Source organism: Sinohyriopsis cumingii, unplaced genomic scaffold (assembly GCF_028554795.1).
Source record: "Sinohyriopsis cumingii isolate HCF-2022 unplaced genomic scaffold, ASM2855479v2 utg001673l, whole genome shotgun sequence".
NCBI classification, from domain to species: Eukaryota; Metazoa; Mollusca; class Bivalvia; order Unionida; family Unionidae; genus Sinohyriopsis; species Sinohyriopsis cumingii.
The window spans coordinates 207516-412500 of record NW_028316034.1 but is presented as its reverse complement, the minus strand read 5'-3'; the positions used below and the strand labels follow the sequence as shown (position 1 = coordinate 412500).

Genomic DNA, 204985 nt, shown 5'->3' with positions numbered 1-204985 from the left:
AAATTAGTAACTACTTACAATATCAACTTCTGTGACGATCGTGGATAAATACCTATGTATCTATAATCAGCTGAAATTCCTATGAAATCCCACTATCTATTTATAGCTCCAACTTGTGGGTTTTTCCTTTGGAAAATCCCACTATCTTTTTATAGCCTCAGCTTGAGTGACGTTCCTGTTTATGAATTCTAGTATATATGTATAGCTACAAAATGTGGAAATCCCCAAGTCGATATTTATAGTCTCGAAATTTCCAGCGTCAGTGACGTCACTGTACTGAACACTAGGGATAAATATCAACAGTGTTGCAAGTGGCTGCCCTGAATGCACGCTACTGCAGGTAGGTAGGTAGAGTGTATCTGATAGGGATAAAGTGAGTTTTATACGGACAAACAGAGACCAATACACACACCCACATAACGTACGCGCGCAGACACACACACACACACACACATACACACATACACACACACACATACAGAGGGAAGAGGAAAAAACAAACCCCAAATATACTATCAACACAGAAGGGAGATGATACAAACCCCAAATAAACTATCCACACAAACGTACGCGAACGCATACAAACCCCAAATATACTATCAACACAGAAGGGAGATGATACAAACCCCAAATAAACTATCCACACAAACGTACGCGAACGCATACAAACCCCAAATATACTATCAACACAGAGTGAAGAAGTAAAAGTTTTTTGAAAGCACCTAAGCCCTCACCTGCAATGACCAACTCTGCCAAACACCTACACCCCACCCCACCCCACCCCACTCCCAACACTACAAAACCCATTTAACCCTTTATTTTATGGCATCAGTGTGTGATTTAGGAAACATCAAGACACAAAATAATGGAGGAATAGAACGCGGTAAGAAAATAAGTATAGCCAATGAAATGGCTTACAACGGGTGATGCATTGTTTTGTTCTAGGACTGTGTGGCATAATAATCCCTATGTTCTTGCGTTGTTACCATTACAGTGCAGACACTGAAATGTGAACTTACAAGCCCTCTTTGTGTGTGTGTATGTGTGTGTGTGTGTGTGTGTGTGTGTGTTGTACCATTTCCTCTTACCACATCAAAATACTGAGCGTCACAGTATTTGTTCGCGTTTTCAAGCTGACCATTTTTTTATATCTCACTTAAACATTTCGACATAAACACTCACACTCACATCGGTAGAATCAGAACAGACATGTTACAGTATTGAGGGGGATGTTATCTTTTTTTTTCAAACCAAGAAAGTTGGGGTTTGTATGAAGTAAAGAACCGAAAGTACAGTGAAACTCAAGGATGATGACCCAATCTGTCTGTCTATTGATGCATGTATTTACTTAAGAAGAAATATGACCTCTAAAACACAAAGAGATACGGCAAGCATGATTAGGTTAAACACAACGATGTTTTTCCTTCACGCCTGTGTAATTTAGAGTTTCAATCGTCTTTGAACACAAACTTGGTCTCCTTTTGTAGGGCTTGAAATAATAAAAAAAGCTGAAAAATCTTAAGCACTTTGCTATAGATAATTTCATCAACAGACTAAACAACATAAATACCGTTACAACAATAGAAAGCCTTAAATCTTCTATCAAAAAGAAATGCATGAAAAAAATTAAAGATTAACGATAACTAACCAATGAAACCGAATTTAACAAAGGCAATGACATGTGAAGAAATGCCTCTCACTTTGGAAAGGTAGGCGAATGTACTCTGTCATGCACCATCAACTTGAAAAAAAAATTATAAACAGAGAGAAACCTGAATTCAAAATTCAGTTGTTTTTTTTTTTTCTTCAAAATTATTTCGTTTCTTTTTTCTTTTTTTTTTGGAACAAATCTAAGCACTAATATAGAGTGGAAAGGGGAAAATGCACATACAAGCTTTGATATTTCTGAAAAAATGAGAGGATATTCCTAACGTTCATAACCACCTATATATGCTTGGACTTGTCTGTGACTTATCCACAAAACAAGATGTACATATTTCTGGTCAAGCTGCAAGTGTGTGCGTGTTTTTGAAAATGGTAAAAACTTGGATATACAATTTTCTCGTGACACTTATAAAGTGAAGAGTCTGTGCAAGTGTCAAAAGCCATATAAGTTTTGTATTTTGTACGGCTTGTAAAGATTTCCACTTTAGGAAATGTGAAGTATCACAAGTTATTATCACAAACAGAAGTGGAACATAGGGGCTTGCAAGAAAGAAAATAACCCAGACAGTTGGTGTCATCAAGAGTGCTAGAGACGGTACCCGAACTTGCTTGCTTGCTTACTTGAATTAAAGTGATTTTCGCTCTAATGGAGCATGTATCACTGGTTTAATAACGCACCGCGTGATTTTTAATTACTCCTGGGGAAGGAAAGAGAGCCTCATCCCCCAGGCTTTTATGTACTCACAGACTATTTTTAAATTTAGCCACTCAGGTGTAGGACTAACTAGTCCTTAACAACCTGACTGAAAGGCTTTACACATGAGTGGGAATTGTCTGACCACACACTCATTTTTCTGTCCGAGCGTGGTAAATGTCCACTGTCGATGCTGTTATACGTTGATGAACTAGATGAAGTTGGTACAATCATCGGCATGTTTTAGCATTTTACATTCCTCTCTGAGATTTGGAATTTGAATACTTTGTATTTGTAAGTTGTTTCGAATATTGTGTGAGAATTTCAATTGCTATCACGTATAACAGCATCGACAGTGGACATTCTTGCCTCACCGATCTTTGTATGTCACTTCTCTCGTGCATTTTCCATTTACCTGTGCACGTGAGGTTATTCCAGTGTATATGATTTTAGTCCATTTACGGAAATTTGTTCCAAAACCGAAGTTTTTCAGCACTTTTTGCATATAGTTATGTTTCAAACGATCAAAAGCTTTTTCTTAATCGAAAAGTACCATGGCAACCTTCGATCCTGTTTCATTTATATAATCAATTATTGTTTTAATATTTAGGATGTTATTTTGTACGTCCCTTCCTTCCCCCCCCCCCGCAGGTTTGATTTACGTTTACTAATTTTCCTATCCCTGTTTTTACTCTATTAGTTAGTATTCTACTACAATTTTATAGTCAGTGTTCAGCAGTGAAATGAGTCTCCAGTTTTTAATATCCTCCCTATCTCTCTTCCCTTTGTAAACAATACTTATGACCCCCTCCCGAAATGTACGAACCTCAGAACCTCAACGTGTTGGGCTTGGTTTAATTTGGGTATATAAGGTTTTACTACTGCTTACTATAACAGTGTGACATTGTGGGTAATTGGAGCAAATGTCCCGGAAGACGAGGTACCAAGTTGGGCATGCGCACTGAGTGGACAGAAGCATCACAATTCAAAAGGAGTATTCTAGATTTCGAAAAGGCTTCTGCCGCAATACAATTACTGTGTTTTGTTGAACCTACAGTTAAATATTTACATATGGAATCCAGCACAAATTGAATTACTTTGTTTCTCGCAGTTTGTTCTTTTTATTATTCAGCCTTAGACAGAAAACGAAAATGGGTTTATAATAAATGTTATTAGATCTGTATGGGAAAATGTAACTAGTTTTTTTACTGAGCAATGATGTACTCTTAACGTCGTGCAGTATTGCTCACAAAAACTAGTTCATATTTTCCCATATAAAAACAGTAGCATATAATTAGGGAACCTTATTAAATTTTATTCCAATTGGATACAAGTTTTAAAAATTGCAAACTTTTGTATTTGGACGTTTTTTTCTTCTCAATAAACAGATCACCAGGCACAGTTTTAATATAATTCCTTAAGGTGATTCAGTTTTAATTTCCATTATGATTCATACATCATATCTCCTACATTTTAAAGTATTTTCTTTATACGCGTTTTCAGTTTTACTCATAAAGTCACACGCTTCAAAGATTCCTTTATTGACAAACGCCATTGTTGATTGCGTAGTCCCCCGGAAGTGATAGTCAGCACTGAAGAGTTTTTTCTCTTAAGGGTGATAAATCAGTTATTGGAAAATACCTTGGTACGCACAATGTACCTGTGCAAACATAAATGGAGTGAACCTAGGTGGGGTGGTGAAGAGCGAAGAGAGAGTCTTCTTTATTGTATGAGAATGATTTAATTTTGAGAATGTGGAGGTACGGTGTTTTACGCCAGTAGTATCTGTTTCTTACAATAAGTATACAATTTTCATCAGAAAAAACGGTGTCTGCCCATATTCACTCTGAAGTTACCAAATTATAGACACGTGCAATAAATAACTCATCGTAATATGAAATGGATAATGTTACTTAAAGAAAATCTGTCAAAATAAGAAAAATAATGGTAGGAATGGTTTTAACAATTTTTAAGTCTGCAGTATGGCAGTTTATAGTTATGTCTAGCACTGGGGCATCATGCCCCAGACAGGCAGCATCATGTCCCACCCAGTCACATTATCCTGACACCATACTGACGAATCTTAACACTAACCTGGGGGCCCTCGGGTGGTTGGGTGATCTAAAGCGCTCTCCGGATCTACGGATCAATGCCATCTCACATCTGTCTGCGTGGGTTCGGGTCTCGGATTCAGCCTGTGTGGGTATGTGAGAAAGCTTGCCAGTAGCTTCTCGTGGGTCCGTGGTTCTTTTTGGGCTTTTCCCGCGTTCTTCCTCCACCATTAATACTGGCCGCCATGTATAGCCTATCGTGTGCAGAAAAATGGCGTTAAACCCTAAAACAACAACAACAACAAAAATAACACTAACCTATTAATGCTAAGCGCCAAGCAAGGCAGATGTTAGTACCATTTTTTATATAAGTCTCTGGCATGATTTGGCCGGGGTTCGAACCCGCGACTTCTCGCATCCCAGGCGGAGCTCGAACCACTTAGGTCACCGGAGCTGTAATCCATTAATGAATGTCATTTATTACACAGGATGAAGATATCGCTCTCTCCAAACATGTTGACTATTTGATGGCAAATATTACCAGAGCAGACAGTATACGTCGCAAAGCCCATTTTGGTTTTAAAATATGCATTGTCGAAGACATTTATATTATTAGAGGATGCCTTTGGTCAAGCTTTGATTATGAACAGTATAGTTTAGCGAGTCCATGCAATTAGAAACATACAGATGTTTATACACATGTATCTTCTCTCTCCAGTTTTAAATCTAGTTATGTCTGATGGTTAAAATGAGATTATTTTTCTATAATTTTTCAAACTGATTTCATTTTCAGTTATTAAAATGAGTTAAAAAAATCATAAATATTCATTTTATTTGTAAACTTTTAATATATTACAATGAGGTCAAATTTATATTTCAATGAAAGACTAACACTAGTGACATCATTATCACCACATCCACCACCACAGGAACAGCAATAATGGAGACAGAATATCAATATAGCTTTATGATAACATGTCCAATAGCAATGCGCACAAACATTGCACTAGCAATAATAATAATAATAATAATAATAACAATAAAATGAAAACTGCTACTACTGCATTAACTTTAATCATTATTATCATAATCAATAACACTGCAATAACAACAAGAATCACATACCGGTAAATTACCAAAGAAAATCAGTGCGTGTATATTTTATACATGCGATTATAAATAAAAAACAAAAAATATGTATAATACTGAAAGATAAAATATTTAAATGAACAATGAGACATGAAAAGTTACCTATTTTGTTAATGGCAAAGTTAAATTTGGCAGCTGATATGTACTTAACTAAATGACTTAACAGCTATTTATTAATTCATTCATCTATTCATGCGCATATTCCTTAGAAAAAGTAACTGTTTCTAAGGTCGCATGATATATCAACAAATGTCCGCCATTTCCAGTGTACAACAATCTGATGAAACTTTCTTACCATTGTTTACTTACATGCACTAGCTTGTTATCACCAGGGTACTTATTACTTTGTTATCACAAGGGTACTTATTTACCTTGTTATCACCAGGGTACTTATTACCTTCTTATCACAAGGGTACTTATTTACCTTGTTATCACCAGGGTACTTATTTACCTTGTTATCACCAGGGTACTTATTTATCTTGTTATCACCAGGGTACTTATTACCTTGTTATCACCAGGGTACTTATTACTTTGTTATCACCAGGGTACTTATTACTTTGTTATCACCAGGGTACTTATTACTTTGTTATCACCAGGGTACTTATTACCTTGTTATCACCAGGGTACTTATTACCTTCTTATCACCAGGGTATTTATTACTTTGTTATCACAAGGGTACTTATTACTTTGTTATCACCAGGGTACTTATTACTTTGTTATCACAAGGGTACTTATTTACCTTGTTATCACCAGGGTACTTATTACTTTGTTATCACCAGGGTACTTATTACCTTGTTATCACCAGGGTACTTATTACCTTGTTATCACAAGGGTACTTATTACTTTGTTATCATCAGGGTACTTATTACCTTGTTATCACCAGGGTACTTATTACTTTGTTATCACAAGGGTACTTATTACTTTGTTATCACAAGGGTACTTATTACTTTGTTATCACCAGGGTACTTATTACCTTGTTATCACCAGGGTACTTATTACCTTCTTATCACCAGGGTATTTATTACTTTGTTATCACAAGGGTACTTATTACTTTGTTATCACCAGGGTACTTATTACTTTGTTATCACAAGGGTACTTATTTACCTTGTTATCACCAGGGTACTTATTACTTTGTTATCACCAGGGTACTTATTACCTTGTTATCACCAGGGTACTTATTACCTTGTTATCACCAGGGTACTTATTACCTTGTTATCACAAGGGTACTTATTACTTTGTTATCATCAGGGTACTTATTACCTTGTTATCACCAGGGTACTTATTACTTTGTTATCACAAGGGTACTTATTACTTTGTTATCACAAGGGTACTTATTACTTTGTTATCACAAGGGTACTTATTACTTTGTTATCACCAGGGTACTTATCACCTTGTTATCACCAGGGTACTTAATTACCTTGTTATCACCAGGGTACTTATTACCTTCTTATCACAAGGGTACTTACTACCTTGTTATCACCAGGGTACTTATTTACCTTGTTATAATCAGGGTACTTATTTACCTTGTTATCACAAGGGTACTTATTACTTTGTTATCAAAAGGGTACTTATTACTTTGTTATCAAAAGGGTACTTATTACTTTGTTATCACAAGGGTACTTATTACTTTGTTATCAAAAGGGTACTTATTACTTTGTTATCACAAGGGTACTTATTACCTTGTTATCACAAGGGTACTTATTACCTTTTCATCAAAAGGGTACCTATTACTTTGTTATCAAAAGGGTACTTATTACTTTGTTATCAAAAGGGTACTTATTACCTTTTATTAAAAGGATACTTAATGCCTGGTTATCCAAGGGGTATTTATTGCCTTGTTATCAAAAGGGTACTTATTACCTTTTCATCAAAAGGGTACTTATTACTTTGTTATCAAAAGGGTACTTATTACCTTTTTATTAAAAGGGTACTTAATGCCTGGTTATCCAAAGGGTATTTATTGCCTTGTTATCAAAAGGGTACTTATTACATTATTCACTTCATTTGTACATTGGAACTCAGTTCTAGTTGAAACCAATTTTCACTGTAAAATACATTTTTTCAAGAATACTTGCCCAGTCATAATACATTAGGTGAACTACTACTACCTCACAAATCCAGTCCTCTCAGATACTACTTTTAGCTAAAGGGAGCCAAAAGTTGTCTGCTGACCAATGTGGTGGTCAGGCAGAGTGATATTCCCTTAGGTATAAAACTTGACGGCAGAACCTTGAAATACCTCATTTACTGCTGGAGCGGAAGCCATGAACTCTATGGATGTAACAACGAGGATCATGGGAGGGTGTATTTGTATAATGATTTGGTAAGTATTCTTGAAGAAACATGTTTTTCTAGGAAAACTTGGTTTCTTCTTCAAATATGTTACCCAATCATACTACCTTAGGAGAATAGGTAAGACGTGGAGGGAGGTACATCCACTTACCCCGCATATATCCGGTTTTCTAAGGTATATGAAACAGTTTCTAGGCAATCCCACTCGATGGAACTCCCTCTGTCGGGGGTGGCGGCTTCAAAAGGGAAAATATACCCCCTCCTCGCACATTCAGCAGAAGTTGTGAAGCCACGTGTTAACAAGCTGTCGATCAGTCAGGAAAGGTGACCTGTTGAGCTGCAGAGATAGGTCCTACCAGATCGAATTGGGCATCTGGGATGACGGAGATAAAAGTTTGAGAATGTAGACTGACATCCATCTCATAGACTAAATTATGTGAGTTAGCGAACAGTTCCGGTCTGATGCTAGATTCGTGCAACTGCTTGACCTTCCTGAGCCGAAGTGCGTAACATGTTTATTTGAGTTGGGGTTATTTTCCTATATTCTTAACGAATAAACCCCTTTCTCCACGACGAGATAATCCATTTTGATAGATCCCCCTGTCCTTTTATTAGACGTAGAAAGAAGCGTGAGGTCCCACGGTTCAACGGCTTTGTTCTACTAAGGTTCCACATGAAAGTCCGGACTGGGTGTTGTAGGTGGCCTTCATTTGATGTGTCCAGACGAGACAGAGGTTTCGTGACAAACGTTTGGTTACGGTTCTTCAAGGGAAACGGTTCTTGGCGATGAAAGGGAATAACGTAATGAGTAAGACTAATCCGTCTTATCCAAACTTTCATGCAATTCGGGTCTGCTGATAGGTCATGCATTTCGCGAATTCTGCCTACCTCGATAACGCCAAGAGGAAGCAGATCTTGAAGGTAAATGAACGCCAATGATGCCCTTGAAATTTGTTCAAAAAGTGTTTTGTACAGTCAGTTACCAAAGAGAGGTTCCGCTTTGACCATAGGTTTGACGTTTATGGCCGTGTATGCAGAGAGGTGGAAAGAAGGTCGGATAAGTTAAGGGTTTGTCTGATATCCTCTCTCACATCATGGCGGGGGCTCCGAGTGGCCGAGTGGTCTAAAGCGCTCTCCGTTACGGATCACTGCCATCTCACCTCTGTCTGCGTGGGTTCGAGTCCAGGATTCGGCCAATGTGGTATGTGAGAAAGCTTGCCAGTAGCTTCTCGTGGGTCGGTGGTTCTTCTCGGGGTTTTCCCGGGTTCTTCCTCCACCATTAATACTTGCCGCCATGCATAGCCTATCGTGTGCTGAAAAATGGCGTTAAATCCCACAACAACAACAACAACAACAACATCACGACGAGAGGTATCAGCGATTGTGGAGCGGTAACCTTTGATCGTACTCGACACTATCTTCCTCTCTTCGAAGAGCCAGAGGAGGAAATATCTGCGGTATAGATGTTTCTAGAGACAAGATATGTTCGTTTGCGCACCACTGGGTGTAAATGTGCCATTTGCCTTCATATTCTTTCACAGTGGAGTACCTGAGCTATGTTCTCCATGACCGGTTGCGAGAACCTGTTTGATATGATACAGACAGCAAGTTCGGGAGCCCCGGGCAAGGATGAAGCAGCTGGTGGTCTACAGTGCTGGCCAAGTCTACGTCACGGATGCCGTTCAAAATGAGATGTGGTGTTTACAGTGGTAACCAAAGGGAGTGGATGAATGGATTGAGGGCTCTTAGGCCTATTAGCAGACGTAGAGCGTCGCTTGCCGTTGGGACAAAGAAAATGTGTGTAACGAACAACATATCCCTCTTAGTATTATATAAGTTTGGTATGCGAAAAACACTGACTTTCGATGGAGGGTGATTCGATAGGACTGCTTTCAGAGGTTCGTGTTCTATAAGTGGCCCTTGGGTCCTTGGGTCCTTTTTGTTGATTTCCATGTCTCGACTCTGTGGTTGTGAGATGGAAAGCATTATGTCTCTCTGTTGGCTTGTTTGCGGACTTCATTCATCGAGACGTTAACCAGAAGGTTAGTGGATAAATTTGTGCTCTTAGTTTGGCCGTTTAGTTGTCCTACAGGAAACTGCAGAATGATGGCACTGAGTTGCGTTCCTCCAACTGTCCTGCCAGCTGCGGTTATGCCATTGGCCAAAGTGGGTTGAGCGGCTCTGCTTAGGAGTGAGACCATTCTTGAGACTGACACCATTGTATGCCACGATGTGTTTAGAATGGGAGAAATTAAGCTATGTTCCGTCGGTTGGAAGATAGCCAGAGAGAATGAAAGTCTAACAATGAAGTCAAATTACGCGACATCGGAGAGTATATAATAGATGACGGTATTGGAGAACAAGCAACATCATCTTAGTTGTATGCTGTGAGGCTAAGGTACCCTGTAACGCTTGAGAATTAGCTGGCGAAGAGTGACGAGATCTGTCGCTCACTAAACTCGTAGAGTGCCCTGAATTAGAAACCGTGGCTTCACGACAGTCTTTTGAGCGAGAGGGAATATGGATGTTTGTTGGCTCCGTCCCTCGCTGTTCTGGAAGAGGAATCAAGTCGGACTCCGAGGAGGCAAGGTAGAGGGAGTTCCAAACATTATGTGTCCCGTAGTGGTGAATTGAGTGGCGGAGCTGTGTCGAGCGCGTCAATGTCCTGTGCTTCGTGGTTAAAAGGTAAGTTGAACTATCTCCCTTGTCACTAAGAGATTCACACTGATGAAAAGGTCAGCATGCATACTGGTGACGTCTTCATTTTAAGGTTTGTGTTGTTTACACCTTGCCCAGAGTTCTGATCTGTTAGACAAAATAAAACAAAACGTATCGAACTTTAGCCCTGCACATGTCTATGGAACACAATGTCTGTGCAGATATAAACATGAAAATGTTGACCCAGAAATTGATAAAAGCCTAATAAAGTGATGAAACATACAGGTGTAATATAATGGAAATACTACCTGTACGTGGTTTTAAAAAGAAATAGAAGTTATTATCTTGTGGGCCTGCACATGATGCTTCAATACCATGTGGGCGCTGATCTTTACCAAATGAAGGTTACGTCGAAAAAAGTGATAGCAGACGATCTCAATACAATGCTACCTGTAGGGAAGATCGAGGACGGTCTGTAGATGTAGAATCACTGAAACATGGCGTTCCTAGGCTTAGGATGCCGTGGTAAATGAAAACTCACTTGTATGTGTGTGTGTGTGTGTGTGTGTGTGTGTGTGTGTGTATGATTTCGATTTTTAATGTAGCACTGACAATTTTTCAGTCATATCGCTATGATAGTTTATAGTGATGTATATCGCCAGGGGGAATCATTCCGCAGGCATGTAACACGATGTCTCACCCGATCACCTGACACCAGGACAACCAGTCATAACATTAACCTCCTAATGCTGAGCGCAAAGTAAGGCACCTGTTAGTACCCACCCTGTCACATTCTCCTGACACCAGGTCGACCAGTCCTAACACTAACCTCTTAATGTTGAGCGTCAAGCGAGGCAGCTGTTAGTACCATTTTTGTAAGTCTTTGGTATGACTCGGCCGGGGAAAGACCCCACGACCTCCCGCATCCGAGGCGGAGGCGGACGCTCTTAAAACTAGGCCATTGGAGCACCTGTACGTACCAAACAAGACGGAATTTCATATATATATATATATATATATATATATATATATATATATATATATATATATATATATATATATATATATATATATATATATATAAGGAGTATCCTAAGAGCATAAAGACATGCACACCCAAGTAGTGTAGCCCGAACCTAACTTGTGAAGTCGCATACACTACCCCTGCAAGCAAACTAATTGCTCGTTAAATATGATGGAATATTTATGATGATAAACATGACTCAAATATCTCCTATAGAAACATGCATGCGCAGGATGCGACTTAATAAAACATGTACAGAGCGCTGACCTGTACATGTCTGACCAGAGCGGAAAAAATACAGAAATGGACACGAGTGTCTACATTACACACACAAAAACAAATCTTCACAGAAAAGGGAAATGAGGCACCTTTATAGAGACGTACACAGTAGATGCGACAATATATATTATGAGGCAATACTTGTAGGGAGAAAGGGTCAAAGACCGCTCGTAGAAGTAAAAACAGTGATGTGGCGCCCGGAGGCTACGAATGCCTTGGAATAGAAACTCACCGATATGTACCCTTTCGTAATGGAATTACACAGATACAGGAGTTATAGAAGCGATTGAGACTTGCACGTATCAAATAGTTATAGCCTGAACTGAATATGAAGTCGTTCAGGGTTCTCGTGCAAGTACCTAATAGTATGACGACGACTAAGTCTTAGCAACTTGTAAAGGCATAACTTTGGCATGATAGAAAGAGAAAATGTTGAGAATATAGATGGAGTATACATTTCTTAGAAGCCAAAATCTTCTCCAACTTGTAGTGGAATATCTTCCACTTGGATTTTGGCTTTTGCGAGGTCTCTCGTACCGAGTGTGTTTCTTAGCAAGAGCCGCAAGTAGTAACTGAAGTGTTTTTAGGCTTAGCCGCCCAGTCTGATAACTAAGGGTAGATTACTCTGCCTGAACGCCACATAGGTCGCAGGCAACTTTTAGCTCCCTTTAGCTAAAGGTAGTATCTGTGAGGGCTGGCTTTGCGAGGTATTAATAATTCTCCTGAAGTATTAAGATTAGGTAACGTATTTGAAGAAGAAACCAAGTGCGCAAGAAATGTACACTGTGCGAAGTTTTGCTTAGGCGTAACTATACATGTAATATATACAGTGGGTAGATGCATCTCAAGTGAGCCTATGGAGTTGATCGTCATTTCCATGCAAGTAAAGCACAGCCTGTGCGAGAACATAGCATAACAGATGTTAAAGAATTAAGCTCAACTGCACTATAAAGCAGCACCAGCTGGGTGTCATTTACACCCGATAAGCGCAGTACATCCTGTGTCAGAATGCAATCCAACATATATTACTGACCTACACTCAGACAACAGCATAGGTAGAGTGTCATTTACACCTGATTAGTGCAGTAGAACCGATGTAAGAATATAACACAGCAAGTAATTGATGTACTTTCAGCTGCAGTCAACACAGCACATCATTTGCACCTTGCAAGTACAGCATAGCACATGCAAGAATATAAAACAGCATGTGTAATTGACCTACTCTGAACTGTGCTCTACATATTTACATTTGAATGAACATTAAACTCTGTAAGAAAATAACAGCAATTATTACTGACTTTACACTCAGCCGTGTATTCGACAACAGTACAAGTTGCGTGTCATGTACACCTGTCAAGTACAGTACGGTATGTGCAAGAATATGAAAGAATGTTCTTGACATATACCCAAATGTATTTTACAAAAGTACAAGACGTATAATTTACACTAGATAAGTACACTACAGCCCTTGCAAGAATATAATACATCACATGTTAATGGCCTATACTCGACTGCAAACTGCAATGGAACAGCCTGGTGTCATTTATACATGGTAAGGCCAGTACATTTATACATGGTAAGGCCAGTAGATTTATACATGGTAAGGCCAGTAGATTTATACATGGTAAGGCCAGTACATTATACATGGTAAGGCCAGTAGATTTATACATGGTAAGGCCAGTACATTTATACATGGTAAGGCCAGTAGATTTATACATGGTAAGGCCAGTAGATTTATACATGGTAAGGCCAGTACATTTATACATGGTAAGGCCAGTACATTTATACATGGTAAGGCCAGTACATTTATACATGGTAAGGCCAATAGATTTATACATGGTAAGACCAGTACATTTATACACGGTAAGACCAGTACATTTATACACGGTAAGACCAGTACATTTATACATGGTAAGGCCAGTACATTTATACATGGTAAGGCCAGTACATTTATACATGGTAAGGCCAGTACATTTATACACGGTAAGACCAGTACATTTATACACGGTAAGACCAGTACATTTATGCATGGTAAGGCCAGTACATTGATACATGGTAAGGCCAGTACATTTATACACGGTAAGACCAGTACATTTATACATGGTAAGGCCAGTACAGCCCAGGTAAGACCAGTACAGCCCATTGAAGAAGAAAACAAAGCACATACAGTAATACCTCGAATGTTCGCGAGGTTAGGTTCCAGAACCAGTCGCGGATCCGGAGGAATCGCGAATGTTTGGTACGAGTCGCTAAAAATGCTAATAAATGCTTATTTCTAGGGTTTAAACCCTAAATATGACCCAAATCATGCTCCCAGAGCACTTTCATTTCATTTAAAAGTTAGCTTAATACATTACCCTTAAAAAGAGAAATAAATGGTTGACGTAAAAGTAGAGTACAGTATCGCCTAATCGGTATTTACCACACTAGCGCGTTTACAGTACGGTACATGTATACTAATATTACCCCTATACTAATTCATTGGCTGCCGTTTTCTTTTGCACTCACAGTAAGGTAAAACCAAGTAACGAATGGGACTGTAAACTTAATGACTGACGTTTTCTTTGTCATTGTCAGGAATGTAAACTAGGTAAACTTCATATGTCACAGAAGTCATATAACGAAGGTACAATTCAATAAAATAAAGAAAACATGTACGTAGAAGGTACCAATGAAAATTTCGCGAATCCGTCAATTCGCGAATCCAGAAACGCGAATGCACGATGTATTACTGTATTACTGACCAAAAATCAACTGTAGTCTACAACTGAACAAGCTGAGTCATTTACATTTGATCAATACAGTGCAGCTGGTGTAATAATATAACATGGTATATAGTATTGCCCTACACTCGATTGCACCCTACAGCAGTACACGTGTAACGTGGTCGAACCACTTAAAGCAGAGGTGGGCAAACTTTCCAGTGCAAGTGCCGCATACACAAATTTACATCTTGTCGCGGGCCGCATAGTTCATTAAGTAAAATAATTAATATTTGAAATAGCAAAAAAAAATTTTTTCTAAATAACATCATAATTAATTTTCAGTTGTTAAAATGTTGTTAATATTTGAAAACTTAAACTTCAAAAGAAGCACGTTTATTTGATAAACAGAGTAACATAAACAGAGTCAGTGCGAATGATGACTTGTTCCTTGGCCGCATGAAAGCCCTTGGCGGGCCGCATGCGGCCTGCGGGCCGTAGTTTGCCCACCCCTGACTTAAAGTGTATTCTAACCTACATTGAAATCAATTAAATCAGGTTTCAACAGTTATTTTGTTGTTGTTCACATATCTTTGTGATTGGTTTTAACTACTTCATAGCGGTATATGTGAATGACTCTTTCCAGCAAACACGTTTGTTGCCATCCTAACATAAAATGCTGATAAAGAATGATGATAATCTGTGTGCACTGGCATGGTCCAATTGTCTGGCGTGGTCCACTTGTCTGGCATGGTCAAATTGTCTGTATGGCATGGTCAAATAGTCGGGAATGGTCAAATTGTCGGGAATGGTCTAATCGTCTTCTAAACTGTTTGATATGAGTAAGGCGAATATTGTATATTTAGATCATTTATATATACTTTATTTGCTTGATGTAATGGGCGCATCAGCTACTTTATTTTCTGTACTAGGTAAATAATATTTCTTAACTGCTACCACCATTACCACAAGACAAATCACTGAGAAAACACATGCTGCTCCTATTCCCCATTTCTGTTCAGGTGAAAGTTCATCTTCATCCGGAGATGCATCTAAAATTTAAAAAAAATATAAAAGATAACGGTGTTAAAAATGTACTAGCATGTGTTTAAAATTATACTAGTGTATATTTATGGAATGTGCTTTTCCTGGTTCCTGATGTTGGGGATTGTATATTTTAGTCTCGGTTTAAGTGGTACAGGTTGTAACAATATTTTATGACACATCAAGAAAAGTATTTGTGCTGTACTGATTGGTCCTCGGGGAGAGGAAGTAACGGTTCTTGAAGAAACATATGATGCAACAATAGGCATTCACAAACTCAAGTTTATGTTTAAAAAAGTGGAATCGAGCAAGGGGATAAACAGGGTACAAACTGCAAAGAATTATTTTGATTGAACTGAATTTGTTAATATGAGCTTTGGCATAAAAACAGAAATCAAAAGCAGCAATCTTTTTCTTGATGCAAAGTTTTTATTTTTCTGCGTAAATATAAACATTTCATTTTAATCAAGTTTATTACCTTCTGTCAATATGTTAAATTTACAGACAAAATGTATCTATGGATAGGCATAAGTGACATATTTACAGAAAATATGATGTATACCCTTTCGCGAGTAATTCAGCTCCTACTCTAAACACTGAAAATAAATATATCTAAGGAGTGGAGAAAACAAAATTCAGTCTTTTCCTTATGCTCCTGCAATAGTTGTGGAAGGTACATCTAGTGTTGTCCTTCCGTCGTGTCAGACCCCTTTCCATTCGTGGCGAATATCCGTTCTGATTTAGAGTGATTCCATAGGTTGAGACCAGATTTAATAGGAATCATTACAATAAGCAACAACGTAGGTAATTTTTTTCATACATACATACATACATACATAGTCTGTACTTTACTAAATATCAATGTGATACTTACTAGTCTGTACTTTATTATATATCAACGTGTTGAAACTAGTACTTAATTGGAAGCTTTAGATTAGGCAACAACCTAGGTCAAGTATATAGTAGTTGTATTAATTGCATAAAAATGTTGATATACGTATGAAATACAAACATTTTGCATCAAGTGTACAATTGCATTTGTGGCCGCCAATGGTGTTGAAACAATCTATATCTCTACAACACTGATGCTGATGTAGCTTGCATTCATCGTTATCTGAAATGAAAACAATAGACAATTACAGACACGTGGCCTTTGGTGATGGATTTTTAAAACTATGATAGACCTAAAAGAATCATGGCATTTATTGGCACATGTTTATTATTGAGCCGCCACCAGCGTATTCCAAGGGGCGTATGACTGGACCGCCACTAACGTGCTTTACTGGTTGTATCATAGAACCACCAGTAACGTACCTCGAAGGTTATATCAAATTCACCACTACAAGCATACCTCACGGCTTGTAGCATTAGACCACCACTAACGTGCCTCAAGGGTTGTATCATTGGACAACCATTAACATATTTCTTGGAGTGTGACTGATTCTTGGAAAAACCCAGTAGTACTTTTGTTTCTATTTTCAAGATCTGTTTATTAACAATGTAAAACTTGTGATGTAGCTGAATTAATCTTCATTCTACTCAGTTAAAAATGAAAATACGGCATGACAGAAATACAGAGGAAATGAGGTTTTAGCCTGGTGACAGAGTTGGCTCCCTTGCCAATACCTCAAAATCCTCTTTGTGCTAAATGGTATGGTCCTTATACAATTGAAAATAATGTAGATGACTTAAAGTTTATCATTTACACTCCTGACAGGAAGAAACAGAAACAACTTTGTCATGAAAATGCGTAACAGGAGTATTTGGAAATTAAAGTCTAGCTAATTATTCAATCAAATTAGTTGCATGTATCCTACAAAGTGTGGATATAAATGATGGATTACAATCTAACAGTAGTGACACTGGTTTAACCAATCTTCTGAATTCAGAAATATTAAATAATCTGGACCAGATACTTTCACATCTACAACAAGGAAAGGTGAACTAAAACATTACGCGAATTGGGCTCTTCTAATTTGATGTTCCAACACGAATAAATAAAATTTATCATGATTCTGAGATTGTAAAACTACATCTGGGAAACGGCAACATTAAAAAAATGAATCCTTTCAAGCAGGAATATTTTTAAAAAAAACATCCAGTCAGTAAACGTATTTTATCATGTATTCTTGTGCCTAAATCAGATAATACATTCCGCATGTATACTGACTAAAACAAATTCAACAGAATCACCAAACTGCTTCGGCAGTACTATGAAGTTAATACAAGTTTGGAGTAGGCACTGACTTCTAAGCTTTGCTTTTATGTCTGTGGATGTGTGTGTGTGTGAGGGGGAGGGTTTTGTTGTTTTTTTTTATAAAAAAAATCTATTTTGACGAATTATGGTCAATGTTTCCCTCATATAAATGTGGCGATCACTGATAAAGGATTTTAGCATACATATTTTGAGGAAAGCTGATCTAGAAGTTAAGCTCGTAAAACGTTGTGAGGGTTACTGAGCCACCAATTCATCTCATATATTTTGATGACCACTGAGCCAAAAGCAAATATAGATTTAGCGAGACATCTTTTTCTTATTAAAATAAATGTGACGACCACTGAACCAGAAAGTATGCTAATCAAGCGTTTAAAGGACCAATGAGTCAGGAATTCAGCTAATACAAATTGTGAGAACCATTGGCCTTTGAGGCGAAGGTTTTTCACGAACAGTGTTTAAAAATGTGCTTGATAAGTTTTATTTATTTTTAAGTATTAATAAAAATAGGAGAAATAGGTAAAATATTGATGTTACGTTTACTATATCATTAATATGTTACTCGATATTAGCATTATAGCCTGAAGAGACCTGTTAAGCTATGCTGAATACATTTTGGAAAGCATATCACAGTTACCCAATCTTCGTGCGTGACATGCACGTTTACACACACTGATACACCAACAATAGGTTAAAATATATTGGACTAAGAACCCAGACAATTTTTAGATATTAAATCCTAGACCATGCTTTCTTGCGTACGACACCATCGTTACAAGATGCGTACGAGTGAATGTGACGAATCAATAGATTTACTATTATACGTGTATACATTTGAAAATGGAGGTGTGGACTCACTCACGCACAGACAGAAGGATGAACGAATAAAAGGAGTCATACGTTTAGCCTAGACAATTCTAATCAGGTATTCCGGTTAATATTTGGTCGCCGCTAAATGTCATGTCAGTTAAGTGAGTTTTGGTATTACTTTAGTCTAGGCCATATCTGTAATGTAATACTCCGGACTTTTCTAAGCTCAGATGAATTGCGCGTCAGTTTCAGAACTTTAGTATCGCTTTTAATCTCGGCCATTTTAAGAATACACTATTTGATTTGGTTTTAGTCTCCGCTAATTCCGTTTCAGTTCTAAAAGTTAGTACTACTGTTAGTCTCTGCCTAACAGCAGCGATGTTGAATACGGGCGCCACCATGTTAAAACACTAATTTTCCTATGTACCTTCATTACAGCCACCATTTGGATTTTCATCTAGTCCCGTGAATTGTCCATGTCAAGTTTATGGGTACTCAACATTATGTATATCATCAGAGATGTAAGAGTGAGTGTTGGATTCAATATTAATTACCCATAGAAACTTATAATGACCCATAATGTTAAACTTGACTACATTTTTAACATTAAATTCTCTTTGTGTCTTGAGTGACAACAGTGTTAAATAACCATTTGTTTCCAAAGTGACCCAGAACTGTAATCCTATGGACGTTCATAACATCAAATTAAACCTGTGCTGTAACTTGCCAAAATGAAAATGGCGACGTGTTCCTATGGACGTTCATAACATCAAATTAAACCTGTGCTGTAACTTGCCAAAATGAAAATGGCGACGTGTTGTTAAATTTCTTTGTACACACACCAGCACCAATATTATTCCATAAGACGTTTTGAATATCAAATTCCCGTTTGTTCCCATACCGGCCCAATCCAAGATGGCGGCGTACAAATTTCCCTTCTCTACAAAGTGCCATTATTTTAAATCCATAGCAGCCCCAATAATTACTGTCATTGCTAACTGAATCTGACACCCTGACAACCTCACTGACATGACGTTTTGTGGACTCTTAATGTCACATATAATAACAACTATAACGCAAAAATTGAGAATATTTCTGGATCAAGTTCATTGTAAATTTAGTGACAAGGGGACATTAACCACAGCAAGCAGTTCAACATTGCACGTTTTCTTTGCTATCATCAAACCAAGTTCAGAAATGGCGACATGACAATGCATTATAATGTACGTACCTATTTATCAACTATAGTCAGCGCCTCAGCATAAGAGTCCTAACAAGGAATTAGTTGGACATGATTCTTAAGTTATGTCAATTAAGCTTGAAAGAAGACCACATTGAACCATTCACGCAGCACACAAATAACCATTGACTGCTCGCGGAACATCTCTCTCTCTCTCTCTCTCTCTCTCTCATATCCTTACCCTGACAGTCCCCTGCAGTTTCATTGTAAGTATATCCGCTAGGACAGGCACAGTTGTATCTGTTCACTTGGTCTTCACAAGTTGAATTTCCCAGACATGGATTGCTTTCGCATTCGTTTATGTCTGCAAGGACAATACATTTACGTATGAGCACTATATTAAATCATTATTGGCACACTTGCAGTATTAGCTGCATTTATACTTTCCACTATAACTGATGTACTGTAATAATAATAATAATAATAATAATAATGGCAATAAGGAGAAGCATCATTAATACATAAAATAATAGACGTTACGAATTCAACATGCACTGAAATCACAGGATACCCACAGAGGAAGATTTTCTAAAGAAATCGGTACATTTTATCATGATCTGCTACCCCATTTTACAAATACTCACACACAAGCACACGCTAAACAAGGTACAACAATCAAATAAAAAAGGGAAAAAATAAACGATGTTTGTAAATACACAAAGATTAAGGGATAAAAGAGTAACGTACATTCCTCATACACATACATTGTATTCATTCTTATCTACATCGGGTCCAGGGTGGCTGAGTTGTCTAAGCAGCTCGCCTTAGCGTATCACTGACATCTTACCTCTGATGGCATGGCTTTTTGAATCTCCACTTGGCCAAGGTGAGTACGTGAGAAAGCTTGCCAGAAGCTTTCCATGGGTTGGGGGTTATTCTCGGGTTCTTGCTCCACCCAAATGTTGGCAGCCATGTGCTGAATAGGGCGCTAAACCAACAAAAGCATACAAACCCTTATCTACAATTAACTGCTGCAACGTTCTTCACAGCTACAGAAAATACTCTTGTTTCAGGCATTTAGAGAGAGAGAGAGAGAGAGAGAGAGAGATTACCTTGACATTTACTAACGGTGCGATTGTAGAAATAGCCGGTGGAGCACGTGCAGTTAAAGTCATTTATCAAATCTATACATGTAGCACCACCAGGGCACGGGTTACTGGCACATTCGTTTATGTCTGTAATAATTAGTAAAGAAGGTGGCACTAATAATTTCACCTCAAAGTTTAATTTACGTTCTCATTCATGTGAACCCTTATTTCTTCTTCTCTGGACACTATGTCATATCGGTCGTATACCTTTGACGTTGCTTCAAACAAGTGTTCATGTCATTGCTTAAACAATATCGCACATGATGGCGTCACTGACACGAGATTTCGTAGACTCCTAATGATTATATATATATATATATATATATATATATATATATATATATATATATATATATATATATATATAACTCCTAGCATCTTAGCACTTTTGAACATGCATGTCCGATAATCTAAGACCATTCAACCATTACAATAAATCAAAGTTTAACATTATGTTTAAACAATCTACATGACTATTATGACTATCATTTTAAATTAATTACAGAAGCCAAAGAAGTGAAAACGAACAAAGTAAAAAAAATTACTATAATTTTTTCGCTCTCTCAATAACAAGTTTAAAAACATTTGATGACTTTGTTGAGGGTAACAAACTAACGGACTCGAAGTAAACAAATATGGTCCCCAGGTGATTCTGTGTGAAAACAATTCATTTAGATTTCATCTGGGATGAACTATTATGATCACACTATTTGTTTAATTAATTGTTAGTTTCAGAATTAAAAATATTAACAACAACATCAAAAATCAATAACATCAGCAACAGTAATTAAAATAATTATAATAACAACGAAAATTGTATCTTCACCTTACGAAGTGGAGTTTCGAGAAAAAAGAAAACATATTTCGAAGAATATTGTACGATAGAACGGGAGAATAAAACTACGGCAGATAGGAATGACTGTCCTTGCACGTGAAATAGTTGGTTTTGATTCCTTCTCGGTGTGGGCGCTTGCTTTGAGTGTCCCTAGTCGACAAATACAGTATGTGTATTATTCATTTCTAAGATTCTGAACTCCAGTTCAGGGTATGGGAAAATCCAGTTAAGAGTTGTAATGATCAATTCTTGAATTGAGCTCTTCTGTCTCTCTGACATACCTTGCACGTTGTGAGATAAATCACCTTCTGTTTTAAATACTGTAACCATGGCAACTAATATTGAGCTATTTACCTCATCTGTGCAATACAATGTGTTGTGCTTTTACCATTCACTGATATATTTTTGTCACATTTTTTCTCGCAAAGTTCGGATGTGCTGTTGGGCGTTCCATGATATTTTGCGTAAATTTCGCTTTGTCTCTTGAATGGTTTTGGCCTGCAGAAGGCACTGCCAGTTCATTAGGGCTGATAATTGTGACAATATCATAAAATTAAACATGATTTTTGAATGATGCCACATAGATATAGCAATCTGGACGGAGTTGCCTAGCCCTTTGTATTGATTCATCTATGCTAGTTTTGTCAATTCTCGTTTGCCTGATATCAAGACGGTTCTTTTGATATTTCCTCGAATGTTTCGTTGTCAAAACGTCCTGCATATTCTCAGTACCTGTCTGTACTTTGATGACCAAAAGTCAGTGAGCATAGGGGCTTGGACCGTTGAGCCCCAGTGAGCATAGGGGCTTGGACCGTTGAGCCCCTACCGACAGATACAATGCTTGCTTCACTGCATTTACATCACTATATAGTAGCCTATATTAACATCATACATAATAGGGGAATGCAACATGCTATAAAAGTCCGAGAAATAAGAATTATGAAGAAGCCATTAACACACTTATTAATTAAAATTATGGAGCTTGTTTTGAAACTCAAAAATGTTGAATTCAACCGAAAGAGCTATCTATAAAGCAACGGTCTGCTGTGGAGAAAACGAGCATTCCTTCAAACGCAAATATATTCATGCACAAACGTCTAGAGAGGAGACTTCTGGATTCTCTTGGAAACATGATGTATCAACGGAAAATAAAAAATGGATGAATTCGTAACTCTAGCTAGAAGTTTCCATTACTGTCAAGTTTCCATTACTGTCAAGCTTATTAGATAACCAAACCAAACAAAGCAACCGACTTAACACTGTTTATAGAGCATTTCATTCAGCAGGTGCTATGAATTCGCAGACTATGCTCTAGCAAATATACATTCGAAGCAGGATTTGACAGCTGGCAAAGCCAGGCTAGGACATAGGTCTCATAGTGGAATTTATACAAAAAGCAAGACAAGTCAACCGTGTTGATATCTTGAGACACAAGGACACATACAATGCTAAATGAGTACCCTTCATTCTACATTTCATCCAGACAAGTCAACCGTGTTGATATCTTGAGACACAAGGACACATACAATGCTAAATGCGTACCCTTCATTCTAAATTTCATCCAGATAACCATTCCATCATTATAAATGTTGCTGTTTGTCATATATTTTGTTTATGTTATATGTTCAGGACCTAGCAAAAGATGATGTCAATTCATCGGGACTTCAAACAACAATCTTGTATTCACGATCCAACAAAGATTGCGTGTATCGCAGGGGAAGGGAGAGGGAGAGAGATTTGGGCGGTCCATTGGAATGCCTATTCCATCGTCCTGATATGTGGTGTAAAATAATACTGAAAATCTTAGCACATATTTATGATATCTCGTTCGCTTTTATTTGTGTTTTACTTTATTGCTTAGCTTGAAGTCATGTAGAGGATAAAGGGAAACACATATTGTGTTACATGTTGTTTATCTGTTTGCGTCTTTCGTATTTGCTTTGATAAAGGGAACCGTGGGTTGCGAAAGCGCCAATACCAGATTCACACATTTTACGTTCTGTCTTTTGTCCGTTTCTATATTTTCACGATCTCTGGGGCTATTGTACATTTGAAAAGTGTCACTGACCACAAGTTTGTGAAAATATATATATATATATATATATATATATATATATATATATATATATATATATATATATATATATATATATATATATATATATATATATATATATATATTGCAAGGTCATTTCAAATATAAATGACGGATTTTGTACTGTATGCGGTAAATGAATGTGATATAAACAAAAAGGAAATAGGAACGTTGCTTGTTTTTAAAAAATATTTCTTAAGAGGAAAGATGCAGTAAAAAAACACTTCCCAATTATACTGTGGCAACTATTCCAAAGACCTTTCTGACCATACTGCAAATTCATTTTTTCCCCAAGCATATTACAAGCTGATCAAGTCAACAAATTTGTATAAAGGTTCCAAAAACGATTTAGAAATAATTTATGCAATTATTGGTAAGAAAAAAAAACTAGAGAGACAGAAATACTTTGTAAATAAATCGTTACCTTTCATAACTTTGACTGCAAACACTTATCTTCATTAAACATTCGAGTTTTCGATTTATCAGGGAGAAAATAATCTTTTTGATAAAATTATGTTTCTTATAGAATACAAAGCCGAACACATTAACCTTCGCATATCAATGTCCTCTACCACTTAAATCCAGACCTGACTACAAGATGCAATTTGTCTTTCCATCTATATATTCACCTAATGGGAACAATGAGAGGTAATCTGTAAGAGTAACTTCCCTTTGTATATCTGACATTTTTTTTAGACGGAAAGAATTTTATCTTGCTGGTAGACTAATGTAATGTAAATGTCATCGGGGAATATACTCGACCGAGAAACGAAAGAAGCAAATATCAAGTAGAGCATAGCGAAATTATGCTGTGTTTGGATATCCGACACAAGAAACTACTTCTAAAGGGGTCATGATCTCAGAGACTGGGTCAACTATTTACCATTTAAAGAACTGGTGTTTCTATTTTCAAAGAATTATTTTCCATAATTTTGAGTAAAGATCGGGATCTGATGATATTAAGTGTTGGATTATTGTACCGAGAAAAAAGTTCTGGACCCAAGAATGCAATATTAGCATCTTACAATTTCCCATCAGAGAAAATTCGAATTTAATTTTAAAACACATTGGATTTTTAGTACACTGATTAATGACGCTACATTGACAGTAAAGTATCCCATACATTGCTTTAACTGCACGTTAAAATTAATAAACACAAAAATAATGCAACATGACGAAATTCATTTACCCAGTACGGCGCACCATAATGCAGCAAGGGTCAGTACTATTAAATTAACCACATATTATAACAGTTGTTTCTTTACGGGAATAACCTCAATGACTTTATTGAAAAATAGCTATTTATATGATGACTACATCATTATATCGCCATTTATGACAGTACGAATTAAAAGTTTAGAAAATATACAACCTACCTCTCTCGCAAAGTTGGCCAGCATACCCAAGGATGCACGTGCAATTAAAGTTGTCATACTTGGAAGACGATGAGCACGTGCCACGGTTCTGACAAGGTGAATTGTCGCATGCACTTATTCCTAAAGACAATGTCAACAATTATAAATAATACATACACAGTCTCATTTGGTACAGTTTTGTCAATAAACGCTACAATCACCGTTTCAACAAGCACTACAGTTTGATTCATTGATTGATTATTCGATTGATTCTGAGTGGATCAGCGCCATCGTTGAGGGGTGTTGGCTTTTGATTGGAACACATATGCTTTGTACATTTTGAGAATTATATTCTGCAATCTGGTAATCCACTATTTGCCATCGATTTACGTTTCCCTTATTGTCGATTTTCATAATACAAATGATGGTGTAAACTTCACAAATCCAAACTTATGCACAGATATTTTTGTCTTCGCCATGCGTACTGAGTAAAACGTCCGCATATTCAAGAAATTTACAACTATCCTCTTTATTAAAACCTATAAACGTGTCCTAACCCCTGACCACCTTTATTGTGTGATAATAGTATATGTCTTCCATGGCACAATAACTTTAAGCAAAAACTTAACGTTAAATTTAAAAAAAATGGAGCAATAAATTTTGGTCTCAATAACCATTATTTAAAAAGAATAAATCAGTACTCGTTTAAACAAAGCTCAAATGAAGTTGCATCACCCTACAGTCAACAATGCACGAGAAAAAATCTTCAACGCTAAACTTCATCATAATTAATTAAAATGTAAAATGTAAGTCACACTGACTTATTTTTGTAGAAGGTGTATTGCAAAAACCAATAGGCATCCAAACACAAAGTTGTACAACCACTTACACGTGAAACTGATCTAAATGTAAAAAGCAAACAAAGTGGGATAGAAGTTAAGACGGAGAGACGGACAAGGGACTCCTGGCTGATCTGCTATAATCATTTCTCCAAATGTTCATAATTAATCGTTCATTTGCCAATTGCATGCTAATTTGTCTTTCGTTGGTTAAAATCATTGTTTATTGACAAAGGAAAATAAATTCTTAAATGTTAGAACTAAAATTCTGTAAATATTTTTTAATGTTATGCCTGGGAGATTCATTCCTTATGTTTAATGCAAAATATTCATTCAATTTTAAATACAACACAAAGTGAGCGTGGTTGTCTGTGTGTGTGTCTGTGTGGATGTCTGTGAGTGTGTCTGTGTGTGCGTGGTTTTAACATGCTTTTTAAACACTACGGATGATTTATACAATTTTACTCTGTTTATTTGATTTATGTTGGACTTCATTTTGGTTAGCCATGAGCTGGTAAGTGTATTTATTTTACTTGAACATTGAATACTATTAACAAGGCGCCAGAAAAGAAACTTGAAGAGAACATTTAAAATTCAGCGTGAAAATTCAGCGATCATGGATTCCGTGCAGCCACGACATGTATCTCCCAATCGTTTCACCTCGAACGTTATCGACAATGCCCATCACGTTCTATTTCCACAATACAATTCTCATCCACCTTTATACCAACAACAAAATGTGCCTAATATGTACAATACTAAGTTACGTTATTAGACATAAACATCAGACTATGATGTGATATCTAAAAAAAAATCTCACAGATAGATCATATTATATCGTCAAAAGTGGATCATCTGGAGTTAATGGTATTATGGACAGAAGTAGTGAACTAGCGCAACATTTCTTAAATATAGGGAGATTGATCGTCAAAACTAGACGTCAGATTATGGAACTCTGAAACGTAAATGGGGGTCTTCGAGAGGATCTTGACGATCTCATTTTTTTGATCAATTATTATTCTTTGTTTTATCTGAGACTCCCCAAGGTGCATGATTTTATCGAAAACAAACTTGCAATTCTTAATGCGACGAATTTAACGTGCTCATCGATTAGGAAAGCCAAAAGGTGCAAAAATCGTGTTGTTGCAACCAAATTTAACTGTTACCCAGAATGGAAGCAAGAGTTAGCGGCAGCAAAACGGAAGTTAAGACATGGTCAAATAAGACATATAAAAGGTAAGGTTAAGATTATCAGTAAGAAGAACTGATGCGTTTTGGGGTATGGCTGGTTATTATCGGAAATTTTGCTGTAATTGTTCTATGATTTCAAAACACCTAACCATTTTGTTCAGTAAGAAGACAAGTTTCACTAGTCAAATATTAGGAGGTTTTTTATAAGTCAAAGGCCACGTTCAAATATGCACCAGTTCTGTCACCTCCAGATTGCATTAAATCATTCAAAATGTCTGTAAATGTAAGTGGTGTTGCGGTTGGTGGAGTACTGTTACAGGAAGATGGTGAGAATCATCCTGTGTGTTATTATTCAAGGAAATTGATTATGTACAAGATACATTCTTTTACGATAGAGAAGGAGTGTCTAGATTTGGTGATGGCCTTGCAACACTTTGAGGTGTATGTTAGTGCAGCTAATTCTCCAGTTGTTTTCTTCAGTGATTACAACCACCTCACTGTCATTAATAAAACGAAAAATAAGAACAGAAGCTTATTACGATAGATTATGCTGTTACAATCATATAACATCGATGTCAGTCACATCAAGGGAAAATAAAATTTGATTGCAGACGCACTTGCTCGTGCATAGAGGTACAGAACAGTATTGTTTTGTATACAAGATTGTATCATTCATGTTTTAATGCAATATTAATTTTATGTATGTTTGACATTAGCTGGAAGAACGTTTTATTGTATATATCATTCTTCTCTTTTATGAGGAAGGTGTTACAGATATCTGTATCATCTATTTAATTGATAATATAGTTTTTATTTAAGTCATTTGTGTCAATGCCATTTATATTTTCAATTCTATAATTCAGTGGCTGGCTAGCAATATCGTAAGGTAAATATATCCTACGTTGTAGCAATTAATTTATAGACCAAGGCCGACTGCTAAGGTCAAGTCAACAACTATAAAGGTCAAATACGCACCACGAAGTAATCTGAATAGAGGTCATATCAACATAGCTTAATGATAAGGAGCACACTTGCCTTGCAGAGCTTTCATATACGCCTTGATTATTGATTGGTTCAATAGTGTGATGAGGTCATAACATGACTGAGTTATTTCAAAATAATTGGATTTAATTGTTTGAGCATCTTTTAGCGATTCGGATATTGTTGATTTGGTGTGTATATAGAGACTATATAATGAAAATAAACACATCACGTATTCTATTCTTCAGTCTGTGACAGTTTTTGCAAATGTCATTGAAAAGAAATCATGATTTATTTATAATATGTGTTCGCTGGAATCAGCAGAGTGGACAATTTGTAATTTAAACAGCCAGTACCCATTGGGCTATGTAAATTTATTCGAGGACATGAATATTAAATAATTATATTCAATTATGTGAAATTTCAAGGACTTCAGTGATATTCTACGTTCATGGAATTACTTTGAAGTAAAAACATTTGGAGTTAGAGCTGTGATTATTCAGTGGTGTTAGCACTCTAGCACATAAACGCATTAGCGCCTTCATTTGAAATACACTGGACAGTTTCCAGGAACCTTCATTTGAAATAACTTAGACAGTTTCCAGATTATGAAAAATTGATATTACAATTTAGGATTGTATTCTAGGAATTCATACACTGTAAGTTATTTTAAGTTTTTGACTTTGTTTGATCCTATAATTTGTTTAAATAAATATATATTTGGGAAACCCTAATGCTTGTTTGGTTTTACCTAGTCTTGTTACTTAACTTTAATCATCTAGAAGCATCACAGTCCTTACGGAACATCAGCACAGTTACCGTGTCACGTATACTAAGTGAGAAATGCACTGAAAAACGAGTTTCTGAGTGCAAAGCGAGGAAACAAGAGATCATTGTGGAAAAGTAAAAATCTTTTTATAGATAGCGAGACTGTCCTTCCATCCAAGGCGCCCCTTTACAAACAATCACACGCGCACCAGCGTACACAGTAAACATTGCAACGGTTTTCTCCAAGAAACACAGTTCCAGGCACTTTCACATACCATTTAGACTTAAGGACAACATAGACTGACAGAGAGATGAATGCTTAAGTCGGACATGAGAGTGAAGTACAGTTTCTGTTTTTGGATGTCTGTGGACATACCACTGAAACGAAAGAAGCGAAGGACTTTTGTGATTTTGTATTAAAATTATGCCGTAATTTGCTTATTAGAAACACGGTCTATGAAAAATTATAAGTTTAATTTAGCAGGGTGTCGACATATTCATTATTAAATGAATTACTAAATGAAGTTTCATATAAAAAGAAGACGAAATAGTGGAAGGCTTGTATTTTATCGTAGAGATAAGTTGGAAAATAGTAAGAAGCTAATAGATTGAAAAGGAGGTATTTATGCCTTTTGAAATTAGATAACGTCTCTTGGAATCTTCGAAAAGATATCCAAATCTGTTTCCTGTATTTTCCGCCTGCGGGAACAGCATTATGTAACTCGTGAACGACAAGTATTTGTGATGAAATACAGAGCGATGTACAATAAGTACAAATATGAAGACTATGCTATTATTATACTTACTGTTACAGAGTGATGTACAATAAGTACAAATATGAAGGCTATGCTATTATTATACTTACTGTACAGAGTGATGCACAATAAGCACAAATATGAAGGCTATGCTATTATTATACTTACTGGCAATTTCGTTGTGAATGATGATTCATACAGAAAACCATTTTGATTTCCATATTGATAATGGCACTATGAGCATTTCTATAGACAAAGGTTCAAATTCATTTGATAATCGTTTTTGTTCGATTTCTGTAAAGCAACTGGATTGAGACTATATAATGGTAGGCTTTTTAGAGATCGTGAGAATGGTACATTTACCTATACAGGCAATGGTGGACGTAGTGTTATAGATCATATTTTACTTTTTATGGTATGGCTTCATTTTTCTCCAACTGTAATGTCCACGATATTACAGCTGATTCTCTTCATTCAACATTAGAGTTTGCTTTATAATGTTTCGCTTTTGCCTCTCATTACGTAAACGCTAAATATATGAAACTTAATTACAAATGGGACAAGCAACATGATGCTACATCCCTTCAAGATTTAGAAAATAACAAGGCGCAATTCGACTACTTTATAACAAATATGTCTGCTCCTAACGCTGATCGCATATATATAGCTGCCATAGAGTTCACGGACATCTTAAATAGCATTGGAGAACCTTACTTTAAGAAGTCATTCAGCGAAGATGCTGGTAGTGTTGCTTTACCGATAATAGGGCCAAATTAAATAAAATATGTTTAAGCAGTGAGTGTATACGCGTTATGTGGACCAATGATTAATCTATCCGAAATCTTTAAGAGAAGTGGGATGCTACTTGCGTTTAAAAGAGAAAATTTAAAAGAAATGTGTAAGAAAAGCAAAGTTCCAATATAAAAAGAAATTATCACATGTGTTCTCTACTGGAATAAATATAATCCCAAGAAATTCTGGATTTTCTTTAAGGAAAGAAATAATATGACTTGTGCTGAAATTGTTTCATATGTTAGCACATTACACAATCAAAACGAATACTTTTCAAATGAGGAAACACGTGATTTTATCGAGATATATATGAAAATTATTTACTGGGTCAAGGAACATTCTGTCAAAACTAGAAAAATAAATAAAAAAGGATGAAATATTAAAAGCCATACAGAATTTCAAACACCAAAATAACATAGCAATGATTATCTTGTAAAGGATTCTCTGAGAAATGGAGTGGAGATACTTCGACTCTAGCTATATAAAATATTATAATGCAACATTCGATGCGATCATTTTCCTACAAAATGGGGAGATGAAGAAATTGTAATTATATTAAAGTCCGCAGACTCTTGTTATACAGGAAATTATAAAGGTATTACTTTGCGAAATTCCTTTTCAAAATTATTTACCAGTATTTTCAATGAAAGACATAAAATGGGCGAAGGAAAATGACAAACTATTGGATGCACAATTTTGTTTCAAGAAAGAAGTGGGAACTACTAACGCTTTTTTTTATACGTCGCTTGATTAACAAGTACCATAGTCATGGTAAAAGGTTCAATGCAGTTTGTGTTGATTTTAAAAAGGCAATTGCTAATGTTGACATAAATGGTTTGTGCGTGAAGGTTTTCAGACCTGTGTGAATGGCAAAATGTTAAATGTACTTCGTTCTATGTACAGTGCCGTTAAATCATGTTTTACATTCTGGTACTCGAAGTGCCATTTTTGAGTATGGTGTAGGTTTGATACAAAGAGAAGTGTTACCACCGATAATAATTTCATTTTGTACTGAAGATTTGGGAACATTATTACAATCTACTGGAGATATGTATATAGAATTAGACGAGTTTTCTATATTTTTGACACTGTTTGCTGACGATTTAGTTTTATTTTCAGGAACGATTGATGGTTCACAAAAGGTTTTTAATAATTTATAGGTCTAATGTAATAAATGGAATCTAAATATTTATCTTGTTGAAACGTTAGTTAAAGTGTACAACGAAGGTTTATAAAATATTTGCTAAATGTAAAAATATCTGCTTAGGACGTCAGCATATATGGTGAACTTTGATGAAACTCACATACATATTTAAGGCTTGCTAAGTTAGTTAAATATTAGTTCAGAATTTAAAACTCTGCACATATTATACTGAGCACTGTATAGAAACATTTATGTTTTGAAAATAAACTAAATATTAGTATGTTTGGCTAATATTCCTACAAGGGACTTTAAACACATATGGTTTTTGGTAAAGTGTGAATATTTCCTGATTCTGTAAATTGCTTCAAGTTTATTCCAGTTTTTGAGCAAAGAGTTTATTACGTGTTTAGGCTCTTTCTGGAAGCAATAAAATCGATAGAAGTGAAAGATATTGTATACTCTGTGACAACCAGGATACTGAATACGAATATCATTTTGTTTTATTATGTTTATTGTATACTGGCTTGCGTGTAAACCAATTCGAAAATACTTCTGAAATAAACAATTCATACACAAGTACACTGAATTAGTAACGTATAAAAATTTTAAAAAAATATTCATTAGGGATATTTGTTTATGAAGGCTTTAAAATAAGAGATACAATATTAATTCTTGAGTTATTTATTATAAGACTGTATATTTGTCCATCCTCTCCATTTCAGCTCTTGGCGATTACCGTTTTGAATTCGTATTTAAAGTTGTACATATTGCGTTTGATAACCACGCAATATTTGTAATAATTATTTTAAAGCATGTCAATGCTTATGATAATAAACTACTGAATTGAATTGAATCATGTAATAAAGATCAATAAGGCATGATCACATGCTTACGTATTCGGAGAGCTTGTTGACCTTCTAGGTCGAAAGGCACAAAAACTACATGCTATAGCCAAACAAATCAAGTACCATTGTGCGGGTTCCCAGAGGAAATTTTATACTTTTCTTTCGCATCTGATATTGTTTTCTGTTTGTTTGTAATCATAACCTTGTCACAAATCAAGGAAACGAACATAATATTTCTCTGTGCAGAATATTAAACAAGTTATTTGTGAAATAAACTGGACGATTATTGATATCGATTTAGTGGTTTGAAAAACATTGGGATATGAAAATGATGTTTACCTGGAAGAGGATCACTAGACGTACCATACAGTATCAGCTGCCATGACGTCAATCTTCCTGTGGAAACACATATCAGTATAACAATGTAGCAGAAACAAGAGATACCTTGCTGTAGTTTATTTCAGGTTTTAAAATACATGGTATCTATGATAATTTCAAGAGTACAGGTCATCGGAAGTTTGTAAGTCATTTTCTATTAATTGTGCAAATAAGAAAGTACAAAAAAGTAACAAGATTATTGCGTCATCAGTTTTAGATCAAAACGACACAGCTATGAAGGCAAACATATATTTCTTGAGGTGAAGGTATATATTGCTTGCTCGATGAACTGACGGAATTAGTGTGAAATAAACTGCTCTTCTCAAGGAAATAGCATATCAGTAATCTTTGGATGCAAACTTATGACCTTCCTATTTCAAGTTTAAGTTTGACACTTGTATCGGTATTTGCAAGGGTAAGTGGTCGTCCATCCATAATCGCTTTTATTCCCCCATGCTGTCTCGGGATTTTTTCCAAATCATGAACCACGATATGACAACATAAACGCATGAAACGTACGAACTTTAACATGATAAACAACTGTAGTGTCAGAATAATCTCGATAGAAATAATCGCCTTCTAGAATAGTAATACCGCCTCTGACCTGTTTGATCCTTCGGGATGGTCATTGTTAATGTCCAGTTTCCTGCTGCTTTCTCGCCCCAGAATTGTACGGACATAAATGTCCACTCCTGTTCTCCGCTGAACCCCATGTCGTACCTCCTTTGAGTCATTAGCTTGCCGTGGGTACCCATAGGAGAAACTAGCTTCAGCTCGACATATGCGCGCTCACTGCTCTGAAATACTGCATGCACCTTCACGTGCTCCAAATACCGGATATTGCACGTGCTGACTGGAAGAGATTCTGAAGCCGTTGTCAACAAAGAATTAAGCACCCTATTTTTAAAATAAGAAAAGAAAGAAACAATCCAAGCACGCTTTATTTGAAATCTATGCATGCCTTTTTCTAACAGTATACATTTTAGTTTCAAAATTATGTGGGTTATTACATCGAGAAGAAAAACAATAGAAAGTGTCCGGTCATATTTTTAAAACAATATTTAGAAAAAGGTGATATTTTTTCCTCTGCTAAAAATGTTATTTCACCTATTAAAAAAAAACAACAAAAAACAATATTTTGGGAAAAACTGATTGGCTCACCAGTGTGTGGTACTTATGGTATCATTGCAGATTTGTTGCTGTGGCACAGGCGTCCATGTCTCGGCGTACCTAACCATTGCCTCAGCATCCATCAGACCATAACCAAACATGTGGCCCACTGTCACCGTGTACATAAATAAAATAAATTTTAAAATGTCCATTGCAGGTAAACAAATCAACGCTTTAATTCTGTTTTAAACTGGCCAGCTCATTGAACAACAACAAAATAAGGGCACATTGAATAAATTTCTGTGTTTTTGTCATGTCGTCCTGATTAAGTACCTGTGAAAATGGGTAATATAATCATTCTGGCAAATTTTAAGCATTGTGTATGTGTGAAAAATAAAAACATGTATTATAAAGTAAAATATTAAGGTTGACATAACAGTCGAGTATATGATTTCCATACAACCGTCGATTCATAACATTCAAGTATATGCTTTCTGTACAACCATCGATTTATAACAGTCAAGTATATGCTTTGCGTACAGCCATCGATACATAACAGAAAAGTATATGCTTTGCGTACAGTCATTGATACATAACAGAAAAGCATATGCTTTGCGTACAGCCATCGATACATAACAGAAAAGTATATGGTATGTGTGAAAAATAAAAACATGTATTATAAAGTAAAATATTAAGGTTGACATAACAGTCGAGTATATGATTTCCGTGCAACCGTCGATTCATAACATTCAAGTATATGCTTTCTGTACAACCATCGATTTATAACAGTCAAGTATATGCTTTGCGTACAGCCATCGATACATAACTGTCAAGTATATACTTTCCGTACAACCATCGATTTATAACTGTCAAGTATATACTTTCCGTACAACCATCGATTTATAACAGTCAAGTATATACTTTCCGTACAACCATCGATACGTAACAGTCAAGTATATACTTTCCGTACAACCATCGATTTATAACAGTCAGGTATATACTTTCCGTACAACCATCGATTTATAACAGTCAAGTATATGCTTTCCGTACAACCATCGATTTATAACAGTCAAGTATATACTTTCCGTACAACCATCGATACGTAAACAGTCAAATATATGCTTTCCGTACAACCATCGATACGTAAGAGTCAAGTATATGCTTTCCGTACAACCATCGATTTATAACAGTCAAGTATATACTTTCCGTACAACCATCAATTTTTAACAGTCAAGTATATACTTTCCGTACAACCATCAATTTATAACAGTCAAGTATATGCTTTCCGTACAACCATCGATTTATAACAGACAAGTGTATGCTTTCCGTACAACGATCGATTTATAACAGTCAAGTACATACTTTCCGTACAATCATCGATTTATAACAGTCAAGTATATACTGTTACACGCACACGGGTATTTACTTGACCGAGCGGTTGTCAAACCCTGGCGCGATTCTCGCTAGAAGTCATAAGTTTCCCCGACTTTCCAAAGACTTCCATACAACCTCAGTTGTAAATCAGAAAGCCCGACGTGTCCATTCTATACCTAAATTTTCCTCTAATTAATGCAAGACCACAGAAAAACCAAACTGTCAACTATCCATCAACCGTACATCTGCGTGTTTTGGCTTCATTATGTTTCCGTACCACCAACCGTTCACGCCTTAGAACCTATGTGAGTACTCCCTAACAATGGGAACTATTTTAACTCCGCCACCTTAGGCCAGTCAATGTATGCTTTCCAGGCACATTTCGCCGATATAACTGCACCATATTCGGCCGCATGGCGATATAAACGGTCTCTGCCAAGTCCCTTTTTTTTTATGCCCTTGTGTAATTTACCGGTTTAATACCGTAAGTGCTGTCCTTGCAGGCACGCTACCAATGTATACCACTAGCTTTTAATATGTACTATTTTACGACAGGGACAGTCATTCGGTTCTGGTCGGAATTCACTACTAGTGAACCAGGACATCATGGAAACACACTAACACTTCACTCCGTGACGTTTGCTCCTATTGATTGGCTCATTAGTTCGAGCCAGGAATATTTCCATGGCGCCAAATTCCAATAATCAAACAAGTAATCACACAAATCTAAGAATTGCTTAAAACGGGGCACTACAACCACGTGCACATACTCTAAATTTACTACAATACTTTCCGTACAACCATAGATTTATAACAGTCAAGTATATACTTTCCGTACAATCATCGATTTATAACAGTCAAGTATATGCTTTCCGTACAATCATCGATTTATAACAGTCAAGTGTGTGCTTTCCGTACAATCATCGATTTATAACAGTCAAGTACATACTTTCCGTACAACCATCAATTTATAACAGTCAAGTATATGCTTTCCGTACAACCATCAATATATTAGTATATGACCCGATGACGTGTTTAATTAATTTTCATTATCTGTTTTGCAGTACAATTTGTCTTTAAGGAGCTATTTTATTTCCTACCATAGCATAAAGCAATTAATTTAATGGTAGATTAAATTTTAAGGATAAATACAAGAAATTATTAAAGAACGAAGTTAGACATAAAAGCTGTATTGTTAGGAGAAAAAGAAACTAATCCGATAAGCTTGATGTATTTATCTACATTTTTTTGTTGTTAAATATTCTATGTACACGAAAAAGAGAAATTCTAGTACAGTGAATTCATTAGGATTTAAATGCTACCAGAAAACATTAAGAAAAAATCGACTACAGTGAATTCGTTGGGATTAAAATGCGGCCTCAAATGGCATATGATGAAATCTAGTACCATGATGAGTCAGGGGATAGATGGAAAGATGGCCTCAGTAGAAAGTGTTTATTGTCACACACACACACACACTTGATCAAGATAAATTCAATAAGCTGACAACGAACAGTGGAAAACTATTATTATGTTTCAGCTACTTTATTTCATCTTCTTGCTGATACTGGAGAATATATGTATTGACCTAGAAATCGTTGAGCCATAACGACATCTCTTATTTCATGTAAGCGCAAATTATATCCCGGATATTTCATTTATTCTTGTAGGAAAACGAGATTTGATTATAATTGCATCGTTTGAAAGAACCTTTTAGATTCTTATTGTGAAGTTGTGAACCCAGGGATCCACGACATTGAGATCACTACTGCCCGTATGGGGCATTTAAAAAAATTGAAAGTGATGTCTTATTTGTATTGTTATAGAAATGTTTTTTCTAATTTATCGAGCCTTTTGTATCGCAAGGAAATATCAACCAAACTTAATATAACTTGTACATCATAAATAAACTTGGCTTTAATTTGATGTAAATTGTAGTGGAAGTAAAAAATCATCTGGATTTTGATTTCTGAGCGCAGTGTTAAATATCGATGTGTCAATCGCTTTACACATCTTGTTGTGACTTATACCATCATTAATTAGAGCGTTCTTGTCTTGTTCGTGGCATTCGTTTCGTCCAGTAAATTCTGCTATTAACACTTCCACCTTTTGAGAATTTATTACCTTTCTATGAGTTAGAAAATGTATTTATTTTCTCATTACAATTTGTATTTACTTAATTAATATGTTAGCAAAAATTTACCATAGTTTCCAGCTCCGTTTAGAATAAAGCCATACCCTGCGGCCTCCGTCAGATTTTCATGATTGGCTGTCAATACTATCAAGTGTTGAACATCCCTCCACGAAAGGTTTGGGCTAAAATATTATTTTTAAAAACACTAATATTTTTCTTATCCCAATTTATGCTTTCTGGATTAAATAGAGTATCTTCTTCCATATCATATCAGTAGTGAATGGGGCCACTTTACGTACAATGGGAATTAGCATTAAAAACACCCTTATGCCACTTTACGTACAATGGAAATTTAACATGGCGAAAAATCGTGTGCCACTTTACGTACAAGGGGAATTAACATGGGAATAAATCGTGGGCCACTTTACGTACAAGGGGAATTTAACATGGGGTTATAGAGTTTGGGCTTGTCTAGGGACATGGGGAACTGAACATGGGATTTTTTTAAAAAAATTTTTTTTTAAAAAAAAAAAGGGTAGGCAATTGAAAAGTCATTCTCTTTTCGAGAAATATGGGTGGCCCTGAAAAGGGCCTTTGGTTTTTCTTCTTCTGCTTCTAATTTCTTCTTTTTCTCCACCAACTTCTTATTTTCTCACCTACACTCTTTCTCTTCTTTTCTTTCTTTTTTTCTCCACCTCTTCTTCCTTCTCTTCCTCCTCCTCTTCTTTTTTCTTCTTCTCATTTTCTTCTTCTTTTTCAATTTTTTCATTCCATTTTCGTATTCTTATCCTTTCCTCTTCATCCTCCTTCTCCTCCTTCATTTCCTTCATCACACCACTTATCATATCCTTTGCTTTTCTTAAATTGTTAATTTCCATTTTTACTCTATGCGGACTATAAGAATAGTGGTCTTCATTGAGTCGTACTAGCATTTGTTCTATCATTCCCAAATTGTCAAGGACGTCTTGCAATGTTTGAAATTTATCTCGGTGGTTCGAAGCCATCTTCTCTGTAGAATGGTTTGAACGACGAATACTGTGGGTTCTTATACTGAAAGCGCGAACGTGATGGAAAACATCCCCTAAAAACGTAAAATTCATCTTACCTAGATCATGACCGAACAACTCGCGGACGTGAAGGAAAACATCCCCTACTTTTCTCATTTCATATAATAAAACCCTAACTATACTCTCCACATACGCTAATAAACAATAAACAAAAAAGAAACCCATAATCTACTATTCACACAAACTTACGTGAGCCCTTACAAACACAAACACACAAACACATACACTCACACTATGAATAAAGAGTTAGTGTTTATATTCACACTACTCTACCTACATACATTGGCAAATAGATCGTTATTTATTTTCTAGAGTATTGGGTAGCCCTGAAAAGGGCTGTTGGTTTTTTTGAACTCCAGATGCACCCATCTAATGATGGCACCTTCCTGGCCTGGCGCCACACACGCATCTTCTTCCCCAGTCTCCTTTCACCTTTCTTCTTGGGAGTGCAGAGGCGGGATATGTGGCTTCAGAATCCCAATTTTCTGTCTCTGGGATTCTGAAATTCCCTCCCTCCTCTTCTTTGTTTCTTCTCTCCTTCTCTTCTTTTCTTCTTTCCTCCTCCTCCTCTTTCATTCTTGCTTCTTCGACAATGGCCTCCGCGGCCAGTTCATTTAGTATGCGCCTGGCATATTCCAGGTGCATCTGGAGTTCTAACAGTTTCACAATTCTGGTGTTCATTCTTCTGGTGGTGTTGATCAATCAACAAGGGTAGCTGGACTGCCGAACGAGTTTCAATTTATACTAAAAGTGCGGACGTGAAGGAAAACATCCCCCTAAAAAACATAGAATTGATCTTACCTAGATCATGACCAAAAACAACACGCGGACCTAAAAGAAACACTCACTCACTTTTTTATACTGCTCATCACTATTCTAAATTTTTTTTTCATTAATCACTTCAATAGACTATTCACATACGCAAAGCAATAAAATCAAACCCTCCAAATCTACTCTCCCCACACCTCAAACAGCCAAGCATCATTTTAATCTACTATCCATACCAACGTACTTGATTACTTACAAACACACAATCTTATATACAAACACATACCCTCACATTTTTTGAAAAAGAGTTAGTGTTTATATTCACACTACTCTACCTACACACATTGGCAAATGGATCGTTATTTCTTTTCTAGAGTATTGGGGTAGCCCTGAAAAGGGCTGTTTTTTTTTTTTTGTTTGCTATGGCAATCTTTTTTAGTTTCTAAGAATGCGATGTCCTCTGAGGATAGACTTTCTGGCGATAGGTCTGCTTCTTCGGAAAGAGAAGGAGAACTCTTTGGTGTCGATACGACAATCGACAAAGCCTCTGTCAGCTTCAGGTTGTTGCTGCTGCTGCTGTTTGTTGTTGCTGTTGCTGTTGCTGCTGTCTCTGAAGTCTGTACTTCTCTGTCCATTCTTCTTTCTCCCTGTTCACTTCTTCTCTGAAGAGCTCTTCTATCAGGTCTTCAGTAACTTTTAACATTCTCACATTCTCTATCTCTTCTGGCTTCGGTATCAGACTGTGTCTGACCCTATGCAAATTCACGTAGGCTTCGTTTAGCTTAGCTAGTTTGGAGCACATCTTCGTAGGAGGATGAGTCGACAATGGATGGTTAGACTGGAAACAACCCCGGTTCTTAAAGTCAAAGCGCGGACGTGAAGGAAAACATCCCCCACACGGTTTTCGAGTCGCAACGTTCAGTGAGTGACATGAGAGGGATAGTAAGAAATTAAAGAGCATCAATCAAACATTCTTATAGCTAAACAAAAGACAAAGGCATTTTTTTCAAAAGACAACATTTTTTATTCAAAAATCACTTAACACTAAACAACAACTCTAACATATTTTAAACAATAATCAAACAATATAACATCAAACATTTTTTAAAAAAATGACAAACATTTTTTCTCAATTGACAGTCTACTTTAAACAGGGCTGACAACGTTGTGATTTCCACTGTTGGAAATCATTAGGCCATTGATGGACACTACGTTTCCTAGCTTGAGACAAAAGATAAGCATAATGGTCACAAAACCATCGATCTACTTTCACATCATTTCTTGAAGAAGAACGAGGATCAAAATGAGTCACTAAATGTTCTAAGGAATAGCCCAGGCTGCGATGATGCAGAAAATACACACAATATTGTTCACACACCAAGGAATCTGTGCCTTGTAATTTCACATTATTGAATCGGGTGGTTTGAGCATTTCTTCTCATAAAGTCAATGATATCGTCTTCCAAAGGGGGCAATCCGTACGAATCGAAATATTCCACACATCCTTCTTGAGGAAAGTAGACGGCTACCCAGTGGGTTCCTGGGAGATGGCTGTCGTCCGTGTTGATCACGTAAGCTTGATGGTCTTGAGGTTTGCGATGAGGGAGTTCATCTTTAGCACAGACGACAGGATTCCAAGAAGCCGTATACGAACTGTGGTTCAAAAGGTAATAAAGTTCCCAGGTATCCATGTTTTGTGTGTTTTTTTTCTTCTTCTTCTTCACAGGTAATAATAAGTCATCAATTCGATCCTGACTTTTTGCTTGAAAATGTCTGACAAATAAACGTTTCTTCGTTTCGTCTCCTCACTCTGATTCAGGAGAGCTTCGATACGATGGATCTCTTGAGTGGTTAATGGTGGACAAGAATGTTCACGCAAGTCTTTATACCACTGGTGCAACACGTCTTCGTCCGAGATGAGACGCCAAGCTTCGTCAAGATACTCGTCCAATTTTTCTTCTTGACTCAACATCAGGCATTAATTTGTTGAATTTGACTGGGATGATCGTTTTGACATCCATAGCAATTTTTCTTGATCAATTCCGTCATTTTTTCCACCAAGTGTTTGGCAAAACAGGAGACTAAATGGGCTTCTTGTTCTGGCCATCTCGACTTCATCATGATCACTTCTTCTTCTTCCACAGTCTCCTCACATTTCATGCCCAAAATTTCTCCACTAGGTAAAGAGGGATTACAATCTTCCATGGTTTCTAGTAATCTAGAATGACTTCTCTCAAACTGTTGATTTCTATGGTATTATCGAATTCTGCATACAGGATGACGTTCACCGTTACATCAGGGTCTCGGTTTGCAAACTGAATTTCCACACGAATCTGGCCAGATTTTATAGGGTGGAAATGTCCCTCGTCGCTGCCTTGGTCAGGAGTGAAATCGAAAGCCCACAGAGCATAGCCTCCTACATAATCGTCGTACGTAATACCATGACTGGTGTTGGTTCCTAACTGTCCGGTGGCTTCGTAAAGGGACAAGTACGATCTCAAGTAATTCTTCTTCGTAAAGTCAGGTTCGAAAGGTCGGGTACACAAGGTCTTGCCATCGCGACTGACTTCGATCTTGGACAGGCCAAAGTGTTGAAAGTAGAAAGGATTTTTAGCGATAGCTCCGTTGAAGGCTTCATTTTCGACGATACCAACGATCAAACGTTTGGGTAGCTGTCCTTGGAACAGATGATCTTCGATCATGGATCGCTGTCCCTTGGGAATGGTGAAGGTTTTCACTTCCACGCGTCGCATGGGGTACTTGGCGGTCGTTCTGCTCAATGTTTGACTGATGTCGTTTCCCACTTTAGGTAACACTTCCACGCGGCGTACGTAGAGTCTGGCTTCTTGGATTTTGGTTTTGTAATTATCGTCAGTATCAGCCAATAAATGGAAAGCGGTACTGCTCCGATTCAGTCTCAGGCGGACATTCACCCCGTTTAGCAAATATTTCTCTTGCAACCAGATGTCCAAATGCAAACGATCCATCAGTTCTAAACTTTTGTTGGGTCCCATGATTCTCTTTCTTCGTTCTACAAATCCATCATTGTTTTCTTTCTTTTCATCAGTTTCGAAATTTTCAAACTTTTCAGCTTCGTCAGCTTCCCATAGCACAGAGGCATTGAGATGAGTGTTCTTGGCGTCTATTCCGTACGTCAAGAGATTTTCCAGGTACGCTCGATAAGGGTAAGTATCCATGCTGCTACTGACCAGTTTGTTGTTCAAGTACAAGTCCACTCCACTGAACAAGGAATGCATGAAATTGTTGACGGGAGCTACTAGCTCAGTGTCTATATCACCTCCAGTCTTATCTTGAACTTTGACTTTCAAGTACAAGTAACTGCTATTCAGATCGATGTAATCTTCGGGCTGTCCTTTGATTTCAAACTCGATGGGAGCGGAATCGGTCAATGAGGAGACTGGGTGAAATTCCACCCATTGGGATTCTTGCATCGTCATCATGGTGGGGGGCATGGCAAACAGATCCAGTTCCGTTTTGGAACAAGCGCAAGATTCTCGGTGCATCATTTTTTTTGTCTCTTTTTTCAATAATCGAAAACGTCTAAGTCTCGAACGGTTCTTCTTTTCTTGGCCTTTTTAGCTTGAAGTCTGGTGAAAGGGTGTTTTCTTCGTCGTCTCTTTCTGCCTTGTCATTGCTGAATGCCTGACTCGGTAGCGTGCAGGGCATTTATAGGTGTGTCTCGTCGGCCCAAAATCTCTTTGCCCGTTTGTAGCAAGACATTTTTGCCTGCCCTCATGAAGGCTTCTTTAGGGTTTTGTTTGTCGATGATGACATTTTGGAGAAATTCTTTGCCTTGCGTCAGTGCCGCATCCTTCAAGGCGTGCAATCCGCGTGTCACCATCGGTTTCAACACCGGGGACACCGAACGAAAGGCTGATTTCAGCATATCTCCTAAACCGTGTCCTCGCTGTCGAGCAACCCCTCGGTACACTGGATACATGACTTACTTACGAGTCGTGAGAGAACCGTTTTCGAAAATGGAGTTTCACCGTGACTTTTCCTTTGGTGAATGGAATATTTGGTCCCAAATCTCCTTTTATAGTAATGTTGACCGTATCCAAATACGACTTGCTGACCGGCAAATAGTGAGGATGGACAAATTCGCGGTGGACGTGGTAAGTGTTTCCACCTTCCTCGTCAGCGTTCGCGGCAGAATCCACTTTGAAAGGAATGACACGCAGTAACGGTACGGAGGTGTGTCCCACCACGTTGTACTCCACCACATCGGAATACACGAACATCAAATTCAGTCCTTGATTCAGTTCTACTGGGGTACAAAAGAACTTGCTAAAAGACTCGTTGTCGTAAATCACTGCTAGCTCGCCTTTTTGCTCAAATTTCTTTCTCATCTCCATGTCTCCGCCCAACATGTCAAACAATTCAGGACAAAATAAGAAAGACATCATTTTACGCCCCTCAGGAAATTTCATCAGGAAGCGACGAGCTGTTTTGTGGTACTCCAGGGTGACGACACCTTTTTTGACATCCTCCAAAGCTTTCAGAAACACGCCATTAAACCTGGTGCCTATGGTGTTGACCAAATGTTGACCACTAAAATAATAGCCTGGGGGAATGAACAAGTGATAGGTGGTGTACATTTGATTTTTTGTGCCAGGGGTTTTCTTCTCATATTTGCTATGGCTATCCATCCACTGTTGCAATTGTTCGTCATAAACTTCCACATCAAATTTATTTTGATTGGGAAGGACATTGAGGACTTGGGTCGGGTGAATCATTTCTACTAAAGCCACTGCCCAATGGGCTTCGTGATCTAAGGGGATGCCCTGAGGTAATTTGGCCGTGTAACAGCACAACGTGTTGTGGGGAAACACTTCCATGGAACTGTCACTGGGTAAGGTTAAGTAAAATTGGTTTTCGTGACTCATAATTCCAGAGTTCTGTGGCTGTCCGAGGGGTTAGTGGACGTCAGAAGCGTGTCTCCCCCCAAAATGGGGTTCTGATTGTTATTGGAGTATTGACTGACACTGGCACTGGACACAAGGTTCCCGTTCGTTGAGAATTTCAGGGAGGGATTAGGAAGCAGGTAGCCGATGCAACTGCTCAGTAAAATGGTCCACAATTGTTTGTCTCCTTGTTGCAAACTCAAATTGGCAATGGCTGCCCCGATGACACAATACACCACGAAGATTTGGCAGAAAAAGACGATTTGCGTTTTAGGCACACGTTCTCCACACCACACCCACAAAGGTTGTTTTTGTAAATCTTGCACAGAAGAACTAGGTGAAGGAGGAGTGATCGACGTAGCTGCGTCTGTGTGAAAGGGCATGATAGTCACTTCTTTTTATAGTCGATGACTTGCGAAGCGTCGATCCAAGAATCAAAACTGGGTGGATATCCTTTCCAACGTACTTTCACTTCTTTGACACGTCGTTTGCCCACTTTACGGGTTCTGCGTTCGAGAATGCTTTCGATGTCGTACACGTCGTCTTCTTTTTTGGTGACACGTTGTAACTCGGGCAAATAAAACGTTCCTTTGAGCACTTCTCCGTTCATGTCTTCCAATTTATAGACGGTAGGATGACGGCCATGCACTCGTTCAGTGACGCGAAACAATTCGGTCGTCCAGTTAGGTAAGTAACCTTTGTCGAAAGTGCGTTTGGTTTTGCCAATGCGCACCCAATCTCCTATGGCCAACTCTCCACTTTTCTTGGGGACAGCCCTCGTCGGGGACGTACCGAACAAGCGCTCAAACACCAACACTTCGTTATCGGGAGTCACGTCTTGCGGGGCACGTCCGATGCTTCGATGGTAAGATTGGTTGTACGCTTGCACCAGGTGCGGTAAGATGTCGATGTACTTCAGAGTGTGGTGATGCGTAAAATATTTCCACATGCGTTCTTTCAAAGTGCGTTGAAAACGTTCCACGATGCTGGCTTTGGTTTCGGGATTCTCGGTGGTAAAAAAATGAATGTCACGTTTCTTTAATTATTTTTGGAAAGCTTGGTTCAAAAATTCGATGCCTTTGTCCGTTTGCCATTGAAGAGGGTGACGACCGCTTTGTTTCAGCACTCGTTGCAGGGCTCGCACTAACTCGCTGCTGGATTTGGAAGTCAAGGGCACGACCCAGGCAAATTTGGAAAAGACGTCGATGACACAAAACAAATATTTGTAGCCACGATTGTAGCTGGCCAAATGAGAGACATCGGCTAAATCGGCTTGCCATTGATGATCGATGCCTTCCACTCGGGTGCGACTTCTGGCAAACTTGCGTCGAATGGGTTTGTGCAAAGTGTAGGTAGCTTGTTCTTGTAACCATCGTTGCACTTGAGGTAAACGGAGACTTTTCAGTCGAGTTTTGGCAGCACGATACAATTTTTGAACTCCTGCGTAACCTGCAGGATGGGAGGGATCGTAGTAAATGCTGGCTAAGACTTTTTCCATTTTTTGTGTTTGTGTGTTAGTAAGTCACCCACTCTTCGGTAATGCTACTTTGGGTGGGACGGAAGGGTGGTTTAGACACGGATTTACGTGTCCTATGGGCTACGGGAGTAGAAGTCGAAGGTAGTGGTGGTGGAGGTGGCAATGGAATGGCTTTGGTTTTCTTTTCTTTTTTTGCTTCTGGTTTCCCTTCTTTCTTTTTCACTTCTGTCAAAGGAGGAGTGGACATCATCTTTTTAACCCAAGCTTTCATTTCCTCTCGTTGGGGTGTGGGTTACGGTGTCAACAAGGATGCTGCAATCTTACTCGAAATGGGAGCTGCTGACGGTGTTTGAAACACTTCTCGCATCTCTTCTTCCTCAGGTCTTCGTGGGGTAGCATCTCTGGTGACCCCTGGGGATGGTAGTAGTGGTGGTGGTGGTGGTGGTGGTGGTAATGATGATGGTGCTGGACTTTTCATTAAGGTCTTAAAATCTTTCAGAGTGGGTAGAGCTGTTTCGTCTAAAGCTTTCTGGTGAAAGAGTTGCAGTCGTTGCAAGAGTTGACCGTACTTTTGCGATTTTTCTGTTTCGGACAAATCTTGGCGATCCATCAAAGACTGCAATTCGTGTTGTAACTGGGACATCTCGCTCAAATTGGGATTGGGAGGTAAATGCGGGGTGTGTTGTTCTTGCCACCGATGGTATTCCTTCCATCGTTTGTAAGGCACTAAAGCTAGTTTTCGTCCTTCCATGGGGTTGTCAAGGGTCGATTCTGAGATCTTGGGACTTCCGAGGGCCTTTTTATCTTGCTCCCACCAGTCCTCCCAACATGGTTCCCAAGACTCCTTTCAGTATGGGACATAAAAAGAGGGGCAAAATGCCTCCACGTTGCACTAACATCTTCTTCTTTTGACGAACGGGAATTTTCTTTCGAACCATTTGGCTAAGAACGTGACGATGTTTGCTTAAACATTGTTTCTGGTGTTTGGACAAAGGAATCGTGCCTTTCAAGACGTTCAAACAACATTCGCACACGGTATCGATGACCTCTTTGGAGGCTGATTGAATGAGATTTTTTCGTAGAGGTGGAGAAGCTTTGGACAGGACAGATAACATGTCCCCATGTTTGACTAAACGTGGTGGTAGTCCTTTTCTTTTCTTTCCTTGGGGTTTTCTGGAGGGTGACATCTTTGAGTCTTCAGGAGCACCAAAAAGCACTGATACCCCCGACTTGGTCACACACATTTTTATACTTAAACGCGTCGCCACTGATTGTCTTTACGTCGTATCAATTTGAGGACAGGCATGACACGTCGTGCAGGGGTACGCAACGGACTAAATCGAGCCAGTTCTTGCTTGGACAAATCCAGTAAACTTTGTAACATGCCCGATCTTTCATGGACTTTGATTTTGGGAGAAGGTACTTTGTGAGCAGCAGCCACTGCCACTAAATTGGAGGGTCCTGCCACTGGGGAAATTCTCTTTGGGGTCATCAACGGAAATGTTCTTGGTGTGATCAACGTCTCCAAGTACTCTTCAGTTCTTGGTGTCATTAATGGAGAAGTGGATGAACGTGAGGCTGCCGGTGACCGTGTCACTGCCGTGGCAGATCATAGTTTGCGAGTGTAAAGTTGCGTCCTGGCCGAAGTGCCTCTCTTGCGACTAGTTTTCTTCTGTGGGCTTTTCTTTTTCTGGGGACTTTTTCTCTGTTTCTTTTTCTGGGGGCTTCTTTTCTTTTTCCGGGGTGGTGTCTGGTAAGAGGAGGGTCCTGCCACTGGAGAAGTTCTCCTTGGGGACCTGGTCTTTTTCTTTTTCTTCTTGGGGCTTCGTTGGACTTTTTTCTTGGGGACAAGTTTGGGGGCATTAGGATCCCATCTTAAGAGTGAGCGAATGATGACCCTTCCTAGAGTACCGCTCCCTCCAGGTTTCAAAATGATTTGTTTTTTGGTTTGAGTGTCGATGCGGTGATCGGCCAGTTGGACCAAAGCGACTTTGATTCGATCGAAAAAGCGTTTGGTTTCATGAGGAATCTGAATGATTCCTTAGAGTATTTGACGTGCCGTCACCATGAACCATCGGAAGACTTCTTTGAGACTAGCTTCTAAGACACGAGCTCGTATTTGTGGATTTTTTTCTCGACTGATGCCATACAAGGCACGAATCAATTTGACGGGAAGATGCGACTGAAGGGACGTCATGTTCACACTGTGTGTGAGACAGACGAAAAGGGTCTGAGGTTTTTATAGATTTTTTTTATGGGGAGTGAAATGAAGTCGAGGACGGAGACGTGTACAGGACAGGCCCTCCATCTTGGCACCAGTGGTAAAACAAGTGGGTACGAAATCGCAAATCCTCGGGGGTCGTAGGTTTCAAATCGACGAGTAAATAGGCGTGTGGCGTTTGAGTGGCATCGTCGTACGCCTGAGTCAGCCAAGGCGTTCCTAACTGTCTGGCTAAGACTTGCACTTGCGATTTATCTCGAGGGCTTTTAAACAAGACCACGTAATGCGCATTGAGACTGATGGTGCGATGGGCTTTACTTTGTTGAAACAAATTTTGGGTGATGTAAACGACACTGGCATTACGGTGATGCCCTTTGCGCGTAAACCACAGTTTAATTTCTTCTTCGTCTTCTCCTAACATGTCGTCGAAAATGACCAAATGGGTTTGACGGGAGTCAGAGACGATACCGTCGTCTTCTTTAGGAATGCCTTCCACAAACACGATGGAATCGCCTTGACTTTCTCGCAAGAGGCTATACGCCGATTGCCACTCTTTGTAACACCACACGATCCGCTGAGGTGGCCGATCGATCAAATGATGTTTATGTTCGATCAAACGTTTGACGAATTCGATTTTGCCTGAACCGCTAGGTCCAGCAATGAGCATGTTCAAGGGATGGCGAAGATACAAAGCTTCCCAACTGGCACGATCTAAGTGTTCGTCGATGACTTTGACAGTAGAAGAAGAGGGAGCAATGACAGTAGAGGTAGCCATTGTGTGAGAAATGTCACTTGTGACACGAAAACAAACAAGACAAGAGTTTATATACTTTTTTCAGAACACGTTTATTGAATGTTTTTTGAAACATGAATACGAAAGACAAAAATACATAAAAGCCAAAGGCTTAAGTACAAGGATAAAAGGCAGATGATAACCATTAACGTGGAATAAACACAAGTGTCTGTACAACAACATGTTTTGGGTAATGTTCTAACCAGTTCTATAGTAGGGGGTAAGGTCACACAAGTGTCCTCCCGAAAGGGTCTTTCAGGCCTGTCCACGACAGTCCTGTCCTGGATGACGGGTTCTTCTGGCACCGTCACTAACACGGGTTGAAAAGTAACCTTTTTCCTTGAACAACTCTCGTGCATACTGGGCCACTTCTTGGGTCCAAGCCTCAAAACCCCATTCTTTCCAGGCACGGACATCTGTTCAATGGGGGTGTAAGTCACAAGCTACACACACATCGTCATACACGTCTTGGGTAGCTAAAAGTTGACGAATCTTTTTTCCTGTTGAGGTCGAGAAGTATCCAGATGAAACCGCAAGGCTTTGAGCAAAAGGAGTTTTTCGTGACCATTTAAGGCCATTGAGGTGGTAAGTACTGATCGTAAAGAGTGCACAAAGAATCGGCTGGTAAACGAAATCCCAGAAAACAAGTCACTAAGACACACACAACTTGTCGACCCAAATTGAATGGATACAGTTCTTGTAATAATCGATGGTAATGATCCACGGTTTGAATATGGTCATTGAGTTCCTTCCACGGAATCTGTTCAATAATATGTGACATAATCCGTGGCATGGCATCTTGATTTTATAGTCTCCTTGTTTCGGACGCAATAAAGGTAATTTCTAACTAAACATGTTCGTTCTCCAGTAGGGAATTTAAATGTTACATACTGTAACTGAAACGTCAGAGTTTGTCTAGATGTTTCGTCTTTCTCTAAGCAGATTCCATGTAACAAATGTTGGTAATCCTTTAACTCGTCTTCCTCAATACGTTGCAGTAAGTGAATCTCGAAGTATCCAAAATTACGAACGTCTAGTTCATCATCATTCACACACTGAAAGTGTTCAACAAGGTCTGACCACTGAAAAAATTTCTGACGAATCAATCCTCTTATACCATTCAGGTACCAGTGGTTAAAGATCTGGTGACGTAACGGATGCAACTGTTCTTTAGGTTTCACTTGTATTTTGACCAGCTCTCGGTAAATGCGTTCTCTCAATTCCACAGGCAAAGCACGAATGTTCTCTTGTAAAGTATTCATGAATAGGTCAGTCCGTACAATTCACAATCTTCTCCTTGAGCAAAAGTAATCCACATAGTGAGTAATTTCTGACCACTGCCATGCAGGGTAACGTCCAAGAATGTCACTGAACTCTTTTGATGTAAACGGTCTAAAGCGATATAATAGGATGAATGCACCCTTGACCCAAAGAAATCTAACACACTGGTTGACTTTTTTCACTTTCCTCTTATGAATTTCTCGACACAAAAGTTCTACAGTGACCCATTGAGATTTCACTCTGGCAAGTCCCTGCCAAACTTCCTTGTAAATCTTCTCTTGCAGTTCTTTAGGTAATGATTCAATATCGTTTTTGAAATGAAGTTTAAATACTGGTCTCGGTGATGTCAAACATTTGACTCCTAGCCAATCTGGTTTCTTCTTCGTCAACGACATGGTAAGTTACTTTAATGTCTCGGTCCCACTAAGGGTAAGTAATGACAATTCGGTGACCATCGAGCATGTTCTACGTAGGCCGAATCTTGCGGTTCCCAGTGGTGAAGTGACAGACCGCAACTGAAGCACTTGACTTTATCTCCTTCGCTCAAGTAGAAAAATCCGGCTCTGGCTAATTCTTCGGGGCTCGGTCCTCCCAGATACTTAGGCCCTTTTCCTTTGAACGATTGAAGCCGATTTTCAAAGTCGCAGTATTCCGACAAACGCACAGGAAACGAATATTCGTCTTTCACAGGTTCGTTTCGATGAGGGTTGAGTGACATGGGTAGGAGTTTGCTCAGGGCTGGATGACATCCGAAGGGGGGTAGACGTGAAGGTGAACATTCACCTTTAAAACGAAACTCAGTAAAATGTCCAAGAGGACAAGCGGCATCCCTTTCGCATCCCTCAGGTTTGACACGCACAGCATCCCTTTCCATGATAGGGGTAGTGACACCAAAGTTCCCATGATGCTTTACGGCATCGCTCAGGTCACAACGTACAGCATCGTACCCATTGCAAGGTTCACAATCGCATTCCACTTCAGAAGCCTCACACTTGAATTGTGCCTTTCTAAACAACTTGTTTTGTGTTTCTCTGAAAGTATTCATCTTGTTCGCTTGGTCTTGGTAGTCACAATGAACTATCGGTCTTGCCTAGGGTTCCTTTTTATATACAGACCAATACCGACGTGTCCATACGGTAAGGTGAAATGATTGGGAAGTCGAACTCGCTTCTGGTACACGATTTGATAGACTTTTTCCAAGGGCCGACTGACGATGTGGTGAGTGGGTAAACGTACAATCTTGTTCGGTTGATAGGTGGTCACTTTAAAGTTTCCATCCTCTCCCGATTGCAAGGCTTCTTTCAATACCCCAAAGTTGACCACTCGACTGGTACGATAATTCAGAGTCAGTCCTTTCACTTTGCACGTCGTGTGCACTTCTCCTTGTTTGTCACGGTATTCGTAGCCGTAATTTTTGGGACCTCCACTGACGAAACTTAGAATCTTGTCGTCGGGATGCTCGTCTGTCCAGGCTCCTAAACGGTCTCCTTCGATGTCAGGGTGATGTTGAATCGGGTGATGGATGTAAATGCAACTGTCCGTGTCAAAGTACAGGACGCGTTCCCCTAACAGTTCTAAAGCTTCGTACAATTTTAAGCGAGCATGGGCTGTCACGTAAGCTGCAATGATGACATTTCCAAAAGGGTCGTCTTGTACAAAGTCCAGATCTTCTTCGTAATTGACCAAGATCAAATTCTTACGAACGACGTCCACGTGTTTCATGTATTTGGTTTTGTCGTGAATCATCTGGAAGTAGCGGGAAGGTTCTGTCAAATATTCCGTCTTGGGTAAACACGGTCGTTGTGCCATTTTACCCCACAAGCAATTTAACATCACTTTGGCAAACGATCGCCTGCCTTCGTTTTTCTCGATGTGGCCTAAAGTGATGCCTTCTTGTTCATAGTATTTCTCTTTGAATTGTATTTGGTCTTCGGGAATGTGACACCAGGACGGATAGCCGCTGGCTTCTTGCTTCAGTTTCAAAAAGGCATCCACGTAGTCGGCGAAAATGCCTTTCTGCGTGGGGTCACCCTTGTGGTATTGTTGTGTCTTGGGAAAGTGGCAAATTTCGTACACTTCTAACAGTTGGTATCCCATGTCCAGAGCTTTGAACAATTCTACGCTGACCCAGGTTCCCGTCAAGGCCCGTTCTTCCTGGGTGTGCTGACAAGGTTGGTCTTGGTTGCACGTTTCGGCACAAGTACAGCACAAGGGAAACATCAGTTTGCCTTGACAATGGTGAGGTAAGACGGGATGGCACAAGTCCGTGGGAGGCAAAACTTTACACTTGATCAAGCCTTCGTATTGTCGAATGTTTTTCACGTCGATGTGTTCCGTCAGTAATTGTGGGTGCCCTACAGGAAAGCGACAATATTTGCACACGTAGGGATACAGCGAACACACGTCCAAGTATTTGATTTCTTCTCCTTTCTCTTCGTCGGCTTGGTACAGCAAACAGGTGGCATTGGTCCTTCCTCCGTACAAACTATCCCTCGGGTTCAGCGGGTCCATGAACTGGTAACTTTCCACGAGGCGTTTAAACTCGGGATCGGTTTTCATACGGTGATCGTACTCGTGTTCCCACATTTCCACCACTTGGTATCCTTCCTGTTCCAACTTTAGGCGCCGCTGACATGTGTCCTGGTACAAGTCTTCCATGGTTCGTTGCAAAAACTGATTTTTAGTACTACGGTCAGGGTAACAGACGGGACATCCGTGAAATAAGCAACCGTTAAACTCGTACACGATCTTGGGGTTTTCTAAGTCCCAGCCATCGACCGAATACGTTCCGATGGTCTTTTCACCCCCTCCGTTGCGGGCATGCTGAATCCACTTGTCTTCCTTGTCGCACAAGTAATGTAACCAGCGTAGGGCTTTGACCGAGTATTGACGTTTGACATAGTGGGTCGTTTGGGGACTGATGACAGCCACGGTGTTTTCAGGCATGAATCGTTGTCGATACACTAAGGAACACGCTTTGGCAATGGTGCAAGCTTCTTTCAAAGGATCGACCCCTCCGTGTTCCATGAACAGTTCTCGAAATTTTCCACAGCAACGTCGTAAAATGTCCACGTCGGAACGACAATACTTTAGCATTTCTTCCTGAAAGTCGAAAGGGTCCGAGGCGTGAGCCTGGTACCAAGCGTAGAAAGCTTCTCGTTGTTCGGTACGCATGTTGTCGGGGTCGTAATAGTGAGCCTCAGGTAAATGGGGTAGAACGGCGTGTTGATTGGCTTCCGTATTGAAAAAGTGTGGAAAGTACCCTTTAGCCATTTCTGTCATTCCAAACGTTTTAGGCATTCGACTCAAAGGCATGTCCAAATAGCTCATCGAATCTTTAAACTGCACTTGTCCCACTTGCATGAAAATGATTTTGGCTTCGTTCAAAGTCACTTTAGGACGCTCGGTGCCTTGTTCCGTATAGTACCTCAAAAGAAACTGTCCATCGTATCCGGAAAAATTGTGAGCCATCACCGTGGCATGACGATGACAATCTCCGTAACGTTCGATGTCCTCTTGGCTCCACGTCTTTTCGATGGGGTCTAAGACCCAATGGGCAAAATCGGCTAACGTGCTCGGTCCCCGAAAGATTTTTTCACGCCTTCCGGGAATCTTGCTGCAGTGAGGGCAATGACTGAAGATAGGTTCTTGAATGCACTTCTCGCACGCTCGATGAGCCACGCAGAAATTAGGAATGTGAATGCCGGTCTCTTGCATGCATTCGAAATCGAAAAAGATTAAAATGCCTTTCTTCTTGTGACCGTCCTCTTTCTTTGGTGGGGGTTGGTATTTTTGCACGTAGCATTGGTGTTCCAAGTCCACGATGTGATGACAAATGTGACATTTTTTCTTTCCTGAACATACGTGTGCCTTGGTTCTATTGGTACGTAGGCTTTGTCCACAGGTAGGGCACAATCTCAGGAGTTGACAAGCACATTTCTTCTGTGAACCCTGTGTCTTCAAATGTTGTTGGTAACAGGTAGGACTGACAAACGTGCGCAGACAAGTTGAACAAGGCACTGGTTCTTCGCTCAGACAGGGTGAAGAGGCCAAACATCCTGTGCATTTCGATCCACAATGCTTGTGTTGCTCTCGATTGTTATAACCATAATCACATTTCTCACAGTAATATCTGTATACCAGGAATCCGGTGATGGTGGTAATGGTATCGAAATGGTCATCGTGATAATAAGCATGAATGTATTTTCCGTCCTTAAAATCTTGGCCTCGAAACAACAGAGGTCCGCGCATTTCTTGAGGGTGCACTTTCAAGGTGTATCGTGGAGCTAGGACATCTTGCAATTTTTGCATCTCAGGAATGCCACGGGGTGCGTCTTTGGACAGGCCAGCTTATTGCAACAGGAGTTCTGCTTCGCTTCGTTGTTTGGCTCGATCGGAACGTTGAATAGTGTTCCAGGTTCTTTTCCATTCTACCGTGTCGTTCTTGTTGGCATAGGTTGGTCTCACCACAATGGCACGAGCTAAATACATCTGGTCATGAGGGTTGTTAATTCGGACGAGACTCTTTTTGGTGTTGCGAAGGTCGTCCACCAATAACATCTTTTTGCGTCCAGTCCCTTGAGGAGGAGAGACGTGGGTCATGTCCAGTGTGGCTTTTCCATCGGTGATGTCAAACTGATCATTAGATTGTTGTACGTGTTGAATCTTGTCCATGACTTTGGAAGCGGTCAATTCTGCAGGGGTGCTAAACTCGATCCAAACAGGGGATTTCAAACCGTCGTGTTGTATGGAAAGTCTCAAGCGATCGTCTTCTTTGGGTTGACATTGTCGCTTGAGTGAAGTGAGCAAAGAATCCCACACCCCAGTGATGAACACTTCTGCTTTCTCTAACGGCACTTCAGCCGTGAAATCTTTAAACTTCACCGTGTATTTGTAAGCCGTGGTTCTAAATTTTCTAGAGGAGCGCTTTTCCGTCTCTCGAATGGAATAGTATTTTCCAGGGTTGACTAAGGGTGGTGAACTTGGTTTAGAGGTTTCAAATTCTGGTTCACTCATGTCCTCTTCAAAATCACTGGCATGAATTTGTGCCAAGATTTCAGCCATGGTACGAGGCGATAGATCACGTTTCTGCCTCTTACTTTCTTCTTCTTCTTTTTCTCGAATGAATAGGATCGTTTCATCTTGAGTGCAAAACGTCAAATGACTCAAGTTTAATCACCATAGACTAATTTATAGTCATGGCAGACCAGCGTATATAAAAGGGTGTGTATCTTGTCCTTTCACTATTCATTTCACTCTCAAGCCGAGCACAACGATGGAAGAGACTAACCAAATCGAACGTTTCGTCAGAGCTTTGCGAGGGGTCATTAGAAAATTCTCTTCAGACCAGCCCACGGACTACTCTCCTTCCTTTCGAGATAAAAGTCAAGATACTTGCTATATCTGTCAGAAGAAAGGGCATTGGTCTTCAGAGTGTCCAGACCGTCAAAAAAGAAAAAAAAAAACAGGGGCTAAAAACGACAAAAGTCAAGATACCTGTTATTATTGTAAAGAAAAAGGACATTGGTCTCCAGATTGCCCAGAAAAGAAACAAGAGGAGTCAGAAGAAAAGATAAATTCTTCAGAAGAAGAGAGGGATTCTTCAGAGGAAGAGAGGGATTCTTCTGAGTAAGAAAGAAGACAGGTGAAGAAACAGAAACAGGAGAAGAAAAGAAGAAGGGAAGAAAGCGAGGAAGAAGAAGAGGAAAAGAGTGTGACGGTGAAGAAATTCAAAAAACAGAGAGACTAAACAAGGAGAAAGAAGAAGTCAATGAACTTTTAATTAAAGTGTTCTGTTGTGAATTGTTAATTGGATTGTAAAAAATGGAGAAAAGAATAAATTAATGATACAAGGTAAGTGTCTTTGAGTTTTGATTTTAAAATAAGAACCTACACTCACGCACTCATACAAAGACACGTACTATAAGGGTAAAATGGGTGGGGTTTTTTTTGAGTTATTGGCAAACTGAAATTGTATTTCTTTTCGAGAAATGTGGGTGGCCCTGAAAAGGGCCTTTTTATTTTGGTGCAGGGGTAAGTTTAACTAATCAACTTTAACTGCCTTAAGCCTTTGCCACGGCCAAGGCCTACTTCTGGACTGCGTAATGTTGATGATGATGATTGGGTTGAAATCACTAAGGGTGGTACGGTAGGCTTAGTCACAGGGTTGACGTGTTTAGCTCGGGAAGGTCGTATTCTCTTCGGTCGTAATAAAGAAGCCTGATACATTTGTTTCAGACTTCTTAACTCCGCTAAAATGTCCAACAGTACCGTGACCGTTTGATTTTCACCCTCTTGTTTCTTTGCTGCTACTTCTTCTTGCTGTTGTTGCTGTTGTTTTTTTCTTACCTCTTCTTCTTGCTGCTGTTGCTGTAGGAGAAAAGCTTGTTCCGCTTCCTATTGTCGTTGTATAAATTTCTCCAATTCTTCTTTCTGTCTCTGTCTAAAATTCTCCACTTGCGGCAATGAAGAAGATAACGAAGGTTCCGGAACAAATTCTTGCGAGGAGAGAAAATCCACAAAATCCCAATTCACCTCTTCTAAAAGTAAGTCCGGTTTCCCTTGGGCAGTCTCCCCTGTTGGTGCACCCCAATGGATAGTTTTCTGAGTTTCCGTCATGTTGAATCACTGTCGCATAGATTGACTGCACACAAGCGCTAGCGAATCTATATAGACCAACTGACGTCACAGACTACTCTCTTCGGATTGGATGCGAGCTGACTGAATTTTGTAACGCGTGTTTGGATTGGTGAATGAACTCAATCCGTTTCAATCCTTCCTCTACCTATAAATAAACGCAGTTCAGTGCATTGATTCACCTGTTCTCGTCGCTTCAAGATGTGGACCACAGTCGAATCATCCACCCTTGTGTCTTCCATGATGTTTAGGACGGACATGCTCATGTATGTCCGATCCAAGTGGACCGTTGTCTATAGGACAAACACCAGTCTGTGGATACGTAGGATCTACGTAGAAAGACAAGGATGTCTCAAAAGAGTGCTAATTTACGGGCCAACAGTGAGACGCAGCCTAAGGACAAGAAGAAGACCAATGCGGTGCCCTTTATGTTAATGGATACATTAACATAAACCCAAAGGCCCTTTTCAGGGCCACCCATATTTCTCGAAAAGAGAATGACTTTTCAATTGCCTACCCTTTTTTTTTTTAAAATTTTTTTTTAAAAAGAAAATCCCATGTTCAATTCCCCTTGTCCCTAGACAAGCCCAAACTCTATTCCCCCATGTTAAATTCCCCTTGTACGTAAAGTGGCCCACGATTTATTCCCATGTTAATTCCCCTTGTACGTAAAGTGGCACACGATTTTTCGCCATGTTAAATTTCCATTGTACGTAAAGTGGCATAAGGGTGTTTTTAATGCTAATTCCCATTGTAGGTAAAGTGGCCCCATTCACTACTCATATCAAATTACTTACAGTAATTAAGTCTAATCTCTCAACAGAATATAACAGAATAAAAAATAAAAACAAAACTTTTGACAGAATTTCTGCTTTATGACATCCTTTATATATAAATCCAGAAACATACAGGCATAAATAATTATGCATACCTAAACTCCCTATACGTGAAAAGACTATTGGTTTCCCCTCATTCGCAGTTATGTCGTTTAAAAACGAGGATCTCCTTAAACGATTGTCAACTGGACGATTATAAGTTACTAGTTACTGCATTTGGTTAATCATATCTGAGTGTGTGCGTGCAGCTGTCAGGCCCGAAACTCGTTCCAGATTCTCCGGAATTTCCGCATCTGAGGAGTTTTACGCAGGTGTTCATTCGCCACTATAACCCGCGTGGGCTCCCAAGCGAAGTTTTTACGAGGTGTCCCGCTATTATTTTCTCGCAGATTAATACAGGCACTGTGAGTTTGTAAGCAAATGGTTGTATATACGAATAGATCGATGGGCAGAAAATTGAAGGTGTTTAATTGATATTTAGTGCCAGAAAATGAATTATCTGCTGTAGGTCGATAACGCACCTGTTGTGTACATGCGCACGAAGTCGTTGGTGGTTATCCATTTCAACCAGCACTATTTCGAGCTCAGCCCAGCCAATTCTTTTATCATCTATATCCACCGAGTACAACTGTGATGAGACAACTTTGTACCGTCGCGAGAATTTCTGAATAGACGCGTATTCACGAATGCTGCCTAATAAAATTATTTTTCAGCTCCACTCTCCTCAACACCGGTTACTATTAAATCAAACTGGTGTACCGATGATTGTTGCTGTAGTCACAATTCGAGTAACACAAATATCAACGGCGGTCGTGGCGGTGATTTCTCAAAATAGCTTCTACGAACACTCACCCGTGTTTGTATTTTGCGAGTAAAACAAAACTGTTTTATTAGCAATTTCATCCGTCAGCTTCAGTTTTATTTCACGTCGTTAACATTGAGGGTCCATCACAGTTCTTCTATTAACATTGTCATCTTGAACTACAAGTTCTTGACAGGCTGGTCTTGTTAGAGTGCAAAACTAACATGCACTTGTAACCAAATTATCTTTCTTCACCGGTACGACGGTGATCCTAAAAGATATCTGCTTACAAATTATTTCTGTGTCCTCTTATTGTACATTCTAGGCATCTGACCGCATGTTCATTTAGAAACACAGACTACGCTCTTACTTGATGTCTTTAAAAATCGTTCTCGTTTTCCTCGAAAAGCTATTATACAGAAAAGCGCGTCTTTCTGGAATAACAGTCAAGATCTTTCTCTTCTTAACTATGTTATTATTGTTTCAACACAATCAACGGAGAATTTTATCATGGTGGATTTATCGGTGAATTCAACGTCATCGTTGTAGAAACTTCCCTGGGCGTTTTCACACCTGGCGGTGTAGTCTGCATCTATGCGTTTTTAGGTGCAATGATTCCAGCTGCTTTAGATCTGGTAGTGGCACACCAATGTTATCCCAACGGTCGGTTTCGATCTGGTAGTGGCACACCAATGTTATCCCAACGGTCGGTTTTGATCTGGTAGTGGCACACTAATGTTATCTCAACGGTTGGTTTTGATCTGGTAGTGGCACACCAATGATATTTCAGCGGTCGGTTTCCAACTGGTAGTGGCACAATAATGTTATCCCAACGGTCGGTTTCGATCTGTTAGTGGCACACCAATGTTATCCCAACGGTCGGTTTCGATCTGGTAGTGGCACACAAATGATATCCCAACGGCCAGTTTTGACCTGGTAGCGACACACAAATGATATTCCAACGGTCGGTTTCGATCTGGTAGTGGCACACCAATGATATCCCAACGGTCGGTTTCTATCTGGTAGTGGCACACCAATGTTATCCCAACGGTCGGTTTCTATCTGGTAGTGGCACACCAATGATATCCCAACGGTCGGCTTCGATCTGGTAGTGGCACACTAATGATATCCCAACGGTCGGTTTCTAACTGGTAGTGGCACACTAATGTTATGCCAACGGTCGGTTTCGATCTGGTAGTGGCACACCAATGTTATCCCAACGTTCGGTTTCGATCTGGTAGTGGCACAACAATATTATCCCAACGGTACGTTTCTATCGGTTAGTGGCACACCATTGTTATCCCAACGGTCGGTTTTTATCTGGCAGTTGCACACCAATGTTATCCCAACGGTCGGTTTTAATCTGGTAGTGGCACATCAATGATATCGCAGCGGTCGGTTTCTATCTGATAGTGCCACACCAATGTTATCACAACGGTCGGTTTCTATCAGGTAGTGGCACACCAATGTTATCCCAACGGTCGGTTTCTATCTGGTAATGGCACACCAATGTTATCCCAACGGTCTGTTTCTATCTGGTAGTGGCACACCAATGTTATCCCAACAGTCAGTTTCTATCTGGTAGTGGCACACCAATGTTATCCCAACAGTCAGTTTCTATCTGGTAGTGGCACACCATTGACATCCGAACGGTCGGTTTCTATCTGGCCTTCACGTAGATTATATTTGAATGTATATGAGGGACTGGTGATGCTGTATTCACGCAGATAGTCGTCGACAAGTGGAACAAAATCACCACTAATGTTGTTATTCCCTGTCCGCCGATCGAACACTTCATCTGCCGGTCCGCAGAATCATCATCACGGGTTGTTCAGGATCCATCACGTTAATGTTATTATAGATCGTAAGCACATGCAACAAAGACGGTCAAGTACCCATATGGATGGATGTGGAATTGTTGATACGGAGTTTTGCCTCCCACTTCAACTGATGCCGATACTGTATATTTGGAGGATTTTAGAATTTCATCGGGTTGGTTACGTATTATTACTTTAGAAGAACTTGATTGTTTATCAATGATGTCATTTGACCCCATCCATCATAACAACTGGATATTATAAATAAATACGATATTGACTCTCACACCGTTTTTAAATGTGATGTTTAGATTTTTCAAAGCTATTCACGTCAATCAAAACAACTGTTTGTTATTATGCTAATATTTATTTCTCCACTTCGCTGGTCAGCAGTGATAGGTATACTGTAAATGAAGTCAGTACGCGTGATGGTGAGGTCATCACTGTGACCTTTGCATCCACGTATTAATTCATCTCAACATCGGCAGAGCAATTCAGAAAGATACCCGCGACGTTATTGGATCTTCAATGGATATGTGAGACATTGATTCAATCAAAGAAGAGATCCGAAGGAGAATTTCGGCGGTTACCGACTCTAAAGTCTATATACGAGAACAAGGGCCCCTACTCGCATCACCATTTTGTTTGAAACTCCACAGTATGAGGATGACATCGCACAGTTGTTGCTGAGAAAATTTCACGGTCGCCTGAAGATATTATTGAGATTTCCCCAGAGGAAAAAAAAAACAGAAAAAGGTTGCTTGCATGCTATCCAATATCGCGTCAGACATTATCAGGATCACCACCATGATACAGATTAATTGAACATTTGACGCCATCAGTGGCAGTCACAGAGTAACATATTGTTTGGGTTCTCCCCTGAGTTATCTGCTGTCGATGTATCTTCCATTCAAAATCCCCGGTTGACGAACCTTTACATCGACCCTTTGGACCAGGGCGGGCACGCGTTGGTTATATGCTGGGAGACCAGGACAATTTAAATGTACATATATATTGTTTTGATTATCTCTGAGATGTTGTTTTTGGAGATTATTGTTGGCCAGATGAGAATCATTTTCGTGGATGTGGAAAAGTAGTGAAGTTTTCTCATTGCTTAAAAACACAATTAGAAATAATATCGTATCACGAAGTTCAAGATGATTCTAGTGAAAACCAGCTTGCGGAAATCAAAATAAGAATAAGAAACGATTGCGGGCTCACGATGAGTATTTCTTCGGCAAATGTAACTGGAAATGTCAAACACAACTATATCAGCTCAAGGCAGTCAGACAAAAGAATATCTCGGTGACATTAAGGTTGTCGATGTCTGTGGTGACAAAAGCAGTAGTTTTAAGGGCCGTGGGAACGCCATTTAGGATAGCTCTAAAACAAAGGTAGTCGGTGGAAAAATCTATTATTTTTTTTGGAACCGCATAGCGTGTCTTCGATGAATGAAAAAATGAAAATCTTTGTCTATGAAAATCTTTGTCTACTTGGGACGATTTCCAAAATACTCTCAGGCAATGTTCTTCGAATACTCGGGGCGACTCCAAAAGGATTTCGGTTGTTACTTCGCCGTTAATAGTCTCAAAAGAGCGTCCATTGACTCATTTTGATACACTCATGTGTCACGATGACAAAGTCATTCAAGCATTTCCAAGGTGTCTTTATGCGTGATGATATTGCGTCAATCATACCTCGCACATTGAAAACCGGCATTGTTAACATGGATTCAATAACAGGGCATGTAACTCACTGGGTCGCATACATCATAATGCCTCAATATCTTTTTTACTTTGACTAATATGAGCTTGCACCGCCACATGAAGTTGTTGAATATTTAGATAGACACTTCAGGGTGCCCGCGCGCCACAGGTGCCTTATTTAACACCATCATTACAAACTCCGATGGACGGCCTAACAGATGGAGGCAAAGTATATTGATATTATTAACATGGATGAGAAACCGGTCAGAATATATTAGTACCTGCAGTTACTGGAAGGGTGAAGCAGTTGTTGAAAATTTAGAGAGTGGTCAAATTTATCTTATTCCGCATAGTCGGTTACGCGGACGCACATACGCATTAACTGTGGTGGATGTTTCCTACATATATAAATAAAGCTATCCGCCAAATATTCAACAAGTGTCGCAGACTCATTCAAACGCGTTCATAACCCACAAACGTGACCACGGCATCGGCTTGTTGATCGACGCAAAATATTTCTTGGAGCCGTTGTTGATTTGTTAACAAAAACATCATGTGCTAGCTCTTACTTGATGAACCATTATTCGTACACCAGTACGTGCAAGAAGTGTTGATCACTCGAGAAGCGTGATCTCGGGATGTGAGTGACGTGGATTTGGTCTGTCATTAACAGCGTTGAATAATAAAATCACGAGCACAAAACCCGCTAGTGCAATTTTTCAAAAAGAATTAAGCACCACTCACAATGCCGTTTCACAACCACCCGCGTTAAAACCACTCGGAAACAATTTGGTTGGGCATCTAAATGCACCAGGGGAGCTGAACGGCGGATAACGTCGTGCTTCTGACCCGGTATGGTCCCTTGATGTATTTATGATCTCAGACCATTTTTAGCGCCATTAGACGAACAAGTGCGAAACCGCTCCGATGTCAACCACCAGGTTGAGCATTCGTGCGAGAGGAATTTCAGTTTCAACAAATACATGATTACCACCAAGATATATTTTGGAATATGCGCGTGCCCGAAGACGTAAGTAGCGGTTCCATCTGGAAACGTCCACGGATTTGTATTCAGAAGAGAAAAACTTTTTTTGGTGCAACTGTTTACATATATGCGATGTTTCTGCGAAAGATAAGGTTTTGCGCGTGTGTGAATTCGCTGCTTTCGTAGACAATCCACATGCATGTACCACAGAGCATTTTGCAAAACAACTGAGCGAACTCCATTCGCCTTTTTAATGTTTTACCGGATCCGGAACTTCGCAGGCTACTGCTCGTACCACGATCGAATACATGTTGGGACACAGTCTCTTGTATATTCCCCTATAAGCCTCCACTTACACTCATCTTTAAAATTCCTCACGATCTCTTTTTGGGGTCGCTAAACAATGGATAGTCTTTCTTATATTTCCTGGTGTCCAACTCGTTTTCACGCAACACCTCACACATATCAGCGTTGACATCGTTGTTGTATATGTGCATGTATCGCAGCTTAATCTTATCCTAGTAAAACTCGTACATTACCAGTTTGGATACGTCCAGCACGGAAACTCCAAGATAAACGGATTTCATCATGTTCAGCTCGATTTTTTATGTGCAGCAATGAATCCGTCGTCAAATATTTCCTGAGATTCGAACGCCGGATCCTCAATTGAGTTTGTCTTGCTCGCTGTACAGAACAAGATCAACACTGATTCGCTTACACAGAAATCTATTGATTTGCCGAACAGGGCATTGTTCATGAGCTTGAAAATTATTTTCGACCGTTCTGAGATCAATGTTGATTTGTGTATACAGCGCCATCCAACTGGCGAAACTGTAGAACCGGTGGACTTACAGACAAGCTTCCCCAACCGCAGGTACAACTGTAAATTGCGCACGTGACTACATAATTATGTATTTTACGCAGCTTCGGTTCAAGTTTGCCGCATCCGCAAATTTGCGTCTGGAATCGTCTACGACTCTCCTCTGATATGACGACATCCACTCGCATGACAACAACAGAGCTTCCGGTCCAGTGGATAATCATTGTTGGTGTTGTACCTCGTCTTGATAGTCTAAGTCAACTCCAAAGAAATATTCGTGGTTGCTGTTACTGTCAAAATCCGTATATGTTTATGTATGTCTCTGCATTTCTCATATGAACTCACTAGCAGGCTGCGCTTCATCATTGCCCATTTATAGAGATTGTTGTGATCCAAAATACATGATGTCGTTGTTTGGGAGGGCACGGTCGCTCCCGTCTACGAGTGGGTTGTTCAGACATGTGGAATTGCACCACGGATACCATGTTCGATAAATGAATCTTAATAGATATCAGTAAGCAGTTCCAACTAGACCACGGTTTTCGACAGCAACGCATTTTAAGTCATTTCCGGCGACAAGAAGTAATGCACGGGATTGATCTTTTACAAACTCATGGTTGTATCACGAAACGTCTCAAAGACATCTTCGAGCAGCGAAACATCGATACGTAGATACAGATCGTGATAGTTGCCAGAAATTTTGCACCGAAATGGGGACCAAACATTCGTCGAGTGTTTGCAGTTGTTGGCAGAAATACCTTCTCGAGACAGTGATACATAATAGGCCACCATTGGTGGCAAATGAGTTTTGTCAAACTTCTTCGGGACGCATATGTACGCGAACGTGTCACGTTCATCAGCGAGGTATCGACGAGTAATCTTAAATCAGTTGTTGCATCGTGAAGCTTCGCTTCATTCCGCAAGGTTGTTAACGAATTTGTCCTGGCTGGAATTTAGGAACAGCAGCTAGTCAATAAACTGCAGTTTTCCCAGCCTGAAGGCCATATATTTAACAATACTGTTGGGATGACGCTTATTATTGCATTATATGCTACTATGACCAATTGCCTTATGATATGACAATTCTACCTTCGATGGTCATGAAACATTAGGGGAATTTTAATTTTTTTTTGGGTAAATTCGCAACTGTAGGTTGCAAGCGCTGTATGAGGTTCCTCGGTACGCTCCAGTGATGTGACAGTAATAGCGAACTCTTTTATCATTGGAGCTAAATAGTCCTTCACAGATCCAGTAAGAAGCGGCTGTAGAAATTTCACGAATGTTATCATGGGTCATAATCATGTCTGTGGCGAGGAAAGCTGTTGTCGAATCCATTTCGCCAACTTGAATCGTATTCAGTGAATCCTCTGGGTCGGCGTCGGGAAGCCAAGCTTCTCCGGGAACGTTAAAATAGTCGAAATCCACGTGAATAAGATACGTTACCTTCGCCTTCCGCTGTTCGGTGAATTTCAAAACATTCTTTTACCAGGCAGTGACATTATTGTGCGCTGCAGTGTTTCACTGACTCCTCCTCAGTAAAAATCATGGTACTAAATAATGCAAGGAACGACGACATGGAAATATTATATCCTTCTGCTCGTCGTGCCGGCAAACCATTACGGGAAATTTATTATCCAAACGTAATGGTGCCACGCCGCTGGATCGACTATGTTGCTCAACGATAACAGATCAACGTTGAACCGTATATGGGTCCCAGTAGATAGACGTTTCTCATAAAAAGCCTTTTGCTCCAAGTGAACCCATTAACTTGGTTTTACTGGGATTGATATTTTAAAAATTTTTGAGCATGATCTCAGAAACCTGTACATGGAATTCTATGCTACCAAATTTGAGCTCACCCAGATGCTGTCGGTCTTTTTGAGGCTGATTTGTTTGTCGTCCTCAGTATAAAGCTCCGATGAGATAGCTCCCTGAAAACACCGGTTGTCATCATTTCTCGCTTTATCTGTCAGAGGTGGAATTTACTTTGTTGTTGGAATATAATTTGATCACGGGGCAATATAAAGATGAGTATTTTGCAAATTTCCTGAGGATCTTCGCGTAACCGTTTTCATTGGTAGTCTCGCTGGTTCTGTCGTTTAAGATTACACTATGAAACTACGATCGTGTTGTTATAGATGGTGCTGAACCTCCTTCAGTTAAATGACCAGGTATGTAAAATTCCTTCAAGTGTCGGAGCATCGATCTGTTGGTATATACAATTATATGTATACAAGCTCACAGCGCCTGTATTGAATAGCGGTAAAATAATGCTTGTCCATGTCGTGTAAAGTTCGTTTAGGGGTACACGCAAGTCACAATGCACGCGTGTGCAAAAGCTTTCAGTGGGGAAAAATGTCATGGAGAATCTAGAAGGGGATTCGAGTCTTAAAGTTCCCAGTATCATAATACTTTGTAATATTCTGGGCTTACTCTGATGCATTGAAAAATGCATATAACTTTATTAATGTTATCCGGATCAAATATACAATACATCGTAAAAGTTGTGCTAAAAGGGACCATCTCTTCTGGTTACCAGGCATTAACATAAACTACCATCTATCATGCGTTTATTTTGCACATAATATACTCTATTTCCTAGTAGGAAACATTTTTAGCAAAATAATAAAAATAAACAATGCTCTAATTATTCACATCACTCTCCTGGTACAAATTTGTCAATTATATGGTTTATATTTAGCAAAACATAAACAGTTTGCCTTAGAAGTTACAAAGTGACACACGTAGAATACAGAGGGATGTAACACGTGCAAATTGATAACATGACACGTGTAGCTAACAGAAGCTATGGAAATTCCCTAAATGATTTCCCCTACTAGTGACTAATACAATTTATAAATAATGTCTTTGGTTCCAGGTCAGGAAAACAATAGACCGCACTATAAGTCTTGGTAAATTTGGAAGCCAGGATTACGACAACAAGCTAGTTAAGAAGTGAATATAACAGCTATGTTAACCTGAATACTTTACGATCTGAGATATTGTAATACCCTATGGCCGTCTGTCCGTAACAATATTCTAAAACGATGAGTGAATATTCGTTTCATTGTATGTTTTTTCTGTAGGATAATCATGAACAGGAGGAATATCATTCTTACTCCATCTCTTGCGTTTCTATCAGGACCATACATTAAATGCAAAATAAGGTTGAATATCTGTCATTTCCGAATCATTGAAATCTATCCTTGTCTAGGCAGCCATAGTAGGAAGACAGAAGATGCAAGTAATGGATTTTGGATTGTGACCCATGTCTCTTTCACTGTTCGGATGGCTGGATTGGGTTTGGGAAAGAGTGACTAAACACAAAAGTAATTATGTTTCAAATAAGGCTGTAAATTAAAAAAACAGCAACAACAACATGAGAAAGAGTGCTGATCACCCATGAACACGACTGGAGTTTCCGTTTAATGCTGACTGGTGGAGAGTGCAGTTCAAAATACCTAAATTATTTCTAAAATTGGATTTTTATATACAATGGTGGGTAAATATTTTCTTCGTATTTCTCTATATAGTGGACAAGCAGTAATAAAATGGAATTCATTTTCGATGTTAACATTACAAATTTGACATAATCTTTCCTCATAACAAATATTTCTATATCTCCCCGTATTACGTCTGATTGACAAGTTCCCCACCCTAAGCATATTGATTATGTAAAAAGATCGCTGTCTCCCAACAATTCTAGATATCTTTGACAAGTAAGTGCTACTCCCAAAGACCTATAGAAACAACTGTCTTCCCATCGACTAAATCAGTCTCATCCTGGAGTTTTTGCCTCAAAATATCTTCACATCTCTGGCTGAACAATGAAATATATGAGATAAATTTAGTCCAGTGTTCCAGAATGCGCTTAAAGTAACGAAATGATAGGTCTTTCATTTTACAATGAAGCAACACTTACTTGGCTAAAGCAACACTTACTTGGCTTGTAAGGCCAGTGCCACCATTCCAGCAGCCTGGGGAGCCGAGAATGAAGTCCCCTCGATATCTCTATCACAAGAATTCCCGTTGGATGTCGTGACCTGTATACAGTGGACACTTGAATTAAACTCATCGGGAATATATAGACCGATTTTAAGGAATGTATCAGTCAGTTAGAATATGTTGTTGTTGTTCTAGGGTTTAACGCCATTTATCAGCACAAGATAGGCTATACATGGCGGCAAGTATAACTGGTGAAGGAAGAACCCTTGAAAACACAGGGAAGAACCACCGACCCACGAGAAGCTAGTGACAGGCTTTCCAACGTACCCACGCTAGCCGAGCCTTGGACTCGAAGACTCGAACCCACGCAGACAGAGGTGAGATGGCAGTGATCCGGAACGGTGAGCGCTTTAGACCACTCGGCCACAGTTAGAATATATATATATATATATATATATATATATATATATATATATATATATATATATATATATATATATATATATATATATATATATATATATATATATATATATATATAATAATAATAATAATAATAATAGTGTTTATTTGTAATACAGGCCACTGGCCCTTGATACAGACCCATACATCATGCGATACAAAAATTATGTTCTAATTCGTAACTAAAGAACATCGTATCTATCGGAAGTAATATACATGAAAGTGATCATCATTGCATGTTTCGAAATGGGTGAGATGCAAGAATATATTACACAGAAATCGCACAAACGAATTAAAGGGGAACTTTAAAAGCTGAATGGACCAATTTTTATATTGATCTAGAGTCTTATGATGCAGGAGCCATTGATAAAACGGTTTCTCAAATCTTTAAGGCTTTTATAGTAAACATTGCTAAATTAGTCATCAGAATTTTGCTATATCGTTTTGTACAAAAGACCTAAATTATTTCTAAAATTGGATTTTTATATACTTAGGTGGTTAAATATTTTCTTCGTATTTCTCTATATAGCGGACAAGCAGTAATAAAATGGAATTCATTTTCGATGTTAACATTACAAGTTTGACACAATCTTTCCTCATAACAAATATTTTCATATCTTCCCGTATTACGTCTAATTGACAAGTTCCCACCCTAAGCATATTGATTATATTAAAAAGATCGCTGTCTCTCAACAATTCTAGATATCTCTGACAAGTAAGTGCTACTCCCAAAGACCTATAGAAACAACTGTCTTCCCATCGACTAAATCAGTCTCATCCTGGAGTTTTTGCCTCAAAATATCTTCACATCTCTCGCTGAACAATGAAATATATGAGGAGATAAATTTAGTCCAGTGTTCCAGAATGCGCTAATATATGTTGATCTGTAAAGGCATCCCCCGACTCACAAAATCATTTTGGGTAGGCTTTTGAACCTCAAAAAGAATTTTGCAGAATTTATGTGCAACCGTTGTGCAGCTGTGTGTGCTAACGCTCGTATTCTTACTTAAGACTGATTAATACAGTGTAACAAAAAATAGACTGGTTTGGAAAGAAACAAAGATGACGGTCATTTATGGCCAGTTTTAGCTCATGACCAAGTGTTACAAAAGGTAAGAAAGCTGGACGTTTGTAATAAAAAAAATCGTGTTCTTTTTTCTTCTCTTTTCTTCAAAGTTTAGATAACAATTTAATTAAAATACAAAGTTTCAACACTTCTTACGTTGAATAATGTTCATTGTTCTTTTCTTTTTTTAAAGCTCATTTAGCGATTTCATGACGCAATTTTTGTGTCAGAACATAGTTTCTCTGAACATATGAAGCCTGTAGATCAAGCATGCTGTTACAAATGTGCTCGCATAGCTAGATTATCACGAAAGTCATGAAACTGCTTTCACGTAAGCTGTGTTGTGACATATATTTCATCGACTTAAAGAAATTCCGATATATCAATATGACTTTTGGGATCCCTTGGACTTTGTTACATTTAGGTTATTATACAATACCATCGTGTGAGAATCTTTTTCTTTTTTATACCCGCAATATTCAACATGGTGGATGTGGTCCCCTGGAATTGTAAAATTCAAACATCTACTACTCCGTTCAGACCAAATCTATGCCAAGACAAGATATACAAAAACTGGATTATTAATGTAAACAAAACATAAAACATGGAGATAGTTTGATAGATATACGATATCCGTTATTTGGGAGGTTATATCCCTTCATTTCCTACGTCTGAATCATTCTAAGAACTCCATGTATGTGGTAATTCTAGGCAAGATTTTCAGCTATTTTTGCTGTCCACACAAATATGCTATTGTTAATGATTCCAATATGCATTCGACCGTTCAGCTTTTGAATATTTGATAAATATACCATATATCTTTGAGATTTGTCTCCACTGTAAGTGACAGCCAAGGCAGACGCGCATACTTCGGAGTACCACGCGGGTTGGCCAAGACTATTAACGCTGGATATGGTCACTGTATAGATACTATTGGCGTAACCATCTGCATTACAGTTGTCTGTGGTCCCGCCATTGCCAGCCGCCCATACGTAAATTACACCTTTTCCTCCTCGGCCCTATTGATTGGGGATAATAATAATAATAATAATAATAATAATAATAATAATGTAAATTGGCTATACTACAGCTATAAGTGATGTCTACTGCTGTTGTTTATTGTTAATACAGTTAGTCACCCGGGAGTATAAGAAACATCAAGGTCAGAATAGGCTGTTTGCTTGTTTTTTAGTTGTTGTCCTGTTGTTTTTTTGTGATTGTGCAGAAGTTGCTTTATTTCAAATAAATCCTTTTGCTTGCTTCCGTATGTGTTTGGCTGAAGATATTATAGAAATTGCTTGAGAATTCTCTCCTAAAAGTAACAAAATGATAGGGCTTTCATTTTGCAAAGAGGAAACCGTTTTAGATAAAATTTAAACCATTCTTGAGGAACCTATTAAGATTATGAGGTAAACTGACTGATTTGGAAAGCTAGTATGACGTTTCAAATGATTCTATAAATGTGCAAAGTTTACCAACTACAAAATAAAAAAGACAGAAATCAATAGATTAAGTATGGTATAATTCCATCTTCATATTGATCGATAAAGGTACATTATCATATTTCGTTCCTCAAAGAACTATATTAAGACATTAAAATATGACATGGATGTTGCCCATTCATTTATTAATTTTGAAGACTACATTCTTACGAAGATTGTACTTAAAATTTCCAAAGGCCAGATTCACAGTAAAGTCACTAAAATTCTTTCTCTTTAACCAACCTGAGTTACCCCTTGCTCAAAGGCTGCCGCTGTTAAAGCTCCTGGAGCAAAGTACCCGTATGAATCTGGCGGACCCCAGCTATTGCATGAGATGTGCATGATGTTGTATCCGTGAGATATCGCCTGCGCTTCGCTGATGTCGGTTGTGTAACTGGAGCCGAGAAGCCGAATTCCTGGAAGATTGATCGTAACCAAACCTTTCTCAAAATGTAAATGATCACATTGACATTACCAACAGGGGAATATTAGACTGTTTAATTACTTTACAAGCATGTTGGTCGCAGATATGAAGTAAAACTGCAGACAGCAAAGGAGAAAAGTAATCGTTGCATAATGCAATTTCACGTAAATATGTGTTTAAATTGTTTCAGATCTTTCGTTAAACTATATTTATTGTTACTAGTATGAAACACATTGATAAATCCTTCTTTGTTTGTTTGTTTGTTTTCTCGCTTGCTAATTATGTTGTTTGCCTATATGTTCAACAACCAACTGTCTCAATGAATATGATCTTTGTGAAACCATGAAAGCAACCCATCCGATCTGAATAATAAAGATGACATTAATTTTGTGGCCTCTTTCAAATTGAAATTATAGCAACTAACAAATTTCTAAACCCACGTTTGAAAAGTTATACCACATTATATATCAAAATTCGAAAATCTATGCTTGGGGAGATGAGTTTTAGATGAATCAAAATAGCCCCAAAACATAATATAAGAAGCAGAAAGTTCTCTACACACATTTTCCCATTCGTTCTAATACAATTTCCCATTTACTCTGAATTAATGTCGCACATAACTAAACGTTTCTGGAAAGAGGTTATGAAACGTGCGTGTGTGTGTCTGTGTGTGTTGTTAGTTATTTCCATCCTGATTCTTAGATCCATTGCGACAAGACACCGTATCCAATCAAACCTAGGTGAGCAGAATCTGCTCAGGTTAACCTAGTTTACACTTTGCAAATCAAGAATGTATGTATGTATGTTGTATGTATGTATGTATGTATGTATGTACGATGAATAATATATAATATTTGTTTATAATATGAATGCATTTATAAAACTTGATACTAGCATTGAACAAACTGATTAAAATTAATTTTTAATGCATGAATTGTGGTGAAGAAAATACCTATAAGTGTAGACCTGTATGCCACACCAACAATGCAGTTGTCGTTGTCTCTTTCAGCTGCAATGAACCCTGCGACTCGAGTCCCGTGCCTTGATAATAATAATAATAATAATAATAATAATAAATGCCTAGCGAAGATGATGATAATATGAAGATTCAAAACTGTACATGACACATGCATTCGTACACTGTACAAGATTCATATATTCGCACAGCGTGCGTTGTGTCGCGTTTATCCTTTACTGGCATTCCACCCAAGTTGAAAGTATAGCATGTTGTATTAATATTCAGTACTATTCTTGAAAAGCTGTCTTGCTGGCTCATTTGTAATATTTGTTGTACTGGGATATAACTTAAATTTCTAAACATTTCCATGTTTGAGCTTTATTTTACACATGACTAAAAGTAATTTGTGACAGGAAGAAACGTAATAAGACTTGTAACACATATAAATTTACGAAATTCAGTTAGTATTGTTAAACAGTTAGAAGAAATAAGATTCAAATAACTTAAAAAGAAAGAAAGTAAAACATTACAAAATATGAAAACCAACAACGGGATAACTGTATACAAAGTATGAAAACCAACAACGGGATAACTGTATACAAAGTATGAAAACCAACAACGGGATAACTGTATATATAAAGTATGAAAACCAACAACGGGATAACTGTATACAAAGTATGAAAACCAACAACGGGATAACTGTATATAAAGTATGAAAACCAACAACGGGATCACTGTATATAAAGTATGAAAACCAACAACGGGATGACTGTATACAAAGTATGAAAACCAACAACCGGATAACTGTATACAAAGTATGAAAACCAACAACAGGATAACTGTGTATATAAAGTATGAAAACCAACAACGGGATAACTGTGTATATAAAGTATGAAAACCAACAACGGGATAACTGTATATAAAGTATGAAACCCAACAACGGGATAACTGTATATAAAGTATGAAAAATAACAACGGGATGACTGTATATAAAGCCATTTATAGATTATAACCTTAGTCCCATTGCTACAACAAAGAAGACCGCCCCGGTGGCCTAGTGGTTATAGCGTCCGCCTCGGATGCGGCGGTCACGGATTCGAACCCCAGCCGAGTCATATTAAAGACTTATTTAAAAAATGGTACTAACAGCTGCCTCGCTAGGTGCTCAACATTAAGAGGTTGGTGTCAGGAAAATGTGACTGGCTGGGAAATCATGCTACATGTCTGATGCCACAATGCTAGACAGCACTATAAACTGCAACACTGCAGACATATTAGCGATATGACTGAAATATTTATTAAAGCTACCTTATAAATCCATATCATACACAACCACATACTCAACAAATGAAACTACGTTACTAATAACGTAATCTTGTCTCTTTTGAGGATTTCGACAGACTTCAAGATAACTAATGACCATCGTCAGAATTATATGTGATCATGGTAGTAACTACACCTGCCTCAGTTCTCAGTTTAAGGTTGATCATATTCTTTTTCTTTCTTTTCTTTTAAAGTTTCTAGATTATTACGTGTGTCGTGTATTCCTTTTTTGTAATTAAAAAACCCACTTACAGATAGCTCTGATCTTGATGCATTTTCGACTGCATTTTATTTTTCTGGATGGGCAACCAACGTGAACAGAAGCATCTTTACTATCGAATGGTTACGGGGCAATTCAAGTTGACTGCTTAAATCGATTTAATATACGAACATGGTTTTGATATAGTCCGGGCTGCGAGTGGCCCAGTGGTCTAAAGCGCCGCTTTTACCAATCACTGCCATCTCACCAATGTCCGCGTAGGTTCGAGTCTCAGACTCAGCCAATGTGGATAGATGAGAAAGCTGGACAGTCGCTTCTAGTGGGTCGGTGAGTCGGTCCTGGGTTTTCTTGGGTTCATTATCCACAGTTATACTGGTTGCCTTGTACAGCCTATGCGTTCTAGAAAGCGGCGTTAAACAACAACAACAATATGATGTAGTCCTATTTAATTGTTCTCTGTGTATAACGGTTTTAAAGTCTAAACTAAATCTTCTATTGTACACGCATACATAACGCGCATTTTTATATTCGCACCATAATGCGCTATAAATGTCAGACCATGTATTTTTTGGTTGAGTGGTATTTCATTTGACCCAGGGTTGTTTCAAAAGGGAAATGATGCTTGCATAATCAATAGATGATGGCTTGCTGTGTGGCAGCCTTGTTTGATCCAGTTCATCTCCTATTTTATCATATCCTAATAAAATGAAACCAGACGCTATATTGCTATTTTTGTTTGGACAGGGTAGTTTCAAACATATTATACGGACAGGATAACTGCACAGTTATTAAAACTGAACTATTTCACACTTATTATGTAGGTTGGACAACTTCACAAATGTAAATTTTTAGGACATTTGACTAAATTGTTGAACAGGCAACATGTGTCTTTGCTTTGCTATGATAACGGAATTTATTCAGCGATCTCGTGTAGATTTCTTACTTTATTTGAAATAGTGTTCAATTATCGGGATAGCAATATCCTGTGGTGAGTACTATTATCTTAAGTGTTATTAAGTCATTACCAGAAGGTACCTAATTGGACTTAACTTTTCAACCTATGAATCTAGTTTTGCACTGCAGTCAGTTCCATCATCAGGTGGGAATTTCTTAGCCTAGAGTGTGTCAGCGCTGACCCACACCACTCTCCAGGGGTACGCCTACTGAGTTGATGAGACTCAACCCGGAATCGATTATCTTTCCATCGCTCCTCTGTCTTCCGTCAAATCCAATGTGAGGCTTCCTCGGCCTGTTTGTCAACCTTGGTGATTAACTTCCTGCGGCTAGGTCCTGTAATCCGGATGACTCCCATGGTTCGCCAAAAGATATGTCATGCAAAGCGACGGGATCCTATTTCCACCAGTAGATTTCAGGACTTCCATCCGTTTTCCTGCCACTGATGTATTAGTGGGTGATGCTTGGCCAGTTTTGTCTGTCATGGGCCTCCTCCATTTTACCTTCCCATGACACTATCAGTTCTTACAAAATAACCTGTTTATTACGTTCTGATCACAGTACAATATCAGGTCTGAAGCTGGTGTTACGGATGTCTTTTTGGAACTTCAGCTGTCCTTTTACATCTGTCTGCATTTCCCGATCTTGCACTGTTGCCAAGATGCCTCTTGCTTCAGTCTTTTGTTTTTGTATCTCACAGCTTTACAAAAAACTGACGAAATTTGGACCACGTTTCACTTGCTGTTTATTTTTCTTGGCTATGTCAATACCGGCGCAATCGCAGCAAGCACTTGATCATGGCGCCAACAATGACCACCGTCTGTTAGAGCTACATTGCATGATGACAGCATATTCCTAACATCTGCAAGTCTCCCACAACATTTACAGTTTCGACCATCAGTCTACACAAACAGAGTACCACTGAAATGGTGCATAAAGTTTGTGATGAGATTGTCTAATCTATGCCATGCCGTTGTGTGGTCCGACACGGTGAAACGCATTTTGTAGTTATCGAGGTAGTGTTCAACCATGTCTCTGAACTTCTCTGCTAACACTAATCTCTTAATGCTGAGTGCCAAGCGAGGCAGTTGCAAGTATCATTTTTATAAGTCTTTGGTATGACTCGGCCGGAGTTCGAACCAGCGACCTCCCGCATCCCTATGATCTAATTAGAGCGTTCGGTTCTTTGTAAACTGAATATATAAACTATCCCTCAGATATGTTCAACAGTAATACTCACTTTTTGTTGGAAGGCGGATTAGGGTCATTGTCATTATCAACCAAGTCAAAATGGCCGTCAGTCTGTTAAAACAAATGGTGCATAATTAGCGTTTGCATTTCAAAACATAATTTTTTAAAAGAAATTGTTGTATTGATGCACATTCATGTTGCACTAGAACATCATCTGTAATGCGATCTTGAGGGATGGCGTACGCCAGCAATGTATACGATATCATATAATTTATTTTCATTTAAAATCTTGTCATATCGTATCATATTCTTGAAATAAGCCCTGTTTCTTCAACGTTTCTCATATACTTTAATATACAGCTGTATTTAACATTGTTCAGTTCCCATTACAAGCTTCTTTTTATAATAAAACTACGCTAGTATTCAGAAAAATGTTTTCGTTAAATATCAAAAGCCCCATAAAGCCTAAAAGTGCAAACATTAAACAACAAAACAATTAAGCTGATGATCCAAACATAATTCCGAGTACTTGCTTCTATTAGAACGGTTCAAACATTAGGATCCAAACATGATTCCGAGTACTTGCTTCTATTAGAACGGTTCAAACATTAGAACATTAAGGTATTCAGAATATGATTTCGTAATATAAACCGACCTTTAAAAAATCATATGTCTATCTCTACGTTTAGTTCAAGTTGTCTAAGAAGGCCAATATGAATTTAACAGAATATTTTTTAAATTAATATGATTCAATATATCCCAGCGTATATAGAATGCGTGTCCCGATTCTCCTTAAATTATTACGGGTTTTTCTTCACGTCTGAGGACAAAATATGAGAAATTATTTCTAAGATTTCGTGGTCATTTCTCAAGGAATACTTACTCTAACATTTGCATACAAATCAGTGTGGAGCGTCTCCAGTCCCTGGTCAACGACAGATACAATAATTCCACTTCCGTTATAGCCTTTTTTCCAGACTTCCACTACCTTCATGGTTGGTGATATGTCCCCATTCTAAATTATTATTATTATTATTATTATTATTATTATTATTAGTAGTAGTAGTAGTAGTAGTAGTAGTAGTAGTAGTAGCAATAGCAGTAGTAGTAGTATGGTGGTTTTGGTGTTCTGGTTGCTGTTGTTTAAATAGTATAGGAATATAGAATGAAAAGTCCCTCGATACGTTTAGATTCCTTGCTTTTAAATATTAAATTGCTTTTTACATATATTTATCGTTGTCAGTATTAGTGGGATATAGATCTTTTGTCTAAATATGAATGAATATGAATTAATCTGTTTAATTTCCAAAGGTTCTTAAAACTGACAACTATTTAAGTTGCATTATTTATTAGAATTAATCTGTGTCGAAAAACGATATTTCAAAAATCATGGTTCAAATTAATCTGAACACCCATATGAAAATGAATATGCTGTGAGACTAGGAATTGTTTTTTTTTATATCTATGCCATTTCTTCAATTTAATAAAAATGTTTTATCCCAGCGTACAAAATAAATTGTTAAATATCTGTCTATGGTTTTTTATTCAGTTGATAACAATGACTAAATCTCGTGGCTCCGCTCTACAACAAGAATTACTAATGAAATAGATTTATTTGCTTGGGTATAAAATGTATTCTTAAATCAGATTAAATTGCGGAATAAAACGAACTTACGATCTGCCACATGTTCGACCACTGTGTATCATTGGTAGAGAAGCTTCTCACGTGCCTCTCTAACAGCTCTATTTTATTGGTGAGATAAACCTGACAACAGCAATAAGAACAAAAATTAAATTATTTTTGAATGTGGTTCTAATTGTTCTATTGTACTGATCTTAGAAATCCAGACAGAAACAAGATACGATTATCTTACGTGTCATTCTGATGGAACAAGGATGTCGACAAGGCACATTTGACGAGAATAATGTGTACTAAATTAAATTATCATTATAGATATATAAATATGCAATACACTGACAACGAACAAAAACTAGTATCTAATTAGGATGAGCGCTTTCGACTCTTAAGGAGTCTTTTTCAAAAGCAAATACACAACATAGACAACGGAAACAAATAAAACACAAAAACCGTTGTGTTTGCAAAACTTTACATGGCTGTTGCTACAGTAATTAAAAAATTATATGTATTATGTTCCAGCCAGTTTATTTCAACTTGCTGTGGATGCTGAAATATAATTTTATTGACCTAGAAATCGATGAGCCATGATGCCATATGTTGTTCTATGTAAATTTATGTAAGCGCAAATTATATCCCGGATATTTCACGATTATAGTAGTAATTATAGGTTATTAAGCAAATTTAGAGAATTATTTACAAGAAAATGTGTCGGCTGCAAACGATAATTGTATTTGTGCATGGCTGTCTTTTTCTAGCCTTCTTGGTTTAAACCGCTTGGTTTCAGTGTTCTAAGGCTGCGTATTCAGTAAAATTCCTTTTCTTTCCTGGTTTGGGAAAACCAGTTGGGTTTGTTAGCAAACTGCGACCAGACTTCTGTACAGCTTCCACGGGTTGTGCACTCCTGATATATATATAATCTACAAATTAAGTTGATTACCTTCGAGTTTGAAAATGACCATGACTTATCTAGATGATTTGGGTTATATAAGTACGTGAGTGACTGATTAAGCCAAATTGTGCTCTGAACTGTTGGTAGCAAACATGACAGAGATGTCGCTTGTGTTAATTCGATCAACAGAAGACGTGTTGCCGTTCTGATCGAGTTTCTGCACTGCGTCTGCAATTCTCCTCTGTTCAAAGTCTGTAGCTCCAGTATTGATGAGACTGCGCTAGTTGGTGCGATCCTGCGCTAGAGCTTCCCAAGGCTCATGGTCGATGTTGAAGTGTTTTAAGAATGACCTGAGGGAATCTTTGAAGCATGTCTTCTGACCACCCCGAGCGCCGTCTAACTCGCCATAGAAAATCTTCTTTGGTAGTCGCTCTTCAGAAATTCTAATGATGAGGCCTGTCCATCTCAACTATGACCTTGTGAGAACCTCAGTGGCTGGAACCCTGTCGTATCATGTTATCCTCATCAGTTTCCCCGGGCAGTCCATGTGAAAATGGTCTTGCTTCTTGGCGGGAGTCTGTACACCGTTCAGGTTTTGCAGGATAAAGCAGGGTCAGCAACACAATGGATTAAGTTTTATTTGTAGTCTAAGGCCCCTGCGCTTCCACATATTTGCACCTAGTTTGCCAAAGACCACATTTGCTTTAGCAATTCTGGCGATGGTTTGATCATCCATGTGGACTGAACGTGACAGTAGTTTGCCGAAATATGTAATCTTCTCCACTGCCAGGAGGGTTTAGCCATTTATTCTGATGGCAGGTTCTACGTAAAGCTTTTCCGCTATATGCTGATGAATCATCTCTGTTTACTATACTGATTGCCTGTAGTATCCCCAGATTAATGAGTCCGGTATCTGGTGTCAATCCCAGCGTCATCGTCTCGGAATGCATCAGTAAGCATGACAGAGAACATCTTACTGAAGATGGTTATCACCACCACTCAGAATTCCTTGAATCCATTTTGACTTGGAATAGTTTAGATGAATCATCGTCTTCCACGACACGAGCATTTATGCCATCATGGAATTGCCGACACATAACCATGAATTTCTCTGGGCAACAAAAGACCTCGACGGAAGACTGGGAGATGCGTTTGCTAGGTCGACGAATGTGGTGTACAGGTTGGAGGTATTTTCATGACCTTTCTTTTAAAGGTTATAATCTGCAAGCACCATTTCTGATGTCCCTCGTCCTCTCCTGAAGCCACGCTAACTCACTTCCGCGATCGATGTCATGCCACAAGGCAAATGAGCAGATATCTGGCAAGAATATTGACAGTATCGACAATAAGGAAATGTTTCGATTGTTGTCCTTGTACTCCTGGAATATAGTTCCCTGATTCAACATTGACTGAAGTGGTTATGTCAGTTTCTGTGCCATGTTCGAGCCTCCGGCATTGTAGATTTCTGTTATTATAGCATCCGCTCTCAATGCTTTGTCATTTGACAGCAGGACAATTCGTTTTCAGTTTCGGTCAGTTTTTAATGATCAGCAAATGATATGTTGATTTACACTTGGAACACTCGATCAAGTGCCTCCTGGCAGAGAGAAGGTTGTTGATTGAAGATGCTGTTGCAGTGCTTTACTTTGTCAGTGAGCAACGTGATACTTTCAGCGCTAAATGTTGGAGCTGTTTACCATGAATATGGGCTGTAGAGATTCTTCAAAGCATCATAGACGTTCTTCGGGTCTTTCTTGTCTGCATAGAATTGAATCTGATCTGCCTTAGCCATGAACATTCTACCTTTTTGCATGATGAAATGTTCTCTTCTAAAGAAGCCTTTTGTAGACAACTATTCTCATTTGGACGTCCCTGTATGAAAACATTGCTCGGATCAAACCAATCTTGACATTCACGTTGGGCGTGACTGAATGGTTTCAATCCAGTTAAGTACATAATCTATGAAGATATTGTCAGTGTTCTTCGACTTTCTTGGAGTTTATATCGATTATATCTACTTGGCTGCACAGTGCTTCGATAAGTGCCATTTTCCAAATTCTCTTGTTTCAATTTGGAGACACTGATTTTTTAGTTACTTTTTACCCTGTGGTCGCCTGCTGGGCTGAATCTCGATATTGGGCTAGGAGACTATGAGCCTGTGGTCAGTCCAGCATTCTGCAATTCTCGTAGCCTTCATCACTTGGACATCCTCCCGGTCTCTACTCCTGACCATGAGATAGACAAAACTATAACAGTGCTTGGAGCGTGCGTAGGCTGGATACGTCTTGTTGCGGTTTGTTGGGTGGAGTACTGTTTGTTGATTAGGAAGTCGTATTCAGCGCATTTCCTCACCAAGAGGATTTCGTCGCTGTCGCATTTGCCAAAACCATTTTTGCGAATGACATCTGGCAATGTCTGGTGATCTGTATCAACTCATGCATTGAAATCAAGTAATTTTCCAAGTTTTATTTGATAGTTAACTTGTATTTGTGCAGAAAGATTCAATTTGATATCGTTACTTGTCAGTTCTAAAATAGCACTTTTTGCACAGAATAAACATTTAAACTGACTCTTTCTGGAACGACGCGTTGTTATATTAAATGCTATAAATTAACATATAGCAATATCGTGGTGTAACTGATTTATAGGTGGCGTCACATCTTATGTGTGGCAAATTGCAGTGGAAATACATTTTGTTACTTTAAACAAGATAAAATGGCATCATATTAGCTTATGTAAGAATCAACTCTTATGTAAGAATCAACTATATGCTTTTCTTTTATTGATGTAAAGTTTTGTGTTACCACAGTTTAATATTGGTACACAGCAATTAATGTTTTCTTCAACAATGTTCGTTATATGTGAAGAATAAACTTCGTTAGTTCTTTTATTGCCTTTGGTCTTTTCGATGCCTCTCAACAATCCACACAGTCAGCAAATTTCATCGAAGACTATTCAAACCGATAAGTCTGATTCATAATAAAATTCATGAAAGATTATGCATAATGAAAGAAATATGGTATCGGTGAAGTACGTCTTACTCGTGGTCACATTAGCTGAAAAGCTTGTCGTTACCAAAGAGAAACCTTCAGTATTAATATGGTGGAAAAAGTCTGTTGATAATTTATTATCTCTCAGAAACCAGACTTTGCTAAGCTCTTTCTTTCATAAAACAAACACTTGTGTGCAATAAATTGTGTATTTATGAAAAGTGGTGAACATTAAAACCAGGTCTCTAAATGTGTCTATCGATTTATAGCTAACTCACTCAACCAACCAACCAGTCAGCCAACAAACCAACCAACGAACCTATCTATCTATCCATCTATCTATCTATCGGCATCTTTCTGTCTTATTTTGTTAGGATATGCTACGTGGAAATTAACTTAATACTTGAACGTGAAGAAACAAAACTTCTGTTCCGAAAACTCTCAAAGGATAAAAGGAATAAAATATCTATCAGGGTTATACGATACATTTCGCAGGAAAATTACAAGCCCCAACCCCACCACCACTAGGCCCCTACCCAAACAAAACATGACATTAAAAAAACAATAACAATAACATAGTATATAAAGACGCACATTTGGTTTTTGCCTGAAGCCTTTTACGTCCTCATTGATCTCTTCCTCCGCTGACAGGAATCTCTTCGACTGAGGTCCGGTAGATTTCCTTTTTGATCTTGCCACAAGCAGCGCCTTTTTAGGGAGGAAGAACTGAAACAAATTTCTCATTAGATTTGAAACCAGTAACATGGTAACTCAAAAGCAAAAGAAGATATTGCGGTTGAAAGGTACATGGGTGGATATGGCGGTTGAAAGGTACATGGGTGGATACGGCGGTTGAAAGGCACATAGGTGGATACTATACAGAAGCCGCCCTTAAAAAACCCATATTTCGGTTTCAAAAGTAAACGTTTGAAAACGTGTGCAGGTTTTATTTATTTACAAATAGAAACAAATATAGCTTTATTTACTTCTGCGTATGTTAGAGCATTTACAAGATTTGTAGATCAACTATTTTCATTCAGAGACAAATAAAGATAGTCCTCATCGAAAGTAATGCATACCCAGTAAAACAAAACAACATCAGAAAATATTGATCTTTATCGAAACAAAATTGTCGGTCTAAACGAGACGGAGCTAAACCAAATTATTGTTTCTATTATCTGGAACCAACGGCAGATAACTGATCCCTGGTTTATTTTATTCTTTCTTATGTCTTCCAGGAATGTCACACTTGGAGTAATAAATTACTTCATAATTGGTAGCATCATATAAAAAAAAACAAGTTTGCAGTCAGAGCAAAGCAATAGACAAAGAAGTCGATCCGCTCCAGAAGGAAGAGGTTGTTAGAGTACAAGTCGATCGCTCCAGAAGGAAGATGTTATTAGAGTACAAGCAAAGACTTGTTTTTGGTAGTAAATAAGTATGTTGAGGCTAGCACAACTGGATACTTACAACTGCTATGGCAACCACCACTACCAACTGAATATTGGCAATTGCTATGCAACCACCACTATGGCAACTATCACAACTCCCACAACTGGATATTGATAACTGTTATGGTAACCACCACTATGAGAACAAATATCCTTACAAAGTAAAAAAGTATGGAAAGTAAATAAGTGCCACTCAATCGTGTTGAAAATAAATTTAATACTTTCCCAAACATGAAAGGTGCACAGTCCTATCGCCGACGGCGAAATGAAGAGCCAGAGGAAGACGGAAAAGAGCTGTGATGTGATGTGATGTGATGTGATTTTGGATTTTTAACGTAGCTTTAACATTTTTTCAATTATATCGCTACGATGTCTGTAATGTGGCAGTTTATAGTGATGCCTAGCACTGGGGCATCATGCCACAGACATGTGGTATGATGTCCCATCCAGTCACATTATCCTGACACCAGGCCGACCAGTCCTAACACTCACCTCTTAATGCTGAACGCCCAGCGAGGCAGCTGTTAGTACCATTTTTGTAAGTCATTGGCATGACTCGGCCGGGGATCGAACCCACGACCTCCCGCATCCGCGGCGGACGCTCTAGCAACTAAACCACCGGAGCGGTGCAAAAAAGAGCTAGAAACGTTCAAGCACAATTTATGTGAAAAAACATCTGGAGGTTACGAATGTGACTGAAAAGCTCGTAGAGGACAGTAATGCAAGACAAGCTGAAGCTGATTTATGGCTGGCACGATTGTAAATTGAAAATCTTAGAGCACTTGTTAGCCACCTTCATAACGACGACCACAAAGTCCTAGATTGTGAACTAGAAAATGCCAAACTTAATACAACAGAAACCAGTGCGGACGCGGCCGAGTTACGTTTACAGATTGTGGCCCATCCACACCTACAGCCATTTCTTCACACACACACACACACGCACACACACACACACACACACACACAGTCGTCATTAAACACACACAGACGTATGGAATATTGGGTACGGTAAAGTTGGAATCATTTATATTTCTAACCAAGTATCGGTGGTGCCTTTTGTTTTATTGTCTCTGTCTTGGCATGGAGATATAATAGCTCTGGGCCAATATTCTCTATACGATGCATTCCGTGAGATCGAGACTAACAATGGAGAACTTGCTTTTGTTCTCTCGGTGCAAAACAATAGCCAAATGTAACCGTTATTCCGACATTATTAGACTTTGAAATAGGCCTACAGATCTAGAAAAAAATCCCCCAACCTTCTCCCCAAATAAACAATGTAAACACAAGCAGAAATTATTGATTGTGTGATAAACCAAAACAAAAGTGCTAGACGATATGATAGCCACACAAGAATCCCTTAGCAGGCCAGAGAACAGCAATACTGAACGAATGACGAAGCCATATCACAATAACACTGAATCCCTTAGCATGTCTTGGAACAGTAATGCTGAATCGCTGGAACAAGAAGGAGACCAAGAAGACGTCTTTCTGCAGTATCAGGAATACTGCAAAATAGAATAAATCCAAGTAAACAAAAACAAGGGTGACTGTCAAACAGGCTCTACAATTTACATATCTATCACCATTTGGCTGTATTTGTTTGGGTAGTGTCATTGGGGCTTGCAGCCATCAGAGCCAAAAGCCAGCAGATCCAAAAGCTGCCTCTACAAAATGATGCATTTCATATTAAATATATTAGCCATCAAAGTCTTTTTGCTACAAAAATTGTCATCGCAATGTTTTTTGCAAATAGAATAAATACATTTCTACTTGTATTCTAGGTATCCGTGCGGAACCTATGAGATGAAGAGCATTTACCACAAACTAGCAGTTGTCTTGTGTAAGTGCACATTGTTATCATTGCGATTAATGCTTCACGTTTTTGTCTCGTTATTCCTGGCAATATATTTATGTGTAACAAGTTTTCTCACCTGCTTGACGGATGATAACATAATGAGTTTGTCCTGTCATTGTTTCGACTGTTGTCTCAATTACTTTCTGCAGTCAAGCTGTAGTGCTAGCTATTTCTTGTACCTCAATGTTGTTATCGAAAATCGTGGGGTCATCAGACGTGACTAGAATCAATGCACCAGCAAAGTGTGGTACGAAGCCATCTTGCCGTAGCCAGGAGTTGTTAGCATCATGAATGTAAACCTTGTCGCCAGCTGTCTCTTCTGGCACTACGGCCTACGAAAAAGTTTATTGGCACTGTTTCGTGTCAGAATTTCATTTGTTCTGTCGCGACTCATAGTAGTGTGGTAGTTCTCTTTAACTTCCCGCACATTAACCATTCGTCCTGCCATCCATAGAAAATAGTTGTATGGGGCTATTGGGAGACCTTCGAGACATAACATTAAATCGTTGGATAACATGCCGGGTGCGTGTGTGTGTGGGGGGGGATAAAGGGACAACGGGAAATGTAGGGAGTGGTGGTATGAGGACAACGGGAAATCCTACGTTTAAGTGGTCCGAAGGTATAATATTGGAATGGAATTATCGAACAAAACCGTTTATGGGGACAAAAGTGTTTATGGGGACAAAGGTGATTATGGGGCCAAGAGGAAAGGCCCCTGACAAAACAAAATTGTAGCTGCCTACTCTCCTGAGGTTATTTTCCTTTCTTCTAACAGCCTATTCAGCTTTTCGATTGCCTCGCCAGTAGTGAAGGGGGATATTATACCCTCAATGGGAATTAGCATTAAAAACACCCCTGGGAACATATAGCCTCAATGGAAATTTAACATGGAGAAAAATCGTGGGAACATATAGCCTCAATGGGAATTTAACATAGAGAAAAATCGTGGGACGATATAGCCTCAAGAGGAATTGAACATGGGAATTGGGACTGTATAGCGTCAAAGGAATTTAAACAGGGTGGGACTGTATAGCGTCAAGGGAAATTGAACATGGGATTTTTTTTAAAAAATAAAATAAAAAAAAGGGGTAGGCAATGGAAAGGCTATCTCTTTTCGAGAAATATGGCTGGCCCTGAAAAGGGCCTTTGGGTTTTATGTTAATCTATTCATTAACATAAATGGCACCGCATTGGTCTTCTTCTTGTCCTTAGGCTACGTCTCACTGTTGGTCCGTAAATCAGCACTCTTTTTAGGCATCCTTGTCTTTCAACGTAGATCCTACGTATCCACAGGCTGGTGTTTGTCCTGTGGACAACGGTCCACTTCGATCGGACATACATGAGCAAGTCTGTCCCAAACATCATGGAAGACACAAGGGTGGATGACTCAACTGTGGTCCACATCTTGAAGCGACTAGAACAGGTGAATCAATGCAGTCAACGGCGCTTATTTATAGGCAGAGGTAGGATTGAAACGGATTGAGTTCATTCACCAATCCGAACACGCGTTACAAAATTCAGCCAACCCGCATCCAATCCGAAGAGAGCAGTCTGTGACGTCACTTAGTCAATATAGATTCGCTAGCGCTTGTGTGCAGTCAATCTATGCGACAGTGATTCAACATGACGGAAACTCAGAAAACGATCCAATGGGGTGCACCAGCAGCGGAGACCGCCCAAGGGAACCCGGACTTACTTTCAGAAGAGGTGAATTGGGATTTTGTGGATTTTCTCTCCTCGCAAGAAATTGTTCCGGAACCTTCGTTACCTTCTTCATTACCGCAAGTGGAGAATTTTAGACAGAGACAGAAAGAAGAATTGGAGAAATTTATACAACGACAAAAGGAAGCGGAACAGGCTTTTCTTCTACAGCAACAGCAAGAAGAAGAAGAGGTAAGAAAAAAACAACAGCAGCAACAGCAAGAAGAAGTTACAGCAAAGAAAATAGAGGGTGAAAATCAAACGGTCACGGTACTGTTGGACATTTTAGCGGAGTTAAGAAGTCTGAAACAAATGTATCAGACTTCTTTATCACGACCGAAGAGAATACGACCTTCCCGAGCTAAACACGTCAACCCTGTGACTAAGCCTACCGTACCACCCTTAGTGATTTCAACCCAATCATTATCAACATTACGCAGTCCAGAAGTAGGCCTTGGCCGTGGCAAAGGCATAAGGCAGTTAAAGTTGATTGCTTAAACTCACCCCTTCACCATGAAGAAAAAAGGCCCTTTTCAGGGCCACCCACATTTCTCGAAAAGAAATACAATTTCAATTTGCCAATAACTCAAAAAAACCCACCCATTTTACCCTTATAGTACGTGTCTGTGTATGAGTGAGTGAGTGTACGTTCTTATTTTAAAATCAAAACTCAAAGACACTTACCTTATATCATTCATTTATTCTTTTCTCCATTTTTTTACAATCCAATTCACAATTCACAACACAACACTTTAATAAAAAGTTCATTGACTTCTTCTGTCTCCTTGTTTAGTCTCTCTGTTTTTTGAATTTCTTCACCGTCTTTTCCTCATTTTCTTCCCTTCTTCTTTTCTTCTTCTCCTGTTTCTTTGCCTCTTGTAAATAGAATTGTCTTTTTTCTTCCTCTTCTTCCTCTAAAGAATCCCTCTCTTCTTTCGAAGAATCCCTCTCTTCTTCTGAAGAATCCTTTTTTTCTTCTGACTCCTCTTGTTTCTTTTTTGGGCAATCTGGAGACCAATGTCCTTTTTCTTTACAATAATAACAGGTATCTTGACTTTTGTCTTTTTTAGTCCCTGTTTTTGTTCTTTTTTCACGGTCTGGACACTCTGAAGACCAATGCCCTTTCTTCTGACAGATATAGCAAGTATCTTGACTTTTATCTCGAAAGGAAGGAGAGTAGTCCGTAGGCTGGTCTGAAGAGAATTTTCTAATGACCCCTCGCAAAGCTCTGACGAAACGTTCCATCTGGTTAGTCTCTTCCATCGTTGTGCTCGGCTTGAGAGTGAAATGAATAGTGAAAGGACAAGACACACACCCTTTTTATATACGCTGGTCTGCTATGACTATAAAGTAGCTCATGGTGTTTGAACTTGAGTCATTTGACTTTTTGCTTTCAAGATGAAACGATCTAATTCATTCGAGAAGAAAGAAGAAGAAAGTAAGAGGCAGAAACGTGATCTATCGCCTCGAACCAGGGCTGAAATCTTGGCACAAATTCATGCCAGTGATTTTGAAGAGGACATGAGTGAACCAGAATCAGAACCCTCTAAACCAAGTTCACCACCCTTAGTCAGACCTGAAAAATACTATTCCATTCGAGAGACGGAAAAGCGTTCCTCTAGAAAATTTAGAACCACGGCTTACAAATACACGGTGAAGTTTAAAGATTTCAAGTCCGAAGTACCGTTAGAGAAAGCAGAAGGGTTCATCACCGGAGTGTGGGATTCTCTGCTCACTGCACTCAAGCGACAATGTCAACCCAAAGAAGACGATCGCTTGAGACTTTCCATACAACACGACGGTTTGAAATCCCCTGTTTGGATCGAGTTTAGCACCCCTGCAGAATTGACCGCTTCCAAAGTCATGGACAAGATTCAACACGTGCAACAATCTAATGACCAGTTTGACATCACCGATGGAAAAGCCACATTGGACATGACCCACGTCTCTCCTCCTCAAGGGACCGGACGCAAAAAGATGTTATTGGTGAACGACCTTCGCAGCATTAAGCGTAGCCTTGTCCAAATTCACAATCCTCATGACCAGATGTGTTTAGCCCGTGCCATCGTGGTGGGACGAACCTATGCCAACAAGAACGACACGACAGAATGGAAAAGAGCCTGGAAAACTATTCGACAATCGGACCGAGCCAAACAACGAAACGAAGCAGAACTCCTGTTGCAACAAGCTGGCCTGTCCAAAGACACACCCTGTGGCATTCCTGAAATGCAAAAATTGCAAGATGTTCTAGCTCCACGCTACACCTTGAAAGTGCATCCTCAAGAAGTGCGCGGGTCTCTGTTGTTTCGAGGGCAAGATTTTAAGGACGGAAAATACATTCACGTTTATCATCACGATGACCATTTCGATACCATTACCAGTATCACCGGATTCCTGGGATACGGTTATTACTGTGAGAAATGTGACCATGGTTATAATAATCGAGAGCAACACAAGCATTGTGGATCGAAATGCACAGGATGTTTGGCCTCTTCACCCTGTCTGAGCGAAGAACCAGTGCCTTGTTCAACTTGTCTGCGCACGTTTGTCAGCCCTACCTGTTACCAACAACATTTGAAGACGCAAGGTTCACAGAAGAAATGCGCTTGTCAACTGCTGAGATTGTGCCCTACGTGTGAACAAGTCATACGTACCAATAATACCAAGGCACACGTATGTTCAGGAAAGAAAAAATGTCACATTTGTCACCACATCGTGGACTTGGAACACCAATGTTACGTGCAAAAATACCAACCCCCACCAGAGAAAGAGGACGGTCACAAGAAGAAAGGCAATTTCATCTTTTTCGATTTCGAATGCATGCAAGAGACTGGCATTCACATTCCTAATTTCTGCGTGGCTCATCGAGCGTGCGAGAAGTGTATTCAAGAACCTATCTTCAGTCATTGCCCTCACTGCAGCAAGATTCCCGGAGGGCGTGAAAAAATCTTTCGGGGGCCGAACACGTTAACCGATTTTGCCCAATGGGTCTTAGACCCCGTCGACAAGACGTGGAGCCAAGAGGACATCGAACGTTACGGAGATTGTCATCGTCATGCCACGGTGATGGCTCACAATTTCTCCGGATACGATGGACAGTTTCTTTTGAGGTACTATACGGAACAAGGCATCGAGCGTCCTAAAGTGACTTTGAACGGAGCCAAAATCATTTTCATGCAAGTGGGACAAGTGCAGTTTAAAGATTCGATGAGTTACTTGGCCATGCCTTTGAGTCGAATGCCTAAAACGTTTGGAATGACAGAAATGGCTAAAGGGTACTTTCCACACTTTTTCAATACGGAAGCCAATCAACACGCCGTTCTGCCCCATTTACCTGAGGCTCACTATTACGACCCCGACAACATGCGTACCGAACAACGAGAAGCTTTCTACGCTTGGTACCAGGCTCACGCCTCGGACCCTTTCGACTTTCAGGAAGAAATGCTAAAGTATTGTCGTTCCGGCGTGGACATTTTACGGCGTTGCTGTGGAAAATTTCGAGAACTGTTCATGGAACACGGAGGGGTCGATCCTTTGAAAGAAGCTTGCACCATTGCCAAAGCGTGTTCCTTAGTGTACCGCCAACGATTCATGCCTGAAAACACCGTGGCTGTCATCAGTCCTCAAACGACCCACTATGTCAAACGTCAATACTCGGTCAAAGCCCTACGTTGGTTACATTACTTGTGCGACAAGGAAGACAAGTGGATTCAGCATGCCCGCAACGGAGGGGGCGAAAAGACCATCGGAACGTATTCGGTCGATGGCTGGGACTTAGAAAACCCCAAGATCGTGTACGAGTTTAACGGTTGCTTATTTCACGGATGTCCCGTCTGTTACCCTGACCGTGGCACCAAAAATCAGCTTTTGCAACGAACCATGGAAGACCTGTACCAGGACACTTGTCAGCGACGCTTGAAGTTAGAACAGCAAGGATACCAAGTGGTAGAAATGTGGGAACACGAATACGATCACCGTTTGAAAATCGATCCCGAGTTTAAACGCCTCGTGGAAAGTTACCAGTTCATGGACCCGCTGAACCCAAGGGATAGTTTGTACGGAGGAAGGACCAATGCTACCTGTTTGCTGTACCAAGCCGACGAAGAGAAAGGAGAAGAAATCAAATACTTGGACGTGTGTTCGCTGTATCCATACGTGTGCAAATATTGTCGCTTTCCTGTAGGGCACCCGCAATTGCTGACGGAACACATCGACCTGAAAAACATTAGACAATACGAAGGCTTGATGAAGTGCAAAGTTTTGCCTCCCACGAACCTATACCATCCCGTCTTACCTCACCATTGTCAAGGCAAACTGATGTTTCCCTTGTGCCGTACTTGTGCCGAAACGTGCAACCAAGACCAACCTTGCCATCACAGCCAGGAAGAACGGGCCTTGACGGGAACCTGGGTCAGCGTAGAATTGTTCAAAGCTCTGGACATGGGATACCAACTGTTAGAAGTGTACGAAATTTGCCACTTTCCCAAGACACAACAGTACCGCAAGGGTGATCCCAGTCAGAAAGGCATTTTCGTTGACTACGTGGATGCCTTTTTGAAACTGAAGCAAGAAGCCAGCGGCTATCCGTCCTGGTGTCACACTCCCGAAGACCAAATACAATTCAAAGAGAAATACCTGGAACAAGAAGGCATCACTTTAGACCACATCGAGAAAAACGAAGGCAGGCGATCGTTTGCCAAAGTGATGTTAAATTGCTTGTGGGGTAAAATGGCACAACGACCGTGTTTACCCAAGACGGAATATTTGACAGAACCTTCCCGCTACTTCCAGATGATTCACGACAAAACCAAATACATGAAACACGTGGACGTCGTTCGAGAGAATTTGATCTTGGTCAATTACGAAGAAGATCTGGACTTTGTACAAGACGACCCTTTTGGAAATGTCATCATTGCGGCTTACGTGACAGCCCATGCTCGCTTAAAATTGTACGAAGCTTTAGAACTGTTAGAAGAACGCGTCCTGTACTTTGACACGGACAGTTGCATTTACATCCATCACCCGATTCAACATCACCCTAACATCGAAGGAGACCGTTTAGGAGCCTGGACAGACGAGCATCCCGACGACAAGATTCTAAGTTTCGTCAGTGGCGGTCCCAAAAATTACGGCTACGAATACCGGGACAAACAAGGAGAAGTGCACACGTCGTGCAAAGTGAAAGGACTGACTCTGAATTATCGTACCAGTCGAGTGGTCAACTTTGGGGTATTGAAAGAAGCCTTGCAATCGGGAGAGGATGGAAACTTTAAAGTGACCACTCACCAACCGAACAAGATTGTACGTTTACCCACTCACCACATCGTCAGTCGACCTTTGGAAAAAGTTTATCAAATCGTGTACCAGAAGCGAGTGCGACTTCCCAATCATTTCACCTTACCGTATGGACACGTTGGTATAAAACATTGGTTGTAAGAGGATAGTCACCCACCAGAAAGATGACTTCGCCACTGCAAGAATCGAGTGAGAAACCCGATGAGAACTCCAAGTTCAAACCCTACCATTTTCCAGTCTTCTTACCTGACTATTGTGATTGTGCCCGTCGATTGGACACGTTTCAGAAATGGCCTACGGATAGGGAAGGATTACCTTCTTCGCATGTTTTAGCTAGAACAGGATTTGTCTACTTGGGACCTGAGTCAGGATTGGGATACGAGGTACAGTGTTTCGCTTGCGGACTGAAGTTACGAATGGATCTATGTATCTATAAAGATTCAGCTATTCTGGAACATACTCGATGGTCTCCGCACTGCCCTTACCTTTATATGGCCTTTCCACCCATCACACTACGGTACAATGTTGACGGTACCTTAGAGACGGTACCTTCCGAAACAAAACATAAAAAACGTAAAAAAGGAAAGATGTACAAGCTGGAGACTGCATTGCGACTAGTATAAAAAGGGGGCTATGGTCAAGATCGATAGTTCATTGTGACTACCAAGATCGAGCGAACAAGATGAATACTTTGAAAGAGACATCGTTCCAGTTTGGGGATTGTAAAAAAGTTGCATCTTCCTCTTGTGTGACTAATACTGGATGGATAAGACCCAGGCATTGCGACGGAAAATGTCCGGAAGGAAACTGCGATTGTCCATGTGGTTACCATTGTAATTGCGTAACGGAGTTTGCAGACGAGTGCGATTGTGAGCCTTGCGATGGGTACGATGCTGTACGTTGTGACCTGAGCGATGCCGTAAAGCATCATGGGAACTTTAGTGTCCCTACCCCTATCATGGAAAGGGATGCTGTGCGTATCAAACCTGTGGGATGCGAAACTGATGCCGCTCGTCCTCTTGGACATTTTACTGGGTTTCGTTTTAAAGGGGAATGTTCACCTTCACGTCTACCCCCCTACGGATGTCATCCAGCCCTGAGCAAACTCCTACCCATGTCATTCAACCCTCATCGAAACGAACCTGTGAAAGACGAATATTCGTTCCCTGTGCGTTTGTCGGAATACTGCGACTTTGAAAATCGTCTTCAATCGTTCAAAGGAAAATGGCCAAAGTATCTGGGAGGACCGACCCCCGAAGAATTAGCCAGAGCCGGATTTTTCTACTTGGGTGAAGGAGATAAAGTCAAGTGCTTCAGTTGCGGTGTGTCACTTCACCACTGGGAACCGCAAGATTCGGCCTACGTAGAACATGCTCGATGGTCACCGAATTGTCATTACTTACCCTTAGTGGGGCCGAGACATTGAAGTAACTTACCATGTCGTTGACGAAGAAGAAACCAGATTGGCTAGGAGTCAAATGTTGGACATCACCGAGACCAGTATTTAAACTTCATTTCAAAAACGATATTGAATCATTACCTAAAGAACTGCAAGAGAAGATTTACAAGGAAGTTTGGCAGGGGTTTGCCAGAGTGAAATCTCAATGGGTCACTGTAGAACTTTTGTGTCGAGAAATTCATAAGAGGAAAGTGAAAAAAGTCAACCAGTGTGTTAGATTTCTTTGGGTCAAGGTTGCATTCCTCCTATTATATCGCTTTAGACCGTTTACATCAAAAGAGTTAAGTGACATTCTTGGACGTTACCCTGAATGGCAGTGGTCAGAAATTACTCACTATGTGGATTACTTTTGTGAATTGTACAGACTGACCTATTCATGAATACTTTACAAGAGAACATTCGTGCTTTGCCTGTGGAATTGAGAGAAAGGATTTACCGAGAGCTGGTGAAAATACAAGTGAAACGTAAAGAACAATTGCATCCGTTACGTCACCAGATCTTTAACCACTGGTACCTGAATGGTATAAGAGAACTGATTCGTCAGAAATTGTTTCAATGGTCAGACCTTGTTCAAAACTTTGAGGTCGCTAATGATCGACATGTTCATGATTATGGTTACTTCGAGATTCACCTAGTGCAACGCATTGAGGAAGACAAGTTAAAGGATTACCAACATTTGTTACGTGGAATCTGCTTAGTGGAAGAGGAAACACCTAATCGAACTCTGACGTTTCGGTTACAGTATGCAAGATTTAGATTCCCTACTGGAGAACGAAGATCTCTGGCTAGAAAATACGTGTATTGCATCCGAAAAAAAGAGAATATAAAAACAGGCTGCCATGCCACGGTTTATGTCACATGTCATCCAACAGATTCCGTGGAAGGAACTCAATGACCATATTCAAACTGTGGATCATTACTATCGATTATTACAAGAACTGTATCCATTCAATTTGGGACGACAAGTGGTGTGTGTCTTAGTGACTTGTTTTCTGGGATTTCGTTTACCAGCCGATTCCTTGTGGACTCTTTACGATCAGTACTTATCACCCAAATGGCCTTAAATGGTCACGAAAAACTCCTTTTGCTCAAAGCCTTGCGGTTTCATCTGGATACTTCTCGACCTCAACAGGAAAAAAAGATTCGTCAACTTTTAGCTACCCAAGACGTGTATGACGATGTGTGTGTAGCTTGTAACTTACATCCCCATTGGACAGATCTCCGTGCCTGGAAAGAATGGGGTTTTGAGGCTTGGACCCAAGAAGTGGCCCAATATGCACGAGAGTTGTTCAAGGAAAAATGTTACTTTTCAACCCATGTTAGTGACGGTGCCAGAAGAACCCGTCACCCAGGACAGGACTGTCGTGGACAGACCTGAAAGACCCTTTCGGGAGGACACTTGTGTGACCTTACCCCCTACTATAGAACTGGTTAGAACATTACCCAAAACATGTTGTTGTACAGACACTTGTGTTTATTCCACGTTCATCGTTATCATGTGCCTTTTATCCTTGTACTTAAGCCTTTGGCTTTTATGTATTTTTGTCTTTCGTATTCATGTTTGAAACATTCAATAAACGTGTTCTGAAAAAGTATATAAACTCTTGTCTTGTTTGTTTTTCGTGTCACAAGTGACATTTCTCACACCATGGCTACCTCTGCTGTCTCTGCTCCCTCTTCCTCTACTGTCAAAGTCATCGACGAACACTTAGATCGTGCCAGTTGGGAGGCTTTGTATCTTCGCCATCCCTTTAACATGCTCATTGCTGGACCTAGCGGTTCAGGCAAAACCGAATTCGTCAAACGTTTGATCGAACATAAACATCATTTGATCGATCGACCCCCTCAACGAATCGTGTGGTGTTACAAAGAGTGGCAATCGGCGTACAGCCTCTTGCGAGAAAGTCAAGGCGATTCCATCGTGTTTGTGGAAGGCATTCCTAAAGAAGACGACGGCATCGTCTCTGACTCCCGTCAAACCCATTTGGTCATTTTCGACATGTTAGGAGAAGACGAAGAAGAAATTAAACTGTGGTTCACGCGCAAAGGGCATCACCGTAATGCCAGTGTCATTTACATCACCCAAAATTTGTTTCAACAAAGTAAAGCCCATCGCACCATCAGTCTCAATGCACATTACGTGGTCTTGTTTAAAAGCCCTCGAGATAAATCGCAAGTGCAAGTCTTAGCCAAACAGTTAGGAACGCCTTGGCTGACTCAGGCGTACGACGATGCCACTCAAACGCCACACGCCTATTTACTCGTCGATTTGAAACCTACCACTCCCGAGGATTTGCGATTTCGTACCCACTTGTTTCACCACTGGTGCCAAGACGGAGGGCCTGTCCTGTACACGTCTCCGTCCTCGACTTCATTTCACTCCCCATCAAAAAATCTATAAAAACCTCAGACCCTTTTTCGTCTGTCTCACTCTCAGTGCGAACATGACGTCCCTGCAGTCGCATCTTCCCGTCAAATTGATTCGTGCCTTGTATGGCATCAGTCGAGAAAAAGATCCACAAACACGAGCTCGTGTCTTAGAAGCTAGTCTCAAAGAAGTCTTACGATGGTTCACGGTGACGGCACGTCAATTACTCCAAGGAATCATTCAGATTCCTCATCAAACCAAACGCTTTTTCGATCGAAACAAAGTCGCTTTGGTCCAACTGGCCGATCCCCGCATCGACACTCAAACCAAAAAACAAATCATTTTGAAACCTGGAGGGAGCGGTACTCTAGGAGGGGTCATCATTCGCTCACTCTTAAGATGGGATCCTAATGCCCCCAAAGTTATCCCGAAGACAAAAGTCCAACGAAGCCCCAAGAAGAAAAAGAAAAAGACCAGGTCCCCAAAGAGAAGAACTTCTCCAGTGGCGGGACCTTCCTCTTACCAGACACCACCCCGGAAAAAGAAAAGAAGCCCCCAGAAAAAGAAACAGAGAAAAAGTCCTCAGAAAAAGAAAAGTCCACAGAAGAAAACTAGTCGCAAGAGAGGGACTGCGGCCAGGACGCAGCCTTACACTCGCAAACCACGACCTGCCACAGCGGTGACTGTGTCTCCGACAGCCTCACGTTTATCCACTTCTCCGTTGATGTCACCAGGAACTGAAGAGTACTTGGAGACGTTAATCACACCAAGAACTTCTCCGTTGATGACCCCCAAAAGAACTTCCCCAGTGGCAGGACCCTCCCATTCAGCGGCAGTGGCTGCTGCTCACAAAGTACCCTCTCCCAAAATCAAAGTCCATGAAAGATCGGGCATGTTACAAAGTTTACTGGATTTGTCCAAGCAAGAACTGACTCGATTTAGTCCGTTACGTACCCCTGCACGACGTGTCATGCCTGTCATGAAGTTGATACGCCGTAAAGACAATCAGTGGCGACGCGTTCCAGTATAAAAAAGGCCTGTGACCAAGTAGGGTATCAGTGTTTTTGGTGCTGAAGACTCAAAGATGTCACCCTCCAGAAAACCCCAAGGAAAGAAAAGGAAAGGACTGCCACCACGTTTAGCCAAACATGGGGACCTGTTATCTGTCCTGTCCAAAGCTTCTCCACCCCTACGAAAAAAACTCATTCAAACGGCCTCCAAAGAGGTCATCGATACCGTGTGCGAATGTTGTTTGAACGTTTTGAAAGGCACGATCCCTTTGTCCAAACACCAGAAACAATGCTTAGGCAAACATCGTCACGTTCTTCGCCAAATGGTTCAAAAGAAAATCCCCATTCGTCAAAAAAAGAAGATGTTAGTGCAACGTGGAGGCATTTTGCCTCTCTTGTTAGGCCCCATACTGAAAGGAGTCTTGGGAACCATGTTGGGAGGACTGGTGGGAGCAAGATAAAAAGGCCTTCGAAAGTCCCAAGATCTCAGAATCGACCCCTGACAACCCCATGGAAGGACGAAAACTAGCTTTAGTGCCTTACAAACGATGGATGGAATACCATCGGTGGCAAGAACAACGCACCCCGCATTTACCTCCCAATCCCAATTTGAGCGAGATGTCCCAGTTACAACACGAATTGCAGTCCTTGATGGATCGCCAAGATTTGTCCGAAACAGAAAAATCGCAAAAGTACGGTCAACTCTTGCAACGATTGCAACTCTTTCACCAGAAAGCTTTAGACGAAACAGCTCTACCCACTTTGAAAGATTTTAAGACCTTGATGAAAAGTTCAGCACCATCACCAGTACCAGTACCAGTACCAGTGGTCAAGACAGAAAAAGGAAAAGAAGAAGAAGAAGGGTTTCAAACTCCACCAGAAAAAGTACAGAAGTTAACAACACCACCTACCTCCAGAATTGGATGGATTAAAAAGATGATGGTCACCCCTTCTTCATCACAAGAGAAAAAGAAAGTGAAGACAGAAGTGAAACAAGAACCGATATCCCCCGCTCAGACATCCTCCTCCTCTTCGACACCTATTGCCGGTCGCACACGCAAAGCATTGCAATCCAAGAAAATACCCCAAGAGAAAAAGAGTAGCATCCTCCAAGAGTGGGTGCCTTATTAAGACACCAATCAACACAAAAAATGGAAAAAGTCTTAGCCAGCATTTACTACGATCCCTCCCATCCTGCAGGTTACGCAGGAGTTCAAAAATTGTATCGTGCTGCCAAAACGCGACTGAAAAGTCTCCGTTTACCTCAAGTGCAACGATGGTTACAAGAACAAGCTACCTACACTTTGCACAAACCCATTCGACGCAAGTTTGCCAGAAGTCGCACCCGAGTGGAAGGCATCGATCATCAATGGCAAGCCGATTTAGCCGATGTCTCTCATTTGGCCAGCTACAATCGCGGCTACAAATATTTGTTTTGTGTCATCGACGTCTTTTCCAAATTTGCCTGGGTCGTGCCCTTAACTTCCAAATCCAGCAGCGAGTTAGTGCGAGCCCTGCAACGGGTGTTGAAACAAAGCGGTCGTCACCCTCTTCGATGGCAAACGGACAAAGGCACCGAATTTCTGAACCAAGCTTTCCAAAAAGAATTAAAGAAACGTGACATTCATTTTTTTACCACCGAGAATCCCGAAACCAAAGCCAGCATCGTGGAACGTTTTCAACGCACTTTGAAAGAACGCATGTGGAAATATTTTACGCATCACCACACTCTGAAGTACATCGACATCTTACCGCACCTGGTGCAAGCGTACAACCAATCTTACCATCGAAGCATCGGACGTGCCCCGCAAGACGTGACTCCCGACAACGAAGTGCTGGTGTTCGAGCGTCTGTTCGGTACGTCCCCGACGAGGGCTGTCCCCAAGAAAAGTGGAGAGTTGACCGTAGGAGATTGGGTGCGCATTGGCAAAACCAAACGCACTTTCGACAAAGGTTACTTACCTAACTGGACGACCGAATTGTTTCGCGTCACTGGACAAGTGCATGGTCGTCATCCTGCCGTCTATAAATTGGAAGACATGAACGGAGAAGTACTCAAAGGAACGTTTTATTTGCCCGAGTTACAACGTGTCACCAAAAAAGAAGACGACGTGTACGACATCGAAAGCATTCTCGAACGCAGAACCCGTAAAGTGGGCAAACGACGTGTCAAAGAAGTCAAAGTACGTTGGAAAGGATATCCACCCAGTTTCGATTCTTGGATCGATGCATCGCAAGTCATCGACTATAAAAAGAAGAAGTGACCATCATGCCCTTTCACACAGCAGACGCAGCTACGTCGACCACTCCTTCTTCACCCAGTTCTTCTGTGCAAGATTTACAAAAACAACCCTTGTGGGTGTGGTGTGGAGAACGTGTGCCTAAAACGCAAATCGTCTTTTTCTGCCAAATCTTCGTGGTGTATTGTGTCATCGGGGCAGCCATCGCCAATTTGAGTTTGCAACAAGGAGACAAACAATTGTGGACCATTTTATTGAGCAGTTGCATCGGTTACCTGCTTCCTAATCCCTCCCTGAAATTCTCCTCGAACGGAAACCTTGTGTCCAGTGCCAGTGCCAGTCACCACTCCAGCCACAACCAGAACCCCCTTTTGGGCGGAGACACGCCTCTGACGTCCAGTAATATCCTCTCGGACAGCCACAGAACTCTGGAATTATGAGTCACCAAAACCAATTTTACTTAACCTTACCCAGTGACAGTTCCATGGAGGTGTTTCCCCACAACACGTTGTGCTGTTACACGGCCAAATTACCTCAAGCCATCCCATTAGATCACGAAGCCCATTGGGAAATGGCTTTAGTGGAAATGATTCACCCAACCCAAGTCCTCAATGTCCTTCCCAATCAAAATTTTTTTCATGTGGAAGTTCATGACGAGCCATTGCAACAGGAGTTGAATAAGGAAGTCATATATGACAATAAAACCTATAATGAGAAAACTCAAAAGTGGACCTACCACTTTTTCATTCCCCCAGGTTATTATTTTAGTGGTCAACATTTGGTCAACAAAATAACTGCCAAGTTTAATGGCGTGTTTGGGAAAGCTTTGGAGCAGCTCAACAACAAAAGTGTCACCATGGAGTACCACAAAGTAGCTCGTCGCTTCTTGATGAAATTTGAGCGGAGTAAAATCCTGTCCATTTTATTTTGTCCTGAATTGTATGACATGTTGGGCGGAGACATGAACATGAGAATGACCATACTGAAGAACAACGAATTACCCATCGTTTACGACAACGAGTCTTTTAACAAGTTATTTCGTACCCCAGTAGAACTGAACCAAGGACTGAATTTGATGTTCGTCTACTCCGATGTGGTGGAGTATAACGTGGTGGGACACACCTCCGTACCGTTACTGCGTGTCATTCCTTTCAAAGTGGATTCTGCCGCGAACGCTGACGAGGAAGGTGGAAACACTTACCACGTCCACCGCGAATTTGTCCATCCTCACTATTTACCTGTCAGCAAGTCGTATTTGGACACGGTCAACATTACTATAAAAGGAGATTTGGGACAAAATATTCCATTCACCAAAGGAAAAGTCACGGTGAAACTCCATTTTCGAAAACGGTTTTCTCACGACTCGTAAGTAAGTCATGTATCCAGTGTACCAAGGGGGTGCTCGACAGCGAGGACACGGTTTAGGAGACATGTTAAAATCGGCCTTTCGTTCGGTGGCCCCGGTGTTGAAACCGATGGTGACACGCGGATTGCACACCTTGAAAGATGCGGCACTGACGCAAGGCAAAGAATTTCTCCAAAATGTCATCATCGACAAACAAAACCCTAAAGAAGCCTTCATGAGGGCAGGCAAAAATGTCTTGCTGCAAACGGGCAAAGACATTTTGGGCCGACGAGACACACCTATAAATGCCCTGCACGCTACCAAGTCAGGCATTCAGCAAGGACAAGGCAGAAAGAGACGACGAAGAAAACACCCTTTCACCAGACTTCAAGCGAGAAAAGCCAAGAAAAGAAGAACCGTTCGAGACTTAGACGTTTTCGATTATTGAGACACAGAAAAAAATGATGCACCGAGAGTCATGTGCTTGTTCCAAGACGGAACTGGATATGTTTGCCATGCCCCCCACCATGATGACGATGCAAGAATCCCAGTGGGTGGAATTTCATCCCGTCTCCTCTTTGACGGATTCCGCTCCTATCGAGTTCGAAATCAAAGGACAGCCCGAAGATTACATCGATCTGAATAGCAGTTACCTGTATTTGAAAGTCAAAGTGATCAAAACTGACAACACCAATCCTGGAGCCAATGAGAGGGTAGCGCCCGTCAACAATTTCATGCATTCCTTGTTCAGCGAAGTGGACTTGTACTTGAATAACAAACTGGTCAGCAGCAGCATGGATACTTACCCGTATCGTGCCTACTTGGAAAATCTCTTGACGTACGGAAAAGAAGCCAAGAACACTCATCTGGATGCTTGCGTGGTATGGAAACCTGACACGGCCGGTGCAAACACGTTTAACGACACAGCCCTGACAGAAGATGACAATCCTCACAATGTGGGGTTTAACACACGTAGAACTAAAATTCTGCAAGGGCGAAGTTTAGAACTGATGGATCGTTTGCATTTGGACATGTGGTTACAAGAAAAGTATTTGCTGAACGGAGTGGATATCCGCCTGAGACTGAATCGCAGTAGTGCTGCTTTCCATTTGATGGCTAATGATGCCACTTACAAAACCATCATTCAAGAAGCCAGGCTCTACGTGCGTCGCGTAGAAGTGTTACCTAAAGTAGGTAACGACATCAGTCAGACGTTGAGCAGAACGACCGCCAAGTATCCGATACGACGCGTAGAAGTGAAAACGTTCACCATTCCTGTTGGACAGCGATCCATGATCGAAGATCATCTGTTCCAAGGGCAGTTACCCAAACGTTTGATCGTTGGTATCGTCAGGAATTCAGCTTTCAATGGACTTCACAACGAAAATCCTTTTGAGTTTCGACACTCTAGCGTGTCCAAAATCGAAGTCAGTCGCGACGGCAAGACCTTGTGTACCCGACCCTTTGAGCCTAACTTTGCCCAGAACAATTACTTGAGATCGTACTTGTCCCTATACGAAGCCACGGGACAGTTAGGGACCAACACCAGTCACGGGATTACGTACGACGATTATGCAGGAGGCTATGCTTTGTGGGCTTTCGATTTCACTCCAGACCAAGGCAGCGACGAGGGACATTTCCACCCTATAAAATCAGGCCAGATTCGTGTGGAAATTCAGTTTGCAAACCGAGACCCTGCTGATCCAACGTTGAACGTCATCCTGTATGCAGAATTCGATAATACGATAGAAATCAACAGTTTGAGAGAAGTCATTCTAGATTACTAGAAGTCATGGAAGACTGTTATCCCTCTTTACCTAGTGGAGAAACTTTGAACATGGAATGTGAGGAGACCCTGGAAAAAGAAGAAGTAATCATGATGAAGTCGAGATGGCCAGAACAAGAAGCCCATGACGGAATTGATCAAGAAAAATTGCTATGGATGTCAAAACGACCATCCCAGTCAAATTCAACACGACAAATGCCTGATGTTAAGTCAAGAAGAAAAATTGGACGAATATCTGGACGACGCTTGGAGTCTCATCTCGGACAAAGACGTGTTGCACCAGTGGTATAAAGACTTGCGTGAACATTCTTGTCCACCATTAACCACTCAAGAGATCCATCGTATCGAAGCTCTCCTGAATCAGAGTGAGGAAACAGAACGAATAACCGTTTATTCGTCAGACATTTTCAAGCAAAAAGTCAGGATCGAATTGACGACTTATTATTACCTGTGAAGAAGAAAAAAACATGGATACCTGGGAACTTTATTACCTTTTGAACCACAGTTCGTATACAGCTTCTTGGAATCCTGTCGTCTGTGCTAAAGATGAACTCCCTCATCGCAAACCTAAAGACCATCAAGCTTACGTGATCAACACGGACGACAGTCATCTCCCAGGAACCCACTGGGTAGCCGTCTACTTTCCTCAAGAAGGATGTGTGGAATATTTCGATTCGTACGGATTGCCCCCTTTGGAAGACGATATCATCGACTTTATGAGAAGAAATGCTCAGATCACCCGTTTCAATAATGTGAAATTACAAGGCACAGATTCCTTGGTGTGTGGACAGTATTGTGTGTATTTTCTGCATCATCGCAGCCTGGGCTATTCCTTAGAACATTTAGTGACTCATTTCGATCCTCGTTCTTCTGCTAGAAACGATGTGAAAGTAGATCAATGGTTTTGTGACCATTATGCTTATCTTTTGTCTCAAGCTAGGAAACGTAGTGTCCATCAATGGCCTAATGATTTCCAACAGTGGAAATCACGATTTCATTCACAACGTTGTCAGCCCTGTTTGAAGTAGTTAGTATTTGAAGAAAATAATGTTTGTGTTTTGAAGAAAATTGTTTGATGTTATAGTGTTGGATTATTGTTAAAAATGTTACAGTTGTTGTTTAGTGTTAAGTGATTTTTGAATAAAAAATGTTGTGTTATGAAAAAATGCCTTTGTGGTTTGTTTAGCTATAAGAATGTTGGATTGATGCTCTTTTTTTCTTACTATCCCTCTCATGACACTCACTAAACGTTGCGGCTCGAAAACCGTGTGGGGGATGTTTTCCTTCACGTCTTTGACTTTAAGAACCGGGTTATTTCCAGTCCAACCATCCATTGTCGACTCATCCTCCTAAGAAGATGTGCTCCAAACTAGCTAAGCTCAACGAAGCCTACGTGAATTTGCCAATGTGTGTAGGTAGAGTAGTGTGAAAATAAACACTAACTCTTGCTTTAAAAAATGTGAGGGTTTGTGTTGGTGTGTTGGTTTTTGTAAGAGCTAAAGAAAGTTGGTGTGGATAGTAGATTAAAATGATGTTTTTTGGTGTTTGAGGTGTATATTTGGAGTTAGATTGAATTGCTTTGCGTATGTGGATAGTCTATTGAAGTGATTTATAAAAATTTTAAAATAGTGATGGGTAGCATAAAAAGTGAGTGAGTGTTTCTTTTAGGTCCGCGCGTTGTTGTTGTTTTTTTTGTGGTCATGATCTAGGTAAGATGAATTTTATGTTATTAGGGGGATGTTTTCCTTCACGTCCGCGCTTTCAGTATAAATTGAAACTCGTTCGGCAGTCCAGCTACCCTTGTTGATTGATCAACACCAAAAAATGAACACGAGACTTGAGAAACTGTTGGAGCTTCATGTGCATCTGGAATATGCCAGGCGCATATTAAATGAACTGGCCGCGGAAGCCATTGTCGAGGAGGGAAGGATAAGAGAGGAGGAAAGAAGAAACAAAGAAGAGGAGGAGAGAAGGTATAAAGAAGAAGAAGAAGAAAGAAGATATAAAGAGGAAAGAAGAAACAAAGAAGAGGAGGAGGAGGAAAAGGAGAGAAGAAATTTCAAAATCCCAGAGAGCGAAAATTGGGATTCTGAAGCGACATATCCTGCCTCTGCTCTCTCCCCCCAAAAGGTAAAAAGTAACTGGGGGATAAGATGTGTATGTGGCGCCAGGCCTGGAAGGTGCCACCATTAACCAGGTGTCCATGAAGTTCCAAACAAAACAGCCCTTTTCAGGGCTACCCAATACTCTAGAAAAGAAATAACGATCAATTTGCCAATGTGTGTAAGTAGAGTAGTGTGAAAATAAACACTAACTCTTTATTAATAGTGTAAGTGTATGTGTTTGTGTGTTTGTGTTTGTGTTTGTAACTAATAAAGTAAGTTAGTGTGAATAGTAGATTATGGGTTTCTTTATTGTTTCTTAGCGTAAGTGGAGAGTATAGTTTGGGTTATATTATATGAAATGAGAAAAGTGGGGATGTTTTCCTTCACGTCCGCGCGTTGTTGGGTCATGATCTAGGTAAGATCAATTTTATGTTTTTTAGGGGGATGTTTTCCATCACGTCCGCGCTTTCACTATAAGAACCCCCAGTGTTGGTTGTTCAAACCATTCTGCAAAGAATAAAAAGAAGATGGCGTCAAACCAAATCGACAAAATACAAACCTTGCAAGACGTTTTAGACAACTTAGGAATAATGGAACAGATGCTATTAAGACTGGTTGAAGACCATTATTCCTATAGTCCCCATCGTGTGAAGATGGAAATTAATAACTTAAGGAAAGCAAAGGACAAGATTAGTGGTGTCATGAAAGAGATCAAGGAGGAGAAGGAGGATGAAGAGGAAAGAATAAGAATACGCAATTGGAACGAAAAAATTGAAAAAGAAGAAGAAAATGAAAAGAGGAAGAAAGAAGAGGAGGAAGAGAAGAAGAAAGAAGAGGAGGAGAAGAAAAAAAAGAAAGAGAAGAAGAGTGTAGGAGATAAAATAAGAACTTGGTGGAGGAAAAGAAGAAATTAGAAGAAGAAGAAAACCCAAAGGCCCTTTTCAGGGCCAGCCATATTTCTCGAAAAGAGATAGCTTTTCCATTGCCTACCCCTTTTTTTTATTTTATTTTTTAAAAAAAATCCCATGTTCAATTTCCCTTGACGCTATACAGTCCCACCCTGTTTAAATTCCTTTGACGCTATACAGTCCCAATTCCCATGTTCAATTCCTCTTGAGGCTATATCGTCCCACGATTTTTCTCTATGTTAAATTCCCATTGAGGCTATATGTTCCCACGATTTTTCTCCATGATAAATTTCCATTGAAGCTATATGTTCCCAGGGGTGTTTTTAATGCTAATTCCCATTGAGGCTATAATATCCCCCTTCACTACTCTCGCCACACAGGTTTGTAACGTATACATCGGCGTTTTTATTTCTGTAATTGAAAGCGTTTGATATCAGAAATATACCTCGTGTGATGAAAACATATAATCTAGAGTATTTATTTCTCTAATGGAAAAAGTTTGATATAAAAATATTTGTAGTGTGATGACAACATTCACTGTATGGTCAGTCTCTCTCTCACTTTGTATAACAAAAAAGAAAAGATAGAACCTCTTCGTTACACTCACAGCGTTCATTTCGCTCATCTTTTCCTCGTTTTATGGCGGGGGGCAGGAAGGGGGGGGGGGGGCTCGCACAAATTGGGCTGGTGGCCTTATGACGATCGACCTGTTCTTTGTACATACAGCCTGACGTACCTCCGCCAAAGTCTTACCAAATCTGGTAAGTATTTCTACAGTTGTTTCCGAGTCTCTTTCATAAAGTCAAAGTTACTAAACTCACATGGGAAATAAACGCCCATGTTCCGATCTGATACTTGAAGAAAGTAATTGGTCTGCTCATTTGTCCAGAAACAGACTAAACTTTTGTTAGACTTATATTATGCAATCATATTTAACGTTATCATCAAGTTCGTTACATTCTAATCTTAATAAAACATCATTTGCTGGGACGCTTTAAATAAATATCATGTTTGTATAGCAGTCAACAACACAGAAATGTTTAATGTATCATGTCTTTTTTGTAATATGAAATAGGTTAACCATGATAGAAAGCACACCCACGGTAGTGTGGTTTGAGTGACGATGTGTCCTGCCACCCGGAGGTTGTAGGGTCATTACTGTGGTATGTCTACTGATTGGACGCCGATTGCCAGATGGCACAAAGACTCCGAAATATCTGCGTTCATTAGATAGAGAAAATCAAAGAGAATTGTGTACAATGCTTGTGAAGTTTCTCAGAAGGAATCTTTATACTCAACACACGTCCATATACACAATATATGTGCAGCAAAGTTTCACATGTATACTAAAATAGTCCAAATATCATTACTTTGAAATTTTGCTTTAGTTTTAAAAAAAACACTAAAAACATTACAAATATGGTACACCTGGTGGTGTGGAAGTGACGTATTACGCTGTACAATATATGGAAAATGAAATCTCATCCCGTACAGTTCTCATTTGGCTGCAGTATTTTTTTGTGGTTGAGCAAAAAATGGTTATAGACTAGTAGCATCTATTTATTCACACTAATTTTTGATGAAGCAAACAGGAATCTCTCAATGAGGTGATTACATTTTTAAACACTTTATTATTCTAATGATCATAACTCGCATTTTGACTTTGATTGTTATAGCACATGCAGATAGACGGAGTTTTGGGTTTATATTGGCAATGTAAAATTGATTCACACAAAGTTTTAAGAGGAGGTGGGTCATGCCAAAGAATCTTATTTCTTGTTACTAATATATATATATATATATATATAATTGCATGATATCCCGTAACAGTTTCATCATTATTTAATCGCTGCATACATATTTTATTAATTGAAAGTATTTCGATTCTGGTGTAATACCTTACTTATGGCTTGGTATATTGTAAAAGTGTAATTTTTTACTCCTACAACAAAATCTTTACCAGGATGAGTTCCATTCGCCATTGTTAATTAATATTCGCCTGACTATTTAATGTTTAATCTCGTCCTTAGTTTAAGTAAAGCGTCACCTCGACACAAAGGTAAATTTTAAAGCGCCACCTCGACACAAAGGTAAATTTTTTGAGAGCATCCAGGGCTTGCATTACGCCCTATCAAATGACATTACATGTATATTTTATGTTATTTAAAGTTATGTCATATATTAGGATAGAGACAAATATACAGATAGACAGGGCGGAGAAAGCGAAAATATCTTCTTAAAATGAATATAGTATATTTCTTGGAACCACGGGTAAAACGTCTTTGATCTTCATACATGCAGGAACATTATATACTTTTTTTGTGTTGCAATAACAACTATAGAAGTTAATGATCAAGAATCAACACAGCTTATTCAATCAAATGCGTGATTTATATAATTGGAGCAAAGATTTAATGGAGAAAGACCAACGCAAATCTTCTTCTCAAAAGGGTGACGTAATAGTCTCTTCAGAATCAGCCATTCCCAAAATAGATCTGACATAAAGAGGCCAACTTTATTGTGGCAATAACTCGTGCACGATAAGACTCTTTACGTTACGTAAAGTTATTGTTTGCCATCGCCTTAACAGGATTATATATATATATATATATATATATATATATATATATATATATATATATATATATATATATATATATATATATATATATATATTAGCCGGACAAGGAGAGAGGTTATGGACAGACAGCAGATATATATGTAGATCGATGGATAGTTATATAATATATGTACATCTAAAAGACATTAGATCAAAGAACTATTTCACATGTTGATACAAACAAGCGCAAACTTATGGAAATTAGAAAAAGAGTGAATGGAAAGCTACTAGATATAAATATCCATATAAAGTTCAAGTACAGTCTAAAGAATAGTCAACGCTATATACCGTTGGTCTACACAAAATATGTCCCACAATGAGTCACATTTAAACATAAATGGAATAGGTGGCTTTGCATAATTTAAACGCCTCATGCAGATAACCATAGGTTTCCGATAGCGCAATGGATTACCATGATGAGTAACATCATAAGTATAGGCGTATAACATTTCTGGACGTTGCAAGGCCTTCTGTCATTGATCAGGGATCGTCCTGGGCTTCGCCAATGTCGCAAATTGCGATTTTTTTTTCCTTATTGGCGACAAAAATATCCCATCTGGCGATTTTTTTGGCGACAGACTTTTTGCTTATTTAATTTGTACATACAATCATGGATTTGGACTGAATAAATTTAAAACCAGAACGAAAGGAAGCCACAAACTTGACTAAGCAATGCTTTGGAATCAATCTGTTACACAAATGATCCTTTGTTCTTATTGACAACCCCATCTTTACAGTGCATTGTTACATCATAATCTGCTTATGCTGACATCTGGGCTGAGTACTGTATGCTGTGATACAGTCAATCATGCTACCGCACTATACCTACAACTGACCGACTTCTGAAGACGCGAATAAAACAGATACAATTAATTGAATGGCTAATCCTTCTTATTTTTTTTTTTTTTTACATATACCAATACAATAGTTTTGTTGAACCTTCATAGAAAACTGATAACCTTTGAAGTACCGACTACTGCTTATAAATACAAAGCAAATGGAAAAAATCTCAATCACAATTATATCTGTCGCCAGTGCAGCATTTTACTCATTGATCTTTTCCTTTTGCCATCAATCCCGTGTTACGGAGACTTAAACTCCGCAACAAAAATAGCAACAAAAAAAAAACAGTTTTGCATAATTAATAATAATTATTTATTTCTCAAAATACAGGAGTGAAAGAATACCTAAATAGGGTGTGAATTTATGCTTATATATACGGTCCAATATTGCCAGGTGTTGACTCATGTAAGTGTCATTCGTGGGAATGGAGATCCTATTTTGTTTGTCGAGAAAATTTATACAGCATTCAGTGATCATTCTTGGGATTTAGGAAGCAATTCACTACAAGCTTTGTGAAGTTAGCCATAAGGGTGTGGGGGGCGGGCTGCTGAGAGACTATTGGTGTCACCTGTCAGCACTGTAGACTGTGAATGTGGATTCAGTAAGATGAACCTCATAAAAACTGACATCAGAAATAAACTCTGCATCTCATCTCTCGAGAATTTAATGAGAATCAGCATGTACAGATGTGAAAAATTAGACTTTGAAACTGCGTTCAACAAGTGGGCAGCCCTAAAATTGCGACGGATCTTCATGTAACACTTTGTAACATTTTGTTAATGCTTGTTGTAATTAGAGTATTAACTAACCCATCTTTTGTAATTTTCATTGCCTGTTACATTAATAGACTAAATTAACACTTGAAAAAATGTACACTACTTGTTCTGGCGACACTTTTTGAAAATTGGCGACAAAATATTGAGGTTGGCAATTTTTTTGGCGACAGCTTTTTAAAAGCCAGGACCATCCCTGATTGATATATTAGCAATATGTACTTGGATTTAGAATGCCTATGAACATGATAAATTGTGATATATAATTATATATGGGCTAATCAGAGCCGAGAAGGGGTGGGTGGGTGGGTAACCGGAGATATATCCCCGGGGCCCAGGTAAGTAAAGGGGCCCGGGCCGAACAACACTTTTTAATTTTATAAAAGAAACATTTTGTTTGAACAAGAACTAGGAGAAGCTTGGGTGTGTCTTACTCCAGGGCACGTGATTGCTCTCTACATCCTTGTGGCTAATACCATACACGCTAATAAAGTTATTTGCTAGCGACCTGACCGGGCAGGGTATACACTCAGGTGGGGCCATATATTTGCGTTTTAACTAACAGCTAATGAACTTTAAGTTTCAACATTCATACCCTGATGTTGCCTTGTTAACCGTATAAAGTTTTAGTTCCACTGGTAAAATGAATTCTATGAAAGTGTAAATTGAATGTTAGCGTGTACCAGGTGTCCTTTGCGTTTATCTTTGCTATCGATAACCATGTACATGGTGACAAATTCATAGAAACTGAAATGAATCATGGTCGATTTAAGCATTTACCAATCGATACAAGTTACACAGTGGTGTTGTACTAACAAAGGACGAATCTGGTGACACGTATATTAAGCATGTTACCAGGTAAAACATTCCATGGGAATTCTGGAATCCAAAAAATAGCTAGGATCTCGACAAGGTTTCGTATGAAATTCTTAGTTTAAGGCTGTATGTCACGGTTCATACTACAATCTACGTACATGTATGTTGGTTACAAAAAACTAATTTTATTGATAAATCCAATTTTCTTACTTTCTAAGTTGTTGACATGCTTGAATGTATTCATGCTAAACAATATTGATAAGGAATAACCAGCTTCTAAATAAAGTGTAAAAAACCGAAAGTTGTATGGGCTAAAACGTGGAAATATATTTTTGGGATTTAAAAATTCTGTTTATATCGGTAGTAGCCATTTTTGTTTGGTATTTTAATTCTATTTTTAAAGTTGGACCCATTGAAACTAACAAGAACTGCTGCCCCCCCCCCCCTCCCCACAGTAGCGATAGTATGGGGTGGAAAGAGTTAAAAGGAATGGGGTGGGGGCGTTTATCGGGGAAGTGGGGGCTTAAAGGCTAATGAACTGCTTGTGACATTAAAAAATGCGTAGAAAATTAGAAATATAAGTATTTATGCATCTAAATCAGATGCATTACATAAAATATCTGTTCGCGTGAACTCAATATAATTAAATTGTCCTTTCTCGCACAAGGTTCTGTGTCAGTGAGATGGCATTCATGTGACTTTTCACCTGATGTCATCTGCAGCCAATTTCTTAGGTTAATGGCAGATTTTAATATTGGTTTTATATGGCAGATGACATATAAAATATAAATTATTTGAATCTCAAAAGTGTTCAGAGAAATAAAAGTATTGACGACTAGGAGAGAGAGACATATACATAGACAGAGAGAGAAACAGACAGAGAGACAGACATAGAGAGAGAGAGAGTGAGGGAGGGATGGAGGGAGGGAGAGGAGAAATCAAGTATCTTTGATAAATAATAAAGTAAATTTTGTTTCACGTTTTTATCTCTACAGAATGTCTTGATTAATAATATATTATTTCCTTTCAACAGAAACTAAATTTCTAACCTTTATACAATGCTATGTATATTTTCAAAGTATCATGGCTCTCTGATGATAGTGCTGAATATGTTTTCAAAGTGTAATGACTTGTTGACTGCAGTGCTATCTATGTTTTGAAAGTGTAATGACTCATTGACTGCAGTGCTATCTATGTGTTAAAAGAGTAATGACTCGTTTTCTGCAGTGATATCGATGATTACAATGTATAAATAATTCGTTGACTGCAACACTATGTGTTCAAAGTTGGCTGGTTGACTGCCGAGCTTCAATATTTTCAAATTATAATGATTCGTTATCTGCAGTGTTATATATGCTTTCCAAGTATAATGCCCCTCTCGTTTTAGTACAATCCGTTTTCAAGGCGTAATGACTCACTGACTGTATTGCTATGTTTTCAAATAGTAGTGAGTCGCTGACTGCAGTGCTATGTTTTCAGTGTTATGACTATGTTACTATAGTTGTGGTGCGACGGGATGTTGTATGTGTGTTATGGTTATGATGGGGTTCTCCCAATATTCTATTTAAATTATTATAGAAGTCCCACCCAGGCTCGGTTTTGGTTGGAAATTAAATTAGTGAAACATAGATGTAAATCTCCGAGCCCCCAGTCAGCAATGCCGACGGTTAAATGATTGAATAGACAAAAAAGTTTTTGGAGTTTGCAGTTTGGCAGGTGAACAACAATATCACTCGATGATTGATATAAAACGATTCCTAGTTTGGGTTATAAATGTAAACGTCCTGTGTGTACGGGCCTGTTCACCCCTTTCCCTCCCCTATTTGTTTCACCCTTATAATTTAAGCAATTGCTGCATTTATTCTCTACATTATTTGTTTCCTCGCACGTTTTATTAAGCAAGTCTCCACACCGAGGAAATGTTAACATCTTCCATGTAAAATTAGTACAAAAAGTTCTTTCTTTAGCTGATATATTATGAATATAACAACCATTACTTCACCGGAAATTTAGTTTAATTGCAGATAAAGAAAATTGAACCGTGCACGAATTTCCTCCTAGTAAAATCCGAATAATTATTATTTGTTTTTAACACGGATAACAAATTATTATTGTTCTTTAAAGTTCTGAAAACAAGAGAAACTATAGGAAATCCCAAACTCTTTATTGCAAGTGTCTTAATTTGAAATAGTAATCTTCTGTACCCTCTGGTATCCCAAACCCAAATTCGGGACAGTGGTCTACTGTTTTTACTTGAAAACGTTTACATGTATTGCGCATCTTACCGCTATGACTGTATATAATAAAGTTTGATTTTAAATGGTTGCGAAACTTCACTGTCATCTTTTTAATTTTTGTTTTGACGTGGACACCAAATGTATCAATGCTGGTCAGTTTCCACTCAGTCATATAGATGTAAGAGTTAACCGACAGACGTACGAAGGGACAAACTAACGGACAGTATTGTAATGTCCCCGACTCTAAGGCTCGACGAAAATAACAGTATTGTAGTAAATTTAGAGTATGTGCACGTGGTTGTAGTGCCCCGTTTTAAGCAATTCTTAGATTTGTGTGATTACTTGTTTGATTATTGGAATTTGGCGCCATGGAAATATTCCTGGCCCGAACTAATGAGCTAATCAATAGGAGCAAACGTCACGGAGTGAAGTGTTAGTGTGTTTCCATGATGTCCTGGTTCACTAGTAGTGAATTCCGACCAGAACCGAATGACTGTCCCTGTAGTAAAATAGTACATATTAAAATCTAGTGGTATACATTGGTAGCGTGACTGCAAGGACAGCACTTACGGTATTAAACCGGTAAATTACACAAGGGCATAAATAAAAAAGGACTTGGCAGAGACCGTTTATGTCGCCATGCGGGCGAATATGGTGCAGTTATATCGGCGAAATGTGCCTGGAAAGCATACATTGACTGGCCTAAGGTGGCGGAGTTAAAATAGTTCCCATTGTTAGGGAGTACTCGTATATGTTCTAAGGCGTGAACGGTTGGTGGTACGGAAACATAATGAAGCCAAAACACGCAGATGTACGGTTGATGGAGAGTTGACAGTTTGGTTTATCTGTGGTCTTGCATTAATTAGAGGAAAATTTAGGTATAGAATGGACACGTCGGGCTTTCTGATTTACAACTGAGGTTGTATGGAAGTCTTTGGAAAGTCGGGGAAACTTATGACTTCTAGCGAGAATCGCGCCAGGGTTTGACAACCGCTCGGTCAAGTAAATACCCGTGTGCGTATAACAGTATATATGCAATCAATGACTAAGAAAATTTGAACAGTTTCATATGCAGAATTCTCAGTAGTGTTATATTGGGTATTCCTAATTATCTAAGTATGTTCATTTTCATTGTATTGTATGTTGTCTTTGTTTCCGTCCGTTAATGTATGGGTTGAGATTAACGTACATTTAGCTCATAAAGTTGAAATGGAGTGTCATATATCATGCTAGGACATGTCTGTCTGCCCGTCTCTCTTCAAAATATATTCATCTACTGCATGTAATGTGACACATTTGCAACATTGAACTTTACGGATTCATACGAAATCACTATTTCATCAACACAGTCTTCGTATAATTGATAACAGCGTTTATTTAGTGTTCTCTTTTCTGAGCAGCTGTCATTAAAACAACAAGTGAAGAGTAAAGCCATTATATGATACAAGGATACAACATCGATCCTTTCAGTTTGCATTTTTCCTTGGAATTTCAAGTTCCTTGTATATACACACATTTTGTGTTTATCTATATTTCTCATATTAAAATTAATTATCCGTCATTCTGTCTGTCTGTCTGTCTCTCTCTCTCTCAAACTTCCGGTGGCCTAGTGATTAGAGCCTCCGCCCAAAATGCGTGAGGTCGTGGGTTCGATTCCTTGCCGAGTCATGCCAAAGACTTTAAAAAATGGTACTAACAGCTGCCTCGCTTGGAGCTCAGCATTGAGAGGTTAGTGTTAGGACTGGTCGGCCTGGTGTCAGGATAATGTGACTAGGTGGAACATCATGTTACATGTCTGCGGCATGATGCCCCAGTGCTAGACATCACTATAAACTGCCACACTGCAGACATCGTAGCGATACGACTGAAAAGTTGTTAAAGTTACGCAAAAAATCCAAATCACACACACACACACACACACACACACACACACACACACACTTGTTTCATTTCCCGAACACAAAAATCGTTTAACACTTAACACAACAATTTTGTAAGAACTAAGGAGAGATAAATAAAAGTAAGGTAACATGACTTATACTTTAAAATATGAAAATAAGAAAAACATACGAGTCTTACCGATTGCTCTTCAACTACATCATATTTTGCACTCAGTTCCTGGAAGACATCCTCCTTGGTCTCCTCCTCGACCACGACATAGATATGAAACATTTCGGATCCTCTGGAGAGGTGGCCATGTCCTATATAACTCAGAATCCACACAAGAATAATTACCGGTGTTAACATGAGGATCAGTACTTAATCGTACAGGATCTTCTAATTACATCCCAGCAATAAATGATTACGGTTACAGCAGGTTTCTGGTCTGCCTCACATTTTGTGTTCTGAACACAGTGTATACACCTTTTGTTGATACTATTTGAAACGTCTGTCTTATCTACTTGCATGATATAAACATTACATTGTTTACGGTTCTTAAGTAAACTACCCGTTTCCATGCCCGGAAGTTGAACGTATTCCAGGAATTTGTAGTTACGTCATTCTTCATGGAGAGAGAGAGAGAGAGAGAGAGAGATTGTTAAAATAGTAAATAGAAAAAAAATAAATAAAAGACAAAAGACCTCAACCCCGAAAGGCAAGAATCCAAGAATTATAAAAAAAAAACAAAAAAAAAAAACAATTGGGTTAGAAGGTAGTTATATATTTTATATTGGAAATCATTAATTACTTTCTCTAATTGTTCAGAAGTATTTTGACACGATTGGAATAAGTATGTATGTATGTATGTATGTATGTATGTATGCATGCATGCATGCATGCATGCATGTATGTATGTATGTATGTATATATGTATGTATGTATGCATGTATGTATATATTTTCGTATGTACGTACGTGCGTATATATGTATGTATGCATAGGCCGTGATGCGCAGACCCAATCTTTCAGAACTTGGGGATGCGTGGAAACGTTGTAGGCATTTTTCAGTTGCACCCTGCCTGCCACCCCCCCGCAGATGAAAATAGAGATATTAAATATAAAAAGTCATTACTCATTTTGCTGTGCAAAATTGGAGGAAAACGCCATTTCATCTTTGTTTCTTTTACATATTTTATTATTCGCTGTTTTAGTTTGTGTGATTTTTCTAACCTTTTTCTACTTTAAAAACAGATTTCATTTTCTTATCTGTTCTTGAATCATTATCATTCAAGGCGTAATAGTCAGTTAAGTGGTACTATTATCAGCAGCAGCGGCGGCAGCGATGATAGTAGTAGTAGCGGTAGTACCAGTAGTCGTAGTGCTAAGAAGTGGTCGTGGTGGCATTCCGGTTGTATGGTGGATTTAATCAAAATTGCCGATGATCACACAAGCTCGTGGCAGTAGTGGTTTTTAAAAGAACATAAGTTTGTTGACTATTTGAATGTTATAGCTCAATAAATCAGTCTTAGATTTATACTTTGCTTAACTGTCGGCTTTTGAGTGTCATACACAGATTTATGGTTTTACGATTCTTTGTTCTTTGGTTGTAAACTAAGTAATTATATTTAGTAAAATTCAAAACACAAGTTATTACCTTAGTATCAAAAGGGAAAATTCAAATGACATTTACATTATTGCGATTTAAATCCCAAATAATCCTAACAGTCCAAAAGTATAAAATGTTCCGAATGAATTCCAACAATCTTGATTTTCCTGATGTGACAAGAGTCTTAAATGACTTGATATACCGATATTCTTGAAAGTGCTGATGTACCAATAGCATTAAATATGCTGATGTACCAGCAGTCTTAATGTATGACAATGGTATAATCCGGGATGTATTTGAATGAATTCACAATAATCCAAAAGTAGTATTTTAGTTCATAGAGTCAATAAGCACTTTGTAATTCCGATGAATAATTTAAATAAATCATTATTCTCAAATTAGAACTGAACACAACAGCAAATGATTCCACATACTGAACATAAAACAGGAATGAATAATTTCTTTAACACATCGTTCATATATATATATATATATATATATATATATATATATATATATATATATATATATATATATATATATATATATATATATATACTGTCATCTGACCATGACGTAATACAATTTTCTGGAAAACTTCACTAACTTGCAAACATGTTCAGTCTTGAAACTAAAATTTTAAAAAACAATATGACAAAAATCAGATAGACACATCACTCACCTATGACAATAGTCAGGTAGGCCAAAACTCTACTCTCAGTCAATTAAATATGAATAACAATAGTTTAATACAAAGATTTATCACATAGTCGGTACACTTTACATAAAGCATATGCAGTATCATAATGTTGATGTGACAACATGTTAACATATCACTTCATTTGTCTACTGATTTGTTCAAAGAAGCTCGTAAAATTCACTTCATTTGTCTACTGATTTGTTCAAAGAAGCTCGTAAAATTCTTGCTCAGTATCCTCTTACTAATTGCTTGCGATTGTGGGTACCTTCTTAACCCCGTCTGGAACTTCTTGTTTTTACTGTTGCTAATAACATTTTATCCACAATTGTTTTATTTGTTTATTTATTTATTTATTTATTTATATATTAATTTATATTTTTTTATGAGGAGGTAAGGCTAATGTGAAAATCGTAAAGAACTGCGACGGTGAGCTATTGATGCATAAAGTTGCTTTCGTCGACCGCGGATTGGGAAATGTAAAAGTATTGGTTTAAAATAGTAAAGAAAATACAATGCTGTGTAAGTGTAGTTGGGTGTTGTAAAACACTAAGTAATTGGACATCAAATGAAGCCCGTAAAATATCAAGATTTTACTTTGTTTACCTACAAATTGTAGGGTTAATTTTAAGCTATTGTTATTCCCAGATCAGTAAGATACGTCTAGAAAATTTGTGGCGTTGTAAATTTCTTGTGTTTTTTAAACTAAGAAAACTCAGAGGGTAGGCATTTAATTGTTCTCCTAAACAATGTAGTCCGATGATGTGTCAGATGTTCATTCTCGATAACATGTCCTAAGAAAATTCAAGGCCCAAATACTGAAATCAAGGTTAACTGGACGAATACGAACGGGTTATTCTTGACACATTATAGAACGGCACAATCAACGCAACAGTTACCGTATGTACTCGCAAATTTAAGACTTTGTGTGTGTTTCTTTATTTGGCATTTAAATTAAAATCAATTATATAACAGGAATGTTTTTAAAAATGGTTACGTTACTAATATAATCTATGGTAGGGTTTGCACCGAGAAAATGAAATTCCGGTCGCGGGGTTACAATATTTGTCTCCCCACGAGATTGCCGAATGGGGAGACAAACAATGTAACTCTGCGACTGGAATTTCCTTGTTTCGGTGCAAACTCCAACATAGACCATTTTTCTGGCTCAATATTTTCCATTAAAGTTAGAAGAACTATTCATTATTGCAATATAGTTTAGCACATTCAACATTTATATTGTTCATCACTCACTATTATTTCTTCACATTTATCTGTAGTTCGTTATGTCTTTTAATTTTATATGAAAATCGTAATAATCATCTCAGTTGACCGTAACTAGATTTACCGTTTATACACCCTCACCCACAAACAGCTACAACTTAACAGTTATAATTGTTATTTATTTTAAGTATTGTTCTAAGAGGTCCAAAATTAAAGTGCAAATGCTGTGTAAATAAGGCGCATTAATACGAATATGTTAATGAGGGCTGTAGGGTGACCGGTCAGTCCGAAGTACACAGTTGTTACGCGTGAGAAAAAATAACAACATAAAAACGTTTGATAGTACTGAGGTATTATCACATTTAATAGATGTATGCTATATGAAATTAACAATAAATCATTACAATTTATTACAAGGACAATTGTTCTTTTTAATCAGTTCCAATTTAGACAATTTATTTGGTAAATAATTATACTATAATGTACACAGCTGCATTGTAACGAAGAGTAAAATGTAGCGTTAGTGACAATGCGTTGGATTATTCAGCGATAATTAGAGATCGTATCACTATCGTATATAACTGTCCTTTTCTTTGGAGGGGGTGAAATTGATTGTGACATACTGGTGTTGTAATTGATATTGATTGTAAAATTAATTCCGTATATGAAAGACCCTCCACAGTCCTCAGCTGACCGTTCAAAATCAAGGTTTCTTGGAATTTATCTGTCTTGTAAACATGGCAAGTAATGCAGTTATATGCTAGAGCAAAATCGGCTTGTGTAATAAACTGTGGGCCGATTAATGATTCCCTCTAATTGGTAAGTGCAAGATTTGTCAATTCTGATTGCATGTGCATCTTTGATTCATTTGGGGGCACAAGGGGGAAACATACAAAGTTTAAAGAAAACCGGTTTGACATAGCAGATGCTTGGTTGATGCTAAGTTTTTGGTAGTTGTTCAGATGTTTGTAGCCAGTGATGGGTATAACCTATGTCTGGAACATTGTTTTCTGTTAGTTTCAGACATATTTTATCACGCATTAGTTTGTAATGTGTTTAGAAGACAAATCTGGCAAGTTCGCTGTCACAGGCATTTTTCATTAGGGTAATAAACTTTATTGTCCAAACTGGTGCCCGTAAAATCCATTAATCATTTGGCCCAGGTGCATGCACGTGAGTTACACGGGCAAGGTGAAATGTACGGTCTGGGGCACAAAATCGCTTAAACATTTGTTCATATATCAGTTGTAGATATATACAGGACATCTATCTGGAAAGAGGGTGTTAGCTTACATCTTGAGTTCTTTTGTCTTCCAATGTCCTCGTCTTCGTCTGTCTCTCTTTAAACTCTACATATTCTAGTTTAAGTTTGGAATCTTGCTTTAACTTGATATTTCTGTGCTCTTCTTCATCCCTTTCCCGTACCCCAAAGTGGAGTACTGTTAAATTATAGCGTGTGTAGTAAACTTGGCAGTGTGATGGGGCCCAAAAGCCACAATAGTAGTGATAGGGAGTACTTTCGCCTCACCTAGACTTCTGTATTAAAAAAGGGGCCCAGCACTATACCCTCAAGAGTTATAGCCTCACCTAGACTTCTGTATTAAAAAAGGGGCCCAGCACTATACCCTCAAGAGTTATAGCCTCACCTAGACTTCTGTATTAAAAAAGGGGCCCAGCACTATACCCTCAAGAGTTATAGCCTCACCTAGACTTTCTGTATTAAAAAAGGGGCCCAGCACTATACCCTCAAGAGTTATAGCCTCACGTAGACTTCCATGCTAAAAAAGGGTCCGGCACTATAGCTTCAAACGGGAATTTAACTTGGAGCACACTGGGCCTGTTTAGGCCCAGTAGGAATGGGAGAAGGATGACGTCACGGTACTGGACACTGCCAACACTGCTGCAAGTGGTTGACCTTAATCGGACGGAACAGTGTGGTAAAGGGGCTCACCTGAATACGCGCTGATCTAGGTACAAATAGAAACATAGACATAGAAACATGTATAGAGACATAGACATAGACACACAAATAAAACAAGTACACAAATATTGCAAGAGAGGATAGATATCTTTTCTAGGCCATAGAGTGTCCTTCAAAAGGTCATTTGTTTATTTTTGTTAACGTCATTCAGTCAACATAGACGGCATCGCACGGATCTTCTTCTCTTCCTCAAATTTCGTTTGACCTCTGGCCGTAGATTAAGACTCTCTTCAGACAGCCTTGCCACTCCACAAAGATCCTTCGTTTCCAAAGGTCTGTATGAGTCATCTGTTTGATAGCACATGGTTATCTGACAGACGTGGGATAGTCCGGGTTGAACAGCATCGACGATAGGAGGGCAGACGATTCTACGTTAGTCAACATCTTGTGACGAGAACGGGTGAAGGGAATGGGGTGAACCGTGGTTATTTATAATGGAAGAGCGGATCGAAACGGATTGAGTTCTTTCACCAATCCTAACACGCGTTACAAAATTCAGCCAGAGTGGAGTCTGTCTTTCAATCAGAATAGAGCTGCCTGTGACGTCACATTACCTATATAGGTGCGCTAGCGTCTGTGCGCAGTGAATCAATGCGACAGACTTTAAACATGACGTAAAATAAGAAGACGACGAATTTGGGTGCACCGGCCGTGGAGACGAGAAGTGATGGCATATTAGCGGCTGCCACAGCAAACAGGGTTTTAATCGGGATTTAGTGGATTTCTCACTTATTCACAAGAATTTTTCCGATACCAGCACTTTTGCCGCCTTCACCTTCTTTACCGTACGTCGAGGATTTTAAACAGAGGAAAAAAGAATTGGAGAAATTTTCTACAGCAGCAGAAAGAAGCAAACCAAGCTTTCCTCATTCAACAACAACAGTGAGAAAAAGAGGCAATAAGAAGATAACGACTGGAAGAAGAAGAAGCAGAGATGAAACAAGGTCTGGGAGAGAAGGAGGAGGGTGAAAGGAGTCTGAAACACATGTATCAAACTTCATTAATATGACCCAAGAGAAAAAATACCTTCCCTAGACAAACAGTCCAACCCTGTCAACGTTTCTATTACGTCTGAGATACCAACCCTAGTGATCTCTACCAAATCATCGACAGTGTCAGGTCCAGAAGTAGGCCTTGGTCGTGGAAAAGAGTTAAAGCAGTTAAAGCTCATTACTTCCCGTTCCTGACTTTATTCTTTTTCTAAAAAAAAAACAACACCCAGCGGTCTTTTTAAGAGCCATCCACCTGTCTCGAAAAGAGACTACTCAGTGTTGGCCAAAATCAAGTAAAACTCAAAATCCCTTTTTTCATCATGATGGACCCGTGTGAGTGTATGCGTGTAGGTCATTATTATAAAAATCAAAACCAAGAGACGCTTAAATTTTTCTTACTGTTATATACTCTGGTACAAATTACAATTCAGCACCACTACGCATCGCATTAAAATAGTTCATTTTCTTCTTTTTTGTCCTTTTCACTCTCTGCCTTTTTGAATTTCTTCACTGTCACAGGTTTTTCCTCTTCTTCTTCCTCAGTTTCTTATCGTATTCTTTTCTTCTCTTTCTGGGCGTATCTGGTTCTCCGTTTTCATAGGGTACCTCTTCTTTATGTTCGGAACCCTTCTCTTCCTCTTGCTCCTGTTGTTTCTTAGGACAGTCTGAAGACCAGTGTCCTTTCTTTTGACAATGATAACAGGTGACTTAACTTTTGTCTTCTTTGACGCTTGTCTTGCTTTAAGGTTGTGGACATTCTGAAGACCAATGCCCTTTTTTCTGACACACATAGCAATTATCTTGAAGTTTATCTTGAAAGGAGGGGGAGCAGTCCGTCGGCGTCTCTGAAGAAAACCTTCGTATGACACCTCGCAAAGCTCTGATCAGAAGTTCGATCTGTGCTGGCTCTTCCATCCTTCTGCTAGGAATTAGAGTGAAATGAATACTTTGAGAGAAGACGCTGACCCTTTATGTAGGGAAGACACTGGCTCTACATTAATATAAAACGGTCGCGTCATTTCGTGGAAAAGGAGAAGAAAGTAAGAGGGACAAACGTGACCTATCGCCTCGCACAGTATCGGAATTCTTAGTTCATGCCAGCGATTTTGAAGATGACATGAATTAGCCAGAATCCAGACCCAGAGAGTCAACGTTAAACCCAAGTTACATTCGAGAGATGGATAAACGCTCCTCTAGAAAATTTAGAACAACAGCCTACACGTACACGCTGAAGTTTAAAGTCCGACGTACAGTGTGAGAAAGGAAAAGAGTTCATCTTCGATGTGTGGGATACTTTGTTAACAGCGCTGAAACGACAATGTGAAGCCAAAGAAGACGATCACTTGACACGTTCCATTTATCAAGACAGTCTGAAGTCCCCCGTTTGCATCGAGATTAGCAGGACATCAGAATTGACACTTTCCAAAGTGATCGACAAGATTCAATATGTACAGCAGTCCAACGACAGGTTTCACATCACCGATGGAAAAGTGACACTGTACATGGCCGACGTTTCTCTTCCCAAAGGGACTGTACGCAAAAAGGTGTGGACGACCTTCTCAGAACCAAAGAGAACCTCGTCCAAATTAACAACCCTCAAGACAAGATGTGTTTAGCCAGTGCCATGGTGGTGGGACGAACGATTGCCGGCAAGAACGACATGGTAGAATGGAAAAAAGCCTGTTTGAAGAAAAGTTTCTTTGTGAAATTTTAGCACTCCCGATGCTTACGAAGATGTGTGTATAGCTTGCTGGTTACACTCTCACTGGAAAGATGTACCTGACTGGAAACGTTTGGGCATCGAGCCTTGAACGAACGAAGTGGCTTACATTGCCCAAGATTTTTGTGTTATGCATTCAAAGAAAAAAAGTGAAAGTAAAGTGTCTAGTGAAAAAAGTGATCTTTAAACCTGTGTTAGCCACAGTGCCAGAAGAAGAACCTGACACCGAGGAAAACGAATCTGTTCGATATGTTAGGAGAAGAAGAAGAAGAAGAAATTAAACTGTGGTTTACGCGCAAACGACATCAGCGTAATACCAGTGTCATTTACATCACCCAAAATATTTTCAACAAAGCAAAACCCACCCCACCATTCGTCTCAATGCTCTTTATGTGGTCTTGTTTAAAGGCCTTAGAGATAAATCGCAAATGCAAGTGTTGGCCAAACAGTTAGGAACTCCTTGGCTGACACATGCGTATGACGATGCCACTCAAACCTTCATCCCTATTTACTCGTAGATTCAAAACCGACGGCCCCTCTTTATTTGCGATTTCGTACCCATCTATTTTACTACTGGTGCCAAGACGGGGGGCTCTTCGTGTCCATGTCACTGTCGACTTAACAAAATGAAAATTTATTTAAAAAAACTCGGATACTTTGGGTCTGTCTCACACATTGTCAGAATGACGTCCCTTCAGTCTCATCATCCCGTCAAATTGATTCGTGTCTTGTACTACAGCAGTCTCGAAAACATCCGCAAATACGTGCTCGTATTTTAGAAGCTAGTCTCAGAGAAGTCATACGATGGTTTAAGGTGACAGCACGTCAATTTATGCAAGGCATCATTTACATTGCACATAAAACCAAACGCTTTTTGGAGAGAAACAAAGTAGCCTTGACGCAACTGGCAGATCGCCGCATCACACAAACCATGAAGCAAATCAGTTTGGAACCTGGAAGTAACGGTTCTCTAAGAGGTGTTATCATTCACTCCCTCTTAAAATGGAATCCCAATGTGCCCAAAGTTATACCCAAGAAAAAGTTCACCCCCGACCAATAGGTACCCAGAAGAAAAAGAGCAATAGCGTCAAGACCATGTCACGGCCTAAGAAAAAAGAAATGTCCCCAGAAAAAAAGAAAGTCCACAGAAAAGAGCACCGAAAACTTCTTCTACCCACAAGAGAAGCACTACATTGCGGGCGAAACCTTACATTCCCAAACCACTACCTGCAGCGACGGTGACTATGTCTCCAGTAGCCTCAGGTTCTTCCACTTCCCGGTTGCTGGGACGTGTTGTCCGTCCTGTCCAAAGCACCTTCACCAATGCGAAAACAACTCATTCAAACTGCCTCCGAAGACGTCATCGATACCGTGTGCGAATGTTGTCTGAATGTCTTTATAGGGATGATTCCTTTGTCTCAAAATCAGAAATAATGCATAGCCAAGCATCGACACGTTCTTCGCCAAATGGTCCAAAAGAAGATACCCATCCGTCAAAAGGAAAAACCTGTTGGTACAACACGGTGGATTTGTGCACCTGTTGTTAGCAACCATACTAAAAGCCACATATGCACCCCTGATTACATGACTCATGACGGGAGCTGTTTCACAAGGGATAGGTAAAAGTTAAAAAAGGATAAAGAAAATTAAAAGGGACCTCTGAGGTGAAAAGATCTCAGACGTGACCTTTGGAATTTTATGTAAGGACGACAACTGGCTTTATTGCCTAAAAACAATGGCTAGAATTCCATCGTTGGCAATAACAACGGACTTCGTATTTACTTCCCAATCTTCATTTGACCGAGATGTCCCAGTTACAACACGAATTAGAATCGTTAATAGATCGCAGCAATTTGTCAGAAACGAAAAATCGCAACGGCACGGTCAAGTGTTGCAACGACTTCAACTCTTTCACCAGAAAGCTTTAGACAAAATAGCTCGACCGACTCTGAAAGACTTTAAGACCCTGATGAAAAGCCCACCCCAGTTGAGATACTGGATCAATGTAAAGTAACATCACCAGTCAGAATCTACGCTGACGTGGTAATGAAAAGAAATTTGGATTTTGTTGACTCTATGCCGTCTCCCTCGGATGACCCATACTTATCCATTCATGGAAGTGGGAACTTACAAGACAACCAGAACTTACAGGATACCATCCCAATGTATCCTTCAATTTGAAATCCTATAGACACGACCGACCAAGAGCGGAACCCAAATACCCCTATGAATACAGACCAAGCAAGCGCAATAGATAAACTTACCTCAAGCCCACCTACGCAACGCCCAACCAAGACAGTCACAGAAATAAAAGAATGTAAAGTAGTGGCTCTACCTCAGCCACTATCTACAACAGAAGAGCAAATCGGGATACTGGAACAAGGAATAATAACATCACCAGTCAGAACCTACGCTGACTTGGTTAACTCAAATAATACTCTACCTCCCAAGACTCCAGAGCCATCAACCCCATTGGCCGAGTGGTCTAAAGCGCTCTCCGTTACGGATCAATGCCATCTCACCTCTGTCTGCGTAGGTTCGAGTCTCGGATTCGGCCAATGTGGGTACGTGAGAAAGTTTGCCAGTAGCTTCTCTTGGGTGGGTGGTTCTTTCCGGGGTTTACCCGGGTTCTTCCTCCACCATTAATACTGGCCGCCATGTATAGCCTATCGTGTGCTGAAAAATGGTGTTAAACACCACAACAACAACAACAACAACTATCCAAAAGAGCAAAAGGATATCGGAATTGAAACACTCATTGCCTCATTTTGTCCACCACCTCGGAAAAAATTGACCACCAATAGCACCAACACTAGTAAAGCGGTTAAATATGTCGACAAGGGGGCACAAAAACTATGAATGTTCAATTTAAGACCAAGTCAACAACCAAGTCAACAACCAAATCCAAAACAAGATAAAAATATTCCAAGTAACTTAACAATTAATGAACCAGATACCCAGCCACAATCCAATGTCAATACAAAGGAGAATGTCAGTATCACCAAAGGAGAAAAAAATATCAACCTTACAATGGCTAGCAAATCCACATACCATAATCAAAAAACCGTTAAATACCACTCCAGGGAACATACTATATTTATCACGAGTAACGGTTCCCAAGTACTTAACCTTAGCGCTAGAACTATTGCTACAGCCTCTCTCTCTCTCTCTCTCTCTCTCTCTCTCTCTTGTATGATGTGTTGGAGAGATCTTACATTGCTCACGAGTAAAATTCTTTATTGTATAATGTAATTTACAAGTTAAAGCTCTGCGAATAAGATTCTTGTTCATTACATACAGATTTGTGGTTAGTTTATTCATTCGTTTACTCATTCACAAATTTATTTCTCTTTTAACAAACTGAAATTATGAAAGCACGATATGCGTCATCTTATTTGCTCATACATTATTCTTTAAATTCAGTTTTTTTAATGTTAGTCAATATATTGGCCTTTTGTCACCATTCAATGTTGTTTTCTCGTATTCACTTCCATCGTTCTGACGAATTAAATGAAAAGTCTTGAGAGAGAATATTGTTTAGGTTAGGTGCTGGCACTTCACGTATGTCTCTCAATGTTTCCTGTCAGATATTCTTCTAGAAGCTATATGTGTTCCAATGTTTTACGTTTGGTGTTCACATTTTTATGCTCTAAAACAAACTTTGCAGCAAATTGTTCGTCCACTTCTGTAAATGTGCTCTCTATGACCATTTCACATTCTTATTGTTCCTCTCCTGATCTTGTTATTTTCTCAGACGAAAGTTCACTGGGTTTCAGAGGCACATGTATTTTATTTATTTCCCAGTCATCGCGAAGAAAGGGAAGATCTTTTTTCTCATGCTTTGGTGAATTTTGCAAATCACTAATTCATAGTTAGCCAAATTATGGAAAGTTCCTTCATCCTAAACATATGCTATACATGCAATAGGTACCCAGTGGGTGGGTGGTAAACATTAATGATTTTTCCTCTCCTACCTTTAAGAGTCAAGATGTTCCATAGCTTGTGTACCATTTTGTTTTTGTCTTACCTTTATCTTTTTTAAATCATCTTTTCTAAGTTTTTCTTCTCTTCTCCTCCAAAAGCTATTTTGGTACATTTCCGACTGAGGTAAGAAAAGTAAGGTTAGCAGAAAAGCAGGATTTCTCTTTCGCATAGGTGAGAAATTATAGTATTTGCCCCAGTTATTATTGTTTGAGTGGCGGAACCTTTTCCATAAGGTCATTTATTACTAGACCAATAACTCATCGTTGATATCGTAAGCTTGTTGTCATATTAAAATCGTTCAATATGCCCACCTCACAACGCCTGCCTATTTGAATAACTTTAATGACACAATTAGGTTTTAGTTGAGGTAATAAAACTACATGAGTCAACAAACGGATCACTTATTCAGAATGATTTGTAACTCTCCCTCTCGTTTGTTTTGGTACATCTAAAATGAACAGCATTAAAATGAATTCTTAAATTGTGCACAGAGAAAGCTTTAAAATCTTTTGAAAGAATATTATTTTGAACGGCAACAACGCTATTTTTTTCGTTTTATTGTTGTAAACGTTTATTCACATTTTATTGAGACAGCTACTAAAGTTAAGTTTGTCTTAAGAAACAAAGCTCATTTGGAATACACGGATAATATTCTGATTATTCTTAACTGTATGTATCTGAATAATAATAATAGGTTTCATAAAACACGAATGGCTGCCGGCATGTGTATTGTTGTCACCATAATTAAAGGTATGTCAGTAATGAAGAAAAAAAAGAAAGAAGGACGAAACAACGACTGATTTTTTAATTCTGCCAGCATTAAGATTCCATTTTTAATTCGTCAAAATTGTAAAGAGTTCAGTTAAGTCTTCAACGATTTTAACACGGGAGAGTTTAGTGTTGTAGCTTGATTTCATTTAGAAAAATGTATATGATATTACATTTTTACCTTAAAAAAGAGAGAGAGAGAGAGAGAGAGAGAGAGAGAGAGAGACGTACATACATACAAACATACATACAATGAAAAAATGTCGCTACTCCTGTGTGACACTAATATTTATAGACATTTCAATTAAAACTTAATTGCGCCATTAAAGCTTAAGAAATAGCAACGTATGAAACAAAATGGTACACTTATAGAATCTAGAAAGAAATTAAATGTAGTTTTAGTACTGAATACATTTTGACAAACATACCAAATTGTATTACATGATTTCAGCATATTCGATCCGAAATTTATTAATCTTATATGTATTATGTCAATTATATGAAGCATCTAGTTGTAATTAAAACCTCTATTACAAGTTGTCATGGAAACACACTCTGAGATTCAAAACTGCTCGATGCGCATGATTTAGGAGACTGAATTTGGACACTTTCATTGACAGATGAAAATGTGTAAAGTTCTGTGCTTGTAGTCTTCATCTTGACATCCGTCAGAGGTGATCCCATCTCGTTTATGTATAACAAGTTGTTATCTTGACATCCATATGGTCGGTTCAGTTCATGTACCATAGGGGAGTCTAACTTCTTGGCGTGGCTGGACAATTGCTCTAAGGAGCTCCTGCGGCAGGGGGATTTTGAGGAGGAACTGTTATCCTGAATATCGACCTCTATTGATACGTTTCTGACTCGCCTTCTGATGACAATGGTCTTATAAATATCATACACCTCGTTGACCAGCGGAGTTGCTATAATAAATATGGTTGCCAGGAATGCCCACACCTTGGAAACCTGTACCTAAATGAAGTATAAAAGGAAAATACATGCAAATATAAATCTCCAAACACCCCTCTACCATCCCCCATCTTTCTCTCTGTGCAAATATAAATCTCCAAACACCCTTCTCTCTCTCTCTCTCTCTCTCTCTCTCTCTCTCTCTCTCTCTCTCTCTCAAAATATACAAACACCATTGCCTATGGAAGTAAACGTCCAGTGAGTCGAGAAATCTACTTGACGTGTTGTAAGCATTAAAACAGGAATACAGGGAGTGATTCATTTCCATTAGGCTTAAGATTTATGGCAGGGTTTGTAAACGTGTTAATACATGTTTACTGTCGGCGTTACGTTGATAGCGCATGACAACAAATTGAATTCTGGCATAAAAGGGCCGAAAATGTACAACTAAGCTCGAAATTTTCAGTTAGCTTTGCAGAAAAGCTATACTTATACAAGTAGTCAGTATTATGTTTGTGTCCTAATTTGTTTTGGCAACATCGCAATACAAAAATTTCGGATTGGGATGAGGAACTGGCAGATATACTGACGAATTAAAGGACGGCAAACAAAATTGTATTTACTAAGGTCATAAAAACTCATCACTCACCCACTGGCTGAAGGCGTTGAAGGACATGACGTCCACTAACACCATGAAGCTTGGCCAGACGATGACCAGAATGATGCTGATAGAGATGGATCCAATACTGGCCAGGTATTTAGCTCCCCTGAAGGCTCGCTGTACGTCCATTAGAGTGGGCCTGTTGTCTAAACGATGTGCTCCGTTAAGTTTTAAATCCCTATAGGCAAAAATATATAAATAAATGCATTAATCTATACAAGCGATTAACGGTATATTTTATTATAATTTACTAATATTCAGTATATACTTGTATGCACAGTAACATATGTATCAAACATTTTTTACACGCCATGCGTATTTAAAATGCTAATTTAAATTTGTTAAGTACATTTTTTATGGGATTGTGTCCTATCGCTTGTAAATACACCTGCTGATGTGAATTGACTCTAGAGTTACCTCCCTTAAAAAGAAAATTTCTACATAAAGAGTTACCTCCCTCTTTTAGCGGAAAGTTTACAAATTATATAGCGCTTTTCCATTGGGTGTACCAACCATACAATAAAGATAATAGTAAAAGTATCAACTATTAAAATATTGTTTTATTTCATTGCCCACCTCACCCCCACCCACCCCTCACCCATTTAGGGAAGCGGGGAAATTTATATAAAATCACGCGTTTTATTGACTTTTGAACGATAACACAATAAATGGGTGATATTTCCGCTTATAGTGCATATTTTACGGCTTGCAGGACGAGTAACAGACGCAAACTTGACACATAAATGGATCTTTTTTTAATAAAAAGAAAAAATCATGAATACAGTATGCTCTGAGTGAAGACAACGGGTCAAAATCCTTTCGAATACATGGCCTTTTACATAAATATATAATGAAAGGCCAGTAACTCGAAAATTGCAGTTTCACAGCTTGCCCTCGATTTATTTAGGGTATTTTCATTTACAGTTACATTTTCGGTCATATAAACATCGTTTCTATGTGGAGATGTTTCCTTGTGAACGATCTGTTAGGCATCTTTATACATCAGACCTGCGTGAAGTTAGGAGCCACGAAATTTCAAAAGTTTGTGACTTTTCGTCTGATCTGAGTTAAGCTTTTCCCCGTTTTATTGATACATTGTCAGCCAAGGTGAAAATGTCATCAAATATCTATATAAGTATTTAATTACTTTTCACAAGAAATTCTGTCGCTAACTAACATTTGAAAACATAACTCCAAGTGCCTTCACTTGTTTCCTCCACGTCTCATATTACGTAATCTAATTTAGTCAATCTTATATTTCTAGTGCGTACGATTGGCCAAAGCAGTTGACTCCCAGTATTAAATTTTGACTAATCGGCTGTGCTTTATAAATGGATTACAATGGAGTGCGTCGTATAAAACTTAGTGGGAATCGGAGGAAACACTTACAACGATCTATTTCGTGACATCAAGGGCTATCACTGTTTCTTATAATATATTATCTAAAGGGTCTTGTATTAAAAAGGGTTTTAAACCTATGTTTTTACTGTGATCATACAAGTTTCATGAGTTTGACCAACTATAGCATCAAGCTTGAGTCCGGTACGGATAGATAAAATTTACAAAACAGAAAAAACAGAAACAATCCCGCGATATGCAATGAGATTTTAACACATACGTCACACGGAAAAGGTAGTAGCAATAGTGAAGTATCTTGATAATATTGATATTAGTTATGCAACATTCCCACGCGAAGTGTCTCTTTGGAATAATGGATTAAAGAAATAATGACGGAAGAAAGGAAAACATAATGATGATGATGATGATGATGATGATGATGATGATGAAGAAGAAAGTAAGAATGATAAATAAAAAGAAAGGATGAAATATCGCCTCCAGAGGTCTTTATGGAATGTACTTGACAATTGCTATCGAAGATGGAAAAATTCATTGTTAGTAAGCATTCGTCAAGTCCTTAATATTGTTGAATTCCGATCAAACGATGAAACTGTATGGAGTACTTTAGAAATCCTCGAAAAAAACCCATTTGTTTTGCATATTCGCTATCCTTTATTACAATGTGTCCTCCTATTCAAGGATAATAAAATATATTATAGGCAGTTTTCAGTTTAAATCAAATGTCCACTACCATAGGTTTTAATGCAAAAGTATCTCTTTATCGAAAAAGTCAAAAGGTTCATTGACAAACAACCAGTAAATCACATTATGACTACAAACGTTAATCCAATCGCAGCATTCCGAACAACCTAGTAAATTTCAGAATCATGCCTCGTCATATATACATATAATTTAATCTTTAATAAATTTTCTTTACATGGGATGCCACAACACAATCGATTGAATCTTAATACCAATTTTTGACTTGGGCAGCCGTATTCTAGCAAACAACATGTGAAGTTTATCTCGCGTATCACTTCTCCACATAAACATGAGACATAATACTGGATTTTGGTAAAATTTGCCTTCTTCCGGTTGAGGTTAATCAGAACAACTGTTTGAATGCCAGTGATGACGTAATTAGAACATTATGATTTTTTTGAGAAATTTCTACTTGGCATAGAGTTCGGTCCAGGGGCTTAGGGGGTTGTCGATGTCCCTTGTAGACTCCCAAATCTCGGTTTTAGTCTCCTGGGTCAACTTGGGACTGGTTAGCAGACTGACCACTACTGCAATTATGCCTCCAGACAACAGCGACACGATGTTACCCACTAAGCTGGGCACTTCACGAGCTGAAGAAGACGGATATTTGATTTTTGATTAATTATATATTCATACAATCACGGCAGTCTGATTCAAATCAGATCTCAACTGTCCTACGTAAAGAGCTGACATCGGCCGCTTTGGGGTCATTATCTGGTGACCTTTAAATTAGCCAATGAAAATGCAGCTTTCAGAAATCTGATATTGTCTCAAATCGTTCAGTACACATTGATGCTCTTCCCCCATACTGCTCAGTCTCCCAAATATCAAAATATAAAGACTTTATTTGATTGGATGATGAAATTCCCAATTTTGGTTATAACATAGGTCACCAGAACAAGACCCCTAAGCGGTCGCTGTCAGATATTCACACAGGACAGTGGAGATCTGATTTAATCAGATTGAAAACCACGGTGTTCACTTAGTTTTTATCTAATCAGACAACGCCGATATTTAGTGAATCATTATGTATTCACAGAATCACAGTGTTTGGTGAGTCGTTGTCTTTTCACATAATCAGTCTTTAGTGATTCATTATCTATTTTTTCAACCACTCAAAGTGTTTAGTGAGTCTTTATCGATTTACATAATCACATATTTTAGTGAGTCATCAATTATTAATACACTCATAGTGTTTGGTAATTTGCACTGATGCAGCAGATCCTTGAATACCATTTCCATTACACAAAGTGTTAATTTCGATGCGGTGGAATTTTTGTTAAGTCACCAGTATATTTGACAAACAACTATGCATCACCTTATTTCATAAATCCTTATAATGATATTCATATTTCTGAAAAGTTTTACTCGCGTGATACAATGACATGTTTTGGTAGGTGAAGCGGTTCGCTTTCTGGTTAATATCTTTCATCTAATATTAGATTGTGTTCAAAATAAAGACGATAAATACCGAATTTTTACCTTATCCAAATGAAAGTCACTTAAACTATGCCCCTAGACTAGCACAAAAGTTTAAGTGACTATGTTGTTTATTAGTTTCGATTGAAATACTTTTTTTTATCAAACTATATTTAGTCTTTACTAATAAATGATAAATAAATTTTTTAAAAATGACAATATATAAAACAAATAGTGAAATGCAATATAAATATTAATAAAATGAAATTGCGTTTATCCAACAGAACGCTTTCCCAGCTTCAAACAGCTTCGATCTCCCATCTTATTATCATGGGTTAGCTGAGCAAGGTCTACATTGATGGTATTTCGGAGTGCTTTCGGCACAAGGATGCACGTTACATCAAACAAAGATTTACTCAGAACAAGAAATTTATTCTACATTAAAAGTATGGAAACTCTAACTGTTGAGAGCGATCCCGTTACTCAATCTAGTCAAATATAACCCGTTTTAAACATTACTATTAGCATTTTTTTTAAAATTGTTATTGAGGTCGAACTATTAAATTCAGAAAGATACAATCATGTGTTGTGAAGTATTTTATCTGCTCATCAAAATCTTCAAGATCATGAGTTAAACGTGTGCTTAGCTTATCGGGTGTCAGTCACATATATATTTTCAAATATACTATAGCGTTTGTAAGCCGTAGAAACGACTGTAAGTTTTGTGATCTTGCTGCGTCAGGCGTTGCTGCCTTTGATGTCGTATGACAATTTTAGAAACGCCATGTGTAATAAATACACTGCCCTTTTGTAATTAATGCATTAAATGACATCGAACACACACTATCTGAAGAAATACAAAAATATATTTAAAAATGTAATATGCATGAACAGCACATACATCAAAATCTCGAATAGGGATGCGAGAAAATGCGAGTAAATTTTACTAGACCAGTATGACTAAAGTAAAAGCAAGAAACCAGTTGATTATTTATCGAAGTGTAAATCTAACCTAATGAAACACAAAGTCGATGTGAGTGCTTAGCCAAATTTTACAGTTCGATAAATATCTAACCTTGATTATTTAATTACATAAAAATATGAAATAGTGTCCATATGCGGGGTTGTACAGACGTAGGTAGTTGGTTCGAAATTCACGGAAGTGAAAACCCAATTAATTTTGTATTGGGAATAATCAAAATAGGAAAAACGTGAACGGTATGCACCTATTCGGTTTGAAAACTGTATATTGAAACAAATTAACTAAATTGCACAATAAAATATGCATATGAACACAGCTAATGGGTGACTTACAACAAAACCAATTTTCATAATATTTTTTGTTACAAATATTAAAGTAACGATGACAATATCAAGAGAAAATGCGTACCTGTTTACAAGTTTGGACGAGGTAAAAATGTCTTCAATGCTATTTTATTTAAAGAGTCACACTCAAAAGATTTTAAGTCTTAAATGGATCATTTTATGCTTTAAAAGCATATATTCCAAAGAAACAGATTTACAGGAATAAGTAGCATCAGCAATGTTAGCAAGATGGATAAATCTACAATCTGAGGAAGATATACAGTACGTGGATGTATTCAACTAAATCTACAAATAATTCGAAGATCTCGTAAACTTTACCGGATCGATCTAGCTCAGTTAAAACAAACAGAGATAGATTTACAGAAAACAGAGTTAGCTATAATAGGTTGATTCAGTGTATAAAGAAGCTCTTTAGAATCTACCATTGTATGGGAAAAACAATTCCTGACTGGCACCATTTAGACATTTCAAATGATTTAAGAAACGTTACATATTGCTAAAAACATAAAAGTACCTATTTTAGACGGCCATCCTGTTGGAGTGTTGATAACAAATAGTGATAATTCTTTAAGAATAGAGAATTTTTGGGTGTTTGTATGCCATTTAACTAAGATCGGCGTAGCTTTGCGGCACACATGGAGCGAAGGCATCATTAAATGTGGACTTTGCACAGAAAGGTAAAGAACTGTACTTAAGACAGCTTAACTACTATTATAAAATCCAGTACTTACGTAAGTACAAATCAACTGTGAGAATAAAGTAAATGGGGAAAAAAATGAATTGAAAGAAGACTTAACCAAACAATCAACTAGCTCAGTTGACATGCAAGCGTATGAAAATAATATTAATTATGGATACGAAAATATTTTGACAGTGATGTAGCACCATGTCCCACCCAGTCACATTATCCTGACACCAGGTAGGTCAGTCCTAACACTAACCTCTTAAAGCTGGTACACCATACCTCCACTCCGATACCTGCCCATAGGAACAAAAGAAAACAACGGAAGTCCCTGTCGGTGTCATCGCAAAGCGAATCGACGCCGACGGAGGAAAATTCCTCTCCAAATGACAAGGACAAAGTCCCCAAAAAGAAAAAAGAAAAACACCTGAGTGACATGACGGAAAGTGAGAACTCAAATGACAATAACAACCACGGCGAAAACAGCGACAAAGACGAAGACTACGGCATACATGTGAAATACGGGCTAGACATAACAGAAACGGACTCGGAACAGGAAACAGGTCAGGAAACTGAATTATCGGAAGGGACAGAAAACACAATACAAAGAGCAGATAACTCTGGAAACGGATCCGATCGGGTGCACGATGCCTCCAAAGAAACAAACACACAAAACTTATGAACTAATTAAATAATTTAACAGGAAAGTACAAACAAAATATGTAAAAGTACTTTTGATAAGGAATGCGGCCACCTGAAGAATAAAAAAAATAGAAGGAACAAACTTCCGAATTACCTCAATAAATACAATGGCATAGATAAGGAAAAAATAAATTAATTAAACTAACAGAATTTGACATTATTTTAATACAAGAAACCCACAACAAATTTTCAAATCAACTAATATCTTTTGTTGAAGAAAAAATGAATGCAATCGTAATTTTAAACAACTGCAAAAATGAGGATATAAGAGGGGGAGTGCCAATAATTATTAGAAATAAAACAGTTCTTGATTAGGATAGAGTAGAGGAAAAGGGAATTTTTAAAGGGAGGATGATCCACATAATATTAAACAATTTGCATATAATAAATATTTACTGCCCGGCAACTAGGTATAAGAGGCATGAATTTGTGCAAAATTTAAGCAAACATCTAAATGATTATACAACGGAACCACTAGTAATGGGAGGGGATTTACCTGGGTATGGGGATAGTACACATATGACTGGGGGTTTGTCAACAAATAATCATAGTTCTAAAGAGATAATAGAAAAACTACTAGAAAGTCACAAACTAACAGATATATACAGAAGATTAAATATAATCAAAACTGAATAAACATATGAATATAAAAATGGGGGGGGGGGCAAGCAGACTTGATAAATTTTACGTAACTAAATTTGAAAATAACATTCACATAAAAGCATAAACAAGAGACTTCAGAATATCACACCATAAACTTATAAATTTAGAAATGAAAATGAAGAACACAAAGAGATGGGGGAAGGGGTTTTGGAAAATAAATAACAAAATACTAGAAGTAGAAGAATTTATTAAAGAAATCTATACAGAATTAAGAAAAAAAAAATATAGAAGGGAAATTGCAAATATAACAATAGACTGGGACAAACTAAAAAATAAAATAAAAGAAATAGCACTGTATCATCCCAATAAAGAGAAAATTGCAAATAATGGAGAAAAACGAACTAAATACATTATTAAAAAAACAACTAACAGAAGACACTAAGAAAATATATAAAGAAAAATTAAATAAAATTATAGATGAAGAGAATAAGGAAAGAGAGGTACTAGCATGGAAATTCAAGTATATATATATATATATATATATATATATATATATATATATATATATATATATATATATATTGTAATAGACCTGGGGCTCTAAAGCTGTAATAGGATGGATGGGAAGGGTGGTTTTTCTATGTCATAAATTTAACATGTTGTTCATGTCAATGAACATATAAACTGCTGAAAGAATGAATTTAAACATTGTAATGTATCAGAAGTGTATAGATCGCGACTTACCTTGATATCTGTATTAAACCGTTCATGTTTATGTCAACTGTGATTGCCGGTCATGTGGTAACATGCGTCATGAAATTCAACCTCGCACATCGTTAAATACTCACAAAATCTTCTGGAATCTTATTTCATATGAATTTGTCATACCAAGAAATATGTTTATCACCCTTAAATTCCCATGACAACTCATCATTTGAATAGCACTGAGCTCTATTCCAACAGCTGACATCACGAAAATACGTCTGCAGGCAAGATGGCCGACACTAGATCACATGACCGGTTCCACACAGTAAATTTGTCAAGTGCACATTTTCTAAAATTAAATTTCACTTGTTGATTCTAATTGCTGGCCTTCTTTTATACTAGAATAAGTATGTTTTGAATATTTAATGGTGTATTCTTCGTTTTTATGCTGGTCAATATATTTTCAATGTTATCAGCGTTCATTGGTAGTTGTGTACTCTTCACCCAAGCTTAACTGTCTTGGTTACGATTTCAAGTACCTTGACGTTTGACGGACACGACAAAATACGTAATGTTTATATATTTGCTAATGACAGAGTGTGAACGGACAAGTGATGATAGTTAAATTGTATATTAACCCTCAGTTTGTGTCGCTGGTTGTAGAGTATCTGTTCGGCACCACCAGACCTGTTCGGCGTCCCGGACAAGCAATGATTGGTTATGTTTACATCACATGACTACTTTCCAAAGAGTATAAATAGGAGTGAAATTCGAAATTCGGCAGATAGCTGTCAACATCAGCGCTTTAATCAACATCTCTCCACCATTGAGGTAGTTATAATTACAACTTTATTGGATGGCGTTATAAAGCTCACAGATACTTATAAAAATAAGACAAGTCTACAAATTTTAATTTCTTTATTCTCAAAACTAGACTGGAATTATATATAGTACAACAATAGGAATCAATTCAATTCAAACAAATTCAATTCACTGCTATTGAGTCACGCTTAATATAAAAGTAATATGGTGCCACATAAATAAGCAGCTATCTCCCGCCACACTAAGAATTTAGCGTTAACTTTCAAAATACTCCGTGGGTCGTCCATTTCTCGCTGAGTGATTATGTTAAGGTTATGAAGGCCAGCATATTATAACATTTGTGTATTGCATACGTTACACGTAATCAAACACATACATTCATGTTTTAGTCATATTTCTTGTATTAAGCATCTTACCACAATTTCATAGTCAAAAATAAAAAAGGTCCTGACTTTGAGCATTCTTGCAATTTATTATTTCGTTTACACAAGTTAGCCCATACCCCCCCCCCAATCTGTTACAATATATATATATATATATATATATATATATATATATATATATATATATATATATATATATATATATATATATATATATATATATATATATATAAGTAGTGGGCTTAAATAAAAGAAAAGAATTAAAAAGGGGGGGTGACGACTAGAAAAAACTATTAGATGAAGGAAAAGAAGTAACAGACAAAATGAAATTATGAGAATTATAAGGAATTTCTATGAAGGTTTATACACCTCACAAAAATAGGAGAAAACACCATCAGAGAATATTTAAAAGAAATAAAGTGTGAGATGATACCATCAGAACACAGGGACATGTGGTGTGATGATCTCATCTCTAGTGATGAGATACAAAACACGATAAAACAACTAGCGAAAGGCAAATCACCAGGTAGAGATATACCCATTGCGGAATTCTACACAAAATTCCAAAGTGTGTTAGGGCTGATTCTTGAAGGTTTATATAATAATATACTTTTAAAAAATGAATCAATGTCAAACTCCATGAGGGAGGGATTGATAACCATAATTTATAAAGGGAAGAGAAATGGAGAAAAATTAAAAAATTGGAGGCCCATCTCCCTCCTAAATATCGACCTCAAAATTTTAAGTACAATCTTAGCAAACAGATTTTAAAGAATGTACAAATGAAATCGTTAATATCAATCAAACATGCGGGGGAAAGGGCAAAAATGTACAAAATAATATTCTAAATATAAGATCCATAATAGACTTTCTAAATGATACAGGTCAAAATGGTGACATGGTACTTTTTGACCAAGAAAAAGCCTTTGATAGATTGGAACATAATTTCATAAAGTAAGTATTGGAAAAATTCGGTTTTGGAACAAATTTCAAAAATTGGACCAAAATACTGTACAGCAACATCACTGCAAGAGTACAGGTAAATGGAGCTGTAACGGACAATATCAATATACAAAGATCAGTGAGGCAAGGATGCCAACTGTCAATGCTATTATACGTAATATAATAGAAAATCTAAGTATAAAAATAAGGACGAACGAACACACTGAAGGAATAGAAATTCCAAATCTAAAAGACGAATTCAAAATGCTCCAACACGCGGATGATTGTACCAACTTCATTAAAGACCTAAATTCCTTTAAACACCTAGAAAAAGAATATGAATTCTTTAATAAAGCCTCAGGGTCAAAAATCAATCATGATAAAACAAAAATTTTTAAAATAGGAAACTGGAGAGGTAATCACCCGGGATTACCACCCCATCTAATAAATGACAAAGTCATAGCATTGGGGATATTTTCGGAAAAAACGAAGAATTTGAATACTATAAAACTCTAAAAACGAAAATCAAGGAAATTTCCATTATAAACAGAAAAGACATATAAAAATAACAAATTAACTAAAATAACTTGAAGTACCTAAGAAATTTAGATTTATAAAAGAACTGATAGGAAAATATAGGGATCAAGAAAATGTATGGGAAATAGAGGTAAAACAAACATATGTTTGGCTTAGAGATGAAATAGCAAGGAAAATTAAAAATAAAGTAGAAGAAGAAAATATTGATATTAAATGGGACGGAGTATGGATGCACTGGGCCAACATTGGATCCCCTAAAATCCAGAGTTTTTGATTTTTAAATACCTTCACAATGCGTGGTTGACGGGTGAAGTCGCTGTAAGAAGAAGAATGATAAGAACAACAGTAAAATGCCCACTGTGTAGAACAGTGAACTTCACAAAATTCCATGCAACCACACAGTGTGAAATAAGAAGAGATGATAGAATTCAACTGATTATGGAAATCTGTACAAAAGAGAAATATCAAAGGAAACACATCTTATATTTGGACGGAAACATTGATAAAAATACAATAATTAAGATAACAGATTATTTGAAAAATAAAATGATGGTCTGTGGACAAGTTATAACAATTAAGATATAGCTAACACAGGCCATCATAAACCATAGAGATAAATAATTTATTTGAAATTCCAAGATTAAAGACATTTAAAGTCAGTATAAAATCCTTTGATGCTTCCCAACATCAATAAATAAACAATTTCAAATGTACCCTTAAACAATGGAATAATCTACCAGCCGGGGAGCAGGGGTGGGGAAGGAGCCTTGGTATAACGCTCATAGAAGGCGTTAACGCAAACGCGGGCCGAGACCTCAGTCCCATCCCGGTTCCCTTGAAGGGGTAACCCTAAAAACACAAACTTAATGTATCGTTATACAGTTTACAGTTTTGATTGTGTAAATCAGTATATAAAATCGCAACATACCAATTCTATAAAATTGTCTTCCTTTTATAATAAAAAGAAAACACTACCAACCGGGGAGCAAGGGCGGAGAAGGGGCCTTGGTATAACGCCCAAGGGCGTTAACGCAAACGCGGGCTGATACCTCGGCCCCACCACGGCTTCCCTGGAAGGTGGTAACCCTAAAACACAAACTTAATGTATTGTTATACATTTAACCTTTGATTGTGTGAATCAATAAATAAAATACCTACACACAAACTGTATAAAATTTTTACTATTTCCTCTTATCTTAAAAAAGGGGAGGGGGCAGGGAATCTGTATGGGGAAAGTAAGAGGTAATGACGTCATGGGGCTATGTCACATGGCGCCACGCGAAGTGGAAAGGCCCATAAAAGAGCCTAAGAAAAACGCCCCATAATGAACATTAGCACATGCAAAACACAAAAACGAACACAACACTTCTAACTATTTCCATTACTGTATAGTTAACTACTAATAGTTGAATTTTGGCCATAATAAATAACAGAGGGGGCCAAAACTCGGGTCGGGCGAAATACAACAAAAATATAAAGTATGGACCCTCACTCGAATACATCCCGCCTCATTTCAAAGAAGGAAATCATGCGATGAGCGACACATATAAGCACGCATATAAAACACTAGGCTTTTTTCTTTTTCTATTGAAAATAGTACACTACTCAGTCGCCATTTCAAAAATTATTAATACAAAAATATTAATTAATAATATTTTTTTAAAAAAAGCGGTACCAAGGAAACTGGGAAAATTGAAATATGCTGTCTCAACATGAAAGCTATTATAGCATTCACACACATAGCAATGCACATATAGCAAACACGAGACTAAGGAGACCTCTAGCAAAGGTCACAAACACGAACTAGGGGAGCGAATTCGAGCTAGGTGAATGAAAGTTGGCGCGGATGAACACCCTTATAGATGACACTAGGAAATATAAATACCCCATCAAAAATTTTAAATAAATAAAAATTTTATTGAATTTTTTTTTATAAAAATAAAACAAACATATCTGGGGGATACACATACACATAAAACACTTTTTCCTTTTTTTTTAAACTGGAAGAAGGTGGCATCTGTCTTGTGCACCCCCCCCCCCCAAAAAAAAAAATATTTTTTTTTAAAGCTGAGCGCCTTACGAGGCAGCTGTTAGTACCATTTTTATAAGTCTTTTTGGTATGACGCGGCCGGGCTCAAACCCGCTACCTTCCGCATTTGAGGCGGACGCACTAACCACAAGGCCATCAACGTATGGACTAAGAGACAGTGCAAAAACTTGGAGATAACGGTATAAAATCCTACATAAGTAAATAACATAGACGTATAGACAGAAAGACAGACAGAGACATCGACAAGCTGACTGAAAAGACGAACGGAAAAGCATCGTTGCTGCTGTTCATGGGAAAGTTGGGGAGTTCCCTTAGGGTAAAAGACTTTCGTTCGAACTAAGATATCTTTTCTTGTTCTACTTTAAGAAAAAAATTTTCTCAACTAATATATTGGCTCTAATTAGTTCTTTTTCTTCATACGAATCAGAGCAATAATATTTGAGACCTGGAAATGTTTTTTAACACCCTCTCCCACACCGGCACCCCGCTCCGCACTGGATGTGGCAGACAGAGACAAACAGGCAAGTAGAAAATTCCAGTCATAATCTTGTACGTAAAATGATAGTTAATGAGGGTGAAATTTGACAGTACTTGCGAGCAAGGGGAGAAGACATATGGAATAGACAAGCTAAAAGAAAGTTTGACAGTTAGTCAGTCGAACGTTCGATCATACTTACTGGTGTTGATGAGGAAGTTGGACAGTCCCCCAGGGTAGGTGGAGGAGGCGGACAACCATGATACAATGGCTATAATAGTACCACCTACACTTCCCGCAATCATACCGACCCCAGTTAGCATTTCCCAGAACATGCACAGCGTTATGGGCAACACGGCCGAATTGATGGCGACACCCATAAACAGATGAATAAAACTCAGGTTCAGCTAAAAAGAAATAAAATTAAACATAATTGTATTTAAATTACACTATAAATAGATATGTCAATATACGTAGGCATATTCCAAAGAAAACTATGATTAGTAGACTAATTCCAGAATCAATAAAATGGCAATAGCCTCAGGTCAAAACTGACAGATGTTGGTGCCAAAGATAGATTTGGCAGACAAACTTCTACTCTCACATGGAACTTGGTATCTGGTTACTCTCCTGAGTGCTCTACAGGATGTTACGTCTTAACGGGAAACTTGCAATGTTGTGATACTTAACATTTTCATGACATCAAACTTTTATTACGTCCTTTAAGAATCGACCATGTAGACTCAGGTCACATATATAATTTACTGGGTCAGTACCTATATAGCTCTATCTTTAATTGCTTTTTCCCCTTCTATTCTTTCTTTGATTGTCCTTGGCTTAGTTGTAAGCAATCGAAGCACGGACTTAAAAGAAAACTGTTTGCTATTTAGAATATGTAGATGATGATGTCATTCTATATTTAAGACTACAGTGCACAGTGAGTTATTTTAACATTTACGTTACTTTTACATTGTAAGACATGGCTATGGGAAACACAGCGTAGAGCCATTTGTCAGTTCACATAAAATAGTTTGCGTTTTAGATTTTCACAAGAATTAGACCGTCAAAAAGTAACGATGGAACAATAAAGGAGATACAAATTGGCGACTTTTTTCATTAGATAGCTTAATTTCATAGCTCCAGCTTTTCCCTTATACCCGCAGAACAAAGAAGAGAATGGTAAGTGGAACAATGGCAAGGGTCGTCCAAAGTAGACACCAGCTCTTGAGGCTGGCCAGGTAGTCAGTGTATTCTCGGAATGGACCATGGATGAAACATTTGTATCGCACCTTGACTGTTCTTCCCGCCTGGAGTTCTCCTTGTCTAAACGTAAAGAAAAGTTATTTTTAAAACCATTTCTTTGGAAAAGGATTGAAAAATCTGCATTTTCCTAAAGTACATACTCATCTTAAAAAAGGTATTATTGTAATAGCATCTTCTAGCAAACATTACAAACTTATAACATACTGGATAACGTGATACATTTAAACTAACAACGGCAATGTTTTGTCGACAATTTTACTTCTTAAATAAAAACTCAAAATATTTAATTTTTACTTTACTCTCTTCAATTTTCTTTTCAGCATAATCAGACATTCTTTTTTAAATAGTTTCAAGTGTACGTGCATCAACTGGACCTTTTGAATTGATGTACATGCATAACATGGGAAACAAATCTCATGTAATTTTATATCAATATTAAGTTGTCCTTCTTCCCACGCATTTCATTTATCCATCCATGCATCCATCCATCCCTCCATCCACGCCCTTATTCAACAGCAGCGAGCAGAATCTATCTTCCAAACTACTAAAATCGTACCAAAAAAAGCAGATTGTTCTCTAAATTATTTGGGTCACTCAAATCCGACTTTGGACCACAAAAGTTTTGTTTGAAATTTCTGGGTAGCAAACTCTAATATACTGCATATAACAAAAGTGTAAATATTGTTGTTGGTTGTGGTATTAGATAGGCTATAAATGGCGACCAGAACATCAGTTAGAGAAGAAACGTGGATAAACTCTGGTAAGAACCACCGACCATCGAGAAGCTGCTGGCAGATTTCTCACCTATATTGGCTGAATTCCAGACTCGAACCCACGCGGCATGAGATGAGACGGCAGTGATCGGTAAAGGCAAGCACTTCAAACCACTCGGCCACCCTGGATTTAGACCACTCGGCCGCCCGATCCCCTCAACATTTTTTTTATATCATTAAATATACTTTATGATTTAATAGCAATGGTGCTATGCACAAGTGCAGAAAGCAGTATATCATGAAATTTTGCAGCATCATTTGCGCTAGGCAGCATGGGTGACAACAGAAATATACAGATTATCTTACTGGAATTTCACATATGAATATGGCTTGGAGCTAGTACAATCAACATATGGGTTCATGTTTACGTTCAGATGACGTAATGTTCATTATTATCACGGTACCATATTATCAAGATTATGATTCAACAAACAATAATATAGACTTTAAACAATTTTATATATTCTATAACAACTTTATTATTCCATATTAAAAGAAAAACAAATACCTTATTCATGCGGGTTTGGGAGAATATGAAACTTGATAGTTTTGAAGATCTTACCCTTGCTGATGTGGTAGACGCTTACAAATGACACTGTAATTAAAGCTCTAGAACAGTTAAATGCTGATTGCAAATGCCTGCTAAAACAAACTCCTTGAGGACTAAGATCGGCTGACATTTTTCTAAAAGGGAGCAACGGTCTAAAAGTAGAACGACTACTAAAATATCAGGTCGTATGTGGTATGAATTTTAGGTTTGCTTATAACTGCAAACAATAAGCACAAATTAGCAAAATCACAAGATCATCTAATAAAGAAATAATTTGATTAGGTGATTTAAACATCCCACTTCTGACACTGCCAATTTTACCAAAAAATGTTGATTGTTTTAATTTTGTATCGCAAGCATATAACTGTCAACAGTTTCATTCCTCTTTTAACTTTGTTTACCACTTATTTCCTTCTTTTGTCCAATCAAAGAATTTGGAGAAGTGACTACCATCTTTATTGGAATCCATACAGATTAGTAACTAACATCTTATTTGATTTACACCGCGCCGGTGGCCTAGTGGTTAGAGCGTCCGCCTCGGATGCAGGAGGCCGCGTGTTCGAAAGACTTACAAAAATGGTACTAACAGCTGCCTCGCTTGGCGCTCAGCATTAAGAGGTTAGTGTTAGGACTGGTCGGCCTGGTGTCAGAATAATGTGACTGGGTGGGACATCATGCTACATGTCTGCGGCATGATGCCCCAGTGCTAGACATTACTTTAAACTGTCACACTGCATACATCGTATCGATATGACTAAAAAATTGTTAAAGCTACGTTAAAAATCTAAATCACACACACACACACACACTTTTTGATTTAACTTACAAGATATGTGCATTTGTTCCTCTGGTAATACAATGTGTTTTCCTTTGATTTTAATTCACATTTAAAAATGCTATATATGTTTTCACATATATTTTAAGGTAAGAAAGCATGGATACATTTAGGTTGAAGACTTTGTCAAAACTAAGTATTTTGAAAAATATTATTTTTGGGGGGCGAGGGCACAAGACAGATGCCACCTTCTACCAGTTTAGAAAAAAAGGAAAAAGTGTTTTATGTGTATGTGTATCCCCCAGATATGTTGTTTGTTTTATTTTTATAAAAAAAAAATTCAATAAAATTTGTATTTATTTAAAATTTTTGATGGGGTATTTATATTTCCTAGTGTCATCTATAGGGGTGTTCATCCGCGCCAACTTTCATTCACCTAGCTCGAATTCGCTCCCCTAGTTCGTGTTTGTGACCTTTGCTAGAGGTCTCCTTAGTCTCGTGTTTGCTATATGTGTATTGCTATGTGTGTGAATGCTATAATAGCTTTCATGTTGAGACAGCATATGTCAATTTTCCCATTTTCATTGGTACCGGTTTTGTAAAAAATATTATTAATTAATATTTTAAAATATTCATCAATTATTGCATTAGCTGTTTGTTCCTCATATTTATCGTCATCGAAAAAGGAGCATAAAACATTTGATCCAATTAAACAGAGAGAAATGCGTTGAACAAGAATAATATTTATAGGTTACTGAATTTGGATGAGGAAATGTGAAAGAGTGTTGTAAATTAGCAGACAGTTCAAAAAATATAATACAGCTATTAACACTTATCTACAAAGTAGTGCCTTGGATGATAATGATTTGAAGTTTATCACAACATGGACAGAACAAATACTTAATATATAAGCAGCTGTGATAAAGAGTTTTACTAAATAATATACTGCAATTGAAGATTCGCGAAAAAAAGGTTGACGAAGACAAGCAAAAGATCTTAGATGTACAGATCGTTTTAAAGCAGAGATTCAATATCAGGCCTAAAGCTATGAAAGCCTCTGAAACCGTAACGGAAAGAGCAGATGAAATTTCAACCATTCAACAGTATTTGAAACACAAAAGAATGAAGGATAATCTCAAAATCACTGTGACGTGAATGGGTGTTATGCCGCCACTGTGTTAGGTATGTTATGGTTGGTTGGAGTGGGGTGCTCCCAATATTTATTTAAATTATTATAGAAGTCCCAACCAGTGACACATAGATGTAAAGTTCTGAACCCCTAGTCAGCAATGCCGACGGTTAAATGATTGAATATACAAAAATGTGAAATTCAACGAATAGCGATTTAATAATAATTCAATAGTCAAGTGTGTCTAATTTCCCAGGTACTCTCCTTCCGTTCGACCTGTGATAGATTATTGCATCATATGATCAGTAGTGTGAGATCGCTTTCCATTTGTCCTTGTATTCTACTCATCTTTCCTCCTCCTTCTCAACTCTCTCCACCGACTAGACTTGTCGACTCCGACTACTTTGCTAGTTTCACTTCTGTCTCCCCTCTTAGAGACTCGAGACTTAACTGAACCGGAAGTTCTGCCCCCCAAAAACCTTCATGTGAAAACAGAAGGACGGTACAATATCTTCCTTAGCTCTCTCATCTCGCACTACACCCAGCATATCATCAGATAACGGCTATTAAATTTCTTCAGCCACGCATTCATTCACATCGAAATACTCATACGTTCTTGTATGGTAAAACAACATCGTAATAAAAGCACGGACGGTATCAATTGCTTCTCATGCATACATCAATAAATTGCGTCACATCAGTACATATTCCTAATCCCATTATACTAAACAATATCACAGCAATCAGACGCATTTGTTTACATTCCAACTCATACAAAATACACGAATATTCAAATATCCATGCTGTGATATATACATACATCCATGTTAACTAATCTTACACACTTCAACCATTTTCCCAATTCACAATACAAGCATGTGTAAAATCTAACATATAACATGTATAAATGCACTAGTTTACTACGAAGTAACTTAATAGCAAATTACAAAATTAATTCTGACCGAAAGGTAACAATCTACACAATTCTCTACATAATACTCAAAAAAGCCTGTAAATGAACACTACAAAGATAATTGTACGTACTAAAGGCTCATATTAATTAAGCATGCATACTATACATAATTACAATTACAATGCCGTAACATTCTGCAAAAAGCAAGCAAATATCTTACTGGCCTTTACGAAGCGTTGTCTTTCCTTAGAATCTCCTCTCTAAGTTGTAATTACGAGTGGCTTCCCCGGAGTAACCCTATATTTCTCAGCAACCTTTCTAGGCGATTCTAAAGTTTCGCTTGCTAGTTAGAAGTATATCTCGGATCGAAATTGTTATCACAATTCCGATTGGGTGTCGCTTTGACCCGATCCAGTCAAACTTAGCTGACAATGTCCTTCTGCTGTCTGTCTACGTAGGGACAGATTTAAAACACGACCCAGTTCATCGCGGGTTCCTCTGATTTTAGGACTTAGTTGTAACTCATAGGTGGGAAGTCGCTCGATCTAACGCCTATGCCGATCTAAGATGTCGAGTCTTCTCTCTGGTCACGTTTACATGCATAAGAGATTAGCTCTAGCCTGCGAAATGTATAGACATCAAACTATGGCTTGTAATAATACTTTAGTTTATTTACGACTTACGAACTGGGCTGATCAAACGTGACAATCAGACTCGTTAATAAGTGATATTTAGAAAAGAAAGCAATCTTTCAGTAATACAATAATGTAATGAGAACACACATGGACAGTAATATTCGTTTAGTTAAAGTTTATGTTTTTATTTTAAATGTTAGCTGACTTTGTAGCACCATTTAGCATCGTAGATTTAGGTCCTATGATTCCGCCTATTGGGTATATATACGGTTCAGATGTGACTGAAATCGTGGTCGTAGTTCGTCAAACAGGAAATGACCAGACCAGGAAGTCCTAAAAGGATACGAACTATGTCTTTTGTCGACCAGAATAAAGGCGCTACAAGGCTCGTTCAAGAAACACGGAAATCTTGTTATCATGACATTGCAAGAATACACATTATCTGAAGACCATTTTGCCATATTCGTCTCTCTGTCGATATTGAGCGAATGACGAACGGCACTGTGACACAGTCTGCGACCCAGAGGACGAACCGATCGACGATTCAGTCTGCGACCCAGTAGACGACCTAGTGGACGACTCATTCTGTGATGACTCAGTCTGCGGTATATACCACAGCCCAGTCAACAATCTAATTGGCGACCAGGCGGCGACAAGAAGCCAGGAATAAGACGGTATCTCGGTGACGTAGAAATCTGTCTCATTATGTAGCGCCAGTCCTCATGCAGATATGTTGGGGTATCACTCCAATATAAAGACCTTTCCTAAAGGACCAGAGAAAGCTAGATTCGGGGTAGAGTTGCCGAGTAAATTCCGCAACAGTAGTTTAAAATCAGTCAGATCAAGTATAAAAAAGGACGTAACTAATGAAATAAATCAAAAGAATCCAGAAATCGAAAACGTAAAAAGTGATTTTGTCACATTTGCAAAATAAAGAACTAGTTGCCAGAAATAAAAATACGTATTATAATCTGTTACATTTAAACAGATTGGCAAGAGCAGTAAGTTTCGAAGGAGCTAACGGCTTAACATTCACATAATGTAGAGAAATCATTTTATCCATGTGGATTATATAGAGAAAAGAAAGAGATAAAAAGAACAATAAATCGGAGAATAAGAAAAGGAAACAACACAAAGTTAAACGAGAAAATGACAATGTCGCTCGACCAAGTGCATGAGAGATTGAAAGAACGCGGTTTAGTTATTCACATGTAAAATAATTTGGGTGATGCATTTGCTCTCTATCCTTATACTCATCGTGATGCAGTTTTGGAAGACCGTAGCCAACCTGAACTTATTGGTTTGCATCACTCTGATAAGCAGATGTGTTATGAGCATACATTTATCGCCATGGCAACGGGTGCTAGTGCATATTTAGACAGAAATATAAAACGTATAAATGTAGATGGAAACATAAAACATACGTAACGCATCACAAATAAGAAAACATACCAAAAGCAGTTTGAACATTATATTTCTCACACTCCAAATATCACGAAGCCCGACAAAATTATTCCGTTAGAAATCCCTAGGTTTGGGAATCAATATAATGGTTGTACCTGGTAGATTCTATTTACTTTTATATAGCTTGAAGTAAAAGTTAATTAGATGCTTGGAGTTTTAAATAATTTTGAAATAATGTCTAATATAGAAACAACAAGTTCATTGGATACTTTCAAATAGAATGACTACAAAATTTGTATGAAATTACCAGCTCTGTGAGAACAAACGAAATAAAGTACGTTTTCACTCATAGAAAGTTAATTAATACAGTTATGTTCAAGAAGAGCTAATGCAAAATTGACCAGACAGAGATGTTCAGTTTGTTATATACACTGCATAGTCATGATTATTACCGCGCCATATTGGATATTTAGAGAACCGCTGTCATCATGCTTGTCGTCTAGATTATTCGTATATAAACATATACTCAATTAGTTCACACATCCGTCCAATTTATAAGTTGTATAGAACCCTCTATTCAGAGACGAAGGAAAAAGAATGTTAGATTTCTGATACATGTGCACATGTAAGAAAGTGATCACTATATCTACGTCCAATGCATTTTTACGTAATTATCATTCCTAAAATCGAGCTGCTCAAAATGGCAACAAAGCGTGTGCTTTACTTTTAAACAATGTAAGTGTAATTGATCACACGGCTTTAGTTTTTCGATAAAATATTATTATCGTTACTTGTGGGGACCCATTCACAAACCCGTGAGTTGTTTTTATTGTAGATTCTTAGATCCCTGGTGCAAAGGCAATTTATTGAACCCCAGAGATCCCTTTAGATTCATAAAACATGCTTTCTAGACAAGGGGCATACAACAAAAGTATAGGTGGGTTCGGATTAAATACAAATCTGCCCTATTATGTAACGTAAGAAATATGCCCTAAAATATACATTAAGAAGAAAACCCTATAATATAATAAGAACATCATAAATCATACTTACATGATAGATCTATTACAACATTCGAAGATCATAATTAAATGTATTAATATAAATTTGAATTTTAAAAGGAGTTGCCTTTACCTAATATTTCCAGTGATTTGTTTTTACTTTGATACCATATTTTATGCGGTCACTGTTGCGGTAATAATCACTCTTTGGAATGCCTCCGTGAGATATCACTTATCATTTTGGATGACTCTTTGATCGGAAACGAAAACAATCCACCGTTCCCAATGCCTAGCACGTTCGTTACTGATTCAGAGGGATAAAAGTTAAGAAGTCTGTATCCCGAAATATTTTTGGGTACGTTTTCTAAGTATTAACGCGGTAATAGGACGTACCGGCCTGCGGGAAGAGAGTTAAACTACAATTTGATTTCCCGATACTGACAGATTATTGACGATATTACGCTTTTGTTCTTTCTCAAGATTTGAGACAATTGGCAGAAATCATCTGAAGTGAAACAAGGGGAAACCAGTAGGCCCTATTATGAATTGAAGAATAATTGAATATAGTGCAATTCCTTCTGATATCATTCCTAATTCTGTTAATAAGAATTATGTGAACGGAATTGCTTTATTTTATAATCATACGACAAGAATGAAAATGTTGATACAACGACTAACAATATTTTAACAAATGTCACGTCTGATTCCCAAAGAATGGCTCTAACAGTGGTTTTGATACCGTGCAAAATGAAAAAGAAACTGATCCTGACAATCATTCAATTCCGTAATGGAAAAAATTAATGATCAATTTGGAAGAATTAAATATAATGTCTTACTCACATTATAATTCAATTAATTCTCTTACAACAGTTTATTCTGTTAACATAAAGAACTGATATTTAATTTAATTATTTGATGATTACAAAAGAGGAGAGAGAATATTGATATAGCAACTAATGCAGTTTTTAGAAAATCATGCTTGTGTATATGATGCTAACGTAAAATATTGTCTCAATCAAACAAACAGAGGGCATTTGCGTCAAACGAGTGACAAACTATTTTCACCAGTGGTGAAATATATCCATTATTCACCCATTGCAAGCAAATTTGCTTTTATTTTATGCTCAAATGTATTCGCTAGCAATATTTACTAAAACAGATTAAAGAGGCAGCATTCTTATTGGATCCCTAGCGATTTCATCAGTTTACCGTTAATGTCTTGTTACGTTTTGTCATTATTGGCACAGAAAATATAAACAGTAAAATAATTATAATTCCCAATTCAAAGCAAACAAAAATTAAGAAAATACAATAATTCGCGGCTTGTGGGAGTTAGAGTCGTCTTTAATGGTAGGCGGTCATATTAACCTCTCGACTACATAAGCTTCTAAGAATAAATTCGAATGTTGTCACTATATTATCCATGGTTATTGATAGCCAGTGAAAAACTACGATATTTTTTCACTCCAGTGAAATATCAATATTATTCCACTTCAGTGAAATATCAACATTATTCCACTCAGAAAATCCGTAATTCAGTGGTTTGATTAAAATCAATGTGTTTATTTAATAAAACCCCAAATTATGATTATATGCCTTGCTACAAACTGTGGAATGGAAACGTTTGCACTTGATTTGATTGAAACGAAATATGAGAATTTCTTTAAGTTTATTCTCATTATCTATCCGGTATTTATGTACAAGAAGACTAGCAAGAGGGAATTACTCTTCAGGGACGATAATATCATTGTCATAAAAGATATTTTTTAATTATTTTAGACCATAATTACTTCTCAGTATTACCAGGGAACTAATAATTTATGGTTAGCAGAGCGTGATAGTGCAAAAGCACAATTCTGTTAATAAAGATCTTTGTGAAAATGACAGATTCATAGCGGTTTCTAACTGAAAAAATATACAGTTGATGGAAAATGTGTTTCAGATAAATAATTTAGTATCTGCGGTTATGAGAGGTGAAACAACTGAAAAGTAAAATAAAATAAAATAAATAAACTTTTAACGAGGCTGAGATTTCTGCTTGATTCATAAATGAAACATAGCCATATAGAAGTGTATTTAAGGTAACCACTAAATATACCTTGTCGCCATAACAACTTAGTATAACCTTAATTAGCGTTAGAGTATACATATTTCGATGGTAAGATCCAACTGATGTCATCTCGTTGTGATTTGCAGTTTGGTTAAATTGACATTCTTTGCACATTTATAGCTATATGTATTCTGATCTACAGATGTTTTAAACACATGCATATTTTTTAATCTTTGTCGGTCCAAAAATCATATTCCATTATATCTACGTCACAATACTTGCAGTTTTACGCCATTCAGCTCATCTTTATATAATCCCGGTAACTCTTTATTCTTCTGATTAACACCAATAACAGCATCTTTTTTTAAAAGCATTTGGGTGGTATTATTATTAGTATTATTATTATATGAGCATCCCATTTGGAGACAATATCTTTCTCTTCATGAATAAGTATCTGCAATGAAATATTGCTTTTCATCACCTTATTGGTTTTTGAATATATTATAGTACAAATCATACCTTAGAAACGTACTTCTAGTCCTTTAAAGACGTTGTAAATTGGCTTGAGTAATTTTCTTACATTACAATATAAGCAAAATCATATCTTACTCTGTGATTGTTCTTCTCTGATAGTCATATTTTAATTAGTTAATTAATTATTTCCTTTTCAGTACAGCTGTACATTCTTTGTCACCTTTAAACATTTTCCACCTGTTTACCGACCACAACATTGCTCACCAGTTTAATGAAATCCTTGTACAGCCTAAAAGATGTTTTCAATTGTATGGATAATTTGAACCCATCCAAAAATGATATATGCATCTTTCTCAGTTTTATCCCAACTTGATATATGACAATGTATGCCATATTTGTTTTATGTTTGCTTTGCAACGTTCACAATAAGTTAGATTACTAAAGGTTCTGTACCCATTTTGTATCTTCTTTAAAATAGTCGTTCAAATGTGTCGGTACATGTAAACCTACTTTCTAAAAACAACAAGAACGGCATTAGTCACTCCAAGCCATTCAATTTTTCTTCGATGGTTTTAATTTACTACTTGTTTGCCCATCTTAAATATCTGACAGGCATAAATTGGTACGTGACACATGCATATATTTAGTTATTGTTTAGTTACATACTGAATGACCTTAACTGTCACTTATATTCTTCATTATTTCTCATTGCTATTTCGGATTCTTCTTCTAATTCCAATATTAAAGCATAAGAAGAAACATAGTAATTAAAACCTGAATCCCAAGTTAATCCAGGTGCGCTACAATAATGTGCTTTATACAGTTTATAATTATTTTTGTATGCATTAATGAATTTCAAGCAAATAAAAGGCAATTAACTTTCAAGTGTGTTTCTTCAAGCTCAAAAGAAAAAAGATCTCAAATTAAAATGTTCCAATGAATCTTTAGCATGCTTGTAATATTTGGCTGGTATTCCTGATCTTCTGAGACTGGCACACAATTTCTCATTTTCCATAAATTGTTTTTACTTCCATGATGCATCCGGGTTGATTTACGATTGCTCATTGACCCCATACTGCTTTTAAAATCACAATATAAAACCTACGGAAGTTTCAGATGATGATCATTCTTACACTTATTGGCGGAGATATTATCAACCATTATGTTTGCTATGTTATCTGCTTTATTATATAATATTTGGTGATCTAGAAGTTAAAATTCAGAATACCCGTGACTTTAACACTTCCAATAATCGTGTTTTGTTTGCTTTTCTTCATGTTACATTAAGCCAGTCTTGACAAAGACTTCATCCCACAATAATGATAATTGTCTTGGTCGGATTTTGTCTGTATCAGAAAGGATTAACGGTTCTGCCCCTTTCTCTTTATGTCACTCTTACTGGTCTTACATGTATAAGGTTTTGGATACATTAACATATATTTTAAATTGATATTCTTTTCTTTTTACCTCGTTTATTTTCAACGGACATTTCTGAAATCAATCTTACATTTATCAAATTATATTTTTCAGGTGTGTATGGGTACTATTTTGTGTGGTTTTCATTGATTCTGTAGCATACAAATCATTGTATTATCTTTATTATGAACATTGCAACAGTTGTTCCTTAAGAATGAATGACCCATTCTGTTGATTATATTGATGCTTCTTCTCCCAATGGGCCATATCTCTCTACTTGTAGCGTTAGGCAATATCTCCCAATGGGCCATATCTCTCTACTTGTAGCGTTAGGCAATATCTCACAATGGGTCATATCTCTCTACTTGTAGCGATAGGCAATATCTCCCAATGAGCCATATCTCTCTACTTGTAGCGTTAGGCAATATCTCTCAATGGGCCATATCTCTCTACTTGTATCGTTAGGCAATATCTCCCAAAGGGCCATATCTCTCTACTTGTATCGTTAGGCAATATTTCTCAATGGGCCATATCACTATACTTGTAGCGTTAGGCAATATCTCCCAATGGGCCATATCATTATACTTGTAGCGTTAGGCAATATTTCCCAATCGGATATATCACTATACTTGTAGCGTTAGGCAATATCTCCCAGTGGGCCATATCACTCTACTTGTAGCGTTAGGCAATATCTCCTTGCGAAACCACACTTTCTATTTTGGCTTATTTTTGTTACGAGATGTTGTGTGTAATAATTCAAATATTCTGTTAGTAATAATTTGCACTTCATTTCTACTGCTTATGTTTAAAGTTCTTGCTCAGCAATAACAATTTGTGACTGCTAGTCTGTCTTCTGTTCTCATTACTCGTCAGATTACTAACTGAAGCTGAACACATACTGATCGGAAATCTAAATTGTTTGCTTATTATTTTATTTACAAGCAACGCATTACAGCGTTTAAAGATAATACAAATAAATATTGTTCGATTCCACCTCAATTAGGCACTCGTTTGATACTCTTTCAAGCGAATCCTGGAGATTTCTTGTGATAATTCTATTTATATTTTGTGTAATCAATAGAGGATTTCAAATGGGTAAGGATTTAATATTGAATTTATGAAATGAGTTGAATAACGTTCAGCTGGAAATTATTTAACGAGTTTAATAAATTTAATATTAAATCATTACCTATTTGAGATCCTTTTTATAACAGTTTGTATTTTAGCAGAAATTATTTAGATATAAAGAAGAACGAATAATTTCGTTTATTCGGACAGACGTGGCACCTATCTTTTGTTGTGCGTAAAAAATAGACACAAAGTCGAAATAGTACAAGTAGATTATACATCTTTGCAAACAATAAATCAAAGAATAAGAGCATACTTCTGTGAAAAGAGGTGAGTTTATTTACTTCTGTAAGTTATCATTTAGACCAAACTTGTATATTGGGTTGGTTCTATGTTACAGATATACCGCCTCCCTCCACCCCCACCCCAAACACCCACTATCATCTGAGCGAAACCCACAGTTTTACTTCTTATTGTTGCATTGGAGATTTACGCCATTTTTATACGATGGTACTGTTATAAACGACATTAAAAAAAAAACAAGTAGGAATAAATTGGCTATATTCAGACAGACGAGAACATTTTCCCGAAATTCTCTTTCATGAGTCGAGTTGAACAATGGCCACCAAAATGTTCATTGAAAACAATAACTAGAAGGAGGAGTTAAAAAGGTTTTCATCATGATCGCAGCCAATCGATAAAGAGAATATCACACAATAATGTCATGGGCTTATATGGACCAATCAGAATCCAAAAAGGTAAACAGTAACACGATGTGATATCAAATACATGAAACTGCAAATACTATAGGAAAACTGTATTGACAGTTGTGTTTATTACTCTCTCTGGAAGACGAGTTACACGACGCAGCAACAACCTACTTTTAGATTTGTTACTTTTTAAAACTAAGCATTGGTGCCATTTATTAAAAAAAAATTGCAATTGCAACGTCAGAGTGAAATTTACTTCTCTTATGACTAAAAATCGAGCTCTTTTACAATTTTTACTTCTTTCCACACCCACAAGTATTTCTTTTGTTTTTCTATTCTCTGACTTTGATATTTTCTCATCTGCAAAACTGCTACACCTTTTGAAGTATTTTCACGTTCAATCGGTATCGTCATATTTTTCAAGTGCATATACATCACGCAGCTGTTTCCATTGATAGTTTAATTGTTTTACATATGAACATTATTAATTAACAATATTTTCTTCTCGCTCCAAATATTTAAAGAATGCTCATCCCATTCCCATTTCACTAATATATATGTCTACCTTTCATTTTTTCCTGTTTTTAGGTTTAAAATATCTTTGTCAACCATAAACAGTCCGTCTTCTTTGTTATACAGAGATAAATCCATGTAGTAAAATATCCTTTCAATATATTTTTTCCTTCAAGTCTTCCTATTTATTCACGGTAGAGTCGCTATTATACAAATAATCTGATTTAACATATTTTATTCCATGAAATTAGGAAGACAGACTTTTGGAAATATTACATTCGTATATTGCAATATCTTACTCTTTATGTTTCATAATGCTTGTTTGATATTTCGATCTTTCAAAAGTAACAGTCCTTGGATAACTATGTAAGTAAATCAATAGCTTACATATATTTCTCGGGTCACTAGCTATATTTGGAGTCACCATGTCTGCCTTCGCGCCCCTAAATGTTTCTAAATACATGAACTATGTCAACTTACTTTTACTTTAAGGTTTTAAGCTTAAGGATATTTTGAAAAAAAATATCTATCATTGTCAAAATGATACTGCATAAAACAATTTTCCTCCTTTCATTTCCTTGCATACCAATGATAGCACATTGCTACTAATCCTCTGTGTGGTTAACATAGACCACTATAAACGGAATTTATTCAGCATGTTTGTATAAAATTTAGGTAGATTGTTCAATCATTTGTTCTTTCAATTCAGCTTAGCTAATACGATATAATATTTAGCTGCATTTTATTTTGTTTTTCCATTTGTATTTGTACGTTTATATGAAAACATACATTAATACACTTGCCTGCTTAGGTATTCCATTTGCATATTCGCGTTTCAATTTTATTTCGTGTTACTGATGACATGCTTTTTGCGTTGTACAAACGAGGTAAGATTAGAAATTGATGCTGCTTTGCACAATCAAGGAGGCACATTGCTACATCGCTCAGCGTTCGGTAATTTATTTTTAATATTTTTCTAACTGGTGGTAATTTGGCCTGAGTTTATCCTATTATTTTTCAAAATTATATTGCTATTTGCACATTTTATTGTTAGTACTACTGAGCTCAAAGGTATGGTTGCTGACCAGGAAATTTTGTAACAAATGTTTTGTCATGTGATTGGGAGTTGTTTTTGAAAATAATATTTTCTTGTTTATAACAACAATATTTTCCAAGGGTACAGAGTGTACGTGACCGAAATTGTTTTAAATATATGTGAAGAGTGCCATGTTTTTTGGGGCCGTAAAATTTTAACAAATAAAAATTATTTGATGGCAGTTAAAGGTTTCTCTGGCTAGGCAAATATATTCTACCTCTTACTTACATTTATCCATCCATCATTAAGTACACACACACACACACACACACACACACACACACACACACATACATACATACATACATACATACATACATACATACATACATATATGGATCAGTCTGTGTATACCTATCGTCATTAGCACAATCCCTACAAACGGTCATACTCTGGCATATGCACTTGTCACGTATATTTGCCTTTCTGCCCCTTCCCTTGCCACACAGAATACAGCTGTTGGAATCCAACACCAGACGGAAAGGCTGCAGAAGGAGTGAGAAGATAATTCATGGGATAATGCAAACTTTCGTTTTAATAACTATTCCACCCATCTCTACCATAAACCACCACTTCAGTATGTTAATGTCAGAACATATTACATTGGTCATATATAATCTTTCAAGATAACGTCATAATTGTTTCAGTGTTACTCAAATCACGTGGTACCTACCGATCATTCATAATATAAATGTATCTTCGATTACGAGTGCTCGTTTATGAGTTACCTCCGTCACCATCAAAACACCATTAAAAGGAACGAATCAATCACCTTGTCAGCATTCAAACGCTTTCTTACCACTCTTTGATGTTTTGACAACATTGTTTTGCAACTATATGGATCTGTGGCATTTTGACGAAAAATAAAATAATACAGTTTTTGTCCCCTACTTAACTCCCGGGTGCACTGCCTCAGTTTGGTTGGATAGCTGATTACGAAATTGTTCAGGAGAAAACTTGATTTCAAGTATTTTTGTTATTATTTTAACATGGGTTTTTCACATTCATTGTGATAGTGCCGAAAAAGGGTGGTTTAGGTTGTATGCATATATGAATATGTAACATCCCCAACATCCGTTACCACTCCTAGTTCCTATGCACTCTACAACGAAATTGCCTTTAAAAGGCACCAACTAAACAATATTTTAATTTTAGTGTATTTTCTCCTCGAAGTATTTCAAATTTATTTAATGTATTCGGGAACAATGATCAATTGAGCACAAGAACACTTTATCATATCATAAGTGGTTATTTCATTTAGCCAAAAACATTTCATGCAGCCGAAATTCATGATTTCATGGAAAGTCATGGCTGTTCTTGAAACATTCTAGCCAGTTTTAAGTGTTGTGAAAGCTGATTGCTAAATTTCCTACTTGTGTTCGTTTCCATGATCGACATATAAAGGATCAAGATGTTCTGTAATAAAACTATTAATATATCTCTAATAAAATAATGATCCATCTTTAGATTTCCACCGACTGCCAACACTTGTCTCAGATTTGACGCTTGTCCTTGCGTAGTGCCTATTTAAACTCATTCTAGACACTTTTTCACACCTGTAATTTACCCACTCGAATAACAACGAAGCCAAGCAGCAATTCAACAACTAATTTCTTTTTCCTCGACTCAGCATCATTTGACATATGTTTGAAAGAAATAGATCATATCCATCAGGTGTAAATTGCCCCAGATAAACGCCAGTTTTGTGATATAAAGTGTACTGTGTCAAGTGACTCAAAAAGTACCAATTTGGTGATATACAGTGCCCCAGATCAACACCAGTTTTGTCAGATACAGTGTCCGGTGTCACTTGCCGCAGATAAACACCAGTTTTATGAGATAAAGTGTCAGGTGTCAGTTGACCCAGATAAATGCCAATTTTGTGATATACAGTGCCCAAGACCAACACCACGTTTGTCAGATACAGTGTCAGGTGTCAATTGCCGCAGATAAACACCGACTTTGTGTGATAAAGTAACAGGTGTCAATTGCATTACGACTCCATGGCTTTAAACAAGTAACAGAAAGAAGCGAAACCAACACATTTACTAAAATCAACACACAAATTTATTCTCTAAATTATAAAGTTATAATTTAGGAGGAACTTACAGTATTGTGAATTAAATCCCAAATAATCCTAAATGTTCTATCACAGGTCTAAAAGTATAATGTTATGCATAAATTCCAATATTGATTGTGCTGATATACCAATAGCCTTGCTGTATCATAATGATATAATCCTGAATGTGTTTGAATGAATTCACTATAATCCAAAAGTAGTTTTTTGTCCAAATTGTCAGTGAGCACTTTGCAATTCCAATGAAAAATTTTAAATAAAAGATTCCTCTCAAATTATACCTGAACACAGCAGTAAATTGTTCTACAAACCGTACTTAAAGGATGAATGAATACGTTTGTAGACAAGAACCTTATATAAAAAGCTAAGACAAAATGAAATGACCAGAGTGTGGATCAAACTTTCGCTTCGAGAACATTCTAAGTTTCTAAAGAAAACAAGACAAAGTACCGAGATATCAGAAAACAGCATATTTATAACTTACAAACATGGCAAAAAGCAGGTACCTACAAAATCCTTCATCACGGACAAAGATCAAGCACATAATACAAACTAAATATACATAACAACTGCATCAAATCAGCACCAGTTTTGTGAAATAAGCGAGAGCAGCCAACTGTCGCAGACCAACACCAGTTTTGTTTGCTAAATTGTCATGTGTCAATGCTTCCAAATATAAATTGGCGCTGTGGTGTAGAGATGGATCTGAGCATGCGCTACATGACCTGGAGCAGCTGTATCTGCATATGTCGACACCAACAGCTACACAGCCACAATAAAAGAGCTTCAACATTTACCTATTACACGGATTTATTTTGAATGGAGACTCCCCACACCACCTCAAGAAATGTCTTTGTTAGGTTAACTGGTTTACTAATTATAATTGTCTTTCTAAAAATACTAGCATATAGTAATGCATTGTGATAAACATTCTGAAATACGGCAGATTTAGTTTGGAAATAGTTTAGTGAATATTTTTTGGTGGAAAATCAGACAGAAAAACACATTTCAAGGATATATTTTTATATTGCCATGCTTTCACGTTTACAGTGGCAACTGTTTCAATTATGTGTTCAATGAAATAATATATGAGCCTGCCTTTTTATGTGCCCCTGAGTTCTTTTTTACGGGTATTGGCTACAGATCCATTCATGAGTGCAACTAATTCATCAAACTGCTTTTTATGTGCCCCTGAGTTCTTTATTACGAGTATTGACTACAGATTCAGTCTTGAGTGCAACTACTACAACAAACGGCTTTTTCTGTGCCCCTGAATTCTTTTTTTACGGGTATTGGCTACAGATCCATTCATGAGTGCAACTAATTCATCAAACTGCAGAATAATTTACAACATCAATGTCATATGGAATCAAAGTGGAGAGAATGAACCTGTTGAAACATTTTGCTTACCTTTAAGTACAGTTGATAAATGTCGTACACGAGTATGGAGGTTACGGCTATTACTTCCGCTGACGCCGTTGACGTTACGGCCATGATAATCATCAATATCATCATAACCTCCCCAGCCTTGCCGAAAAGACGCTGTAATACTACGGGAAGCACCAGACCTGAATTGGTCAAGAATAGTGTAAATTTTCTAAACAGACTTTAAAAAAAAAACATTCTGATATATGTTTGAAACAATTTCAATATAAATGAAGCGTAAATTGTAGAATTAATTAACTCCCCACTTTCTTCGAACCTTTACTGAGTAGACTAGGTGGTGTAATTGAGCCCAACGACGGAACATAGCTAATATGCGGAACATTGGTAATATTTATAGTTTTCTTAAAAATCGTTTTGGTCTTATCTCCCCTTGACATAGATATACCTAGTTTTGAGATATGTCAACGTGTGCAGAAGAGATTAATCCTCATTCACATACCCCCAATAAATAATACTAATAAATAAATTAATAAATAAATAAAAATTATAAGAAAAGAAAAAATAAAAAAATGATCGTTTTTGGGAGAAAATTAGGCTTTTTTAGTTTCTTATTCTTTTAAATCGCCTAAGTTTACTTTCGTTGTGAAGATTCATCTGTATATGATTCCTTGAAAACTTAGACAAAAAGTGACTCACAACGAAAAAGTGACTCACAATGAAAAAGTGACTCAATGAAAAAGTGACTCACAATAATCCTGATTTTTGCGGCCATCTGACAAAAGGATCAGGTATGTACAAAGATCAGATCTGCTGGTCACATATTTCCATAAATGAATGTGTTTTTTGTACCTTATGTAACAATACATGCTCAGAAAGAGCACTTTAAAAAAATGATCATCTTAATGGTCTTTATTCACAAGTTTGACTGCATGCTCTTTAACTAACAGAAAAGAGCGAATACAAATATTGTAATAGAGCTTGCTAATACAAATATGAAGTGTTGATACTGAAGGCTTCATTTTGCAAGTTACAAATTAATATAATAGGCAATGAAACTTTGAGTGGGATGCTAACACCAAGGCAGATATTCATCAGACAGTGTCAGCAAATATAAAAAAAACACTTAATCAAAAAACAAGAAAACATTTAGTGGAACTGAGTATTACGAAACATATTCAAACAGAAAACGACTGTTCTCCGCACAAATTTAGGTTGGTTTGCAGTCTTATAAAGGAATATATGTACTTAACACATTACAATACAAAGGAATATATATATATATATATATATATATATATATATATATATATATATATATATATATATATATATATATATATATATATATATACACTTAGCACATTACAATACAAAGGAATATATGCACTAAACACATTTCATTACAAAGGAATATATTTACTTACCACATTACAATACAAAGTAATATATGTACTTAACACATTACAATACAAAAGAATATTTGTACTTAACACATTACAATGCAAAGGAATGTATGTACTTAACACATTACTATACAAAGGAATATATGTTCTTAACATATTACAATACAAATGAATATATGTACTTAACACATTACAATACAAAAGAATATTTGTACTTAACACACTACAATGCAAAGGAATGTATGTACTTAACACATTACTATACAAAGGAATATATGTTCTTAACATATTACAATACAAATGAATATATGTACTTAACACATTACATTACAAAGGAATATATGTACTTAACACATTACAATACTAAGGAATATATTTACTTAACACATTACAATATAAAGGAATATATGTACTTAACACACTAAAATGCAAAGGAATATATGTACTTAACACATTACTATACAAAGGAATATATGTACTTAACACACTAAAATGCAAAGGAATATATGTACTTAACACATTACTATACAAAGGAATATATGTTCTTAACATATTACAATACAAATGAATATATGTACTTAACACATTACATTACAAAGGAATATATGTACTTAACACATTACAATACTAAGGAATATATGTACTTAACACATTACAATACAAAGGAATATATGTACTTAACACATTAAAATACGCTAGTAAATAACTAAAAATGAGATTTTTTAAATCAGAAAGTTTCCAAAGCTAGATTTGGCTAGAGTACGTTTTAAACCCTTCCATTTGGAAACCACATTGGTGTAGCTGTGAAAAATATTTGCTTTGATTTAAAGCATAACAAAACCTTACTATATCCATTATATTTGGAAAAAAATAATTTTCTTGAGGTAAAATAAAAAAAATGATTTAAATTCAAAGTAAAATCACAGCCCCCTCCCCCAATAAAATGGTCAGTACCTCATCGAAGTTGGCCTTGTTATGTGTATGTTAATTGATGTTTACATTGTGAGCTATAAACTGTAATTAAAGTGGAATGATTAAGCGCACTCACTATAACTGACACTGCGAAAGATATCGTGCTGACACTAGACAGCTGATTGATAAAAAATATGAAGTAGTGATACTGAAGCCTACAATTCATTATTGATAAAAAATATGAAGTAGTGATACTGAAGCCTACAATTCATTAGCTATACTATTGATATAGGTTGTAGTGAATCTTTGAGTGCGATAATAACACCCGGGAAAGATATTTATCAGACACGGCCATTAAGCATAAAACACGCTCAACACAACGAGACAATGTTTAGTGGACTTGAGAAATTACGTAAAGGTCAGATAAAAAAAAAAACAACTGGGCCCCTGACCAACATAGTATGATCAGAGTCTTATAAAGAGTACTTGTACTTAACACTTCGACATACGATATGTAATATAGTATGATCCGAGTCTTACAAAGAGTACATGTACTTAACACATCGACATACGATTTGTAATATAGTATGATCCGAGTCTTACAAAGAGTACATGTACTTAACACATCGACATACGATATGTAATAACTTAAACATGACATATGAGATTAATTTTTTACTTTATTTCTTTCTTTTTAATTCGTTGAATTTTGGCCTGAATATATATTTCACAATATTCCATCTGACCACCGCGTTGGCAAACGTGACACGTGCCAAACATTTATTGAAGGATCATAAATATAATTATATTTATACGATTCAAATTTAATATGTGACAGATACCATCGTTTTGTGAAGAGAAGAAAAAATATTTTTTTATTTAATTATTAAGTAATGATTAATGAAAATACGTAGTTAACGTAATCAAAGTCGTAACAAGATTACTCGGGAATTTACCGTATTTCCTTCCTGACAGAAACAACTGAAGTACCGGTACAGGGAAAAGGTATAGCAATACGTGCCACCGGGGAAAAGAAATGCCGCTATAAACCGGTATTACTGGTATACGGGTAATACTGTGCACCAGTAAATTTAATTTCGCTCGTGAAATAGTTCCTTGTATAACCTCATTGACCAAATACATGTTCTATATATAGGCTTTAAATCTGGTATTATAAATATTGTTCTGATGCTCAGTTATGGCATTGGTATGGAAATGTAAACATACCCTTTACAATCACGTCAGACGTGGATATCAGCAGATGCAGAAAACCCAGAAGTGTTCCGAATGAGTCAGAATTTGTGCCTGTGGAAAATGACTAACTTATTTCCGTGTTTAACTCACAAATTACAGTAGTAAGATTCAGGTGAAAAGTTCAGGTTATTGTACTGGTTGTTGAAAGGTCGTCGACTGTTTTTTTCACTGCCAATATTAAATTATGCCGAATTCCGTGTTTGGCTCTGAAAGATAGCCGCCATATGAAGGTACCTTCTCACAACTCGTCCTTCTTTATGACAGGTCGCTGCCGCAAGGCTGTTTTGCCCCTAGGTCATTGAAACCTTAGTCCAGTGTCCTCGTATGGTTTTCTCCAGGTGACATTTTACAACTAAATTTAAACAGCTGTGGCGTTGTTTCATCTAATTCAAAAATAGGGGTGCAGTACATCGTATGCATCTATGGGACCCTCGTATTCCTTGACTCCTGCCTCGCATTTTCAGATCTCGTGCAATTTTTGTTGATAACTATATATAGCTATTTCATGACAATGATTACAAACTTTAACCATTATGAAAAAGACGTCATCGTTATGCGAATGTTGTCAATGGCTAGACATTTCGGAGGCGGATATTTTAATAGCTACCAGTTTATATTTTATTCCACTTTGAATATAGTAAATTCCCTATGAATAGCCGGGTCTACCTGTTGTTTACTACACATGTTATATTATAAATTTAGTAACTTCTAATTATGACTACGATTCTACGTTGTGAACTTTATGAACCTTCTAGAAGGTTATTTCCTATTAGGTAATAATTTTTTTAGAAAATGTTAATTGTGATATGAGGTAAGGTACAAGACTATATAATCTTGTTACTAGAAACATAATTCATCCGTGCTTTAAGATCTTGGGGGAATCAATTATATTATGTTGTGTCCAGTGACTCATTTGGGCTGGAATTCATTTCGTCCAATTATTTAATTCATGCGTTTCTTCTCTGGCAATATAAAGTGCTCTTCAAAAATAATATTCTTAGAATTAGAAACTTGAATTTATAGTGAAATTTCAACTAAGGATATATTATTGGATTGTATAATTGTGAACCAACAAAAGACTGTTGCTACATCAACTAGACACGGGCTACCACAGGTACACCAACACCTTCAGCGTTTGACTTAATTTGGATTTCCACCAAGGTTAATTCACAGCCTTGATAGTTTGACTTGTGTCTGTAATTCTAGGATTATCTGGGATTTAATTCGCAATACCGTAAGTTCCTTTTATTGACATTTTCACTTTGTATTCCATTAAATACATACATACATACATACATACATACATACATACATACATACATACATACATACATACATACATACATACATGCATGCATGCATGCATGCATGCATGCATGCATACATACATACATGCATACATACATACATACATACATACATACATGTACGTAAGTACGCACGCACGTACATACATATATACAAGCATAAATACATACATACATACATACATACATACATACATACATACATACATACATACATACATACATACATACATACATACATGCATGCATGCATGCATGCATGCATGCATGCATACATACATACATGCATACATACATACATACATACATACATACATGTACGTAAGTACGCACGCACGTACATACATATATACAAGCATAAATACATACATACATACATACATACATACATACATACATACATACACACACAATTACAGACACATACATACATACATGCATGCATGCATACACACACACACATACAATGCATGCATACATACATACATACATACATACATACATACATACATGCATGCATGCATGCATGCATGCATGCATACATACATACATACATACATACATACATACATACATACATACATACATACATATATACATACATACACGTACGTAAGTACGCAAGCACGTACATACATATATACAAGCATAAATACATACATACATACATACATACATACTTACATATATACATACACGTACGCAAGTACGCACGCACGTACATACATATATACAAACATAAATACATACAAGCATAAATACATACATAAATACATACATACATACATACATACATACATACATACATACATACATACATACATACATACATATATACTTACTTATTCTGGACCACTTACCAGCATTTACGTCTTCCTCTGAGATTAGTGGCGAGTTTTGTCTGGCGCTGAGTGCGATGTATGCGAGACCCATGCTAGTTGCCAGGGCGAACGGTACTGCGAACCAGGTCAAGCCCCCGGATAGAAATCCCAGAACACCCTGTCGAGGCTTGGCCGCCACGCTGCTTTGCCAATATGACTGGTCCACGTTTGAAGTCCCAAAGGCGCCTGAAATAAAACGATGTTATTAACGAAGGCTTGGTTACGAGGTAAACCGCTACGCAATTAATGCACTGGTGTGAAATTATATCAGTTCTGTAAATTTACCATGATTGGAATCGTGATTAAATTCTCGTATTGCTGAAGTAATTATCGCCACATTTTCAGCTACTTTTTTGTTTAAAGTACATCATTAAGAATGGCTAGTAACACCATCGTCGCTACCATTCTACAACGAAGAAAAGAAAACACATAGCAACGTTTTACTGCACTCTGCCAAATGATAAATAATTGTAAGGATGAAATTAATGCTAGAATTATGGACAAGTATTAATTTCACTTTAACAATGAATCAATAATGAAAATGTATTATTATTATGTGACGCATCATTTCAACACGGAATCTGCATTTCCCAACAAAATCAAATGCCAACTTTGCCTTGATCTCCGCATAAATTGAATTCCATTTTCCCGTTTTGTACTGTGAAAAGACATGTAAATCAAAGTCTCTGTACCTAGAGGCAGATTTCACAAATCTGGTCAGTCTTTCTGTCCCCAAGGAACTTACTCACGCTATGTGTAATTTAATTCGTCGATATTGTCATAAAGCTTGGACCAAACGTGCAATATTTCTGGTAAAGACTACCAAGAGCAAATGCCTGTGGTAGATGAACGGTCTAGCAAACAAAATTGCGTGTATGTGATAAATAATACAAATGGTTTATCAGTGTTGTGTGTTTACTATTATCCTTTCGAATGAGATTTATTTCTTTCAAACGTCGCTACAGAAAAGTTCACTTAATGTTGTGTTTCTGTCTAAATTCCAAATAAAGAACTATGAATAAAAATTGGACTAGATAGTGAGCACCAGATAGTGAAAGTAACTTACTGTCTTCACTATGATGAAAGCCGGCTTTCGACGACATGTTTTGAATTATAATCTAACCGGTGATATCACTAAATATCAACTGTTATAATGTACAGGCTTTTTGTATATCGAAGAGGTGACGGCAGACTGCAGTGGAAAACTATCCTTTTCGCCGAGTCCTTAGAAAGCGAGTTTTATTCTTTTGTGACATCGTCCCTTTGTAAGAGCTTGCTCATCTTTTTTAAACGTTTTGGATGCTTTGTGGAAATATCTTAATTAATGGCATATATCTGCATTTATCCGGTTGGCTATCAGCAAGTATATACATATGCATTTAAACTGATTGGCTATCAGCAAGTATATACGCATTCATTTAAGCTGATTGGCTATCAGTAAGTATATACAAATGCATTTAAGTTTAACAGAAATTGATGATAGAACATTTGATACAAACAATAAAACAAATCTACCGCGTCTACAAACAAAACTGCAGATATACTGTATACTTACGTATACACACACGCACAAAAACACACACACATGACCATGCTCGTTCATGTATACATACACACACACATGCCCATGTATTCATGTATACATATATACACTTACACATCCGAGATATGTGTGTACATGTACCCATACACGAGCACACACACAAACACACATACGAACGCACATCTTTGCATGCATGTATACATGGAGTATAATACAACATAAGTATACAACACGTCAATGTGTAACCCGTAAAAGACATCAAGCAGGCACGTGTGCTAAAATGCAAGCTATTTCGGAGAAGACACATAAGTATCATCAATATATAAGCAGTATTCAAAATGCTTTTCTAAGTAGTATCATCGGAACATTTTATACAAAATACGAAAAGAAAGTAATAACTGCATGAATCAATGAAATTAAGATGATACGAAAGTAACAGCGACAGTAATTAAAAAAAAATAGTTAAAAACAAATTAACTAAATACTTTTAAATAGGTTCATCATATTATTATGTTACATTAGTGCTGGATGAACATAATTCCTAGATTTCTCACCCAGGCAGATTTCTTTGAATTGAAAAGTTTCATAAACTTCAACACCCTCAAGCTTTTCCAAAAATAATAATTAATATACTTCTTTCTTCAAATAACATTGGCCTTTTAAAGAAAGACTAATACTTCCAGCATCTTCCAGCACGTTGCAAAAAAGTCTTTGATCCATCGTAGTCGGGTGCATTGTGTTCTCTTCCATCTCCCTGATTTAATATGCAAAATATGGGCAGAGATCCTTGTTTTTGAAATATGGTCACTGCTGCTATATCCAAATATTCATTGTAGACAAAATGGGATGAAATATACATATATATATATATATATATATATATATATATATATATATATATATATATATATATATATATATATATATATATATATATATATATATATATATATATATATATATATATATATAATTTAGCTGTTGATGATTTATAGGTTACTAGGGAAAATATGAACGGGCTTTATTTCGGAATAATACTGCACGATCTTTGGGACCGCATTATTATTCCGAGAGAAAACAAAAACGAGTTTAAATGCAGTAACCTTGTTATTTTATACTCGTTTTATTATTTTACCTAAAGCTTAATTATAAAATACACTACAAGAAACAACATAATTCAACTTATGCTGTACTGAAAAATAAATACACAAACGTAGATTACCTATACATAGTAACAATATTAATGCGCACATAGCACCTCTCTTCGACCTTTGAACTTCGTCGCGCGCTCAAAAGTAGTTTTAAATGAATTGTCATTTTGGTCTAATTAAAATTGAATTTTAGAGTCATATTGTGGATAAATAAGCACTGGAACACCCTTTCCATTTAATCTGGAATTGATGGACTTTGTATTTATGTTCATCCAACTCAATTCTGCTTTTCTGACTATGATAATCAATTCAGTGTAATAAGAAGAATGCGATTTCAGTTAGAAATGTACTTGACATTCCAGTATAGTTTCGGCGTGTATCACTTGCATCTCACTGTTGCACTGATCCCAGCTATGACATGTATAATCAGTGCCGGATTTAGGACAAATGAGGCCCTGTGCTAGTTAAGTTATGAGGCCCCTTACTTGGGCCCTGAAAGAGGTAGGCCCGGTAGGCCTACACAGGTAGTCAGGCATACATACTTAGGGCCCTGAAAGAGGTAGGCCCGGTAGGCCTACACAGGTAGTCAGGCATACATACTCAGGAAGTTTAGGACGTTCTGACTTTTGAAAAACATTTGAAAAATTCATCGTAAAATTTTTTTTGCCAGGAAGATGGGGCCCCCTGGCCAACGGGGCCCTGTGCTTAAGCACACATAAGCACAATGGTAAATCCGGTACTGTGTATAATACAGTGTGTTTTCTATCGCAAGCCTAACATTGTATCAAAATAGTTACACGGAGAAAATTGCAAAGCAGCTGTTATGTGACAGTCCATTTAGACAGCGGAAAAATACTTTTGCGTCGTCTTCGCTTATTGGCTCTGAGGCTTTTAGTTTCCTACCAAAACCTTCAGCTGCATTTTCTTCTAGAATCGAGTATTTTGACAGACTTGTAAAATGTACGTCTCTGATAGATATGTGACAGCCCTTGACATCAATATGCTTTACTATGCTACATTTATATAGAGCTTAGGGAGCACTGATCATAATCTGAACCATCCTATTCGCGATAAGATACGAATATTTTCTCCTGAACATTTTCAATTACTGCGACTCTCACGTTTGTTGTTGACATTGTGAATATCACGTTTATTCGTGTGCCTGTTTGAAAGTTTATTTTCTGACTCAGTGAACTGGTCCACGTCGTTAGTTATATCGTCTATACTTTCAAATGGACGAAACAACTTGTTTAGTTTGTTTACAAACAAATCTAATCAACTAAAACCTAAAGACTCTGCTGCATGAGTGTACATGGTTTATTTACAAAGTAGTTTCTAATACACTATCCTATTTTAGGCACACGTATCAAGGTGTTCAGTATCATAAAATGCTGCACGGTTCTAACAAGGTAAAGTTAACGGATACGAAAACGAGCATGTAATAATCTCTGATTCTTAATTGCCAATATTGGATAAAATGGTCATCTAGCTGTTGCTTGACCAAAATTAAAAATAAAATCTTTCTTATAACAGTTTGATTTAACCACACTTCCCCAGACCAAGAGTATGTAATAAATGCGGAACTAATGATGTCCAATGTTTTGTCCAAGACGACTTTGAAAGTTGGTAAGCATTCCGTTTTATATGACAGATATATATATTTTGTATTATCCAAGGAGATAAGCTTAGTAAAATATATAAGAATGGGACAATATATATTGATCTTTATTGATGTATATCCCATTTCACCATGTATAAAATAATAATAATTTGATAATATATATTGATCATTAAGAATGCTGAGTAAAAATTTTAACCCCAAGAAGAATTTTCGCAAACATTTATGTACATTAGTTCAACAGCATCTCTTCAATAAATCCCCATGCTTCAAAATCATAATTAAAAATTAGTGGAATTAATGCGTAAAGCATTGCACATTTTTCCTTTGGAGGCACGTTTCCAAACTTGTATGAATATTTATCAATTATAAATAACGTCTCCTGAAGCTTGTGCACCAAACGTTTATTGATCAAGTGTGAAAGAACATCTTGTTAAAACGATTCAAAAGCATACAAATTTAAATACAACCTCTAACTCCGAAATTTTTTAAACGAATAAATTAACGTCTGCTATTCTTCCTCCCTTAAGGAATAAATTGTTTTATGGTTGTATCAACTCATTGGAACAGTGTGTGTGTGTGTGTGTGTAATTTCCATAAAACAACATTTCCACTGGAACTGGGCGCCAGAGCCAAGTTTTCGGGGGAGGGAGATGGTGGCAGAATGTCTTGCTACGTCACTGTATTAACTTTAAAGTGCCACTTGTCATCATATGTCTCAGAGTACTTAGGCTCTTTTGGATATCATATTTTGACATAGAGAGTATAAACAGATCATCATAAATTCATAAAAAGTTATTGCACCGAAGAAATAGTGTGAGTAAAAATCTGTTTAGCTTGGTATCACCTCAGAGTTAAATCGGGTTTGTTTGGTGTTAAATCAGAAATAAGTGTCAATGGTCGCAAAGGTCAACTGTTGGTCAGTTATGTCTTAAACTTCATCGGTGAGTCACTTATTGCCATCAGGATGCAAGATATGTTTCGGTCAAATATTTTATTTTGATCGTATGCTCGAAGTTTCAAAACTAAATAATAGTAGAAAAACAAGGCAAGAAACCTCCACTTTAAAATACGCATGTCATTGTGACGTTGACGTACCTGAGAGTATCATCATTTTATACATATTACAGTGTTTTTAAAAGGGTGATGTATCATTTTATACATATTACAGTGTTTTTAAAAGGATAATGCATCATTTTATACATATTACAGTGTTTTTAAAAGGGTAATGCATCATTTTATACATATTACAGTGTTTTTAAAAGGGTAATATATCATTTTATACATATTATAGTGTTTTTAAAAGGTAATGTACCATTTTATACATATTACAGTGTTTTTAAAAGGATAATGCATCATTTTATACATATTACAGTGCTTTTAAAAGGGTAATATATCATTTTATACATATTACAGTGTTTTTAAAAGGATAATGTATCATTTTATACATATTACAGTGTTTTTAAAAGGGTAATGTATCATTTCTATACATAGATGAGAAGGGTCACAAATTTAGAGAACGAATCCTGCATTGTTTAGAATAAAAAGGAATTGCGTTCTATTAAATAGAGAAGATCAGAAAGGTCAGTAAGATATCAGCCATTTCAATGCTGTTTAATTCTATAATCGAGACCTCTTTAATTCTTTAATCGTATTAATGCCTTATGTGAATACATCCTGATGCCTTGGTACCGAGACCTCTTTAATTCTTTAATCCTATTATTACCTTATGCGAATACATCCTGATGCCTTCGTACCGAGATCTACTCTTTAATTCTTTAATCGTACTATTGCCTTTTATGAATACATCCTGATGCCTTCGTACCGAGATCTACTCTTTAATTCTTTAATCGTATTATTACCTTATGTGAATACATCCTGATGCCTTCGCACCGAAACCTCTTTAATTCTTTATTCATATTATTGCCTTATGTGAATACATCCTGATGCATTCGTACCGAGATCTACTCTTTAATTCTTTAATCGTACTATTGCCTTATATGAATACATCCTGATGCCTTCGTACCGAGATCTACTCTTTAATTTTTTAATCGTATTATTACCTTATGTGAATACATCCTGATGCCTTCGTACCGAAACCTCTTTAATTCTTTATTCGTATTATTACCTTATGTGAATACATCCTGATGCCTTCGTACCGAAACCTCTTTAATTCTTTTATTCGTAGTATTGCCTTATGTGAATACATCCTGATGCCTTCATACCGAGACATCTTTAATTCTACCATCGTAATTTTGCCTTGTGTGAATACATCTTTATGCCTTTGTACCAAGACATACTCATCTGCCACGCAAAAGCCTAACTCATATTAAAAGATCAAATTTTTTTTTACCGCATATTCTTTCAAAACTCGCCGATCTTTTAACGTAGTCTAGTGTATCTTTTAACGTACTCTATTGCATTTTTTAATGTACTCTATTGTATGTTGTAATGTACTCTAGTTTATCTTCTGCTGCAGCAGACAATTAAATGTATATTCTATTATTAATGGGTAGTACGCTAATAAAACATATTCGATGACTGAATATGTAAATCACAATTATATCGAGTTGTCAGCAATCATGTTATTTATGGCGGAAATCATAGTTAATATTCACTCTTGTATAAAATCAACGGACTCACTATATGACGCAGAGTATAAAATCAGCTGACTCACTATGTGACGCACAGTATAAAATCAACTGACTCACTATATGACGCAGAGTATAAAATCAACTGACTCACTATATGACGCACAGTATAAAATCAACGGACTCACTGTATGTCTCATATTATAAAATCAACGGACTCACTCGTTCGGTTCCTTCTTCTTAGGCACGTGTAAATTCTTGCAGATAATCTCTCTGTAATCAGACCTTTATATGTGTATTAAGATCAATTTTGTCTTCAATTAGGCTGCCTACTTGTGTTTTGGTATATATTGATCACTTTTGTCAACATATGATATAAACAAGAACGACAGTGAAATGACTACCTCTCACATAAATCAAAATACGAATTTAACTGTACAAAATTCCTATTTTCCGGTAGGCTGACGTGATGCAAATATATGCTATATCTCATCTTTGATCGAATCCATGGATTCAGAAAAAAAATCGAATCTGCAAATCAAAACATGTTACCTAGCCATTTCAGATTGTGCGTTTTCTTCAATATGCTTCACGACCCAGATCGGACCTTTTTGACTAGGTCAAAATCTGAAAACTCACCTCAAATTAATGAACAAGGAAACCGTTTTGGAAAAACAAAATGGCCATTATCTAGCATTGCGTCCATTCTTAACTTCGTTTTTAGCACTAGTGACACACTGAATTCAAATCAGCTTGATTGATAATCCCTAATATCTCTGTTGCGTAAGGCACTCATTCCAACAGCCTTCTGTTGAACAAATTGTATGAAAATCGCACATAATACTACACGTAACAAATACGAGGTCATTCTTGGGATTAAAGAAAATTGGCCGATACGGTATAATACTACACGTAACAAATACGAGGTTATTCTTGGGATTAAAGAAAATTGGCCGATAAAATATAATAGTATGCAAGATCCTATGACTTACTTGTCATGGTGATCAGTCCAAACATTAACCCTGACTGGGATAAAATTGTCAGGTAGCTATGGTCTTTGTTTCCCTCGGGTCCCTCACTACATGATAGGTACTTGTACACATTTTCTATGTTTCCTGAAAAATAATAATAATAATAATCATCATCATCATCATCATCATCATCATTTCATCTGATCAGTTGTGGAATCCAAGACTCAATGAGATGGAAAGATATTTCAACGCTCGTACGAGGCCGAAATATATCAAGCTAAGATGACGATAACGACGATGATGACTATCGTTACTATTGCCATCGCCATGGTTGAAGTTTTAGTAGTAACATTAACATAAACATTAGGACAGTCCATAGTAGTCGTTACATTTTTAATGTTGACAACTGCAGTACCTCAATGAAAAGAAAGCCGACTTGACGAAGACAAATAATGATCATGACGACGAGAACGATGACGATGAGAACGACGAATAAAATATTGTCCAGACATTTTTTCCAAATCGTTATCTGACTAATTAGCTATTGTGAACAGCTATGAACGAATCATACCTTGCTTCTGTCATGACATTTTTAAAAAACGAAAAGTGTTTATCTTTCTGAGAACGAAAATGTGCCAGTGCCAGATTACCCATTAAGCACACTAAGCACGTGCTTAAGGCACCAGCCCAGCAGGGGCCCCAGAAAGGGTTCAGATTAATTGTTGTTGATAAAACTGAATGAATTATATATTACCATTTCGATTTGCATGTGCGAGTATTTTGATTTGGAATGATGGCAACACTGGTATTTTCCAACCTTACTAGTTTTTTATATTTGTTTTTATTTTATTTCTTTTTAAATTTATTTATTTATTTATTTATTTATTTATTTATTTATTTATTAATCCGGCACTGGAAAGTGCTATATAATAACCAAACGGAAAGAAGAAAAATTCAACGACTTTAATAGCTTGATGTTTGACGTTTGTATCAATGTAAGAAGACTTGCATTAATCAGTAAACTGCATTTCACTCAAACACACAATATGATTTTTATGAGAAAATACAAGCAAAACAAGCATTCAAGGCATGGTGAATAAAAATATGTTGGCCTAAAAGTACATTAGTTAAATAATGAAATGAAGACAGGAGAAATTAAGACATTAATAATTAAGAATTAAATACATTTAGGATATTAGTCCAATTACATGTCAAACATTAGGAAATGACAAAATTGTACAGATTTCTTAAAGCTCATTATACAGTGAAGCAATTAAACCTAATAACGTGGCTTGGCAAACAATTTTCTAATATCACTTAGTTACGTACAGTCCAGAAACGTGATGCCACTATGATGAATGTGTGAAACACACTCATCTCTAATGTCCGAGAGACAACAATAAAAAACACGATCTTTATTGGCATGCTTTCGACCTTCCTCCAGATTCAAGCAATTATTAATGATTTGAATTTAAAAAGCTATACAAATATCATAGCAATCTGATAGATTCAATAATAATAATAATAATAATAATAATAATACTAATAATAATAATGATAATAATGATAATAATAATACTAATACTAATACTAATAATAATAGTAATAATAATAATAATTTTGACCACAGTCCACATATATTCACAATTTCACAAAAAAGCAAAACCAATTAAAACTTTAATACAGCGGCCGATTCATAAGTCTTGAGTCGCGACTGTGCGAATAACCATACAGTATTCATAAGTCTTGAGTCGCGACTGTGCGAATAACCATACAGTATTCCTAAGTCTTGAGTCGCGACTGTGCGAATAACCATACAGTATTCCTAAGTCTTGAGTCGCGACTGTGCGAATAACCATACAGTATTCCTAAGTCTTGAGTCGCGACTGTGCGAATAACCATACAGTATTCCTAAGTCTTGAGTCGCGACTGTGCGAATAACCATACAGTATTCATAAGTCTTGAGTCGCGACTGTGCGAATAACCATACAGTATTCATAAGTCTTGAGTCGCGACTGTGCGAATAACCATACAGTATTCCTAAGTCTTGAGTCGCGACTGTGCGAATAACCATACAGTATTCCTAAGTCTTGAGTCGCGACTGTGCGAATAACCATACAGTATTCCTAAGTCTTGAGTCGCGACTGTGCGAATAACCATACAGTATTCCTAAGTCTTGAGTCGCGACTGTGCGAATAACCATACAGTATTCATAAGTCTTGAGTCGCGACTGTGCGAATAACCATACAGTATTCGAAATTCTATTTCACTATCACCCGCTCCTTATGGTTATGAGCAGTATAGTGTGACACATGTGGTCTAGTGGGGTGGGTAAGGGAATCAACAGTAGACCGCCATCGTTATAGATTTATTTTGATCTGGAGAATATCCTATATTTGAAATGTTTATAGGCTTAAATTTACGGGTCTGTTTGTCAGGAAATATAACATTGTAATATCATGTAGCTGTTTGGGTAACAGGGCCCCGGGTGGCCGAGTGGTCTAAAGCAATCGCCTTTCTGGTGGTTCTTAACGGGATATTCACGGGTTCTTCCTCCATCAGTAATACTGGCCTAACAAGCGATGAAGAAAATGGGTTGAACCCAAAACGATAACAAGAACAGCTAGTTGGCCTGTAATAGAAATTTAACAATAAGGGTATAATAGTTGATTTCAAAATATAGCACTCACGACCCCGAAGTGACACTCTGTACCCATACTTGACTTTGATATGGTAATGGCACTCTGGACCCAACGGGAATTTAACATGGGAATGCCACGACGCGAATTTAACATAGGAATGCAACGACGGGAATTTAACATGGGAATGATACGACGGGAATTTAACATAGGAATGCCACGAAGGGAATTTAACATGGGAATACCACGAAGGGAATTTAACATGGGAATACCACGACGGGAATTCAACATGGGAATGCCACGAAGGGAATTTAACATAGGAATGCCACGACGGGGCATAATGAGACTTTACCATGGAAATGTTACTATTGCCTATTACAGAAATTTAACATATTAGAACTTTCTGCCCTCCAACAGGAAAGATAACGTTACAAACGTCCATAGGTTTGACATACATTTTGACTGACCAGTACCTACTGACATACATTTTGACTGACCAGTACCTATTGACATACATTTTGACTGACCAGTACCTATTGATCTAGTGTTCAGTACCCAGGTATGTACTATCAACATCCCAAATGTACTATTCAAAACATATTTTGTCCCCCTACAATGTCCGTGCAATTCCTGTGTAAAAACAAAGTAAAATCTTTTCGCCCTTTTCTTAAGGAAGATTACCATTTATTTATCACTCATAATTTGTACAGCCGTAGAAATGCTAGTGCACATGGAGTAATTGAAAACAGAAAATGCAGAATTGATAGATGAATAAACATACATGCAACGAGGAAATGACTTTCTTTTTACAAAAACGAACATATAGACTGCATGAAGTCCAAGTAGATTTTATATTGGTTCTGTTTTAAATTTAAGATTTTTACTATAATTATATGTTAGAGGTAAAAAGTAATTTTTTTAAAAATACGGTCATTGTCATTTTTAAACCAGCCAAAATGTGTTTTATTTGTTGGCTTTATTTATTTTAGTTTGGGTGACAGATGTTGCAAATAACCTAGATTTTGTGCAATGAGCAACATATTTATCTAAGGTTAGTTCTCTTTGTTTACTGTTCGATGAATGAAAATATTGTACAGAATATAAGTTACATTAGCTGCCTTGTTAATATTTGCGTGACAAAAAAAATTCTTTGAAAATTATGACTTTTTTCTTAAGGTTTTCTTTTTTTGTGGGCACCTCGAAAGCTCCCAGCTATATTAGCTGGTAACCGTTGAGGTGTCCCCCCCTCCCATGTGGAAGTTTTTTAAAGGCATGTATATGTATATGTTACCCTCTAAGGTCTGTGGTTTTGTATTTCAGTAAAAAAAGATCAATAAGAATTTTGTTGCACAAATTTATTTAGATTTGTTTGTTAATTAGGGTTTTATTGTTCCTTACTGGTATTTGTTGATGTACCCTGACAGGATCCAATACATTTGTGTGGGTCGTACTCCCTGCCAGAGACATGGTCTTCAAGTTTGAAAACAGCAAAGCAGAGAATCTTTGTGAAGTTATGATTTTTTTTCTTTTCATGTTTGAAAAGAGCAAACCTAAGATTTTCTTGTGAAGTTATTAGGTATTAATTTTTCGATGTTGAAAAAGGGAAACCCTAATGTCATTTTATTTTGTGGCTCTTTAAACTAACGAGAGAAATTTTAGTCAATCCAAAGATTGACTGCGACATTTTTTCCGCTTTTGTCTGAAAATAGCAAGCCTATGACATTCTCATAAGGTTGCGAGTTAGCTTTTCCTGAATACGGCACATCCCAATGTCCGTTCATGTTGTGTAACCTGGGATATAATCCGTAAGCTAAATCCAAATGTTGAAAGAGAGAGAGAATTAAACACTATGGCTAGTTTAAGAGTGGTTGTTTTCACATCAAAACTTATTGTCAGTAGTATGCGTAGTGAAAATCATATATTCAGGATCGCTAAAATTCTTTTCCGCCCCTCCTAGACAATCGTCTGCTCTCGTGGGCTACAATAAATGATTTATAAAAATCTGTGGTTGGGATTGCACAAGTCAGTTGTTAAGTGTGCGTGTTCTTTCTATCGAATCTTTCCTCTTCTTTCACTCCGTGTATGATAATATTGCAAGGGTTGTTTAAAGTATCAAGATGGTAAGGGGTTGGTAGTTTTCTTTTAAAGGGCATGGTAGGAATTTAATAGAAGGGAAACCGGTTTTACTTTTATTTATTAGGGGATTATAGGGTGGTAGGGAGACAGGGAACGTAAGGTAGGTCTTTTTTCTAAGGGATTAAAATTATAGTTGATATACTCTATTTTAATCCTACTCTGTGTAGTCACTAGATGAGCGGGTGATGGTCACTTCTACTAGGGCACTGAGTAATATAACCTATTATTGAAATAATTGATATCAAGTGTCACAAAATGTGGCACAAAATGAAATGACACTGTGTTCTGCCTCTTTATAAACACAGTCTCACAGCGTTAGAAAAGATCTAAGCTTTGCTAATTTCAGACAAAAACAGAAAAAGTGTCACAATCTATCTTTGTTTTGACAATAAATTATGTCCCAAGTTTAAAGTGTCACAAAATAAATTGACCTTGGGGTAGGTAGATTTAAATAAAAAAAACCAAAAACTTCTTAGCATTGCAATTTTCAGAGTTGGACAGAAAAAATAAATAAATTAACTTCACGCAAATATTAAATATAAAGATAACAAAATAAGAAATTTAATATATATCCAAGGCCATATTTTTATTAATTGGACAATAAACAAACATTTCTAACAGAGTGTCGTTCCCATCTTAAATTTACGTTTCGATCCAGAGTACCATTCCCATATTAAATTTCCGTTTGGGTCAAGAGTGCCATTCCCATATCAAATTTCTGTTTTGGGTCCAGAGTGCCATTCCCATATTAAAATATTAAATTTCCGTTTCAATCCAGAGTGCCATTCACATATTAAATTTCCGTTTTTGGGTCCACAGTGTAATTCCCTTATTAAATTTCCGTCTTGGGTCCAGAGTGCTATTCCCATATTAAATTTCCGTCTTGCGTCCAGAGTACCATTCCCATATTAGATTACCGTTTTGGGTCCAGAGTGTCATTCCCATATTAAATTTCCGTTCTGGGTCCAGAATGCCATTCCCATTTTAAATTTCCATTTTGGGTCCAGAGTGTCTAGAGTGCCATATTTGAAACTAGCCATCATAACTTTAGTGTTAAATTCCCATTATAATCAAACAGACCCATAATTTTAAACCTATATAAACGTTTAACATAGGATTTTCGACAGACCGTATAAACACGACAGACCACAAAGTGCCAAGCTATATTAATGTCTTCACAAGACAACGTCTTTCATATTCGCTGAGAAGAAAACACATCTGACTATTTGTCAATATATCTCCAATACAGTTCATCCATGGAAACTTGTTACTATTGTTCAAATCCAAAGAATGTTTTTTACTATTATTCAAATCCAAAGAATGTTTTTTTTTTTTACTATTCTTCTAATCCATGGAAAGTGGTTACTATTGTTCTAATTCATGGAAAGATTTATGTTTGTTCTAATCCATGGAAAGATGTTACTATTGTTCTAATCCACGGAATGTTTTTACTATTCTTCTAATCCATGGAAAGTTGTTACCATTGTTCTAATCCATGGAAAGATGTTACTATTGTTCTAATCCAATGAATGTTTTTCTTACTATTCTTCTAATCTATGGAAAGTTGTTACTATTGTTCTAATCCATGGAAAGATGTTATTTTTGTTCTAATCCATGGAAAGATGTTACTATTGTTCTAATCCACGGAATGTTTTTACTATTCTTCTAATCCATGGAAAGTTGTTACTATTGTTCTAATCCACGGAAAGATGTCATTTTTGTTCTAATCCATGGAAATATTTTACTACTGTTCCAATCCTTGGAATGTTTTACTATTCTTCTAATCATGGTATGATTTACTATTGTTCTAATCCAAGGATAACTGCTACTACTGTTCTAATCCATGCAAAATGTTTAGTATTGTCACATGATGTTAGCGAATGTAGCGAATGTTGAGGAATTTATATATATATATATATATATATATATATATATATATATATATATATATATATATATATATATATATATATATATATATATATATATATATATATATATATATATATATATAGATAGATAGATAGATAGATAGATAGATAGATAGATAGATAGATAGATAGATAATTTAAATTGTATGTTTGAAGGAAGGCGTCGCTCGTTGCCATTGTTCAATACATTTCTGACATTGTAGATCGGGGCAAAAGAGCAGGTAAAACGCATGAAGACATGCAGGGAGGATAACATTTGTAGTTGGCCCTTTTTGAAAAGAATGTCATGTTTCATTGCCAAGAATTGAAAAATCAGTTGATTTAGTCATAATTTCATTAGGATAGAAAATCCGTTCTAATTGCACAAAAAACTTTCATATTTTATAGACCTATTGTTATAAATACGAAAAATTAAATTTAAATGAAATCCTGGCAATAAATTTTGATTATTAAAATTCGCACTTACTATTTAGTCTTTTTATGTTAGTCTGCTTTGTGAAACATTTTTAGTTTATTCTTTCTCAAATGGACCCGTGTTATTATGTTATGCTATGTAAACACTCAATCCAGGATAAAGCTGTTTACCCAGCTATTGTCCATAGAGAAAGATAATAGGTATTAAGTAAGATTAATTGAACTTTCAGTGTTGCCTAGCATGGGCTCCGTTATGTAAAGAGAACAGTATGGTATTGATTAAAGGTATAATTAATATGGCTAGTTTCCATTTGCCGAATGAGTTTTACCAGTGAACCATTATGGAATGATATTAATTAAGAGTATTTATAGTTTATCTGCCGATTTGTTCTTTTTTTAATTATTTAATTACTCTTTAAGTATGTACATGTTTTTTGCTATACATTTTATTTTTTGTTGTGCTTGATTAACTACATGGAACCTAAAGACATACGTCCATGACCACCTAATGATTCATTTGTCTGATTTAATGTTATTGTTTTAATGTAGTATCAACAGTGATTCATAATAGTTCTGTTTACTAATTGGCAGGACACAGGATTTTATACATGTGTTATTATCGAAATAAATTTTCGCCCATGCAGTCCAATAACATTCGAGTAATTTATTGAATATGGCAGACATTAGTCACAGCAAGACATCAAACTCCTGCTTTAATACAGGAAAAAAGTCAATATAAGTCGAGTGCGTTATTTTATGTTATTTTGTTACGCTCTTGATATGGTTTCTGGGTAAATAGTCGGTACTAAGTGGTTCGGGGTATCTTAAGGCAATACAATCTTTGGAGATCCCTCTTCATTTCATTAGACCATTTATTTTTATCTATAAGCATCGGCATCGATAGATTTCGAATGAAGCTATGTGGCGCTTCGCTATTGCAGTGAATAATTTCCATTGTGTGCGTTACTATTTTATCGTAGGTGCGACACAGCCATCTTAAGAATTTATAAATGATTCAATCGAACTAGAACAGGAGAACATAAAGAGTCGTGTATAATCAGTGCCGTCTTAAGGCATGGGCACACTGGGTAGTTGCCCAGGGCCTCACGCTTCTAGGGGCATAATGCTGCCCATATTGTTAATGAATATTGAAAGATCTTTTGCCAATTTAATTTGCTTTAAAAGTGCAGTGGGAAGCACGCTTCCCAATATTAAATAAATAGTGATATCTAGCGGAATTCCTGTGGGTGGGTAGGGCCGGTGGGGGGCCCCAGTGCATTGCTTTGCCCAGAATGTTGTTAAGACGGCCCTGTGTATGATTTCTTTTTACAAGTTTCTGGTATAAATGACAAGGTATTTTTATATCATAGTAAAATGCATGTTCCAAAAGAGACATATATATATATAAATATAAAAAAAACATAAACAGCAATTAAAACACCTTTTGCGGGCACTTACTTTTCCTTAACATTGTTTGGTATTTTCTGCTATTCGTTACACACGATTTTCGCTTCACTTGACAGAGAAAATAGCTGGACTGGAGTAAAAGTAATCACAACTTGTCGAGGGTCATCCCTGTTCTACAAAGTTTCATACATCTCAAAATAAAGAGGTGGCAATAGACAAACTTTAGACCCTTCGTAAAAAGTGTATACGGGAGAATTAGACACTATTAACAATACTTAAACAACACTATTCAGAAGTAGACAAAAAACGAGAAGAAAAATAATAACAAAATTCCGAGGAAAAGCAAAGCAAGCACAATGGATTAGAACACGTAGCAAACATAACAATGATTAATCAAATCTGTAACTTGCCTAGACAATAACTAGTTTTAAAATAACTTCCTTAGCATTAGGATAATCACTGCAATTAAAAGTATGTCAGCTGAGTCGAGAAAGAACTCAACCAAACAACACCTCACCACATAGAAGGGGAATACTCAGATGAACTAGACAGTTTGGAAATGTGTGTGGATCTTAGGAAGCAAATGGTTTATTACAGGAAATTATTCCGACAAATCTTCTTCCAGATGTGACGATTTATTTAGAGTCAAGGAAGAAGCTGGTAGCCACTGAGTTGACTGTAAATTGAAGAGAGATATGAACAGACTCATAAGGAAAGTTAACCAAGTATGCAGAACCGATAGAGATATACAAGAGGCTCATAAGGGAAAGTTAAGCAAGTATGCAGAACCAACAGAGATATGCAAGGGGCTCATAAGGGAAAGCTAATCGAGTACGTAAAACCTAAATAAATATGATTGCATAGAGGAACTGTGTACTTTGTTGTTTTCAAGAGAGTTGGGAATTACAAGGCTCAATCAGTCTGGAAGATGCTCGCTGCTCTATGGATAACAGGAATAAATCGGAATGTTGCGGCTCAATCACTGGCCAAGGCTGTTGAAAAGTCCTCCAGTTGGATATGGATGAAGCGCGCGTGCAGGAGCTGACTGCATACCACCCAACGGTAGTGACTGATCATCACTACTGCTACCAGCTATAGATGGTCGGGGCTGATGATGATGGTAGAGCAGCAGTTTGTCCACTTTAGTAAGGGAAGTTATCAGGAGAATAATTGGTACCACCATATGAAAGTCTGAGGTACCACCATATGAAAGTCTGAGGTACCACAAAATGAAAGTCTGAGGATTGTATCGGGACGAAACGGCATAAAGATCGAACTAGATTTTGAACCTATTTGGTTACTATGATAATGAATCTTATCTGCCCTTGTTTGAGGTAATAAAGTGCCTTTTCGATATTAGGTCAAAGTCGAGTTTCTTTTGTTCAAAAAAACTGAATGACGGCGATTGGCGGAATTCAGAGGAGAGAGAGAGAGAGAGAGACTTGCAGTGTCTAATCGTACTTGATTTTTTAAAAAGGATTAGAGCTAAAGAACTCGAGATTACACCACAAGGCTAAAAGCTTACACGGAATTAATAAAGTAATATATCCTTTTCGTTGAAATATGATGGAACAATTAAAATTAAAATCTATTGAAAAGAGACAATTTGTGAAATATTCTTCTAGATTGGAAAATGTCCCATCTCGTTTTATGATAAATAAATTTCTATCAAGTCAGTAAATATTATGACTACTTACTCTGCAATTTTTTCTAGCCTAAGCGAGTCAATTTCAGATAAAGTATCCCACACTTCAAAACATTATTCGGGCGAATGATTGCACACAAAATAGCCAAAGAGTTAAGAGTTTAACTTGATAAAGTATATTGAAGATGTAGAAGCACGGCTGTTTGCTCATATACATTATTGATAAAATCGTGTTTGTGTTCCGTCCATTTACATTTGGCATCCGAAAATTGTATAAGATTGATATTGGTGTCATTCATTTTATGGTTAGACTTTAAATCAATATTAATATGGAGAAAGAAAAAAACACATTAGGATTTTTTGGTGGCTGAGATTTACCAAACAGATTCATCTTCACAATTGTAGGTCACGAAGACTTTGATTAGTCATCTGATCGGTTCAGATAACGTCTGTACCTCAAAGATGTGCCATGAGGAAGTAGGCCTAAAAATACACACACTTACAAGCTGTACCATTGATGTAAGTCGAAAAGAATAAGGGTCCCAAAAAAGAACCTTCAGAAATGCCAACATATATCATAACGCCTTGTTCGAGTAAATTGTTTATGGAGACGTTACAAATTAAGTAAATTTGACTCTTATTCCATATGCGAAAGATTTGTGAATCCAAAGTATATTCCAGGCCATGTTAAATACCTTGGAAATATCGCACAAAACATCACATACGGGCTATTTCTTTCTAATCAAGAGCGTTATATAGTAATACAATTCAATTAAGTTGTGGACAGTGGAACGCTCTGAAAAAAAGATTTATTGGTTTTTATAAATAAGCGGATTAGAGTCAAGATGATTGTAAACATTTTAAAAAAATGAATAATAGTCAATTATATGCATCAGTGCGGGACAGAAAAATTCCAAAAGAGCATAAGAATGTTGATCCCGAGGATGAAGGATAATGATGGATTCTTTTTCTCACAGTTCTGAACAAATAATCAGGGCAGCAGCCAAAGTGGCGATTGTGAATACTGCTATCAGGTTCAAAAGGGAAAACATTCATTGGAAAAATCAGGTTTAGACTGAAAAATGTGTAAACTTTTAATGACGCTTAATTGACGCTTAATTGCATTTTAGCTTTAAAACCCATACGGTAGTGGAAATTTTGTTGTTGTTGTTGTTGTTGTAGGGTTTAACGCCATTTCTAAGCACAATATTGGCTATACATGGCGGCAAGCATAACTGGTGGAGGAAGAACCCTGGAAAACCCAGGGAAGAACCACCGACCCACGAGAAACCACTGGCAGGCTTTCCCACGTACCCACGATAACCGAGCCTTGGACTCGAACCCACGCAGACAGAGGTGAGATGGCAGTGATCCGGAACGGTGAGCGCTTTAGACCACTCGGCCACTCTGGGCCCCACTTGTGGTAATACACAGCGTCTTAATTGTGTGCTATAGATATATACACATGTAAATAGGTCTAACAATAAAGTTTACTTTATACTTAAGATTAATCGACACAGTCCAAAAATAAAATACTAGAAGTCCTCGATTAAACATTGATATAGTACTGATTTACCCTTAACAAATAATAAGTAAAATATGAATTTAAAAAATAACATTAACAACAACGGATTTCTCGAAATGGACTAAGAAAGCCTTATGTGTGTTGCAATTAACGTATATCTGGATTAATCTGAAATAATGTGCAAGAGATGATTGAAACGGGGAAGTTCTTGCAGCTTTGTTTACGCTAAGCTCGAGGCAGAAGGTCAAAATAATCAACAAGTCAGGATAAAGATCAGGTGTGAGGTAGGAGAGAGCTCTCCTGCACAGATGTTTATTACTTGTTGACACGATCACGTGTACATAGGACACTAAATAGAGACACTGGTCTAAACCTAGGATTTTACTCGAAACACTGAACAGAGCCACTGGTCCAGAGTTAAGATCTTATCCAGCACATTGAATATATACACTGGTCTTGAATTTAAATCCGACCTAGCACACTGAATATATACACTGGCCTAAAATTTGAATCCTACCCAGCACAATGATTATAGACACTGGTCTAAAATTTGAATCCTACCCAGCACACTGATTATAGACACTGGTCTAAAATTTGAATCCTACCCAGTACACTGATCATAGACACTGGTCTAAAATTTGAATCCTACCCAGTACACTGAATATAGACACTGGTCTAAAATTTGAATCCTACCCAGCACACTGATTATAGACACTGGTCTAAAATTTGAATCCTACCCAGTACACTGAATATAAACACTGGTCTAAAATTTGAATCCTACCCAGTACACTGATTATAGACACTGGTCTAAAATTTGAATCCTACCCAGTACACTGATTATAATCATCTAATCCCTCTATTCCAGTGTTTATATTCAGTGTACTGGGTAGGATTCAAATTTTAGACCAGTGTCTCGCCTTAATTATGTAGCATCGGCATTTTTCTACTGAGATGGAAAATTACTCAAGCGAAGAGACTGTTGATTGATCAGCTGTAACGGAAATTAAATTTCATAAGCGATATTTTTATCCTTTTTGGTTGTAATTATGATTAGGTCCAGTAACCTTGTTTGTAATAAAATGTTACGTATATTTAATTTATATTGTGTGCTTAAATGTTATCCATGGTTGTAAGTTGTAAACAGAATGTATATATATGTAACTTACTTTTGTCCAAAATTGTAAATGGTAAATGGATGTTTACACAGCATTTGAGTTCAAGACCAGTCTTGTTTACGACTAGACTTTCTTTAGTTGGATTGCTTCAATTTCGTTCACGATATGGTTCAAGCGAATTGTGCTTGAGTATGGATTTGACAAAGAAATAATTGATTCAAGTTTTAGGCCAGTATTTGGAAACGATTAGAGGTGACAGCTTACAGTTCAGTTAAATTCGAGAGGATTTTTTCTTTAAAATAGTCATTGGCATTGCTAAAGTTTTTATTCAGTTTTGGATTTAAACACACTAATTTGGATAACGAAATTCCTGGATTGCATCATTGTGTTATATCAGGACATTCCAGACTATTAGAATTCAATCGATTGGCTCTTTAATTTTGGAGTTATGATAGGACATATATAATTATTTGAGATTTAGAGATTAATTCATAATACTGTAAGTGTCTCTTGAATTTTCACTTTGTATTATAGAGAAATAAATTTCTTGTTTATTTTACGTAAACTGATGGTTTCACTTCCATCTGTTACATATTTAAGACCTAGAGATGGAACACTAAAGGTGTAACATTATCAATTATCTGTAATTAAATAGCAAGATCACACATGGCACTATATGAAATCAAATGAGAACTTGCATATATATATATATATATATATATATATATATATATATATATATATATATATATATATATATATATATATATATATCGACTGTTGGTAGATAAATCGTAAAAGCCAGGATAGACTGGTATTTGATAGGCCGGAATCGCCAGAGCCAAACTAACCATTTTTGTTAATTAGCATGTCATTTTCTTTGCAACCAGAGTTTTTCTTATGATTTCTTTATTGCTATATTACACACATATTTTGTTGACAGTACAGACATCAAACAGGTTCGGATAAGAATGACATTACGAATTGAATTTCGAACTGTTATATAGTACAAACAAAATCTTGGTGTTTAATCATTAGGGCAACAGACGACGCCCTGTTGGTCAAATAGACTTAATTCAACATATACCATTAAGTAATGGATCACACGATGCCTTAGACAAAATAGGTTTGTGGCCATCTGGAATGTCGAATAAACACGAGTTGATTGGTGTATGGCTTCAGTCTGGAGATTTGTCATCTACATTGCCCCACTGCCGTCTACATTGCCCCATTTGCCATCTACATTGCCCCATTTCATCTCTACATTGCCCCATTTGCCATCTACATTGCCACAGTTGCCATCTACATTGCCCCATTTGCCATCTACATTGCCCCATTTGTCATCCGCATTTCCCCATTCGCCATCTATATTGCCCCATTTGCCCATCATGTTAACGTTTAGCACATAGAAGGAAACTTAATATACATTTGATCATTTATAATTGACAAATACAATGAAACTCCGCAATAATGCCCGTACTGATCCCAGGTTGCCTAAATGCTGCAATAAATTGTTTCAGTTATTTAAACGATTTAAATCATACATTGCCAAATGTAGGCACGAAAACCATTCGATATTAAAGCACGTACCTGGAGATTCACAGTTTCAGCCACATTTATCCATGATTCCCAGGACTGTGTAATGCATGGTTATTCATGTTTCCGCAGTCACTTATGATTGTTTTCATTAATTGTCGTATAATTATGGTTTTAATTCAAAATGCCATTAACAGTTTACGGACAAACTATGCTCTCCAAGGGTTAGGAAATCAATGACTTCAAACCGTTGATTCCCAGCCAATATACTTCATATGAAATAATCATTTAATGTTATTTGATAGCCCGCTGATAAAATCTAAGTAAGCGCGTAAATTCCGACAAAGAAGCTGATAAATCTGGCACAAAACTGATAAAATTTGACAACATAAGCTGATAAAATCTGACAACAGAAGCTGATAAAATCTGACAACAGAAGCGGATAAATCTGACACAAAACTGATAAAAGTTTACAACAAAAGCTGAGAAAATCTGACAAAGAAGTTGATAAATCTGACACAAAAATGATAGAATTTGACAACATAAGCTGATAAAATCTGACAACAGAATCTGATAAAATCGGACAAAGTAAGATGGTAAAATCTGACAAAGAAACTGATAAAATCTAAGAAAATAAGCAACAGATTAGTTCGCTTTAAACACCATTAGCGCTTTTACTCATCTAAAATTTTAATGAAATATCTGGTAAATAAACTGTCTAAACAAAGGGTAGTTTACACGTGATTCATCTGGTGTTTACCTTTTCCAGTTCAATATATTCACGTATTAGGTTCTGCAGCAATAAATAATCACGCACTCCTTGAGACATATGTCAATTGTCCCCTTCCACTGTATTCAGTTTTTCTTTCCTTTTCTAAATTGCACTGGGAAGTTAATTTTTATACTCAGAATTACTGACGTTTAAGACGTATCTTTGTATGGAGCATGCATATCCTTTGTATTTGGCATATTATAACAAATTTAAAAATACTATACTTATTCACTCTATTTATGAATTTAAATCTAAACTCGGGCTGTGAAATTATATAATTTTCAGACGAGATATAATGTCACATTATTTATGCTACAGTAAATTTAGGTCTGTGTATTACGAATTGGATGTACGCATTTTATTTAGGTAAATACCACGACCTGGTTATGGGGAGCACAATAGGGCACTTGACCCCGGCCCTACTTGTCACAGAGGCCCCGCTGCAGTGAATAAAACTGCATGTGTTTAAATAAAAAATATATAGGTCTAAACCTTATAAATCTTAGCCTAAAATAGCTATAATAATTATAAAGAAATATACGACAGTTTGAGGACTGCTGTCATGGTATATTTGTAGACGGATTAGAGACCCTTTGAGATCATTTGGAGCTATATGCGGTAGACAATAACATCCTCTGGTGAGGTTTTGGAGTTAAATACGTTCGGCACTAAAGTTATGTGGACAGATTTGGAGTTAAATACGGTTGTCAATAGAAATCTCTGGACACATTTTAGAGTTAAATACGGATGTCAATAGGAATCTGTGGACACATTTTGGAGTTAAATACGGTTGTCAATAAGAATCTCTGGACACACTTTGGAGTTAAATACGGATGTCAATAGGAATCTCTGGACACATTTTGGAGTTAAATACGGTTTTCAATAGGAATCTCTGGACACACTTTGGAGTTAAATACGGTTTTCAATAGGAATCTCTGAACACACTTTGGAGTTAAATACGGATGTCAATAGGAATCTCTGAACACACTTTGGAGTTAAATACGATTGTCAATAGGAATCTCTGGACACATTTTGGAGTTAAATACGATTGTCAATAGGAATCTCTGAACACACTTTGGAGTTAAATACGATTGTCAATAGGAATCTCTGGACACATTTTGGAGTTAAATACGATTGTCAATAGGAATCTCTGAACACATTTTAGAGTTAAATACGGTTTTCAATAAGAATCTCTGGACACATTTTAGAGTTAAATACGGTAGATAATAAGGTTTTACGCATGTCTTTTGAAACTAAATACAGTCAACAATATTGTTATATTGACAGGCTATTGCAGGCATACATAAAATGACTGACATAGTGGACAATCTATTGCAGGCTTACATAAAATGACTGACCTAGTGGACAGGCTATTGCAGGCTTACATAACATGACTGACCTAGTGGACAGGCTATTGCAGGCTTACATAACATGACTAACCTAGTTGACAGGCTAATGCAGGCTTATGTAAAATGACTGACCTAGTGGACAATCTATTGCAGCCTTACATAACATGACTGACCTAGTAGACAGGCTAATGCAGGCTTATGTAAAATGACTGACCTAGTGGACAATCTATTTCAGGCTTACATAACATGACTGACCTAGTAGACAGGCTATTGCAGGCTTACATAACATGACTGACCTAGTTGACAGGCTAATGCAGGCTTATGTAAAATGACTGACCTAGTGGACAATCTATTGCAGGCTTACATAAGATGACTGACCTAGTGGACAATCTATTGCAGGCTTACATAAAATGACTGACCTAGTGGACAATCTATTGCAGGCTTACATAAAATGACTGACCTAGCAGACAGGCTATTGCAGGCTTACATAAAATGACTGACCTAGTGGACAATCTATTGCAGGCTTACATAAGATGACTGACCTAGTGGACAATCTATTGCAGGCTTACATAAAATGACTGACCTAGTGGACAATCTATTGCAGGCTTACATAACATGACTGACCTAGCAGACAGGCTATTGCAGGCTTACATAAAATGACTGACCTAGTGGACAATCTATTGCAGGCTTACATAACATGACTGACCTAGTAGACAGGCTATTGCAGGCTTACATAAAATGACTGACCTAGTGGACAGGCTATTGCAGGCTTACATAACATGACTGACCTAGTTGACAGGCTAATGCAGGTTTACGTAAAATGACTGACCTAGTAGACAGGCTATTGCAGGCTTATGTAAAATGACTGACCTAGTGGATTCCCGGCATCATCCGGATCGTTGAAAACTTTGATGATGGAGACGAGCATACAAATGAAGATAATGGCGGTGTTGAAATACGATACATAGAAAGTGGCTCCTAAGCCCCCAGTAAATGTATAGGTACCAATAAGAGTTGTCATTAGAATCGTGGCGTATTCCACTCCAACACCTTTAGACAGGCTCGACAATACTGCGGCTCCTCCTATAGCGTTATCCAAAAAGAAAACGTTACAGACGTAAATTCAAAGAAAAACAATACTTTAAAAAACCGTACTTTTGGTAATTGGTGGATAGAAAAAAGGTATGTACACTACCAGGCAATCTCGTGCATGGATATATATATATATATATATATATATATATATATATATATATATATATATATATATATATATATATATATATATATATATATATATATGTGTGTGTGTGTGTGTGTGTGTGTGTGTGTGTGTGTGTGTGCTTTCTTCATGTTGAACATATCGGATAAATAAACTGATCTATCAATAGACAGCTACTAGGCATTTAGCTAGGTAGATAGGTGTATCTATAGACAGATACTAGGCATTTAGCTAGGTAGATAAATGTATCTATAGACAGCTGCTAGGCATTTAGCTAGGTAGGTGTAACTATAGACATATACTAGGTATTTAGCTAGGTAGATAGATGTATCCATAGACAGATACTAGGCATTTAGCTAGGTCGATAGGTGTATCTATAGACATATGCTAGGCATTTAGCTAGGTAGACAGATGTATTTATAGACAGATACTAGGCATTTAGCTAGGTCGATAGATGTATCCATATACAGATACTAGCATTTAGCTATGTAGATAGATGTATCTATAGACAGATACTAGGCATTTAGCTAGGTAGATAGGTGTATCTATAGACAGATACTAGGCATTTCGCTAGGTAGATAGATGTATCTATAGGCAGATACTAGGCGTTTCGCTAGGTAGATAGATGTATATATAGACAGATAATAGACGTTTAGCTAGGTAGATAGATGTATATATAGACAAATACTAGGCATCTAGCTAGGTAGATAGATGTATCTATAGACAGATACTAGGCATTTAGCTAGGTAGATAGATGTATCTATAGACAGACACTAGGCATTTAGCTAGGCAGATAGATGTATCTATAGACAGATACTAGGCATCTAGCTAGGTAGATAAATGTATCTATAGACAGATACTAGGCATTTAGCTAGGTAGATAGATGTATATCTATAGACAGAAAGTAGACGTTTAGCTAGGTAGATAGATGTATCTATAGACAGGTACTAGACATCTAGCTAGGTAGATAGATGTATCAATAGACAGATACTAGGCATTTAGCTAGGTAGATAGGTGTAAATAATTAGCTAGATACCTTAATAGATGATAGATAGATACAAAAAATAGTGATAATATACTAAGATCCAATTCGTTGCAACATTGTTTAAATAGAAAAACAATACGAAGGGCCCATCTGACCAATGATATATGATCATTATACTATATCTAGTCCTAATACAAACAGTGTTATTAAGCGTTACTAATCTATATAGCTGAAGATGAAAGTTTTGAAATATTTACAAAACTGCGGAAAGAAATGTAATAATGTAATAGTGAGAATATTAGTCAGAGAGGCGGTTTAAGTCTCTCTCTCTCTCTCTTTCTCTCTCTCTCTCTCTCTCTCTCTCTCTCTCTTGCAATTGAAAGCCTTTTTTGCAATACTTTTCATTTTAATTTTCGAACAATTAATAATCGTATATCTCGCTATTTTTGCGCTGACGTGCCGTTAAACTCTAATAATACTATCTTGTATAACGTGTATAAAGTTGAAATAATTCAAAATCTTGTCTTAATTACATAAAGGCTGAAGTATGTGTGTTTATGTAGAAAATGATTTTTTAACCTAATGTGTCAAAGTTGAGAACGGTAAGAATCCCTGCCCTTAAGGATACTCAGGTCCTAAAATCTTTTTCTTCCATGCCAAATGCATGGAAGACAGATGTATTAGTTTACTGTATGGATACAAAAGGTAGGTATATATATATATATATATATATATATATATATATATATATATATATATATATATATATATATATATATATATATATATATATATATATATATAATTTGTTAAATGCCCGTCGTATTTGCGCAAATTGTTTGTTTATTCTTTTTACAATAAATAATAGAATTTGTAACTGCAAATATTTCGCGATTTTGCTCAAAGTTTAAAAACTACACATGCTTAACCCTTGCTAGGCCAAAAAACGCGTATACGTTAAGACAGGAAAATGGCAGCTGGTTTCTGCTCTGAGAATACGTGTCACCAGCAATCTTTATGACCTATTTTCATATATATGGATGCACACAAATTAAAATAACTTTAGTTATATACAGTGATAAGAGATGTACATGAGGAGTCTTTTAGAAGAGCATGTTCTTAGATTATTCTTATACGCGGTACTATATTTAATATAAAGTAAGGCTCAGTCCAGAGCAGCCATCATATACTTAATTACCGTGCGTATCATCATTAATTATGTACATTAAATACTATTTTATATGTTATGTCATAAATAGCGTGCAAGAAGTCACGAACATTTCGACGATCACATATCATCAAAACCTTGATAATTTGAAAATAGATCTTATTACTAATAAACAAGTGGGACACGCGAGCTAGTTGGCGCTAAAACTGTGCATTCATACATTGAAAACAAATATGATGACGTTAAACATTAACCTAAGATCGATTTTAAAGACAGAGAATACTTGGACATACTTTGGGCAGCATTTCAAGAACGCAATTTTCATATTTATTTATTTATTTATTTATTATTATTATTATTATTATTATTATTATTATTATTATTATTATTATTATTATTTAATATTATTATTATTATTATTATTATTATTTAGTTATATTTATGTTCTTCTTTGTAATGAAAAAGACACCATAAAGAGTGAATTGTTTGCATACATTGTAAATCACAGACGTAATAGAACATTTTCTACATCGTCATATTGACTTGACCGTGTAAAAATGGGGTCTAATATTACAATGTGTTTAAAAAGAACAAATATTTGAATCTTACCCAGCATTAGATTAGCTGTTACGATGATGTTGGTGAGCAGAGCGTAAAAGCAAAATACCTTATGGGTCGTGGAGCCAAATCTAGCACGTATAACCTGAAAATAGCAAATAGAATAGTGTTTATAAATATATAATTAATTTGAAGTTCTTCATAACACGATATGGAAATACATTTCAGATTTATAACATCGAGATTTTTGAATGATTACTCATCTTAATAATTTCAAAAACTGTCCCTTATAAGTGTAAGTTTTATCAAAGTTTATTTGTACAAAAAGACATATGGATGGCCCTTGTTCTCTGGTTTTCAAAGGATCTTCGTACTTAGCAGGAGCCAGGTGATGGTGGTTTTACGACATTACCGTAAATACTGAAATTCTCTCCGATATATGGACAATTTGACAGCCTTTCATGGCAAATTTCTTTGAATCATTAGTTCCAGTTTGGCCTAATGCAGATTTGAGGTAATATCTTTACAATACGACCAAATTTAATGACATCACCGGCAACATCAGACAAAATGAATATATTAGGTCCCGTTTTCCAGATCATAACGGACAGAATGGAACATGCACATTTGCACTTGTTTATCGCTAGATGGCGCTAAGATACCCATGGAATTCATAGACTGTTCCTCAGCTTTAGAAGGCTTTACCTGTCAACAAATGGAATTTTAAAAAATCAATGGTACGTATACGCCAACAGAAGGAATGGTGTGAATATGTTCCTTTTCCGAAAAATGAACTCGGGTGGACTCGACAAATATAAAATGAAAGAATAAATTTGTTTATAAAAGTTTAAGAATCTAATTTTAAAAACTCGATACAGAATTACAGGATCTGTACCAAAGAAATTGTACTTTCTATGGAATAAGTGGCGATAAAATCAGCCAAAGACAGAAACCAGTTGGAGAGACATTATTACATTGTTATATATTCAGGTATGAAAAGAATAGCAAACTAGTTAGCCATACCTGTAGAAACGTCTTTGCTCCCGGTGCCCGAATCTTCAGTTGTACAGATAGCATTGCAAAGAGTAATATCTGAATGGTGGCGCCAGCAGCGTACCAGAACGGGCCGCTGATACCGTACTAAAACGGAAGAAGCTATAGCTAGGCGTGTACATAAGAAACGGAAGAAGCTGTAGCTAGGCGTGTACATAAGAAACGGAAGAAGCTGTAGCTAGGCGTGTATGTAGGTATCTATTTGTATTGTATCTCAATTTCTGTCCGTAGTTTCTTACATACGTGTTGGTATATCTGCAACATGTTTGTACTATTTACTAGGAACTTCAGTGAGTCGTGTGTATTGTACGCGGGATTAAATTCCAATTAGTATTTCAATTTTGTTGTACATATGTTTTTTTATTTTTTGATTTCGGTTTTGTAATAGGAGTATTATGTTGTAATAATACGTTTCATAGAGACTTTACCGTTTTGATTATTTCTTATTAAAATTACAATGAGGAAGATTGAGTATGTGATAGCGTATTTCCTTTTGGTTACATCTTTTATTAGGCATGTTTTCAAATGTATATACAACATGTAAAAATCCCCACAAAAAACAAGCAAACAAAAAACAAAGATCTGACAACATCGACTGTACTGTTAAATTTCGTTTATATAATTATGTTAATTGCACTTAAGTCAGTGACTATTAATAATTTATAGATATAGTCTCTGATAAATCTCTTTCAAAGAAGAAATATAGGTACTCAGTCGGTCGTCATACAGACATACATAAATCCTTGCTTGCTTACTTGTCTACGTAACTACTAAAGAATAATTAACAGCATTTGTTCTTTTTTAACATTTAAATTCGAATGTTGACCCTAAATCAATTATTACAGAATAGAGAAAAGTCTAATATATTGTTTAGACTGGAATAAGTTCAACAATGGACAGGCCAAGATTCTATTGCAAGGTTCTGTTTTTTATATTATACATCTTACCTTGCTGGCCACAGTACAGGAGTACAGTAGGGTGGCTGCCCATGTCCACTGTGATACGATAGTCGTAGCCGTCAGTCCGAAGCTCACTTTACCGCCAGCATCAAACGCAGTGTCCAGCAAGTTCTGGAAACAGAAATAGACAGAGGCTTTACGTGTTCTCAACCCGTTAAATATCCCTCCACATTCGTTCTGTTTTATTCGATGTGGATATATATATATATATATATATATATATATATATATATATATATATATATATATATATATATATGAATTGCATCTTAAGCAGTTGAACATTATATATATAACACGTTCAACTGCACGATGCTGTGCTTATGTATATAACTGTATATAACAACACAGTATCGTGATCATGATTGCCAGATTAAGCCGATTTTTTATACTGAGAACGAGGCATGATTTAGCAATAAGAATCGCACTACTGTGATAATTATATTCTTCTTATATACCTTTTAATTTTTGTGAGAATTTTAATATATATATAATTTCAAATTCATTATGCGGGAAACTCACCAACGTTACCAAGTATAAACTGTCGTAAGTGGGTTGTACTGTACAGAAATAGTTGTAATGTGATCTTGTTTCAAAAGAACCATTTAGCTATATTATCTACTTGAAAAATAAAACAGACAAACCCTGTTTTTATTGTTGTATTGGCAAACTCATGGTTTGAACAATACATATATTTCCATATGACGCAAGGTTTCTTGCTAACGTCGCAGTGAGACCTTTGTTTACTGTTAGCCTGGTATCGTGACCTTCCCTGATGCAGCGCACACGAGGCCATGCAAACACCCTCCGAAATGCCGATACCGATGGAGAAATTAAAGATGGCGGAATAATTTCGTTCCATTATTTACCACTATGTCAATTAAAGAAGTAGTCAATGTTTGTTTAAAGTGTGTTATGAATATTTAATTTGTATTGTGTGTTATGAATATTTAATTTGTATTGTGTGTTAGGAATATTTAATTTGTACTGTGTGTTATAAATATTTAATTTGTATTGTGTGTTATGAATATTTAATTTGTATTGTGTGTTATGAATATTTAATTTGTATTGTGTGTTATGAATATTTAATTTGTATTGTGTGTTATGAATATTTAATTTGTATTGTGCGTTATGAATATTTAAATTTGTATTGTGTGTTATGAATATTTAAGTTGTATTGTGCGTTGGCTTTTGTTAATGAGCAGATGTTAAATATATTTAATTTGAATTGAGCGATTGACCTTTATCCATAATTTGGGCCTACCTGACTAAATGTCTATTTTTATCAGCAACATATTACAAAACTAATTTTTGTCTATAGTTGTAGATATTATATTACGATTGTTGTTATACATAGGTAAATTTGCTTACCTGGATTTGATTTCAGGACATTTGTTTTCCACTCGGAAATTCCTGGTGTACCTGGATTTGATTTCAGGACATTGGTTTTCCACTCGGAAATTCCTGGTGTACCTGATTGTTGTCATGTTCTTTGGTAAAATCTGACAACTTAATATGTTATTGAAATGAACATTTTACTCATATCCCGGTCCTCTGATTGCGTATTAGGTTTATATAGTATTACTTTTCATATTTTGTATTAGAATGACTCATTCCTATTTTAACACCTGACTAGTGGAATCAGACATTTATTTGTATTCAGTTTAATTTGAGTAGGATTTATTTTTTGAAATTACTCAGTGGAATAACAAAGTATTCTTTGACTTTAGGACTAAATAACTATTTAAGGAATTATTGCGAACTCATTCAAGAACATTTTGGATTATAACATTGTGATACATCAAGACTGTTAGCACATTAACACTATTCCAGGCTATTTATATATAAACACATTCAAGATTAAAACTCAGCTCTTTTTAAATTGTCACTTTCGTATTCTAGGGAAATCAAATTTTTGTTGAATTTTATTAAACGTGCTGGTTTTCGCTCATTTCTGTTACTTGTTTTCAGACCATAGAGTCGTAGCAAGTATCACTATTTAATATTGTCATTTTCAGTCATTATGTGTGGGCTGTCATTTCTGCGCGCACGTGTGTGTGTGGTGCTTTATTTGAATGGAAATTTTATCAATTGTATTTTATATTATTTTACATTACGTTTTATAATAAACCTATTTTCATGACACTGAGTATACGTGTCATTGTCGAATGAAACAAATAACGGGGGCGGGGGCGAGGAGTTAGGTTTGAAATACAATTTATATCTACATATGCAATGCAACTTTTGGAGAAAAGAAGAATAATTGGTCAGAATCTTTATTGACAAGAAATAACAAGTATATATGCAATAAAAAATGAACCAAAATGCTTTAAAACATTCAAACCTGTGTAGCTTCAAAAACATTTATTTCCAGTACGACATAATCTGAATAGAAAAGATCATTAACGAACTCAAACACCGTACAGATACACTTGGTAGTAATAATGTTTGAGTTCTGCTTTGGTAATATATGGGTATATTTCATTTTACTTTTTGCGTGATATCTGTACTTATATAGGAAACTTTTGGCACCTGCAAAATTGTTCAACTGATTCATGTAATTTAATTTTGATAACATTGAACTAAAAATTAAATATTATTATGATGATATCTCTTTTGGCAGGAAATATGCATTCATAGCGAGCGCTCCGGTGGCCCAAGTGGTTAGAGCGTCCACCTCGGATGCAGGAGATCGGTAGTGGGTTCGAACGCCGGCCAAGTCATACCAAAACTTCTAAAAACGTTACTAGCAGCTGCCGCGCTAGGCGCTCGGCATTAAGAGGCTAGTGTTTGGACTGGTTGGCGTGGTGTCCGGATAATGTGACTGGGTGGGACATAAAGCTATTTGTCTGCGGCATGATGCTGCAGTACTAGACATCACTATAAACTGCCACACTGCATATATCGTAAGATAAGACAAAAACAATTTAAAAACTATATCAAAAATCCAAAACGCACACATACATAGACAGAGTAGGTAAAGCCATCAGCTGATTTATTTTTTATACATATATTTAACAATAATTCCATAAAGACAAACTAGATACTTTAACAACAAGCAATACCCAAGACAGTGAAGCAAGCATTAAACACTAGTCGCATGTCTGCGAGTTGAATGTATAGTATTATAATGAACTCGTGTGTAGTCACAGTACAAGTACCAGTTCCAATAGGTCATAGACAACCCGAAAATTCAAGCATATCTGACCGTTATACGCTTCAGATTATAAGTAAACATACAGTTAAAACTGGTCGTATTGCTTTACATCAAGCATTATCTAAACTGACGTCAAAATATCCGCAACGCCCGACTAAATTAGAAAGGAAAATATTCTTAAGTCCCTATACGAGTTATGTTAAAGAAAAAAAATATCCTAAGCTTTTTCCTGTTATATTGCTTAATCAATGACTACATAAATCTAATAATTTCTGTGTCAAATGAACCAGCGACTTAAGAGCTAGACCTATTCAAAATGAACCAGCGATTTAAGATCTAGATCTGTTCAAAATGAACCAGCGATTTAAGATCTAGATCTATTCTTTGAGCATGCATTTCATGTAGTACTAATATTAAGACTTGACCTATCCAGATTTCCACTTATGGCTGTCACAGTGTAACTAGCACAGTATTATTTTTCTAAACGAGATAAATAGCAATTGCAAACCTGTAAAGCTGCAAAAATTGCATTGCATAAATAGATATCGGTTGCATTACCAACCTAATCCCACCCACCCAGACCCATTATCTGTTCCATGAACGCATTTTAAAATGAAAGTTTGAAGATGCAAGAAAATGTCGGTATATTAAAAAAACACAATCGAAGAAACTTTCAAATAATGCATCTCTGACAGAATTAAATCAACACCAAAAACAGTTGCGCAATTTCTAACAGTATCCTTTCCTAACTCATATATGATGGCTAAAATGACTGTACTGCACAATGACACTTTAAACAAACTCCAGTAATTCTTTAATTGACTAATGCAACGAAAATGCCATTCGCAAAATAGTTAGAAATAACTGATTTTATGCTTTCTCTTGATTGCCATCTTATTTTTGTGTTAATACCGCCATCTTGAATTTCTCCGCTGCTATCGGCCGAATCGACGGTGTGCGCAGGGAATCCAGGATTCCAGGCTATGTTTAATGCTAGTATTCGCATTCCATCGTAGGGGCGCTGCTATTGTAATCAGGAAACCTCGAGGATAAAGTAGCTGCAGCCTCGTTTTAGAATATGACAATATGGAATCAAAACCTACGTACGTTACCTTTATCTTTATTTTATATCTTTTTTATCAGAATTCTGACATCTGTAAACAGTTTCCGCTTAGACGTCTGACTTTTATCTATTGATTGTTGCAGTATTGATTGCCTTAGCAAACAGTTTTACGTTAGACATATGACTTTTATCTATTGCTTGTCCCAGAAAACAGTTTCACGTTAGACATATGACTTTTATCTATTGCTTGTCCCAGAAAACAGTTTCACGTTAGACATATGACTTTTATCTATTGCTTGTCCCAGAAAACAGTTTCCGGTTAGACATATGACTTTTATCTATTGCTTGTCCCAGAAAACAGTTTCACGTTAGACATATGACTTTTATCTATTGCTTGTCCCAGAAAACAGTTTCACGTTAGACATATGACTTTTATCTATTGCTTGTCCCAGAAAACAGTTTCCGGTTAGACATATGACTTTTATGTATTGATTGTCTGAGAAAACATCAATCTTGATTATCATGAGCTGCTGAAGCAAACCGGACTTGTTGTTGTTGTTGTTGTTGTTGTTATAGTGTTTAACGCCATTTTTCAGCACAAGATAAGCTATACATGGTGGCCTGTATAAATGGTGGAGGAAGAACCAGGGAAAAACCCAAGAAAGAACCACTCAGGGCCCCGAGTCGGACTTGTAGCACATTCAAAAAAAATGACCTTGAGTACATTCAATCAACTCAACTTGTATACGCGACTATGGAAGATTAATCACAGCCTTTAGTAGATGAACATCGTATTTACAAAGCAGAAAGTATCAAGGTCACAACTGAAGCAGACAGAATGGCTATTAACGTATTGCTGTATTTGCCAAATCGATCTAGCTTTGTTACTCTTGGGACATATTCATCAGACGCTTATGACAATGGCATTAGCCTGTAGTCCGAGTATTCCTCCACGATTACGCCTTTGTCAGAGAACACGAAACTCAGGTCGAGTTCTCTCTGTTGGTTTATGAGCTTTAATTGTCGGCACGTCTCAGTCACACGTTTAGCACGGTTTGCCTCATCAAATAGCACGCTTTAAGAAGCTACCCAGACAATAAATGGGAACATTAACATTATCATAAAGCATATTACTGGCAAAGATTCTGGTATTGTATTATTTGAAAATGACTTTTGCCAAGAGATCTTATCAAGATAATATCACTATGGATACGGTGACAATGTTTACCATACTGGACTTTAATCTTGATGTCAATTCAGCATAATATACATTTTTGATACTTACATGTATAGATAATTTACGACTTCACTTTCCAGGCACTATATAGCCTCACAGTGCTCGTGAGCCGTAAAACTTACAATCAATCACCACTTTTCAGGTTATTAATGCTTTTTTATGAAATTGGACTATGTATGATACAAATTGATAATGCTTTACGGATTTTATGAGATATAAATAATAAATTGGTTATGCATTACGGATTATGTTTATGTATGATATAAACTGGTCCTTGGTTACCTTCGAGGGTAAAGAATTAAATGCGTATAGCCTTTTAAGTCTGCTAATGTATTTTCCTGACAAGATGCTGTTTCACACTAAGTATCTATTTATATAACTTGGGAGAATCTTATGTTTTCAAAATCACAAACGTGTTTCTATAGTCGACCCAGTTAAATTAATAGGTCGATAAAAAAATAGTTTCACAAAGATAATTTTGTATAGAACTCAAGAGCTCTATATTTCGCCACAAGTAAATACATTCCACTTGGACTTCCAACATGTTTGTCGGTATCTCTGCGAAGGAGTATATTTCGTTGTTTCTTATACCATTATCTTTGCTCTGTGTGTCTTTTATGCCATAATCTCTGTTAGGTGTGCCTTTTATGCCATTATCTGTGCTCCGTGTGCTTTTTATGCTATTTATCTTTATTTTGTGTTCGTGCTAAACGAACTCTCTATGTTATGTCTTGGATTAAACAAACTCTCTATGTTATATCTTGGATTAAACAAACTCTCTATGTTATATCTTGGATTAGGGAGCCCCGAGTGGCCGAGTGGTCTAAAGCGCTCTCCGTCACGGATCACTGCCATCTTACCTCTGTCTACGTGGGTTCGAGTCTCGAGCTTGGCCAATGTGGATATGTCAGAAAGCTTGCCGGTAGCTTCTCGTGGGTCGGTGGTTCTTTCTGAGGTTTTCCCGGGTTCTTCCTCCATTATTAATACTGGCCGCCATGTATAGCCTATTTTGTGCTGAAAAATGGCGTTAAACCCTATAACAACAACAACATACCTTGGATTAAACAAACTCTCTATGTTATATCTTGGATTTAAATAAACTCTCTATGTTATATCTTGGATTAAACAAACGCTCTATGTTATATCTTGGATTAAATAAACTCTCTATGTTATATATTGGATTAAGTACATTCTATATGTTATATCTTGGATTAAACAAACTCTCTATGTTATATCTTGGATTAAACAGGAGATGACAAACCCTTATGAGATTAAAGTTATAATTGCATTATATTACAAATAACGGTGAATTCAAATTCATCAGCGTCCTCAGACAATATAACATCACCTAATGAAACAGAAACGCCTTGCCTTTATGCGAAAGAGTTATTTACATATCACTCTCTCTCTCTCTCATACGTATTTTTTTTTAAAATTGCATAAACTATTCCATATATCACTCACCTTATCTCTGTAAACATGTTTCCGAATTGACTGAAAGAGAATTGTAATCAGTGACGTGAAAACACCAAAACCTATCACAATTAACAGGACCTCGTGCAACTCTACAGATGGAGTAATTCCTTGGACTGCCTTAGTTGCATTCACCGAGTCGACGAGAAATTGACAGTTCGAACGGTTCCGAATATAACCCATCTTAGGTCTGAATGTTACGAGCAAGAACTCAACTATAGCTCTCTCAGTAATATTAATACAAGAGTAAAATAAAATTCACGTCATCTGGAAGTATGGTGCTCGTTCAAGGTAAATTCTTGAAACATTGATAGGAAAAGATGGTGTCGTCATTATCATCAGAGTTTTTAGATGACAAAACCTGTTATACTTGCTTTATAAATAGACTGAATTATATCATACATTTCTATATTCTCGACATGGATGCGATGATGTCTACATGAAGCTGTGTTCACGACAAGCTCTTCATCACCACAGAAGAAAATCTTTATTGGGTCCAATTTGTGTCGCGACTGGTAATTTCCAGAATCTAATAAGTGTGAAAACCATTATTTCACAGTTCTTACAACACGTTGGATTCTTTAATAACTCTTTATATTTTCTCTGAAATGTCAGTAGCATCTGTTTAGTTTGATGCCACACCGTCGAAGTCCTTTTAAAACAGCCTCTCACAAACCGTTCGTTGTTCTGTTGAAGGCGAACTAGAAACTATAAATTTGAAGATGAATACGGCTGGCGTAAATACCAGAAAAAATCAATAGGGTTATCAGTCGACATGTAACAAACTACATAAATCGGAATTCAATCTTAATTTTCCTGCACATTGGTTAATTTAGATACCCGGCCTAATCACTCTCTAACGACAAGATTAGTAACTAATTTGAAATGTTAATTGGAAAATTAAAAGTGAACTAAAACCCATTTAATTGCTTTATTTTACGCGGACGACTTTACACAGCCCGCCAGTGGAGGGCGATGTGAAACAAATTACAGTTTATCATTGTGTGGAAAATTGTACATTCATGACGAGTTCTATGAATGTTTTTTTTTTTTTTTCAATTCGGATGCGTAAAGAAAAATGTAAAGTAAAATTAATAAAGTCAGTATCCTTATGAATCCATCATATTTGTTTCTATCCGCAGAAGGCGGATTACAACACAGTTCTTGTAGGGTTTGCAGCCTAATACCAGATTGTAAATGTTATTACTTTTTGTTTGTTATTTTTCTGATTTGCAAAAGGTTCTGTTTTTCTTAGGCATGGGAATCAACTATCTTGACCCTTTGATTTCTTGTTCGCTGATTCCTGAAATCTGGAGATCATCAGAGGAATTTTTTATTGTTGTAATGAGGATTAATTATCACAACATCTTTAACAGTGAGTCGACGTCAGACAGACTGAAATACACACGAACAGAAGGACTGGCACTGTAAATGCTGAACGTCACATTTTCATATACAGATTTTTAATACCATACAATAACAGCAATTACAAGAGGATTCGGCGAGATATAATTATGTTGTTTCTGATAATAATAATAATAATAATAATAATAATAATAATAGTTTTGCTCGGCTCAAAATGTCACATATTAACCTGTATTGGTAAGAA

General features: G+C 37.3%; 2 protein-coding genes across 3 annotated transcripts; both read right to left on the bottom strand.

Moving 5' to 3' along the window:
* Positions 1–5225: 5225 nt before the first annotated feature.
* On the bottom strand, positions 5226–114449 carry LOC149771764 (furin-like protease kpc-1). Of its 2 annotated transcripts, XR_016418158.1 has the most exons (19): positions 114080–114449; positions 81777–81908; positions 77340–77429; positions 76548–76679; positions 75714–75775; positions 71971–72059; positions 70838–71010; positions 69926–70132; positions 67583–67683; positions 37577–37689; positions 34051–34168; positions 33494–33786; positions 32851–32907; positions 25218–25337; positions 20876–20998; positions 20005–20127; positions 16571–16672; positions 5984–15566; positions 5226–5930 (listed from the first exon to the last, which is right to left on the bottom strand). XR_016418158.1 is itself a non-coding variant. In XM_089948154.1 (18 exons), the coding sequence occupies exons 1-18, from the start codon at positions 114245–114247 to the stop codon at positions 15397–15399; spliced, it is 2373 nt and encodes a 790-aa protein (XP_089804280.1). In that variant the 5' UTR covers positions 114248–114449; the 3' UTR covers positions 5226–15396. The 2 variants fall into 2 exon arrangements, 1 of the variants encoding a protein (XP_089804280.1); XM_089948154.1 differs by having other exon boundaries at positions 5226–15566.
* A 12426-nt stretch (positions 114450–126875) lies between these two features.
* Positions 126876–203559, bottom strand: LOC149771763 (uncharacterized). Its single transcript, XM_089948161.1, has 14 exons — positions 203368–203559; positions 196435–196557; positions 195458–195574; positions 194486–194579; positions 191372–191584; positions 174054–174176; positions 166138–166344; positions 160426–160583; positions 157293–157423; positions 142326–142491; positions 141371–141575; positions 130935–131112; positions 128411–128600; positions 126876–127824 (listed from the first exon to the last, which is right to left on the bottom strand). The coding sequence occupies exons 1-14, from the start codon at positions 203557–203559 to the stop codon at positions 127393–127395; spliced, it is 2529 nt and encodes an 842-aa protein (XP_089804287.1). The 3' UTR covers positions 126876–127392.
* Positions 203560–204985: the final 1426 nt, after the last annotated feature.

Bases quoted from the DNA above. Each gene is read 5' to 3' on its own strand.
- LOC149771764 (XM_089948154.1), bottom strand. From the start codon at position 114,247: ATGTTAACACCGGTAATTATTCTTGTGTGGATTCTGAGTTATATAGGA. The intron at 75,776-76,547 runs GTAAGTATTCCT...TTGTTTTAACAG, and splicing joins ATTTGTATGCAAATGTTAGA to ACTGACGGCCATTTTGACTT. The intron at 25,338-32,850 runs GTAAACATCATT...CATTGTCTTTAG, and splicing joins GTCTAGTGATCCTCTTCCAG to GAATAAGTGCATGCGACAAT.
- LOC149771763 (XM_089948161.1), bottom strand. From the start codon at position 203,559: ATGGGTTATATTCGGAACCGTTCGAACTGTCAATTTCTCGTCGACTCG. The intron at 191,585-194,485 runs GTAAGATTCAAA...ATAACGCTATAG, and splicing joins AACAGCTAATCTAATGCTGG to GAGGAGCCGCAGTATTGTCG. The intron at 131,113-141,370 runs GTAAGTATGATC...CGTCTTCTTCAG, and splicing joins CAACTTCCTCATCAACACCA to CTCGTGAAGTGCCCAGCTTA.